The sequence below is a fragment of the Ammospiza caudacuta genome, chromosome 3 (assembly GCF_027887145.1).
Source record: "Ammospiza caudacuta isolate bAmmCau1 chromosome 3, bAmmCau1.pri, whole genome shotgun sequence".
In the NCBI taxonomy this organism is placed as follows: Eukaryota; Metazoa; Chordata; class Aves; order Passeriformes; family Passerellidae; genus Ammospiza; species Ammospiza caudacuta.
The window spans coordinates 17,384,471-17,672,828 of NC_080595.1; positions in this window are offsets into that span (position 1 = coordinate 17,384,471).

Below are 288,358 nucleotides of genomic sequence, written 5' to 3' on the forward strand. Positions count from 1 at the left end.
CCCTAACACTAAGCCTAAAGACTAGTCCTAAACCGACCCCTAGCCCTAACCCTAACCCTAACCCTAACCCTAACCCTAAACCTAAACCGACCCCTAGCCCTAACCCTAACCCTAACCCTAAGCCTAAACATCAACTCTAACCCGAACCCTGGCCCAAAACGTAAAAGTAACCCTAACCCTAAACATAACCGTAACCCTAAACCTAACCCTAACCCTAATAGTGACCATAACCCTAACCCTAGTCCTCACCCTTGCCCTAACCCTACTCCTAATCCTAACCCTAGCCGGAACCCCAGTCCTAACCCTAACCCTAAACAGGTCAATCAGCCTAGGGGTCGGGATGGTGCCAAGGAAAAAGCTGTGAAAGCAGCCATGTTCTGGAACTTATGCGCTCCCCTTGTGATGCTTTTCACAGCTGCAGTGCTCCTTGAGTTCAGACTTTCCTAGTTTAAAAAACCCCTTAGCCTAGGTTAAACCCTAAGCCTAACCCTAGGCAGGAAAGTCAGCCTAGAGTTAGGGATGGTGCCAAGGAAAATGCAGTGGAGGCAGCCATGTTATGGCAGTTCTGTGCTCCCCTTGGGATGCCATTGGCAGCTGCAGTGTGCTTGGAGCTCAGGGTTCAGTGGTTTACCAAACCCTAAACCTAGGCTTAACACTAACCCTGACCCTAGGCAGGTAAATCAGCCTAGGGTTAAGGATGGTCCCCAGGAAGAAGAGGTGGAGGCAGCCTTGTTGTGGTACTTTAGCGCTCCCCTTGGGATGCCTTTTGCAGCGGCCAAATTGCTTCAGCTCAGAAATTCCTTGTTAAACAAAAGCCCTCATCGTAACCATAACCCTAGACAGGTAAATCAACCTAGGGGTCGGAATGGTGCCGAGGAAAAAGCTGTGAAAGCAGCCATGTTGTGGAACATTTGCGCTGCCCTTGAGATCCTTTGGCAGCTGCAGTGTGCTTGGAGCTCTGGGTTTCCTAGTTTAAAAACCCCAACCCAAGGCGTAACCCTTACCCTGACCCTAAGTGGAGGCAGGTCCATCTACCTAGGGTTAGGGACGGTCCATAGGAAAAAGAGGTGGAGGCAGCCTTATTGTGATACTTTTGCGCTCCGCTTGGGATGACTTTTGCAGCTGAGGTGTTCCTTGAGGTGAGATTTTCCAGGTTTAAAAAAGCCTAACCCTAAACCTAGCCCTTACTCTAACCCTAACCCTAAGCCTAATCCTAAGCCTAATCCTCACCCTAACCCTAAGCCTAACCCTAACCCTAACCCTAACCCTAACCCTTACCCAAACCTTACTCTTACCCCTATCCCTAAACCTAAGCCTAAACCTTACCCTAATGCTAACCCTAATCCTAAACCTTAACCCTCACCCTAACTCTGTACCTAACCTAAACCCAACCCTAACCCAAGCGCTACCCTAACTCTAACCGTATACCAAACCCTAAACCCAAGCCCAACCCTAAACCCTAAACCTAACCCTAAGAGAAGGCTCAACACTAGGCAGAAGCCTAACCCCAAGCCTAGGCAGGTAAATCAGCCCACGGTTGGGCATTGTTTTAAGGAAAAACAGGTGGAGGCAGCATTGTTGTGGTAATATTATGCTGCAGTTGGGATGACTTTTAGAGGTAAAGTGCTCCTTGAGGTAAGATTTTCCATGTTTAAGAAGCCCTAAGCCTAACACTAACCCTAAACCTGACTGTAAGAGTAATAGGAGGCAGGTAAATCAGCCTAGGGTTAGGGATAGTCCCAGGAAAAAGAGGAGGATGCAGCGTTGTTGTTGTACTTTTGCGCACCCCATGGGATGACTTTTGCAGCTGAAGTGTTCCTTGAGGTAAGATTTTTCTGGTTTAAGAAAACCTAACCCTAACCCAAACACTAAGCCTAAAGACTAAACCTAAACCGATCCCTAGCCCTAACCGTAACCCTAACCCTAAGCCTAAACATCAACTCTAACCCGAACCCTAGCTCTAACCGTAAAAGTAACCCTAACCCTAAACGTAACCGTAACCCTAATCCTAACCCTAACCCTACGCCAAACCCTACCTCTAACCTTAACACTGAAACCTAACCCTAACCCTTATCCTAACCCTAACCCTAACCCAAACCCTAACCCTAGGCAGGTAAATAAGCCCAGGGTTAGGGATGGTGCCAAGGAAAAAGAGGTGGAGGCAGCCTTGTTGCGGAAATTTTGCGGTGTCCTTGGGACGAATTTTAGAGTTGAATTGTTCCTGGAAGTGAGATTTTCCTGGTTTAAGAAACCCTTATCATTACCCAAAATTTAACCGTAACCCTAACCCTAACCCTAACCCTAAACCTAACCTTACTCTTCTCCCTAACCCTAAACCTAAGCCTAAACCTTACCCTAACGCTAACCCTAATCCTAAACCCTAACCCTAGCCCTAACTCTATACCTAACCATAAACCCAACCCTAACCCAAGCGCTTACCCTAACCCTAACCGTATACCAAACCCTAAACCCAAGCCCAACCCTAAACCCTAAACCTAACCCTAAGAGAAGGCTCAACACTAGGCAGAAGCCTAACCCCAAGCCTAGGCAGGTAAATCAGCCCACGGTTGGGCATTGTCTCAAGGAAAAACAGGTGGAGGCAGCATTGTTGTGGTAATTTTATGCTGCAGTTGGGATGACTTTTAGAGGTAAAGTGCTCCTTGAGGTAAGATTTTCCATGTTTAAGAAGCCCTAAGCTTAACCCTAATCCTAAGCCTGACTGTAAGAGTAATAGGAGGCAGGTAAATCAGCCTAGGGTTAGGGATAGTCCCAGGAAAAAGAGGAGGATGCAGCGTGGTTGTTATACTTTTGCGCTCCCCTTGGGATGACTTTTGCAGCTGAAGTGTTCCTTGAGGTAAGATTTTTCTGGTTTAAGAAACCCTAACCCTAACCCTAACACTAAGCCTAAAGACTAGACCTAAACCGACCCCTAGCCCTAACCCTAACCCTAACCCTAACCCCAACCCTAACCCTAAACCGACCCCTAGCCCTAACCCTAACCCTAACCCTAAGCCTAAACATCAACTCTAACCCGAACCCTGGCCCAAAACGTAAAAGTAACCCTAACCCTAAACATAACCGTAACCCTAAACCTAACCCTAACCCTAATAGTGACCATAACCCTAACCCTAGTCCTCACCATTGCCCTAACCCTACTCCTAATCCTAACCCTAGCCGGAACCCCAGTCCTAACCCTAACCCTAAACAGGTCAATCAGCCTAGGGGTCGGGATGGTGCCAAGGAAAAAGCTGTGAAAGCAGCCATGTTCTGGAACTTATGCGCTCCCCTTGTGATGCTTTTCACAGCTGCAGTGCTCCTTGAGTTCAGAGTTTCCTAGTTTAAAAAACCCCTTAGCCTAGGTTAAACCCTAAGCCTAACCCTAGGCAGGAAACTCAGCCTAGAGTTAGGGATGGTGCCAAGGAAAATGCAGTGGAGGCAGCCATGTTATGGCAGTTCTGTGCTCCCCTTGGGATGCCATTGGCAGCTGCAGTGTGCTTGGAGCTCAGGGTTCAGTGGTTTACCAAACCCTAAACCTAGGCTTAACACTAACCCTGACCCTAGGCAGGTAAATCAGCCTAGGGTTAAGGATGGTCCCCAGGAAGAAGAGGTGGAGGCAGCCTTGTTGTGGTACTTTAGCGCTCCCCTTGGGATGCCTTTTGCAGCGGCCAAATTGCTTCAGCTCAGAAATTCCTTGTTAAACAAAAGCCCTCATCGTAACCATAACCCTAGACAGGTAAATCAACCTAGGGGTCGGAATGGTGCCGAGGAAAAAGCTGTGAAAGCAGCCATATTGTGGAACATTTGCGCTGCCCTTGAGATCCTTTGGCAGCTGCAGTGTGCTTGGAGCTCTGGGTTTCCTAGTTTAAAAACCCCAACCCAAGGCGTAACCCATACCCTGACCCTAAGTGGAGGCAGGTCCATCTACCTAGGGTTAGGGACGGTCCATAGGAAAAAGAGGTGGAGGCAGCCTTATTGTGATACTTTTGCGCTCCGCTTGGGATGACTTTTGCAGCTGAGGTGTTCCTTGAGGTGAGATTTTCCAGGTTTAAAAAAGCCTAACCCTAAACCTAGCCCTTACTCTAACCCTAACCCTAAGCCTAATCCTAAGCCTAATCCTCACCCTAACCCTAAGCCTAACCCTAACCCTAACCCTAACCCTTACCCAAACCTTACTCTTACCCCTATCCCTAAACCTAAGCCTAAACCTTACCCTAATGCTAACCCTAATCCTAAAGCCTAACCCTAACCCTAACTCTGTACCTAACCTAAACCCAACCCTAACCCAAGCGCTACCCTAACTCTAACCGTATACCAAACCCTAAACCCAAGCCCAACCCTAAACCCTAAACCTAACCCTAAGAGAAGGCTCAACACTAGGCAGAAGCCTAACCCCAAGCCTAGGCAGGTAAATCAGCCCACGGTTGGGCATTGTTTTAAGGAAAAACAGGTGGAGGCAGCATTGTTGTGGTAATATTATGCTGCAGTTGGGATGACTTTTAGAGGTAAAGTGCTCCTTGAGGTAAGATTTTCCATGTTTAAGAAGCCCTAAGCCTAACACTAAGCCTAAACCTGACTGTAAGAGTAATAGGAGGCAGGTAAATCAGCCTAGGGTTAGGGATAGTCCCAGGAAAAAGAGGAGGATGCAGCGTTGTTGTTGTACTTTTGCGCACCCCATGGGATGACTTTTGCAGCTGAAGTGTTCCTTGAGGTAAGATTTTTCTGGTTTAAGAAAACCTAACCCTAACCCAAACACTAAGCCTAAAGACTAAACCTAAACCGATCCCTAGCCCTAACCGTAACCCTAACCCTAAGCCTAAACATCAACTCTAACCCGAACCCTAGCTCTAACCGTAAAAGTAACCCTAACCCTAAACGTAACCGTAACCCTAATCCTAACCCTAACCCTACGCCAAACCCTACCTCTAACCTTAACACTGAAACCTAACCCTAACCCTTATCCTAACCCTAACCCTAACCCAAACCCTAACCCTAGGCAGGTAAATAAGCTCAGGGTTAGGGATGGTGCCAAGGAAAAAGAGGTGGAGGCAGCCTTGTTGCGGAAATTTTGCGGTGTCCTTGGGACGAATTTTAGAGTTGAATTGTTCCTGGAAGTGAGATTTTCCTGGTTTAAGAAACCCTTATCATTACCCAAAATTTAACCGTAACCCTAACCCTAACCCTAAACCTAACCTTACTCTTCTCCCTAACCCTAAACCTAAGCCTAAACCTTACCCTAACGCTAACCCTAATCCTAAACCCTAACCCTAGCCCTAACTCTATACCTAACCATAAACCCAACCCTAACCCAAGCGCTTACCCTAACCCTAACCGTATACCAAACCCTAAACCCAAGCCCAACCCTAAACCCTAAACCTAACTCTAAGAGAAGGCTCAACACTAGGCAGAAGCCTAACCCCAAGCCTAGGCAGGTAAATCAGCCCACGGTTGGGCATTGTTTTAAGGAAAAACAGGTGGAGGCAGCATTGTTGTGGTAATTTTATGCTGCAGTTGGGATGACTTTTAGAGGTAAAGTGCTCCTTGAGGTAAGATTTTTCATGTTTAAGAAGCCCTAAGCTTAACCCTAATCCTAAGCCTGACTGAAAGAGTAATAGGAGGCAGGTAAATCAGCCTAAGGTTAGGGATAGTCCCAGGAAAAAGAGGAGGATGCAGCGTGGTTGTTATACTTTTGCGCTCCCCTTGGGATGACTTTTGCAGCTGAAGTGTTCCTTGAGGTAAGATTTTTCTGGTTTAAGAAACCCTAACCCTAACCCTAACACTAAGCCTAAAGACTAGTCCTAAACCGACCCCTAGCCCTAACCCTAACCCTAACCCTAACCCTAACCCTAAACCGACCCCTAGCCCTAACCCTAACCCTAACCCTAAGCCTAAACATCAAGTCTAACCCGAACCCTGGCCCAAAACGTAAAAGTAACCCTAACCCTAAACATAACCGTAACCCTAAACCTAACCCTAACCCTAATAGTGACCATAACCCTAACCCTAGTCCTCACCATTGCCCTAACCCTACTCCTAATCCTAACCCTAGCCGGAACCCCAGTCCTAACCCTAACCCTAAACAGGTCAATCAGCCTAGGGGTCGGGATGGTGCCAAGGAAAAAGCTGTGAAAGCAGCCATGTTCTGGAACTTATGCGCTCCCCTTGTGATGCTTTTCACAGCTGCAGTGCTCCTTGAGTTCAGAGTTTCCTAGTTTAAAAAACCCCTTAGCCTAGGTTAAACCCTAAGCCTAACCCTAGGCAGGAAACTCAGCCTAGAGTTAGGGATGGTGCCAAGGAAAATGCAGTGGAGGCAGCCATGTTATGGCAGTTCTGTGCTCCCCTTGGGATGCCATTGGCAGCTGCAGTGTGCTTGGAGCTCAGGGTTCAGTGGTTTACCAAACCCTAAACCTAGGCTTAACACTAACCCTGACCCTAGGCAGGTAAATCAGCCTAGGGTTAAGGACGGTCCCCAGGAAGAAGAGGTGGAGGCAGCCTTGTTGTGGTACTTTAGCGCTCCCCTTGGGATGCCTTTTGCAGCGGCCAAATTGCTTCAGCTCAGAAATTCCTTGTTAAACAAAAGCCCTCATCGTAACCATAACCCTAGACAGGTAAATCAACCTAGGGGTCGGAATGGTGCGGAGGAAAAAGCTGTGAAAGCAGCCATGTTGTGGAACATTTGCGCTGCCCTTGAGATCCTTTGGCAGCTGCAGTGTGCTTGGAGCTCTGGGTTTCCTAGTTTAAAAACCCCAACCCAAGGCGTAACCCTTACCCTGACCCTAAGTGGAGGCAGGTCCATCTACCTAGGGTTAGGGACGGTCCATAGGAAAAAGAGGTGGAGGCAGCCTTATTGTGATACTTTTGCGCTCCGCTTGGGATGACTTTTGCAGCTGAGGTGTTCCTTGAGGTGAGATTTTCCAGGTTTAAAAAAGCCTAACCCTAAACCTAGCCCTTACTCTAACCCTAACCCTAAGCCTAATCCTAAGCCTAATCCTCACCCTAACCCTAAGCCTAACCCTAACCCTAACCCTAACCCTTACCCTAACCTTACTCTTACCCCTATCCCTAAACCTAAGCCTAAACCTTACCCTAATGCTAACCCTAATCCTAAACCTTAACCCTAACCCTAACTCTGTACCTAACCTAAACCCAACCCTAACCCAAGCGCTACCCTAACTCTAACCGTATACCAAACCCTAAACCCAAGCCCAACCCTAAACCCTAAACCTAACCCTAAGAGAAGGCTCAACACTAGGCAGAAGCCTAACCCCAAGCCTAGGCAGGTAAATCAGCCCACGGTTGGGCATTGTTTTAAGGAAAAACAGGTGGAGGCAGCATTGTTGTGGTAATATTATGCTGCAGTTGGGATGACTTTTAGAGGTAAAGTGCTCCTTGAGGTAAGATTTTCCATGTTTAAGAAGCCCTAAGCCTAACACTAACCCTAAACCTGACTGTAAGAGTAATAGGAGGCAGGTAAATCAGCCTAGGGTTAGGGATAGTCCCAGGAAAAAGAGGAGGATGCAGCGTTGTTGTTGTACTTTTGCGCACCCCATGGGATGACTTTTGCAGCTGAAGTGTTCCTTGAGGTAAGATTTTTCTGGTTTAAGAAAACCTAACCCTAACCCAAACACTAAGCCTAAAGACTAAACCTAAACCGATCCCTAGCCCTAACCGTAACCCTAACCCTAAGCCTAAACATCAACTCTAACCCGAACCCTAGCTCTAACCGTAAAAGTAACCCTAACCCTAAACGTAACCGTAACCCTAATCCTAACCCTAACCCTAAGCCAAACCCTACCTCTAACCTTAACACTGAAACCTAACCCTAACCCTTATCCTAACCCTAACCCTAACCCAAACCCTAACCCTAGGCAGGTAAATAAGCCCAGGGTTAGGGATGGTGCCAAGGAAAAAGAGGTGGAGGCAGCCTTGTTGCGGAAATTTTGCGGTGTCCTTGGGACGAATTTTAGAGTTGAATTGTTCCTGGAAGTGAGATTTTCCTGGTTTAAGAAACCCTTATCATTACCCAAAATTTAACCGTAACCCTAACCCTAACCCTAACCCTAACCCTAACCCTAAACCTAACCATACTCTTCTCCCTAACCCTAAACCTAAGCCTAAACCTTACCCTAACGCTAACCCTAATCCTAAACACTAACCCTAGCCCTAACTCTATACCTAACCATAAACCCAACCCTAACCCAAGCGCTTGCCCTAACCCTAACCATATACCAAACCCTAAACCCAAGCCCAACCCTAAACCCTAAACCTAACCCTAAGAGAAGGCTCAACACTAGGCAGAAGCCTAACCCCAAGCCTAGGCAGGTAAATCAGCCCACGGTTGGGCATTGTCTCAAGGAAAAACAGGTGGAGGCAGCATTGTTGTGGTAATTTTATGCTGCAGTTGGGATGACTTTTAGAGGTAAAGTGCTCCTTGAGGTAAGATTTTCCATGTTTAAGAAGCCCTAAGCCTAACACTAACCCTAAACCTGACTGTAAGAGTAATAGGAGGCAGGTAAATCAGCCTAGGGTTAGGGATAGTGCCAGGAAAAAGAGGAGGATGCAGCGTTGTTGTTGTACTTTTGCGCACCCCATGGGATGACTTTTGCAGCTGAAGTGTTCCTTGAGGTAAGATTTTTCTGGTTTAAGAAAACCTAACCCTAACCCAAACACTAAGCCTAAAGACTAAACCTAAACCGATCCCTAGCCCTAACCGTAACCCTAACCCTAAGCCTAAACATCAACTCTAACCCGAACCCTAGCCCTAACCGTAAAAGTAACCCTAACCCTAAACGTACCGTAACCCTAATCCTAACCCTAACCTTAAGCCAAACCCTACCTCTAACCTTAACACTGAAACCTAACCCTAACCCTAACCCTAACCCTAACCCTAAAACTAAGCCTAAAGACTAGACCTAAACCGACCCCTAGCCCTAACCCTAACCCTAACCCTAAGCCTAAACATCAACTCTAACCCGAACCCTAGCCCAAAACGTAAAAGTAACCCTAACCCTAAACATAACCGTAACCCTAAACCTAACCCTAACCCTAATAGTGACCATAACCCTAACCCTAGTCCTCACCCTTGCCCTAACCCTACTCCTAATCCTAACCCTAGCCGGAACCCCAGTCCTAACCCTAACCCTAAACAGGTCAATCAGCCTAGGGGTCGGGATGGTGCCAAGGAAAAAGCTGTGAAAGCAGCCATGTTCTGGAACTTATGCGCTCCCCTTGTGATGCTTTTCACAGCTGCAGTGCTCCTTGAGCTCAGAGTTTCCTAGTTTAAAAACCCCTTAGCCTAGGTTAAACCCTAAGCCTAACCGTAGGCAGGAAACTCAGCCTAGAGTTAGGGATGGTGCCAAGGAAAATGCAGTGGAGGCAGCCATGTTATGGCAGTTCTGTGCTCCCCTTGGGATGCCATTGGCAGCTGCAGTGTGCTTGGAGCTCAGGGTTCAGTGGTTTACCAAACCCTAAACCTAGGCTTAACACTAACCCTGACCCTAGGCAGGTAAATCAGCCTAGGGTTAAGGACGGTCCCCAGGAAGAAGAGGTGGAGGCAGCCTTGTTGTGGTACTTTAGCGCTCCCCTTGGGATGCCTTTTGCAGCGGCCAAATTGCTTCAGCTCAGAAATTCCTTGTTAAACAAAAGCCCTCATCGTAACCATAACCCTAGACAGGTAAATCAACCTAGGGGTCGGAATGGTGCCGAGGAAAAAGCTGTGAAAGCAGCCATATTGTGGAACATTTGCGCTGCCCTTGAGATCCTTTGGCAGCTGCAGTGTGCTTGGAGCTCTGGGTTTCCTAGTTTAAAAACCCCAACCCAAGGCGTAACCCTTACCCTGACCCTAAGTGGAGGCAGGTCCATCTAACTAGGGTTAGGGACGGTCCATAGGAAAAAGAGGTGGAGGCAGCCTTATTGTGATACTTTTGCGCTCCGCTTGGGATGACTTTTGCAGCTGAGGTGTTCCTTGAGGTGAGATTTTCCAGGTTTAAAAAAGCCTAACCCTAAACCTAGCCCTTACTCTAACCCTAACCCTAAGCCTAATCCTAAGCCTAATCCTCACCCTAACCCTAAGCCTAACCCAAACCCTAACCCTAACCCTTACGCTAACCTTACTCTTACCCCTATCCCTAAACCTAAGCCTAAACCTTACCCTAATGCTAACCCTAATCCTAAAGCCTAACCCTAACCCTAACTCTGTACCTAACCTAAACCCAACCCTAACCCAAGCGCTACCCTAACTCTAACCGTATACCAAACCCTAAACCCAAGCCCAACCCTAAACCCTAAACCTAACCCTAAGAGAAGACTCAACACTAGGCAGAAGCCTAACCCCAAGCCTAGGCAGGTAAATCAGCCCACGGTTGGGCATTGTTTTAAGGAAAAACAGGTGGAGGCAGCATTGTTGTGGTAATTTTATGCTGCAGTTGGGATGACTTTTAGAGGTAAAGTGCTCCTTGAGGTAAGATTTTCCATGTTTAAGAAGCCCTAAGCCTAACACTAACCCTAAACCTTACTGTAAGTGTAATAGGAGGCAGGTAAATCAGCCTAGGGTTAGGGATAGTCCCAGGAAAAAGAGGAGGATGCAGCGTTGTTGTTGTACTTTTGCGCACCCCATGGGATGACTTTTGCAGCTGAAGTGTTCCTTGAGGTAAGATTTTTCTGGTTTAAGAAAACCTAACCCTAACCCAAACACTAAGCCTAAAGACTAAACCTAAACCGATCCCTAGCCCCAACCGTAACCCTAACCCTAAGCCTAAACATCAACTCTAACCCGAACCCTAGCCCTAACCGTAAAAGTAACCCTAACCCTAAACGTAACCGTAACCCTAATCCTAACCCTAACCCTAAGCAAAACCCTACCTCTAACCTTAACACTGAAACCTAACCCTAACCCTAACCCTAAACCTAACACTAAGCCTAAAGACTAGACCTAAAGCGACCCCTAGCCCTAACCCTAACCCTAACCCTAAGCCTAAACATCAACTCTAACCCGAACCCTAGCCCAAAACGTAAAAGTAACCCTAACCCTAAACATAACCGTAACCCTAAACCTAACCCTAACCCTAATAGTGACCATAACCCTAACCCTAGTCCTCACCCTTGCCCTAACCCTACTCCTAATCCTAACCCTAGCCGGAACCCCAGTCCTAACCCTAACCCTAAACAGGTCAATCAGCCTAGGGGTCGGGATGGTGCCAAGGAAAAAGCTGTGAAAGCAGCCATGTTCTGGAACTTATGCGCTCCCCTTGTGATGCTTTTCACAGCTGCAGTGCTCCTTGAGCTCAGACTTTCCTAGTTTAAAAACCCCTTAGCCTAGGTTAAACCCTAAGCCTAACCGTAGGCAGGAAACTCAGCCTAGAGTTAGGGATGGTGCCAAGGAAAATGCAGTGGAGGCAGCCATGTTATGGCAGTTCTGTGCTCCCCTTGGGATGCCATTGGCAGCTGCAGTGTGCTTGGAGCTCAGGGTTCAGTGGTTTACCAAACCCTAAACCTAGGCTTAACACTAACCCTGACCCTAGGCAGGTAAATCAGCCTAGGGTTAAGGACGGTCCCCAGGAAGAAGAGGTGGAGGCAGCCTTGTTGTGGTACTTTAGCGCTCCCCTTGGGATGCCTTTTGCAGCGGCCAAATTGCTTCAGCTCAGAAATTCCTTGTTAAACAAAAGCCCTCATCGTAACCATAACCCTAGACAGGTAAATCAACCTAGGGGTCGGAATGGTGCCGAGGAAAAAGCTGTGAAAGCAGCCATATTGTGGAACATTTGCGCTGCCCTTGAGATCCTTTGGCAGCTGCAGTGTGCTTGGAGCTCTGGGTTTCCTAGTTTAAAAACCCCAACCCAAGGCGTAACCCTTACCCTGACCCTAAGTGGAGGCAGGTCCATCTACCTAGGGTTAGGGACGGTCCATAGGAAAAAGAGGTGGAGGCAGCCTTATTGTGATACTTTTGCGCTCCGCTTGGGATGACTTTTGCAGCTGAGGTGTTCCTTGAGGTGAGATTTTCCAGGTTTAAAAAAGCCTAACCCTAAACCTAGCCCTTACTCTAACCCTAACCCTAAGCCTAATCCTAAGCCTAATCCTCACCCTAACCCTAAGCCTAACCCTAAGCCTAACCCTAACCCTAACCCTTACCCTAACCTTACTCTTCTCCCTAACCCTAAACGTAAGCCTAAACCTTACCCTAACGCTAACCCTAATCCTAAACCCTAACCCTAGCCCTAACTCTATACCTAACCATAAACCCAACCCTAACCCAAGCACTTACCCTAACCCTAACCGTATACCAAACCCTAAACCCAAGCCCAACCCTAAACCCTAAACCTAACCCTAAGAGAAGGCTCAACACTAGGCAGAAGCCTAACCCCAAGCCTAGGCAGGTAAATCAGCCCACGGTTGGGCATTGTTTTAAGGAAAAACAGGTGGAGGCAGCATTGTTGTGGTAATTTTATGCTGCAGTTGGGATGACTTTTAGAGGTAAAGTGCTCCTTGAGGTAAGATTTTCCATGTTTAAGAAGCCCTAAGCCTAACACTAACCCTAAACCTGACTGTAAGAGTAATAGGAGGCAGGTAAATCAGCCTAGGGTTAGGGATAGTCCCAGGAAAAAGAGGAGGATGCAGCGTGGTTGTTATACTTTTGCGCTCCCCTTGGGATGACTTTTGCAGCTGAAGTGTTCCTTGAGGTAAGATTTTTCTGGTTTAAGAAACCCTAACCCTAACCCTAACACTAAGCCTAAAGACTAGTCCTAAACCGACCCCTAGCCCTAACCCTAACCCTAACCCTAACCCTAACCCTAAACCGACCCCTAGCCCTAACCCTAACCCTAACCCTAAGCCTAAACATCAAGTCTAACCCGAACCCTGGCCCAAAACGTAAAAGTAACCCTAACCCTAAACATAACCGTAACCCTAAACCTAACCCTAACCCTAATAGTGACCATAACCCTAACCCTAGTCCTCACCATTGCCCTAACCCTACTCCTAATCCTAACCCTAGCCGGAACCCCAGTCCTAACCCTAACCCTAAACAGGTCAATCAGCCTAGGGGTCGGGATGGTGCCAAGGAAAAAGCTGTGAAAGCAGCCATGTTCTGGAACTTATGCGCTCCCCTTGTGATGCTTTTCACAGCTGCAGTGCTCCTTGAGTTCAGAGTTTCCTAGTTTAAAAAACCCCTTAGCCTAGGTTAAACCCTAAGCCTAACCCTAGGCAGGAAACTCAGCCTAGAGTTAGGGATGGTGCCAAGGAAAATGCAGTGGAGGCAGCCATGTTATGGCAGTTCTGTGCTCCCCTTGGGATGCCATTGGCAGCTGCAGTGTGCTTGGAGCTCAGGGTTCAGTGGTTTACCAAACCCTAAACCTAGGCTTAACACTAACCCTGACCCTAGGCAGGTAAATCAGCCTAGGGTTAAGGACGGTCCCCAGGAAGAAGAGGTGGAGGCAGCCTTGTTGTGGTACTTTAGCGCTCCCCTTGGGATGCCTTTTGCAGCGGCCAAATTGCTTCAGCTCAGAAATTCCTTGTTAAACAAAAGCCCTCATCGTAACCATAACCCTAGACAGGTAAATCAACCTAGGGGTCGGAATGGTGCGGAGGAAAAAGCTGTGAAAGCAGCCATGTTGTGGAACATTTGCGCTGCCCTTGAGATCCTTTGGCAGCTGCAGTGTGCTTGGAGCTCTGGGTTTCCTAGTTTAAAAACCCCAACCCAAGGCGTAACCCTTACCCTGACCCTAAGTGGAGGCAGGTCCACCTACCTAGGGTTAGGGACGGTCCATAGGAAAAAGAGGTGGAGGCAGCCTTATTGTGATACTTTTGCGCTCCGCTTGGGATGACTTTTGCAGCTGAGGTGTTCCTTGAGGTGAGATTTTCCAGGTTTAAAAAAGCCTAACCCTAAACCTAGCCCTTACTCTAACCCTAACCCTAAGCCTAATCCTAAGCCTAATCCTCACCCTAACCCTAAGCCTAACCCTAACCCTAACCCTAACCCTTACCCTAACCTTACTCTTACCCCTATCCCTAAACCTAAGCCTAAACCTTACCCTAATGCTAACCCTAATCCTAAAGCCTAACCCTAACCCTAACTCTGTACCTAACCTAAACCCAACCCTAACCCAAGCGCTACCCTAACTCTAACCGTATACCAAACCCTAAACCCAAGCCCAACCCTAAACCCTAAACCTAACCCTAAGAGAAGGCTCAACACTAGGCAGAAGCCTAACCCCAAGCCTAGGCAGGTAAATCAGCCCACGGTTGGGCATTGTTTTAAGGAAAAACAGGTGGAGGCAGCATTGTTGTGGTAATATTATGCTGCAGTTGGGATGACTTTTAGAGGTAAAGTGCTCCTTGAGGTAAGATTTTCCATGTTTAAGAAGCCCTAAGCCTAACACTAACCCTAAACCTGACTGTAAGAGTAATAGGAGGCAGGTAAATCAGCCTAGGGTTAGGGATAGTCCCAGGAAAAAGAGGAGGATGCAGCGTTGTTGTTGTACTTTTGCGCACCCCATGGGATGACTTTTGCAGCTGAAGTGTTCCTTGAGGTAAGATTTTTCTGGTTTAAGAAAACCTAACCCTAACCCAAACACTAAGCCTAAAGACTAAACCTAAACCGATCCCTAGCCCTAACCGTAACCCTAACCCTAAGCCTAAACATCAACTCTAACCCGAACCCTAGCTCTAACCGTAAAAGTAACCCTAACCCTAAACGTAACCGTAACCCTAATCCTAACCCTAACCCTAAGCCAAACCCTACCTCTAACCTTAACACTGAAACCTAACCCTAACCCTTATCCTAACCCTAACCCTAACCCAAACCCTAACCCTAGGCAGGTAAATAAGCCCAGGGTTAGGGATGGTGCCAAGGAAAAAGAGGTGGAGGCAGCCTTGTTGCGGAAATTTTGCGGTGTCCTTGGGACGAATTTTAGAGTTGAATTGTTCCTGGAAGTGAGATTTTCCTGGTTTAAGAAACCCTTATCATTACCCAAAATTTAACCGTAACCCTAACCCTAACCCTAACCCTAACCCTAACCCTAAACCTAACCATACTCTTCTCCCTAACCCTAAACCTAAGCCTAAACCTTACCCTAACGCTAACCCTAATCCTAAACACTAACCCTAGCCCTAACTCTATACCTAACCATAAACCCAACCCTAACCCAAGCGCTTGCCCTAACCCTAACCATATACCAAACCCTAAACCCAAGCCCAACCCTAAACCCTAAACCTAACCCTAAGAGAAGGCTCAACACTAGGCAGAAGCCTAACCCCAAGCCTAGGCAGGTAAATCAGCCCACGGTTGGGCATTGTCTCAAGGAAAAACAGGTGGAGGCAGCATTGTTGTGGTAATTTTATGCTGCAGTTGGGATGACTTTTAGAGGTAAAGTGCTCCTTGAGGTAAGATTTTCCATGTTTAAGAAGCCCTAAGCCTAACACTAACCCTAAACCTGACTGTAAGAGTAATAGGAGGCAGGTAAATCAGCCTAGGGTTAGGGATAGTGCCAGGAAAAAGAGGAGGATGCAGCGTTGTTGTTGTACTTTTGCGCACCCCATGGGATGACTTTTGCAGCTGAAGTGTTCCTTGAGGTAAGATTTTTCTGGTTTAAGAAAACCTAACCCTAGCCCAAACACTAAGCCTAAAGACTAAACCTAAACCGATCCCTAGCCCTAACCGTAACCCTAACCCTAAGCCTAAACATCAACTCTAACCCGAACCCTAGCCCTAACCGTAAAAGTAACCCTAACCCTAAACGTACCGTAACCCTAATCCTAACCCTACCCTTAAGCCAAACCCTACCTCTAACCTTAACACTGAAACCTAACCCTAACCCTAACCCTAACCCTAACCCTAAAACTAAGCCTAAAGACTAGACCTAAACCGACCCCTAGCCCTAACCCTAACCCTAACCCTAAGCCTAAACATCAACTCTAACCCGAACCCTAGCCCAAAACGTAAAAGTAACCCTAACCCTAAACATAACCGTAACCCTAAACCTAACCCTAACCCTAATAGTGACCATAACCCTAACCCTAGTCCTCACCCTTGCCCTAACCCTACTCCTAATCCTAACCCTAGCCGGAACCCCAGTCCTAACCCTAACCCTAAACAGGTCAATCAGCCTAGGGGTCGGGATGGTGCCAAGGAAAAAGCTGTGAAAGCAGCCATGTTCTGGAACTTATGCGCTCCCCTTGTGATGCTTTTCACAGCTGCAGTGCTCCTTGAGCTCAGAGTTTCCTAGTTTAAAAACCCCTTAGCCTAGGTTAAACCCTAAGCCTAACCGTAGGCAGGAAACTCAGCCTAGAGTTAGGGATGGTGCCAAGGAAAATGCAGTGGAGGCAGCCATGTTATGGCAGTTCTGTGCTCCCCTTGGGATGCCATTGGCAGCTGCAGTGTGCTTGGAGCTCAGGGTTCAGTGGTTTACCAAACCCTAAACCTAGGCTTAACACTAACCCTGACCCTAGGCAGGTAAATCAGCCTAGGGTTAAGGACGGTCCCCAGGAAGAAGAGGTGGAGGCAGCCTTGTTGTGGTACTTTAGCGCTCCCCTTGGGATGCCTTTTGCAGCGGCCAAATTGCTTCAGCTCAGAAATTCCTTGTTAAACAAAAGCCCTCATCGTAACCATAACCCTAGACAGGTAAATCAACCTAGGGGTCGGAATGGTGCCGAGGAAAAAGCTGTGAAAGCAGCCATATTGTGGAACATTTGCGCTGCCCTTGAGATCCTTTGGCAGCTGCAGTGTGCTTGGAGCTCTGGGTTTCCTAGTTTAAAAACCCCAACCCAAGGCGTAACCCTTACCCTGACCCTAAGTGGAGGCAGGTCCATCTAACTAGGGTTAGGGACGGTCCATAGGAAAAAGAGGTGGAGGCAGCCTTATTGTGATACTTTTGCGCTCCGCTTGGGATGACTTTTGCAGCTGAGGTGTTCCTTGAGGTGAGATTTTCCAGGTTTAAAAAAGCCTAACCCTAAACCTAGCCCTTACTCTAACCCTAACCCTAAGCCTAATCCTAAGCCTAATCCTCACCCTAACCCTAAGCCTAACCCAAACCCTAACCCTAACCCTTACGCTAACCTTACTCTTACCCCTATCCCTAAACCTAAGCCTAAACCTTACCCTAATGCTAACCCTAATCCTAAAGCCTAACCCTAACCCTAACTCTGTACCTAACCTAAACCCAACCCTAACCCAAGCGCTACCCTAACTCTAACCGTATACCAAACCCTAAACCCAAGCCCAACCCTAAACCCTAAACCTAACCCTAAGAGAAGACTCAACACTAGGCAGAAGCCTAACCCCAAGCCTAGGCAGGTAAATCAGCCCACGGTTGGGCATTGTTTTAAGGAAAAACAGGTGGAGGCAGCATTGTTGTGGTAATTTTATGCTGCAGTTGGGATGACTTTTAGAGGTAAAGTGCTCCTTGAGGTAAGATTTTCCATGTTTAAGAAGCCCTAAGCCTAACACTAACCCTAAACCTTACTGTAAGTGTAATAGGAGGCAGGTAAATCAGCCTAGGGTTAGGGATAGTCCCAGGAAAAAGAGGAGGATGCAGCGTTGTTGTTGTACTTTTGCGCACCCCATGGGATGACTTTTGCAGCTGAAGTGTTCCTTGAGGTAAGATTTTTCTGGTTTAAGAAAACCTAACCCTAACCCAAACACTAAGCCTAAAGACTAAACCTAAACCGATCCCTAGCCCCAACCGTAACCCTAACCCTAAGCCTAAACATCAACTCTAACCCGAACCCTAGCCCTAACCGTAAAAGTAACCCTAACCCTAAACGTAACCGTAACCCTAATCCTAACCCTAACCCTAAGCAAAACCCTACCTCTAACCTTAACACTGAAACCTAACCCTAACCCTAACCCTAAACCTAACACTAAGCCTAAAGACTAGACCTAAAGCGACCCCTAGCCCTAACCCTAACCCTAACCCTAAGCCTAAACATCAACTCTAACCCGAACCCTAGCCCAAAACGTAAAAGTAACCCTAACCCTAAACATAACCGTAACCCTAAACCTAACCCTAACCCTAATAGTGACCATAACCCTAACCCTAGTCCTCACCATTGCCCTAACCCTACTCCTAATCCTAACCCTAGCCGGAACCCCAGTCCTAACCCTAACCCTAAACAGGTCAATCAGCCTAGGGGTCGGGATGGTGCCAAGGAAAAAGCTGTGAAAGCAGCCATGTTCTGGAACTTATGCGCTCCCCTTGTGATGCTTTTCACAGCTGCAGTGCTCCTTGAGCTCAGAGTTTCCTAGTTTAAAAACCCCTTAGCCTAGGTTAAACCCTAAGCCTAACCGTAGGCAGGAAACTCAGCCTAGAGTTAGGGATGGTGCCAAGGAAAATGCAGTGGAGGCAGCCATGTTATGGCAGTTCTGTGCTCCCCTTGGGATGCCATTGGCAGCTGCAGTGTGCTTGGAGCTCAGGGTTCAGTGGTTTACCAAACCCTAAACCTAGGCTTAACACTAACCCTGACCCTAGGCAGGTAAATCAGCCTAGGGTTAAGGACGGTCCCCAGGAAGAAGAGGTGGAGGCAGCCTTGTTGTGGTACTTTAGCGCTCCCCTTGGGATGCCTTTTGCAGCGGCCAAATTGCTTCAGCTCAGAAATTCCTTGTTAAACAAAAGCCCTCATCGTAACCATAACCCTAGACAGGTAAATCAACCTAGGGGTCGGAATGGTGCCGAGGAAAAAGCTGTGAAAGCAGCCATATTGTGGAACATTTGCGCTGCCCTTGAGATCCTTTGGCAGCTGCAGTGTGCTTGGAGCTCTGGGTTTCCTAGTTTAAAAACCCCAACCCAAGGCGTAACCCTTACCCTGACCCTAAGTGGAGGCAGGTCCATCTACCTAGGGTTAGGGACGGTCCATAGGAAAAAGAGGTGGAGGCAGCCTTATTGTGATACTTTTGCGCTCCGCTTGGGATGACTTTTGCAGCTGAGGTGTTCCTTGAGGTGAGATTTTCCAGGTTTAAAAAAGCCTAACCCTAAACCTAGCCCTTACTCTAACCCTAACCCTAAGCCTAATCCTAAGCCTAATCCTCACCCTAACCCTAAGCCTAACCCTAAGCCTAACCCTAACCCTAACCCTTACCCTAACCTTACTCTTCTCCCTAACCCTAAACGTAAGCCTAAACCTTACCCTAACGCTAACCCTAATCCTAAACCCTAACCCTAGCCCTAACTCTATACCTAACCATAAACCCAACCCTAACCCAAGCACTTACCCTAACCCTAACCGTATACCAAACCCTAAACCCAAGCCCAACCCTAAACCCTAAACCTAACCCTAAGAGAAGGCTCAACACTAGGCAGAAGCCTAACCCCAAGCCTAGGCAGGTAAATCAGCCCACGGTTGGGCATTGTTTTAAGGAAAAACAGGTGGAGGCAGCATTGTTGTGGTAATTTTATGCTGCAGTTGGGATGACTTTTAGAGGTAAAGTGCTCCTTGAGGTAAGATTTTCCATGTTTAAGAAGCCCTAAGCCTAACACTAACCCTAAACCTGACTGTAAGAGTAATAGGAGGCAGGTAAATCAGCCTAGGGTTAGGGATAGTCCCAGGAAAAAGAGGAGGATGCAGCGTTGTTGTTGTACTTTTGCGCACCCCATGGGATGACTTTTGCAGCTGAAGTGTTCCTTGAGGTAAGATTTTTCTGGTTTAAGAAAACCTAACCCTAACCCAAACACTAAGCCTAAAGACTAAACCTAAACCGATCCCTAGCCCTAACCGTAACCCTAACCCTAAGCCTAAACATCAACTCTAACCCGAACCCTAGCTCTAACCGTAAAAGTAACCCTAACCCTAAACGTAACCGTAACCCTAATCCTAACCCTAACCCTAAGCCAAACCCTACCTCTAACCTTAACACTGAAACCTAACCCTAACCCTTATCCTAACCCTAACCCTAACCCAAACCCTAACCCTAGGCAGGTAAATAAGCCCAGGGTTAGGGATGGTGCCAAGGAAAAAGAGGTGGAGGCAGCCTTGTTGCGGAAATTTTGCGGTGTCCTTGGGACGAATTTTAGAGTTGAATTGTTCCTGGAAGTGAGATTTTCCTGGTTTAAGAAACCCTTATCATTACCCAAAATTTAACCGTAACCCTAACCCTAACCCTAACCCTAACCCTAACCCTAAACCTAACCTTACTCTTCTCCCTAACCCTAAACCTAAGCCTAAACCTTACCCTAACGCTAACCCTAATCCTAAACCCTAACCCTAGCCCTAACTCTATACCTAACCATAAACCCAACCCTAACCCAAGCGCTTGCCCTAACCCTAACCATATACCAAACCCTAAACCCAAGCCCAACCCTAAACCCTAAACCTAACCCTAAGAGAAGGCTCAACACTAGGCAGAAGCCTAACCCCAAGCCTAGGCAGGTAAATCAGCCCACGGTTGGGCATTGTCTCAAGGAAAAACTGGTGGAGGCAGCATTGTTGTGGTAATTTTATGCTGCAGTTGGGATGACTTTTAGAGGTAAAGTGCTCCTTGAGGTAAGATTTTCCATGTTTAAGAAGCCCTAAGCCTAACACTAACCCTAAACCTGACTGTAAGAGTAATAGGAGGCAGGTAAATCAGCCTAGGGTTAGGGATAGTCCCAGGAAAAAGAGGAGGATGCAGCGTTGTTGTTGTACTTTTGCGCACCCCATGGGATGACTTTTGCAGCTGAAGTGTTCCTTGAGGTAAGATTTTTCTGGTTTAAGAAAACCTAACCCTAACCCAAACACTAAGCCTAAAGACTAAACCAAAACCGATCCCTAGCCCTAACCGTAACCCTAACCCTAAGCCTAAACATCAACTCTAACCCGAACCCTAGCCCTAACCGTAAAAGTAACCCTAACCCTAAACGTACCGTAACCCTAATCCTAACCCTAACCCTAAGCCAAACCCTACCTCTAACCTTAACACTGAAACCTAACCCTAACCCTAACCCTAACCCTAACCCTAATCCTAAAACTAAGCCTAAAGACTAGACCTAAACCGACCCCTAGCCCTAACCCTAACCCTAACCCTAAGCCTAAACATCAACTCTAACCCGAACCCTAGCCCAAAACGTAAAAGTAACCCTAACCCTAAACATAACCGTAACCCTAAACCTAACCCTAACCCTAATAGTGACCATAACCCTAACCCTAGTCCTCACCCTTGCCCTAACCCTACTCCTAATCCTAACCCTAGCCGGAACCCCAGTCCTAACCCTAACCCTAAACAGGTCAATCAGCCTAGGGGTCGGGATGGTGCCAAGGAAAAAGCTGTGAAAGCAGCCATGTTCTGGAACTTATGCGCTCCCCTTGTGATGCTTTTCACAGCTGCAGTGCTCCTTGAGCTCAGAGTTTCCTAGTTTAAAAACCCCTTAGCCTAGGTTAAACCCTAAGCCTAACCGTAGGCAGGAAACTCAGCCTAGAGTTAGGGATGGTGCCAAGGAAAATGCAGTGGAGGCAGCCATGTTATGGCAGTTCTGTGCTCCCCTTGGGATGCCATTGGCAGCTGCAGTGTGCTTGGAGCTCAGGGTTCAGTGGTTTACCAAACCCTAAACCTAGGCTTAACACTAACCCTGACCCTAGGCAGGTAAATCAGCCTAGGGTTAAGGACGGTCCCCAGGAAGAAGAGGTGGAGGCAGCCTTGTTGTGGTACTTTAGCGCTCCCCTTGGGATGCCTTTTGCAGCGGCCAAATTGCTTCAGCTCAGAAATTCCTTGTTAAACAAAAGCCCTCATCGTAACCATAACCCTAGACAGGTAAATCAACCTAGGGGTCGGAATGGTGCCGAGGAAAAAGCTGTGAAAGCAGCCATATTGTGGAACATTTGCGCTGCCCTTGAGATCCTTTGGCAGCTGCAGTGTGCTTGGAGCTCTGGGTTTCCTAGTTTAAAAACCCCAACCCAAGGCGTAACCCTTACCCTGACCCTAAGTGGAGGCAGGTCCATCTACCTAGGGTTAGGGACGGTCCATAGGAAAAAGAGGTGGAGGCAGCCTTATTGTGATACTTTTGCGCTCCGCTTGGGATGACTTTTGCAGCTGAGGTGTTCCTTGAGGTGAGATTTTCCAGGTTTAAAAAAGCCTAACCCTAAACCTAGCCCTTACTCTAACCCTAACCCTAAGCCTAATCCTAAGCCTAATCCTCACCCTAACCCTAACCCTAACCCTAACCCTAACCCTGACCCTAACCCTTACCCTAACCTTACTCTTACCCCTATCCCTAAACCTAAGCCTAAACCTTACCCTAATGCTAACCCTAATCCTAAAGCCTAACCCTAACCCTAACTCTGTACCTAACCTAAACCCAACCCTAACCCAAGCGCTACCCTAACTCTAACCGTATACCAAACCCTAAACCCAAGCCCAACCCTAAACCCTAAACCTAACCCTAAGAGAAGGCTCAACACTAGGCAGAAGCCTAACCCCAAGCCTAGGCAGGTAAATCAGCCCACGGTTGGGCATTGTTTTAAGGAAAAACAGGTGGAGGCAGCATTGTTGTGGTAATATTATGCTGCAGTTGGGATGACTTTTAGAGGTAAAGTGCTCCTTGAGGTAAGATTTTCCATGTTTAAGAAGCCCTAAGCCTAACACTAACCCTAAACCTGACTGTAAGAGTAATAGGAGGCAGGTAAATCAGCCTAGGGTTAGGGATAGTCCCAGGAAAAAGAGGAGGATGCAGCGTTGTTGTTGTACTTTTGCGCACCCCATGGGATGACTTTTGCAGCTGAAGTGTTCCTTGAGGTAAGATTTTTCTGGTTTAAGAAAACCTAACCCTAACCCAAACACTAAGCCTAAAGACTAAACCTAAACCGATCCCTAGCCCTAACCGTAACCCTAACCCTAAGCCTAAACATCAACTCTAACCCGAACCCTAGCCCTAACCGTAAAAGTAACCCTAACCCTAAACGTAACCGTAACCCTAATCCTAACCCTAACCCTAAGCCAAACCCTACCTCAAACCTTAACACTGAAACCTAACCCTAACCCTTATCCTAACCCTAACCCTAACCCAAACCCTAACCCTAGGCAGGTAAATAAGCCCAGGGTTAGGGATGGTGCCAAGGAAAAAGAGGTGGAGGCAGCCTTGTTGCGGAAATTTTGCGGTGTCCTTGGGACGAATTTTAGAGTTGAATTGTTCCTGGAAGTGAGATTTTCCTGGTTTAAGAAACCCTTATCATTACCCAAAATTTAACCGTAACCCTAACCCTAACGCTAACCCTAACCGTAAACCTAACCTTACTCTTCTCCCTAACCCTAAACCTAAGCCTAAACCTTACCCTAACTCTAACCCTAATCCTAAAGCCTAACCCTAGCCCTAACTCTATACCTAACCATAAACCCAACCCTAACCCAAGCGCTTACCCTAACCCTAACCGTATACCAAACCCTAAACCCAAGCCCAACCCTAAACCCTAAACCTAACCCTAAGAGAAGGCTCAACACTAGGCAGAAGCCTAACCCCAAGCCTAGGCAGGTAAATCAGCCCACGGTTGGGCATTGTTTTAAGGAAAAACAGGTGGAGGCAGCATTGTTGTGGTAATATTATGCTGCAGTTGGGATGACTTTTAGAGGTAAAGTGCTCCTTGAGGTAAGATTTTCCATGTTTAAGAAGCCCTAAGCTTAACCCTAACCCTAAGCCTGACTGTAAGAGTAATAGGAGGCAGGTAAATCAGCCTAGGGATAGGGATAGTCCCAGGAAAAAGAGGAGGATGCAGCGTGGTTGTTGTACTTTTGCGCACCCCATGGGATGACTTTTGCAGCTGAAGTGTTCCTTGAGGTAAGATTTTTCTGGTTTAAGAAACCCTAACCCTAACCCTAACACTAAGCCTAAAGACTAAACCTAAACCGACCCCTAGCCCTAACCGTAACCCTAACCCTAAGCCTAAACATCAACTCTAACCCGAACCCTAGCCCAAAACGTAAAAGTAACCCTAACCCTAAACATAACCGTAACCCTAATCCTAACCCTAACCCTAATAGTGACCATAACCCTAACCCTAGTCCTCACCCTTGCCCTAACCCTACTCCTAATCCTAACCCTAGCCGGAACCCCAGTCCTAACCCTAACCCTAAACAGGTCAATCAGCCTAGGGGTCGGGATGGTGCCAAGGAAAAAGCTGTGAAAGCAGCCATGTTCTGGAACTTATGCGCTCCCCTTGTGATGCTTTTCACAGCTGCAGTGCTCCTTGAGCTCAGACTTTCCTAGTTTAAAAAACCCCTTAGCCTAGGTTAAACCCTAAGCCTAACCGTAGGCAGGAAACTCAGCCTAGAGTTAGGGATGGTGCCAAGGAAAATGCAGTGGAGGCAGCCATGTTATGGCAGTTCTGTGCTCCCCTTGGGATGCCATTGGCAGCTGCAGTGTGCTTGGAGCTCAGGGTTCAGTGGTTTACCAAACCCTAAACCTAGGCTTAACACTAACCCTGACCCTAGGCAGGTAAATCAGCCTAGGGTTAAGGACGGTCCCCAGGAAGAAGAGGTGGAGGCAGCCTTGTTGTGGTACTTTAGCGCTCCCCTTGGGATGCCTTTTGCAGCGGCCAAATTGCTTCAGCTCAGAAATTCCTTGTTAAACAAAAGCCCTCATCGTAACCATAACCCTAGACAGGTAAATCAACCTAGGGGTCGGAATGGTGCCGAGGAAAAAGCTGTGAAAGCAGCCATATTGTGGAACATTTGCGCTGCCCTTGAGATCCTTTGGCAGCTGCAGTGTGCTTGGAGCTCTGGGTTTCCTAGTTTAAAAACCCCAACCCAAGGCGTAACCCTTACCCTGACCCTAAGTGGAGGCAGGTCCATCTACCTAGGGTTAGGGACGGTCCATAGGAAAAAGAGGTGGAGGCAGCCTTATTGTGATACTTTTGCGCTCCGCTTGGGATGACTTTTGCAGCTGAGGTGTTCCTTGAGGTGAGATTTTCCAGGTTTAAAAAAGCCTAACCCTAAACCTAGCCCTTACTCTAACCCTAACCCTAAGCCTAATCCTAAGCCTAATCCTCACCCTAACCCTAAGCCTAACCCTAACCCTAACCCTAACCCTTACCCTAACCTTACTCTTACCCCTATCCCTAAACCTAAGCCTAAACCTTACCCTAATGCTAACCCTAATCCTAAAGCCTAACCCTAGCCCTAACTCTGTACCTAACCTAAACCCAACCCTAACCCAAGCGCTAGCCTAACTCTAACCGTATACCAAACCCTAAACCCAAGCCCAACCCTAAACCCTAAACCTAACCCTAAGAGAAGGCTCAACACTAGGCAGAAGCCTAACCCCAAGCCTAGGCAGGTAAATCAGCCCACGGTTGGGCATTGTTTTAAGGAAAAACAGGTGGAGGCAGCATTGTTGTGGTAATATTATGCTGCAGTTGGGATGACTTTTAGAGGTAAAGTGCTCCTTGAGGTAAGATTTTCCATGTTTAAGAAGCCCTAAGCCTAACACTAACCCTAAGCCGGACTGTAAGAGTAATAGGAGGCAGGTAAATCAGCCTAGGGTTAGGGATAGTCCCAGGAAAAAGAGGAGGATGCAGCGTTGTTGTTGTACTTTTGCGCACCCCATGGGATGACTTTTGCAGCTGAAGTGTTTCTTGAGGTAAGATTTTTCTGGTTTAAGAAAACCTAACCCTAACCCAAACACTAAGCCTAAAGACTAAACCTAAACCGATCCCTAGCCCTAACCGTAACCCTAACCCTAAGCCTAAACATCAACTCTAACCCGAACCCTAGCTCTAACCGTAAAAGTAACCCTAACCCTAAACGTAACCGTAACCCTAATCCTAACCCTAACCCTAAGCCAAACCCTAACCCTAGGCAGGTAAATAAGCCCAGGGTTAGGGATGGTGGTCAAGGAAAAAGAGGTGGAGGCAGCCTTGTTGCGGAAATTTTGAGGTGTCCTTGGGACGAATTTTAGAGTTGAATTGTTCCTGGAAGTGAGATTTTCCTGGTTTAAGAAACCCTTATCATTACCCAAAATTTAACCGTAACCCTAACCCTAACCCTAACCCTAACACTAAACCTAACCTTACTCTTCTCCCTAACCCTAAACCTAAGCCTAAACCTTACCCTAACGCTAACCCTAATCCTAAACCCTAACCCTAGCCCTAACTCTATACCTAACCATAAACCCAACCCTTACCCAAGCGCTTACCCTAACCCTAACCGTATACCAAACCCTAAACCCAAGCCCAACCCTAAACCCTAAACCTAACCCTAAGAGAAGGCTCAACACTAGGCAGAAGCCTAACCCCAAGCCTAGGCAGGTAAATCAGCCCACGGTTGGGCATTGTTTTAAGGAAAAACAGGTGGAGGCAGCATTGTTGTGGTAATATTATGCTGCAGTTGGGATGACTTTTAGAGGTAAAGTGCTCCTTGAGGTAAGATTTTCCATGTTTAAGAAGCCCTAAGCTTAACCCTAATCCTAAGCCTGACTGTAAGAGTAATAGGAGGCAGGTAAATCAGCCTAAGGTTAGGGATAGTCCCAGGAAAAAGAGGAGGATGCAGCGTGGTTGTTATACTTTTGCGCTCCCCTTGGGATGACTTTTGCAGCTGAAGTGTTCCTTGAGGTAAGATTTTTCTGGTTTAAGAAACCCTAACCCTAACCCTAACACTAAGCCTAAAGACTAGACCTAAACCGACCCCTAGCCCTAACCCTAACCCTAACCCTAAGCCTAAACATCAACTCTAACCCGAACCCTAGCCCAAAACGTAAAAGTAACCCTAACCCTAAACATAACCGTAACCCTAAACCTAACCCTAACCCTAATAGTGACCATAACCCTAACCCTAGTCCTCACCCTTGCCCTAACCCTACTCCTAATCCTAACCCTAGCCGGAACCCCAGTCCTAACCCTAACCCTAAACAGGTCAATCAGCCTAGGGGTCGGGATGGTGCCAAGGAAAAAGCTGTGAAAGCAGCCATGTTCTGGAACTTATGCGCTCCCCTTGTGATGCTTTTCACAGCTGCAGTGCTCCTTGAGCTCAGACTTTCCTAGTTTAAAAAACCCCTTAGCCTAGGTTAAACCCTAAGCCTAACCGTAGGCAGGAAACTCAGCCTAGAGTTAGGGATGGTGCCAAGGAAAATGCAGTGGAGGCAGCCATGTTATGGCAGTTCTGTGCTCCCCTTGGGATGCCATTGGCAGCTGCAGTGTGCTTGGAGCTCAGGGTTCAGTGGTTTACCAAACCCTAAACCTAGGCTTAACACTAACCCTGACCCTAGGCAGGTAAATCAGCCTAGGGTTAAGGACGGTCCCCAGGAAGAAGAGGTGGAGGCAGCCTTGTTGTGGTACTTTAGCGCTCCCCTTGGGATGCCTTTTGCAGCGGCCAAATTGCTTCAGCTCAGAAATTCCTTGTTAAACAAAAGCCCTCATCGTAACCATAACCCTAGACAGGTAAATCAACCTAGGGGTCGGAATGGTGCGGAGGAAAAAGCTGTGAAAGCAGCCATATTGTGGAACATTTGCGCTGCCCTTGAGATCCTTTGGCAGCTGCAGTGTGCTTGGAGCTCTGGGTTTCCTAGTTTAAAAACCCCAACCCAAGGCGTAACCCTTACCCTGACCCTAAGTGGAGGCAGGTCCATCTACCTAGGGTTAGGGACGGTCCATAGGAAAAAGAGGTGGAGGCAGCCTTATTGTGATACTTTTGCGCTCCGCTTGGGATGACTTTTGCAGCTGAGGTGTTCCTTGAGGTGAGATTTTCCAGGTTTAAAAAAGCCTAACCCTAAACCTAGCCCTTACTCTAACCCTAACCCTAAGCCTAATCCTAAGCCTAATCCTCACCCTAACCCTAAGCCTAACCCTAACCCTAACCCTAACCCTTACCCTAACCTTACTCTTACCCCTATCCCTAAACCTAAGCCTAAACCTTACCCTAATGCTAACCCTAATCCTAAAGCCTAACCCTAGCCCTAACTCTGTACCTAACCTAAACCCAACCCTAACCCAAGCGCTAGCCTAACTCTAACCGTATACCAAACCCTAAACCCAAGCCCAACCCTAAACCCTAAACCTAACCCTAAGAGAAGGCTCAACACTAGGCAGAAGCCTAACCCCAAGCCTAGGCAGGTAAATCAGCCCACGGTTGGGCATTGTTTTAAGGAAAAACAGGTGGAGGCAGCATTGTTGTGGTAATATTATGCTGCAGTTGGGATGAATTTTAGAGGTAAAGTGCTCCTTGAGGTAAGATTTTCCATGTTTAAGAAGCCCTAAGCCTAACACTAACCCTAAGCCGGACTGTAAGAGTAATAGGAGGCAGGTAAATCAGCCTAGGGTTAGGGATAGTCCCAGGAAAAAGAGGAGGATGCAGCGTTGTTGTTGTACTTTTGCGCACCCCATGGGATGACTTTTGCAGCTGAAGTGTTTCTTGAGGTAAGATTTTTCTGGTTTAAGAAAACCTAACCCTAACCCAAACACTAAGCCTAAAGACTAAACCTAAACCGATCCCTAGCCCTAACCGTAACCCTAACCCTAAGCCTAAACATCAACTCTAACCCGAACCCTAGCTCAAACCGTAAAAGTAACCCTAACCCTAAACGTAACCGTAACCCTAATCCTAACCCTAACCCTAAGCCAAACCCTAACCCTAGGCAGGTAAATAAGCCCAGGGTTAGGGATGGTGGTCAAGGAAAAAGAGGTGGAGGCAGCCTTGTTGTGTAAATTTTGAGGTATCCTTGGGACGAATTTTAGAGTTGAATTGTTCCTGGAAGTGAGATTTTCCTGGTTTAAGAAACCCTTATCATTACCCAAAATTTAACCGTAACCCTAACCCTAACCCTAACCCTAACCCTAACCCTAACCTTACTCTTCTCCCTAACCCTAAACCTAAGCCTAAACCTTACCCTAACGCTAACCCTAATCCTAAAGCCTAACCCTAGCCCTAACTCTATACCTAACCATAAACCCAACCCTAACCCAAGCGCTTACCCTAACCCTAACCGTATACCAAACCCTAAACCCAAGCCCAACCCTAAACCCTAAACCTAACCCTAAGAGAAGGCTCAACACTAGGCAGAAGCCTAACCCCAAGCCTAGGCAGGTAAATCAGCCCACGGTTGGGCATTGTCTCAAGGAAAAACAGGTGGAGGCAGCATTGTTGTGGTAATTTTATGCTGCAGTTGGGATGACTTTTAGAGGTAAAGTGCTCCTTGAGGTAAGATTTTCCATGTTTAAGAAGCCCTAAGCTTAACCCTAATCCTAAGCCTGACTGTAAGAGTAATAGGAGGCAGGTAAATCAGCCTAGGGTTAGGGATAGTCCCAGGAAAAAGAGGAGGATGCAGCGTGGTTGTTATACTTTTGCGCTCCCCTTGGGATGACTTTTGCAGCTGAAGTGTTCCTTGAGGTAAGATTTTTCTGGTTTAAGAAACCCTAACCCTAACCCTAACACTAAGCCTAAAGACTAGACCTAAACCGACCCCTAGCCCTAACCCTAACCCTAACCCTAAGCCTAAACATCAACTCTAACCCGAACCCTAGCCCAAAACGTAAAAGTAACCCTAACCCTAAACATAACCGTAACCCTAAACCTAACCCTAACCCTAATAGTGACCATAACCCTAACCCTAGTCCTCACCCTTGCCCTAAGCCTACTCCTAATCCTAACCCTAGCCGGAACCCCAGTCCTAACCCTAACCCTAAACAGGTCAATCAGCCTAGGGGTCGGGATGGTGCCAAGGAAAAAGCTGTGAAAGCAGCCATGTTCTGGAACTTATGCGCTCCCCTTGTGATGCTTTTCACAGCTGCAGTGCTCCTTGAGCTCAGAGTTTCCTAGTTTAAAAACCCCTTAGCCTAGGTTAAACCCTAAGCCTAACCGTAGGCAGGAAACTCAGCCTAGAGTTAGGGATGGTGCCAAGGAAAATGCAGTGGAGGCAGCCATGTTATGGCAGTTCTGTGCTCCCCTTGGGATGCCATTGGCAGCTGCAGTGTGCTTGGAGCTCAGGGTTCAGTGGTTTACCAAACCCTAAACCTAGGCTTAACACTAACCCTGACCCTAGGCAGGTAAATCAGCCTAGGGTTAAGGACGGTCCCCAGGAAGAAGAGGTGGAGGCAGCCTTGTTGTGGTGCTTTAGCGCTCCCCTTGGGATGCCTTTTGCAGCGGCCAAATTGCTTCAGCTCAGAAATTCCTTGTTAAACAAAAGCCCTCATCGTAACCATAACCCTAGACAGGTAAATCAACCTAGGGGTCGGAATGGTGCCGAGGAAAAAGCTGTGAAAGCAGCCATATTGTGGAACATTTGCGCTGCCCTTGAGATCCTTTGGCAGCTGCAGTGTGCTTGGAGCTCTGGGTTTCCTAGTTTAAAAACCCCAACCCAAGGCGTAACCCTTACCCTGACCCTAAGTGGAGGCAGGTCCATCTACCTAGGGTTAGGGACGGTCCATAGGAAAAAGAGGTGGAGGCAGCCTTATTGTGATACTTTTGCGCTCCGCTTGGGATGACTTTTGCAGCTGAGGTGTTCCTTGAGGTGAGATTTTCCAGGTTTAAAAAAGCCTAACCCTAAACCTAGCCCTTACTCTAACCCTAACCCTAAGCCTAATCCTAAGCCTAATCCTCACCCTAACCCTAAGCCTAACCCTAACCCTAACCCTAACCCTAACCCTAACCCTAACCCTTACCCTAACCTTACTCTTACCCCTATCCCTAAACCTAAGCCTAAACCTTACCCTAATGCTAACCCTAATCCTAAAGCCTAACCCTAACCCTAACTCTGTACCTAACCTAAACCCAACCCTAACCCAAGCGCTACCCTAACTCTAACCGTATACCAAACCCTAAACCCAAGCCCAACCCTAAACCCTAAACCTAACCCTAAGAGAAGGCTCAACACTAGGCAGAAGCCTAACCCCAAGCCTAGGCAGGTAAATCAGCCCACGGTTGGGCATTGTCTCAAGGAAAAACAGGTGGAGGCAGCATTGTTGTGGTAATATTATGCTGCAGTTGGGATGACTTTTAGAGGTAAAGTGCTCCTTGAGGTAAGATTTTCCATGTTTAAGAAGCCCTAAGCGTAACACTAACCCTAAGCCTGACTGTAAGAGTAATAGGAGGCAGGTAAATCAGCCTAGGGTTAGGGATAGTGCCAGGAAAAAGAGGAGGATGCAGCGTTGTTGTTGTACTTTTGTGCACCCCATGGGATGACTTTTGCAGCTGAAGTGTTCCTTGAGGTAAGATTTTTCTGATTTAAGAAAACCTAACCCTAACCCAAACACTAAGCCTAAAGACTAAACCTAAACCGATCCCTAGCCCTAACCGTAACCCTAACCCTAAGCCTAAACATCAACTCTAACCCGAACCCTAGCTCTAACCGTAAAAGTAACCCTAACCCTAAACGTAACCGTAACCCTAATCCTAACCCTAACCCTAAGCCAAACCCTAACCCTAGGCAGGTAAATAAGCCCAGGGTTAGGGATGGTGGCCAAGGAAAAAGAGGTGGAGGCAGCCTTGTTGCGGAAATTTTGAGGTGTCCTTGGGACGAATTTTAGAGTTGAATTGTTCCTGGAAGTGAGATTTTCCTGGTTTAAGAAACCCTTATCATTACCCAAAATTTAACCGTAACCCTAACCCTAACCCTAACCCTAAACCTAACCTTACTCTTCTCCCTAACCCTAAACCTAAGCCTAAACCTTACCCTAACGCTAACCCTAATCCTAAAGCCTAACCCTAGCCCTAACTCTATACCTAACCATAAACCCAACCCTAACCCAAGCGCTTACCCTAACCCTAACCGTATACCAAACCCTAAACCCAAGCCCAACCCTAAACCCTAAACCTAACCCTAAGAGAAGGCTCAACACTAGGCAGAAGCCTAACCCCAAGCCTAGGCAGGTAAATCAGCCCACGGTTGGGCATTGTTTTAAGGAAAAACAGGTGGAGGCAGCATTGTTGTGGTAATATTATGCTGCAGTTGGGATGACTTTTAGAGGTAAAGTGCTCCTTGAGGTAAGATTTTCCATGTTTAAGAAGCCCTAAGCTTAACCCTAATCCTAAGCCTGACTGTAAGAGTAATAGCAGGCAGGTAAATCAGCCTAGGGTTAGGGATAGTCCCAGGAAAAAGAGGAGGATGCAGCGTGGTTGTTATACTTTTGCGCTCCCCTTGGGATGACTTTTGCAGCTGAAGTGTTCCTTGAGGTAAGATTTTTCTGGTTTAAGAAACCCTAACCCTAACCCAAACACTAAGCCTAAAGACTAAACCTAAACCGATCCCTAGCCCTAACCGTAACCCTAACCCTAAGCCTAAACATCAACTCTAACCCGAACCCTAGCCCTAACCGTAAAAGTAACCCTAACCCTAAACGTAACCGTAACCCTAATCATAACCCTAACCCTACGCCAAACCCTACCTCTAACCTTAACACTGAAACCTAACCCTAACCCTTATCCTAACCCTAACCCTAACCCAAACCCTAACCCTAGGCAGGTAAATAAGCCCAGGGTTAGGGATGGTGCCAAGGAAAAAGAGGTGGAGGCAGCCTTGTTGCGGAAATTTTGCGGTGTCCTTGGGACGAATTTTAGAGTTGAATTGTTCCTGGAAGTGAGATTTTCCTGGTTTAAGAAACCCTTATCATTACCCAAAATTTAACCGTAACCCTAACCCTAACCCTAACCCTAACCCTAACCCTAAACCAAACCTTACTCTTCTCCCTAACCCTAAACCTAAGCCTAAACCTTACCCTAACTCTAACCCTAATCCTAAAGCCTAACCCTAGCCCTAACTCTATACCTAACCATAAACCCAACCCTAACCCAAGCGCTTACCCTAACCCTAACCGTATACCAAACCCTAAACCCAAGCCCAACCCTAAACCCTAAACCTAACCCTAAGAGAAGGCTCAACACTAGGCAGAAGCCTAACCCCAAGCCTAGGCAGGTAAATCAGCCCACGGTTGGGCATTGTTTTAAGGAAAAACAGGTGGAGGCAGCATTGTTGTGGTAATATTATGCTGCAGTTGGGATGACTTTTAGAGGTAAAGTGCTCCTTGAGGTAAGATTTTCCATGTTTAAGAAGCCCTAAGCTTAACCCTAATCCTAAGCCTGACTGTAAGAGCAATAGGAGGCAGGTAAATCAGCCTAGGGTTAGGGATAGTCCCAGGAAAAAGAGGAGGATGCAGCGTGGTTGTTATACTTTTGTGCTCCCCTTGGGATGACTTTTGCAGCTGAAGTGTTCCTTGAGGTAAGATTTTTCTGGTTTAAGAAACCCTAACCCTAACCCTAACACTAAGCCTAAAGACTAAACCTAAACCGACCCCTAGCCCTAACCCTAACCCTAACCCTAAGCCTAAACATCAACTCTAACCGGAACCCTAGCCCAAAACGTAAAAGTAACCCTAACCCTAAACATAACCGTAACCCTAAACCTAACCCTAACCCTAATAGTGACCATAACCCTAACCCTAGTCCTCACCATTGCCCTAACCCTACTCCTAATCCTAACCCTAGCCGGAACCCCAGTCCTAACCCTAACCCTAAACAGGTCAATCAGCCTAGGGGTCGGGATGGTGCCAAGGAAAAAGCTGTGAAAGCAGCCATGTTCTGGAACTTATGCGCTCCCCTTGTGATGCTTTTCACAGCTGCAGTGCTCCTTGAGCTCAGACTTTCCTAGTTTAAAAAACCCCTTAGCCTAGGTTAAACCCTAAGCCTAACCCTAGGCAGGAAACTCAGCCTAGAGTTAGGGATGGTGCCAAGGAAAATGCAGTGGAGGCAGCCATGTTATGGCAGTTCTGTGCTCCCCTTGGGATGCCATTGGCAGCTGCAGTGTGCTTGGAGCTCAGGGTTCAGTGGTTTACCAAACCCTAAACCTAGGCTTAACACTAACCCTGACCCTAGGCAGGTAAATCAGCCTAGGGTTAAGGACGGTCCCCAGGAAGAAGAGGTGGAGGCAGCCTTGTTGTGGTACTTTAGCGCTCCCCTTGGGATGCCTTTTGCAGCGGCCAAATTGCTTCAGCTCAGAAATTCCTTGTTAAACAAAAGCCCTCATCGTAACCATAACCCTAGACAGGTAAATCAACCTAGGGGTCGGAATGGTGCCGAGGAAAAAGCTGTGAAAGCAGCCATATTGTGGAACATTTGCGCTGCCCTTGAGATCCTTTGGCAGCTGCAGTGTGCTTGGAGCTCTGGGTTTCCTAGTTTAAAAACCCCAACCCAAGGCGTAACCCTTACCCTGAACCTAAGTGGAGGCAGGTCCATCTACCTAGGGTTAGGGACGGTCCATAGGAAAAAGAGGTGGAGGCAGCCTTATTGTGATACTTTTGCGCTCCGCTTGGGATGACTTTTGCAGCTGAGGTGTTCCTTGAGGTGAGATTTTCCAGGTTTAAAAAAGCCTAACCCTAAACCTAGCCCTTACTCTAACCCTAAACCTAAGCCTAATCCTAAGCCTAATCCTCACCCTAATCCTCACCCTAACCCTAAGCCTAACCCTAACCCTAACCCTTACCCTAACCCTAACCCTAACCTTACTCTTACCCCTATCCCTAAACCTAAGCCTAAACCTTACCCTAATGCTAACCCTAATCCTAAAGCCTAACCCTAACCCTAACTCTATACCTAACCATAAACCCAACCCTAACCCAAGCGCTAGCCTAACTCTAACCGTATACCAAACCCTAAACCCAAGCCCAACCCTAAACCCTAAACCTAACCCTAAGAGAAGGCTCAACACTAGGCAGAAGCCTAACCCCAAGCCTAGGCAGGTAAATCAGCCCACGGTTGGGCATTGTCTCAAGGAAAAACAGGTGGAGGCAGCATTGTTGTGGTAATATTATGCTGCAGTTGGGATGACTTTTAGAGGTAAAGTGCTCCTTGAGGTAAGATTTTCCATGTTTAAGAAGCCCTAAGCTTAACCCTAACCCTAAGCCTGACTGTAAGAGTAATAGGAGGCAGGTAAATCAGCCTAGGGTTAGGGATAGTACCAGGAAAAAGAGGAGGATGCAGCGTGGTTGTTGTACTTTTGCGCTCCCCTTTGGATGACTTTTGCAGCTGAAGTGTTCCTTGATGTAAGATTTTTCTGGTTAAAGAAACCCTAACCCTAACCCTAACACTAAGCCTAAAGACTAGACCTAAACCGACCCCTAGCCCTAACCCTAACCCTAACCCTAAGCCTAAACATCAACTCTAACCCGAACCCTAGCCCAAAACGTAAAAGTAACCCTAACCCTAAACATAACCGTAACCCTAAACCTAACCCTAACCCTAATAGTGACCATAACCCTAACCCTAGTCCTCACCCTTGCCCTAACCCTACTCCTAATCCTAACCCTAGCCGGAACCCCAGTCCTAACCCTAACCCTAAACAGGTCAATCAGCCTAGGGGTCGGGATGGTGCCAAGGAAAAAGCTGTGAAAGCAGCCATGTTCTGGAACTTATGCGCTCCCCTTGTGATGCTTTTCACAGCTGCAGTGCTCCTTGAGCTCAGACTTTCCTAGTTTAAAAAACCCCTTAGCCTAGGTTAAACCCTAAGCCTAACCCTAGGCAGGAAACTCAGCCTAGAGTTAGGGATGGTGCCAAGGAAAATGCAGTGGAGGCAGCCATGTTATGGCAGTTCTGTGCTCCCCTTGGGATGCCATTGGCAGCTGCAGTGTGCTTGGAGCTCAGGGTTCAGTGGTTTACCAAACCCTAAACCTAGGCTTAACACTAACCCTGACCCTAGGCAGGTAAATCAGCCTAGGGTTAAGGACGGTCCCCAGGAAGAAGAGGTGGAGGCAGCCTTGTTGTGGTACTTTAGCGCTCCCCTTGGGATGCCTTTTGCAGCGGCCAAATTGCTTCAGCTCAGAAATTCCTTGTTAAACAAAAGCCCTCATCGTAACCATAACCCTAGACAGGTAAATCAACCTAGGGGTCGGAATGGTGCGGAGGAAAAAGCTGTGAAAGCAGCCATGTTGTGGAACATTTGCGCTGCCCTTGAGATCCTTTGGCAGCTGCAGTGTGCTTGGAGCTCTGGGTTTCCTAGTTTAAAAACCCCAACCCAAGGCGTAACCCTTACCCTGACCCTAAGTGGAGGCAGGTCCATCTACCTAGGGTTAGGGACGGTCCATAGGAAAAAGAGGTGGAGGCAGCCTTATTGTGATACTTTTGCGCTCCGCTTGGGATGACTTTTGCAGCTGAGGTGTTCCTTGAGGTGAGATTTTCCAGGTTTAAAAAAGCCTAACCCTAAACCTAGCCCTTACTCTAACCCTAACCCTAAGCCTAATCCTAAGCCTAATCCTCACCCTAAGCCTAACCCTAACCCTAACCCTAACCCTTACCCTAACCCTAACCCTAACCGTACTCTTACCCCTATCCCTAAACCTAAGCCTAAACCTTACCCTAATGCTAACCCTAATCCTAAAGCCTAACCCTAGCCCTAACTCTGTACCTAACCTAAACCCAACACTAACCCAAGCGCTAGCCTAACCCTAACCGTATACCAAACCCTAAACCCAAGCCCAACCCTAAACCCTAAACCTAACCCTAAGAGAAGGCTCAACACTAGGCAGAAGCCTAACCCCAAGCCTAGGCAGGTAAATCAGCCCACGGTTGGGCATTGTTTTAAGGAAAAACAGGTGGAGGCAGCATTGTTGTGGTAATATTATGCTGCAGTTGGGATGACTTTTAGAGGTAAAGTGCTCCTTGAGGTAAGATTTTCCATGTTTAAGAAGCCCTAGCCCTAACACTAACCCTAAACCTGACTGTAAGAGTAATAGGAGGCAGGTAAATCAGCCTAGGGTTAGGGATAGTGCCAGGAAAAAGAGGAGGATGCAGCGTTGTTGTTGTACTTTTGCGCACCCCATGGGATGACTTTTGCAGCTGAAGTGTTCCTTGAGGTAAGATTTTTCTGGTTTAAGAAAACCTAACCCTAACCCAAACACTAAGCCTAAAGACTAAACCTAAAACGATCCCTAGCCCTAACCGTAACCCTAACCCTAAGCCTAAACATCAACTCTAACCCGAACCCTAGCTCTAACCGTAAAAGTAACCCAAACCCTAAACGTAACCGTAACCCTAATCCTAACCCTAACCCTAAGCCAAACCCTACCTCTAACCTTAACACTGAAACCTAACCCTAACCCTTATCCTAACCCTAACCCTAACCCAAACCCTAACCCTAGGCAGGTAAATAAGCCCAGGGTTAGGGATGGTGCCAAGGAAAAAGAGGTGGAGGCAGCCTTGTTGCGGAAATTTTGCGGTGTCCTTGGGACGAATTTTAGAGTTGAATTGTTCCTGGAAGTGAGATTTTCCTGGTTTAAGAAACCCTTATCATTACCCAAAATTTAACCGTAACCCTAACCCTAACCCTAACCCTAACCCTAAACCTAACCTTACTCTTCTCCCTAACCCTAAACCTAAGCCTAAACCTTACCCTAACGCTAACCCTAATCCTAAAACGTAACCCTAGCCCTAACTCTATACCTAACCATAAACCCAACCCTAACCCAAGCGCTTACCCTAACCCTAACCGTATACCAAACCCTAAACCCAAGCCCAACCCTAAACCCTAAACCTAACCCTAAGAGAAGGCTCAACACTAGGCAGAAGCCTATCCCCAAGCCTAGGCAGGTAAATCAGCCCATGGTTGGGCATTGTTTTAAGGAAAGACAGGTGGAGGCAGCATTGTTGTGGTAATATTATGCTGCAGTTGGGATGACTTTTAGAGGTAAAGTGCTCCTTGAGGTAAGATTTTCCATGTTTAAGAAGCCCTAAGCTTAACCCTAACCCTAAGCCTGACTGTAAGAGTAATAGGAGGCAGGTAAATCAGCCTAAGGTTAGGGATAGTCCCAGGAAAAAGAGGAGGATGCAGCGTGGTTGTTGTACTTTTGCGCTACCCTTGGGATGACTTTTGCAGCTGAAGTGTTCCTTCAGGTAAGATTTTTCTGGTTTAAGAAACCCTAACCCTAACACTAAGCCTAAAGACTAAACCTAAACCGACCCCTAGCCCTAACCCTAACCCTAACCCTAAGCCTAAACATCAACTCTAACCCAAACCCTAGCCCAAAACGTAAAAGTAACCCTAACCTTAAACATAACCGTAACCCTAAACCTAACCCTAACCCTAATAGTGACCATAACCCTAACCCTAGTCCTCACCCTTGCCCTAACCCTACTCCTAATCCTAACCCTAGCGGGAACCCCAGTCCTAACCCTAACCCTAAACAGGTCAATCAGCCTAGGGGTCGGGATGGTGCCAAGGAAAAAGCTGTGAAAGCAGCCATGTTCTGGAACTTATGCGCTCCCCTTGTGATGCTTTTCACAGCTGCAGTGCTCGTTGAGCTCAGACTTTCCTAGTTTAAAAAACCCCTTAGCCTAGGTTAAACCCTAAGCCTAACCCTAGGCAGGAAACTCAGCCTAGAGTTAGGGATAGTGCCAAGGAAAATGCAGTGGAGGCAGCCATGTTATGGCAGTTCTGTGCTCCCCTTGGGATGCCATTGGCAGCTGCAGTGTGCTTGGAGCTCAGGGTTCAGTGGTTTACCAAACCCTAAACCTAGGCTTAACACTAACCCTGACCCTAGGCAGGTAAATCAGCCTAGGGTTAAGGACGGTCCCCAGGAAGAAGAGGTGGAGGCAGCCTTGTTGTGGTACTTTAGCGCTCCCCTTGGGATGCCTTTTGCAGCGGCCAAATTGCTTCAGCTCAGAAATTCCTTGTTAAACAAAAGCCCTCATCGTAACCATAACCCTAGACAGGTAAATCAACCTAGGGGTCGGAATGGTGCCGAGGAAAAAGCTGTGAAAGCAGCCATATTGTGGAACATTTGCGCTGCCCTTGAGATCCTTTGGCAGCTGCAGTGTGCTTGGAGCTCTGGGTTTCCTAGTTTAAAAACCCCAACCCAAGGCGTAACCCTTACCCTGACCCTAAGTGGAGGCAGGTCCATCTACCTAGGGTTAGGGACGGTCCATAGGAAAAAGAGGTGGAGGCAGCCTTATTGTGATACTTTTGCGCTCCGCTTGGGATGACTTTTGCAGCTGAGGTGTTCCTTGAGGTGAGATTTTCGAGGTCTAAAAATGCCTAAACCTAAACCTAGCCCTTACTCTAACCCTAACCCTAAGCCTAATCCTAAGCCTAATCCTCACTCTAACCCTAAGCCTAACCCTAACCCTAACCCTAACCCTAACCCTAACCCTAACCCTAACCCTAACCCTAACCCTACCCCTAACCCTAACCCTAACCCTAACCCTAACCCTAACCCTTACCCAAACCTTACTCTTACCCCTATCCCTAAACCTAAGCCTAAACCTTACCCTAATGCTAACCCTAATCCTAAAGCCTAACCCAAGCCCTAACTCTGTACCTAACCTAAACCCAAACGTAACGCAAGCGCTACCCTAACTCTAACCGTATACCAAACCCTAAACCCAAGCCCAACCCTAAACCCTAAACCTAACCCTAAGAGAAGGCTCCACACTAGGCAGAAGCCTAACCCCAAGCCTAGGCAGGTAAATCAGCCCACGGTTGGGCATTGTCTCAAGGAAAAACAGGTGGAGGCAGCATTGTTGTGGTAATTTTATGCTGCAGTTGGGATGACTTTTAGAGGTAAAGTGCTCCTTGAGGTAAGATTTTCCATGTTTAAGAAGCCCTAAGCCTAACACTAACCCTAAGCCTGACTGTAAGAGTAATAGGAGGCAGGTAAATCAGCCTAGGGTTAGGGATAGTGCCAGGAAAAAGAGGAGGATGCAGCGTTGTTGTTGTACTTTTGCGCACCCCATGGGATGACTTTTGCAGCTGAAGTGTTCCTTGAGGTAAGATTTTTCTGGTTTAAGAAAACCTAACCCTAACCCAAACACTAAGCCTAAAGACTAAACCTAAACCGATCCCTAGCCCTAACCGTAACCCTAACCCTAAGCCTAAACATCAACTCTAACCCGAACCCTAGCTCTAACCGTAAAAGTAACCCTAACCCTAAACGTAACCGTAACCCTAATCCTAACCCTAACCCTAAGCCAAACCCTACCTCTAACCTTAACACTGAAACCTAACCCTAACCCTTATCCTAACCCTAACCCTAACCCAAACCCTAACCCTAGGCAGGTAAATAAGCCCAGGGTTAGGGATGGTGCCAAGGAAAAAGAGGTGGAGGCAGCCTTGTTGCGGAAATTTTGCGGTGTCCTTGGGACGAATTTTAGAGTTGAATTGTTCCTGGAAGTGAGATTTTCCTGGTTTAAGAAACCCTTATCATTACCCAAAATTTAACCGTAACCCTAACCCTAACCCTAACCCTAACCCTAACCCTAACCCTAAACCTAACCTTACTCTTCTCCCTAACCCTAAACCTAAGCCTAAACCTTACCCTAACGCTAACCCTAATCCTAAACCCTAACCCTAGCCCTAACTCTATACCTAACCATAAACCCAACCCTAACCCAAGCGCTTACCCTAACCCTAACCGTATACCAAACCCTAAACCCAAGCCCAACCCTAAACCCTAAACCTAACCCTAAGAGAAGGCTCAACACTAGGCAGAAGCCTAACCCCAAGCCTAGGCAGGTAAATCAGCCCACGGTTGGGCATTGTTTTAAGGAAAAACAGGTGGAGGCAGCATTGTTGTGGTAATATTATGCTGCAGTTGGGATGACTTTTAGAGGTAAAGTGCTCCTTGAGGTAAGATTTTCCATGTTTAAGAAGCCCTAAGCCTAACCTTAACCCTAAGCCTGACTGTAAGAGTAATAGGAGGCAGGTAAATCAGCCTAGGGTTAGGGATAGTCCCAGGAAAAAGAGGAGGATGCAGCGTGGTTGTTATACTTTTGCGCTCCCCTTGGGATGACTTTTGCAGCTGAAGTGTTCCTTGAGGTAAGATTTTTCTGGTTTAAGAAACCCTAACCCTAACCCTAACACTAAGCCTAAAGACTAGACCTAAACCGACCCCTAGCCCTAACCCTAACCCTAACCCTAAGCCTAAACATCAACTCTAACCCGAACCCTAGCCCAAAACGTAAAAGTAACCCTAACCCTAAACGTAACCGTAACCCTAAACCTAACCCTAACCCTAATAGTGACCATAACCCTAACCCTAGTCCTCACCCTTGCCCTAACCCTACTCCTAATCCTAACCCTAGCCGGAACCCCAGTCCTAACCCTAACCCTAAACAGGTCAATCAGCCTAGGGGTCGGGATGGTGCCAAGGAAAAAGCTGTGAAAGCAGCCATGTTCTGGAACTTATGCGCTCCCCTTGTGATGCTTTTCACAGCTGCAGTGCTCCTTGAGCTCAGAGTTTCCTAGTTTAAAAACCCCTTAGCCTAGGTTAAACCCTAAGCCTAACCGTAGGCAGGAAACTCAGCCTAGAGTTAGGGATGGTGCCAAGGAAAATGCAGTGGAGGCAGCCATGTTATGGCAGTTCTGTGCTCCCCTTGGGATGCCATTGGCAGCTGCAGTGTGCTTGGAGCTCAGGGTTCAGTGGTTTACCAAACCCTAAACCTAGGCTTAACACTAACCCTGACCCTAGGCAGGTAAATCAGCCTAGGGTTAAGGACGGTCCCCAGGAAGAAGAGGTGGAGGCAGCCTTGTTGTGGTACTTTAGCGCTCCCCTTGGGATGCCTTTTGCAGCGGCCAAATTGCTTCAGCTCAGAAATTCCTTGTTAAACAAAAGCCCTCATCGTAACCATAACCCTAGACAGGTAAATCAACCTAGGGGTCGGAATGGTGCCGAGGAAAAAGCTGTGAAAGCAGCCATATTGTGGAACATTTGCGCTGCCCTTGAGATCCTTTGGCAGCTGCAGTGTGCTTGGAGCTCTGGGTTTCCTAGTTTAAAAACCCCAACCCAAGGCGTAACCCTTACCCTGACCCTAAGTGGAGGCAGGTCCATCTACCTAGGGTTAGGGACGGTCCATAGGAAAAAGAGGTGGAGGCAGCCTTATTGTGATACTTTTGCGCTCCGCTTGGGATGACTTTTGCAGCTGAGGTGTTCCTTGAGGTGAGATTTTCCAGGTTTAAAAAAGCCTAACCCTAAACCTAGCCCTTACTCTAACCCTAACCCTAAGCCTAATCCTAAGCCTAATACTCACCCTAACCCTAACCCTAAGCCTAACCCTAACCCTTACCCTAACCCTAACCCTTACCCTAACCTTACTCTTACCCCTATCCCTAAACCTAAGCCTAAACCTTACCCTAATGCTAACCCTAATACTAAAGCCTAACCCTAGCCCTAAGTCTGTACCTAACCTAAACCCAACCCTAACCCAAGCGCTACCCTAACTCTAACCGTATACCAAACCCTAAACCCAAGCCCAACCCTAAACCCTAAATCTAACCCTAAGAGAATGCTCAACATTAGGCAGAAGCCTAACCCCAAGCCTAGGCAGGTAAATCAGCCCACGGTTGGGCATTGTCTCAAGGAAAAACAGGTGGAGGCAGCATTGTTGTGGTGATTTTATGCTGCAGTTGGGATGACTTTTAGAGGTAAAGTGCTCCTTGAGGTAAGATTTTCCATGTTTAAGAAGCCCTAAGCCTAACACTAACCCTAAGCCTGACTGTAAGAGTAATAGGAGGCAGGTAAATCAGCCTAGGGTTAGGGATAGTCCCAGGAAAAAGAGGAGGATGCAGCGTTGTTGTTGTACTTTTGCGCACCCCATGGGATGACTTTTGCAGCTGAAGTGTTCCTTGAGGTAAGATTTTTCTGGTTTAAGAAAACCTAACCCTAACCCAAACACTAAGCCTAAAGACTAAACCTAAACCGATCCCTAGCCCTAACCCTGACCCTAACCCTAAGCCTAAACATCAACTCTAACCCGAACCCTAGCCCTAACCGTAAAAGTAACCCTAACCCTAAACGTAACCGTAACCCTAATCCTAACCCTAACCCTACGCCAAACCCTACCTCTAACCTTAACACTGAAACCTAACCCTAACCCTTATCCTAACCCTAACCCTAACCCAAACCCTAACCCTAGGCAGGTAAATAAGCCCAGGGTTAGGGATGGTGCCAAGGAAAAAGAGGTGGAGGCAGCCTTGTTGCGGAAATTTTGCGGTGTCCTTGGGACGAATTTTAGAGTTGAATTGTTCCTGGAAGTGAGATTTTCCTGGTTTAAGAAACCCTTATCATTACCCAAAATTTAACCGTAACCCTAACCCTAACCCTAACCCTAACCCTAAACCTAACCTTACTCTTCTCCCTAACCCTAAACCTAAGCCTAAACCTTACCCTAACGCTAACCCTAATCCTAAACCCTAACCCTAGCCCTAACTCTATACCTAACCATAAACCCAACCCTAACCCAAGCGCTTACCCTAACCCTAACCGTATACCAAACCCTAAACCCAAGCCCAACCCTAAACCCTAAACCTAACCCTAAGAGAAGGCTCAACACTAGGCAGAAGCCTAACCCCAAGCCTAGGCAGGTAAATCAGCCCACGGTTGGGCATTGTTTTAAGGAAAAACAGGTGGAGGCAGCATTGTTGTGGTAATATTATGCTGCAGTTGGGATGACTTTTAGAGGTAAAGTGCTCCTTGAGGTAAGATTTTCCATGTTTAAGAAGCCCTAAGCTTAACCCTAATCCTAAGCCTGACTGTAAGAGTAATAGGAGGCAGGTAAATCAGCCTAAGGTTAGGGATAGCCCCAGGAAAAAGAGGAGGATGCAGCGTGGTTGTTATACTTTTGCGCTCCCCTTGGGATGACTTTTGCAGCTGAAGTGTTCCTTCAGGTAAGATTTTTCTGGTTTAAGAAACCCTAACCCTAACACTAAGCCTAAAGACTAAACCTAAACCGACCCCTAGCCCTAACCCTAACCCTAACCCTAAGCCTAAACATCAACTCTAACCCAAACCCTAGCCCAAAACGTAAAAGTAACCCTAACCTTAAACATAACCGTAACCCTAAACCTAACCCTAACCCTAATAGTGACCATAACCCTAACCCTAGTCCTCACCCTTGCCCTAACACTACTCCTAATCCTAACCCTAGCCGGAACCCCAGTCCTAACCCTAACCCTAAACAGGTCAATCAGCCTAGGGGTCGGGATGGTGCCAAGGAAAAAGCTGTGAAAGCAGCCATGTTCTGGAACTTATGCGCTCCCCTTGTGATGCTTTTCACAGCTGCAGTGCTCCTTGAGCTCAGACTTTCCTAGTTTAAAAAACCCCTTAGCCTAGGTTAAACCCTAAGCCTAACCGTAGGCAGGAAACTCAGCCTAGAGTTAGGGATGGTGCCAAGGAAAATGCAGTGGAGGCAGCCATGTTATGGCAGTTCTGTGCTCCCCTTGGGATGCCATTGGCAGCTGCAGTGTGCTTGGAGCTCAGGGTTCAGTGGTTTACCAAACCCTAAACCTAGGCTTAACACTAACCCTGACCCTAGGCAGGTAAATCAGCCTAGGGTTAAGGACGGTCCCCAGGAAGAAGAGGTGGAGGCAGCCTTGTTGTGGTACTTTAGCGCTCCCCTTGGGATGCCTTTTGCAGCGGCCAAATTGCTTCAGCTCAGAAATTCCTTGTTAAACAAAAGCCCTCATCGTAACCATAACCCTAGACAGGTAAATCAACCTAGGGGTCGGAATGGTGCCGAGGAAAAAGCTGTGAAAGCAGCCATATTGTGGAACATTTGCGCTGCCCTTGAGATCCTTTGGCAGCTGCAGTGTGCTTGGAGCTCTGGGTTTCCTAGTTTAAAAACCCCAACCCAAGGCGTAACCCTTACCCTGACCCTAAGTGGAGGCAGGTCCATCTACCTAGGGTTAGGGACGGTCCATAGGAAAAAGAGGTGGAGGCAGCCTTATTGTGATACTTTTGCGCTCCGCTTGGGATGACTTTTGCAGCTGAGGTGTTCCTTGAGGTGAGATTTTCCAGGTTTAAAAAAGCCTAACCCTAAACCTAGCCCTTACTCTAACCCTAACCCTAAGCCTAATCCTAAGCCTAATACTCACCCTAACCCTAACCCTAAGCCTAACCCTAACCCTTACCCTAACCCTAACCCTTACCCTAACCTTACTCTTACCCCTATCCCTAAACCTAAGCCTAAACCTTACCCTAATGCTAACCCTAATACTAAAGCCTAACCCTAGCCCTAAGTCTGTACCTAACCTAAACCCAACCCTAACCCAAGCGCTACCCTAACTCTAACCGTATACCAAACCCTAAACCCAAGCCCAACCCTAAACCCTAAATCTAACCCTAAGAGAATGCTCAACATTAGGCAGAAGCCTAACCCCAAGCCTAGGCAGGTAAATCAGCCCACGGTTGGGCATTGTCTCAAGGAAAAACAGGTGGAGGCAGCATTGTTGTGGTAATTTTATGCTGCAGTTGGGATGACTTTTAGAGGTAAAGTGCTCCTTGAGGTAAGATTTTCCATGTTTAAGAAGCCCTAAGCCTAACACTAACCCTAAGCCTGACTGTAAGAGTAATAGGAGGCAGGTAAATCAGCCTAGGGTTAGGGATAGTCCCAGGAAAAAGAGGAGGATGCAGCGTTGTTGTTGTACTTTTGCGCACCCCATGGGATGACTTTTGCAGCTGAAGTGTTCCTTGAGGTAAGATTTTTCTGGTTTAAGAAAACCTAACCCTAACCCAAACACTAAGCCTAAAGACTAAACCTAAACCGATCCCTAGCCCTAACCCTGACCCTAACCCTAAGCCTAAACATCAACTCTAACCCGAACCCTAGCCCTAACCGTAAAAGTAACCCTAACCCTAAACGTAACCGTAACCCTAATCCTAACCCTAACCCTACGCCAAACCCTACCTCTAACCTTAACACTGAAACCTAACCCTAACCCTTATCCTAACCCTAACCCTAACCCAAACCCTAACCCTAGGCAGGTAAATAAGCCCAGGGTTAGGGATGGTGCCAAGGAAAAAGAGGTGGAGGCAGCCTTGTTGCGGAAATTTTGCGGTGTCCTTGGGACGAATTTTAGAGTTGAATTGTTCCTGGAAGTGAGATTTTCCTGGTTTAAGAAACCCTTATCATTACCCAAAATTTAACCGTAACCCTAACCCTAACCCTAACCCTAACCCTAAACCTAACCTTACTCTTCTCCCTAACCCTAAACCTAAGCCTAAACCTTACCCTAACGCTAACCCTAATCCTAAACCCTAACCCTAGCCCTAACTCTATACCTAACCATAAACCCAACCCTAACCCAAGCGCTTACCCTAACCCTAACCGTATACCAAACCCTAAACCCAAGCCCAACCCTAAACCCTAAACCTAACCCTAAGAGAAGGCTCAACACTAGGCAGAAGCCTAACCCCAAGCCTAGGCAGGTAAATCAGCCCACGGTTGGGCATTGTTTTAAGGAAAAACAGGTGGAGGCAGCATTGTTGTGGTAATATTATGCTGCAGTTGGGATGACTTTTAGAGGTAAAGTGCTCCTTGAGGTAAGATTTTCCATGTTTAAGAAGCCCTAAGCTTAACCCTAATCCTAAGCCTGACTGTAAGAGTAATAGGAGGCAGGTAAATCAGCCTAAGGTTAGGGATAGCCCCAGGAAAAAGAGGAGGATGCAGCGTGGTTGTTATACTTTTGCGCTCCCCTTGGGATGACTTTTGCAGCTGAAGTGTTCCTTCAGGTAAGATTTTTCTGGTTTAAGAAACCCTAACCCTAACACTAAGCCTAAAGACTAAACCTAAACCGACCCCTAGCCCTAACCCTAACCCTAACCCTAAGCCTAAACATCAACTCTAACCCAAACCCTAGCCCAAAACGTAAAAGTAACCCTAACCTTAAACATAACCGTAACCCTAAACCTAACCCTAACCCTAATAGTGACCATAACCCTAACCCTAGTCCTCACCCTTGCCCTAACACTACTCCTAATCCTAACCCTAGCCGGAACCCCAGTCCTAACCCTAACCCTAAACAGGTCAATCAGCCTAGGGGTCGGGATGGTGCCAAGGAAAAAGCTGTGAAAGCAGCCATGTTCTGGAACTTATGCACTCCCCTTGTGATGCTTTTCACAGCTGCAGTGCTCCTTGAGCTCAGACTTTCCTAGTTTAAAAAACCCCTTAGCCTAGGTTAAACCCTAAGCCTAACCGTAGGCAGGAAACTCAGCCTAGAGTTAGGGATGGTGCCAAGGAAAATGCAGTGGAGGCAGCCATGTTATGGCAGTTCTGTGCTCCCCTTGGGATGCCATTGGCAGCTGCAGTGTGCTTGGAGCTCAGGGTTCAGTGGTTTACCAAACCCTAAACCTAGGCTTAACGCTAACCCTGACCCTAGGCAGGTAAATCAGCCTAGGGTTAAGGACGGTCCCCAGGAAGAAGAGGTGGAGGCAGCCTTGTTGTGGTACTTTAGCGCTCCCCTTGGGATGCCTTTTGCAGCGGCCAAATTGCTTCAGCTCAGAAATTCCTTGTTAAACAAAAGCCCTCATCGTAACCATAACCCTAGACAGGTAAATCAACCTAGGGGTCGGAATGGTGCCGAGGAAAAAGCTGTGAAAGCAGCCATATTGTGGAACATTTGCGCTGCCCTTGAGATCCTTTGGCAGCTGCAGTGTGCTTGGAGCTCTGGGTTTCCTAGTTTAAAAACCCCAACCCAAGGCGTAACCCTTACCCTGACCCTAAGTGGAGGCAGGTCCATCTACCTAGGGTTAGGGACGGTCCATAGGAAAAAGAGGTGGAGGCAGCCTTATTGTGATACTTTTGCGCTCCGCTTGGGATGACTTTTGCAGCTGAGGTGTTCCTTGAGGTGAGATTTTCCAGGTTTAAAAATGCCTAAACCTAAACCTAGCCCTTACTCTAACCCTAACCCTAAGCCTAATCCTAAGCCTAATCCTCACCCTAACCCTAAGCCTAACCCTAACCCTTACCCTAACCCTAACCCTAACCCTAACCCTAACACTACCCCTAACCCTAACCCTAACCCTAACCCTAACCCTAACCCTTACCCAAACCTTACTCTTACCCCTATCCCTAAACCTAAGCCTAAACCTTACCCTAATGCTAACCCTAATCCTAAAGCCTAACCCAAGCCCTAACTCTGTACCTAACCTAAACCCAAACCTAACCCAAGCGCTTACCCTAACCCTAACCGTATACCAAACCCTAAACCCAAGCCCAACCCTAAACCCTAAACCTAACCCTAAGAGAAGACTCAACACTAGGCAGAAGCCTAACCCCAAGCCTAGGCAGGTAAATCAGCCCACGGTTGGGCATTGTCTCAAGGAAAAACAGGTGGAGGCAGCATTGTTGTGGTAATATTATGCTGCAGTTGGGATGACTTTTAGAGGTAAAGTGCTCCTTGAGGTAAGATTTTCCATGTTTAAGAAGCCCTAAGCCTAACACTAACCCTAAGCCTGACTGTAAGAGTAATAGGAGGCAGGTAAATCAGCCTAGCGTTAGGGATAGTGCCAGGAAAAAGAGGAGGATGCAGCGTTGTTGTTGTACTTTTGCGCACCCCATGGGATGACTTTTGCAGATGAAGTGTTTCTTGAGGTAAGATTTTTCTGGTTTAAGAAAACCTAACCCTAACCCAAACACTAAGCCTAAAGACTAAACCTAAACCGATCCCTAGCCCTAACCGTAACCCTAACCCTAAGCCTAAACATCAACTGTAACCCGAACCCTAGCCCTAACCGTAAAAGTAACCCTAACCCTAAACGTAACCGTAACCCTAATCCTAACCCTAACCCTAAGCCAAACCCTACCTCTAACCTTAACACTGAAACCTAACCCTAACCCTTATCCTAACCCTAACCCTAACCCAAACCCTAACCCTAGGCAGGTAAATCAGCCCAGGGTTAGGGATGGTGCCAAGGAAAAAGAGGTGGAGGCAGCCTTGTTGCGGAAATTTTGCGGTGTCCTTGGGACGAATTTTAGAGTTGAATTGTTCCTGGAAGTGAGATTTTCCTGGTTTAAGAAACCCTTATCATTACCCAAAATTTAACCGTAACCCTAACCCTAACGCTAACCCTAACCCTAAACCTAACCTTACTCTTCTCCCTAACCCTAAACCTAAGCCTAAACCTTACCCTAACTCTAACCCTAATCCTAAAGCCTAACCCTAGCCCTAACTCTATACCTAAGCATAAACCCAACCCTAACCCAAGCGCTTACCCTAACCCTAACCGTATACCAAACCCTAAACCCAAGCCCAACCCTAAACCCTAAACCTAACCCTAAGAGAAGGCTCAACACTAGGCAGAAGCCTAACCCCAAGCCTAGGCAGGTAAATCAGCCCACGGTTGGGCATTGTTTTAAGGAAAAACAGGTGGAGGCAGCATTGTTGTGGTAATATTATGCTGCAGTTGGGATGACTTTTAGAGGTAAAGTGCTCCTTGAGGTAAGATTTTCCATGTTTAAGAAGCCCTAAGCTTAACCCTAATCCTAAGCCTGACTGTAAGAGTAATAGGAGGCAGGTAAATCTGCCTAAGGTTAGGGATAGTGCCAGGAAAAAGAGGAGGATGCAGCGTGGTTGTTATACTTTTGCGCTCCCCTTGGGATGACTTTTGCAGCTGAAGTGTTCCTTGAGGTAAGATTTTTCTGGTTTAAGAAACCCTAACCCTAACACTAAGCCTAAAGACTAAACCTAAACCGACCCCTAGCCCTAACCCTAACCCTAACCCTAAGCCTAAACATCAACTCTAACCCAAACCCTAGCCCAAAACGTAAAAGTAACCCTAACCTTAAACATAACCGTAACCCTAAACCTAACCCTAACCCTAATAGTGACCATAACCCTAACCCTAGTCCTCACCCTTGCCCTAACCCTACTCCTAATCCTAACCCTAGCCGGAACCCCAGTCCTAACCCTAACCCTAAACAGGTCAATCAGCCTAGGGGTCGGGATGGTGCCAAGGAAAAAGCTGTGAAAGCAGCCATGTTCTGGAACTTATGCGCTCCCCTTGTGATGCTTTTCACAGCTGCAGTGCTCCTTGAGCTCAGACTTTCCTAGTTTAAAAAACCCCTTAGCCTAGGTTAAACCCTAAGCCTAACCGTAGGCAGGAAACTCAGCCTAGAGTTAGGGATGGTGCCAAGGAAAATGCAGTGGAGGCAGCCATGTTATGGCAGTTCTGTGCTCCCCTTGGGATGCCATTGGCAGCTGCAGTGTGCTTGGAGCTCAGGGTTCAGTGGTTTACCAAACCCTAAACCTAGGCTTAACACTAACCCTGACCCTAGGCAGGTAAATCAGCCTAGGGTTAAGGGCGGTCCCCAGGAAGAAGAGGTGGAGGCAGCCTTGTTGTGGTACTTTAGCGCTCCCCTTGGGATGCCTTTTGCAGCGGCCAAATTGCTTCAGCTCAGAAATTCCTTGTTAAACAAAAGCCCTCATCGTAACCATAACCCTAGACAGGTAAATCAACCTAGGGGTCGGAATGGTGCGGAGGAAAAAGCTGTGAAAGCAGCCATATTGTGGAACATTTGCGCTGCCCTTGAGATCCTTTGGCAGCTGCAGTGTGCTTGGAGCTCTGGGTTTCCTAGTTTAAAAACCCCAACCCAAGGCGTAACCCTTACCCTGACCCTAAGTGGAGGCAGGTCCATCTACCTAGGGTTAGGGACGGTCCATAGGAAAAAGAGGTGGAGGCAGCCTTATTGTGATATTTTGCGCTCCGCTTGGGATGACTTTTGCAGCTGAGGTGTTCCTTGAGGTGAGATTTTCCAGGTTTAAAAAAGCCTAAGCCTAACCCTAACCCTTACCCTAACCCTAACCCTTACCCTAACCTTACTCTTACCCCTATCCCTAAACCTAAGCCTAAACCTTACCCTAATGCTAACCCTAATACTAAAGCCTAACCCTAGCCCTAAGTCTGTACCTAACCTAAACCCAACCCTAACCCAAGCGCTACCCTAACTCTAACCGTATACCAAACCCTAAACCCAAGCCCAACCCTAAACCCTAAATCTAACCCTAAGAGAATGCTCAACATTAGGCAGAAGCCTAACCCCAAGCCTAGGCAGGTAAATCAGCCCACGGTTGGGCATTGTCTCAAGGAAAAACAGGTGGAGGCAGCATTGTTGTGGTAATTTTATGCTGCAGTTGGGATGACTTTTAGAGGTAAAGTGCTCCTTGAGGTAAGATTTTCCATGTTTAAGAAGCCCTAAGCCTAACACTAACCCTAAGCCTGACTGTAAGAGTAATAGGAGGCAGGTAAATCAGCCTAGGGTTAGGGATAGTCCCAGGAAAAAGAGGAGGATGCAGCGTTGTTGTTGTACTTTTGCGCACCCCATGGGATGACTTTTGCAGCTGAAGTGTTCCTTGAGGTAAGATTTTTCTGGTTTAAGAAAACCTAACCCTAACCCAAACACTAAGCCTAAAGACTAAACCTAAACCGATCCCTAGCCCTAACCCTGACCCTAACCCTAAGCCTAAACATCAACTCTAACCCGAACCCTAGCCCTAACCGTAAAAGTAACCCTAACCCTAAACGTAACCGTAACCCTAATCCTAACCCTAACCCTACGCCAAACCCTACCTCTAACCTTAACACTGAAACCTAACCCTAACCCTTATCCTAACCCTAACCCTAACCCAAACCCTAACCCTAGGCAGGTAAATAAGCCCAGGGTTAGGGATGGTGCCAAGGAAAAAGAGGTGGAGGCAGCCTTGTTGCGGAAATTTTGCGGTGTCCTTGGGACGAATTTTAGAGTTGAATTGTTCCTGGAAGTGAGATTTTCCTGGTTTAAGAAACCCTTATCATTACCCAAAATTTAACCGTAACCCTAACCCTAACCCTAACCCTAACCCTAAACCTAACCTTACTCTTCTCCCTAACCCTAAACCTAAGCCTAAACCTTACCCTAACGCTAACCCTAATCCTAAACCCTAACCCTAGCCCTAACTCTATACCTAACCATAAACCCAACCCTAACCCAAGCGCTTACCCTAACCCTAACCGTATACCAAACCCTAAACCCAAGCCCAACCCTAAACCCTAAACCTAACCCTAAGAGAAGGCTCCACACTAGGCAGAAGCCTAACCCCAAGCCTAGGCAGGTAAATCAGCCCACGGTTGGGCATTGTTTTAAGGAAAAACAGGTGGAGGCAGCATTGTTGTGGTAATATTATGCTGCAGTTGGGATGACTTTTAGAGGTAAAGTGCTCCTTGAGGTAAGATTTTCCATGTTTAAGAAGCCCTAAGCTTAACCCTAATCCTAAGCCTGACTGTAAGAGTAATAGGAGGCAGGTAAATCAGCCTAAGGTTAGGGATAGCCCCAGGAAAAAGAGGAGGATGCAGCGTGGTTGTTATACTTTTGCGCTCCCCTTGGGATGACTTTTGCAGCTGAAGTGTTCCTTCAGGTAAGATTTTTCTGGTTTAAGAAACCCTAACCCTAACACTAAGCCTAAAGACTAAACCTAAACCGACCCCTAGCCCTAACCCTAACCCTAACCCTAAGCCTAAACATCAACTCTAACCCGAACCCTAGCCCAAAACGTAAAAGTAACCCTAACCCTAAACGTAACCGTAACCCTAAACCTAACCCTAACCCTAATAGTGACCATAACCCTAACCCTAGTCCTCACCCTTGCCCTAACCCTACTCCTAATCCTAACCCTAGCCGGAACCCCAGTCCTAACCCTAACCCTAAACAGGTCAATCAGCCTAGGGGTCGGGATGGTGCCAAGGAAAAAGCTGTGAAAGCAGCCATGTTCTGGAACTTATGCGCTCCCCTTGTGATGCTTTTCACAGCTGCAGTGCTCCTTGAGCTCAGACTTTCCTAGTTTAAAAACCCCTTAGCCTAGGTTAAACCCTAAGCCTAACCGTAGGCAGGAAACTCAGCCTAGAGTTAGGGATGGTGCCAAGGAAAATGCAGTGGAGGCAGCCATGTTATGGCAGTTCTGTGCTCCCCTTGGGATGCCATTGGCAGCTGCAGTGTGCTTGGAGCTCAGGGTTCAGTGGTTTACCAAACCCTAAACCTAGGCTTAACACTAACCCTGACCCTAGGCAGGTAAATCAGCCTAGGGTTAAGGACGGTCCCCAGGAAGAAGAGGTGGAGGCAGCCTTGTTGTGGTACTTTAGCGCTCCCCTTGGGATGCCTTTTGCAGCGGCCAAATTGCTTCAGCTCAGAAATTCCTTGTTAAACAAAAGCCCTCATCGTAACCATAACCCTAGACAGGTAAATCAACCTAGGGGTCGGAATGGTGCGGAGGAAAAAGCTGTGAAAGCAGCCATATTGTGGAACATTTGCGCTGCCCTTGAGATCCTTTGGCAGCTGCAGTGTGCTTGGAGCTCTGGGTTTCCTAGTTTAAAAACCCCAACCCAAGGCGTAACCCTTACCCTGACCCTAAGTGGAGGCAGGTCCATCTACCTAGGGTTAGGGACGGTCCATAGGAAAAAGAGGTGGAGGCAGCCTTATTGTGATACTTTTGCGCTCCGCTTGGGATGACTTTTGCAGCTGAGGTGTTCCTTGAGGTGAGATTTTCCAGGTTTAAAAAAGCCTAACCCTAAACCTAGCCCTTACTCTAACCCTAACCCTAAGCCTAATCCTAAGCCTAATCCTCACCCTAACCCTAAGCCTAACCCTAACCCTAACCCTAACCCTAACTCTTACCCTAACCTTACTCTTACCCCTATCCCTAAACCTAAGCCTAAACCTTACCCTAATGCTAACCCTAATCCTAAAGCCTAACCCTAGCCCTAAGTCTGTACCTAACCTAAACCCAACCCTAACCCAAGCGCTACCCTAACTCTAACCGTATACCAAACCCTAAACCCAAGCCCAACCCTAAACCCTAAATCTAACCCTAAGAGAATGCTCAACATTAGGCAGAAGCCTAACCCCAAGCCTAGGCAGGTAAATCAGCCCACGGTTGGGCATTGTCTCAAGGAAAAACAGGTGGAGGCAGCATTGTTGTGGTAATTTTATGCTGCAGTTGGGATGACTTTTAGAGGTAAAGTGCTCCTTGAGGTAAGATTTTCCATGTTTAAGAAGCCCTAAGCCTAACACTAACCCTAAGCCTGACTGTAAGAGTAATAGGAGGCAGGTAAATCAGCCTAGGGTTAGGGATAGTCCCAGGAAAAAGAGGAGGATGCAGCGTTGTTGTTGTACTTTTGCGCACCCCATGGGATGACTTTTGCAGCTGAAGTGTTCCTTGAGGTAAGATTTTTCTGGTTTAAGAAAACCTAACCCTAACCCAAACACTAAGCCTAAAGACTAAACCTAAACCGATCCCTAGCCCTAACCCTGACCCTAACCCTAAGCCTAAACATCAACTCTAACCCGAACCCTAGCCCTAACCGTAAAAGTAACCCTAACCCTAAACGTAACCGTAACCCTAATCCTAACCCTAACCCTACGCCAAACCCTACCTCTAACCTTAACACTGAAACCTAACCCTAACCCTTATCCTAACCCTAACCCTAACCCAAACCCTAACCCTAGGCAGGTAAATAAGCCCAGGGTTAGGGATGGTGCCAAGGAAAAAGAGGTGGAGGCAGCCTTGTTGCGGAAATTTTGCGGTGTCCTTGGGACGAATTTTAGAGTTGAATTGTTCCTGGAAGTGAGATTTTCCTGGTTTAAGAAACCCTTATCATTACCCAAAATTTAACCGTAACCCTAACCCTAACCCTAACCCTAACCCTAAACCTAACCTTACTCTTCTCCCTAACCCTAAACCTAAGCCTAAACCTTACCCTAACGCTAACCCTAATCCTAAACCCTAACCCTAGCCCTAACTCTATACCTAACCATAAACCCAACCCTAACCCAAGCGCTTACCCTAACCCTAACCGTATACCAAACCCTAAACCCAAGCCCAACCCTAAACCCTAAACCTAACCCTAAGAGAAGGCTCAACACTAGGCAGAAGCCTAACCCCAAGCCTAGGCAGGTAAATCAGCCCACGGTTGGGCATTGTTTTAAGGAAAAACAGGTGGAGGCAGCATTGTTGTGGTAATATTATGCTGCAGTTGGGATGACTTTTAGAGGTAAAGTGCTCCTTGAGGTAAGATTTTCCATGTTTAAGAAGCCCTAAGCTTAACCCTAATCCTAAGCCTGACTGTAAGAGTAATAGGAGGCAGGTAAATCAGCCTAAGGTTAGGGATAGTCCCAGGAAAAAGAGGAGGATGCAGCGTGGTTGTTATACTTTTGCGCTCCCCTTGGGATGACTTTTGCAGCTGAAGTGTTCCTTGAGGTAAGATTTTTCTGGTTTAAGAAACCCTAACCCTAACAATAAGCCTAAAGACTAAACCTAAACCGACCCCTAGCCCTAACCCTAACCCTAACCCTAAGCCTAAACATTTACTCTAACCAGAACCCTAGCCCAAAACGTAAAAGTAACCCTAACCTTAAACATAACCGTAACCCTAAACCTAACCCTAACCCTAATAGTGACCATAACCCTAACCCTAGTCCTCACCCTTGCCCTAACCCTACTCCTAATCCTAACCCTAGCCGGAACCCCAGTCCTAACCCTAACCCTAAACAGGTCAATCAGCCTAGGGGTCGGGATGGTGCCAAGGAAAAAGCTGTGAAAGCAGCCATGTTCTGGAACTTATGCGCTCCCCTTGTGATGCTTTTCACAGCTGCAGTGCTCCTTGAGCTCAGACTTTCCTAGTTTAAAAAACCCCTTAGCCTAGGTTAAACCCTAAGCCTAACCGTAGGCAGGAAACTCAGCCTAGAGTTAGGGATGGTGCCAAGGAAAATGCAGTGGAGGCAGCCATGTTATGGCAGTTCTGTGCTCCCCTTGGGATGCCATTGGCAGCTGCAGTGTGCTTGGAGCTCAGGGTTCAGTGGTTTACCAAACCCTAAACCTAGGCTTAACACTAACCCTGACCCTAGGCAGGTAAATCAGCCTAGGGTTAAGGACGGTCCCCAGGAAGAAGAGGTGGAGGCAGCCTTGTTGTGGTACTTTAGCGCTCCCCTTGGGATGCCTTTTGCAGCGGCCAAATTGCTTCAGCTCAGAAATTCCTTGTTAAACAAAAGCCCTCATCGTAACCATAACCCTAGACAGGTAAATCAACCTAGGGGTCGGAATGGTGCCGAGGAAAAAGCTGTGAAAGCAGCCATGTTGTGGAACATTTGCGCTGCCCTTGAGATCCTTTGGCAGCTGCAGTGTGCTTGGAGCTCTGGGTTTCCTAGTTTAAAAACCCTAACCCAAGGCGTAACCCTTACCCTGACCCTAAGTGGAGGCAGGTCCATCTACCTAGGGTTAGGGACGGTCCATAGGAAAAAGAGGTGGAGGCAGCCTTATTGTGATACTTTTGCGCTCCGCTTGGGATGACTTTTGCAGCTGAGGTGTTCCTTGAGGTGAGATTTTCCAGGTTTAAAAAAGCCTAACCCTAAACCTAGCCCTTACTCTAACCCTAACCCTAAGCCTAATCCTAAGCCTAATACTCACCCTAACCCTAAGCCTAACCCTAACCCTAACCCTTACCCTAACCCTAACCCTTACCCTAACCTTACTCTTACCCCTATCCCTAAACCTAAGCCTAAACCTTACCCTAATGCTAACCCTAATCCTAAAGCCTAACCCTAGCCCTAACTCTGTACCTAACCTAAACCCAACCCTAACCCAAGCGCTACCCTAACTCTAACCGTATACCAAACCCTAAACCCAAGCCCAACCCTAAACCCTAAACCTAACCCTAAGAGAATGCTCAACACTAGGCAGAAGCCTAACCCCAAGCCTAGGCAGGTAAATCAGCCCACGGTTGGGCATTGTCTCAAGGAAAAACAGGTGGAGGCAGCATTGTTGTGGTAATTTTATGCTGCAGTTGGGATGACTTTTAGAGGTAAAGTGCTCCTTGAGGTAAGATTTTCCATGTTTAAGAAGCCCTAAGCCTAACACTAACCCTAAGCCTGACTGTAAGAGTAATAGGAGGCAGGTAAATCAGCCTAGGGTTAGGGATAGTCCCAGGAAAAAGAGGAGGATGCAGCGTTGTTGTTGTACTTTTGCGCACCCCATGGGATGACTTTTGCAGCTGAAGTGTTCCTTGAGGTAAGATTTTTCTGGTTTAAGAAAACCTAACCCTAACCCAAACACTAAGCCTAAAGACTAAACCTAAACCGATCCCTAGCCCTAACCGTAACCCTAACCCTAAGCCTAAACATCAACTCTAACCCGAACCCTAGCCCTAACCGTAAAAGTAACCCTAACCCTAAACGTAACCGTAACCCTAATCCTAACCCTAACCCTACGCCAAACCCTACCTCTAACCTTAACACTGAAACCTAACCCTAACCCTTATCCTAACCCTAACCCTAACCCAAACCCTAACCCTAGGCAGGTAAATAAGCGCAGGGTTAGGGATGGTGCCAAGGAAAAAGAGGTGGAGGCAGCCTTGTTGCGGAAATTTTGCGGTGTCCTTGGGACGAATTTTAGAGTTGAATTGTTCCTGGAAGTGAGATTTTCCTGGTTTAAGAAACCCTTATCATTACCCAAAATTTAACCGTAACCCTAACCCTAACCCTAACCCTAACCCTAAACCTAACCTTACTCTTCTCCCTAACCCTAAACCTAAGCCTAAACCTTACCCTAACGCTAACCCTAATCCTAAACCCTAACCCTAGCCCTAACTCTATACCTAACCATAAACCCAACCCTAACCCAAGCGCTTACCCTAACCCTAACCGTATACCAAACCCTAAACCCAAGCCCAACCCTAAACCCTAAACCTAACCCTAAGAGAAGGCTCAACACTAGGCAGAAGCCTAACCCCAAGCCTAGGCAGGTAAATCAGCCCACGGTTGGGCATTGTTTTAAGGAAAAACAGGTGGAGGCAGCATTGTTGTGGTAATATTATGCTGCAGTTGGGATGACTTTTAGAGGTAAAGTGCTCCTTGAGGTAAGATTTTCCATGTTTAAGAAGCCCTAAGCTTAACCCTAATCCTAAGCCTGACTGTAAGAGTAATAGGAGGCAGGTAAATCAACCTAGGGTTAGGGATAGTCCCAGGAAAAAGAGGAGGATGCAGCGTGGTTGTTATACTTTTGCACTCCCCTTGGGATGACTTTTGCAGCTGAAGTGTTCCTTGAGGTAAGATTTTTCTGGTTTAAGAAACCCTAACCCTAACACTAAGCCTAAAGACTAGACCTAAACCGACCCCTAGCCCTAACCCTAACCCTAACCCTAACCCTAAGCCTAAACATAAACTCTAACCCGAACCCTAGCCCAAAACGTAAAAGTAACCCTAACCCTAAACATAACCGTAACCCTAAACCTAACCCTAACCCTAATAGTGACCATAACCCTAACCCTAGTCCTCACCCTTGCCCTAACCCTACTCCTAATCCTAACCCTAGCCGGAACCCCAGTCCTAACCCTAACCCTAAACAGGTCAATCAGCCTAGGGGTCGGGATGGTGCCAAGGAAAAAGCTGTGAAAGCAGCCATGTTCTGGAACTTATGCACTCCCCTTGTGATGCTTTTCACAGCTGCAGTGCTCCTTGAGCTCAGACTTTCCTAGTTTAAAAAACCCCTTAGCCTAGGTTAAACCCTAAGCCTAACCCTAGGCAGGAAACTCAGCCTAGTGTTAGGGATGGTGCCAAGGAAAATGCAGTGGAGGCAGCCATGTTATGGCAGTTCTGTGCTCCCCTTGGGATGCCATTGGCAGCTGCAGTGTGCTTGGAGCTCAGGGTTCAGTGGTTTACCAAACCCTAAACCTAGGCTTAACACTAACCCTGACCCTAGGCAGGTAAATCAGCCTAGGGTTAAGGACGGTCCCCAGGAAGAAGAGGTGGAGGCAGCCTTGTTGTGGTACTTTAGCGCTCCCCTTGGGATGCCTTTTGCAGCGGCCAAATTGCTTCAGCTCAGAAATTCCTTGTTAAACAAAAGCCCTCATCGTAACCATAACCCTAGACAGGTAAATCAACCTAGGGGTCGGAATGGTGCGGAGGAAAAAGCTGTGAAAGCAGCCATATTGTGGAACATTTGCGCTGCCCTTGAGATCCTTTGGCAGCTGCAGTGTGCTTGGAGCTCTGGGTTTCCTAGTTTAAAAACCCCAACCCAAGGCGTAACCCTTACCCTGACCCTAAGTGGAGGCAGGTCCATCTACCTAGGGTTAGGGATGGTCCATAGGAAAAAGAGGTGGAGGCAGCCTTATTGTGATACTTTTGCGCTCCGCTTGGGATGACTTTTGCAGCTGAGGTGTTCCTTGAGGTGAGATTTTCCAGGTTTAAAAAAGCCTAACCCTAAACCTAGCCCTTACTCTAACCCTAACCCTAAGCCTAATCCTAAGCCTAATCCTCACCCTAACCCTAAGCCTAACTCTAACCCTAACCCTAACCCTAAACCTAACCCTAACCCTATCCCTAAACCTAACCTTACTCTTACCCCTATCCCTAAACCTAAGCCTAAACCTTACCCTAATGCTAACCCTAATCCTAAAGCCTAACCCTAGCCCTAACTCTGTACCTAACCTAAACCCAACCCTAACCCAAGCGCTAGCCTAACTCTAACCGTATACCAAACCCTAAACCCAAGCCCAACCCTAAACCCTAAACCTAACCCTAAGAGAAGGCTCAACACTAGGCAGAAGCCTAACCCCAAGCCTAGGCAGGTAAATCAGCCCACGGTTGGGCATTGTTTTAAGGAAAAACAGGTGGAGGCAGCATTGTTGTGGTAATATTATGCTGCAGTTGGGATGACTTTTAGAGGTAAAGTGCTCCTTGAGGTAAGATTTTCCATGTTTAAGAAGCCCTAAGCCTAACACTAACCCTAAGCCAGACTGTAAGAGTAATAGGAGGCAGGTAAATCAGCCTAGGGTTAGGGATAGTGCCAGGAAAAAGAGGAGGATGCAGCGTTGTTGTTGTACTTTTGCGCACCCCATGGGATGACTTTTGCAGCTGAAGTGTTCCTTGAGGTAAGATTTTTCTGGTTTAAGAAAACCTAACCCTAACCCAAACACTAAGCCTAAAGACTAAACCTAAACCGATCCCTAGCCCTAACCGTAACCCTAACCCTAAGCCTAAATATCAACTCTAACCCGAACCCTAGCCCTAACCGTAAAAGTAACCCTAACCCTAAACGTAACCGTAACCCTAATCCTAACCCTAACCCTACGCCAAACCCTACCTCTAACCTTAACACTGAAACCTAACCCTAACCCTTATCCTAACCCTAACCCTAACCCAAACCCTAACCCTAGGCAGGTAAATAAGCGCAGGGTTAGGGATGGTGCCAAGGAAAAAGAGGTGGAGGCAGCCTTGTTGCGGAAATTTTGCGGTGTCCTTGGGACGAATTTTAGAGTTGAATTGTTCCTGGAAGTGAGATTTTCCTGGTTTAAGAAACCCTTATCATTACCCAAAATTTAACCGTAACCCTAACCCTAACCCTAACCCTAACCCTAAACCTAACCTTACTCTTCTCCCTAACCCTAAACCTAAGCCTAAACCTTACCCTAACGCTAACCCTAATCCTAAACCCTAACCCTAGCCCTAACTCTATACCTAACCATAAACCCAACCCTAACCCAAGCGCTTACCCTAACCCTAACCGTATACCAAACCCTAAACCCAAGCCCAACCCTAAACCCTAAACCTAACCCTAAGAGAAGGCTCAACACTAGGCAGAAGCCTAACCCCAAGCCTAGGCAGGTAAATCAGCCCACGGTTGGGCATTGTCTCAAGGAAAAACAGGTGGAGGCAGCATTGTTGTGGTAATATTATGCTGCAGTTGGGATGACTTTTAGAGGTAAAGTGCTCCTTGAGGTAAGATTTTCCATGTTTAAGAAGCCCTAAGCTTAACCCTAATCCTAAGCCTGACTGTAAGAGTAATAGGAGGCAGGTAAATCAGCCTAAGGTTAGGGATAGTCCCAGGAAAAAGAGGAGGATGCAGCGTGGTTGTTATACTTTTGCGCTCCCCTTGGGATGACTTTTGCAGCTGAAGTGTTCCTTGAGGTAAGATTTTTCTGGTTTAAGAAACCCTAACCCTAACCCTAACACTAAGCCTAAAGACTAAACCTAAACCGACCCCTAACCGTAACCCTAACCCTAACCCTAACCCTAAGCCTAAACATCAACTCTAACCCGAACCCTAGCCCAAAACGTAAAAGTAACCCTAACCCTAAACATAACCGTAACCCTAAACCTAACCCTAACCCTAATAGTGACCATAACCCTAACCCTAGTCCTCACCCTTGCCCTAACCCTACTCCTAATCCTAACCCTAGCCGGAACCCCAGTCCTAACCCTAACCCTAAACAGGTCAATCAGCCTAGGGGTCGGGATGGTGCCAAGGAAAAAGCTGTGAAAGCAGCCATGTTCTGGAACTTATGCGCTCCCCTTGTGATGCTTTTCACAGCTGCAGTGCTCCTTGAGCTCAGACTTTCCTAGTTTAAAAAACCCCTTAGCCTAGGTTAAACCCTAAGCCTAACCGTAGGCAGGAAACTCAGCCTAGAGTTAGGGATGGTGCCAAGGAAAATGCAGTGGAGGCAGCCATGTTATGGCAGTTCTGTGCTCCCCTTGGGATGCCATTGGCAGCTGCAGTGTGCTTGGAGCTCAGGGTTCAGTGGTTTACCAAACCCTAAACCTAGGCTTAACACTAACCCTGACCCTAGGCAGGTAAATCAGCCTAGGGTTAAGGACGGTCCCCAGGAAGAAGAGGTGGAGGCAGCCTTGTTGTGGTACTTTAGCGCTCCCCTTGGGATGCCTTTTGCAGCGGCCAAATTGCTTCAGCTCAGAAATTCCTTGTTAAACAAAAGCCCTCATCGTAACCATAACCCTAGACAGGTAAATCAACCTAGGGGTCGGAATGGTGCGGAGGAAAAAGCTGTGAAAGCAGCCATATTGTGGAACATTTGCGCTGCCCTTGAGATCCTTTGGCAGCTGCAGTGTGCTTGGAGCTCTGGGTTTCCTAGTTTAAAAACCCCAACCCAAGGCGTAACCCTTACCCTGACCCTAAGTGGAGGCAGGTCCATCTACCTAGGGTTAGGGACGGTCCATAGGAAAAAGAGGTGGAGGCAGCCTTATTGTGATACTTTTGCGCTCTGCTTGGGATGACTTTTGCAGCTGAGGTGTTCCTTGAGGTGAGATTTTCCAGGTTTAAAAAAGCCTAACCCTAAACCTAGCCCTTACTCTAACCCTAACCCTAAGCCTAATCCTAAGCCTAATCCTCACCCTAACCCTAAGCCTAACCCTAACCCTAACCCTAACCCTGACCCTAACCCTAACCCTAACCCTAAACCTAACCTTACTCTTACCCCTATCCCTAAACCTAAGCCTAAACCTTACCCTAATGCTAACCCTAATCCTATAGCCTAACCCTAACCCTAACTCTGTACCTAACCTAAACCCAACCCTAACCCAAGCGCTACCCTACCTCTAACCGTATACCAAACCCTAAACCCAAGCCCAACCCTAAACCCTAAACCTAACCCTAAGAGAAGGCTCAACACTAGGCAGAAGCCTAACCCCAAGCCTAGGCAGGTAAATCAGCCCACGGTTGGGCATTGTTTTAAGGAAAAACAGGTGGAGGCAGCATTGTTGTGGTAATATTATGCTGCAGTTGGGATGACTTTTAGAGGTAAAGTGCTCCTTGAGGTAAGATTTTCCATGTTTAAGAAGCCCTAAGCGTAACACTAACCCTAAGCCTGACTGTAAGAGTAATAGGAGGCAGGTAAATCAGCCTAGGGTTAGGGATAGTGCCAGGAAAAAGAGGAGGATGCAGCGTTGTTGTTGTACTTTTGCGCACCCCATGGGATGACTTTTGCAGCTGAAGTGTTCCTTGAGGTAAGATTTTTCTGGTTTAAGAAAACCTAACCCTAACCCAAACACTAAGCCTAAAGACTAAACCTAAACCGATCCCTAGCCCTAACCGTAACCCTAACCCTAAGCCTAAACATCAACTCTAACCTGAACCCTAGCCCTAACCGTAAAAGTAACCCTAACCCTAAACGTAACCGTAACCCTAATCCTAACCCTAACCCTACGCCAAACCCTACCTCTAACCTTAACACTGAAACCTAACCCTAACCCTTATCCTAACCCTAACCCTAACCCTAACCCAAACCCTAACCCTAGGCAGGTAAATAAGCCCAGGGTTAGGGATGGTGCCAAGGAAAAAGAGGTGGAGGCAGCCTTGTTGCGGAAATTTTGCGGTGTCCTTGGGACGAATTTTAGAGTTGAATTGTTCCTGGAAGTGAGATTTTCCTGGTTTAAGAAACCCTTATCATTACCCAAAATTTAACCGTAACCCTAACCCTAACCCTAACCCTAACCCTAACCCTAAACCTAACCTTACTCTTCTCCCTAACCCTAAACCTAAGCCTAAACCTTACCCTAACGCTAACCCTAATCCTAAACCCTAACCCTAGCCCTAACTCTATACCTAACCATAAACCCAACCCTAACCCAAGCGCTTACCCTAACCCTAACCGTATACCAAACCCTAAACCCAAGCCCAACCCTAAACCCTAAACCTAACCCTAAGAGAAGGCTCAACACTAGGCAGAAGCCTAACCCCAAGCCTAGGCAGGTAAATCAGCCCACGGTTGGGCATTGTTTTAAGGAAAAACAGGTGGAGGCAGCATTGTTGTGGTAATATTATGCTGCAGTTGGGATGACTTTTAGAGGTAAAGTGCTCCTTGAGGTAAGATTTTCCATGTTTAAGAAGCCCTAAGCTTAACCCTAACCCTAAGCCTGACTGTAAGAGTAATAGGAGGCAGGTAAATCAGCCTAGGGTTAGGGATAGTCCCAGGAAAAAGAGGAGGATGCAGCGTGGTTGTTATACTTTTGCGCACCCCTTGGGATGACTTTTGCAGCTGAAGTGTTCCTTGAGGTAAGATTTTTCTGGTTTAAGAAACCCTAACCCTAACCCTAACACTAAGCCTAAAGACTAAACCTAAACCGACCCCTAACCGTAACCCTAACCCTAACCCTAACCCTAAGCCTAAACATCAACTCTAACCCGAACCCTAGCCCAAAACGTAAAAGTAACCCTAACCCTAAACGTAACCGTAACCCTAAACCTAACCCTAACCCTAATAGTGACCATAACCCTAACCCTAGTCCTCACCCTTGCCCTAACCCTACTCCTAATCCTAACCCTAGCCGGAACCCCAGTCCTAACCCTAACCCTAAACAGGTCAATCAGCCTAGGGGTCGGGATGGTGCCAAGGAAAAAGCTGTGAAAGCAGCCATGTTCTGGAACTTATGCGCTCCCCTTGTGATGCTTTTCACAGCTGCAGTGCTCCTTGAGCTCAGACTTTCCTAGTTTAAAAAACCCCTTAGCCTAGGTTAAACCCTAAGCCTAACCGTAGGCAGGAAACTCAGCCTAGAGTTAGGGATGGTGCCAAGGAAAATGCAGTGGAGGCAGCCATGTTATGGCAGTTCTGTGCTCCCCTTGGGATGCCATTGGCAGCTGCAGTGTGCTTGGAGCTCAGGGTTCAGTGGTTTACCAAACCCTAAACCTAGGCTTAACACTAACCCTGACCCTAGGCAGGTAAATCAGCCTAGGGTTAAGGACGGTCCCCAGGAAGAAGAGGTGGAGGCAGCCTTGTTGTGGTACTTTAGCGCTCCCCTTGGGATGCCTTTTGCAGCGGCCAAATTGCTTCAGCTCAGAAATTCCTTGTTAAACAAAAGCCCTCATCGTAACCATAACCCTAGACAGGTAAATCAACCTAGGGGTCGGAATGGTGCGGAGGAAAAAGCTGTGAAAGCAGCCATATTGTGGAACATTTGCGCTGCCCTTGAGATCCTTTGGCAGCTGCAGTGTGCTTGGAGCTCTGGGTTTCCTAGTTTAAAAACCCCAACCCAAGGCGTAACCCTTACCCTGACCCTAAGTGGAGGCAGGTCCATCTACCTAGGGTTAGGGACGGTCCATAGGAAAAAGAGGTGGAGGCAGCCTTATTGTGATACTTTTGCGCTCCGCTTGGGATGACTTTTGCAGCTGAGGTGTTCCTTGAGGTGAGATTTTCCAGGTTTAAAAAAGCCTAACCCTAAACCTAGCCCTTACTCTAACCCTAACCCTAAGCCTAATCCTAAGCCTAATCCTCACCCTAACCCTAAGCCTAACCCTAACCCTAACCCTAACCCTGACCCTAACCCTAACCCTAACCCTAAACCTAACCTTACTCTTACCCCTATCCCTAAACCTAAGCCTAAACCTTACCCTAATGCTAACCCTAATCCTAAACCTTAACCCTAGCCCTAACTCTGTACCTAACCTAAACCCAACCCTAACCCAAGCGCTACCCTAACTCTAACCGTATACCAAACCCTAAACCCAAGCCCAACCCTAAACCCTAAACCTAACCCTAAGAGAAGGCTCAACACTAGGCAGAAGCCTAACCCCAAGCCTAGGCAGGTAAATCAGCCCACGGTTGGGCATTGTTTTAAGGAAAAACAGGTGGAGGCAGCATTGTTGTGGTAATATTATGCTGCAGTTGGGATGACTTTTAGAGGTAAAGTGCTCCTTGAGGTAAGATTTTCCATGTTTAAGAAGCCCTAAGCCTAACACTAACCCTAAGCCTGACTGTAAGAGTAATAGGAGGCAGGTAAATCAGCCTAGGGTTAGGGATAGTGCCAGGAAAAAGAGGAGGATGCAGCGTTGTTGTTGTACTTTTGCGCACCCCATGGGATGACTTTTGCAGCTGAAGTGTTCCTTGAGGTAAGATTTTTCTGGTTTAAGAAAACCTAACCCTAACCCAAACACTAAGCCTAAAGACTAAACCTAAACCGATCCCTAGCCCTAACCGTAACCCTAACCCTAAGCCTAAACATAAACTCTAACCCGAACCCTAGCCCTAACCGTAAAAGTAACCCTAACCCTAAACGTAACCGTAACCCTAATCCTAACCCTAACCCTACGCCAAACCCTACCTCTAACCTTAACACTGAAACCTAACCCTAACCCTTATCCTAACCCTAACCCTAACCCAAACCCTAACCCTAGGCAGGTAAATAAGCCCAGGGTTAGGGATGGTGCCAAGGAAAAAGAGGTGGAGGCAGCCTTGTTGCAGAAATTTTGCGGTGTCCTTGGGACGAATTTTAGAGTTGAATTGTTCCTGGAAGTGAGATTTTCCTGGTTTAAGAAACCCTTATCATTACCCAAAATTTAACCGTAACCCTAACCCTAACCCTAACCCTAACCCTTACCCTAACCTTACTCTTCTCCCTAACCCTAAACCTAAGCCTAAACCTTACCCTAACGCTAACCCTAATCCTAAAGCCTAACCCTAGCCCTAACTCTATACCTAACCATAAACCCAACCCTAACCCAAGCGCTTACCCTAACCCTAACCGTATACCAAACCCTAAACCCAAGCCCAACCCTAAACCCTAAACCTAACCCTAAGAGAAGGCTCAACACTAGGCAGAAGCCTAACCCCAAGCCTAGGCAGGTAAATCAGCCCACGGTTGGGCATTGTTTTAAGGAAAAACAGGTGGAGGCAGCATTGTTGTGGTAATATTATGCTGCAGTTGGGATGACTTTTAGAGGTAAAGTGCTCCTTGAGGTAAGATTTTCCATGTTTAAGAAGCCCTAAGCTTAACCCTAATCCTAAGCCTGACTGTAAGAGTAATAGGAGGCAGGTAAATCAGCCTAAGGTTAGGGATAGTCCCAGGAAAAAGAGGAGGATGCAGCGTGGTTGTTATACTTTTGCGCTCCCCTTGGGATGACTTTTGCAGCTGAAGTGTTCCTTGAGGTAAGATTTTTCTGGTTTAAGAAACCCTAACCCTAACCCTAACACTAAGCCTAAAGACTAAACCTAAACCGACCCCTAACCGTAACCCTAACCCTAACCCTAACCCTAAGCCTAAACATCAACTCTAACCCGAACCCTAGCCCAAAACGTAAAAGTAACCCTAACCCTAAACATAACCGTAACCCTAAACCTAACCCTAACCCTAATAGTGACCATAACCCTAACCCTAGTCCTCACCCTTGCCCTAACCCTACTCCTAATCCTAACCCTAGCCGGAACCCCAGTCCTAACCCTAACCCTAAACAGGTCAATCAGCCTAGGGGTCGGGATGGTGCCAAGGAAAAAGCTGTGAAAGCAGCCATGTTCTGGAACTTATGCGCTCCCCTTGTGATGCTTTTCACAGCTGCAGTGCTCCTTGAGCTCAGACTTTCCTAGTTTAAAAAACCCCTTAGCCTAGGTTAAACCCTAAGCCTAACCGTAGGCAGGAAACTCAGCCTAGAGTTAGGGATGGTGCCAAGGAAAATGCAGTGGAGGCAGCCATGTTATGGCAGTTCTGTGCTCCCCTTGGGATGCCATTGGCAGCTGCAGTGTGCTTGGAGCTCAGGGTTCAGTGGTTTACCAAACCCTAAACCTAGGCTTAACACTAACCCTGACCCTAGGCAGGTAAATCAGCCTAGGGTTAAGGAGGGTCCCCAGGAAGAAGAGGTGGAGGCAGCCTTGTTGTGGTACTTTAGCGCTCCCCTTGGGATGCCTTTTGCAGCGGCCAAATTGCTTCAGCTCAGAAATTCCTTGTTAAACAAAAGCCCTCATCGTAACCATAACCCTAGACAGGTAAATCAACCTAGGGGTCGGAATGGTGCGGAGGAAAAAGCTGTGAAAGCAGCCATGTTGTGGAACATTTGCGCTGCCCTTGAGATCCTTTGGCAGCTGCAGTGTGCTTGGAGCTCTGGGTTTCCTAGTTTAAAAACCCCAACCCAAGGCGTAACCCTTACCCTGACCCTAAGTGGAGGCAGGTCCATCTACCTAGGGTTAGGGACGGTCCATAGGAAAAAGAGGTGGAGGCAGCCTTATTGTGATACTTTTGCGCTCCGCTTGGGATGACTTTTGCAGCTGAGGTGTTCCTTGAGGTGAGATTTTCCAGGTTTAAAAAAGCCTAACCCTAAACCTAGCCCTTACTCTAACCCTAACCCTAAGCCTAATCCTAAGCCTAATCCTCACCCTAACCCTAACCCTAACCCTAACCCTAACCCTAACCCTAACCCTAACCCTAATCCTAACCCTAACCCTAACCTTACTCTTACCCCTATCCCTAAACCTAAGCCTAAACCTTACCCTAATGCTAACCCTAATCCTAAACCTTAACCCTAACCCTAACTCTGTACCTAACCTAAACCCAACCCTAACCCAAGCGCTAGCCTAACTCTAACCGTATACCAAACCCTAAACCCAAGCCCAACCCTAAACCCTAAACCTAACCCTAAGAGAAGGCTCAACACTAGGCAGAAGCCTAACCCCAAGCCTAGGCAGGTAAATCAGCCCACGGCTGGGCATTGTTTTAAGGAAAAAGAGGTGGAGGCAGCATTGTTGTGGTAATTTTATGCTGCAGTTGGGATGACTTTTAGAGGTAAAGTGCTCCTTGAGGTAAGATTTTCCATGTTTAAGAAGCCCTAAGCGTAACACTAACCCTAAGCCTGACTGTAAGAGTAATAGGAGGCAGGTAAATCAGCCTAGGGTTAGGGATAGTGCCAGGAAAAAGAGGAGGATGCAGCGTTGTTGTTGTACTTTTGCGCACCCCATGGGATGACTTTTGCAGCTGAAGTGTTCCTTGAGGTAAGATTTTTCTGGTTTAAGAAAACCTAACCCTAACCCAAACACTAAGCCTAAAGACTAAACCTAAACCGATCCCTAGCCCTAACCGTAACCCTAACCCTAAGCCTAAACATCAACTCTAACCCGAACCCTAGCCCTAACCGTAAAAGTAACCCTAACCCTAAACGTAACCGTAACCCTAATCCTAACCCTAACCCTAAGCCAAACCCTACCTCTAACCTTAACACTGAAACCTAACCCTAACCCTTATCCTAACCCTAACCCTAACCCAAACCCTAACCCTAGGCAGGTAAATAAGCCCAGGGTTAGGGATGGTGCCAAGGAAAAAGAGGTGGAGGCAGCCTTGTTGCGGAAATTTTGCGGTGTCCTTGGGACGAATTTTAGAGTTGAATTGTTCCTGGAAGTGAGATTTTCCTGGTTTAAGAAACCCTTATCATTACCCAAAATTTAACCGTAACCCTAACCCTAACCCTAACCCTAACCCTAACCCTAACCCTAAACCTAACCTTACTCTTCTCCCTAACCCTAAACCTAAGCCTAAACCTTACCCTAACACTAACCCTAATCCTAAACCCTAACCCTAGCCCTAACTCTATACCTAACCATAAACCCAACCCTAACCCAAGCGCTTACCCTAACCCTAACCGTATACCAAACCCTAAACCCAAGCCCAACCCTAAACCCTAAACCTTACCCTAAGAGAAGGCTCAACACTAGGCAGAAGCCTAACCCCAAGCCTAGGCAGGTAAATCAGCCCACGGTTGGGCATTGTTTTAAGGAAAAACAGGTGGAGGCAGCATTGTTGTGGTAATATTATGCTGCAGTTGGGATGACTTTTAGAGGTAAAGTGCTCCTTGAGGTAAGATTTTCCATGTTTAAGAAGCCCTAAGCCTAACACTAACCCTAAACCTGACTGTAAGAGTAATAGGAGGCAGGTAAATCAGCCTAGGGTTAGGGATAGTGCCAGGAAAAAGAGGAGGATGCAGCGTTGTTGTTGTACTTTTGCGCTCCCCTTGGGATGACTTTTGCAGCTGAAGTGTTCCTTGAGGTAAGATTTTTCTGGTTTAAGAAACCCTAACCCTAACCCTAACACTAAGCCTAAAGACTAGACCTAAACCGACGCCTAGCCCTAACCCTAACCCTAACCCTAAGCCTAAACATCAACTCTAACCCGAACCCTAGCCCAAAACGTAAAAGTAACCCTAACCCTAAACGTAACCGTAACCCTAAACCTAACCCTAACCCTAATAGTGACCATAACCCTAACCCTAGTCCTCACCCTTGCCCTAACCCTACTCCTAATCCTAACCCTAGCCGGAACCCCAGTCCTAACCCTAACCCTAAACAGGTCAATCAGCCTAGGGGTCGGGATGGTGCCAAGGAAAAAGCTGTGAAAGCAGCCATGTTCTGGAACTTATGCGCTCCCCTTGTGATGCTTTTCACAGCTGCAGTGTGCTTGGAGCTCTGGGTTTCCTAGTTTAAAAACCCCAACCCAAGGCGTAACCCTTACCCTGACCCTAAGTGGAGGCAGGTCCATCTACCTAGGGTTAGGGACGGTCCATAGGAAAAAGAGGTGGAGGCAGCCTTATTGTGATACTTTTGCGCTCCGCTTGGGATGACTTTTGCAGTTGAGGTGTTCCTTGAGGTGAGATATTCCAGGTTTAAAAAAGCCTAACCCTAAACCTAGCCCTTACTCTACCCCTAACCCTAAGCCTAATCCTAAGCCTAATCCTCACCCCAACCCTAAGCCTAACCCTAAGTCTAACCCTAACCCTTACCCTAACCTTACTCTTACCCCTATCCCTAAACCTAAGCCTAAACCTTACCCTAATGCTAACCCTAATCCTAAACCTTAACCCTAACCCTAACTCTGTACCTAACCTAAACCCAACCCTAACCCAAGCGCTACCCTAACTCTAACCGTATACCAAACCCTAAACCCAAGCCCAACCCTAAACCCTAAACCTAACCCTAAGAGAAGGCTCAACACTAGGCAGAAGCCTAACCCCAAGCCTAGGCAGGTAAATCAGCCCACGGTTGGGCATTGTTTTAAGGAAAAAGATGTGGAGGCAGCATTGTTGTGGTAATATGCTGCAGTTGGGATGACTTTTAGAGGTAAAGTGCTCCTTGAGGTAAGATTTTCCATGTTTACGAAGCCCTAAGCGTAACACTAACCCTAAGCCTGACTGTAAGAGTAATAGGAGGCAGGTAAATCAGCCTAGGGTTAGGGATAGTCCCAGGAAAAAGAGGAGGATGCAGCGTTGTTGTTGTACTTTTGCGCACCCCATGGGATGACTTTTGCAGCTGAAGTGTTTCTTGAGGTAAGATTTTTCTGGTTTAAGAAAACCTAACCCTAACCCAAACACTAAGCCTAAAGACTAAACCTAAACCGATCCCTAGCCCTAACCGTAACCCTACCCCTAAGCCTAAACATCAACTCTAACCCAAACCCTAGCCCTAACCGTAAAAGTAACCCTAACCCTAAACGTAACCGTAACCCTAATCCTAACCCTAAACCTAAGCCAAACCCTACCTCTAACCTTAACACTGAAACCTAACCCTAACCCTTATCCTAACCCTAACCCTAACCCAAACCCTAACCCTAGGCAGGTAAATAAGCCCAGGGTTAGGGATGGTGCCAAGGAAAAAGAGGTGGAGGCAGCCTTGTTGCGGAAATTTTGCGGTGTCCTTGGGACGAATTTTAGAGTTGAATTGTTCCTGGAAGTGAGATTTTCCTGGTTTAAGAAACCCTTATCATTACCCAAAATTTAACCGTAACCCTAACCCTAACCCTAACCCTAACCCTAAACCTAACCTTACTCTTCTCCCTAACCCTAAACCTAAGCCTAAACCTTACCCTAACTCTAACCCTAATCCTAAAGCCTAACCCTAGCCCTAACTCTATACCTAACCATAAACCCAACCCTAACCCAAGCGCTTACCCTAACCCTAACCGTATACCAAACCCTAAACCCAAGCCCAACCCTAAACCCTAAACCTTACCCTAAGAGAAGTCTCAACACTAGGCAGAAGCCTAACCCCAAGCCTAGGCAGGTAAATCAGCCCACGGTTGGGCATTGTTTTAAGGAAAAACAGGTGGAGGCAGCATTGTTGTGGTAATATTATGCTGCAGTTGGGATGACTTTTAGAGGTAAAGTGCTCCTTGAGGTAAGATTTTCCATGTTTAAGAAGCCCTAAGCTTAACCCTAACCCTAAGCCTGACTGTAAGAGTAATAGGAGGCAGGTAAATCAGCCTAAGGTTAGGGATAGTCCCAAGAAAAAGAGGAGGATGCAGCGTGGTTGTTATACTTTTGCGCTCCCCTTGGGATGACTTTTGCAGCTGAAGTGTTCCTTGAGGTAAGATTTTTCTGGTTTAAGAAACCCTAACCCTAACACTAAGCCTAAAGACTAAACCTAAACCGATCCCTAGCCCTAACCGTAACCCTAACCCTAAGCCTAAACATCAACTCTAACCCGAACCCTAGCCCAAAACGTAAAAGTAACCCTAACCCTAAACGTAACCGTAACCCTAAACCTAACCCTAACCCTAATAGTGACCATAACCCTAACCCTAGTCCTCACCCTTGCCCTAACCCTACTCCTAATCCTAACCCTAGCCGGAACCCCAGTCCTAACCCTAACCCTAAACAGGTCAATCAGCCTAGGGGTCGGGATGGTGCCAAGGAAAAAGCTGTGAAAGCAGCCATGTTCTGGAACTTATGCGCTCCCCTTGTGATGCTTTTCACAGCTGCAGTGCTCCTTGAGCTCAGACTTTCCTAGTTTAAAAAACCCCTTAGCCTAGGTTAAACCCTAAGCCTAACCCTAGGCAGGAAACTCAGCCTAGAGTTAGGGATGGTGCCAAGGAAAATGCAGTGGAGGCAGCCATGTTATGGCAGTTCTGTGCTCCCCTTGGGATGCCATTGGCAGCTGCAGTGTGCTTGGAGCTCAGGGTTCAGTGGTTTACCAAACCCTAAACCTAGGCTTAACACTAACCCTGACCCTAGGCAGGTAAATCAGCCTAGGGTTAAGGACGGTCCCCAGGAAGAAGAGGTGGAGGCAGCCTTGTTGTGGTACTTTAGCGCTCCCCTTGGGATGCCTTTTGCAGCGGCCAAATTGCTTCAGCTCAGAAATTCCTTGTTAAACAAAAGCCCTCATCGTAACCATAACCCTAGACAGGTAAATCAACCTAGGGGTCGGAATGGTGCCGAGGAAAAAGCTGTGAAAGCAGCCATATTGTGGAACATTTGCGCTGCCCTTGAGATCCTTTGGCAGCTGCAGTGTGCTTGGAGCTCTGGGTTTCCTAGTTTAAAAACCCCAACCCAAGGCGTAACCCTTACCCTGACCCTAAGTGGAGGCAGGTCCATCTACCTAGGGTTAGGGACGGTCCATAGGAAAAAGAGGTGGAGGCAGCCTTATTGTGATACTTTTGCGCTCCGCTTGGGATGACTTTTGCAGCTGAGGTGTTCCTTGAGGTGAGATTTTCCAGGTTTAAAAAAGCCTAACCCTAAACCTAGCCCTTACTCTAACCCTAACCCTAAGCCTAATCCTAAGCCTAATCCTCACCCTAACCCTAAGCCTAACCCTAAGTCTAACCCTAACCCTTACCCTAACCTTACTCTTACCCCTATCCCTAAACCTAAGCCTAAACCTTACCCTAATGCTAACCCTAATCCTAAACCTTAACCCTAACCCTAACTCTGTACCTAACCTAAACCCAACCCTAACCCAAGCGCTACCCTAACTCTAACCGTATACCAAACCCTAAACCCAAGCCCAACCCTAAACCCTAAACCTAACCCTAAGAGAAGGCTCAACACTAGGCAGAAGCCTAACCCCAAGCCTAGGCAGGTAAATCAGCCCACGGTTGGGCATTGTTTTAAGGAAAAAGAGGTGGAGGCAGCATTGTTGTGGTAATATTATGCTGCAGTTGGGATGACTTTTAGAGGTAAAGTGCTCCTTGAGGTAAGATTTTCCATGTTTAAGAAGCCCTAAGCGTAACACTAACCCTAAGCCTGACTGTAAGAGTAATAGGAGGCAGGTAAATCAGCCTAGGGTTAGGGATAGTGCCAGGAAAAAGAGGAGGATGCAGCGTTGTTGTTGTACTTTTGCGCACCCCATGGGATGACTTTTGCAGCTGAAGTGTTCCTTGAGGTAAGATTTTTCTGGTTTAAGAAAACCTAACCCTAACCCAAACACTAAGCCTAAAGACTAAACCTAAACCGATCCCTAGCCCTAACCGTAACCCTAACCCTAAGCCTAAACATCAACTCTAACCTGAACCCTAGCCCTAACCGTAAAAGTAACCCTAACCCTAAACGTAACCGTAACCCTAATCCTAACCCTAACCCTAAGCCAAACCCTACCTCTAACCTTAACACTGAAACCTAACCCTAACCCTTATCCTAACCCTAACCCTAACCCAAACCCTAACCCTAGGCAGGTAAATAAGCCCAGGGTTAGGGATGGTGCCAAGGAAAAAGAGGTGGAGGCAGCCTTGTTGCGGAAATTTTGCGGTGTCCTTGGGACGAATTTTAGAGTTGAATTGTTCCTGGAAGTGAGATTTTCCTGGTTTAAGAAACCCTTATCATTACCCAAAATTTAACCGTAACCCTAACCCTAACCCTAACCCTAACCCTAACCCTAACCCTAAACCTAACCTTACTCTTCTCCCTAACCCTAAACCTAAGCCTAAACCTTACCCTAACACTAACCCTAATCCTAAACCCTAACCCTAGCCCTAACTCTATACCTAACCATAAACCCAACCCTAACCCAAGCGCTTACCCTAACCCTAACCGTATACCAAACCCTAAACCCAAGCCCAACCCTAAACCCTAAACCTAACCCTAAGAGAAGGCTCAACACTAGGCAGAAGCCTAACCCCAAGCCTAGGCAGGTAAATCAGCCCACGGTTGGGCATTGTTTTAAGGAAAAACAGGTGGAGGCAGCATTGTTGTGGTAATATTATGCTGCAGTTGGGATGACTTTTAGAGGTAAAGTGCTCCTTGAGGTAAGATTTTCCATGTTTAAGAAGCCCTAAGCTTAACCCTAATCCTAAGCCTGACTGTAAGAGTAATAGGAGGCAGGTAAATCAGCCTAAGGTTAGGGATAGTCCCAGGAAAAAGAGGAGGATGCAGCGTGGTTGTTATACTTTTGCGCTCCCCTTGGGATGACTTTTGCAGCTGAAGTGTTCCTTCAGGTAAGATTTTTCTGGTTTAAGAAACCCTAACCCTAACCCTAACAGTAAGCCTAAAGACTAAACCTAAACCGACCCCTAACCGTAACCCTAACCCTAACCCTAACCCTAAGCCTAAACATCAACTCTAACCCGAACCCTAGCCCAAAACGTAAAAGTAACCCTAACCCTAAACATAACCGTAACCCTAAACCTAACCCTAACCCTAATAGTGACCATAACCCTAACCCTAGTCCTCACCCTTGCCCTAACCCTACTCCTAATCCTAACCCTAGCCGGAACCCCAGTCCTAACCCTAACCCTAAACAGGTCAATCAGCCTAGGGGTCGGGATGGTGCCAAGGAAAAAGCTGTGAAAGCAGCCATGTTCTGGAACTTATGCGCTCCCCTTGTGATGCTTTTCACAGCTGCAGTGCTCCTTGAGCTCAGACTTTCCTAGTTTAAAAAACCCCTTAGCCTAGGTTAAACCCTAAGCCTAACCGTAGGCAGGAAACTCAGCCTAGAGTTAGGGATGGTGCCAAGGAAAATGCAGTGGAGGCAGCCATGTTATGGCAGTTCTGTGCTCCCCTTGGGATGCCATTGGCAGCTGCAGTGTGCTTGGAGCTCAGGGTTCAGTGGTTTACCAAACCCTAAACCTAGGCTTAACGCTAACCCTGACCCTAGGCAGGTAAATCAGCCTAGGGTTAAGGAGGGTCCCCAGGAAGAAGAGGTGGAGGCAGCCTTGTTGTGGTACTTTAGCGCTCCCCTTGGGATGCCTTTTGCAGCGGCCAAATTGCTTCAGCTCAGAAATTCCTTGTTAAACAAAAGCCCTCATCGTAACCATAACCCTAGACAGGTAAATCAACCTAGGGGTCGGAATGGTGCGGAGGAAAAAGCTGTGAAAGCAGCCATGTTGTGGAACATTTGCGCTGCCCTTGAGATCCTTTGGCAGCTGCAGTGTGCTTGGAGCTCTGGGTTTCCTAGTTTAAAAACCCCAACCCAAGGCGTAACCCTTACCCTGACCCTAAGTGGAGGCAGGTCCATCTACCTAGGGTTAGGGACGGTCCATAGGAAAAAGAGGTGGAGGCAGCCTTATTGTGATACTTTTGCGCTCCGCTTGGGATGACTTTTGCAGCTGAGGTGTTCCTTGAGGTGAGATTTTCCAGGTTTAAAAAAGCCTGACCCTAAACCTAGCCCTTAATCTAACCCTAACCCTAAGCCTAATCCTAAGCCTAATCCTCACCCTAACCCTAACCCTAACCCTAACCCTAACCCTAATCCTAACCCTAACCCTAACCTTACTCTTACCCCTATCCCTAAACCTAAGCCTAAACCTTACCCTAATGCTAACCCTAATCCTAAACCTTAACCCTAACCCTAACTCTGTACCTAACCTAAACCCAACCCTAACCCAAGCGCTAGCCTAACTCTAACCGTATACCAAACCCTAAACCCAAGCCCAACCCTAAACCCTAAACCTAACCCTAAGAGAAGGCTCAACACTAGGCAGAAGCCTAACCCCAAGCCTAGGCAGGTAAATCAGCCCACGGCTGGGCATTGTTTTAAGGAAAAAGAGGTGGAGGCAGCATTGTTGTGGTAATTTTATGCTGCAGTTGGGATGACTTTTAGAGGTAAAGTGCTCCTTGAGGTAAGATTTTCCATGTTTAAGAAGCCCTAAGCGTAACACTAACCCTAAGCCTGACTGTAAGAGTAATAGGAGGCAGGTAAATCAGCCTAGGGTTAGGGATAGTGCCAGGAAAAAGAGGAGGATGCAGCGTTGTTGTTGTACTTTTGCGCACCCCATGGGATGACTTTTGCAGCTGAAGTGTTCCTTGAGGTAAGATTTTTCTGGTTTAAGAAAACCTAACCCTAACCCAAACACTAAGCCTAAAGACTAAACCTAAACCGATCCCTAGCCCTAACCGTAACCCTAACCCTAAGCCTAAACATCAACTCTAACCCGAACCCTAGCCCTAACCGTAAAAGTAACCCTAACCCTAAACGTAACCGTAACCCTAATCCTAACCCTAAACCTAAGCCAAACCCTACCTCTAACCTTAACACTGAAACCTAACCCTAACCCTTATCCTAACCCTAACCCTAACCCAAACCCTAACCCTAGGCAGGTAAATAAGCCCAGGGTTAGGGATGGTGCCAAGGAAAAAGAGGTGGAGGCAGCCTTGTTGCGGAAATTTTGCGGTGTCCTTGGGACGAATTTTAGAGTTGAATTGTTCCTGGAAGTGAGATTTTCCTGGTTTAAGAAACCCTTATCATTACCCAAAATTTAACCGTAACCCTAACCCTAACCCTAACCCTAACCCTAACCCTAACCCTAAACCTAACCTTACTCTTCTCCCTAACCCTAAACCTAAGCCTAAACCTTACCCTAACACTAACCCTAATCCTAAACCCTAACCCTAGCCCTAACTCTATACCTAACCATAAACCCAACCCTAACCCAAGCGCTTACCCTAACCCTAACCGTATACCAAACCCTAAACCCAAGCCCAACCCTAAACCCTAAACCTTACCCTAAGAGAAGGCTCAACACTAGGCAGAAGCCTAACCCCAAGCCTAGGCAGGTAAATCAGCCCACGGTTGGGCATTGTTTTAAGGAAAAACAGGTGGAGGCAGCATTGTTGTGGTAATATTATGCTGCAGTTGGGATGACTTTTAGAGGTAAAGTGCTCCTTGAGGTAAGATTTTCCATGTTTAAGAAGCCCTAAGCCTAACACTAACCCTAAACCTGACTGTAAGAGTAATAGGAGGCAGGTAAATCAGCCTAGGGTTAGGGATAGTGCCAGGAAAAAGAGGAGGATGCAGCGTTGTTGTTGTACTTTTGCGCTCCCCTTGGGATGACTTTTGCAGCTGAAGTGTTCCTTGAGGTAAGATTTTTCTGGTTTAAGAAACCCTAACCCTAACCCTAACACTAAGCCTAAAGACTAAACCTAAACCGACGCCTAGCCCTAACCCTAACCCTAACCCTAAGCCTAAACATCAACTCTAACCCGAACCCTAGCCCAAAACGTAAAAGTAACCCTAACCCTAAACGTAACCGTAACCCTAAACCTAACCCTAACCCTAATAGTGACCATAACCCTAACCCTAGTCCTCACCCTTGCCCTAACCCTACTCCTAATCCTAACCCTAGCCGGAACCCCAGTCCTAACCCTAACCCTAAACAGGTCAATCAGCCTAGGGGTCGGGATGGTGCCAAGGAAAAAGCTGTGAAAGCAGCCATGTTCTGGAACTTATGCGCTCCCCTTGTGATGCTTTTCACAGCTGCAGTGTGCTTGGAGCTCTGGGTTTCCTAGTTTAAAAACCCCAACCCAAGGCGTAACCCTTACCCTGACCCTAAGTGGAGGCAGGTCCATCTACCTAGGGTTAGGGACGGTCCATAGGAAAAAGAGGTGGAGGCAGCCTTATTGTGATACTTTTGCGCTCCGCTTGGGATGACTTTTGCAGCTGAGGTGTTCCTTGAGGTGAGATTTTCCAGGTTTAAAAAAGCCTAACCCTAAACCTAGCCCTTACTCTAACCCTAACCCTAAGCCTAATCCTAAGCCTAATCCTCACCCTAACCCTAAGCCTAACCCTAAGTCTAACCCTAACCCTTACCCTAACCTTACTCTTACCCCTATCCCTAAACCTAAGCCTAAACCTTACCCTAATGCTAACCCCAATCCTAAACCTTAACCCTAACCCTAACTCTGTACCTAACCTAAACCCAACCCTAACCCAAGCGCTAGCCTAACTCTAACCGTATACCAAACCCTAAACCCAAGCCCAACCCTAAACCCTAAACCTAACCCTAAGAGAAGGCTCAACACTAGGCAGAAGCCTAACCCCAAGCCTAGGCAGGTAAATCAGCCCACGGTTGGGCATTGTTTTAAGGAAAAACAGGTGGAGGCAGCATTGTTGTGGTAATATTATGCTGCAGTTGGGATGACTTTTAGAGGTAAAGTGCTCCTTGAGGTAAGATTTTCCATGTTTAAGAAGCCCTAAGCGTAACACTAACCCTAAGCCTGACTGTAAGAGTAATAGGAGGCAGGTAAATCAGCCTAGGGTTAGGGATAGTGCCAGGAAAAAGAGGAGGATGCAGCGTTGTTGTTGTACTTTTGCGCACCCCATGGGATGACTTTTGCAGCTGAAGTGTTCCTTGAGGTAAGATTTTTCTGGTTTAAGAAAACCTAACCCTAACCCAAACACTAAGCCTAAAGACTAAACCTAAACCGATCCCTAGCCCTAACCGTAACCCTAACCCTAAGCCTAAACATCAACTCTAACCTGAACCCTAGCCCTAACCGTAAAAGTAACCCTAACCCTAAACGTAACCGTAACCCTAATCCTAACCCTAACCCTAAGCCAAACCCTACCTCTAACCTTAACACTGAAACCTAACCCTAACCCTTATCCTAACCCTAACCCTAACCCAAACCCTAACCCTAGGCAGGTAAATAAGCCCAGGGTTAGGGATGGTGCCAAGGAAAAAGAGGTGGAGGCAGCCTTGTTGCGGAAATTTTGCGGTGTCCTTGGGACGAATTTTAGAGTTGAATTGTTCCTGGAAGTGAGATTTTCCTGGTTTAAGAAACCCTTATCATTACCCAAAATTTAACCGTAACCCTAACCCTAACCCTAACCCTAACCCTAACCCTAAACCTAACCTTACTCTTCTCCCTAACCCTAAACCTAAGCCTAAACCTTACCCTAACACTAACCCTAATCCTAAACCCTAACCCTAGCCCTAACTCTATACCTAACCATAAACCCAACCCTAACCCAAGCGCTTACCCTAACCCTAACCGTATACCAAACCCTAAACCCAAGCCCAACCCTAAACCCTAAACCTAACCCTAAGAGAAGGCTCAACACTAGGCAGAAGCCTAACCCCAAGCCTAGGCAGGTAAATCAGCCCACGGTTGGGCATTGTTTTAAGGAAAAACAGGTGGAGGCAGCATTGTTGTGGTAATATTATGCTGCAGTTGGGATGACTTTTAGAGGTAAAGTGCTCCTTGAGGTAAGATTTTCCATGTTTAAGAAGCCCTAAGCTTAACCCTAATCCTAAGCCTGACTGTAAGAGTAATAGGAGGCAGGTAAATCAGCCTAAGGTTAGGGATAGTCCCAGGAAAAAGAGGAGGATGCAGCGTGGTTGTTATACTTTTGCGCTCCCCTTGGGATGACTTTTGCAGCTGAAGTGTTCCTTGAGGTAAGATTTTTCTGGTTTAAGAAACCCTAACCCTAACCCTAACACTAAGCCTAAAGACTAAACCTAAACCGACGCCTAGCCCTAACCCTAACCCTAACCCTAAGCCTAAACATCAACTCTAACCCGAACCCTAGCCCAAAACGTAAAAGTAACCCTAACCCTAAACGTAACCGTAACCCTAAACCTAACCCTAACCCTAATAGTGACCATAACCCTAACCCTAGTCCTCACCCTTGCCCTAACCCTACTCCTAATCCTAACCCTAGCCGGAACCCCAGTCCTAACCCTAACCCTAAACAGGTCAATCAGCCTAGGGGTCGGGATGGTGCCAAGGAAAAAGCTGTGAAAGCAGCCATGTTCTGGAACTTATGCGCTCCCCTTGTGATGCTTTTCACAGCTGCAGTGCTCCTTGAGCTCAGACTTTCCTAGTTTAAAAAACCCCTTAGCCTAGGTTAAACCCTAAGCCTAACCGTAGGCAGGAAACTCAGCCTAGAGTTAGGGATGGTGCCAAGGAAAATGCAGTGGAGGCAGCCATGTTATGGCAGTTCTGTGCTCCCCTTGGGATGCCATTGGCAGCTGCAGTGTGCTTGGAGCTCAGGGTTCGGTGGTTTACCAAACCCTAAACCTAGGCTTAACACTAACCCTGACCCTAGGCAGGTAAATCAGCCTAGGGTTAAGGACGGTCCCCAGGAAGAAGAGGTGGAGGCAGCCTTGTTGTGGTACTTTAGCGCTCCCCTTGGGATGCCTTTTGCAGCGGCCAAATTGCTTCAGCTCAGAAATTCCTTGTTAAACAAAAGCCCTCATCGTAACCATAACCCTAGACAGGTAAATCAACCTAGGGGTCGGAATGGTGCCGAGGAAAAAGCTGTGAAAGCAGCCATATTGTGGAACATTTGCGCTGCCCTTGAGATCCTTTGGCAGCTGCAGTGTGCTTGGAGCTCTGGGTTTCCTAGTTTAAAAACCCCAACCCAAGGCGTAACCCTTACCCTGACCCTAAGTGGAGGCAGGTCCATCTACCTAGGGTTAGGGACGGTCCATAGGAAAAAGAGGTGGAGGCAGCCTTATTGTGATACTTTTGCGCTCCGCTTGGGATGACTTTTGCAGCTGAGGTGTTCCTTGAGGTGAGATTTTCCAGGTTTAAAAAAGCCTAACCCTAAACCTAGCCCTTACTCTAACCCTAACCCTAAGCCTAATCCTAAGCCTAATCCTCACCCTAACCCTAAGCCTAACCCTAACCCTAACCCTAACCCTAACCCTTACGCTAACCTTACTCTTACCCCTATCCCTAAACCTAAGCCTAAACCTTACCCTAATGCTAACCCTAATCCTAAACCTTAACCCTAACCCTAACTCTGTACCTAACCTAAACCCAACCCTAACCCAAGCGCTACCCTAACTCTAACCGTATACCAAACCCTAAACCCAAGCCCAACCCTAAACCCTAAACCTAACCCTAAGAGAAGGCTCAACACTAGGCAGAAGCCTAACCCCAAGCCTAGGCAGGTAAATCAGCCCACGGTTGGGCATTGTTTTAAGGAAAAAGAGGTGGAGGCAGCATTGTTGTGGTTATTTTATGCTGCAGTTGGGATGACTTTTACAGGTAAAGTGCTCCTTGAGGTAAGATTTTCCATGTTTAAGAAGCCCTAAGACAAACACTAACCCTAAGCCTGACTGTAAGAGTAATAGGAGGCAGGTAAATCAGCCTAGGGTTAGGGATAGTCCCAGGAAAAAGAGGAGGATGCAGCGTTGTTGTTGTACTTTTGCGCACCCCATGGGATGACTTTTGCAGCTGAAGTGTTCCTTGAGGTAAGATTTTTCTGGTTTAAGAAACCCTAACCCTAACCCAAACACTAAGCCTAAAGACTAAACCTAAACCGATCCCTAGCCCTAACCGTAACCCTAACCCTAAGCCTAAACATCAACTCTAACCCGAACCCTAGCCCTAACCGTAAAAGTAACCCTAACCGTAAACGTAACCGTAACCCTAATCCTAACCCTAACCCTAAGCCAAACCCTACCTCTAACCTTAACACTGAAACCTAACCCTAACCCTTATCCTAACCCTAACCCTAACCCAAACCCTAACCCTAGGCAGGTAAATAAGCCCAGGGTTAGGGATGGTGCCAAGGAAAAAGAGGTGGAGGCAGCCTTGTTGCGGAAATTTTGCGGGGTCCTTGGGACGAATTTTAGAGTTGAATTGTTCCTGGAAGTGAGATTTTCCTGGTTTAAGAAACCCTTATCATTACCCAAAATTTAACCGTAACCCTAACCCTAACCCTAACCCTAACCCTAAACCTAACCTTACTCTTCTCCCTAACCCTAAACCTAAGCCTAATCCTTACCGTAACGCTAACCCTAATCCTAAACACTAACCCTAGCCCTAACTCTATACCTAACCATAAACCCAACCCTAACCCAAGCGCTTACCCTAACCCTAACCGTATACCAAACCCTAAACCCAAGCCCAACCCTAAACCCTAAACCTTACCCTAAGAGAAGGCTCAACACTAGGCAGAAGCCTAACCCCAAGCCTAGGCAGGTAAATCAGCCCACGGTTGGGCATTGTTTTAAGGAAAAACAGGTGGAGGCAGCATTGTTGTGGTAATATTATGCTGCAGTTGGGATGACTTTTAGAGGTAAAGTGCTCCTTGAGGTAAGATTTTCCATGTTTAAGAAGCCCTAAGCTTAACCCTAACCCTAAGCCTTACTGTAAGAGTAATAGGAGGCAGGTAAATAAGCCTAGGGTTAGGGATAGTCCCAGGAAAAAGAGAAGGATGCTGCGTGGTTGTTATACTTTTGCGCTCCCCTTGGGATGACTTTTGCAGCTGAAGTGTTCCTTGAGGTAAGATTTTTCTGGTTTAAGAAACCCTAACCCTAACCCTAACACTAAGCCTAAAGACTAGACCTAAACCGACCCCTAGCCCTAACCCTAACCCTAACCCTAAGCCTAAACATCAACTCTAACCCGAACCCTAGCCCAAAACGTAAAAGTAACCCTAACCCTAAACGTAACCGTAACCCTAAACCTAACCCTAACCCTAATAGTGACCATAACCCTAACCCTAGTCCTCACCCTTGCCCTAACCCTACTCCTAATCCTAACCCTAGCCGGAACCCCAGTCCTAACCCTAACCCTAAACAGGTCAATCAGCCTAGGGGTCGGGATGGTGCCAAGGAAAAAGCTGTGAAAGCAGCCATGTTCTGGAACTTATGCGCTCCCCTTGTGATGCTTTTCACAGCTGCAGTGCTCCTTGAGCTCAGACTTTCCTAGTTTAAAAAACCCCTTAGCCTAGGTTAAACCCTAAGCCTAACCCTAGGCAGGAAACTCAGCCTAGAGTTAGGGATGGTGCCAAGGAAAATGCAGTGGAGGCAGCCATGTTATGGCACTTCTGTGCTCCCCTTGGGATGCCATTGGCAGCTGCAGTGTGCTTGGAGCTCAGGGTTCGGTGGTTTACCAAACCCTAAACCTAGGCTTAACACTAACCCTAACCCTAGGCAGGTAAATCAGCCTAGGGTTAAGGACGGTCCCCAGGAAGAAGAGGTGGAGGCAGCCTTGTTGTGGTACTTTAGCGCTCCCCTTGGGATGCCTTTTGCAGCGGCCAAATTGCTTCAGCTCAGAAATTCCTTGTTAAACAAAAGCCCTCATCGTAACCATAACCCTAGACAGGTAAATCAACCTAGGGGTCGGAATGGTGCCGAGGAAAAAGCTGTGAAAGCAGCCATATTGTGGAACATTTGCGCTGCCCTTGAGATCCTTTGGCAGCTGCAGTGTGCTTGGAGCTCTGGGTTTCCTAGTTTAAAAACCCCAACCCAAGGCGTAACCCTTACCCTGACCCTAAGTGGAGGCAGGTCCATCTACCTAGGGTTAGGGACGGTCCATAGGAAAAAGAGGTGGAGGCAGCCTTATTGTGATACTTTTGCGCTCCGCTTGGGATGACTTTTGCAGCTGAGGTGTTCCTTGAGGTGAGATTTTCCAGGTTTAAAAAAGCCTAACCCTAAACCTAGCCCTTACTCTAACCCTAACCCTAAGCCTAATCCTAAGCCTAATCCTCACCCTAACCCTAAGCCTAACCCTAAGTCTAACCCTAACCCTTACCCTAACCTTACTCTTACCCCTATCCCTAAACCTAAGCCTAAACCTTACCCTAATGCTAACCCTAATCCTAAACCTTAACCCTAACCCTAACTCTGTACCTAACCTAAACCCAACCCTAACCCAAGCGCTACCCTAACTCTAACCGTATACCAAACCCTAAACCCAAGCCCAACCCTAAACCCTAAACCTAACCCTAAGAGAAGGCTCAACACTAGGCAGAAGCCTAACCCCAAGCCTAGGCAGGTAAATCAGCCCACGGTTGGGCATTGTTTTAAGGAAAAAGAGGTGGAGGCAGCATTGTTGTGGTTATTTTATGCTGCAGTTGGGATGACTTTTACAGGTAAAGTGCTCCTTGAGGTAAGATTTTCCATGTTTAAGAAGCCCTAAGCCTAACACTAACCCTAAGCCAGACTGTAAGAGTAATAGGAGGCAGGTAAATCAGCCTAGGGTTAGGGATAGTCCCAGGAAAAAGAGGAGGATGCAGCGTTGTTGTTGTACTTTTGCGCACCCCATGGGATGACTTTTGCAGCTGAAGTGTTCCTTGAGGTAAGATTTTTCTGGTTTAAGAAAACCTAACCCTAACCCAAACACTAAGCCTAAAGACTAAACCTAAACCGATCCCTAGCCCTAACCGTAACCCTAACCCTAAGCCTAAACATCAACTCTAACCCGAACCCTAGCCCTAACCGTAAAAGTAACCCTAACCCTAAACGTAACCGTAACCCTAATCCTAACCCTAACCCTAAGCCAAACCCTACCTCTAACCTTAACACTGAAACCTAACCCTAACCCTTATCCTAACTCTAACCCTAACCCAAACCCTAACCCTAGGCAGGTAAATAAGCCCAGGGTTAGGGATGGTGCCAAGGAAAAAGAGGTGGAGGCAGCCTTGTTGCGGAAATTTTGCGGGGTCCTTGGGACGAATTTTAGAGTTGAATTGTTCCTGGAAGTGAGATTTTCCTGGTTTAAGAAACCCTTATCATTACCCAAAATTTAACCGTAACCCTAACCCTAACCCTAACCCTAACCCTAAACCTAACCTTACTCTTCTCCCTAACCCTAAACCTAAGCCTAAACCTTACCCTAACGCTAACCCTAATCCTAAACACTAACCCTAGCCCTAACTCTATACCTAACCATAAACCCAACCCTAACCCAAGCGCTTACCCTAACCCTAACCGTATACCAAACCCTAAACCCAAGCCCAACCCTAAACCCTAAACCTAACCCTAAGAGAAGGCTCAACACTAGGCAGAAGCCTAACCCCAAGCCTAGGCAGGTAAATCAGCCCACGGTTGGGCATTGTTTTAAGGAAAAACAGGTGGAGGCAGCATTGTTGTGGTAATATTATGCTGCAGTTGGGATGACTTTTAGAGGTAAAGTGCTCCTTGAGGTAAGATTTTCCATGTTTAAGAAGCCCTAAGCTTAACCCTAACCCTAAGCCTTACTGTAAGAGTAATAGGAGGCAGGTAAATCAGCCTAGGGTTAGGGATAGTCCCAGGAAAAAGAGAAGGATGCAGCGTGGTTGTTATACTTTTGCGCTCCCCTTGGGATGACTTTTGCAGCTGAAGTGTTCCTTGAGGTAAGATTTTTCTGGTTTAAGAAACCCTAACCCTAACCCTAACACTAAGCCTAAAGACTAGACCTAAACCGACCACTAGCCCTAACCCTAACCCTAACCCTAAGCCTAAACATCAACTCTAACCCGAACCCTAGCCCAAAACGTAAAAGTAACCCTAACCCTAAACATAACCGTAACCCTAAACCTAACCCTAACCCTAATAGTGACCATAACCCTAACCCTAGTCCTCACCCTTGCCCTAACCCTACTCCTAATCCTAACCCTAGCCGGAACCCCAGTCCTAACCCTAACCCTAAACAGGTCAATCAGCCTAGGGGTCGGGATGGTGCCAAGGAAAAAGCTGTGAAAGCAGCCATGTTCTGGAACTTATGCGCTCCCCTTGTGATGCTTTTCACAGCTGCAGTGCTCCTTGAGCTCAGACTTTCCTAGTTTAAAAAACCCCTTAGCCTAGGTTAAACCCTAAGCCTAACCGTAGGCAGGAAACTCAGCCTAGAGTTAGGGATGGTGCCAAGGAAAATGCAGTGGAGGCAGCCATGTTATGGCACTTCTGTGCTCCCCTTGGGATGCCATTGGCAGCTGCAGTGTGCTTGGAGCTCAGGGTTCAGTGGTTTACCAAACCCTAAACCTAGGCTTAACACTAACCCTGACCCTAGGCAGGTAAATCAGCCTAGGGTTAAGGACGGTCCCCAGGAAGAAGAGGTGGAGGCAGCCTTGTTGTGGTACTTTAGCGCTCCCCTTGGGATGCCTTTTGCAGCGGCCAAATTGCTTCAGCTCAGAAATTCCTTGTTAAACAAAAGCCCTCATCGTAACCATAACCCTAGACAGGTAAATCAACCTAGGGGTCGGAATGGTGCGGAGGAAAAAGCTGTGAAAGCAGCCATATTGTGGAACATTTGCGCTGCCCTTGAGATCCTTTGGCAGCTGCAGTGTGCTTGGAGCTCTGGGTTTCCTAGTTTAGAAACCCCAACCCAAGGCGTAACCCTTACCCTGACCCTAAGTGGAGGCAGGTCCATCTACCTAGGGTTAGGGACGGTCCATAGGAAAAAGAGGTGGAGGCAGCCTTATTGTGATACTTTTGCGCTCCGCTTGGGATGACTTTTGCAGCTGAGGTGTTCCTTGAGGTGAGATTTTCCAGGTTTAAAAAAGCCTAACCCTAAACCTAGCCCTTACTCTAACCCTAACCCTAAGACTAATCCTAAGCCTAATCCTCACCCTAACCCTAAGCCTAACCCTAACCCTAACCCTAACCCTTACCCTAACCTTACTCTTACCCCTATCCCTAAACCTAAGCCTAAACCTTACCCTAATGCTAACCCTAATCCTAAAGCCTAACCCTAACCCTAACTCTGTACCTAACCTAAACCCAACCCTAACCCAAGCGCTAGCCTAACTCTAACCGTATACCAAACCCTAAACCCAAGCCCAACCCTAAACCCTAAACCTAACCCTAAGAGAAGGCTCAACACTAGGCAGAAGCCTATCCCCAAGCCTAGGCAGGTAAATCAGCCCACGGTTGGGCATTGTCTCAAGGAAAAACAGGTGGAGGCAGCATTGTTGTGGTAATATTATGCTGCAGTTGGGATGACTTTTAGAGGTAAAGTGCTCCTTGAGGTAAGATTTTCCATGTTTAAGAAGCCCTAAGCCTAACACTAACCCTAAGCCTGACTGTAAGAGTAATAGGAGGCAGGTAAATCAGCCTAGGGTTAGGGATAGTGCCAGGAAAAAGAGGAGGATGCAGCGTTGTTGTTGTACTTTTGCGCACCCCATGGGATGACATTTGTAGCTGAAGTGTTCCTTGAGGTAAGATTTTTCTGGTTTAAGAAAACCTAACCCTAACCCAAACACTAAGCCTAAAGACTAAACCTAAACCGATCCCTAGCCCTAACCGTAACCCTAACCCTAAGCCTAAACATCAACTCTAACCTGAACCCTAGCCCTAACCGTAAAAGTAACCCTAACCCTAAACGTAACTGTAACCCTAATCCTAACCCTAAACCTACGCCAAACCCTACCTCTAACCTTAACACTGAAATCTAACCCTAACCCTTATCCTAACCCTAACCCTAACCCAAACCCTAACCCTAACCCTAGGCAGGTAAATCAGCCCAGGGTTAGGGATGGTGCCAAGGAAAAAGAGGTGGAGGCAGCCTTGTTGCGGAAATTTTGCGGTGTCCTTGGGACGAATTTTAGAGTTGAATTGTTCCTGGAAGTGAGATTTTCCTGGTTTAAGAAACCCTTATCATTACCCAAAATTTAACCGTAACCCTAACCCTAACCCTAACCCTAACCCTAACCCTAAACCTAACCTTACTCTTCTCCCTAACCCTAAACCTAAGCCTAAACCTTACCCTAACGCTAACCCTAATCCTAAACCCTAACCCTAGCCCTAACTCTATACCTAACCATAAACCCAACCCTAACCCAAGCGCTTACCCTAACCCTAACCGTATACCAAACCCTAAACCCAAGCCCAACCCTAAACCCTAAACCTAACCCTAAGAGAAGGCTCAACACTAGGCAGAAGCCTAACCCCAAGCCTAGGCAGGTAAATCAGCCCACGGTTGGGCATTGTTTTAAGGAAAAACAGGTGGAGGCAGCATTGTTGTGGTAATATTATGCTGCAGTTGGGATGACTTTTAGAGGTAAAGTGCTCCTTGAGGTAAGATTTTCCATGTTTAAGAAGCCCTAAGCGTAACACTAACCCTAAGCCTGACTGTAAGAGTAATAGGAGGCAGGTAAATCAGCCTAGGGTTAGGGATAGTGCCAGGAAAAAGAGGAGGATGCAGCGTTGTTGTTGTACTTTTGCGCACCCCATGGGATGACATTTGTAGCTGAATTGTTCCTTGAGGTAAGATTTTTCTGGTTTAAGAAAACCTAACCCTAACCCAAACACTAAGCCTAATGACTAAACCTAAACCGATTAGTAGCCCTAACCGTAACCCTAACCCTAAGCCTAAACATCAACTCTAACCCGAACCCTAGCCCTAACCGTAAAAGTAACCCTAACCCTAAACGTAACCGTAACCCTAATCCTAACCCTAACCCTAAGCCAAACCATACCTCTAACCTTAACACTGAAACCTAACCCTAACCCTTATCCTAACCCTAACCCTAACCCAAACCCTAACCCTAGGCAGGTAAATAAGCCCAGGGTTAGGGATGGTGCCAAGGAAAAAGATGTGGAGGCAGCCTTGTTGCGGAAATTTTGCGGTGTCCTTGGGAAGAATTTTAGAGTTGAATTGTTCCTGGAAGTGAGATTTTCCTGGTTTAAGAAACCCTTATCATTACCCAAAATTTAACCGTAACCCTAACCCTAACCCTAACCCTAACCCTAACCCTAAACCTAACCTTACTCTTCTCCCTAACCCTAAACTAAGCCTAAACCTTACCCTAACGCTAACCCTAATCCTAAACACTAACCCTAGCCCTAACTCTATACCTAACCATAAACCCAACCCTAACCCAAGCGCTTACCCTAACCCTAACCGTATACCAAACCCTAAACCCAAGCCCAACCCTAAACCCTAAACCTTACCCTAAGAGAAGGCTCAACACTAGGCAGAAGCCTAACCCCAAGCCTAGGCAGGTAAATCAGCCCACGGTTGGGCATTGTTTTAAGGAAAAACAGGTGGAGGCAACATTGTTGTGGTAATATTATGCTGCAGTTGGGATGACTTTTAGAGGTAAAGTGCTCCTTGAGGTAAGATTTTCCATGTTTAAGAAGCCCTAAGCCTAACACTAACCCTAAGCCTGACTGTAAGAGTAATAGGAGGCAGGTAAATCAGCCTAGGGTTAGGGATAGTCCCAGGAAAAAGAGAAGGATGCAGCGTGGTTGTTATACTTTTGCGCTCCCCTTGGGATGACTTTTGCAGCTGAAGTGTTCCTTCAGGTAAGATTTTTCTGGTTTAAGAAACCCTAACCCTAACCCTAACACTAAGCCTAAAGACTAGACCTAAACCGACCCCTAGCCCTAACCCTAACCCTAACCCTAAGCCTAAACATCAACTCTAACCCGAACCCTAGCCCAAAACGTAAAAGTAACCCTAACCCTAAACGTAACCGTAACCCTAAACCTAACCCTAACCCTAATAGTGACCATAACCCTAACCCTAGTCCTCACCCTTGCCCTAACCCTACTCCTAATCCTAACCCTAGCCGGAACCCCAGTCCTAACCCTAACCCTAAACAGGTCAATCAGCCTAGGGGTCGGGATGGTGCCAAGGAAAAAGCTGTGAAAGCAGCCATGTTCTGGAACTTATGCGCTCCCCTTGTGATGCTTTTCACAGCTGCAGTGCTCCTTGAGCTCAGACTTTCCTAGTTTAAAAAACCCCTTAGCCTAGGTTAAACCCTAAGCCTAACCCTAGGCAGGAAACTCAGCCTAGAGTTAGGGATGGTGCCAAGGAAAATGCAGTGGAGGCAGCCATGTTATGGCAGTTCTGTGCTCCCCTTGGGATGCCATTGGCAGCTGCAGTGTGCTTGGAGCTCAGGGTTCAGTGGTTTACCAAACCCTAAACCTAGGCTTAACACTAACCCTGACCCTAGGCAGGTAAATCAGCCTAGGGTTAAGGACGGTCCCCAGGAAGAAGAGGTGGAGGCAGCCTTGTTGTGGTACTTTAGCGCTCCCCTTGGGATGCCTTTTGCAGCGGCCAAATTGCTTCAGCTCAGAAATTCCTTGTTAAACAAAAGCCCTCATCGTAACCATAACCCTAGACAGGTAAATCAACCTAGGGGTCGGAATGGTGCGGAGGAAAAAGCTGTGAAAGCAGCCATGTTGTGGAACATTTGCGCTGCCCTTGAGATCCTTTGGCAGCTGCAGTGTGCTTGGAGCTCTGGGTTTCCTAGTTTAAAAACCCCAACCCAAGGCGTAACCCTTACCCTGACCCTAAGTGGAGGCAGGTCCATCTACCTAGGGTTAGGGACGGTCCATAGGAAAAAGAGGTGGAGGCAGCCTTATTGTGATACTTTTGCGCTCCGCTTGGGATGACTTTTGCAGCTGAGGTGTTCCTTGAGGTGAGATTTTCCAGGTTTAAAAAAGCCTAACCCTAAACCTAGCCCTTACTCTAACCCTAACCCTAAGCCTAATCCTAAGCCTAATCCTCACCCTAACCCTAAGCCTAACCCTAACCCTAACCCTAACCCTTACGCTAACCTTACTCTTACCCCTATCCCTAAACCTAAGCCTAAACCTTACCCTAATGCTAACCCTAATCCTAAACCTTAACCCTAACCCTAACTCTGTACCTAACCTAAACCCAACCCTAACCCAAGCGCTACCCTAACTCTAACCGTATAGCAAACCCTAAACCCAAGCCCAACCCTAAACCCTAAACCTAACCCTAAGAGAAGGCTCAACACTAGGCAGAAGCCTAACCCCAAGCCTAGGCAGGTAAATCAGCCCATGGTTGGGCATTGTTTTAAGGAAAAAGAGGTGGAGGCAGCATTGTTGTGGTAATTTTATGCTGCAGTTGGGATGACTTTTAGAGGTAAAGTGCTCCTTGAGGTAAGATTTTCCATGTTTAAGAAGCCCTAAGCGTAACACTAACCCTAAGCCTGACTGTAAGAGTAATAGGAGGCAGGTAAATCAGCCTAGGGTTAGGGATAGTGCCAGGAAAAAGAGGAGGATGCAGCGTTGTTGTTGTACTTTTGCGCACCCCATGGGATGACTTTTGCAGCTGAAGTGTTCCTTGAGGTAAGATTTTTCTGGTTTAAGAAAACCTAACCCTAACCCAAACACTAAGCCTAAAGACTAAACCTAAACCGATCCCTAGCCCTAACCGTAACCCTAACCCTAAGCCTAAACATCAACTCTAACCTGAACCCTAGCCCTAACCGTAAAAGTAACCCTAACCCTAAACGTAACCGTAACCCTAATCCTAACCCTAACCCTAAGCCAAACCCTACCTCTAACCTTAACACTGAAACCTAACCCTAACCCTTATCCTAACCCTAACCCTAACCCAAACCCTAACCCTAGGCAGGTAAATAAGACCAGGGTTAGGGATGGTGCCAAGGAAAAAGAGGTGGAGGCAGCCTTGTTGCGGAAATTTTGCGGGGTCCTTGGGACGAATTTTAGAGTTGAATTGTTCCTGGAAGTGAGATTTTCCTGGTTTAAGAAACCCTTATCATTACCCAAAATTTAACCGTAACCCTAACCCTAACCCAAACCCTAACCCTAAACCTAACCTTACTCTTCTCCCTAACCCTAAACCTAAGCCTAATCCTTACCGTAACGCTAACCCTAATCCTAAACACTAACCCTAGCCCTAACTCTATACCTAACCATAAACCCAACCCTAACCCAAGCGCTTACCCTAACCCTAACCGTATACCAAACCCTAAACCCAAGCCCAACCCTAAACCCTAAACCTTACCCTAAGAGAAGGCTCAACACTAGGCAGAAGCCTAACCCCAAGCCTAGGCAGGTAAATCAGCCCACGGTTGGGCATTGTTTTAAGGAAAAACAGGTGGAGGCAGCATTGTTGTGGTAATATTATGCTGCAGTTGGGATGACTTTTAGAGGTAAAGTGCTCCTTGAGGTAAGATTTTCCATGTTTAAGAAGCCCTAAGCTTAACCCTAACCCTAAGCCTTACTGTAAGAGTAATAGGAGGCAGGTAAATAAGCCTAGGGTTAGGGATAGTCCCAGGAAAAAGAGAAGGATGCAGCGTGGTTGTTATACTTTTGCGCTCCCCTTGGGATGACTTTTGCAGCTGAAGTGTTCCTTCAGGTAAGATTTTTCTGGTTTAAGAAACCATAACCCTAACCCTAACACTAAGCCTAAAGACTAGACCTAAACCGACCCCTAGCCCTAACCCTAACCCTAACCCTAAGCCTAAACATCAACTCTAACCCGAACCCTAGCCCAAAACGTAAAAGTAACCCTAACCCTAAACATAACCGTAACCCTAAACCTAACCCTAACCCTAATAGTGACCATAACCCTAACCCTAGTCCTCACCCTTGCCCTAACCCTACTCCTAATCCTAACCCTAGCCGGAACCCCAGTCCTAACCCTAACCCTAAACAGGTCAATCAGCCTAGGGGTCGGGATGGTGCCAAGGAAAAAGCTGTGAAAGCAGCCATGTTCTGGAACTTATGCGCTCCCCTTGTGATGCTTTTCACAGCTGCAGTGCTCCTTGAGCTCAGACTTTCCTAGTTTAAAAAACCCCTTAGCCTAGGTTAAACCCTAAGCCTAACCCTAGGCAGGAAACTCAGCCTAGAGTTAGGGATGGTGCCAAGGAAAATGCAGTGGAGGCAGCCATGTTATGGCAGTTCTGTGCTCCCCTTGGGATGCCATTGGCAGCTGCAGTGTGCTTGGAGCTCAGGGTTCGGTGGTTTACCAAACCCTAAACCTAGGCTTAACACTAACCCTAACCCTAGGCAGGTAAATCAGCCTAGGGTTAAGGACGGTCCCCAGGAAGAAGAGGTGGAGGCAGCCTTGTTGTGGTACTTTAGCGCTCCCCTTGGGATGCCTTTTGCAGCGGCCAAATTGCTTCAGCTCAGAAATTCCTTGTTAAACAAAAGCCCTCATCGTAACCATAACCCTAGACAGGTAAATCAACCTAGGGGTCGGAATGGTGCCGAGGAAAAAGCTGTGAAAGCAGCCATATTGTGGAACATTTGCGCTGCCCTTGAGATCCTTTGGCAGCTGCAGTGTGCTTGGAGCTCTGGGTTTCCTAGTTTAAAAACCCCAACCCAAGGCGTAACCCTTACCCTGACCCTAAGTGGAGGCAGGTCCATCTACCTAGGGTTAGGGACGGTCCATAGGAAAAAGAGGTGGAGGCAGCCTTATTGTGATACTTTTGCGCTCCGCTTGGGATGACTTTTGCAGCTGAGGTGTTCCTTGAGGTGAGATTTTCCAGGTTTAAAAAAGCCTAACCCTAAACCTAGCCCTTACTCTAACCCTAACCCTAAGCCTAATCCTAAGCCTAATCCTCACCCTAACCCTAAGCCTAACCCTAACCCTAACCCTAACCCTTACGCTAACCTTACTCTTACCCCTATCCCTAAACCTAAGCCTAAACCTTACCCTAATGCTAACCCTAATCCTAAACCTTAACCCTAACCCTAACTCTGTACCTAACCTAAACCCAACCCTAACCCAAGCGCTAGCCTAACTCTAACCGTATACCAAACCCTAAACCCAAGCCCAACCCTAAACCCTAAACCTAACCCTAAGAGAAGGCTCAACACTAGGCAGAAGCCTAACCCCAAGCCTAGGCAGGTAAATCAGCCCACGGTTGGGCATTGTTTTAAGGAAAAACAGGTGGAGGCAGCATTGTTGTGGTTATTTTATGCTGCAGTTGGGATGACTTTTAGAGGTAAAGTGCTCCTTGAGGTAAGATTTTCCATGTTTAAGAAGCCCTAAGACAAACACTAACCCTAAGCCTGACTGTAAGAGTAATAGGAGGCAGGTAAATAAGCCTAGGGTTAGGGATAGTCCCAGGAAAAAGAGGAGGATGCAGCGTTGTTGTTGTACTTTTGCGCACCCCATGGGATGACTTTTGCAGCTGAAGTGTTCCTTGAGGTAAGATTTTTCTGGTTTAAGAAACCCTAACCCTAACCCAAACACTAAGCCTAAAGACTAAACCTAAACCGATCCCTAGCCCTAACCGTAACCCTAACCCTAAGTCTAAACATCAACTCTAACCCGAACCCTAGCCCTAACCGTAAAAGTAACCCTAACCGTAAACGTAACCGTAACCCTAATCCTAACCCTAACCCTAAGCCAAACCCTACCTCTAACCTTAACACTGAAACCTAACCCTAACCCTTATCCTAACCCTAACCCTAACCCAAACCCTAACCCTAGGCAGGTAAATAAGCCCAGGGTTAGGGATGGTGCCAAGGAAAAAGAGGTGGAGGCAGCCTTGTTGCGGAAATTTTGCGGTGTGCTTGGGACGAATTTTAGAGTTGAATTGTTCCTGGAAGTGAGATTTTCCTGGTTTAAGAAACCCTTATCATTACCCAAAATTTAACCGTAACCGTAACCCTAACCCTAACCCTAACCCTAAACCTAACCTTACTCTTCTCCCTAACCCTAAACCTAAGCCTAATCCTTACCCTAACGCTAACCCTAATCCTAAACACTAACCCTAGCCCTAACTCTATACCTAACCATAAACCCAACCCTAACCCAAGCGCTTACCCTAACCCTAACCGTATACCAAACCCTAAACCCAAGCCCAACCCTAAACCCTAAACCTTACCCTAAGAGAAGGCTCAACACTAGGCAGAAGCCTAACCCCAAGCCTAGGCAGGTAAATCAGCCCACGGTTGGGCATTGTTTTAAGGAAAAACAGGTGGAGGCAGCATTGTTGTGGTAATATTATGCTGCAGTTGGGATGACTTTTAGAGGTAAAGTGCTCCTTGAGGTAAGATTTTCCATGTTTAAGAAGCCCTAAGCTTAACCCTAACCCTAAGCCTTACTGTAAGAGTAATAGGAGGCAGGTAAATAAGCCTAGGGTTAGGGATAGTCCCAGGAAAAAGAGAAGGATGCAGCGTGGTTGTTATACTTTTGCGCTCCCCTTGGGATGACTTTTGCAGCTGAAGTGTTCCTTCAGGTAAGATTTTTCTGGTTTAAGAAACCATAACCCTAACCCTAACACTAAGCCTAAAGACTAGACCTAAACCGACCCCTAGCCCTAACCCTAACCCTAACCCTAAGCCTAAACATCAACTCTAACCCGAACCCTAGCCCAAAACGTAAAAGTAACCCTAACCCTAAACATAACCGTAACCCTAAACCTAACCCTAACCCTAATAGTGACCATAACCCTAACCCTAGTCCTCACCCTTGCCCTAACCCTACTCCTAATCCTAACCCTAGCCGGAACCCCAGTCCTAACCCTAACCCTAAACAGGTCAATCAGCCTAGGGGTCGGGATGGTGCCAAGGAAAAAGCTGTGAAAGCAGCCATGTTCTGGAACTTATGCGCTCCCCTTGTGATGCTTTTCACAGCTGCAGTGCTCCTTGAGCTCAGACTTTCCTAGTTTAAAAAACCCCTTAGCCTAGGTTAAACCCTAAGCCTAACCCTAGGCAGGAAACTCAGCCTAGAGTTAGGGATGGTGCCAAGGAAAATGCAGTGGAGGCAGCCATGTTATGGCAGTTCTGTGCTCCCCTTGGGATGCCATTGGCAGCTGCAGTGTGCTTGGAGCTCAGGGTTCGGTGGTTTACCAAACCCTAAACCTAGGCTTAACACTAACCCTAACCCTAGGCAGGTAAATCAGCCTAGGGTTAAGGACGGTCCCCAGGAAGAAGAGGTGGAGGCAGCCTTGTTGTGGTACTTTAGCGCTCCCCTTGGGATGCCTTTTGCAGCGGCCAAATTGCTTCAGCTCAGAAATTCCTTGTTAAACAAAAGCCCTCATCGTAACCATAACCCTAGACAGGTAAATCAACCTAGGGGTCGGAATGGTGCCGAGGAAAAAGCTGTGAAAGCAGCCATATTGTGGAACATTTGCGCTGCCCTTGAGATCCTTTGGCAGCTGCAGTGTGCTTGGAGCTCTGGGTTTCCTAGTTTAAAAACCCCAACCCAAGGCGTAACCCTTACCCTGACCCTAAGTGGAGGCAGGTCCATCTACCTAGGGTTAGGGACGGTCCATAGGAAAAAGAGGTGGAGGCAGCCTTATTGTGATACTTTTGCGCTCCGCTTGGGATGACTTTTGCAGCTGAGGTGTTCCTTGAGGTGAGATTTTCCAGGTTTAAAAAAGCCTAACCCTAAACCTAGCCCTTACTCTAACCCTAACCCTAAGCCTAATCCTAAGCCTAATCCTCACCCTAACCCTAAGCCTAACCCTAACCCTAACCCTAACCCTTACGCTAACCTTACTCTTACCCCTATCCCTAAACCTAAGCCTAAACCTTACCCTAATGCTAACCCTAATCCTAAACCTTAACCCTAACCCTAACTCTGTACCTAACCTAAACCCAACCCTAACCCAAGCGCTACCCTAACTCTAACCGTATACCAAACCCTAAACCCAAGCCCAACCCTAAACCCTAAACCTAACCCTAAGAGAAGGCTCAACACTAGGCAGAAGCCTAACCCCAAGCCTAGGCAGGTAAATCAGCCCACGGTTGGGCATTGTTTTAAGGAAAAACAGGTGGAGGCAGCATTGTTGTGGTTATTTTATGCTGCAGTTGGGATGACTTTTAGAGGTAAAGTGCTCCTTGAGGTAAGATTTTCCATGTTTAAGAAGCCCTAAGACAAACACTAACCCTAAGCCTGACTGTAAGAGTAATAGGAGGCAGGTAAATCAGCCTAGGGTTAGGGATAGTCCCAGGAAAAAGAGGAGGATGCAGCGTTGTTGTTGTACTTTTGCGCACCCCATGGGATGACTTTTGCAGCTGAAGTGTTCCTTGAGGTAAGATTTTTCTGGTTTAAGAAACCCTAACCCTAACCCAAACACTAAGCCTAAAGACTAAACCTAAACCGATCCCTAGCCCTAACCGTAACCCTAACCCTAAGCCTAAACATCAACTCTAACCCGAACCCTAGCCCTAACCGTAAAAGTAACCCTAACCGTAAACGTAACCGTAACCCTAATCCTAACCCTAACCCTAAGCCAAACCCTACCTCTAACGTTAACACTGAAACCTAACCCTAACCCTTATCCTAACCCTAACCCTAACCCAAACCCTAACCCTAGGCAGGTAAATAAGCCCAGGGTTAGGGATGGTGCCAAGGAAAAAGAGGTGGAGGCAGCCTTGTTGCGGAAATTTTGCGGTGTGCTTGGGACGAATTTTAGAGTTGAATTGTTCCTGGAAGTTAGATTTTCCTGGTTTAAGAAACCCTTATCATTACCCAAAATTTAACCGTAACCGTAACCCTAACCCTAACCTAACCCTAAACCTAACATTACTCTTCTCCCTAACCCTAAACCTAAGCCTAATCCTTACCCTAACGCTAACCCTAATCCTAAACACTAACCCTAGCCCTAACTCTATACCTAACCATAAACCCAACCCTAACCCAAGCGCTTACCCTAACCCTAACCGTATACCAAACCCTAAACCCAAGCCCAACCCTAAACCCTAAACCTTACCCTAAGAGAAGGCTCAACACTAGGCAGAAGCCTAACCCCAAGCCTAGGCAGGTAAATCAGCCCACGGTTGGGCATTGTTTTAAGGAAAAACAGGTGGAGGCAGCATTGTTGTGGTAATATTATGCTGCAGTTGGGATGACTTTTAGAGGTAAAGTGCTCCTTGAGGTAAGATTTTCCATGTTTAAGAAGCCCTAAGCTTAACCCTAACCCTAAGCCTTACTGTAAGAGTAATAGGAGGCAGGTAAATAAGCCTAGGGTTAGGGATAGTCCCAGGAAAAAGAGAAGGATGCAGCGTGGTTGTTATACTTTTGCGCTCCCCTTGGGATGACTTTTGCAGCTGAAGTGTTCCTTGATGTAAGATTTTTCTGGTTTAAGAAACCCTAACCCTAACCCTAACACTAAGCCTAAAGACTAGACCTAAACCGACCACTAGCCCTAACCCTAACCCTAACCCTAAGCCTAAACATCAACTCTAACCCGAACCCTAGCCCAAAACGTAAAAGTAACCCTAACCCTAAACATAACCGTAACCCTAAACCTAACCCTAACCCTAATAGTGACCATAACCCTAACCCTAGTCCTCACCCTTGCCCTAACCCTACTCCTAATCCTAACCCTAGCCGGAACCCCAGTCCTAACCCTAACCCTAAACAGGTCAATCAGCCTAGGGGTCGGGATGGTGCCAAGGAAAAAGCTGTGAAAGCAGCCATGTTCTGGAACTTATGCGCTCCCCTTGTGATGCTTTTCACAGCTGCAGTGCTCCTTGAGCTCAGACTTTCCTAGTTTAAAAAACCCCTTAGCCTAGGTTAAACCCTAAGCCTAACCCTAGGCAGGAAACTCAGCCTAGAGTTAGGGATGGTGCCAAGGAAAATGCAGTGGAGGCAGCCATGTTATGGCAGTTCTGTGCTCCCCTTGGGATGCCATTGGCAGCTGCAGTGTGCTTGGAGCTCAGGGTTCAGTGGTTTACCAAACCCTAAACCTAGGCTTAACACTAACCCTGACCCTAGGCAGGTAAATCAGCCTAGGGTTAAGGACGGTCCCCAGGAAGAAGAGGTGGAGGCAGCCTTGTTGTGGTACTTTAGCGCTCCCCTTGGGATGCCTTTTGCAGCGGCCAAATTGCTTCAGCTCAGAAATTCCTTGTTAAACAAAAGCCCTCATCGTAACCATAACCCTAGACAGGTAAATCAACCTAGGGGTCGGAATGGTGCCGAGGAAAAAGCTGTGAAAGCAGCCATATTGTGGAACATTTGCGCTGCCCTTGAGATCCTTTGGCAGCTGCAGTGTGCTTGGAGCTCTGGGTTTCCTAGTTTAAAAACCCCAACCCAAGGCGTAACCCTTACCCTGACCCTAAGTGGAGGCAGGTCCATCTACCTAGGGTTAGGGACGGTCCATAGGAAAAAGAGGTGGAGGCAGCCTTATTGTGATACTTTTGCGCTCCGCTTGGGATGACTTTTGCAGCTGAGGTGTTCCTTGAGGTGAGATTTTCCAGGTTTAAAAAAGCCTAACCCTAAACCTAGCCCTTACTCTAACCCTAACCCTAAGCCTAATCCTAAGCCTAATCCTCACCCTAAACCAAAGCCTAACCCTAACCCTAACCCTAACCCTTACCCTAACCTTACTCTTACCCCTATCCCTAAACCTAAGCCTAAACCTTACCCTAATGCTAACCCTAATCCTAAACCTTAACCCTAACCCTAACTCTGTACCTAACCTAAACCCAACCCTAACCCAAGCGCTACACTAACTCTAACCGTATACCAAACCCTAAACCCAAGCCCAACCCTAAACCCTAAACCTAACCCTAAGAGAAGGCTCAACACTAGGCAGAAGCCTAACCCCAAGCCTAGGCAGGTAAATCAGCCCACGGTTGGGCATTGTTTTAAGGAAAAACAGGTGGAGGCAGCATTGTTGTGGTAATTTTATGCTGCAGTTGGGATGACTTTTAGAGGTAAAGTGCTCCTTGAGGTAAGATTTTCCATGTTTAAGAAGCCCTAAGCCTAACACTAACCCTAAGCCTGACTGTAAGAGTAATAGGAGGCAGGTAAATCAGCCTAGGGTTAGGGATAGTGCCAGGAAAAAGAGGAGGATGCAGCGTTGTTGTTGTACTTTTGCGCACCCCATGGGATGACATTTGTAGCTGAATTGTTCCTTGAGGTAAGATTTTTCTGGTTTAAGAAAACCTAACCCTAACCCAAACACTAAGCCTAATGACTAAACCTAAACCGATTAGTAGCCCTAACCGTAACCCTAACCCTAAGCCTAAACATCAACTCTAACCCGAACCCTAGCCCTAACCGTAAAAGTAACCCTAACCCTAAACGTAACCGTAACCCTAATCCTAACCCTAACCCTAACCCAAACCCTAACCCTAGGCAGGTAAATAAGCCCAGGGTTAGGGATGGTGCCAAGGAAAAAGATGTGGAGGCAGCCTTGTTGCGGAAATTTTGCGGTGTCCTTGGGAAGAATTTTAGAGTTGAATTGTTCCTGGAAGTGAGATTTTCCTGGTTTAAGAAACCCTTATCATTACCCAAAATTTAACCGTAACCCTAACCCTAACCCTAACCCTAACCCTAACCCTAAACCTAACCTTACTCTTCTCCCTAACCCTAAACTAAGCCTAAACCTTACCCTAACGCTAACCCTAATCCTAAACACTAACCCTAGCCCTAACTCTATACCTAACCATAAACCCAACCCTAACCCAAGCGCTTACCCTAACCCTAACCGTATACCAAACCCTAAACCCAAGCCCAACCCTAAACCCTAAACCTTACCCTAAGAGAAGGCTCAACACTAGGCAGAAGCCTAACCCCAAGCCTAGGCAGGTAAATCAGCCCACGGTTGGGCATTGTTTTAAGGAAAAACAGGTGGAGGCAACATTGTTGTGGTAATATTATGCTGCAGTTGGGATGACTTTTAGAGGTAAAGTGCTCCTTGAGGTAAGATTTTCCATGTTTAAGAAGCCCTAAGCCTAACACTAACCCTAAGCCTGACTGTAAGAGTAATAGGAGGCAGGTAAATCAGCCTAGGGTTAGGGATAGTGCCAGGAAAAAGAGGAGGATGCAGCGTGGTTGTTATACTTTTGCGCTCCCCTTGGGATGACTTTTGCAGCTGAAGTGTTCCTTCAGGTAAGATTTTTCTGGTTTAAGAAACCCTAACCCTAACCCTAACACTAAGCCTACACAACTCTAACCCGAACCCTAGCCCAAAACGTAAAAGTAACCCTAACCCTAAACGTAACCGTAACCCTAAACCTAACCTTAACCCTAATAGTGACCATAACCCTAACCCTAGTCCTCACCCTTGCCCTAACCCTACTCCTAATCCTAACCCTAGCCGGAACCCCAGTCCTAACCCTAACCCTAAACAGGTCAATCAGCCTAGGGGTCGGGATGGTGCCAAGGAAAAAGCTGTGAAAGCAGCCATGTTCTGGAACTTATGCGCTCCCCTTGTGATGCTTTTCACAGCTGCAGTGCTCCTTGAGCTCAGACTTTCCTAGTTTAAAAAACCCCTTAGCCTAGGTTAAACCCTAAGCCTAACCCTAGGCAGGAAACTCAGCCTAGAGTTAGGGATGGTGCCAAGGAAAATGCAGTGGAGGCAGCCATGTTATGGCAGTTCTGTGCTCCCCTTGGGATGCCATTGGCAGCTGCAGTGTGCTTGGAGCTCAGGGTTCAGTGGTTTACCAAACCCTAAACCTAGGCTTAACACTAACCCTGACCCTAGGCAGGTAAATCAGCCTAGGGTTAAGGACGGTCCCCAGGAAGAAGAGGTGGAGGCAGCCTTGTTGTGGTACTTTAGCGCTCCCCTTGGGATGCCTTTTGCAGCGGCCAAATTGCTTCAGCTCAGAAATTCCTTGTTAAACAAAAGCCCTCATCGTAACCATAACCCTAGACAGGTAAATCAACCTAGGGGTCGGAATGGTGCGGAGGAAAAAGCTGTGAAAGCAGCCATATTGTGGAACATTTGCGCTGCCCTTGAGATCCTTTGGCAGCTGCAGTGTGCTTGGAGCTCTGGGTTTCCTAGTTTAAAAACCCCAACCCAAGGCGTAACCCTTACCCTGACCCTAAGTGGAGGCAGGTCCATCTACCTAGGGTTAGGGACGGTCCATAGGAAAAAGAGGTGGAGGCAGCCTTATTGTGATACTTTTGCGCTCCGCTTGGGATGACTTTTGCAGCTGAGGTGTTCCTTGAGGTGAGATTTTCCAGGTTTAAAAAAGCCTAACCCTAAACCTAGCCCTTACTCTAACCCTAACCCTAAGCCTAATCCTAAGCCTAATCCTCACCCTAACCCTAAGCCTAACCCTAACCCTAACCCTAACCCTAACCCTTACCCTAACCTTACTCTTACCCCTATCCCTAAACCTAAGCCTAAACCTTACCCTAATGCTAACCCTAATCCTAAACCTTAACCCTAACCCTAACTCTGTACCTAACCTAAACCCAACCCTAACCCAAGCGCTAGCCTAACTCTAACCGTATACCAAACCCTAAACCCAAGCCCAACCCTAAACCCTAAACCTAACCCTAAGAGAAGGCTCAACACTAGGCAGAAGCCTAACCCCAAGCCTAGGCAGGTAAATCAGCCCACGGTTGGGCATTGTCTCAAGGAAAAACAGGTGGAGGCAGCATTGTTGTGGTAATTTTATGCTGCAGTTGGGATGACTTTTAGAGGTAAAGTGCTCCTTGAGGTAAGATTTTCCATGTTTAAGAAGCCCTAAGCGTAACACTAACCCTAAGCCTGACTGTAAGAGTAATAGGAGGCAGGTAAATCAGCCTAGGGTTAGGGATAGTGCCAGGAAAAAGAGGAGGATGCAGCGTTGTTGTTGTACTTTTGCGCACCCCATGGGATGACTTTTGCAGCTGAAGTGTTCCTTGAGGTAAGATTTTTCTGGTTTAAGAAACCCTAACCCTAACCCAAACACTAAGCCTAAAGACTAAATCTAAACCGATTAGTCGCCCTAACCGTAACCCTAACCCTAAGCCTAAACATCAACTCTAACCCGAACCCTAGCCCTAACCGTAAAAGTAACCCTAACCCTAAACGTAACCGTAACCCTAATCCTAACCCTAACCCTAAGCCAAACCCTACCTCTAACCTTAACACTGAAACCTAACCCTAACCCTTATCCTAACCCTAACCCTAACCCAAACCCTAACCCTAGGCAGGTAAATAAGCCCAGGGTTAGGGATGGTGCTAAGGAAAAAGAGGTGGAGGCAGCCTTGTTGCGGAAATTTTGCGGTGTCCTTGGGACGAATTTTAGAGTTGAATTGTTCCTGGGAGTGAGATTTTCCTGGTTTAAGAAACCCTTATCATTACCCAAAATTTAACCGTAACCCTAACCCTAACCCTAACCCTAACCCTAACCCTAACCCTAACCCTAAACCTAACCTTACTCTTCTCCCTAACCCTAAACCTAAGCCTAAACCTTACCCTAACACTAACCCTAATCCTAAACCCTAACCCTAGCCCTAACTCTATACCTAACCATAAACCCAACCCTAACCCAAGCGCTTACCCTAACCCTAACCGTATACCAAACCCTAAACCCAAGCCCAACCCTAAACCCTAAACCTAACCCTAAGAGAAGGCTCAACACTAGGCAGAAGCCTAACCCCAAGCCTAGGCAGGTAAATCAGCCCACGGTTGGGCATTGTTTTAAGGAAAAACAGGTGGAGGCAGCATTGTTGTGGTAATATTATGCTGCAGTTGGGATGACTTTTAGAGGTAAAGTGCTCCTTGAGGTAAGATTTTCCATGTTTAAGAAGCCCTAAGCTTAACCCTAACCCTAAGCCTGACTGTAAGAGTAATAGGAGGCAGGTAAATCAGCCTAGGGTTAGGGATAGTCCCAGGAAAAAGAGAAGGATGCAGCGTGGTTGTTATACTTTTGCGCTCCCCTTGGGATGACTTTTGCAGCTGAAGTGTTCCTTGAGGTAAGATTTTTCTGGTTTAAGAAACCCTAACCCTAACCCTAACACTAAGCCTAAAGACTAAACCTATACCGACGCCTAGCCCTAACCCTAACCCTAACCCTAAGCCTAAACATCAACTCTAACCCGAACCCTGGCCCAAAACGTAAAAGTAACCCTAACCCTAAACGTAACCGTAACCCTAATCCTAACCCTAACCCTAAGCCAAACCCTACCTCTAACCTTAACACTGAAACCTAACCCTAACCCTTATCCTAACCCTAACCCTAACCCAAACCCTAACCCTAGGCAGGTAAATAAGCCCAGGGTTAGGGATGGTGCCAAGGAAAAAGAGGTGGAGGCAGCCTTGTTGCGGAAATTTTGCGGTGTCCTTGGGACGAATTTTAGAGTTGAATTGTTCCTGGAAGTGAGATTTTCCTGGTTTAAGAAACCCTTATCATTACCCAAAATTTAACCGTAACCCTAACCCTAACCCTAACCCTAACCCTAACCCTAAACCTAACCTTACTCTTCTCCCTAACCCTAAACCTAAGCCTAATCCTTACCCTAACGCTAACCCTAATCCTAAACACTAACCCTAGCCCTAACTCTATACCTAACCATAAACCCAACCCTAACCCAAGCGCTTACCCTAACCCTAACCGTATACCAAACCCTAAACCCAAGCCCAACCCTAAACCCTAAACCTTACCCTAAGAGAAGGCTCAACACTAGGCAGAAGCCTAACCCCAAGCCTAGGCAGGTAAATCAGCCCACGGTTGGGCATTGTTTTAAGGAAAAACAGGTGGAGGCAGCATTGTTGTGGTAATATTATGCTGCAGTTGGGATGACTTTTAGAGGTAAAGTGCTCCTTGAGGTAAGATTTTCCATGTTTAAGAAGCCCTAAGCTTAACCCTAACCCTAAGCCTTACTGTAAGAGTAATAGGAGGCAGGTAAATAAGCCTAGGGTTAGGGATAGTCCCAGGAAAAAGAGAAGGATGCAGCATGGTTGTTATACTTTTGCGCTCCCCTTGGGATGACTTTTGCAGCTGAAGTGTTCCTTGAGGTAAGATTTTTCTGGTTTAAGAAACCCTAACCCTAACCCTAACACTAAGCCTAAAGACTAGACCTAAACCGACCACTAGCCCTAACCCTAACCCTAACCCTAAGCCTAAACATCAACTCTAACCCGAACCCTAGCCCAAAACGTAAAAGTAACCCTAACCCTAAACGTAACCGTAACCCTAAACCTAACCTTAACCCTAATAGTGACCATAACCCTAACCCTAGTCCTCACCCTTGCCCTAACCCTACTCCTAATCCTAACCCTAGCCGGAACCCCAGTCCTAACCCTAACCCTAAACAGGTCAATCAGCCTAGGGGTCGGGATGGTGCCAAGGAAAAAGCTGTGAAAGCAGCCATGTTCTGGAACTTATGCGCTCCCCTTGTGATGCTTTTCACAGCTGCAGTGCTCCTTGAGCTCAGACTTTCCTAGTTTAAAAAACCCCTTAGCCTAGGTTAAACCCTAAGCCTAACCGTAGGCAGGAAACTCAGCCTAGAGTTAGGGATGGTGCCAAGGAAAATGCAGTGGAGGCAGCCATGTTATGGCAGTTCTGTGCTCCCCTTGGGATGCCATTGGCAGCTGCAGTGTGCTTGGAGCTCAGGGTTCAGTGGTTTACCAAACCCTAAACCTAGGCTTAACACTAACCCTGACCCTAGGCAGGTAAATCAGCCTAGGGTTAAGGACGGTCCCCAGGAAGAAGAGGTGGAGGCAGCCTTGTTGTGGTACTTTAGCGCTCCCCTTGGGATGCCTTTTGCAGCGGCCAAATTGCTTCAGCTCAGAAATTCCTTGTTAAACAAAAGCCCTCATCGTAACCATAACCCTAGACAGGTAAATCAACCTAGGGGTCGGAATGGTGCGGAGGAAAAAGCTGTGAAAGCAGCCATGTTGTGGAACATTTGCGCTGCCCTTGAGATCCTTTGGCAGCTGCAGTGTGCTTGGAGCTCTGGGTTTCCTAGTTTAAAAACCCCAACCCAAGGCGTAACCCTTACCCTGACCCTAAGTGGAGGCAGGTCCATCTACCTAGGGTTAGGGACGGTCCATAGGAAAAAGAGGTGGAGGCAGCCTTATTGTGATACTTTTGCGCTCCGCTTGGGATGACTTTTGCAGCTGAGGTGTTCCTTGAGGTGAGATTTTCCAGGTTTAAAAAAGCCTAACCCTAAACCTAGCCCTTACTCTAACCCTAACCCTAAGCCTAATCCTAAGCCTAATCCTCACCCTAAACCTAAGCCTAACCCTAACCCTAACCCTAACCCTTACGCTAACCTTACTCTTACCCCTATCCCTAAACCTAAGCCTAAACCTTACCCTAATGCTAACCCTAATCCTAAACCTTAACCCTAACCCTAACTCTGTACCTAACCTAAACCCAACCCTAACCCAAGCGCTACCCTAACTCTAACCGTATACCAAACCCTAAACCCAAGCCCAACCCTAAACCCTAAACCTAACCCTAAGAGAAGGCTCAACACTAGGCAGAAGCCTAACCCCAAGCCTAGGCAGGTAAATCAGCCCACGGTTGGGCATTGTTTTAAGGAAAAACAGGTGGAGGCAGCATTGTTGTGGTAATTTTATGCTGCAGTTGGGATGACTTTTAGAGGTAAAGTGCTCCTTGAGGTAAGATTTTCCATGTTTAAGAAGCCCTAAGCCTAACACTAACCCTAAGCCTGACTGTAAGAGTAATAGGAGGCAGGTAAATAAGCCTAGGGTTAGGGATAGTGCCAGGAAAAAGAGGAGGATGCAGCGTTGTTGTTGTACTTTTGCGCACCCCATGGGATGACATTGGTAGCTGAATTGTTCCTTGAGGTAAGATTTTTCTGGTTTAAGAAAACCTAACCCTAACCCAAACACTAAGCCTAAAGACTAAACCTAAACCGATTAGTAGCCCTAACCGTAACCCTAACCCTAAGCCTAAACATCAACTCTAACCCGAACCCTAGCCCTAACCGTAAAAGTAACCCTAACCCTAAACGTAACCGTAACCCTAATCCTAACCCTAACCCTAAGCCAAACCCTACCTCTAACCTTAACACTGAAACCTAACCCTAACCCTTATCCTAACCCTAACCCTAACCCAAACCCTAACCCTAGGCAGGTAAATAAGCCCAGGGTTAGGGATGGTGCCAAGGAAAAAGATGTGGAGGCAGCCTTGTTGCGGAAATTTTGCGGTGTCCTTGGGAAGAATTTTAGAGTTGAATTGTTCCTGGAAGTGAGATTTTCCTGGTTTAAGAAACCCTTATCATTACCCAAAATTTAACCGTAACCCTAACCCTAACCCTAACCCTAACCCTAACCCTAACCCTAAACCTAACCTTACTCTTCTCCCTAACCCTAAACTAAGCCTAAACCTTACCCTAACGCTAACCCTAATCCTAAACCCTAACCCTAGCCCTAACTCTATACCTAACCATAAACCCAACCCTAACCCAAGCGCTTACCCTAACCCTAACCGTATACCAAACCCTAAACCCAAGCCCAACCCTAAACCCTAAACCTTACCCTAAGAGAAGGCTCAACACTAGGCAGAAGCCTAACCCCAAGCCTAGGCAGGTAAATCAGCCCACGGTTGGGCATTGTTTTAAGGAAAAACAGGTGGAGGCAGCATTGTTGTGGTAATATTATGCTGCAGTTGGGATGACTTTTAGAGGTAAAGTGCTCCTTGAGGTAAGATTTTCCATGTTTAAGAAGCCCTAAGCCTAACACTAACCCTAAGCCTGACTGTAAGAGTAATAGGAGGCAGGTAAATCAGCCTAAGGTTAGGGATAGTCCCAGGAAAAAGAGAAGGATGCAGCGTGGTTGTTATACTTTTGCGCTCCCCTTGGGATGACTTTTGCAGCTGAAGTGTTCCTTCAGGTAAGATTTTTCTGGTTTAAGAAACCCTAACCCTAACCCTAACACTAAGCCTAAAGACTAGACCTAAACCGACCCCTAACCCTAACCCTAACCCTAAGCCTAAACATCAACTCTAACCCGAACCCTAGCCCAAAACGTAAAAGTAACCCTAACCCTAAACATAACCGTAACCCTAAACCTAACCCTAACCCTAATAGTGACCATAACCCTAACCCTAGTCCTCACCCTTGCCCTAACCCTACTCCTAATCCTAACCCTAGCCGGAACCCCAGTCCTAACCCTAACCCTAAACAGGTCAATCAGCCTAGGGGTCGGGATGGTGCCAAGGAAAAAGCTGTGAAAGCAGCCATGTTCTGGAACTTATGCGCTCCCCTTGTGATGCTTTTCACAGCTGCAGTGCTCCTTGAGCTCAGACTTTCCTAGTTTAAAAAACCCCTTAGCCTAGGTTAAACCCTAAGCCTAACCCTAGGCAGGAAACTCAGCCTAGAGTTAGGGATGGTGCCAAGGAAAATGCAGTGGAGGCAGCCATGTTATGGCAGTTCTGTGCTCCCCTTGGGATGCCATTGGCAGCTGCAGTGTGATTGGAGCTCAGGGTTCAGTGGTTTACCAAACCCTAAACCTAGGCTTAACACTAACCCTGACCCTAGGCAGGTAAATCAGCCTAGGGTTAAGGACGGTCCCCAGGAAGAAGAGGTGGAGGCAGCCTTGTTGTGGTACTTTAGCGCTCCCCTTGGGATGCCTTTTGCAGCGGCCAAATTGCTTCAGCTCAGAAATTCCTTGTTAAACAAAAGCCCTCATCGTAACCATAACCCTAGACAGGTAAATCAACCTAGGGGTCGGAATGGTGCGGAGGAAAAAGCTGTGAAAGCAGCCATGTTGTGGAACATTTGCGCTGCCCTTGAGATCCTTTGGCAGCTGCAGTGTGCTTGGAGCTCTGGGTTTCCTAGTTTAAAAACCCCAACCCAAGGCGTAACCCTTACCCTGACCCTAAGTGGAGGCAGGTCCATCTACCTAGGGTTAGGGACGGTCCATAGGAAAAAGAGGTGGAGGCAGCCTTATTGTGATACTTTTGCGCTCCGCTTGGGATGACTTTTGCAGCTGAGGTGTTCCTTGAGGTGAGATTTTCCAGGTTTAAAAAAGCCTAACCCTAAACCTAGCCCTTACTCTAACCCTAACCCTAAGCCTAATCCTAAGCCTAATCCTCACCCTAACCCTAAGCCTAACCCTAACCCTAACCCTAACCCTTACGCTAACCTTACTCTTACCCCTATCCCTAAACCTAAGCCTAAACCTTACCCTAATGCTAACCCTAATCCTAAACCTTAACCCTAACCCTAACTCTGTACCTAACCTAAACCCAACCCTAACCCAAGCGCTAGCCTAACTCTAACCGTATACCAAACCCTAAACCCAAGCCCAACCCTAAACCCTAAACCTAACCCTAAGAGAAGGCTCAACACTAGGCAGAAGCCTAACCCCAAGCCTAGGCAGGTAAATCAGCCCACGGTTGGGCATTGTTTTAAGGAAAAACAGGTGGAGGCAGCATTGTTGTGGTAATTTTATGCTGCAGTTGGGATGACTTTTAGAGGTAAAGTGCTCCTTGAGGTAAGATTTTCCATGTTTAAGAAGCCCTAAGCCTAACACTAACCCTAAGCCAGACTGTAAGAGTAATAGGAGGCAGGTAAATAAGCCTAGGGTTAGGGATAGTGACAGGAAAAAGAGGAGGATGCAGCGTTGTTGTTGTACTTTTGCGCACCCCATGGGATGACATTTGTAGCTGAATTGTTCCTTGAGGTAAGATGTTTCTGGTTTAAGAAAACCTAACCCTAACCCAAACACTAAGCCTAAAGACTAAACCTAAACCGATCACTAGCCCTAACCGTAACCCTAACCCTAAGCCTAAACATCAACTCTAACCCGAACCCTAGCCCTAACCGTAAAAGTAACCCTAACCCTAAACGTAACCGTAACCCTAATCCTAACCCTAAACCTAAGCCAAACCCTACCTCTAACCTTAACACTGAAACCTAACCCTAACCCTTATCCTAACCCTAACCCTAACCCAAACCCTAACCCTAGGCAGGTAAATAAGCCCAGGGTTAGGGATGGTGCCAAGGAAAAAGAGGTGGAGGCAGCCTTGTTGCGGAAATTTTGCGGTGTCCTTGGGACAAATTTTAGAGTTGAATTGTTCCTGGAAGTGAGATTTTCCTGGTTTAAGAAACCCTTATCATTACCCAAAATTTAACCGTAACCCTAACCCTAACCCTAACCCTAACCCTAAACCTAACCTTACTCTTCTCCCTAACCCTAAACCTAAGCCTAAACCTTACCCTAACACTAACCCTAATCCTAAACCCTAACCCTAGCCCTAACTCTATACCTAATCATAAACCCAACCCTAACCCAAGCGCTTACCCTAACCCTAACCGTATACCAAACCCTAAACCCAAGCCCAACCCTAAACCCTAAACCTTACCCTAAGAGAAGGCTCAACACTAGGCAGAAGCCTAACCCCAAGCCTAGGCAGGTAAATCAGCCCACGGTTGGGCATTGTTTTAAGGAAAAACAGGTGGAGGCAGCATTGTTGTGGTAATATTATGCTGCAGTTGGGATGACTTTTAGAGGTAAAGTGCTCCTTGAGGTAAGATTTTCCATGTTTAAGAAGCCCTAAGCTTAACCCTAACCCTAAGCCTGACTGTAAGAGTAATAGGAGGCAGATAAATCAGCCTAAGGTTAGGGATAGTCCCAGGAAAAAGAGGAGGATGCAGCGTGGTTGTTATACTTTTGCGCTCCCCTTGGGATGACTTTTGCAGCTGAAGTGTTCCTTCAGGTAAGATTTTTCTGGTTTAAGAAACCCTAACCCTAACCCTAACACTAAGCCTAAAGACTAAACCTAAACCGACGCCTAGCCCTAACCCTAACCCTAACCCTAAGCCTACACAACTCTAACCCGAACCCTAGCCCAAAACGTAAAAGTAACCCTAACCCTAAACGTAACCGTAACCCTAAACCTAACCCTAACCCTAATAGTGACCATAACCCTAACCCTAGTCCTCACCCTTGCCCTAACCCTACTCCTAATCCTAACCCTAGCCGGAACCCCAGTCCTAACCCTAACCCTAAACAGGTCAATCAGCCTAGGGGTCGGGATGGTGCCAAGGAAAAAGCTGTGAAAGCAGCCATGTTCTGGAACTTATGCGCTCCCCTTGTGATGCTTTTCACAGCTGCAGTGCTCCTTGAGCTCAGACTTTCCTAGTTTAAAAAACCCCTTAGCCTAGGTTAAACCCTAAGCCTAACCGTAGGCAGGAAACTCAGCCTAGAGTTAGGGATGGTGCCAAGGAAAATGCAGTGGAGGCAGCCATGTTATGGCAGTTCTGTGCTCCCCTTGGGATGCCATTGGCAGCTGCAGTGTGCTTGGAGCTCAGGGTTCAGTGGTTTACCAAACCCTAAACCTAGGCTTAACACTAACCCTGACCCTAGGCAGGTAAATCAGCCTAGGGTTAAGGACGGTCCCCAGGAAGAAGAGGTGGAGGCAGCCTTGTTGTGGTACTTTAGCGCTCCCCTTGGGATGCCTTTTGCAGCGGCCAAATTGCTTCAGCTCAGAAATTCCTTGTTAAACAAAAGCCCTCATCGTAACCATAACCCTAGACAGGTAAATCAACCTAGGGGTCGGAATGGTGCCGAGGAAAAAGCTGTGAAAGCAGCCATATTGTGGAACATTTGCGCTGCCCTTGAGATCCTTTGGCAGCTGCAGTGTGCTTGGAGCTCTGGGTTTCCTAGTTTAAAAACCCCAACCCAAGGCGTAACCCTTACCCTGACCCTAAGTGGAGGCAGGTCCATCTACCTAGGGTTAGGGACGGTCCATAGGAAAAAGAGGTGGAGGCAGCCTTATTGTGATACTTTTGCGCTCCGCTTGGGATGACTTTTGCAGCTGAGGTGTTCCTTGAGGTGAGATTTTCCAGGTTTAAAAAAGCCTAACCCTAAACCTAGCCCTTACTCTAACCCTAACCCTAAGCCTAATCCTAAGCCTAATCCTCACCCTAACCCTAAGCCTAACCCTAACCCTAACCCTAACCCTTACCCTAACCTTACTCTTACCCCTATCCCTAAACCTAAGCCTAAACCTTACCCTAATGCTAACCCTAATCCTAAACCTTAACCCTAACCCTAACTCTGTACCTAACCTAAACCCAACCCTAACCCAAGCGCTAGCCTAACTCTAACCGTATACCAAACCCTAAACCCAAGCCCAACCCTAAACCCTAAACCTAACCCTAAGAGAAGGCTCAACACTAGGCAGAAGCCTAACCCCAAGCCTAGGCAGGTAAATCAGCCCACGGTTGGGCATTGTCTCAAGGAAAAACAGGTGGAGGCAGCATTGTTGTGGTAATTTTATGCTGCAGTTGGGATGACTTTTACAGGTAAAGTGCTCCTTGAGGTAAGATTTTCCATGTTTAAGAAGCCCTAAGCCTAACACTAACCCTAAGCCTGACTGTAAGAGTAATAGGAGGCAGGTAAATCAGCCTAGGGTTAGGGATAGTGCCAGGAAAAAGAGGAGGATGCAGCGTTGTTGTTGTACTTTTGCGCACCCCATGGGATGACATTGGTAGCTGAATTGTTCCTTGAGGTAAGATTTTTCTGGTTTAAGAAAACCTAACCCTAACCCTAACACTAAGCCTAAAGACTAAACCTAAACCGATTAGTAGCCCTAACCGTAACCCTAACCCTAAGCCTAAACATCAACTCTAACCCGAACCCTAGCCCTAACCGTAAAAGTAACCCTAACCCTAAACGTAACCGTAACCCTAATCCTAACCCTAACCCTAAGCCAAACCCTACCTCTAACCTTAACACTGAAACCTAACCCTAACCCTTATCCTAACCCTAACCCTAACCCAAACCCTAACCCTAGGCAGGTAAATAAGCCCAGGGTTAGGGATGGTGCCAAGGAAAAAGATGTGGAGGCAGCCTTGTTGCGGAAATTTTGCGGTGTCCTTGGGAAGAATTTTAGAGTTGAATTGTTCCTGGAAGTGAGATTTTCCTGGTTTAAGAAACCCTTATCATTACCCAAAATTTAACCGTAACCCTAACCCTAACCCTAACCCTAACCCTAACCCTAAACCTAACCTTACTCTTCTCCCTAACCCTAAACTAAGCCTAAACCTTACCCTAACGCTAACCCTAATCCTAAACCCTAACCCTAGCCCTAACTCTATACCTAACCATAAACCCAACCCTAACCCAAGCGCTTACCCTAACCCTAACCGTATACCAAACCCTAAACCCAAGCCCAACCCTAAACCCTAAACCTTACCCTAAGAGAAGGCTCAACACTAGGCAGAAGCCTAACCCCAAGCCTAGGCAGGTAAATCAGCCCACGGTTGGGCATTGTTTTAAGGAAAAACAGGTGGAGGCAGCATTGTTGTGGTAATATTATGCTGCAGTTGGGATGACTTTTAGAGGTAAAGTGCTCCTTGAGGTAAGATTTTCCATGTTTAAGAAGCCCTAAGCCTAACACTAACCCTAAGCCTGACTGTAAGAGTAATAGGAGGCAGGTAAATCAGCCTAGGGTTAGGGATAGTCCCAGGAAAAAGAGAAGGATGCAGCGTGGTTGTTATACTTTTGCGCTCCCCTTGGGATGACTTTTGCAGCTGAAGTGTTCCTTCAGGTAAGATTTTTCTGGTTTAAGAAACCCTAACCCTAACCCTAACACTAAGCCTAAAGACTAGACCTAAACCGACCCCTAACCCTAACCCTAACCCTAAGCCTAAACATCAACTCTAACCCGAACCCTAGCCCAAAACGTAAAAGTAACCCTAACCCTAAACATAACCGTAACCCTAAACCTAACCCTAACCCTAATAGTGACCATAACCCTAACCCTAGTCCTCACCCTTGCCCTAACCCTACTCCTAATCCTAACCCTAGCCGGAACCCCAGTCCTAACCCTAACCCTAAACAGGTCAATCAGCCTAGGGGTCGGGATGGTGCCAAGGAAAAAGCTGTGAAAGCAGCCATGTTCTGGAACTTATGCGCTCCCCTTGTGATGCTTTTCACAGCTGCAGTGCTCCTTGAGCTCAGACTTTCCTAGTTTAAAAAACCCCTTAGCCTAGGTTAAACCCTAAGCCTAACCCTAGGCAGGAAACTCAGCCTAGAGTTAGGGATGGTGCCAAGGAAAATGCAGTGGAGGCAGCCATGTTATGGCAGTTCTGTGCTCCCCTTGGGATGCCATTGGCAGCTGCAGTGTGATTGGAGCTCAGGGTTCAGTGGTTTACCAAACCCTAAACCTAGGCTTAACACTAACCCTGACCCTAGGCAGGTAAATCAGCCTAGGGTTAAGGACGGTCCCCAGGAAGAAGAGGTGGAGGCAGCCTTGTTGTGGTACTTTAGCGCTCCCCTTGGGATGCCTTTTGCAGCGGCCAAATTGCTTCAGCTCAGAAATTCCTTGTTAAACAAAAGCCCTCATCGTAACCATAACCCTAGACAGGTAAATCAACCTAGGGGTCGGAATGGTGCGGAGGAAAAAGCTGTGAAAGCAGCCATGTTGTGGAACATTTGCGCTGCCCTTGAGATCCTTTGGCAGCTGCAGTGTGCTTGGAGCTCTGGGTTTCCTAGTTTAAAAACCCCAACCCAAGGCGTAACCCTTACCCTGACCCTAAGTGGAGGCAGGTCCATCTACCTAGGGTTAGGGACGGTCCATAGGAAAAAGAGGTGGAGGCAGCCTTATTGTGATACTTTTGCGCTCCGCTTGGGATGACTTTTGCAGCTGAGGTGTTCCTTGAGGTGAGATTTTCCAGGTTTAAAAAAGCCTAACCCTAAACCTAGCCCTTACTCTAACCCTAACCCTAAGCCTAATCCTAAGCCTAATCCTCACCCTAACCCTAAGCCTAACCCTAACCCTAACCCTAACCCTTACGCTAACCTTACTCTTACCCCTATCCCTAAACCTAAGCCTAAACCTTACCCTAATGCTAACCCTAATCCTAAACCTTAACCCTAACCCTAACTCTGTACCTAACCTAAACCCAACCCTAACCCAAGCGCTAGCCTAACTCTAACCGTATACCAAACCCTAAACCCAAGCCCAACCCTAAACCCTAAACCTAACCCTAAGAGAAGGCTCAACACTAGGCAGAAGCCTAACCCCAAGCCTAGGCAGGTAAATCAGCCCACGGTTGGGCATTGTTTTAAGGAAAAACAGGTGGAGGCAGCATTGTTGTGGTAATTTTATGCTGCAGTTGGGATGACTTTTAGAGGTAAAGTGCTCCTTGAGGTAAGATTTTCCATGTTTAAGAAGCCCTAAGCCTAACACTAACCCTAAGCCAGACTGTAAGAGTAATAGGAGGCAGGTAAATAAGCCTAGGGTTAGGGATAGTGACAGGAAAAAGAGGAGGATGCAGCGTTGTTGTTGTACTTTTGCGCACCCCATGGGATGACATTTGTAGCTGAATTGTTCCTTGAGGTAAGATGTTTCTGGTTTAAGAAAACCTAACCCTAACCCAAACACTAAGCCTAAAGACTAAACCTAAACCGATCACTAGCCCTAACCGTAACCCTAACCCTAAGCCTAAACATCAACTCTAACCCGAACCCTAGCCCTAACCGTAAAAGTAACCCTAACCCTAAACGTAACCGTAACCCTAATCCTAACCCTAAACCTAAGCCAAACCCTACCTCTAACCTTAACACTGAAACCTAACCCTAACCCTTATCCTAACCCTAACCCTAACCCAAACCCTAACCCTAGGCAGGTAAATAAGCCCAGGGTTAGGGATGGTGCCAAGGAAAAAGAGGTGGAGGCAGCCTTGTTGCGGAAATTTTGCGGTGTCCTTGGGACAAATTTTAGAGTTGAATTGTTCCTGGAAGTGAGATTTTCCTGGTTTAAGAAACCCTTATCATTACCCAAAATTTAACCGTAACCCTAACCCTAACCCTAACCCTAACCCTAAACCTAACCTTACTCTTCTCCCTAACCCTAAACCTAAGCCTAAACCTTACCCTAACGCTAACCCTAATCCTAAACCCTAACCCTAGCCCTAACTCTATACCTAATCATAAACCCAACCCTAACCCAAGCGCTTACCCTAACCCTAACCGTATACCAAACCCTAAACCCAAGCCCAACCCTAAACCCTAAACCTTACCCTAAGAGAAGGCTCAACACTAGGCAGAAGCCTAACCCCAAGCCTAGGCAGGTAAATCAGCCCACGGTTGGGCATTGTTTTAAGGAAAAACAGGTGGAGGCAGCATTGTTGTGGTAATATTATGCTGCAGTTGGGATGACTTTTAGAGGTAAAGTGCTCCTTGAGGTAAGATTTTCCATGTTTAAGAAGCCCTAAGCTTAACCCTAACCCTAAGCCTGACTGTAAGAGTAATAGGAGGCAGATAAATCAGCCTAAGGTTAGGGATAGTCCCAGGAAAAAGAGGAGGATGCAGCGTGGTTGTTATACTTTTGCGCTCCCCTTGGGATGACTTTTGCAGCTGAAGTGTTCCTTCAGGTAAGATTTTTCTGGTTTAAGAAACCCTAACCCTAACCCTAACACTAAGCCTAAAGACTAAACCTAAACCGACGCCTAGCCCTAACCCTAACCCTAACCCTAAGCCTACACAACTCTAACCCGAACCCTAGCCCAAAACGTAAAAGTAACCCTAACCCTAAACGTAACCGTAACCCTAAACCTAACCCTAACCCTAATAGTGACCATAACCCTAACCCTAGTCCTCACCCTTGCCCTAACCCTACTCCTAATCCTAACCCTAGCCGGAACCCCAGTCCTAACCCTAACCCTAAACAGGTCAATCAGCCTAGGGGTCGGGATGGTGCCAAGGAAAAAGCTGTGAAAGCAGCCATGTTCTGGAACTTATGCGCTCCCCTTGTGATGCTTTTCACAGCTGCAGTGCTCCTTGAGCTCAGACTTTCCTAGTTTAAAAAACCCCTTAGCCTAGGTTAAACCCTAAGCCTAACCGTAGGCAGGAAACTCAGCCTAGAGTTAGGGATGGTGCCAAGGAAAATGCAGTGGAGGCAGCCATGTTATGGCAGTTCTGTGCTCCCCTTGGGATGCCATTGGCAGCTGCAGTGTGCTTGGAGCTCAGGGTTCAGTGGTTTACCAAACCCTAAACCTAGGCTTAACACTAACCCTGACCCTAGGCAGGTAAATCAGCCTAGGGTTAAGGACGGTCCCCAGGAAGAAGAGGTGGAGGCAGCCTTGTTGTGGTACTTTAGCGCTCCCCTTGGGATGCCTTTTGCAGCGGCCAAATTGCTTCAGCTCAGAAATTCCTTGTTAAACAAAAGCCCTCATCGTAACCATAACCCTAGACAGGTAAATCAACCTAGGGGTCGGAATGGTGCCGAGGAAAAAGCTGTGAAAGCAGCCATATTGTGGAACATTTGCGCTGCCCTTGAGATCCTTTGGCAGCTGCAGTGTGCTTGGAGCTCTGGGTTTCCTAGTTTAAAAACCCCAACCCAAGGCGTAACCCTTACCCTGACCCTAAGTGGAGGCAGGTCCATCTACCTAGGGTTAGGGACGGTCCATAGGAAAAAGAGGTGGAGGCAGCCTTATTGTGATACTTTTGCGCTCCGCTTGGGATGACTTTTGCAGCTGAGGTGTTCCTTGAGGTGAGATTTTCCAGGTTTAAAAAAGCCTAACCCTAAACCTAGCCCTTACTCTAACCCTAACCCTAAGCCTAATCCTAAGCCTAATCCTCACCCTAACCCTAAGCCTAACCCTAACCCTAACCCTAACCCTTACCCTAACCTTACTCTTACCCCTATCCCTAAACCTAAGCCTAAACCTTACCCTAATGCTAACCCTAATCCTAAACCTTAACCCTAACCCTAACTCTGTACCTAACCTAAACCCAACCCTAACCCAAGCGCTAGCCTAACTCTAACCGTATACCAAACCCTAAACCCAAGCCCAACCCTAAACCCTAAACCTAACCCTAAGAGAAGGCTCAACACTAGGCAGAAGCCTAACCCCAAGCCTAGGCAGGTAAATCAGCCCACGGTTGGGCATTGTCTCAAGGAAAAACAGGTGGAGGCAGCATTGTTGTGGTAATTTTATGCTGCAGTTGGGATGACTTTTACAGGTAAAGTGCTCCTTGAGGTAAGATTTTCCATGTTTAAGAAGCCCTAAGCCTAACACTAACCCTAAGCCTGACTGTAAGAGTAATAGGAGGCAGGTAAATCAGCCTAGGGTTAGGGATAGTGCCAGGAAAAAGAGGAGGATGCAGCGTTGTTGTTGTACTTTTGCGCACCCCATGGGATGACTTTTGCAGCTGAAGTGTTCCTTGAGGTAAGATTTTTCTGGTTTAAGAAAACCTAACCCTAACCCAAACACTAAGCCTAAAGACTAAACCTAAACCGATTAGTAGCCCTAACCGTAACCCTAACCCTAAGCCTAAACATCAACTCTAACCCGAACCCTAGCCCTAACCGTAAAAGTAACCCTAACCCTAAACGTAACCGTAACCCTAATCCTAACCCTAAACCTAAGCCAAACCCTACCTCTAACCTTAACACTGAAACCTAACCCTAACCCTTATCCTAACCCTAACCCTAACCCAAACCCTAACCCTAGGCAGGTAAATAAGCCCAGGATTAGGGATGGTGCTAAGGAAAAAGAGGTGGAGGCAGCCTTGTTGCGGAAATTTTGCGGTGTCCTTGGGACGAATTTTAGAGTTGAATTGTTCCTGGAAGTGAGATTTTCCTGGTTTAAGAAACCCTTATCATTACCCAAAATTTAACCGTAACCCTAACCCTAACCCTAACCCTAACCCTAACCCTAAACCTAACCTTACTCTTCTCCCTAACCCTAAACTAAGCCTAAACCTTACCCTAACGCTAACCCTAATCCTAAACACTAACCCTAGCCCTAACTCTATACCTAACCATAAACCCAACCCTAACCCAAGCGCTTACCCTAACCCTAACCGTATACCAAACCCTAAACCCAAGCCCAACCCTAAACCCTAAACCTTACCCTAAGAGAAGGCTCAACACTAGGCAGAAGCCTAACCCCAAGCCTAGGCAGGTAAATCAGCCCACGGTTGGGCATTGTTTTAAGGAAAAACAGGTGGAGGCAACATTGTTGTGGTAATATTATGCTGCAGTTGGGATGACTTTTAGAGGTAAAGTGCTCCTTGAGGTAAGATTTTCCATGTTTAAGAAGCCCTAAGCCTAACACTAACCCTAAGCCTGACTGTAAGAGTAATAGGAGGCAGGTAAATCAGCCTAGGGTTAGGGATAGTCCCAGGAAAAAGAGAAGGATGCAGCGTGGTTGTTATACTTTTGCGCTCCCCTTGGGATGACTTTTGCAGCTGAAGTGTTCCTTCAGGTAAGATTTTTCTGGTTTAAGAAACCCTAACCCTAACCCTAACACTAAGCCTACACAACTCTAACCCGAACCCTAGCCCAAAACGTAAAAGTAACCCTAACCCTAAACGTAACCGTAACCCTAAACCTAACCTTAACCCTAATAGTGACCATAACCCTAACCCTAGTCCTCACCCTTGCCCTAACCCTACTCCTAATCCTAACCCTAGCCGGAACCCCAGTCCTAACCCTAACCCTAAACAGGTCAATCAGCCTAGGGGTCGGGATGGTGCCAAGGAAAAAGCTGTGAAAGCAGCCATGTTCTGGAACTTATGCGCTCCCCTTGTGATGCTTTTCACAGCTGCAGTGCTCCTTGAGCTCAGACTTTCCTAGTTTAAAAAACCCCTTAGCCTAGGTTAAACCCTAAGCCTAACCCTAGGCAGGAAACTCAGCCTAGAGTTAGGGATGGTGCCAAGGAAAATGCAGTGGAGGCAGCCATGTTATGGCACTTCTGTGCTCCCCTTGGGATGCCATTGGCAGCTGCAGTGTGCTTGGAGCTCAGGGTTCAGTGGTTTACCAAACCCTAAACCTAGGCTTAACACTAACCCTGACCCTAGGCAGGTAAATCAGCCTAGGGTTAAGGACGGTCCCCAGGAAGAAGAGGTGGAGGCAGCCTTGTTGTGGTACTTTAGCGCTCCCCTTGGGATGCCTTTTGCAGCGGCCAAATTGCTTCAGCTCAGAAATTCCTTGTTAAACAAAAGCCCTCATCGTAACCATAACCCTAGACAGGTAAATCAACCTAGGGGTCGGAATGGTGCGGAGGAAAAAGCTGTGAAAGCAGCCATATTGTGGAACATTTGCGCTGCCCTTGAGATCCTTTGGCAGCTGCAGTGTGCTTGGAGCTCTGGGTTTCCTAGTTTAAAAACCCCAACCCAAGGCGTAACCCTTACCCTGACCCTAAGTGGAGGCAGGTCCATCTACCTAGGGTTAGGGACGGTCCATAGGAAAAAGAGGTGGAGGCAGCCTTATTGTGATACTTTTGCGCTCCGCTTGGGATGACTTTTGCAGCTGAGGTGTTCCTTGAGGTGAGATTTTCCAGGTTTAAAAAAGCCTAACCCTAAACCTAGCCCTTACTCTAACCCTAACCCTAAGCCTAATCCTAAGCCTAATCCTCACCCTAACCCTAAGCCTAACCCTAACCCTAACCCTAACCCTAACCCTTACCCTAACCTTACTCTTACCCCTATCCCTAAACCTAAGCCTAAACCTTACCCTAATGCTAACCCTAATCCTAAACCTTAACCCTAACCCTAACTCTGTACCTAACCTAAACCCAACCCTAACCCAAGCGCTACCCTAACTCTAACCGTATACCAAACCCTAAACCCAAGCCCAACCCTAAACCCTAAACCTAACCCTAAGAGAAGGCTCAACACTAGGCAGAAGCCTAACCCCAAGCCTAGGCAGGTAAATCAGCCCACGGTTGGGCATTGTCTCAAGGAAAAACAGGTGGAGGCAGCATTGTTGTGGTAATTTTATGCTGCAGTTGGGATGACTTTTACAGGTAAAGTGCTCCTTGAGGTAAGATTTTCCATGTTTAAGAAGCCCTAAGCCTAACACTAACCCTAAGCCTGACTGTAAGAGTAATAGGAGGCAGGTAAATCAGCCTAGGGTTAGGGATAGTGCCAGGAAAAAGAGGAGGATGCAGCGTTGTTGTTGTACTTTTGCGCACCCCATGGGATGACTTTTGCAGCTGAAGTGTTCCTTGAGGTAAGATTTTTCTGGTTTAAGAAACCCTAACCCTAACCCAAACACTAAGCCTAAAGACTAAACCTAAACCGATTAGTCGCCCTAACCGTAACCCTAACCCTAAGCCTAAACATCAACTCTAACCCGAACCCTAGCCCTAACCGTAAAAGTAACCCTAACCCTAAACGTAACCGTAACCCTAATCCTAACCCTAACCCTAAGCCAAACCCTACCTCTAACCTTAACACTGAAACCTAACCCTAACCCTTATCCTAACCCTAACCCTAACCCAAACCCTAACCCTAGGCAGGTAAATAAGCCCAGGGTTAGGGATGGTGCTAAGGAAAAAGAGGTGGAGGCAGCCTTGTTGCGGAAATTTTGCGGTGTCCTTGGGACGAATTTTAGAGTTGAATTGTTCCTGGGAGTGAGATTTTCCTGGTTTAAGAAACCCTTATCATTACCCAAAATTTAACCGTAACCCTAACCCTAACCCTAACCCTAACCCTAACCCTAACCCTAACCCTAAACCTAACCTTACTCTTCTCCCTAACCCTAAACCTAAGCCTAAACCTTACCCTAACACTAACCCTAATCCTAAACCCTAACCCTAGCCCTAACTCTATACCTAACCATAAACCCAACCCTAACCCAAGCGCTTACCCTAACCCTAACCGTATACCAAACCCTAAACCCAAGCCCAACCCTAAACCCTAAACCTAACCCTAAGAGAAGGCTCAACACTAGGCAGAAGCCTAACCCCAAGCCTAGGCAGGTAAATCAGCCCACGGTTGGGCATTGTTTTAAGGAAAAACAGGTGGAGGCAGCATTGTTGTGGTAATATTATGCTGCAGTTGGGATGACTTTTAGAGGTAAAGTGCTCCTTGAGGTAAGATTTTCCATGTTTAAGAAGCCCTAAGCTTAACCCTAACCCTAAGCCTGACTGTAAGAGTAATAGGAGGCAGGAAAATCAGCCTAAGTTTAGGGATAGTCCCAGGAAAAAGAGAAGGATGCAGCGTGGTTGTTATACTTTTGCGCTCCCCTTGGGATGACTTTTGCAGCTGAAGTGTTCCTTGAGGTAAGATTTTTCTGGTTTAAGAAACCCTAACCCTAACCCTAACACTAAGCCTAAAGACTAAACCTATACCGACGCCTAGCCCTAACCCTAACCCTAACCCTAAGCCTAAACATCAACTCTAACCCGAACCCTGGCCCAAAACGTAAAAGTAACCCTAACCCTAAACGTAACCGTAACCCTAATCCTAACCCTAACCCTAAGCCAAACCCTACCTCTAACCTTAACACTGAAACCTAACCCTAACCCTTATCCTAACCCTAACCCTAACCCAAACCCTAACCCTAGGCAGGTAAATAAGCCCAGGGTTAGGGATGGTGCCAAGGAAAAAGAGGTGGAGGCAGCCTTGTTGCGGAAATTTTGCGGGGTCCTTGGGACGAATTTTAGAGTTGAATTGTTCCTGGAAGTGAGATTTTCCTGGTTTAAGAAACCCTTATCATTACCCAAAATTTAACCGTAACCCTAACCCTAACCCTAACCCTAACCCTAACCCTAAACCTAACCTTACTCTTCTCCCTAACCCTAAACCTAAGCCTAAACCTTACCCTAACGCTAACCCTAATCCTAAACACTAACCCTAGCCCTAACTCTATACCTAACCATAAACCCAACCCTAACCCAAGCGCTTACCCTAACCCTAACCGTATACCAAACCCTAAACCCAAGCCCAACCCTAAACCCTAAACCTTACCCTAAGAGAAGGCTCAACACTAGGCAGAAGCCTAACCCCAAGCCTAGGCAGGTAAATCAGCCCACGGTTGGGCATTGTTTTAAGGAAAAACAGGTGGAGGCAGCATTGTTGTGGTAATATTATGCTGCAGTTGGGATGACTTTTAGAGGTAAAGTGCTCCTTGAGGTAAGATTTTCCATGTTTAAGAAGCCCTAAGCCTAACACTAACCCTAAGCCTGACTGTAAGAGTAATAGGAGGCAGGTAAATCAGCCTAGGGTTAGGGATAGTCCCAGGAAAAAGAGAAGGATGCAGCGTGGTTGTTATACTTTTGCGCTCCCCTTGGGATGACTTTTGCAGCTGAAGTGTTCCTTCAGGTAAGATTTTTCTGGTTTAAGAAACCCTAACCCTAACCCTAACACTAAGCCTAAAGACTAGACCTAAACCGACCCCTAACCCTAACCCTAACCCTAAGCCTAAACATCAACTCTAACCCGAACCCTAGCCCAAAACGTAAAAGTAACCCTAACCCTAAACATAACCGTAACCCTAAACCTAACCCTAACCCTAATAGTGACCATAACCCTAACCCTAGTCCTCACCCTTGCCCTAACCCTACTCCTAATCCTAACCCTAGCCGGAACCCCAGTCCTAACCCTAACCCTAAACAGGTCAATCAGCCTAGGGGTCGGGATGGTGCCAAGGAAAAAGCTGTGAAAGCAGCCATGTTCTGGAACTTATGCGCTCCCCTTGTGATGCTTTTCACAGCTGCAGTGCTCCTTGAGCTCAGACTTTCCTAGTTTAAAAAACCCCTTAGCCTAGGTTAAACCCTAAGCCTAACCCTAGGCAGGAAACTCAGCCTAGAGTTAGGGATGGTGCCAAGGAAAATGCAGTGGAGGCAGCCATGTTATGGCAGTTCTGTGCTCCCCTTGGGATGCCATTGGCAGCTGCAGTGTGCTTGGAGCTCAGGGTTCAGTGGTTTACCAAACCCTAAACCTAGGCTTAACACTAACCCTGACCCTAGGCAGGTAAATCAGCCTAGGGTTAAGGACGGTCCCCAGGAAGAAGAGGTGGAGGCAGCCTTGTTGTGGTACTTTAGCGCTCCCCTTGGGATGCCTTTTGCAGCGGCCAAATTGCTTCAGCTCAGAAATTCCTTGTTAAACAAAAGCCCTCATCGTAACCATAACCCTAGACAGGTAAATCAACCTAGGGGTCGGAATGGTGCGGAGGAAAAAGCTGTGAAAGCAGCCATGTTGTGGAACATTTGCGCTGCCCTTGAGATCCTTTGGCAGCTGCAGTGTGCTTGGAGCTCTGGGTTTCCTAGTTTAAAAACCCCAACCCAAGGCGTAACCCTTACCCTGACCCTAAGTGGAGGCAGGTCCATCTACCTAGGGTTAGGGACGGTCCATAGGAAAAAGAGGTGGAGGCAGCCTTATTGTGATACTTTTGCGCTCCGCTTGGGATGACTTTTGCAGCTGAGGTGTTCCTTGAGGTGAGATTTTCCAGGTTTAAAAAAGCCTAACCCTAAACCTAGCCCTTACTCTAACCCTAACCCTAAGCCTAATCCTAAGCCTAATCCTCACCCTAACCCTAAGCCTAACCCTAACCCTAACCCTAACCCTTACGCTAACCTTACTCTTACCCCTATCCCTAAACCTAAGCCTAAACCTTACCCTAATGCTAACCCTAATCCTAAACCTTAACCCTAACCCTAACTCTGTACCTAACCTAAACCCAACCCTAACCCAAGCGCTACCCTAACTCTAACCGTATACCAAACCCTAAACCCAAGCCCAACCCTAAACCCTAAACCTAACCCTAAGAGAAGGCTCAACACTAGGCAGAAGCCTAACCCCAAGCCTAGGCAGGTAAATCAGCCCACGGTTGGGCATTGTTTTAAGGAAAAACAGGTGGAGGCAGCATTGTTGTGGTAATTTTATGCTGCAGTTGGGATGACTTTTAGAGGTAAAGTGCTCCTTGAGGTAAGATTTTCCATGTTTAAGAAGCCCTAAGCCTAACACTAACCCTAAGCCAGACTGTAAGAGTAATAGGAGGCAGGTAAATAAGCCTAGGGTTAGGGATAGTGACAGGAAAAAGAGGAGGATGCAGCGTTGTTGTTGTACTTTTGCGCACCCCATGGGATGACATTTGTAGCTGAATTGTTCCTTGAGGTAAGATTTTTCTGGTTTAAGAAAACCTAACCCTAACCCAAACACTAAGCCTAAAGACTAAACCTAAACCGATCACTACCCTAACCGTAACCCTAACCCTAAGCCTAAACATCAACTCTAACCCGAACCCTAGCCCTAACCGTAAAAGTAACCCTAACCCTAAACGTAACCGTAACCCTAATCCTAACCCTAAACCTAAGCCAAACCCTACCTCTAACCTTAACACTGAAACCTAACCCTAACCCTTATCCTAACCCTAACCCTAACCCAAACCCTAACCCTAGGCAGGTAAATAAGCCCAGGGTTAGGGATGGTGCCAAGGAAAAAGAGGTGGAGGCAGCCTTGTTGCGGAAATTTTGCGGTGTCCTTGGGACAAATTTTAGAGTTGAATTGTTCCTGGAAGTGAGATTTTCCTGGTTTAAGAAACCCTTATCATTACCCAAAATTTAACCGTAACCCTAACCCTAACCCTAACCCTAACCCTAAACCTAACCTTACTCTTCTCCCTAACCCTAAACCTAAGCCTAAACCTTACCCTAACACTAACCCTAATCCTAAACCCTAACCCTAGCCCTAACTCTATACCTAATCATAAACCCAACCCTAACCCAAGCGCTTACCCTAACCCTAACCGTATACCAAACCCTAAACCCAAGCCCAACCCTAAACCCTAAACCTTACCCTAAGAGAAGGCTCAACACTAGGCAGAAGCCTAACCCCAAGCCTAGGCAGGTAAATCAGCCCACGGTTGGGCATTGTTTTAAGGAAAAACAGGTGGAGGCAGCATTGTTGTGGTAATATTATGCTGCAGTTGGGATGACTTTTAGAGGTAAAGTGCTCCTTGAGGTAAGATTTTCCATGTTTAAGAAGCCCTAAGCTTAACCCTAACCCTAAGCCTGACTGTAAGAGTAATAGGAGGCAGATAAATCAGCCTAAGGTTAGGGATAGTCCCAGGAAAAAGAGGAGGATGCAGCGTGGTTGTTATACTTTTGCGCTCCCCTTGGGATGACTTTTGCAGCTGAAGTGTTCCTTCAGGTAAGATTTTTCTGGTTTAAGAAACCCTAACCCTAACCCTAACACTAAGCCTAAAGACTAAACCTAAACCGACGCCTAGCCCTAACCCTAACCCTAACCCTAAGCCTACACAACTCTAACCCGAACCCTAGCCCAAAACGTAAAAGTAACCCTAACCCTAAACGTAACCGTAACCCTAAACCTAACCCTAACCCTAATAGTGACCATAACCCTAACCCTAGTCCTCACCCTTGCCCTAACCCTACTCCTAATCCTAACCCTAGCCGGAACCCCAGTCCTAACCCTAACCCTAAACAGGTCAATCAGCCTAGGGGTCGGGATGGTGCCAAGGAAAAAGCTGTGAAAGCAGCCATGTTCTGGAACTTATGCGCTCCCCTTGTGATGCTTTTCACAGCTGCAGTGCTCCTTGAGCTCAGACTTTCCTAGTTTAAAAAACCCCTTAGCCTAGGTTAAACCCTAAGCCTAACCCTAGGCAGGAAACTCAGCCTAGAGTTAGGGATGGTGCCAAGGAAAATGCAGTGGAGGCAGCCATGTTATGGCAGTTCTGTGCTCCCCTTGGGATGCCATTGGCAGCTGCAGTGTGATTGGAGCTCAGGGTTCAGTGGTTTACCAAACCCTAAACCTAGGCTTAACACTAACCCTGACCCTAGGCAGGTAAATCAGCCTAGGGTTAAGGACGGTCCCCAGGAAGAAGAGGTGGAGGCAGCCTTGTTGTGGTACTTTAGCGCTCCCCTTGGGATGCCTTTTGCAGCGGCCAAATTGCTTCAGCTCAGAAATTCCTTGTTAAACAAAAGCCCTCATCGTAACCATAACCCTAGACAGGTAAATCAACCTAGGGGTCGGAATGGTGCGGAGGAAAAAGCTGTGAAAGCAGCCATATTGTGGAACATTTGCGCTGCCCTTGAGATCCTTTGGCAGCTGCAGTGTGCTTGGAGCTCTGGGTTTCCTAGTTTAAAAACCCCAACCCAAGGCGTAACCCTTACCCTGACCCTAAGTGGAGGCAGGTCCATCTACCTAGGGTTAGGGACGGTCCATAGGAAAAAGAGGTGGAGGCAGCCTTATTGTGATACTTTTGCGCTCCGCTTGGGATGACTTTTGCAGCTGAGGTGTTCCTTGAGGTGAGATTTTCCAGGTTTAAAAAAGCCTAACCCTAAACCTAGCCCTTACTCTAACCCTAACCCTAAGCCTAATCCTAAGCCTAATCCTCACCCTAACCCTAAGCCTAACCCTAACCCTAACCCTAACCCTTACCCTAACCTTACTCTTACCCCTATCCCTAAACCTAAGCCTAAACCTTACCCTAATGCTAACCCTAATCCTAAACCTTAACCCTAACCCTAACTCTGTACCTAACCTAAACCCAACCCTAACCCAAGCGCTACCCTAACTCTAACCGTATACCAAACCCTAAACCCAAGCCCAACCCTAAACCCTAAACCTAACCCTAAGAGAAGGCTCAACACTAGGCAGAAGCCTAACCCCAAGCCTAGGCAGGTAAATCAGCCCACGGTTGGGCATTGTTTTAAGGAAAAACAGGTGGAGGCAGCATTGTTGTGGTTATTTTATGCTGCAGTTGGGATGACTTTTAGAGGTAAAGTGCTCCTTGAGGTAAGATTTTCCATGTTTAAGAAGCCCTAAGCGTAACACTAACCCTAAGCCTGACTGTAAGAGTAATAGGAGGCAGGTAAATCAGCCTAGGGTTAGGGATAGTGCCAGGAAAAAGAGGAGGATGCAGCGTTGTTGTTGTACTTTTGCGCACCCCATGGGATGACATTTGCAGCTGAAGTGTTCCTTGAGGTAAGATTTTTCTGGTTTAAGAAACCCTAACCCTAACCCAAACACTAAGCCTAAAGACTAAACCTAAACCGATCCCTAGCCCTAACCGTAACCCTAACCCTAAGCCTAAACATCAACTCTAACCCGAACCCTAGCCCTAACCGTAAAAGTAACCCTAACCCTAAACGTAACCGTAACCCTAATCCTAACCCTAACCCTACGCCAAACCCTACCTCTAACCTTAACACTGAAACCTAACCCTAACCCTTATCCTAACCCTAACCCTAACCCAAACCCTAACCCTAGGCAGGTAAATCAGCCCAGGTTTAGGGATGGTGCCAAGGAAAAAGAGGTGGAGGCAGCCTTGTTGCGGAAATTTTGCGGTGTCCTTGGGACGAATTTTAGAGTTGAATTGTTCCTGGAAGTGAGATTTTCCTGGTTTAAGAAACCCTTATCATTACCCAAAATTTAACCGTAACCCTAACCCTAACCCTAACCCTAACCCTAACCCTAACCCTAACCTTACTCTTCTCCCTAACCCTAAACCTAAGCCTAAACCTTACCCTAACGCTAACCCTAATCCTAAACACTAACCCTAGCCCTAACTCTATACCTAACCATAAACCCAACCCTAACCCAAGCGCTTACCCTAACCCTAACCGTATACCAAACCCTAAACCCAAGCCCAACCCTAAACCCTAAAGCTTACCCTAAGAGAAGGCTCAACACTAGGCAGAAGCCTAACCCCAAGCCTAGGCAGGTAAATCAGCCCACGGTTGGGCATTGTTTTAAGGAAAAACAGGTGGAGGCAGCATTGTTGTGGTAATATTATGCTGCAGTTGGGATGACTTTTAGAGGTAAAGTGCTCCTTGAGGTAAGATTTTCCATGTTTAAGAAGCCCTAAGCTTAACCCTAACCCTAAGCCTGACTGTAAGAGTAATAGGAGGCAGGAAAATCAGCCTAAGTTTAGGGATAGTCCCAGGAAAAAGAGAAGGATGCAGCGTGGTTGTTATAATTTTGCGCTCCCCTTGGGATGACTTTTGCAGCTGAAGTGTTCCTTGAGGTAAGATTTTTCTGGTTTAAGAAACCCTAACCCTAACCCTAACACTAAGCCTAAAGACTAAACCTAAACCGACGCCTAGCCCTAACCCTAACCCTAACCCTAAGCCTAAACATCAACTCTAACCCGAACCCTAGCCCAAAACGTAAAAGTAACCCTAACCCTAAACATAACCGTAACCCTAAACCTAACCCTAACCCTAATAGTGACCATAACCCTAACCCTAGTCCTCACCCTTGCCCTAACCCTACTCCTAATCCTAACCCTAGCCGCAACCCCAGTCCTAACCCTAACCCTAAACAGGTCAATCAGCCTAGGGGTCGGGATGGTGCCAAGGAAAAAGCTGTGAAAGCAGCCATGTTCTGGAACTTATGCGCTCCCCTTGTGATGCTTTTCACAGCTGCAGTGCTCCTTGAGCTCAGACTTTCCTAGTTTAAAAAACCCCTTAGCCTAGGTTAAACCCTAAGCCTAACCCTAGGCAGGAAACTCAGCCTAGAGTTAGGGATGGTGCCAAGGAAAATGCAGTGGAGGCAGCCATGTTATGGCACTTCTGTGCTCCCCTTGGGATGCCATTGGCAGCTGCAGTGTGCTTGGAGCTCAGGGTTCAGTGGTTTACCAAACCCTAAACCTAGGCTTAGCACTAACCCTGACCCTAGGCAGGTAAATCAGCCTAGGGTTAAGGACGGTCCCCAGGAAGAAGAGGTGGAGGCAGCCTTGTTGTGGTACTTTAGCGCTCCCCTTGGGATGCCTTTTGCAGCGGCCAAATTGCTTCAGCTCAGAAATTCCTTGTTAAACAAAAGCCCTCATCGTAACCATAACCCTAGACAGGTAAATCAACCTAGGGGTCGGAATGGTGCGGAGGAAAAAGCTGTGAAAGCAGCCATATTGTGGAACATTTGCGCTGCCCTTGAGATCCTTTGGCAGCTGCAGTGTGCTTGGAGCTCTGGGTTTCCTAGTTTAAAAACCCCAACCCAAGGCGTAACCCTTACCCTGACCCTAAGTGGAGGCAGGTCCATCTACCTAGGGTTAGGGACGGTCCATAGGAAAAAGAGGTGGAGGCAGCCTTATTGTGATACTTTTGCGCTCCGCTTGGGATGACTTTTGCAGCTGAGGTGTTCCTTGAGGTGAGATTTTCCAGGTTTAAAAAAGCCTAACCCTAAACCTAGCCCTTACTCTAACCCTAACCCTAAGCCTAATCCTAAGCCTAATCCTCACCCTAACCCTAAGCCTAACCCTAACCCTAACCCTAACCCTTACGCTAACCTTACTCTTACCCCTATCCCTAAACCTAAGCCTAAACCTTACCCTAATGCTAACCCTAATCCTAAACCTTAACCCTAACCCTAACTCTGTACCTAACCTAAACCCAACCCTAACCCAAGCGCTACCCTAACTCTAACCGTATACCAAACCCTAAACCCAAGCCCAACCCTAAACCCTAAACCTAACCCTAAGAGAAGGCTCAACACTAGGCAGAAGCCTAACCCCAAGCCTAGGCAGGTAAATCAGCCCACGGTTGGGCATTGTTTTAAGGAAAAACAGGTGGAGGCAGCATTGTTGTGGTAATTTTATGCTGCAGTTGGGATGACTTTTAGAGGTAAAGTGCTCCTTGAGGTAAGATTTTCCATGTTTAAGAAGCCCTAAGCGTAACACTAACCCTAAGCCTGACTGTAAGAGTAATAGGAGGCAGGTAAATCAGCCTAGGGTTAGGGATAGTGCCAGGAAAAAGAGGAGGATGCAGCGTTGTTGTTGTACTTTTGCGCACCCCATGGGATGACTTTTGCAGCTGAAGTGTTCCTTGAGGTAAGATTTTTCTGGTTTAAGAAAACCTAACCCTAACCCAAACACTAAGCCTAAAGACTAAACCTAAACCGATCCCTAGCCCTAACCCTAACCCTAACCCTAAGCCTAAACATCAACTCTAACCCGAACCCTAGCCCTAACCGTAAAAGTAACCCTAACCCTAAACGTAACCGTAACCCTAATCCTAACCCTAACCCTAAGCCAAACCCTACCTCTAACCTTAACACTGAAACCTAACCCTAACCCTTATCCTAACCCTAACCCTAACCCAAACCCTAACCCTAGGCAGGTAAATAAGCGCAGGGTTAGGGATGGTGCCAAGGAAAAAGAGGTGGAGGCAGCCTTGTTGCGGAAATTTTGCGGTGTCCTTGGGACGAATTTTAGAGTTGAATTGTTCCTGGGAGTGAGATTTTCCTGGTTTAAGAAACCCTTATCATTACCCAAAATTTAACCGTAACCCTAACCCTAACCCTAACCCTAACCCTAACCCTAACCCTAACCCTAAACCTAACCTTACTCTTCTCCCTAACCCTAAACCTAAGCCTAAACCTTACCCTAACGCTAACCCTAATCCTAAACACTAACCCTAGCCCTAACTCTATACCTAACCATAAACCCAACCCTAACCCAAGCGCTTACCCTAACCCTAACCGTATACCAAACCCTAAACCCAAGCCCAACCCTAAACCCTAAACCTTACCCTAAGAGAAGGCTCAACACTAGGCAGAAGCCTAACCCCAAGCCTAGGCAGGTAAATCAGCCCACGGTTGGGCATTGTTTTAAGGAAAAACAGGTGGAGGCAGCATTGTTGTGGTAATATTATGCTGCAGTTGGGATGACTTTTAGAGGTAAAGTGCTCCTTGAGGTAAGATTTTCCATGTTTAAGAAGCCCTAAGCTTAACCCTAACCCTAAGCCTGACTGTAAGAGTAATAGGAGGCAGGTAAATCAGCCTAGGGTTAGGGATAGTCCCAGGAAAAAGAGAAGGATGCAGCGTGGTTGTTATACTTTTGCGCTCCCCTTGGGATGACTTTTGCAGCTGAAGTGTTCCTTCAGGTAAGATTTTTCTGGTTTAAGAAACCCTAACCCTAACCCTAACACTAAGCCTAAAGACTAGACCTAAACCGACCCCTAGCCCTAACCCTAACCCTAACCCTAAGCCTAAACATCAACTCTAACCCGAACCCTAGCCCAAAACGTAAAAGTAACCCTAACCCTAAACATAACCGTAACCCTAAACCTAACCCTAACCCTAATAGTGACCATAACCCTAACCCTAGTCCTCACCCTTGCCCTAACCCTACTCGTAATCCTAACCCTAGCCGCAACCCCAGTCCTAACCCTAACCCTAAACAGGTCAATCAGCCTAGGGGTCGGGATGGTGCCAAGGAAAAAGCTGTGAAAGCAGCCATGTTCTGGAACTTATGCGCTCCCCTTGTGATGCTTTTCACAGCTGCAGTGCTCCTTGAGCTCAGACTTTCCTAGTTTAAAAAACCCCTTAGCCTAGGTTAAACCCTAAGCCTAACCCTAGGCAGGAAACTCAGCCTAGAGTTAGGGATGGTGCCAAGGAAAATGCAGTGGAGGCAGCCATGTTATGGCAGTTCTGTGCTCCCCTTGGGATGCCATTGGCAGCTGCAGTGTGCTTGGAGCTCAGGGTTCAGTGGTTTACCAAACCCTAAACCTAGGCTTAACACTAACCCTGACCCTAGGCAGGTAAATCAGCCTAGGGTTAAGGACGGTCCCCAGGAAGAAGAGGTGGAGGCAGCCTTGTTGTGGTACTTTAGCGCTCCCCTTGGGATGCCTTTTGCAGCGGCCAAATTGCTTCAGCTCAGAAATTCCTTGTTAAACAAAAGCCCTCATCGTAACCATAACCCTAGACAGGTAAATCAACCTAGGGGTCGGAATGGTGCGGAGGAAAAAGCTGTGAAAGCAGCCATGTTGTGGAACATTTGCGCTGCCCTTGAGATCCTTTGGCAGCTGCAGTGTGCTTGGAGCTCTGGGTTTCCTAGTTTAAAAACCCCAACCCAAGGCGTAACCCTTACCCTGACCCTAAGTGGAGGCAGGTCCATCTACCTAGGGTTAGGGACGGTCCATAGGAAAAAGAGGTGGAGGCAGCCTTATTGTGATACTTTTGCGCTCCGCTTGGGATGACTTTTGCAGCTGAGGTGTTCCTTGAGGTGAGATTTTCCAGGTTTAAAAAAGCCTAACCCTAAACCTAGCCCTTACTCTAACCCTAACCCTAAGCCTAATCCTAAGCCTAATCCTCACCCTAACCCTAAGCCTAACCCTAACCCTAACCCTAACCCTTACCCTAACCTTACTCTTACCCCTATCCCTAAACCTAAGCCTAAACCTTACCCTAATGCTAACCCTAATCCTAAACCTTAACCCTAACCCTAACTCTGTACCTAACCTAAACCCAACCCTAACCCAAGCGCTAGCCTAACTCTAACCGTATACCAAACCCTAAACCCAAGCCCAACCCTAAACCCTAAACCTAACCCTAAGAGAAGGCTCAACACTAGGCAGAAGCCTAACCCCAAGCCTAGGCAGGTAAATCAGCCCACGGTTGGGCATTGTCTCAAGGAAAAACAGGTGGAGGCAGCATTGTTGTGGTAATTTTATGCTGCAGTTGGGATGACTTTTAGAGGTAAAGTGCTCCTTGAGGTAAGATTTTCCATGTTTAAGAAGCCCTAAGCGTAACACTAACCCTAAGCCTGACTGTAAGAGTAATAGGAGGCAGGTAAATCAGCCTAGGGTTAGGGATAGTGCCAGGAAAAAGAGGAGGATGCAGCGTTGTTGTTGTACTTTTGCGCACCCCATGGGATGACTTTTGCAGCTGAAGTGTTCCTTGAGGTAAGATTTTTCTGGTTTAAGAAAACCTAACCCTAACCCAAACACTAAGCCTAAAGACTAAACCTAAACCGATCCGTAGCCCTAACCGTAACCCTAACCCTAAGCCTAAACATCAACTCTAACCCGAACCCTAGCCCTAACCGTAAAAGTAACCCTAACCCTAAACGTAACCGTAACCCTAATCCTAACCCTAAACCTAAGCCAAACCCTACCTCTAACCTTAACACTGAAACCTAACCCTAACCCTTATCCTAACCCTAACCCTAACCCAAACCCTAACCCTAGGCAGGTAAATAAGCGCAGGGTTAGGGATGGTGCCAAGGAAAAAGAGGTGGAGGCAGCCTTGTTGCGGAAATTTTGCGGTGTCCTTGGGACGAATTTTAGAGTTGAATTGTTCCTGGAAGTGAGATTTTCCTGGTTTAAGAAACCCTTATCATTACCCAAAATTTAACCGTAACCCTAACCCTAACCCTAACCCTAACCCTAACCCTAAACCTAACCTTACTCTTCTCCCTAACCCTAAACCTAAGCCTAAAGCTTACCCTAACGCTAACCCTAATCCTAAACACTAACCCTAGCCCTAACTCTATACCTAACCATAAACCCAACCCTAACCCAAGCGCTTACCCTAACCCTAACCGTATACCAAACCCTAAACCCAAGCCCAACCCTAAACCCTAAACCTTACCCTAAGAGAAGGCTCAACACTAGGCAGAAGCCTAACCCCAAGCCTAGGCAGGTAAATCAGCCCACGGTTGGGCATTGTTTTAAGGAAAAACAGGTGGAGGCAGCATTGTTGTGGTAATATTATGCTGCAGTTGGGATGACTTTTAGAGGTAAAGTGCTCCTTGAGGTAAGATTTTCCATGTTTAAGAAGCCCTAAGCTTAACCCTAACCCTAAGCCTGACTGTAAGAGTAATAGGAGGCAGGTAAATCAGCCTAGGGTTAGGGATAGTCCCAGGAAAAAGAGAAGGATGCAGCGTGGTTGTTATACTTTTGCGCTCCCCTTGGGATGACTTTTGCAGCTGAAGTGTTCCTTCAGGTAAGATTTTTCTGGTTTAAGAAACCCTAACCCTAACCCTAACACTAAGCCTAAAGACTAGACCTAAACCGACCCCTAGCCCTAACCCTAACCCTAACCCTAAGCCTAAACATCAACTCTAACCCGAACCCTAGCCCAAAACGTAAAAGTAACCCTAACCCTAAACATAACCGTAACCCTAAACCTAACCCTAACCCTAATAGTGACCATAACCCTAACCCTAGTCCTCACCCTTGCCCTAACCCTACTCCTAATCCTAACCCTAGCCGCAACCCCAGTCCTAACCCTAACCTTAAACAGGTCAATCAGCCTAGGGGTCGGGATGGTGCCAAGGAAAAAGCTGTGAAAGCAGCCATGTTCTGGAACTTATGCGCTCCCCTTGTGATGCTTTTCACAGCTGCAGTGCTCCTTGAGCTCAGACTTTCCTAGTTTAAAAAACCCCTTAGCCTAGGTTAAACCCTAAGCCTAACCCTAGGCAGGAAACTCAGCCTAGAGTTAGGGATGGTGCCAAGGAAAATGCAGTGGAGGCAGCCATGTTATGGCAGTTCTGTGCTCCCCTTGGGATGCCATTGGCAGCTGCAGTGTGCTTGGAGCTCAGGGTTCAGTGGTTTACCAAACCCTAAACCTAGGCTTAACACTAACCCTGACCCTAGGCAGGTAAATCAGCCTAGGGTTAAGGACGGTCCCCAGGAAGAAGAGGTGGAGGCAGCCTTGTTGTGGTACTTTAGCGCTCCCCTTGGGATGCCTTTTGCAGCGGCCAAATTGCTTCAGCTCAGAAATTCCTTGTTAAACAAAAGCCCTCATCGTAACCATAACCCTAGACAGGTAAATCAACCTAGGGGTCGGAATGGTGCAGAGGAAAAAGCTGTGAAAGCAGCCATGTTGTGGAACATTTGCGCTGCCCTTGAGATCCTTTGGCAGCTGCAGTGTGCTTGGAGCTCTGGGTTTCCTAGTTTAAAAACTCCAACCCAAGGCGTAACCCTTACCCTGACCCTAAGTGGAGGCAGGTCCATCTACCTAGGGTTAGGGACGGTCCATAGGAAAAAGAGGTGGAGGCAGCCTTATTGTGATACTTTTGCGCTCCGCTTGGGATGACTTTTGCAGCTGAGGTGTTCCTTGAGGTGAGATTTTCCAGGTTTAAAAAAGCCTAACCCTAAACCTAGCCCTTACTCTAACCCTAACCCTAAGCCTAATCCTAAGCCTAATCCTCACCCTAACCCTAAGCCTAACCCTAACCCTAACCCTAACCCTAACCCTTACGCTAACCTTACTCTTACCCCTATCCCTAAACCTAAGCCTAAACCTTACCCTAATGCTAACCCTAATCCTAAACCTTAACCCTAACCCTAACTCTGTACCTAACCTAAACCCAACCCTAACCCAAGCGCTAGCCTAACTCTAACCGTATACCAAACCCTAAACCCAAGCCCAACCCTAAACCCTAAACCTAACCCTAAGAGAAGGCTCAACACTAGGCAGAAGCCTAACCCCAAGCCTAGGCAGGTAAATCAGCCCACGGTTGGGCATTGTTTTAAGGAAAAAGATGTGGAGGCAGCATTGTTGTGGTAATTTTATGCTGCAGTTGGGATGACTTTTAGAGGTAAAGTGCTCCTTGAGGTAAGATTTTCCATGTTTAAGAAGCCCTAAGCCTAACACTAACCCTAAGCCAGACTGTAAGAGTAATAGGAGGCAGGTAAATCAGCCTAGGGTTAGGGATAGTGCCAGGAAAAAGAGGAGGATGCAGCGTTGTTGTTGTACTTTTGCGCACCCCATGGGATGACATTTGTAGCTGAATTGTTCCTTGAGGTAAGATTTTTCTGGTTTAAGAAAACCTAACCCTAACCCAAACACTAAGCCTAAAGACTAAACCTAAACCGATCCCTAGCCCTAACCGTAACCCTAACCCTAAGCCTAAACATCAACTCTAACCCGAACCCTAGCCCTAACCGTAAAAGTAACCCTAACCCTAAACGTAACCGTAACCCTAATCCTAACCCTAACCCTAAGCCAAACCCTACCTCTAACCTTAACACTGAAACCTAACCCTAACCCTTATCCTAACCCTAACCCTAACCCAAACCCTAACCCTAGGCAGGTAAATAAGCCCAGGGTTAGGGATGGTGCCAAGGAAAAAGAGGTGGAGGCAGCCTTGTTGCGGAAATTTTGCGGTGTCCTTGGGACGAATTTTAGAGTTGAATTGTTCCTGGAAGTGAGATTTTCCTGGTTTAAGAAACCCTTATCATTACCCAAAATTTAACCGTAACCCTAACCCTAACCCTAACCCTAACCCTAACCCTAACCCTAAACCTAACCTTACTCTTCTCCCTACCCCTAAACCTAAGCCTAAACCTTACCCTAACACTAACCCTAATCCTAAACCCTAACCCTAGCCCTAACTCTATACCTAACCATAAACCCAACCCTAACCCAAGCGCTTACCCTAACCCTAACCGTATACCAAACCCTAAACCCAAGCCCAACCCTAAACCCTAAACCTTACCCTAAGAGAAGGCTCAACACTAGGCAGAAGCCTAACCCCAAGCCTAGGCAGGTAAATCAGCCCACGGTTGGGCATTGTTTTAAGGAAAAACAGGTGGAGGCAGCATTGTTGTGGTAATATTATGCTGCAGTTGGGATGACTTTTAGAGGTAAAGTGCTCCTTGAGGTAAGATTTTCCATGTTTAAGAAGCCCTAAGCTTAACCCTAACCCTAAGCCTGACTGTAAGAGTAATAGGAGGCAGGTAAATCAGCCTAGGGTTAGGGATAGTCCCAGGAAAAAGAGGAGGATGCAGCGTGGTTGTTGTACTTTTGCGCTCCACTTGGGATGACTTTTGCAGCTGAAGTGTTCCTTCAGGTAAGATTTTTCTGGTTTAAGAAACCCTAACCCTAACCCTAACACTAAGCCTAAAGACTAGACCTAAACCGACCCCTAGCCCTAACCCTAACCCTAACCCTAAGCCTAAACATCAACTCTAACCCGAACCCTAGCCCAAAACGTAAAAGTAACCCTAACCCTAAACATAACCGTAACCCTAAACCTAACCCTAACCCTAATAGTGACCATAACCCTAACCCTAGTCCTCACCCTTGCCCTAACCCTACTCCTAATCCTAACCCTAGCCGGAACCCCAGTCCTAACCCTAACCCTAAACAGGTCAATCAGCCTAGGGGTCGGGATGGTGCCAAGGAAAAAGCTGTGAAAGCAGCCATGTTCTGGAACTTATGCGCTCCCCTTGTGATGCTTTTCACAGCTGCAGTGCTCCTTGAGCTCAGACTTTCCTAGTTTAAAAAACCCCTTAGCCTAGGTTAAACCCTAAGCCTAACCCTAGGCAGGAAACTCAGCCTAGAGTTAGGGATGGTGCCAAGGAAAATGCAGTGGAGGCAGCCATGTTATGGCAGTTCTGTGCTCCCCTTGGGATGCCATTGGCAGCTGCAGTGTGCTTGGAGCTCAGGGTTCAGTGGTTTACCAAACCCTAAACCTAGGCTTAACACTAACCCTGACCCTAGGCAGGTAAATCAGCCTAGGGTTAAGGACGGTCCCCAGGAAGAAGAGGTGGAGGCAGCCTTGTTGTGGTACTTTAGCGCTCCCCTTGGGATGCCTTTTGCAGCGGCCAAATTGCTTCAGCTCAGAAATTCCTTGTTAAACAAAAGCCCTCATCGTAACCATAACCCTAGACAGGTAAATCAACCTAGGGGTCGGAATGGTGCGGAGGAAAAAGCTGTGAAAGCAGCCATGTTGTGGAACATTTGCGCTGCCCTTGAGATCCTTTGGCAGCTGCAGTGTGCTTGGAGCTCTGGGTTTCCTAGTTTAAAAACCCCAACCCAAGGCGTAACCCTTACCCTGACCCTAAGTGGAGGCAGGTCCATCTACCTAGGGTTAGGGACGGTCCATAGGAAAAAGAGGTGGAGGCAGCCTTATTGTGATACTTTTGCGCTCCGCTTGGGATGACTTTTGCAGCTGAGGTGTTCCTTGAGGTGAGATTTTCCAGGTTTAAAAAAGCCTAACGCTAAACCTAGCCCTTACTCTAACCCTAACCCTAAGCCTAATCCTAAACCTAATCCTCACCCTAACCCTAAGCCTAACCCTAACCCTAACCCTAACCCTAACCCTTACGCTAACCTTACTCTTACCCCTATCCCTAAACCTAAGCCTAAACCTTACCCTAATGCTAACCCTAATCCTAAACCTTAACCCTAACCCTAACTCTGTACCTAACCTAAACCCAACCCTAACCCAAGCGCTACCCATACTCTAACCGTATACCAAACCCTAAACCCAAGCCCAACCCTAAACCCTAAACCTAACCCTAAGAGAAGGCTCAACACTAGGCAGAAGCCTAACCCCAAGCCTAGGCAGGTAAATCAGCCCACGGTTGGGCATTGTTTTAAGGAAAAACAGGTGGAGGCAGCATTGTTGTGGTAATTTTATGCTGCAGTTGGGATGACTTTTAGAGGTAAAGTGCTCCTTGAGGTAAGATTTTCCATGTTTAAGAAGCCCTAAGCCTAACACTAACCCTAAGCCAGACTGTAAGAGTAATAGGAGGCAGGTAAATCAGCCTAGGGTTAGGGATAGTGCCAGGAAAAAGAGGAGGATGCAGCGTTGTTGTTGTACTTTTGCGCACCCCATGGGATGACATTTGTAGCTGAATTGTTCCTTGAGGTAAGATTTTTCTGGTTTAAGAAAACCTAACCCTAACCCAAACACTAAGCCTAAAGACTAAACCTAAACCGATCCCTAGCCCTAACCGTAACCCTAACCCTAAGCCTAAACATCAACTCTAACCCGAACCCTAGCCCTAACCGTAAAAGTAACCCTAACCCTAAACGTAACCGTAACCCTAATCCTAACCCTAAACCTAAGCCAAACCCTATCTCTAACCTTAACACTGAAAACTAACCCTAACCCTTATCCTAACCCTAACCCTAACCCAAACCCTAACCCTAGGCAGGTAAATAAGCCCAGGGTTAGGGATGGTGCCAAGGAAAAAGAGGTGGAGGCAGCCTTGTTGCGGAAATTTTGCGGTGTCCTTGGGACGAATTTTAGAGTTGAATTGTTCCTGGAAGTGAGATTTTCCTGGTTTAAGAAACCCTTATCATTACCCAAAATTTAACCGTAACCCTAACCCTAACCCTAACCCTAACCCTAAACCTAACCTTACTCTTCTCCCTAACCCTAAACCTAAGCCTAAACCTTACCCTAACACTAACCCTAATCCTAAACCCTAATCCTAGCCCTAACTCTATACCTAACCATAAACCCAACCCTAACCCAAGCGCTTACCCTAACCCTAACCGTATACCAAACCCTAAACCCAAGCCCAACCCTAAACCCTAAACCTTACCCTAAGAGAAGGCTCAACACTAGGCAGAAGCCTAACCCCAAGCCTAGGCAGGTAAATCAGCCCACGGTTGGGCATTGTCTCAAGGAAAAACAGGTGGAGGCAGCATTGTTGTGGTAATATTATGCTGCAGTTGGGATGACTTTTAGAGGTAAAGTGCTCCTTGAGGTAAGATTTTCCATGTTTAAGAAGCCCTAAGCTTAACCCTAACCCTAAGCCTGACTGTAAGAGTAATAGGAGGCAGGTAAATCAGCCTAAGGTTAGGGATAGTCCCAGGAAAAAGAGGAGGATGCAGCGTGGTTGTTATACTTTTGCGCTCCCCTTGGGATGACTTTTGCAGCTGAAGTGTTCCTTCAGGTAAGATTTTTCTGGTTTAAGAAACCCTAACCCTAACCCTAACACTAAGCCTAAAGACTAGACCTAAACCGACCACTAGCCCTAACCCTAACCCTAACCCTAAGCCTAAACATCAACTCTAACCCGAACCCTAGCCCAAAACGTAAAAGTAACCCTAACCCTAAACGTAACCGTAACCCTAAACCTAACCCTAACCCTAATAGTGACCATAACCCTAACCCTAGTCCTCACCCTTGCCCTAACCCTACTCCTAATCCTAACCCTAGCTGCAACCCCAGTCCTAACCCTAACCCTAAACAGGTCAATCAGCCTAGGGGTCGGGATGGTGCCAAGGAAAAAGCTGTGAAAGCAGCCATGTTCTGGAACTTATGCGCTCCCCTTGTGATGCTTTTCACAGCTGCAGTGCTCCTTGAGCTCAGACTTTCCTAGTTTAAAAAACCCCTTAGCCTAGGTTAAACCCTAAGCCTAACCGTAGGCAGGAAACTCAGCCTAGAGTTAGGGATGGTGCCAAGGAAAATGCAGTGGAGGCAGCCATGTTATGGCAGTTCTGTGCTCCCCTTGGGATGCCATTGGCAGCTGCAGTGTGCTTGGAGCTCAGGGTTCAGTGTTTTACCAAACCCTAAACCTAGGCTTAACACTAACCCTGACCCTAGGCAGGTAAATCAGCCTAGGGTTAAGGGCGGTCCCCAGGAAGAAGAGGTGGAGGCAGCCTTGTTGTGGTACTTTAGCGCTCCCCTTGGGATGCCTTTTGCAGCGGCCAAATTGCTTCAGCTCAGAAATTCCTTGTTAAACAAAAGCCCTCATCGTAACCATAACCCTAGACAGGTAAATCAACCTAGGGGTCGGAATGGTGCGGAGGAAAAAGCTGTGAAAGCAGCCATATTGTGGAACATTTGCGCTGCCCTTGAGATCCTTTGGCAGCTGCAGTGTGCTTGGAGCTCTGGGTTTCCTAGTTTAAAAACCCCAACCCAAGGCGTAACCCTTACCCTGACCCTAAGTGGAGGCAGGTCCATCTACCTAGGGTTAGGGACGGTCCATAGGAAAAAGAGGTGGAGGCAGCCTTATTGTGATACTTTTGCGCTCCGCTTGGGATGACTTTTGTAGCTGAGGTGTTCCTTGAGGTGAGATTTTCCAGGTTTAAAAAAGCCTAACCCTAAACCTAGCCCTTACTCTAACCCTAACCCTAAGCCTAATCCTAAGCCTAATCCTCACCCTAACCCTAAGCCTAACCCTAAGCCTAACCCTAACCCTAACCCTAACCCTTACGCTAACCTTACTCTTACCCCTATCCCTAAACCTAAGCCTAAACCTTACCCTAATGCTAACCCTAATCCTAAACCTTAACCCTAACCCTAACTCTGTACCTAACCTAAACCCAACCCTAACCCAAGCGCTACCCTAACTCTAACCGTATACCAAACCCTAAACCCAAGCCCAACCCTAAACCCTAAACCTAACCCTAAGAGAAGGCTCAACACTAGGCAGAAGCCTAACCCCAAGCCTAGGCAGGTAAATCAGCCCACGGTTGGGCATTGTTTTAAGGAAAAACAGGTGGAGGCAGCATTGTTGTGGTAATATGCTGCAGTTGGGATGACTTTTAGAGGTAAAGTGCTCCTTGAGGTAAGATTTTCCATGTTTAAGAAGCCCTAAGCGTAACACTAACCCTAAGCCTGACTGTAAGAGTAATAGGAGGCAGGTAAATCAGCCTAGGGTTAGGGATAGTGCCAGGAAAAAGAGGAGGATGCAGCGTTGTTGTTGTACTTTTGCGCACCCCATGGGATGACTTTTGCAGCTGAAGTGTTCCTTGAGGTAAGATTTTTCTGGTTTAAGAAAACCTAACCCTAACCCAAACACTAAGCCTAAAGACTAAACCTAAACCGATCCCTAGCCCTAACCGTAACCCTAACCCTAAGCCTAAACATCAACTCTAACCCGAACCCTAGCCCTAACCGTAAAAGTAACCCTAACCCTAAACGTAACCGTAACCCTAATCCTAACCCTAAACCTAAGCCAAACCCTACCTCTAACCTTAACACTGAAACCTAACGCTAACCCTTATCCTAACCCTAACCCTAACCCAAACCCTAACCCTAGGCAGGTAAATAAGCCCAGGGTTAGGGATGGTGCCAAGGAAAAAGAGGTGGAGGCAGCCTTGTTGCGGAAATTTTGCGGTGTCCTTGGGACGAATTTTAGAGTTGAATTGTTCCTGGAAGTGAGATTTTCCTGGTTTAAGAAACCCTTATCATTACCCAAAATTTAACCGTAACCCTACCCGTAACCCTAACCCTAACCCTAACCCTAACCCTAACCCTAACCCTAAACCTAACCTTACTCTTCTCCCTAACCCTAAACCTAAGCCTAAACCTTACCCTAACACTAACCCTAATCCTAAACCCTAACCCTAGCCCTAACTCTATACCTAACCATAAACCCAACCCTAACCCAAGCGCTTACCCTAACCCTAACCGTATACCAAACCCTAAACCCAAGCCCAACCCTAAACCCTAAACCTAACCCTAAGAGAAGGCTCAACACTAGGCAGAAGCCTAACCCCAAGCCTAGGCAGGTAAATCAGCCCACGGTTGGGCATTGTTTTAAGGAAAAAGAGGTGGAGGCAGCATTGTTGTGGTAATTTTATGCTGCAGTTGGGATGACTTTTAGAGGTAAAGTGCTCCTTGAGGTAAGATTTTCCATGTTTAAGAAGCCCTAAGCCTAACACTAACCCTAAGCCTGACTGTAAGAGTAATAGGAGGCAGGTAAATCAGCCTAGGGTTAGGGATAGTGCCAGGAAAAAGAGGAGGATGCAGCGTTGTTGTTGTACTTTTGCGCACCCCATGGGATGACTTTTGCAGCTGAAGTGTTCCTTGAGGTAAGATTTTTCTGGTTTAAGAAAACCTAACCCTAACCCAAACACTAAGCCTAAAGACTAAACCTAAACCGATTAGTCGCCCTAACCGTAACCCTAACCCTAAGCCTAAACATCAACTCTAACCCGAACCCTAGCCCTAACCGTAAAAGTAACCCTAACCCTAAACGTAACCGTAACCCTAATCCTAACCCTAAACCTAAGCCAAACCCTACCTCTAACCTTAACACTGAAACCTAACCCTAACCCTTATCCTAACCCTAACCCTAACCCAAACCCTAACCCTAGGCAGGTAAATAAGCGCAGGGTTAGGGATGGTGCCAAGGAAAAAGAGGTGGAGGCAGCCTTGTTGCGGAAATTTTGCGGTGTCCTTGGGACGAATTTTAGAGTTGAATTGTTCCTGGAAGTGAGATTTTCCTGGTTTAAGAAACCCTTATCATTACCCAAAATTTAACCGTAACCCTAACCCTAACCCTAACCCTAACCCTAACCCTAACCCTAAACCTAACCTTACTCTTCTCCCTAACCCTAAACCTAAGCCTAAACCTTACCCTAACACTAACCCTAATCCTAAACCCTAACCCTAGCCATAACTCTATACCTAACCATAAACCCAAACCTAACCCAAGCGCTTACCCTAACCCTAACCGTATACCAAACCCTAAACCCAAGCCCAACCCTAAACCCTAAATTTTACCCTAAGAGAAGGCTCAACACTAGGCAGAAGCCTAACCCCAAGCCTAGGCAGGTAAATCAGCCCACGGTTGGGCATTGTTTTAAGGAAAAACAGGTGGAGGCAGCATTGTTGTGGTAATATTATGCTGCAGTTGGGATGACTTTTAGAGGTAAAGTGCTCCTTGAGGTAAGATTTTCCATGTTTAAGAAGCCCTAAGCTTAACCCTAACCCTAAGCCTGACTGTAAGAGTAATAGGAGGCAGGTAAATCAGCCTAAGGTTAGGGATAGTCCCAGGAAAAAGAGGAGGATGCAGCGTGGTTGTTATACTTTTGCGCTCCCCTTGGGATGACTTTTGCAGCTGAAGTGTTCCTTGAGGTAAGATTTTTCTGGTTTAAGAAACCCTAACCCTAACCCTAACACTAAGCCTAAAGACTAAACCTAAACCGACGCCTAGCCCTAACCCTAACTCTAACCCTAAGCCTAAACATCAACTCTAACCCAAACCCTAGCCCAAAACGTAAAAGTAACCCTAACCCTAAACATAACCGTAACCCTAAACCTAACCCTAACCCTAATAGTGACCATAACCCTAACCCTAGTCCTCACCCTTGCCCTAACCCTACTCCTAATCCTAACCCTAGCCGGAACCCCAGTCCTAACCCTAACCCTAAACAGGTCAATCAGCCTAGGGGTTGGGATGGTGCCAAGGAAAAAGCTGTGAAAGCAGCCATGTTCTGGAACTTATGCGCTCCCCTTGTGATGCTTTTCACAGCTGCAGTGCTCCTTGAGCTCAGACTTTCCTAGTTTAAAAAACCCCTTAGCCTAGGTTAAACCCTAAGCCTAACCGTAGGCAGGAAACTCAGCCTAGAGTTAGGGATGGTGCCAAGGAAAATGCAGTGGAGGCAGCCATGTTATGGCAGTTCTGTGCTCCCCTTGGGATGCCATTGGCAGCTGCAGTGTGCTTGGAGCTCAGGGTTCAGTGGTTTACCAAACCCTAAACCTAGGCTTAACACTAACCCTGACCCTAGGCAGGTAAATCAGCCTAGGGTTAAGGACGGTCCCCAGGAAGAAGAGGTGGAGGCAGCCTTGTTGTGGTACTTTAGCGCTCCCCTTGGGATGCCTTTTGCAGCGGCCAAATTGCTTCAGCTCAGAAATTCCTTGTTAAACAAAAGCCCTCATCGTAACCATAACCCTAGACAGGTAAATCAACCTAGGGGTCGGAATGGTGCAGAGGAAAAAGCTGTGAAAGCAGCCATGTTGTGGAACATTTGCGCTGCCCTTGAGATCCTTTGGCAGCTGCAGTGTGCTTGGAGCTCTGGGTTTCCTAGTTTAAAAACCCCAACCCAAGGCGTAACCCTTACCCTGACCCTAAGTGGAGGCAGGTCCATCTACCTAGGGTTAGGGACGGTCCATAGGAAAAAGAGGTGGAGGCAGCCTTATTGTGATACTTTTGCGCTCCGCTTGGGATGACTTTTGCAGCTGAGGTGTTCCTTGAGGTGAGATTTTCCAGGTTTAAAAAAGCCTAACCCTAAACCTAGCCCTTACTCTAACCCTAACCCTAAGCCTAATCCTAAGCCTAATCCTCACCCTAACCCTAAGCCTAACCCTAAGCCTAACCCTAACCCTAACCCTAACCCTTACGCTAACCTTACTCTTACCCCTATCCCTAAACCTAAGCCTAAACCTTACCCTAATGCTAACCCTAATCCTAAACCTTAACCCTAACCCTAACTCTGTACCTAACCTAAACCCAACCCTAACCCAAGCGCTACCCTAACTCTAACCGTATACCAAACCCTAAACCCAAGCCCAACCCTAAACCCTAAACCTAACCCTAAGAGAAGGCTCAACACTAGGCAGAAGCCTAACCCCAAGCCTAGGCAGGTAAATCAGCCCACGGTTGGGCATTGTTTTAAGGAAAAACAGGTGGAGGCAGCATTGTTGTGGTAATATGCTGCAGTTGGGATGACTTTTAGAGGTAAAGTGCTCCTTGAGGTAAGATTTTCCATGTTTAAGAAGCCCTAAGCCTAACACTAACCCTAAGCCTGACTGTAAGAGTAATAGGAGGCAGGTAAATCAGCCTAGGGTTAGGGATAGTGCCAGGAAAAAGAGGAGGATGCAGCGTTGTTGTTGTACTTTTGCGCACCCCATGGGATGACTTTTGCAGCTGAAGTGTTCCTTGAGGTAAGATTTTTCTGGTTTAAGAAAACCTAACCCTAACCCAAACACTAAGCCTAAAGACTAAACCTAAACCGATCCCTAGCCCTAACCGTAACCCTAACCCTAAGCCTAAACATCAACTCTAACCCGAACCCTAGCCCTAACCGTAAAAGTAACCCTAACCCTAAACGTAACCGTAACCCTAATCCTAACCCTAAACCTAAGCCAAACCCTACCTCTAACCTTAACACTGAAACCTAACGCTAACCCTTATCCTAACCCTAACCCTAACCCAAACCCTAACCCTAGGCAGGTAAATAAGCCCAGGGTTAGGGATGGTGCCAAGGAAAAAGAGGTGGAGGCAGCCTTGTTGCGGAAATTTTGCGGTGTCCTTGGGACGAATTTTAGAGTTGAATTGTTCCTGGAAGTGAGATTTTCCTGGTTTAAGAAACCCTTATCATTACCCAAAATTTAACCGTAACCCTACCCGTAACCCTAACCCTAACCCTAACCCTAACCCTAACCCTAACCCTAAACCTAACCTTACTCTTCTCCCTAACCCTAAACCTAAGCCTAAACCTTACCCTAACACTAACCCTAATCCTAAACCCTAACCCTAGCCCTAACTCTATACCTAACCATAAACCCAACCCTAACCCAAGCGCTTACCCTAACCCTAACCGTATACCAAACCCTAAACCCAAGCCCAACCCTAAACCCTAAACCTAACCCTAAGAGAAGGCTCAACACTAGGCAGAAGCCTAACCCCAAGCCTAGGCAGGTAAATCAGCCCACGGTTGGGCATTGTTTTAAGGAAAAAGAGGTGGAGGCAGCATTGTTGTGGTAATTTTATGCTGCAGTTGGGATGACTTTTAGAGGTAAAGTGCTCCTTGAGGTAAGATTTTCCATGTTTAAGAAGCCCTAAGCCTAACACTAACCCTAAGCCTGACTGTAAGAGTAATAGGAGGCAGGTAAATCAGCCTAGGGTTAGGGATAGTGCCAGGAAAAAGAGGAGGATGCAGCGTTGTTGTTGTACTTTTGCGCACCCCATGGGATGACTTTTGCAGCTGAAGTGTTCCTTGAGGTAAGATTTTTCTGGTTTAAGAAAACCTAACCCTAACCCAAACACTAAGCCTAAAGACTAAACCTAAACCGATTAGTCGCCCTAACCGTAACCCTAACCCTAAGCCTAAACATCAACTCTAACCCGAACCCTAGCCCTAACCGTAAAAGTAACCCTAACCCTAAACGTAACCGTAACCCTAATCCTAACCCTAAACCTAAGCCAAACCCTACCTCTAACCTTAACACTGAAACCTAACCCTAACCCTTATCCTAACCCTAACCCTAACCCAAACCCTAACCCTAGGCAGGTAAATAAGCGCAGGGTTAGGGATGGTGCCAAGGAAAAAGAGGTGGAGGCAGCCTTGTTGCGGAAATTTTGCGGTGTCCTTGGGACGAATTTTAGAGTTGAATTGTTCCTGGAAGTGAGATTTTCCTGGTTTAAGAAACCCTTATCATTACCCAAAATTTAACCGTAACCCTAACCCTAACCCTAACCCTAACCCTAACCCTAACCCTAAACCTAACCTTACTCTTCTCCCTAACCCTAAACCTAAGCCTAAACCTTACCCTAACACTAACCCTAATCCTAAACCCTAACCCTAGCCATAACTCTATACCTAACCATAAACCCAAACCTAACCCAAGCGCTTACCCTAACCCTAACCGTATACCAAACCCTAAACCCAAGCCCAACCCTAAACCCTAAATTTTACCCTAAGAGAAGGCTCAACACTAGGCAGAAGCCTAACCCCAAGCCTAGGCAGGTAAATCAGCCCACGGTTGGGCATTGTTTTAAGGAAAAACAGGTGGAGGCAGCATTGTTGTGGTAATATTATGCTGCAGTTGGGATGACTTTTAGAGGTAAAGTGCTCCTTGAGGTAAGATTTTCCATGTTTAAGAAGCCCTAAGCTTAACCCTAACCCTAAGCCTGACTGTAAGAGTAATAGGAGGCAGGTAAATCAGCCTAAGGTTAGGGATAGTCCCAGGAAAAAGAGGAGGATGCAGCGTGGTTGTTATACTTTTGCGCTCCCCTTGGGATGACTTTTGCAGCTGAAGTGTTCCTTGAGGTAAGATTTTTCTGGTTTAAGAAACCCTAACCCTAACCCTAACACTAAGCCTAAAGACTAAACCTAAACCGACGCCTAGCCCTAACCCTAACTCTAACCCTAAGCCTAAACATCAACTCTAACCCAAACCCTAGCCCAAAACGTAAAAGTAACCCTAACCCTAAACATAACCGTAACCCTAAACCTAACCCTAACCCTAATAGTGACCATAACCCTAACCCTAGTCCTCACCCTTGCCCTAACCCTACTCCTAATCCTAACCCTAGCCGGAACCCCAGTCCTAACCCTAACCCTAAACAGGTCAATCAGCCTAGGGGTTGGGATGGTGCCAAGGAAAAAGCTGTGAAAGCAGCCATGTTCTGGAACTTATGCGCTCCCCTTGTGATGCTTTTCACAGCTGCAGTGCTCCTTGAGCTCAGACTTTCCTAGTTTAAAAAACCCCTTAGCCTAGGTTAAACCCTAAGCCTAACCGTAGGCAGGAAACTCAGCCTAGAGTTAGGGATGGTGCCAAGGAAAATGCAGTGGAGGCAGCCATGTTATGGCAGTTCTGTGCTCCCCTTGGGATGCCATTGGCAGCTGCAGTGTGCTTGGAGCTCAGGGTTCAGTGGTTTACCAAACCCTAAACCTAGGCTTAACACTAACCCTGACCCTAGGCAGGTAAATCAGCCTAGGGTTAAGGACGGTCCCCAGGAAGAAGAGGTGGAGGCAGCCTTGTTGTGGTACTTTAGCGCTCCCCTTGGGATGCCTTTTGCAGCGGCCAAATTGCTTCAGCTCAGAAATTCCTTGTTAAACAAAAGCCCTCATCGTAACCATAACCCTAGACAGGTAAATCAACCTAGGGGTCGGAATGGTGCAGAGGAAAAAGCTGTGAAAGCAGCCATGTTGTGGAACATTTGCGCTGCCCTTGAGATCCTTTGGCAGCTGCAGTGTGCTTGGAGCTCTGGGTTTCCTAGTTTAAAAACCCCAACCCAAGGCGTAACCCTTACCCTGACCCTAAGTGGAGGCAGGTCCATCTACCTAGGGTTAGGGACGGTCCATAGGAAAAAGAGGTGGAGGCAGCCTTATTGTGATACTTTTGCGCTCCGCTTGGGATGACTTTTGCAGCTGAGGTGTTCCTTGAGGTGAGATTTTCCAGGTTTAAAAAAGCCTAACCCTAAACCTAGCCCTTACTCTAACCCTAACCCTAAGCCTAATCCTAAGCCTAATCCTCACCCTAACCCTAACCCTAACCCTAAGCCTAACCCTAACCCTAACCCTTACCCTAACCTTACTCTTACCCCTATCCCTAAACCTAAGCCTAAACCTTACCCTAATGCTAACCCTAATCCTAAACCTTAACCCTAACCCTAACTCTGTACCTAACCTAAACCCAACCCTAACCCAAGCGCTACCCTAACTCTAACCGTATACCAAACCCTAAACCCAAGCCCAACCCTAAACCCTAAACCTAACCCTAAGAGAAGGCTCAACACTAGGCAGAAGCCTAACCCCAAGCCTAGGCAGGTAAATCAGCCCACGGTTGGGCATTGTTTTAAGGAAAAAGAGGTGGAGGCAGCATTGTTGTGGTAATTTTATGCTGCAGTTGGGATGACTTTTAGAGGTAAAGTGCTCCTTGAGGTAAGATTTTCCATGTTTAAGAAGCCCTAAGCCTAACACTAACCCTAAGCCTGACTGTAAGAGTAATAGGAGGCAGGTAAATCAGCCTAGGGTTAGGGATAGTGCCAGGAAAAAGAGGAGGATGCAGCGTTGTTGTTGTACTTTTGCGCACCCCATGGGATGACTTTTGCAGCTGAAGTGTTCCTTGAGGTAAGATTTTTCTGGTTTAAGAAAACCTAACCCTAACCCAAACACTAAGCCTAAAGACTAAACCTAAACCGATCCCTAGCCCTAACCGTAACCCTAACCCTAAGCCTAAACATCAACTCTAACCCGAACCCTAGCCCTAACCGTAAAAGTAACCCTAACCCTAAACGTAACCGTAACCCTAATCCTAACCCTAAACCTAAGCCAAACCCTACCTCTAACCTTAACACTGAAACCTAACCCTAACCCTTATCCTAACCCTAACCCTAACCCAAACCCTAACCCTAGGCAGGTAAATAAGCCCAGGGTTAGGGATGGTGCCAAGGAAAAAGAGGTGGAGGCAGCCTTGTTGCGGAAATTTTGCGGTGTCCTTGGGACGAATTTTAGAGTTGAATTGTTCCTGGAAGTGAGATTTTCCTGGTTTAAGAAACCCTTATCATTACCCAAAATTTAACCGTAACCCTAACCGTAACCCTAACCCTAACCCTAACCCTAACCCTAACCCTAAACCTAACCTTACTCTTCTCCCTAACCCTAAACCTAAGCCTAAACCTTACCCTAACACTAACCCTAATCCTAAAGCCTAACCCTAGCCCTAACTCTATACCTAACCATAAACCCAACCCTAACCCAAGCGCTTACCCTAACCCTAACCGTATACCAAACCCTAAACCCAAGCCCAATCCTAAACCCTAAACCTTACCCTAAGAGAAGGCTCAACACTAGGCAGAAGCCTAACCCCAAGCCTAGGCAGGTAAATCAGCCCATGGTTGGGCATTGTCTCAAGGAAAAACAGGTGGAGGCAGCATTGTTGTGGTAATATTATGGTGCAGTTGGGATGACTTTTAGAGGTAAAGTGCTCCTTGAGGTAAGATTTTCCGTGTTTAAGAAGCCCTAAGCTTAACCCTAACCCTAAGCCTGACTGTAAGAGTAATAGGAGGCAGGTAAATCAGCCTAAGGTTAGGGATAGTCCCAGGAAAAAGAGGAGGATGCAGCGTGGTTGTTATACTTTTGCGCTCCCCTTGGGATGACTTTTGCAGCTGAAGTGTTCCTTGAGGTAAGATTTTTCTGGTTTAAGAAACCCTAACCCTAACCCTAACACTAAGCCTAAAGACTAAACCTAAACCGACCACTAGCCCTAACCCTAACCCTAACCCTAAGCCTAAACATCAACTCTAACCCGAACCCTAGCCCAAAACGTAAAAGTAACCCTAACCCTAAACGTAACCGTAACCCTAAACCTAACCCTAACCCTAATAGTGACCATAACCCTAACCCTAGTCCTCACCCTTGCCCTAACCCTACTCCTAATCCTAACCCTAGCCGGAACCCCAGTCCTAACCCTAACCCTAAACAGGTCAATCAGCCTAGGGGTCGGGATGGTGCCAAGGAAAAAGCTGTGAAAGCAGCCATGTTCTGGAACTTATGCGCTCCCCTTGTGATGCTTTTCACAGCTGCAGTGCTCCTTGAGCTCAGACTTTCCTAGTTTAAAAAACCCCTTAGCCTAGGTTAAACCCTAAGCCTAACCCTAGGCAGGAAACTCAGCCTAGAGTTAGGGATGGTGCCAAGGAAAATGCAGTGGAGGCAGCCATGTTATGGCACTTCTGTGCTCCCCTTGGGATGCCATTGGCAGCTGCAGTGTGCTTGGAGCTCAGGGTTCAGTGGTTTACCAAACCCTAAACCTAGGCTTAACACTAACCCTGACCCTAGGCAGGTAAATCAGCCTAGGGTTAAGGACGGTCCCCAGGAAGAAGAGGTGGAGGCAGCCTTGTTGTGGTACTTTAGCGCTCCCCTTGGGATGCCTTTTGCAGCGGCCAAATTGCTTCAGCTCAGAAATTCCTTGTTAAACAAAAGCCCTCATCGTAACCATAACCCTAGACAGGTAAATCAACCTAGGGGTCGGAATGGTGCGGAGGAAAAAGCTGTGAAAGCAGCCATGTTGTGGAACATTTGCGCTGCCCTTGAGATCCTTTGGCAGCTGCAGTGTGCTTGGAGCTCTGGGTTTCCTAGTTTAAAAACCCCAACCCAAGGCGTAACCCTTACCCTGACCCTAAGTGGAGGCAGGTCCATCTACCTAGGGTTAGGGACGGTCCATAGGAAAAAGAGGTGGAGGCAGCCTAATTGTGATACTTTTGCGCTCCGCTTGGGATGACTTTTGCAGCTGAGGTGTTCCTTGAGGTGAGATTTTCCAGGTTTAAAAAAGCCTAACCCTAAACCTAGCCCTTACTCTAACCCTAACCCTAAGCCTAATCCTAAGCCTAATCCTCACCCTAACCCTAACCCTAACCCTAACCCTAACCCTAACCCTTACCCTAACCTTACTCTTACCCCTATCCCTAAACCTAAGCCTAAACCTTACCCTAATGCTAACCCTAATCCTAAACCTTAACCCTAACCCTAACTCTGTACCTAACCTAAACCCAACCCTAACCCAAGCGCTACCCTAACTCTAACCGTATACCAAACCCTAAACCCAAGCCCAACCCTAAACCCTAAACCTAACCCTAAGAGAAGGCTCAACACTAGGCAGAAGCCTAACCCCAAGCCTAGGCAGGTAAATCAGCCCACGGTTGGGCATTGTTTTAAGGAAAAACAGGTGGAGGCAGCATTGTTGTGGAAATTTTATGCTGCAGTTGGGGTGACTTTTAGAGGTAAAGTGCTCCTTGAGGTAAGATTTTCCATGTTTAAGAAGCCCTAAGCGTAACACTAACCCTAAGCCTGACTGTAAGAGTAATAGGAGGCAGGTAAATCAGCCTAGGGTTAGGGATAGTGCCAGGAAAAAGAGGAGGATGCAGCGTTGTTGTTGTACTTTTGCGCACCCCATGGGATGACTTTTGCAGCTGAAGTGTTCCTTCAGGTAAGATTTTTCTGGTTTAAGAAAACCTAACCCTAACCCAAACACTAAGCCTAAAGACTAAACCTAAACTGATCCCTAGCCCTAACCGTAACCCTAACCCTAAGCCTAAACATCAACTCTAACCCGAACCCTAGCCCTAACCGTAAAAGTAACCCTAACCCTAAACGTAACCGTAACCCTAATCCTAACCCTAAACCTAAGCCAAACCCTACCTCTAACCTTAACACTGAAACCTAACCCTAACCCTTATCCTAACCCTAACCCTAACCCAAACCCTAACCCTAGGCAGGTAAATAAGCCCAGGGTTAGGGATGGTGCCAAGGAAAAAGAGGTGGAGGCAGCCTTGTTCGGAAATTTTGCGGTGTCCTTGGGACGAATTTTAGAGTTGAATTGTTCCTGGAAGTTAGATTTTCCTGGTTTAAGAAACCCTTATCATTACCCAAAATTTAACCGTAACCCTAACCCTAACCCTAACCCTAACCCTAACCCTAAACCTAACCTTACTCTTCTCCCTAACCCTAAACCTAAGCCTAAACCTTACCCTAACACTAACCCTAATCCTAAAGCCTAACCCTAGCCCTAACTCTATACCTAACCATAAACCCAACCCTAACCCAAGCGCTTACCCTAACCCTAACCGTATACCAAACCCTAAACCCAAGCCCAACCCTAAACCCTAAACCTTACCCTAAGAGAAGGCTCAACACTAGGCAGAAGCCTAACCCCAAGCCTAGGCAGGTAAATCAGCCCATGGTTGGGCATTGTCTCAAGGAATAACAGGTGGAGGCAGCATTGTTGTGGTAATATTATGCTGCAGTTGGGATGACTTTTAGAGGTAAAGTGCTCCTTGAGGTAAGATTTTCCATGTTTAAGAAGCCCTAAGCTTAACCCTAACCCTAAGCCTGACTGTAAGAGTAATAGGAGGCAGGTAAATCAGCCTAAGGTTAGGGATAGTCCCAGGAAAAAGAGGAGGATGCAGCGTGGTTGTTATAATTTTGCACTCCCCTTGGGATGACTTTTGCAGCTGAAGTGTTCCTTCAGGTAAGATTTTTCTGGTTTAAGAAACCCTAACCCTAACCCTAACACTAAGCCTAAAGACTAAACCTAAACCGACGCCTAGCCCTAACCCTAACCCTAACCCTAAGCCTAAACATCAACTCTAACCCGAACCCTAGCCCAAAACGTAAAAGTAACCCTAACCCTAAACGTAACCGTAACCCTAAACCTAACCCTAACCCTAATAGTGACCATAACCCTAACCCTAGTCCTCACCCTTGCCCTAACCCTACTCGTAATCCTAACCCTAGCCGGAACCCCAGTCCTAACCCTAACCCTAAACAGGTCAATCAGCCTAGGGGTCGGGATGGTGCCAAGGAAAAAGCTGTGAAAGCAGCCATGTTCTGGAACTTATGCGCTCCCCTTGTGATGCTTTTCACAGCTGCAGTGCTCCTTGAGCTCAGACTTTCCTAGTTTAAAAAACCCCTTAGCCTAGGTTAAACCCTAAGCCTAACCGTAGGCAGGAAACTCAGCCTAGAGTTAGGGATGGTGCCAAGGAAAATGCAGTGGAGGCAGCCATGTTATGGCAGTTCTGTGCTCCCCTTGGGATGCCATTGGCAGCTGCAGTGTGCTTGGAGCTCAGGGTTCAGTGTTTTACCAAACCCTAAACCTAGGCTTAACACTAACCCTGACCCTAGGCAGGTAAATCAGCCTAGGGTTAAGGACGGTCCCCAGGAAGAAGAGGTGGAGGCAGCCTTGTTGTGGTACTTTAGCGCTCCCCTTGGGATGCCTTTTGCAGCGGCCAAATTGCTTCAGCTCAGAAATTCCTTGTTAAACAAAAGCCCTCATCGTAACCATAACCCTAGACAGGTAAATCAACCTAGGGGTCGGAATGGTGCGGAGGAAAAAGCTGTGAAAGCAGCCATATTGTGGAACATTTGCGCTGCCCTTGAGATCCTTTGGCAGCTGCAGTGTGCTTGGAGCTCTGGGTTTCCTAGTTTAAAAACCCCAACCCAAGGCGTAACCCTTACCCTGACCCTAAGTGGAGGCAGGTCCATCTACCTAGGGTTAGGGACGGTCCATAGGAAAAAGAGGTGGAGGCAGCCTTATTGTGATACTTTTGCGCTCCGCTTGGGATGACTTTTGCAGCTGAGGTGTTCCTTGAGGTGAGATTTTCCAGGTTTAAAAAAGCCTAACCCTAAACCTAGCCCTTACTCTAACCCTAACCCTAAGCCTAATCCTAAGCCTAATCCTCACCCTAACCCTAACCCTAAGCCTAACCCTAACCCTAAGCCTAACCCTAACCCTAACCCTTACCCTAACCTTACTCTTACCCCTATCCCTAAACCTAAGCCTAAACCTTACCCTAATGCTAACCCTAATCCTAAACCTTAACCCTAACCCTAACTCTGTACCTAACCTAAACCCAACCCTAACCCAAGCGCTACCCTAACTCTAACCGTATACCAAACCCTAAACCCAAGCCCAACCCTAAACCCTAAACCTAACCCTAAGAGAAGGCTCAACACTAGGCAGAAGTCTAACCCCAAGCCTAGGCAGGTAAATCAGCCCACAGTTGGGCATTGTTTTAAGGAAAAACAGGTGGAGGCAGCATTGTTGTGGTAATTTTATGCTGCAGTTGGGGTGACTTTTAGAGGTAAAGTGCTCCTTGAGGTAAGATTTTCCATGTTTAAGAAGCCCTAAGCGTAACACTAACCCTAAGCCTGACTGTAAGAGTAATAGGAGGCAGGTAAATCAGCCTAGGGTTAGGGATAGTGCCAGGAAAAAGAGGAGGATGCAGCGTTGTTGTTGTACTTTTGCGCACCCCATGGGATGACTTTTGCAGCTGAAGTGTTCCTTGAGGTAAGATTTTTCTGGTTTAAGAAAACCTAACCCTAACCCAAACACTAAGCCTAAAGACTAAACCTAAACCGATCCCTAGCCCTAACCCTAACCCTAACCCTAAGCCTAAACATCAACTCTAACCCGAACCCTAGCCCAAAACGTAAAAGTAACCCTAACCCTAAACGTAACCGTAACCCTAAACCTAACCCTAACCCTAATAGTGACCATAACCCTAACCCTAGTCCTCACCCTTGCCCTAACCCTACTCGTAATCCTAACCCTAGCCGGAACCCCAGTCCTAACCCTAACCCTAAACAGGTCAATCAGCCTAGGGGTCGGGATGGTGCCAAGGAAAAAGCTGTGAAAGCAGCCATGTTCTGGAACTTATGCGCTCCCCTTGTGATGCTTTTCACAGCTGCAGTGCTCCTTGAGCTCAGACTTTCCTAGTTTAAAAAACCCCTTAGCCTAGGTTAAACCCTAAGCCTAACCCTAGGCAGGAAACTCAGCCTAGAGTTAGGGATGGTGCCAAGGAAAATGCAGTGGAGGCAGCCATGTTATGGCAGTTCTGTGCTCCCCTTGGGATGCCATTGGCAGCTGCAGTGTGCTTGGAGCTCAGGGTTCAGTGGTTTACCAAACCCTAAACCTAGGCTTAACACTAACCCTGACCCTAGGCAGGTAAATCAGCCTAGGGTTAAGGACGGTCCCCAGGAAGAAGAGGTGGAGGCAGCCTTGTTGTGGTACTTTAGCGCTCCCCTTGGGATGCCTTTTGCAGCGGCCAAATTGCTTCAGCTCAGAAATTCCTTGTTAAACAAAAGCCCTCATCGTAACCATAACCCTAGACAGGTAAATCAACCTAGGGGTCGGAATGGTGCGGAGGAAAAAGCTGTGAAAGCAGCCATATTGTGGAACATTTGCGCTGCCCTTGAGATCCTTTGGCAGCTGCAGTGTGCTTGGAGCTCTGGGTTTCCTAGTTTAAAAACCCCAACCCAAGGCGTAACCCTTACCCTGACCCTAAGTGGAGGCAGGTCCATCTACCTAGGGTTAGGGACGGTCCATAGGAAAAAGAGGTGGAGGCAGCCTTATTGTGATACTTTTGCGCTCCGCTTGGGATGACTTTTGCAGCTGAGGTGTTCCTTGAGGTGAGATTTTCCAGGTTTAAAAAAGCCTAACCCTAAACCTAGCCCTTACTCTAACCCTAACCCTAAGCCTAATCCTAAGCCTAATCCTCACCCTAACCCTAACCCTAAGCCTAACCCTAACCCTAAGCCTAACCCTAACCCTAACCCTTACCCTAACCTTACTCTTACCCCTATCCCTAAACCTAAGCCTAAACCTTACCCTAATGCTAACCCTAATCCTAAACCTTAACCCTAACCCTAACTCTGTACCTAACCTAAACCCAACCCTAACCCAAGCGCTACCCTAACTCTAACCGTATACCAAACCCTAAACCCAAGCCCAACCCTAAACCCTAAACCTAACCCTAAGAGAAGGCTCAACACTAGGCAGAAGTCTAACCCCAAGCCTAGGCAGGTAAATCAGCCCACAGTTGGGCATTGTTTTAAGGAAAAACAGGTGGAGGCAGCATTGTTGTGGTAATTTTATGCTGCAGTTGGGGTGACTTTTAGAGGTAAAGTGCTCCTTGAGGTAAGATTTTCCATGTTTAAGAAGCCCTAAGCGTAACACTAACCCTAAGCCTGACTGTAAGAGTAATAGGAGGCAGGTAAATCAGCCTAGGGTTAGGGATAGTGCCAGGAAAAAGAGGAGGATGCAGCGTTGTTGTTGTACTTTTGCGCACCCCATGGGATGACTTTTGCAGCTGAAGTGTTCCTTGAGGTAAGATTTTTCTGGTTTAAGAAAACCTAACCCTAACCCAAACACTAAGCCTAAAGACTAAACCTAAACCGATCCCTAGCCCTAACCGTAACCCTAACCCTAAGCCTAAACATCAACTCTAACCCGAACCCTAGCCCTAACCGTAAAAGTAACCCTAACCCTAAACGTAACCGTAACCCTAATCCTAACCCTAACCCTACGCCAAACCCTACCTCTAACCTTAACACTGAAACCTAACCCTAACCCTTATCCTAACCCTAACCCTAACCAAAACCCTAACCCTAGGCAGGTAAATCAGCCCAGGTTTAGGGATGGTGCCAAGGAAAAAGAGGTGGAGGCAGCCTTGATGCGGAAATTTTGCGGTGTCCTTGGGACGAATTTTAGAGTTGAATTGTTCCTGGAAGTGAGATTTTCCTGGTTTAAGAAACCCTTATCATTACCCAAAATTTAACCGTAACCCTAACCCTAACCCTAACCCTAACCCTAACCCTAACCCTAAACCTAACCTTACTCTTCTCCCTAACCCTAAACCTAAGCCTAAACCTTACCCTAACACTAACCCTAATCCTAAACCCTAACCCTAGCCCTAACTCTATACCTAACCATAAACCCAACCCTAACCCAAGCGCTTACCCTAACCCTAACCGTATACCAAACCCTAAACCCAAGCCCAACCCTAAACCCTAAACCTTACCCTAAGAGAAGGCTCAACACTAGGCAGAAGCCTAACCCCAAGCCTAGGCAGGTAAATCAGCCCACGGTTGGGCATTGTTTTAAGGAAAAACAGGTGGAGGCAGCATTGTTGTGGTAATATTATGCTGCAGTTGGGATGACTTTTAGAGGTAAAGTGCTCCTTGAGGTAAGATTTTCCATGTTTAAGAAGCCCTAAGCTTAACCCTAACCCTAAGCCTGACTGTAAGAGTAATAGGAGGCAGGTAAATCAGCCTAGGGTTAGGGATAGTCCCAGGAAAAAGAGAAGGATGCAGCGTGGTTGTTATACTTTTGCGCTCCCCTTGGGATGACTTTTGCAGCTGAAGTGTTCCTTGAGGTAAGATTTTTCTGGTTTAAGAAACCCTAACCCTAACCCTAACACTAAGCCTAAAGACTAGACCTAAACCGACCCCTAACCCTAACCCTAACCCTAAGCCTAAACATCAACTCTAACCCGAACCCTAGCCCAAAACGTAAAAGTAACCCTAACCCTAAACATAACCGTAACCCTAAACCTAACCCTAACCCTAATAGTGACCATAACCCTAACCCTAGTCCTCACCCTTGCCCTAACCCTACTCCTAATCCTAACCCTAGCCGGAACCCCAGTCCTAACCCTAACCCTAAACAGGTCAATCAGCCTAGGGGTCGGGATGGTGCCAAGGAAAAAGCTGTGAAAGCAGCCATGTTCTGGAACTTATGCGCTCCCCTTGTGATGCTTTTCACAGCTGCAGTGCTCCTTGAGCTCAGACTTTCCTAGTTTAAAAAACCCCTTAGCCTAGGTTAAACCCTAAGCCTAACCCTAGGCAGGAAACTCAGCCTAGAGTTAGGGATGGTGCCAAGGAAAATGCAGTGGAGGCAGCCATGTTATGGCACTTCTGTGCTCCCCTTGGGATGCCATTGGCAGCTGCAGTGTGCTTGGAGCTCAGGGTTCAGTGGTTTACCAAACCCTAAACCTAGGCTTAACACTAACCCTGACCCTAGGCAGGTAAATCAGCCTAGGGTTAAGGACGGTCCCCAGGAAGAAGAGGTGGAGGCAGCCTTGTTGTGGTACTTTAGCGCTCCCCTTGGGATGCCTTTTGCAGCGGCCAAATTGCTTCAGCTCAGAAATTCCTTGTTAAACAAAAGCCCTCATCGTAACCATAACCCTAGACAGGTAAATCAACCTAGGGGTCGGAATGGTGCGGAGGAAAAAGCTGTGAAAGCAGCCATGTTGTGGAACATTTGCGCTGCCCTTGAGATCCTTTGGCAGCTGCAGTGTGCTTGGAGCTCTGGGTTTCCTAGTTTAAAAACCCCAACCCAAGGCGTAACCCTTACCCTGACCCTAAGTGGAGGCAGGTCCATCTACCTAGGGTTAGGGACGGTCCATAGGAAAAAGAGGTGGAGGCAGCCTTATTGTGATACTTTTGCGCTCCGCTTGGGATGACTTTTGCAGCTGAGGTGTTCCTTGAGGTGAGATTTTCCAGGTTTAAAAAAGCCTAACCCTAAACCTAGCCCTTACTCTAACCCTAACCCTAAGCCTAATCCTAAGCCTAATCCTCACCCTAACCCTAACCCTAAGCCTAACCCTAACCCTAAGCCTAACCTTAACCCTAACCCTTACCCTAACCTTACTCTTACCCCTATCCCTAAACCTAAGCCTAAACCTTACCCTAATGCTAACCCTAATCCTAAACCTTAACCCTAACCCTAACTCTGTACCTAACCTAAACCCAACCCTAACCCAAGCGCTACCCTAACTCTAACCGTATACCAAACCCTAAACCCAAGCCCAACCCTAAACCCTAAACCTAACCCTAAGAGAAGGCTCAACACTAGGCAGAAGTCTAACCCCAAGCCTAGGCAGGTAAATCAGCCCACAGTTGGGCATTGTTTTAAGGAAAAACAGGTGGAGGCAGCATTGTTGTGGTAATTTTATGCTGCAGTTGGGGTGACTTTTAGAGGTAAAGTGCTCCTTGAGGTAAGATTTTCCATGTTTAAGAAGCCCTAAGCGTAACACTAACCCTAAGCCTGACTGTAAGAGTAATAGGAGGCAGGTAAATCAGCCTAGGGTTAGGGATAGTGCCAGGAAAAAGAGGAGGATGCAGCGTTGTTGTTGTACTTTTGCGCACCCCATGGGATGACTTTTGCAGCTGAAGTGTTCCTTGAGGTAAGATTTTTCTGGTTTAAGAAAACCTAACCCTAACCCAAACACTAAGCCTAAAGACTAAACCTAAACCGATCCCTAGCCCTAACCCTAACCCTAACCCTAAGCCTAAACATCAACTCTAACCCGAACCCTAGCCCAAAACGTAAAAGTAACCCTAACCCTAAACGTAACCGTAACCCTAAACCTAACCCTAACCCTAATAGTGACCATAACCCTAACCCTAGTCCTCACCCTTGCCCTAACCCTACTCGTAATCCTAACCCTAGCCGGAACCCCAGTCCTAACCCTAACCCTAAACAGGTCAATCAGCCTAGGGGTCGGGATGGTGCCAAGGAAAAAGCTGTGAAAGCAGCCATGTTCTGGAACTTATGCGCTCCCCTTGTGATGCTTTTCACAGCTGCAGTGCTCCTTGAGCTCAGACTTTCCTAGTTTAAAAAACCCCTTAGCCTAGGTTAAACCCTAAGCCTAACCCTAGGCAGGAAACTCAGCCTAGAGTTAGGGATGGTGCCAAGGAAAATGCAGTGGAGGCAGCCATGTTATGGCAGTTCTGTGCTCCCCTTGGGATGCCATTGGCAGCTGCAGTGTGCTTGGAGCTCAGGGTTCAGTGGTTTACCAAACCCTAAACCTAGGCTTAACACTAACCCTGACCCTAGGCAGGTAAATCAGCCTAGGGTTAAGGACGGTCCCCAGGAAGAAGAGGTGGAGGCAGCCTTGTTGTGGTACTTTAGCGCTCCCCTTGGGATGCCTTTTGCAGCGGCCAAATTGCTTCAGCTCAGAAATTCCTTGTTAAACAAAAGCCCTCATCGTAACCATAACCCTAGACAGGTAAATCAACCTAGGGGTCGGAATGGTGCGGAGGAAAAAGCTGTGAAAGCAGCCATATTGTGGAACATTTGCGCTGCCCTTGAGATCCTTTGGCAGCTGCAGTGTGCTTGGAGCTCTGGGTTTCCTAGTTTAAAAACCCCAACCCAAGGCGTAACCCTTACCCTGACCCTAAGTGGAGGCAGGTCCATCTACCTAGGGTTAGGGACGGTCCATAGGAAAAAGAGGTGGAGGCAGCCTTATTGTGATACTTTTGCGCTCCGCTTGGGATGACTTTTGCAGCTGAGGTGTTCCTTGAGGTGAGATTTTCCAGGTTTAAAAAAGCCTAACCCTAAACCTAGCCCTTACTCTAACCCTAACCCTAAGCCTAATCCTAAGCCTAATCCTCACCCTAACCCTAACCCTAAGCCTAACCCTAACCCTAAGCCTAACCCTAACCCTAACCCTTACCCTAACCTTACTCTTACCCCTATCCCTAAACCTAAGCCTAAACCTTACCCTAATGCTAACCCTAATCCTAAACCTTAACCCTAACCCTAACTCTGTACCTAACCTAAACCCAACCCTAACCCAAGCGCTACCCTAACTCTAACCGTATACCAAACCCTAAACCCAAGCCCAACCCTAAACCCTAAACCTAACCCTAAGAGAAGGCTCAACACTAGGCAGAAGTCTAACCCCAAGCCTAGGCAGGTAAATCAGCCCACAGTTGGGCATTGTTTTAAGGAAAAACAGGTGGAGGCAGCATTGTTGTGGTAATTTTATGCTGCAGTTGGGGTGACTTTTAGAGGTAAAGTGCTCCTTGAGGTAAGATTTTCCATGTTTAAGAAGCCCTAAGCGTAACACTAACCCTAAGCCTGACTGTAAGAGTAATAGGAGGCAGGTAAATCAGCCTAGGGTTAGGGATAGTGCCAGGAAAAAGAGGAGGATGCAGCGTTGTTGTTGTACTTTTGCGCACCCCATGGGATGACTTTTGCAGCTGAAGTGTTCCTTGAGGTAAGATTTTTCTGGTTTAAGAAAACCTAACCCTAACCCAAACACTAAGCCTAAAGACTAAACCTAAACCGATCCCTAGCCCTAACCGTAACCCTAACCCTAAGCCTAAACATCAACTCTAACCCGAACCCTAGCCCTAACCGTAAAAGTAACCCTAACCCTAAACGTAACCGTAACCCTAATCCTAACCCTAACCCTACGCCAAACCCTACCTCTAACCTTAACACTGAAACCTAACCCTAACCCTTATCCTAACCCTAACCCTAACCAAAACCCTAACCCTAGGCAGGTAAATCAGCCCAGGTTTAGGGATGGTGCCAAGGAAAAAGAGGTGGAGGCAGCCTTGTTGCGGAAATTTTGCGGTGTCCTTGGGACGAATTTTAGAGTTGAATTGTTCCTGGAAGTGAGATTTTCCTGGTTTAAGAAACCCTTATCATTACCCAAAATTTAACCGTAACCCTAACCCTAACCCTAACCCTAACCCTAACCCTAACCCTAAACCTAACCTTACTCTTCTCCCTAACCCTAAACCTAAGCCTAAACCTTACCCTAACACTAACCCTAATCCTAAACCCTAACCCTAGCCCTAACTCTATACCTAACCATAAACCCAACCCTAACCCAAGCGCTTACCCTAACCCTAACCGTATACCAAACCCTAAACCCAAGCCCAACCCTAAACCCTAAACCTTACCCTAAGAGAAGGCTCAACACTAGGCAGAAGCCTAACCCCAAGCCTAGGCAGGTAAATCAGCCCACGGTTGGGCATTGTTTTAAGGAAAAACAGGTGGAGGCAGCATTGTTGTGGTAATATTATGCTGCAGTTGGGATGACTTTTAGAGGTAAAGTGCTCCTTGAGGTAAGATTTTCCATGTTTAAGAAGCCCTAAGCTTAACCCTAACCCTAAGCCTGACTGTAAGAGTAATAGGAGGCAGGTAAATCAGCCTAGGGTTAGGGATAGTCCCAGGAAAAAGAGAAGGATGCAGCGTGGTTGTTATACTTTTGCGCTCCCCTTGGGATGACTTTTGCAGCTGAAGTGTTCCTTGAGGTAAGATTTTTCTGGTTTAAGAAACCCTAACCCTAACCCTAACACTAAGCCTAAAGACTAGACCTAAACCGACCCCTAACCCTAACCCTAACCCTAAGCCTAAACATCAACTCTAACCCGAACCCTAGCCCAAAACGTAAAAGTAACCCTAACCCTAAACATAACCGTAACCCTAAACCTAACCCTAACCCTAATAGTGACCATAACCCTAACCCTAGTCCTCACCCTTGCCCTAACCCTACTCCTAATCCTAACCCTAGCCGGAACCCCAGTCCTAACCCTAACCCTAAACAGGTCAATCAGCCTAGGGGTCGGGATGGTGCCAAGGAAAAAGCTGTGAAAGCAGCCATGTTCTGGAACTTATGCGCTCCCCTTGTGATGCTTTTCACAGCTGCAGTGCTCCTTGAGCTCAGACTTTCCTAGTTTAAAAAACCCCTTAGCCTAGGTTAAACCCTAAGCCTAACCGTAGGCAGGAAACTCAGCCTAGAGTTAGGGATGGTGCCAAGGAAAATGCAGTGGAGGCAGCCATGTTATGGCAGTTCTGTGCTCCCCTTGGGATGCCATTGGCAGCTGCAGTGTGCTTGGAGCTCAGGGTTCAGTGGTTTACCAAACCCTAAACCTAGGCTTAACACTAACCCTGACCCTAGGCAGGTAAATCAGCCTAGGGTTAAGGACGGTCCCCAGGAAGAAGAGGTGGAGGCAGCCTTGTTGTGGTACTTTAGCGCTCCCCTTGGGATGCCTTTTGCAGCGGCCAAATTGCTTCAGCTCAGAAATTCCTTGTTAAACAAAAGCCCTCATCGTAACCATAACCCTAGACAGGTAAATCAACCTAGGGGTCGGAATGGTGCGGAGGAAAAAGCTGTGAAAGCAGCCATGTTGTGGAACATTTGCGCTGCCCTTGAGATCCTTTGGCAGCTGCAGTGTGCTTGGAGCTCTGGGTTTCCTAGTTTAAAAACCCCAACCCAAGGCGTAACCCTTACCCTGACCCTAAGTGGAGGCAGGTCCATCTACCTAGGGTTAGGGACGGTCCATAGGAAAAAGAGGTGGAGGCAGCCTTATTGTGATACTTTTGCGCTCCGCTTGGGATGACTTTTGCAGCTGAGGTGTTCCTTGAGGTGAGATTTTCCAGGTTTAAAAAAGCCTAACCCTAAACCTAGCCCTTACTCTAACCCTAACCCTAAGCCTAATCCTAAGCCTAATCCTCACCCTAACCCTAAGCCTAACCCTAACCCTAACCCTAACCCTAACCCTTACCCTAACCTTACTCTTACCCCTATCCCTAAACCTAAGCCTAAACCTTACCCTAATGCTAACCCTAATCCTAAACCTTAACCCTAACCCTAACTCTGTACCTAACCTAAACCCAACCCTAACCCAAGCGCTACCCTAACTCTAACCGTATACCAAACCCTAAACCCAAGCCCAACCCTAAACCCTAAACCTAACCCTAAGAGAAGGCTCAACACTAGGCAGAAGCCTAACCCCAAGCCTAGGCAGGTAAATCAGCCCACGGTTGGGCATTGTTTTAAGGAAAAACAGGTGGAGGCAGCATTGTTGTGGTAATATTATGCTGCAGTTGGGATGACTTTTAGAGGTAAAGTGCTCCTTGAGGTAAGATTTTCCATGTTTAAGAAGCCCTAAGACTAACACTAACCCTAAGCCTGACTGTAAGAGTAATAGGAGGCAGGTAAATCAGCCTAGGGTTAGGGATAGTGCCAGGAAAAAGAGGAGGATGCAGCGTTGTTGTTGTACTTTTGCGCACCCCATGGGATGACATTTGCAGCTGAAGTGTTCCTTGAGGTAAGATTTTTCTGGTTTAAGAAACCCTAACCCTAACCCAAACACTAAGCCTAAAGACTAAACCTAAACCGATCCCTAGCCCTAACCGTAACCCTAACCCTAAGCCTAAACATCAACTCTAACCCGAACCCTAGCCCTAACCGTAAAAGTAACCCTAACCCTAAACGTAACCGTAACCCTAATCCTAACCCTAACCCTAAGCCAAACCCTACCTCTAACCTTAACACTGAAACCTAACCCTAACCCTTATCCTAACCCTAACCCTAACCCAAACCCTAACCCTAGGCAGGTAAATCAGCCCAGGTTTAGGGATGGTGCCAAGGAAAAAGAGGTGGAGGCAGCCTTGTTGCGGAAATTTTGCGGTGTCCTTGGGACGAATTTTAGAGTTGAATTGTTCCTGGAAGTGAGATTTTCCTGGTTTAAGAAACCCTTATCATTACCCAAAATTTAACCGTAACCCTAACCCTAACCCTAACCCTAACCCTAACCCTAACCCTAACCCTAAACCTAACCTTACTCTTCTCCCTAACCCTAAACCTAAGCCTAAACCTTACCCTAACACTAACCCTAATCCTAAACCCTAACCCTAGCCCTAACTCTATACCTAACCATAAACCCAACCCTAACCCAAGCGCTTACCCTAACCCTAACCGTATACCAAACCCTAAACCCAAGCCCAACCCTAAACCCTAAACCTTACCCTAAGAGAAGGCTCAACACTAGGCAGAAGCCTAACCCCAAGCCTAGGCAGGTAAATCAGCCCACGGTTGGGCATTGTTTTAAGGAAAAACAGGTGGAGGCAGCATTGTTGTGGTAATATTATGCTGCAGTTGGGATGACTTTTAGAGGTAAAGTGCTCCTTGAGGTAAGATTTTCCATGTTTAAGAAGCCCTAAGCTTAACCCTAACCCTAAGCCTGACTGTAAGAGTAATAGGAGGCAGGTAAATCAGCCTAGGGTTAGGGATAGTCCCAGGAAAAAGAGAAGGATGCAGCGTGGTTGTTATACTTTTGCGCTCCCCTTGGGATGACTTTTGCAGCTGAAGTGTTCCTTGAGGTAAGATTTTTCTGGTTTAAGAAACCCTAACCCTAACCCTAACACTAAGCCTAAAGACTAGACCTAAACCGACCCCTAACCCTAACCCTAACCCTAAGCCTAAACATCAACTCTAACCCGAACCCTAGCCCAAAACGTAAAAGTAACCCTAACCCTAAACATAACCGTAACCCTAAACCTAACCCTAACCCTAATAGTGACCATAACCCTAACCCTAGTCCTCACCCTTGCCCTAACCCTACTCCTAATCCTAACCCTAGCCGGAACCCCAGTCCTAACCCTAACCCTAAACAGGTCAATCAGCCTAGGGGTCGGGATGGTGCCAAGGAAAAAGCTGTGAAAGCAGCCATGTTCTGGAACTTATGCGCTCCCCTTGTGATGCTTTTCACAGCTGCAGTGCTCCTTGAGCTCAGACTTTCCTAGTTTAAAAAACCCCTTAGCCTAGGTTAAACCCTAAGCCTAACCCTAGGCAGGAAACTCAGCCTAGAGTTAGGGATTGTGCCAAGGAAAATGCAGTGGAGGCAGCCATGTTATGGCAGTTCTGTGCTCCCCTTGGGATGCCATTGGCAGCTGCAGTGTGCTTGGAGCTCAGGGTTCAGTGGTTTACCAAACCCTAAACCTAGGCTTAACACTAACCCTGACCCTAGGCAGGTAAATCAGCCTAGGGTTAAGGACGGTCCCCAGGAAGAAGAGGTGGAGGCAGCCTTGTTGTGGTACTTTAGCGCTCCCCTTGGGATGCCTTTTGCAGCGGCCAAATTGCTTCAGCTCAGAAATTCCTTGTTAAACAAAAGCCCTCATCGTAACCATAACCCTAGACAGGTAAATCAACCTAGGGGTCGGAATGGTGCGGAGGAAAAAGCTGTGAAAGCAGCCATGTTGTGGAACATTTGCGCTGCCCTTGAGATCCTTTGGCAGCTGCAGTGTGCTTGGAGCTCTGGGTTTCCTAGTTTAAAAACCCCAACCCAAGGCGTAACCCTTACCCTGACCCTAAGTGGAGGCAGGTCCATCTACCTAGGGTTAGGGACGGTCCATAGGAAAAAGAGGTGGAGGCAGCCTTATTGTGATACTTTTGCGCTCCGCTTGGGATGACTTTTGCAGCTGAGGTGTTCCTTGAGGTGAGATTTTCCAGGTTTAAAAAAGCCTAACCCTAAACCTAGCCCTTACTCTAACCCTAACCCTAAGCCTAATCCTAAGCCTAATCCTCACCCTAACCCTAAGCCTAACCCTAACCCTAACCCTAACCCTAACCCTTACCCTAACCTTACTCTTACCCCTATCCCTAAACCTAAGCCTAAACCTTACCCTAATGCTAACCCTAATCCTAAACCTTAACCCTAACCCTAACTCTGTACCTAACCTAAACCCAACCCTAACCCAAGCGCTACCCTAACTCTAACCGTATACCAAACCCTAAACCCAAGCCCAACCCTAAACCCTAAACCTAACCCTAAGAGAAGGCTCAACACTAGGCAGAAGCCTAACCCCAAGCCTAGGCAGGTAAATCAGCCCACGGTTGGGCATTGTTTTAAGGAAAAACAGGTGGAGGCAGCATTGTTGTGGTTATTTTATGCTGCAGTTGGGATGACTTTTAGAGGTAAAGTGCTCCTTGAGGTAAGATTTTCCATGTTTAAGAAGCCCTAAGACTAACACTAACCCTAAGCCTGACTGTAAGAGTAATAGGAGGCAGGTAAATCAGCCTAGGGTTAGGGATAGTGCCAGGAAAAAGAGGAGGATGCAGCGTTGTTGTTGTACTTTTGCGCACCCCATGGGATGACATTTGCAGCTGAAGTGTTCCTTGAGGTAAGATTTTTCTGGTTTAAGAAACCCTAACCCTAACCCAAACACTAAGCCTAAAGACTAAACCTAAACCGATCCCTAGCCCTAACCGTAACCCTAACCCTAAGCCTAAACATCAACTCTAACCCGAACCCTAGCCCTAACCGTAAAAGTAACCCTAACCCTAAACGTAACCGTAACCCTAATCCTAACCCTAACCCTACGCCAAACCCTACCTCTAACCTTAACACTGAAACCTAACCCTAACCCTTATCCTAACCCTAACCCTAACCCAAACCCTAACCCTAGGCAGGTAAATCAGCCCAGGTTTAGGGATGGTGCCAAGGAAAAAGAGGTGGAGGCAGCCTTGTTGCGGAAATTTTGCGGTGTCCTTGGGACGAATTTTAGAGTTGAATTGTTCCTGGAAGTGAGATTTTCCTGGTTTAAGAAACCCTTATCATTACCCAAAATTTAACCGTAACCCTAACCCTAACCCTAACCCTAACCCTAACCCTAAACCTAACCTTACTCTTCTCCCTAACCCTAAACCTAAGCCTAAACCTTACCCTAACACTAACCCTAATCCTAAACCCTAACCCTAGCCCTAACTCTATACCTAACCATAAACCCAACCCTAACCCAAGCGCTTACCCTAACCCTAACCGTATACCAAACCCTAAACCCAAGCCCAACCCTAAACCCTAAACCTTACCCTAAGAGAAGGCTCAACACTAGGCAGAAGCCTAACCCCAAGCCTAGGCAGGTAAATCAGCCCACGGTTGGGCATTGTTTTAAGGAAAAACAGGTGGAGGCAGCATTGTTGTGGTAATATTATGCTGCAGTTGGGATGACTTTTAGAGGTAAAGTGCTCCTTGAGGTAAGATTTTCCATGTTTAAGAAGCCCTAAGCTTAACCCTAACCCTAAGCCTGACTGTAAGAGTAATAGGAGGCAGGTAAATCAGCCTAGGGTTAGGGATAGTCCCAGGAAAAAGAGAAGGATGCAGCGTGGTTGTTATACTTTTGCGCTCCCCTTGGGATGACTTTTGCAGCTGAAGTGTTCCTTGAGGTAAGATTTTTCTGGTTTAAGAAACCCTAACCCTAACCCTAACACTAAGCCTAAAGACTAGACCTAAACCGACCCCTAACCCTAACCCTAACCCTAAGCCTAAACATCAACTCTAACCCGAACCCTAGCCCAAAACGTAAAAGTAACCCTAACCCTAAACATAACCGTAACCCTAAACCTAACCCTAACCCTAATAGTGACCATAACCCTAACCCTAGTCCTCACCCTTGCCCTAACCCTACTCGTAATCCTAACCCTAGCCGGAACCCCAGTCCTAACCCTAACCCTAAACAGGTCAATCAGCCTAGGGGTCGGGATGGTGCCAAGGAAAAAGCTGTGAAAGCAGCCATGTTCTGGAACTTATGCGCTCCCCTTGTGATGCTTTTCACAGCTGCAGTGCTCCTTGAGCTCAGACTTTCCTAGTTTAAAAAACCCCTTAGCCTAGGTTAAACCCTAAGCCTAACCGTAGGCAGGAAACTCAGCCTAGAGTTAGGGATGGTGCCAAGGAAAATGCAGTGGAGGCAGCCATGTTATGGCAGTTCTGTGCTCCCCTTGGGATGCCATTGGCAGCTGCAGTGTGCTTGGAGCTCAGGGTTCAGTGGTTTACCAAACCCTAAACCTAGGCTTAACACTAACCCTGACCCTAGGCAGGTAAATCAGCCTAGGGTTAAGGACGGTCCCCAGGAAGAAGAGGTGGAGGCAGCCTTGTTGTGGTACTTTAGCGCTCCCCTTGGGATGCCTTTTGCAGCGGCCAAATTGCTTCAGCTCAGAAATTCCTTGTTAAACAAAAGCCCTCATCGTAACCATAACCCTAGACAGGTAAATCAACCTAGGGGTCGGAATGGTGCGGAGGAAAAAGCTGTGAAAGCAGCCATGTTGTGGAACATTTGCGCTGCCCTTGAGATCCTTTGGCAGCTGCAGTGTGCTTGGAGCTCTGGGTTTCCTAGTTTAAAAACCCCAACCCAAGGCGTAACCCTTACCCTGACCCTAAGTGGAGGCAGGTCCATCTACCTAGGGTTAGGGACGGTGCATAGGAAAAAGAGGTGGAGGCAGCCTTATTGTGATACTTTTGCGCTCCGCTTGGGATGACTTTTGCAGCTGAGGTGTTCCTTGAGGTGAGATTTTCCAGGTTTAAAAAAGCCTAACCCTAAACCTAGCCCTTACTCTAACCCTAACCCTAACCCTAAGCCTAAGCCTAAACCTAATCCTCATTCTAACCCTAACCCTAACCCTAACCCTAACCCTTACCCTAACCTTACTCTTACCCCTATCCCTAAACCTAAGCCTAAACCTTACCCTAATGCTAACCCTAATCCTAAACCTTAACCCTAACCCTAACTCTGTACCTAACCTAAACCCAACCCTAACCCAAGCGCTACCCTAACTCTAACCGTATACCAAACCCTAAACCCAAGCCCAACCCTAAACCCTAAACCTAACCCTAAGAGAAGGCTCAACACTAGGCAGAAGCCTAACCCCAAGCCTAGGCAGGTAAATCAGCCCACGGTTGGGCATTGTTTTAAGGAAAAACAGGTGGAGGCAGCATTGTTGTGGTAATTTTATGCTGCAGTTGGGATGACTTTTAGAGGTAAAGTGCTCCTTGAGGTAAGATTTTCCATGTTTAAGAAGCCCTAAGCGTAACACTAACCCTAAGCCTGACTGTAAGAGTAATAGGAGGCAGGTAAATCAGCCTAGGGTTAGGGATAGTGCCAGGAAAAAGAGGAGGATGCAGCGTTGTTGTTGTACTTTTGCGCACCCCATGGGATGACATTTGTAGCTGAATTGTTCCTTGAGGTAAGATTTTTCTGGTTTAAGAAAACCTAACCCTAACCCAAACACTAAGCCTAAAGACTAAACCTAAACCGATCCCTAGCCCTAACCGTAACCCTAACCCTAAGCCTAAACATCAACTCTAACCCGAACCCTAGCCCTAACCGTAAAAGTAACCCTAACCCTAAACGTAACCGTAACCCTAATCCTAACCCTAAACCTAAGCCAAACCCTACCTCTAACCTTAACACTGAAACCTAACCCTAACCCTTATCCTAACCCTAACCCTTACCCAAACCCTAACCCTAGGCAGGTAAATAAGCGCAGGGTTAGGGATGGTGCCAAAGAAAAAAGAGGTGGAGGCAGCCTTGTTGCGGAAATTTTGCGGTGTCCTTGGGACGAATTTTAGAGTTGAATTGTTCCTGGAAGTGAGATTTTCCTGGTTTAAGAAACCCTTATCATTACCCAAAATTTAAACGTAACCCTAACCCTAACCCTAACCCTAACCCTAAACCTAACCTTACTCTTCTCCCTAACCCTAAACCTAAGCCTAATCCTTACCCTAACGCTAACCCTAATCCTAAACACTAACCCTAGCCCTAACTCTATACCTAACCATAAACCCAACCCTAACCCAAGCGCTTACCCTAACCCTAACCGTATACCAAACCCTAAACCCAAGCCCAACCCTGAACCCTAAACCTTACCCTAAGAGAAGTCTCAACACTAGGCAGAAGCCTAACCCCAAGCCTAGGCAGGTAAATCAGCCCACGGTTGGGCATTGTTTTAAGGAAAAACAGGTGGAGGCAGCATTGTTGTGGTAATATTATGCTGCAGTTGGGATGACTTTTAGAGGTAAAGTGCTCCTTGAGGTAAGATTTTCCATGTTTAAGAAGCCCTAAGCTTAACCCTAACCCTAAGCCTGACTGTAAGAGTAATAGGAGGCAGGTAAATCAGCCTAGGGTTAGGGATAGTCCCAGGAAAAAGAGAAGGATGCAGCGTGGTTGTTATACTTTAGCGCTCCCCTTGGGATGACTTTTGCAGCTGAAGTGTTCCTTGAGGTAAGATTTTTCTGGTTTAAGAAACCCTAACCCTAACCCTAACACTAAGCCTAAAGACTAGACCTAAACCGACCACTAGCCCTAACCCTAACCCTAACCCTAAGCCTAAACATCAACTCTAACCCGAACCCTAGCCCAAAACGTAAAAGTAACCCTAACCCTAAACGTAACCGTAACCCTAAACCTAACCCTAACCCTAATAGTGACCATAACCCTAACCCTAGTCCTCACCCTTGCCCTAACCCTACTCGTAATCCTAACCCTAGCCGGAACCCCAGTCCTAACCCTAACCCTAAACAGGTCAATCAGCCTAGGGGTCGGGATGGTGCCAAGGAAAAAGCTGTGAAAGCAGCCATGTTCTGGAACTTATGCGCTCCCCTTGTGATGCTTTTCACAGCTGCAGTGCTCCTTGAGCTCAGACTTTCCTAGTTTAAAAAACCCCTTAGCCTAGGTTAAACCCTAAGCCTAACCGTAGGCAGGAAACTCAGCCTAGAGTTAGGGATGGTGCCAAGGAAAAAGCTGTGAAAGCAGCCATGTTCTGGAACTTATGCGCTCCCCTTGTGATGCTTTTCACAGCTGCAGTGCTCCTTGAGCTCAGACTTTCCTAGTTTAAAAAACCCCTTAGCCTAGGTTAAACCCTAAGCCTAACCGTAGGCAGGAAACTCAGCCTAGAGTTAGGGATGGTGCCAAGGAAAATGCAGTGGAGGCAGCCATGTTATGGCAGTTCTGTGCTCCCCTTGGGATGCCATTGGCAGCTGCAGTGTGCTTGGAGCTCAGGGTTCAGTGGTTTACCAAACCCTAAACCTAGGCTTAACACTAACCCTGACCCTAGGCAGGTAAATCAGCCTAGGGTTAAGGACGGTCCCCAGGAAGAAGAGGTGGAGGCAGCCTTGTTGTGGTACTTTAGCGCTCCCCTTGGGATGCCTTTTGCAGCGGCCAAATTGCTTCAGCTCAGAAATTCCTTGTTAAACAAAAGCCCTCATCGTAACCATAACCCTAGACAGGTAAATCAACCTAGGGGTCGGAATGGTGCGGAGGAAAAAGCTGTGAAAGCAGCCATGTTGTGGAACATTTGCGCTGCCCTTGAGATCCTTTGGCAGCTGCAGTGTGCTTGGAGCTCTGGGTTTCCTAGTTTAAAAACCCCAACCCAAGGCGTAACCCTTACCCTGACCCTAAGTGGAGGCAGGTCCATCTACCTAGGGTTAGGGACGGTGCATAGGAAAAAGAGGTGGAGGCAGCCTTATTGTGATACTTTTGCGCTCCGCTTGGGATGACTTTTGCAGCTGAGGTGTTCCTTGAGGTGAGATTTTCCAGGTTTAAAAAAGCCTAACCCTAAACCTAGCCCTTACTCTAACCCTAACCCTAAGCCTAATCCTAAGCCTAATCCTCACCCTAACCCTAAGCCTAACCCTAACCCTAACCCTAACCCTAACCCTAACCCTTACCCTAACCTTACTCTTACCCCTATCCCTAAACCTAAGCCTAAACCTTACCCTAATGCTAACCCTAATCCTAAACCTTAACCCTAACCCTAACTCTGTACCTAACCTAAACCCAACCCTAACCCAAGCGCTACCCATACTCTAACCGTATACCAAACCCTAAACCCAAGCCCAACCCTAAACCCTAAACCTAACCCTAAGAGAAGGCTCAACACTAGGCAGAAGCCTAACCCCAAGCCTAGGCAGGTAAATCAGCCCACGGTTGGGCATTGTCTCAAGGAAAAACAGGTGGAGGCAGCATTGTTGTGGTAATTTTATGCTGCAGTTGGGATGACTTTTACAGGTAAAGTGCTCCTTGAGGTAAGATTTTCCATGTTTAAGAAGCCCTAAGCGTAACACTAACCCTAAGCCTGACTGTAAGAGTAATAGGAGGCAGGTAAATCAGCCTAGGGTTAGGGATAGTGCCAGGAAAAAGAGGAGGATGCAGCGTTGTTGTTGTACTTTTGCGCACCCCATGGGATGACTTTTGCAGCTGAAGTGTTCCTTGAGGTAAGATTTTTCTGGTTTAAGAAAACCTAACCCTAACCCAAACACTAAGCCTAAAGACTAAACCTAAACCGATCCCTAGCCCTAACCGTAACCCTAACCCTAAGCCTAAACATCAACTCTAACCCGAACCCTAGCCCTAACCGTAAAAGTAACCCTAACCCTAAACGTAACCGTAACCCTAATCCTAACCCTAAACCTAAGCCAAACCCTACCTCTAACCTTAACACTGAAACCTAACCCTAACCCTTATCCTAACCCTAACCCTAACCCAAACCCTAACCCTAGGCAGGTAAATAAGCCCAGGGTTAGGGATGGTGCCAAGGAAAAAGAGGTGGAGGCAGCCTTGTTGCGGAAATTTTGCGGTGTCCTTGGGACGAATTTTAGAGTTGAATTGTTCCTGGAAGTTAGATTTTCCTGGTTTAAGAAACCCTTATCATTACCCAAAATTTAACCGTAACCCTAACCCTAACCCTAACCCTAACCCTAACCCTAACCCTAACCCTAAACCTAACCTTACTCTTCTCCCTAACCCTAAACCTAAGCCTAAACCTTACCCTAACACTAACCCTAATCCTAAACCCTAACCCTAGCCCTAACTCTATACCTAACCATAAACCCAACCCTAACCCAAGCGCTTACCCTAACCCTAACCGTATACCAAACCCTAAACCCAAGCCCAACCCTAAACCCTAAACCTTACCCTAAGAGAAGGCTCAACACTAGGCAGAAGCCTAACCCCAAGCCTAGGCAGGTAAATCAGCCCATGGTTGGGCATTGTCTCAAGGAAAAACAGGTGGAGGCAGCATTGTTGTGGTAATATTATGCTGCAGTTGGGATGACTTTTAGAGGTAAAGTGCTCCTTGAGGTAAGATTTTCCATGTTTAAGAAGCCCTAAGCTTAACCCTAACCCTAAGCCTGACTGTAAGAGTAATAGGAGGCAGGTAAATCAGCCTAAGGTTAGGGATAGTCCCAGGAAAAAGAGGAGGATGCAGCGTGGTTGTTATACTTTTGCGCTCCCCTTGGGATGACTTTTGCAGCTGAAGTGTTCCTTCAGGTAAGATTTTTCTGGTTTAAGAAACCCTAACCCTAACCCTAACACTAAGCCTAAAGACTAGACCTAAACCGACGCCTAGCCCTAACCCTAACCCTAACCCTAAGCCTAAACATCAACTCTAACCCGAACCCTAGCCCAAAACGTAAAAGTAACCCTAACCCTAAACGTAACCGTAACCCTAAACCTAACCCTAACCCTAATAGTGACCATAACCCTAACCCTAGTCCTCACCCTTGCCCTAACCCTACTCCTAATCCTAACCCTAGCCGGAACCCCAGTCCTAACCCTAACCCTAAACAGGTCAATCAGCCTAGGGGTCGGGATGGTGCCAAGGAAAAAGCTGTGAAAGCAGCCATGTTCTGGAACTTATGCGCTCCCCTTGTGATGCTTTTCACAGCTGCAGTGCTCCTTGAGCTCAGACTTTCCTAGTTTAAAAAACCCCTTAGCCTAGGTTAAACCCTAAGCCTAACCGTAGGCAGGAAACTCAGCCTAGAGTTAGGGATGGTGCCAAGGAAAATGCAGTGGAGGCAGCCATGTTATGGCAGTTCTGTGCTCCCCTTGGGATGCCATTGGCAGCTGCAGTGTGCTTGGAGCTCAGGGTTCAGTGGTTTACCAAACCCTAAACCTAGGCTTAACACTAACCCTGACCCTAGGCAGGTAAATCAGCCTAGGGTTAAGGACGGTCCCCAGGAAGAAGAGGTGGAGGCAGCCTTGTTGTGGTACTTTAGCGCTCCCCTTGGGATGCCTTTTGCAGCGGCCAAATTGCTTCAGCTCAGAAATTCCTTGTTAAACAAAAGCCCTCATCGTAACCATAACCCTAGACAGGTAAATCAACCTAGGGGTCGGAATGGTGCCGAGGAAAAAGCTGTGAAAGCAGCCATATTGTGGAACATTTGCGCTGCCCTTGAGATCCTTTGGCAGCTGCAGTGTGCTTGGAGCTCTGGGTTTCCTAGTTTAAAAACCCCAACCCAAGGCGTAACCCTTACCCTGACCCTAAGTGGAGGCAGGTCCATCTACCTAGGGTTAGGGACGGTCCATAGGAAAAAGAGGTGGAGGCAGCCTTATTGTGATACTTTTGCGCTCCGCTTGGGATGACTTTTGCAGCTGAGGTGTTCCTTGAGGTGAGATTTTCCAGGTTTAAAAAAGCCTAACCCTAAACCTAGCCCTTACTCTAACCCTAACCCTAAGCCTAATCCTAAGCCTAATCCTCACCCTAACCCTAAGCCTAACCCTAACCCTAACCCTAACCCTTACCCTAACCTTACTCTTACCCCTATCCCTAAACCTAAGCCTAAACCTTACCCTAATGCTAACCCTAATCCTAAACCTTAACCCTAACCCTAACTCTGTACCTAACCTAAACCCAACCCTAACCCAAGCGCTACCCTAACTCTAACCGTATACCAAACCCTAAACCCAAGCCCAACCCTAAACCCTAAACCTAACCCTAAGAGAAGGCTCAACACTAGGCAGAAGCCTAACCCCAAGCCTAGGCAGGTAAATCAGCCCACGGTTGGGCATTGTTTTAAGGAAAAACAGGTGGAGGCAGCATTGTTGTGGTAATATTATGCTGCAGTTGGGATGACTTTTAGAGGTAAAGTGCTCCTTGAGGTAAGATTTTCCATGTTTAAGAAGCCCTAAGACTAACACTAACCCTAAGCCTGACTGTAAGAGTAATAGGAGGCAGGTAAATCAGCCTAGGGTTAGGGATAGTGCCAGGAAAAAGAGGAGGATGCAGCGTTGTTGTTGTACTTTTGCGCACCCCATGGGATGACATTTGCAGCTGAAGTGTTCCTTGAGGTAAGATTTTTCTGGTTTAAGAAACCCTAACCCTAACCCAAACACTAAGCCTAAAGACTAAACCTAAACCGATCCCTAGCCCTAACCGTAACCCTAACCCTAAGCCTAAACATCAACTCTAACCCGAACCCTAGCCCTAACCGTAAAAGTAACCCTAACCCTAAACGTAACCGTAACCCTAATCCTAACCCTAACCCTAAGCCAAACCCTACCTCTAACCTTAACACTGAAACCTAACCCTAACCCTTATCCTAACCCTAACCCTAACCCAAACCCTAACCCTAGGCAGGTAAATCAGCCCAGGTTTAGGGATGGTGCCAAGGAAAAAGAGGTGGAGGCAGCCTTGTTGCGGAAATTTTGCGGTGTCCTTGGGACGAATTTTAGAGTTGAATTGTTCCTGGAAGTGAGATTTTCCTGGTTTAAGAAACCCTTATCATTACCCAAAATTTAACCGTAACCCTAACCCTAACCCTAACCCTAACCCTAACCCTAACCCTAACCCTAAACCTAACCTTACTCTTCTCCCTAACCCTAAACCTAAGCCTAAACCTTACCCTAACACTAACCCTAATCCTAAACCCTAACCCTAGCCCTAACTCTATACCTAACCATAAACCCAACCCTAACCCAAGCGCTTACCCTAACCCTAACCGTATACCAAACCCTAAACCCAAGCCCAACCCTAAACCCTAAACCTTACCCTAAGAGAAGGCTCAACACTAGGCAGAAGCCTAACCCCAAGCCTAGGCAGGTAAATCAGCCCACGGTTGGGCATTGTTTTAAGGAAAAACAGGTGGAGGCAGCATTGTTGTGGTAATATTATGCTGCAGTTGGGATGACTTTTAGAGGTAAAGTGCTCCTTGAGGTAAGATTTTCCATGTTTAAGAAGCCCTAAGCTTAACCCTAACCCTAAGCCTGACTGTAAGAGTAATAGGAGGCAGGTAAATCAGCCTAGGGTTAGGGATAGTCCCAGGAAAAAGAGAAGGATGCAGCGTGGTTGTTATACTTTTGCGCTCCCCTTGGGATGACTTTTGCAGCTGAAGTGTTCCTTGAGGTAAGATTTTTCTGGTTTAAGAAACCCTAACCCTAACCCTAACACTAAGCCTAAAGACTAGACCTAAACCGACCCCTAACCCTAACCCTAACCCTAAGCCTAAACATCAACTCTAACCCGAACCCTAGCCCAAAACGTAAAAGTAACCCTAACCCTAAACATAACCGTAACCCTAAACCTAACCCTAACCCTAATAGTGACCATAACCCTAACCCTAGTCCTCACCCTTGCCCTAACCCTACTCCTAATCCTAACCCTAGCCGGAACCCCAGTCCTAACCCTAACCCTAAACAGGTCAATCAGCCTAGGGGTCGGGATGGTGCCAAGGAAAAAGCTGTGAAAGCAGCCATGTTCTGGAACTTATGCGCTCCCCTTGTGATGCTTTTCACAGCTGCAGTGCTCCTTGAGCTCAGACTTTCCTAGTTTAAAAAACCCCTTAGCCTAGGTTAAACCCTAAGCCTAACCCTAGGCAGGAAACTCAGCCTAGAGTTAGGGATGGTGCCAAGGAAAATGCAGTGGAGGCAGCCATGTTATGGCAGTTCTGTGCTCCCCTTGGGATGCCATTGGCAGCTGCAGTGTGCTTGGAGCTCAGGGTTCAGTGGTTTACCAAACCCTAAACCTAGGCTTAACACTAACCCTGACCCTAGGCAGGTAAATCAGCCTAGGGTTAAGGACGGTCCCCAGGAAGAAGAGGTGGAGGCAGCCTTGTTGTGGTACTTTAGCGCTCCCCTTGGGATGCCTTTTGCAGCGGCCAAATTGCTTCAGCTCAGAAATTCCTTGTTAAACAAAAGCCCTCATCGTAACCATAACCCTAGACAGGTAAATCAACCTAGGGGTCGGAATGGTGCGGAGGAAAAAGCTGTGAAAGCAGCCATGTTGTGGAACATTTGCGCTGCCCTTGAGATCCTTTGGCAGCTGCAGTGTGCTTGGAGCTCTGGGTTTCCTAGTTTAAAAACCCCAACCCAAGGCGTAACCCTTACCCTGACCCTAAGTGGAGGCAGGTCCATCTACCTAGGGTTAGGGACGGTCCATAGGAAAAAGAGGTGGAGGCAGCCTTATTGTGATACTTTTGCGCTCCGCTTGGGATGACTTTTGCAGCTGAGGTGTTCCTTGAGGTGAGATTTTCCAGGTTTAAAAAAGCCTAACCCTAAACCTAGCCCTTACTCTAACCCTAACCCTAAGCCTAATCCTAAGCCTAATCCTCACCCTAACCCTAAGCCTAACCCTAACCCTAACCCTAACCCTAACCCTTACCCTAACCTTACTCTTACCCCTATCCCTAAACCTAAGCCTAAACCTTACCCTAATGCTAACCCTAATCCTAAACCTTAACCCTAACCCTAACTCTGTACCTAACCTAAACCCAACCCTAACCCAAGCGCTACCCTAACTCTAACCGTATACCAAACCCTAAACCCAAGCCCAACCCTAAACCCTAAACCTAACCCTAAGAGAAGGCTCAACACTAGGCAGAAGCCTAACCCCAAGCCTAGGCAGGTAAATCAGCCCACGGTTGGGCATTGTTTTAAGGAAAAACAGGTGGAGGCAGCATTGTTGTGGTAATTTTATGCTGCAGTTGGGATGACTTTTACAGGTAAAGTGCTCCTTGAGGTAAGATTTTCCTTGTTTAAGAAGCCCTAAGCCTAACACTAACCCTAAGCCTGACTGTAAGAGTAATAGGAGGCAGGTAAATCAGCCTAGGGTTAGGGATAGTGCCAGGAAAAAGAGGAGGATGCAGCGTTGTTGTTGAACTTTTGCGCACCCCATGGGATGACATTTGTAGCTGAATTGTTCCTTGAGGTAAGATTTTTCTGGTTTAAGAAAACCTAACCCTAACCCAAACACTAAGCCTAAAGACTAAACCTAAACCGATCCCTAGCCCTAACCGTAACCCTAACCCTAAGCCTAAACATCAACTCTAACCCGAACCCTAGCCCTAACCGTAAAAGTAACCCTAACCCTAAACGTAACCGTAACCCTAATCCTAACCCTAACCCTAAGCCAAACCCTACCTCTAACCTTAACACTGAAACCTAACCCTAACCCTTATCCTAACCCTAACCCTTACCCAAACCCTAACCCTAGGCAGGTAAATAAGCGCAGGGTTAGGGATGGTGCCAAAGAAAAAAGAGGTGGAGGCAGCCTTGATGCGGAAATTTTGCGGTGTCCTTGGGACGAATTTTAGAGTTGAATTGTTCCTGGAAGTGAGATTTTCCTGGTTTAAGAAACCCTTATCATTACCCAAAATTTAAACGTAACCCTAACCCTAACCCTAACCCTAACCCTAAACCTAACCTTACTCTTCTCCCTAACCCTAAACCTAAGCCTAATCCTTACCCTAACGCTAACCCTAATCCTAAACACTAACCCTAGCCCTAACTCTATACCTAACCATAAACCCAACCCTAACCCAAGCGCTTACCCTAACCCTAACCGTATACCAAACCCTAAACCCAAGCCCAACCCTAAACCCTAAACCTTACCCTAAGAGAAGTCTCAACACTAGGCAGAAGCCTAACCCCAAGCCTAGGCAGGTAAATCAGCCCACGGTTGGGCATTGTTTTAAGGAAAAACAGGTGGAGGCAGCATTGTTGTGGTAATATTATGCTGCAGTTGGGATGACTTTTAGAGGTAAAGTGCTCCTTGAGGTAAGATTTTCCATGTTTAAGAAGCCCTAAGCTTAACCCTAACCCTAAGCCTGACTGTAAGAGTAATAGGAGGCAGGTAAATAAGCCTAGGGTTAGGGATAGTCCCAGGAAAAAGAGAAGGATGCAGCGTGGTTGTTATACTTTTGCGCTCCCCTTGGGATGACTTTTGCAGCTGAAGTGTTCCTTGAGGTAAGATTTTTCTGGTTTAAGAAACCCTAACCCTAACCCTAACACTAAGCCTAAAGACTAGACCTAAACCGACGCCTAGCCCTAACCCTAACCCTAACCCTAAGCCTAAACATCAACTCTAACCCGAACCCTAGCCCAAAACGTAAAAGTAACCCTAACCCTAAACGTAACCGTAACCCTAAACCTAACCCTAACCCTAATAGTGACCATAACCCTAACCCTAGTCCTCACCCTTGCCCTAACCCTACTCCTAATCCTAACCCTAGCCGGAACCCCAGTCCTAACCCTAACCCTAAACAGGTCAATCAGCCTAGGGGTCGGGATGGTGCCAAGGAAAAAGCTGTGAAAGCAGCCATGTTCTGGAACTTATGCGCTCCCCTTGTGATGCTTTTCACAGCTGCAGTGCTCCTTGAGCTCAGACTTTCCTAGTTTAAAAAACCCCTTAGCCTAGGTTAAACCCTAAGCCTAACCCTAGGCAGGAAACTCAGCCTAGAGTTAGGGATGGTGCCAAGGAAAATGCAGTGGAGGCAGCCATGTTATGGCAGTTCTGTGCTCCCCTTGGGATGCCATTGGCAGCTGCAGTGTGCTTGGAGCTCAGGGTTCAGTGGTTTACCAAACCCTAAACCTAGGCTTAACACTAACCCTGACCCTAGGCAGGTAAATCAGCCTAGGGTTAAGGACGGTCCCCAGGAAGAAGAGGTGGAGGCAGCCTTGTTGTGGTACTTTAGCGCTCCCCTTGGGATGCCTTTTGCAGCGGCCAAATTGCTTCAGCTCAGAAATTCCTTGTTAAACAAAAGCCCTCATCGTAACCATAACCCTAGACAGGTAAATCAACCTAGGGGTCGGAATGGTGCGGAGGAAAAAGCTGTGAAAGCAGCCATGTTGTGGAACATTTGCGCTGCCCTTGAGATCCTTTGGCAGCTGCAGTGTGCTTGGAGCTCTGGGTTTCCTAGTTTAAAATCCCCAACCCAAGGCGTAACCCTTACCCTGACCCTAAGTGGAGGCAGGTCCATCTACCTAGGGTTAGGGACGGTCCATAGGAAAAAGAGGTGGAGGCAGCCTTATTGTGATACTTTTGCGCTCCGCTTGGGATGACTTTTGCAGCTGAGGTGTTCCTTGAGGTGAGATTTTCCAGGTTTAAAAAAGCCTAACCCTAAACCTAGCCCTTACTCTAACCCTAACCCTAAGCCTAATCCTAAGCCTAATCCTCACCCTAACCCTAAGCCTAACCCTAACCCTAACCCTAACCCTTACCCTAACCTTACTCTTACCCCTATCCCTAAACCTAAGCCTAAACCTTACCCTAATGCTAACCCTAATCCTAAACCTTAACCCTAACCCTAACTCTGTACCTAACCTAAACCCAACCCTAACCCAAGCGCTAGCCTAACTCTAACCGTATACCAAACCCTAAACCCAAGCCCAACCCTAAACCCTAAACCTAACCCTAAGAGAAGGCTCAACACTAGGCAGAAGCCTAACCCCAAGCCTAGGCAGGTAAATCAGCCCACGGTTGGGCATTGTTTTAAGGAAAAACAGGTGGAGGCAGCATTGTTGTGGTAATATTATGCTGCAGTTGGGATGACTTTTACAGGTAAAGTGCTCCTTGAGGTAAGATTTTCCATGTTTAAGAAGCCCTAAGACTAACACTAACCCTAAGCCTGACTGTAAGAGTAATAGGAGGCAGGTAAATCAGCCTAGGGTTAGGAATAGTGCCAGGAAAAAGAGGAGGATGCAGCGTTGTTGTTGTACTTTTGCGCACCCCATGGGATGACATTTGCAGCTGAAGTGTTCCTTGAGGTAAGATTTTTCTGGTTTAAGAAAACCTAACCCTAACCCAAACACTAAGCCTAAAGACTAAACCTAAACCGATCCCTAGCCCTAACCGTAACCCTAACCCTAAGCCTAAACATCAACTCTAACCCGAACCCTAGCCCTAACCGTAAAAGTAACCCTAACCCTAAACGTAACCGTAACCCTAATCCTAACCCTAACCCTAAGCCAAACCCTACCTCTAACGTTAACACTGAAACCTAACCCTAACCCTTATCCTAACCCTAACCCTAACCCAAACCCTAACCCTAGGCAGGTGAATAAGCGCAGGGTTAGGGATGGTGCCAAGGAAAAAGAGGTGGAGGCAGCCTTGTTGCGGAAATTTTGCGGTGTCCTTGGGACGAATTTTAGAGTTGAATTGTTCCTGGAAGTGAGATTTTCCTGGTTTAAGAAACCCTTATCATTACCCAAAATTTAACCGTAACCCTAACCCTAACCCTAACCCTAAACCTAACCTTACTCTTCTCCCTAACCCTAAACCTAAGCCTAAACCTTACCCTAACGCTAACCCTAATCCTAAACACTAACCCTAGCCCTAACTCTATACCTAACCATAAACCCAACCCTAACCCAAGCGCTTACCCTAACCCTAACCATATACCAAACCCTAAACCCAAGCCCAACCCTAAACCCTAAACCTTACCCTAAGAGAAGGCTCAAGACTAGGCAGAAGCCTAACCCCAAGCCTAGGCAGGTAAATCAGCCCACGGCTGGGCATTGTTTTAAGGAAAAACAGGTGGAGGCAGCATTGTTGTGGTAATATTATGCTGCAGTTGGGATGACTTTTACAGGTAAAGTGCTCCTTGAGGTAAGATTTTCCATGTTTAAGAAGCCCTAAGCTTAACCCTAACCCTAAGCCTGACTGTAAGAGTAATAGGAGGCAGGTAAATCAGCCTAGGGTTAGGGATAGTCCCAGGAAAAAGAGAAGGATGCAGCCTTGTTGTGGTACTTTAGCGCTCCCCTTGTGATGACTTTTGCAGCTGAAGTGTTCCTTGAGGTAAGATTTTTCTGGTTTAAGAAACCCTAACCCTAACCCTAACACTAAGCCTAAAGACTAGACCTAAACCGACCCCTAGCCCTAACCCTAACCCTAACCCTAAGCCTAAACATCAACTCTAACCCGAACCCTAGCCCAAAACGTAAAAGTAACCCTAACCCTAAACGTAACCGTAACCCTAAACCTAACCCTAACCCTAATAGTGACCATAACCCTAACCCTAGTCCTCACCCTTGCCCTAACCCTACTCCTAATCCTAACCCTAGCCGGAACCCCAGTCCTAACCCTAACCCTAAACAGGTCAATCAGCCTAGGGGTCGGGATGGTGCCAAGGAAAAAGCTGTGAAAGCAGCCATGTTCTGGAACTTATGCGCTCCCCTTGTGATGCTTTTCACAGCTGCAGTGCTCCTTGAGCTCAGACTTTCCTAGTTTAAAAAACCCCTTAGCCTAGGTTAAACCCTAAGCCTAACCGTAGGCAGGAAACTCAGCCTAGAGTTAGGGATGGTGCCAAGGAAAATGCAGTGGAGGCAGCCATGTTATGGCAGTTCTGTGCTCCCCTTGGGATGCCATTGGCAGCTGCAGTGTGCTTGGAGCTCAGGGTTCAGTGGTTTACCAAACCCTAAACCTAGGCTTAACACTAACCCTGACCCTAGGCAGGTAAATCAGCCTAGGGTTAAGGACGGTCCCCAGGAAGAAGAGGTGGAGGCAGCCTTGTTGTGGTACTTTAGCGCTCCCCTTGGGATGCCTTTTGCAGCGGCCAAATTGCTTCAGCTCAGAAATTCCTTGTTAAACAAAAGCCCTCATCGTAACCATAACCCTAGACAGGTAAATCAACCTAGGGGTCGGAATGGTGCGGAGGAAAAAGCTGTGAAAGCAGCCATGTTGTGGAACATTTGCGCTGCCCTTGAGATCCTTTGGCAGCTGCAGTGTGCTTGGAGCTCTGGGTTTCCTAGTTTAAAAACCCCAACCCAAGGCGTAACCCTTACCCTGACCCTAAGTGGAGGCAGGTCCATCTACCTAGGGTTAGGGACGGTCCATAGGAAAAAGAGGTGGAGGCAGCCTTATTGTGATACTTTTGCGCTCCGCTTGGGATGCCTTTTGCAGCTGAGGTGTTCCTTGAGGTGAGATTTTCCAGGTTTAAAAAAGCCTAACCCTAAACCTAGCCCTTACTCTAACCCTAACCCTAAGCCTAATCCTAAGCCTAATCCTCACCCTAACCCTAAGCCTAACCCTAACCCTAACCCTAACCCTTACGCTAACCTTACTCTTACCCCTATCCCTAAACCTAAGCCTAAACCTTACCCTAATGCTAACCCTAATCCTAAACCTTAACCCTAACCCTAACTCTGTACCTAACCTAAACCCAACCCTAACCCAAGCGCTAGCCTAACTCTAACCGTATACCAAACCCTAAACCCAAGCCCAACCCTAAACCCTAAACCTAACCCTAAGAGAAGGCTCAACACTAGGCAGAAGCCTAACCCCAAGCCTAGGCAGGTAAATCAGCCCACGGTTGGGCATTGTTTTAAGGAAAAACAGGTGGAGGCAGCATTGTTGTGGTAATATTATGCTGCAGTTGGGATGACTTTTACAGGTAAAGTGCTCCTTGAGGTAAGATTTTCCATGTTTAAGAAGCCCTAAGACTAACACTAACCCTAAGCCTGACTGTAAGAGTAATAGGAGGCAGGTAAATCAGCCTAGGGTTAGGGATAGTGCCAGGAAAAAGAGGAGGATGCAGCGTTGTTGTTGTACTTTTGCGCACCCCATGGGATGACTTTTGCAGCTGAAGTGTTCCTTGAGGTAAGATTTTTCTGGTTTAAGGAACCCTAACCCTAACCCAAACACTAAGCCTAAAGACTAAACCTAAACCGATCCCTAGCCCTAACCGTAACCCTAACCCTAAGCCTAAACATCAACTCTAACCCGAACCCTAGCCCTAACCGTAAAAGTAACCCTAACCCTAAACGTAACCGTAAACCTAATCCTAACCCTAACCCTAAGCCAAACCCTACCTCTAACCTTAACCCTGAAACCTAACCCTAACCCTTATCCTAACCCTAACCCTTACCCAAACCCTAACCCTAGGCAGGTAAATAAGCCCAGGGTTAGGGATGGTGCCAAGGAAAAAGAGGTGGAGGCAGCCTTGTTGCGGAAATTTTGCGGTGTCCTTGGGACGAATTTTAGAGTTGAATTGTTCCTGGAAGTGAGATTTTCCTGGTTTAAGAAACCCTTATCATTACCCAAAATTTAACCGTAACCCTAACCCTAACCCTAACCCTAACCCTAAACCTAACCTTACTCTTCTCCCTAACCCTAAACCTAAGCCTAATCCTTACCCTAACGCTAACCCTAATCCTAAACACTAACCCTAGCCCTAACTCTATACCTAACCATAAACCCAACCCTAACCCAAGCGCTTACCCTAACCCTAACCGTATACCAAACCCTAAACCCAAGCCCAACCCTAAACCCTAAACCTAACCCTAAGAGAAGGCTCAACACTAGGCAGAAGCCTAACCCCAAGCCTAGGCAGGTAAATCAGCCCACGGTTGGGCATTGTTTTAAGGAAAAACAGGTGGAGGCAGCATTGTTGTGGTAATATTATGCTGCAGTTGGGATGACTTTTAGAGGTAAAGTGCTCCTTGAGGTAAGATTTTCCATGTTTAAGAAGCCCTAAGCTTAACCCTAACCCTAAGCCTGACTGTAAGAGTAATAGGAGGCAGGTAAATCAGCCTAGGGTTAGGGATAGTCCCAGGAAAAAGAGAAGGATGCAGCGTGGTTGTTATACTTTTGCGCTCCCCTTGGGATGACTTTTGCAGCTGAAGTGTTCCTTGAGGTAAGATTTTTCTGGTTTAAGAAACCCTAACCCTAACCCTAACACTAAGCCTAAAGACTAGACCTAAACCGACCCCTAGCCCTAACCCTAACCCTAAGCCTAAACATCAACTCTAACCCGAACCCTAGCCCAAAACGTAAAAGTAACCCTAACCCTAAACGTAACCGTAACCCTAAACCTAACCCTAACCCTAATAGTGACCATAACCCTAACCCTAGTCCTCACCCTTGCCCTAACCCTACTCCTAATCCTAACCCTAGCCGGAACCCCAGTCCTAACCCTAACCCTAAACAGGTCAATCAGCCTAGGGGTCGGGATGGTGCCAAGGAAAAAGCTGTGAAAGCAGCCATGTTCTGGAACTTATGCGCTCCCCTTGTGATGCTTTTCACAGCTGCAGTGCTCCTTGAGCTCAGACTTTCCTAGTTTAAAAAACCCCTTAGCCTAGGTTAAACCCTAAGCCTAACCGTAGGCAGGAAACTCAGCCTAGAGTTAGGGATGGTGCCAAGGAAAATGCAGTGGAGGCAGCCATGTTATGGCAGTTCTGTGCTCCCCTTGGGATGCCATTGGCAGCTGCAGTGTGCTTGGAGCTCAGGGTTCAGTGGTTTACCAAACCCTAAACCTAGGCTTAACACTAACCCTGACCCTAGGCAGGTAAATCAGCCTAGGGTTAAGGACGGTCCCCAGGAAGAAGAGGTGGAGGCAGCCTTGTTGTGGTACTTTAGCGCTCCCCTTGGGATGCCTTTTGCAGCGGCCAAATTGCTTCAGCTCAGAAATTCCTTGTTAAACAAAAGCCCTCATCGTAACCATAACCCTAGACAGGTAAATCAACCTAGGGGTCGGAATGGTGCGGAGGAAAAAGCTGTGAAAGCAGCCATGTTGTGGAACATTTGCGCTGCCCTTGAGATCCTTTGGCAGCTGCAGTGTGCTTGGAGCTCTGGGTTTCCTAGTTTAAAAACCCCAACCCAAGGCGTAACCCTTACCCTGACCCTAAGTGGAGGCAGGTCCATCTACCTAGGGTTAGGGACGGTCCATAGGAAAAAGAGGTGGAGGCAGCCTTATTGTGATACTTTTGCGCTCCGCTTGGGATGACTTTTGCAGCTGAGGTGTTCCTTGAGGTGAGATTTTCCAGGTTTAAAAAAGCCTAACCCTAAACCTAGCCCTTACTCTAACCCTAACCCTAAGCCTAATCCTAAGCCTAATCCTCACCCTAAACCTAAGCCTAACCCTAACCCTAACCCTAACCCTTACCCTAACCTTACTCTTACCCCTATCCCTAAACCTAAGCCTAAACCTTACCCTAATGCTAACCCTAATCCTAAACCTTAACCTTAACCCTAACTCTGTACCTAACCTAAACCCAACCCTAACCCAAGCGCTACCCTAACTCTAACCGTATACCAAACCCTAAACCCAAGCCCAACCCTAAACCCTAAACCTAACCCTAAGAGAAGGCTCAACACTAGGCAGAAGCCTAACCCCAAGCCTAGGCAGGTAAATCAGCCCACGGTTGGGCATTGTTTTAAGGAAAAACAGGTGGAGGCAACATTGTTGTGGTAATATTATGCTGCAGTTGGGATGACTTTTACAGGTAAAGTGCTCCTTGAGGTAAGATTTTCCATGTTTAAGAAGCCCTAAGACTAACACTAACCCTAAGCCTGACTGTAAGAGTAATAGGAGGCAGGTAAATCAGCCTAGGGTTAGGGATAGTGCCAGGAAAAAGAGGAGGATGCAGCGCTGTTGTTGTACTTTTGCGCACCCCATGGGATGACTTTTGCAGCTGAAGTGTTCCTTGAGGTAAGATTTTTCTGGTTTAAGGAACCCTAACCCTAACCCAAACACTAAGCCTAAAGACTAAACCTAAACCGATCCCTAGCCCTAACCGTAACCCTAACCCTAAGCCTAAACATCAACTCTAACCCGAACCCTAGCCCTAACCGTAAAAGTAACCCTAACCCTAAACGTAACCGTAACCCTAATCCTAACCCTAACCCTAAGCCAAACCCTACCTCTAACCTTAACACTGAAACCTAACCCTAACCCTTATCCTAACCCTAACCCTTACCCAAACCCTAACCCTAGGCAGGTAAATAAGCGCAGGGTTAGGGATGGTGCCAAGGAAAAAGAGGTGGAGGCAGCCTTGTTGCGGAAATTTTGCGGTGTCCTTGGGACGAATTTTAGAGTTGAATTGTTCCTGGAAGTGAGATTTTCCTGGTTTAAGAAACCCTTATCATTACCCAAAATTTAACCGTAACCCTAACCCTAACCCTAACCCTAACCCTAAACCTAACCTTACTCTTCTCCCTAACCCTAAACCTAAGCCTAATCCTTACCCTAACGCTAACCCTAATCCTAAACACTAACCCTAGCCCTAACTCTATACCTAACCATAAACCCAACCCTAACCCAAGCGCTTACCCTAACCCTAACCGTATACCAAACCCTAAACCCAAGCCCAACCCTAAACCCTAAACCTTACCCTAAGAGAAGGCTCAACACTAGGCAGAAGCCTAACCCCAAGCCTAGGCAGGTAAATCAGCCCACGGCTGGGCATTGTTTTAAGGAAAAACAGGTGGAGGCAGCATTGTTGTGGTAATATTATGCTGCAGTTGGGATGACTTTTAGAGGTAAAGTGCTCCTTGAGGTAAGATTTTCCATGTTTAAGAAGCCCTAAGCTTAACCCTAACCCTAAGCCTGACTGTAAGAGTAATAGGAGGCAGGTAAATCAGCCTAGGGTTAGGGATAGTCCCAGGAAAAAGAGAAGGATGCAGCGTGGTTGTTATACTTTTGCGCTCCCCTTGGGATGACTTTTGCAGCTGAAGTGTTCCTTGAGGTAAGATTTTTCTGGTTTAAGAAACCCTAACCCTAACCCTAACACTAAGCCTAAAGACTAGACCTAAACCGACCCCTAGCCCTAACCCTAACCCTAACCCTAAGCCTAAACATCAACTCTAACCCGAACCCTAGCCCAAAACGTAAAAGTAACCCTAACCCTAAACATAACCGTAACCCTAAACCTAACCCTAACCCTAATAGTGACCATAACCCTAACCCTAGTCCTCACCCTTGCCCTAACCCTACTCCTAATCCTAACCCTAGCCGGAACCCCAGTCCTAACCCTAACCCTAAACAGGTCAATCAGCCTAGGGGTCGGGATGGTGCCAAGGAAAAAGCTGTGAAAGCAGCCATGTTCTGGAACTTATGCGCTCCCCTTGTGATGCTTTTCACAGCTGCAGTGCTCCTTGAGCTCAGACTTTCCTAGTTTAAAAAACCCCTTAGCCTAGGTTAAACCCTAAGCCTAACCGTAGGCAGGAAACTCAGCCTAGAGTTAGGGATGGTGCCAAGGAAAATGCAGTGGAGGCAGCCATGTTATGGCAGTTCTGTGCTCCCCTTGGGATGCCATTGGCAGCTGCAGTGTGCTTGGAGCTCAGGGTTCAGTGGTTTACCAAACCCTAAACCTAGGCTTAACACTAACCCTGACCCTAGGCAGGTAAATCAGCCTAGGGTTAAGGACGGTCCCCAGGAAGAAGAGGTGGAGGCAGCCTTGTTGTGGTACTTTAGCGCTCCCCTTGGGATGCCTTTTGCAGCGGCCAAATTGCTTCAGCTCAGAAATTCCTTGTTAAACAAAAGCCCTCATCGTAACCATAACCCTAGACAGGTAAATCAACCTAGGGGTCGGAATGGTGCGGAGGAAAAAGCTGTGAAAGCAGCCATGTTGTGGAACATTTGCGCTGCCCTTGAGATCCTTTGGCAGCTGCAGTGTGCTTGGAGCTCTGGGTTTCCTAGTTTAAAAACCCCAACCCAAGGCGTAACCCTTACCCTGACCCTAAGTGGAGGCAGGTCCATCTACCTAGGGTTAGGGACGGTCCATAGGAAAAAGAGGTGGAGGCAGCCTTATTGTGATACTTTTGCGCTCCGCTTGGGATGACTTTTGCAGCTGAGGTGTTCCTTGAGGTGAGATTTTCCAGGTTTAAAAAAGCCTAACCCTAAACCTAGCCCTTACTCTAACCCTAAACCTAAGCCTAATCCTAAGCCTAATCCTCACCCTAAACCTAAGCCTAACCCTAACCCTAACCCTAACCCTTACCCTAACCTTACTCTTACCCCTATCCCTAAACCTAAGCCTAAACCTTACCCTAATGCTAACCCTAATCCTAAACCTTAACCTTAACCCTAACTCTGTACCTAACCTAAACCCAACCCTAACCCAAGCGCTACCCTAACTCTAACCGTATACCAAACCCTAAACCCAAGCCCAACCCTAAACCCTAAACCTAACCCTAAGAGAAGGCTCAACACTAGGCAGAAGCCTAACCCCAAGCCTAGGCAGGTAAATCAGCCCACGGTTGGGCATTGTTTTAAGGAAAAACAGGTGGAGGCAGCATTGTTGTGGTAATTTTATGCTGCAGTTGGGATGACTTTTACAGGTAAAGTGCTCCTTGAGGTAAGATTTTCCATGTTTAAGAAGCCCTAAGCCTAACACTAACCCTAAGCCTGACTGTAAGAGTAATAGGAGGCAGGTAAATCAGCCTAGGGTTAGGGATAGTGCCAGGAAAAAGAGGAGGATGCAGCGTTGTTGTTGTACTTTTGCGCACCCCATGGGATGACATTTGTAGCTGAATTGTTCCTTGAGGTAAGATTTTTCTGGTTTAAGAAAACCTAACCCTAACCCAAACACTAAGCCTAAAGACTAAACCTAAGCCGATTAGTAGCCCTAACCGTAACCCTAACCCTAAGCCTAAACATCAACTCTAACCCGAACCCTAGCCCTAACCGTAAAAGTAACCCTAACCCTAAACGTAACCGTAACCCTAATCCTAACCCTAACCCTAAGCCAAACCCTACCTCTAACCTTAACACTGAAACCTAACCCTAACCCTTATCCTAACCCTAACCCTAACCCAAACCCTAACCCTAGGCAGGTAAATAAGCGCAGGGTTAGGGATGGTGCCAAGGAAAAAGAGGTGGAGGCAGCCTTGTTGCGGAAATTTTGCGGTGTCCTTGGGACGAATTTTAGAGTTGAATTGTTCCTGGAAGTGAGATTTTCCTGGTTTAAGAAACCCTTATCATTACCCAAAATTTAACCGTAACCCTAACCCTAACCCTAACCCTAACCCTAAACCTAACCTTACTCTTCTCCCTAACCCTAAACCTAAGCCTAAACCTTACCCTAACGCTAACCCTAATCCTAAACACTAACCCTAGCCCTAACTCTATACCTAACCATAAACCCAACCCTAACCCAAGCGCTTACCCTAACTCTAACCGTATACCAAACCCTAAACACAAGCCCAACCCTAAACCCTAAACCTTACCCTAAGAGAAGGCTCAACACTAGGCAGAAGCCTAACCCCAAGCCTAGGCAGGTAAATCAGCCCACGGTTGGGCATTGTTTTAAGGAAAAACAGGTGGAGGCAGCATTGTTGTGGTAATATTATGCTGCAGTTGGGATGACTTTTAGAGGTAAAGTGCTCCTTGAGGTAAGATTTTCCATGTTTAAGAAGCCCTAAGCTTAACCCTAACCCTAAGCCTGACTGTAAGAGTAATAGGAGGCAGGTAAATCAGCCTAGGGTTAGGGATAGTCCCAGGAAAAAGAGAAGGATGCAGCGTGGTTGTTATACTTTTGCGCTCCCCTTGGGATGACTTTTGCAGCTGAAGTGTTCCTTGAGGTAAGATTTTTCTGGTTTAAGAAACCCTAACCCTAACCCTAACACTAAGCCTAAAGACTAGACCTAAACCGACCCCTAGCCCTAACCCTAACCCTAACCCTAAGCCTAAACATCAACTCTAACCCGAACCCTAGCCCAAAACGTAAAAGTAACCCTAACCCTAAACATAACCGTAACCCTAAACCTAACCCTAACCCTAATAGTGACCATAACCCTAACCCTAGTCCTCACCCTTGCCCTAACCCTACTCCTAATCCTAACCCTAGCCGGAACCCCAGTCCTAACCCTAACCCTAAACAGGTCAATCAGCCTAGGGGTCGGGATGGTGCCAAGGAAAAAGCTGTGAAAGCAGCCATGTTCTGGAACTTATGCGCTCCCCTTGTGATGCTTTTCACAGCTGCAGTGCTCCTTGAGCTCAGACTTTCCTAGTTTAAAAAACCCCTTAGCCTAGGTTAAACCCTAAGCCTAACCCTAGGCAGGAAACTCAGCCTAGAGTTAGGGATGGTGCCAAGGAAAATGCAGTGGAGGCAGCCATGTTATGGCAGTTCTGTGCTCCCCTTGGGATGCCATTGGCAGCTGCAGTGTGCTTGGAGCTCAGGGTTCAGTGGTTTACCAAACCCTAAACCTAGGCTTAACACTAACCCTGACCCTAGGCAGGTAAATCAGCCTAGGGTTAAGGACGGTCCCCAGGAAGAAGAGGTGGAGGCAGCCTTGTTGTGGTACTTTAGCGCTCCCCTTGGGATGCCTTTTGCAGCGGCCAAATTGCTTCAGCTCAGAAATTCCTTGTTAAACAAAAGCCCTCATCGTAACCATAACCCTAGACAGGTAAATCAACCTAGGGGTCGGAATGGTGCGGAGGAAAAAGCTGTGAAAGCAGCCATGTTGTGGAACATTTGCGCTGCCCTTGAGATCCTTTGGCAGCTGCAGTGTGCTTGGAGCTCTGGGTTTCCTAGTTTAAAAACCCCAACCCAAGACGTAACCCTTACCCTGACCCTAAGTGGAGGCAGGTCCATCTACCTAGGGTTAGGGACGGTCCATAGGAAAAAGAGGTGGAGGCAGCCTTATTGTGATACTTTTGCGCTCCGCTTGGGATGACTTTTGCAGCTGAGGTGTTCCTTGAGGTGAGATTTTCCAGGTTTAAAAAAGCCTAACCCTAAACCTAGCCCTTACTCTAACCCTAAACCTAAGCCTAATCCTAAGCCTAATCCTCACCCTAAACCTAAGCCTAACCCTAACCCTAACCCTAACCCTTACCCTAACCTTACTCTTACCCCTATCCCTAAACCTAAGCCTAAACCTTACCCTAATGCTAACCCTAATCCTAAACCTTAACCTTAACCCTAACTCTGTACCTAACCTAAACCCAACCCTAACCCAAGCGCTACCCTAACTCTAACCGTATACCAAACCCTAAACCCAAGCCCAACCCTAAACCCTAAACCTAACCCTAAGAGAAGGCTCAACACTAGGCAGAAGCCTAACCCCAAGCCTAGGCAGGTAAATCAGCCCACGGTTGGGCATTGTTTTAAGGAAAAACAGGTGGAGGCAGCATTGTTGTGGTAATTTTATGCTGCAGTTGGGATGACTTTTACAGGTAAAGTGCTCCTTGAGGTAAGATTTTCCATGTTTAAGAAGCCCTAAGCCTAACACTAACCCTAAGCCTGACTGTAAGAGTAATAGGAGGCAGGTAAATCAGCCTAGGGTTAGGGATAGTGCCAGGAAAAAGAGGAGGATGCAGCGTTGTTGTTGTACTTTTGCGCACCCCATGGGATGACATTTGTAGCTGAATTGTTCCTTGAGGTAAGATTTTTCTGGTTTAAGAAAACCTAATCCTAACCCAAACACTAAGCCTAAAGACTAAACCTAAACCGATCCCTAGCCCTAACCGTAACCCTAACCCTAAGCCTAAACATCAACTCTAACCCGAACCCTAGCCCTAACCGTAAAAGTAACCCTAACCCTAAACGTAACCGTAACCCTAATCCTAACCCTAACCCTAAGCCAAACCCTACCTCTAACCTTAACACTGAAACCTAACCCTAACCCTTATCCTAACCCTAACCCTAACCCAAACCCTAAACCTAGGCAGGTAAATAAGCCCAGGGTTAGGGATGGTGCCAAGGAAAAAGAGGTGGAGGCAGCCTTGTTGCGGAAATTTTGCGGTGTCCTTGGGACGAATTTTAGAGTTGAATTGTTCCTGGAAGTGAGATTTTCCTGGTTTAAGAAACCCTTATCATTACCCAAAATTTAACCGTAACCCTAACCCTAACCCTAACCCTAACCCTAAACCTAACCTTACTCTTCTCCCTAACCCTAAACCTAAGCCTAAACCTTACCCTAACGCTAACCCTAATCCTAAACACTAACCCTAGCCCTAACTCTATACCTAACCATAAACCCAACCCTAACCCAAGCGCTTACCCTAACCCTAACCGTATACCAAACCCTAAACCCAAGCCCAACCCTAAACCCTAAACCTTACCCTAAGAGAAGGCTCAACACTAGGCAGAAGCCTAACCCCAAGCCTAGGCAGGTAAATCAGCCCACGGTTGGGCATTGTTTTAAGGAAAAACAGGTGGAGGCAGCATTGTTGTGGTAATATTATGCTGCAGTTGGGATGACTTTTAGAGGTAAAGTGCTCCTTGAGGTAAGATTTTCCATGTTTAAGAAGCCCTAAGCTTAACCCTAACCCTAAGCCTGACTGTAAGAGTAATAGGAGGCAGGTAAATCAGCCTAGGGTTAGGGATAGTCCCAGGAAAAAGAGAAGGATGCAGCGTGGTTGTTATACTTTTGCGCTCCCCTTGGGATGACTTTTGCAGCTGAAGTGTTCCTTGAGGTAAGATTTTTCTGGTTTAAGAAACCCTAACCCTAACCCTAACACTAAGCCTAAAGACTAGACCTAAACCGACCCCTAGCCCTAACCCTAACCCTAACCCTAAGCCTAAACATCAACTCTAACCCGAACCCTAGCCCAAAACGTAAAAGTAACCCTAACCCTAAACATAACCGTAACCCTAAACCTAACCCTAACCCTAATAGTGACCATAACCCTAACCCTAGTCCTCACCCTTGCCCTAACCCTACTCCTAATCCTAACCCTAGCCGGAACCCCAGTCCTAACCCTAACCCTAAACAGGTCAATCAGCCTAGGGGTCGGGATGGTGCCAAGGAAAAAGCTGTGAAAGCAGCCATGTTCTGGAACTTATGCGCTCCCCTTGTGATGCTTTTCACAGCTGCAGTGCTCCTTGAGCTCAGACTTTCCTAGTTTAAAAAACCCCTTAGCCTAGGTTAAACCCTAAGCCTAACCGTAGGCAGGAAACTCAGCCTAGAGTTAGGGATGGTGCCAAGGAAAATGCAGTGGAGGCAGCCATGTTATGGCAGTTCTGTGCTCCCCTTGGGATGCCATTGGCAGCTGCAGTGTGCTTGGAGCTCAGGGTTCAGTGGTTTACCAAACCCTAAACCTAGGCTTAACACTAACCCTGACCCTAGGCAGGTAAATCAGCCTAGGGTTAAGGACGGTCCCCAGGAAGAAGAGGTGGAGGCAGCCTTGTTGTGGTACTTTAGCGCTCCCCTTGGGATGCCTTTTGCAGCGGCCAAATTGCTTCAGCTCAGAAATTCCTTGTTAAACAAAAGCCCTCATCGTAACCATAACCCTAGACAGGTAAATCAACCTAGGGGTCGGAATGGTGCGGAGGAAAAAGCTGTGAAAGCAGCCATGTTGTGGAACATTTGCGCTGCCCTTGAGATCCTTTGGCAGCTGCAGTGTGCTTGGAGCTCTGGGTTTCCTAGTTTAAAAACCCCAACCCAAGGCGTAACCCTTACCCTGACCCTAAGTGGAGGCAGGTCCATCTACCTAGGGTTAGGGACGGTCCATAGGAAAAAGAGGTGGAGGCAGCCTTATTGTGATACTTTTGCGCTCCGCTTGGGATGACTTTTGCAGCTGAGGTGTTCCTTGAGGTGAGATTTTCCAGGTTTAAAAAAGCCTAACCCTAAACCTAGCCCTTACTCTAACCCTAACCCTAAGCCTAATCCTAAGCCTAATCCTCACCCTAACCCTAAGCCTAACCCTAACCCTAACCCTAACCCTAACCCTTACCCTAACCTTACTCTTACCCCTATCCCTAAACCTAAGCCTAAACCTTACCCTAATGCTAACCCTAATCCTAAACCTTAACCCTAACCCTAACTCTGTACCTAACCTAAACCCAACCCTAACCCAAGCGCTACCCTAACTCTAACCGTATACCAAACCCTAAACCCAAGCCCAACCCTAAACCCTAAACCTAACCCTAAGAGAAGGCTCAACACTAGGCAGAAGCCTAACCCCAAGCCTAGGCAGGTAAATCAGCCCACGGTTGGGCATTGTTTTAAGGAAAAACAGGTGGAGGCAACATTGTTGTGGTAATATTATGCTGCAGTTGGGATGACTTTTACAGGTAAAGTGCTCCTTGAGGTAAGATTTTCCATGTTTAAGAAGCCCTAAGACTAACACTAACCCTAAGCCTGACTGTAAGAGTAATAGGAGGCAGGTAAATCAGCCTAGGGTTAGGGATAGTGCCAGGAAAAAGAGGAGGATGCAGCGTTGTTGTTGTACTTTTGCGCACCCCATGGGATGACATTTGCAGCTGAAGTGTTCCTTGAGGTAAGATTTTTCTGGTTTAAGAAACCCTAACCCTAACCCAAACACTAAGCCTAAAGACTAAACCTAAACCGATCCCTAGCCCTAACCGTAACCCTAACCCTAAGCCTAAACATCAACTCTAACCCGAACCCTAGCCCTAACCGTAAAAGTAACCCTAACCCTAAACGTAACCGTAACCCTAATCCTAACCCTAACCCTACGCCAAACCCTACCTCTAACCTTAACACTGAAACCTAACCCTAACCCTTATCCTAACCCTAACCCTAACCCAAACCCTAACCCTAGGCAGGTAAATCAGCCCAGGTTTAGGGATGGTGCCAAGGAAAAAGAGGTGGAGGCAGCCTTGTTGCGGAAATTTTGCGGTGTCCTTGGGACGAATTTTAGAGTTGAATTGTTCCTGGAAGTGAGATTTTCCTGGTTTAAGAAACCCTTATCATTACCCAAAATTTAACCGTAACCCTAACCCTAACCCTAACCCTAACCCTAACCCTAACCCTAAACCTAACCTTACTCTTCTCCCTAACCCTAAACCTAAGCCTAAACCTTACCCTAACGCTAACCCTAATCCTAAACACTAACCCTAGCCCTAACTCTATACCTAACCATAAACCCAACCCTAACCCAAGCGCTTACCCTAACTCTAACCGTATACCAAACCCTAAACACAAGCCCAACCCTAAACCCTAAACCTTACCCTAAGAGAAGGCTCAACACTAGGCAGAAGCCTAACCCCAAGCCTAGGCAGGTAAATCAGCCCACGGTTGGGCATTGTTTTAAGGAAAAACAGGTGGAGGCAGCATTGTTGTGGTAATATTATGCTGCAGTTGGGATGACTTTTAGAGGTAAAGTGCTCCTTGAGGTAAGATTTTCCATGTTTAAGAAGCCCTAAGCTTAACCCTAACCCTAAGCCTGACTGTAAGAGTAATAGGAGGCAGGTAAATCAGCCTAGGGTTAGGGATAGTCCCAGGAAAAAGAGAAGGATGCAGCGTGGTTGTTATACTTTTGCGCTCCCCTTGGGATGACTTTTGCAGCTGAAGTGTTCCTTGAGGTAAGATTTTTCTGGTTTAAGAAACCCTAACCCTAACCCTAACACTAAGCCTAAAGACTAGACCTAAACCGACCCCTAGCCCTAACCCTAACCCTAACCCTAAGCCTAAACATCAACTCTAACCCGAACCCTAGCCCAAAACGTAAAAGTAACCCTAACCCTAAACATAACCGTAACCCTAAACCTAACCCTAACCCTAATAGTGACCATAACCCTAACCCTAGTCCTCACCCTTGCCCTAACCCTACTCCTAATCCTAACCCTAGCCGGAACCCCAGTCCTAACCCTAACCCTAAACAGGTCAATCAGCCTAGGGGTCGGGATGGTGCCAAGGAAAAAGCTGTGAAAGCAGCCATGTTCTGGAACTTATGCGCTCCCCTTGTGATGCTTTTCACAGCTGCAGTGCTCCTTGAGCTCAGACTTTCCTAGTTTAAAAAACCCCTTAGCCTAGGTTAAACCCTAAGCCTAACCCTAGGCAGGAAACTCAGCCTAGAGTTAGGGATGGTGCCAAGGAAAATGCAGTGGAGGCAGCCATGTTATGGCAGTTCTGTGCTCCCCTTGGGATGCCATTGGCAGCTGCAGTGTGCTTGGAGCTCAGGGTTCAGTGGTTTACCAAACCCTAAACCTAGGCTTAACACTAACCCTGACCCTAGGCAGGTAAATCAGCCTAGGGTTAAGGACGGTCCCCAGGAAGAAGAGGTGGAGGCAGCCTTGTTGTGGTACTTTAGCGCTCCCCTTGGGATGCCTTTTGCAGCGGCCAAATTGCTTCAGCTCAGAAATTCCTTGTTAAACAAAAGCCCTCATCGTAACCATAACCCTAGACAGGTAAATCAACCTAGGGGTCGGAATGGTGCGGAGGAAAAAGCTGTGAAAGCAGCCATGTTGTGGAACATTTGCGCTGCCCTTGAGATCCTTTGGCAGCTGCAGTGTGCTTGGAGCTCTGGGTTTCCTAGTTTAAAAACCCCAACCCAAGACGTAACCCTTACCCTGACCCTAAGTGGAGGCAGGTCCATCTACCTAGGGTTAGGGACGGTCCATAGGAAAAAGAGGTGGAGGCAGCCTTATTGTGATACTTTTGCGCTCCGCTTGGGATGACTTTTGCAGCTGAGGTGTTCCTTGAGGTGAGATTTTCCAGGTTTAAAAAAGCCTAACCCTAAACCTAGCCCTTACTCTAACCCTAAACCTAAGCCTAATCCTAAGCCTAATCCTCACCCTAAACCTAAGCCTAACCCTAACCCTAACCCTAACCCTTACCCTAACCTTACTCTTACCCCTATCCCTAAACCTAAGCCTAAACCTTACCCTAATGCTAACCCTAATCCTAAACCTTAACCTTAACCCTAACTCTGTACCTAACCTAAACCCAACCCTAACCCAAGCGCTACCCTAACTCTAACCGTATACCAAACCCTAAACCCAAGCCCAACCCTAAACCCTAAACCTAACCCTAAGAGAAGGCTCAACACTAGGCAGAAGCCTAACCCCAAGCCTAGGCAGGTAAATCAGCCCACGGTTGGGCATTGTTTTAAGGAAAAACAGGTGGAGGCAGCATTGTTGTGGTAATTTTATGCTGCAGTTGGGATGACTTTTACAGGTAAAGTGCTCCTTGAGGTAAGATTTTCCATGTTTAAGAAGCCCTAAGCCTAACACTAACCCTAAGCCTGACTGTAAGAGTAATAGGAGGCAGGTAAATCAGCCTAGGGTTAGGGATAGTGCCAGGAAAAAGAGGAGGATGCAGCGTTGTTGTTGTACTTTTGCGCACCCCATGGGATGACATTTGTAGCTGAATTGTTCCTTGAGGTAAGATTTTTCTGGTTTAAGAAAACCTAATCCTAACCCAAACACTAAGCCTAAAGACTAAACCTAAACCGATCCCTAGCCCTAACCGTAACCCTAACCCTAAGCCTAAACATCAACTCTAACCCGAACCCTAGCCCTAACCGTAAAAGTAACCCTAACCCTAAACGTAACCGTAACCCTAATCCTAACCCTAACCCTAAGCCAAACCCTACCTCTAACCTTAACACTGAAACCTAACCCTAACCCTTATCCTAACCCTAACCCTAACCCAAACCCTAACCCTAGGCAGGTAAATAAGCCCAGGGTTAGGGATGGTGCCAAGGAAAAAGAGGTGGAGGCAGCCTTGTTGCGGAAATTTTGCGGTGTCCTTGGGACGAATTTTAGAGTTGAATTGTTCCTGGAAGTGAGATTTTCCTGGTTTAAGAAACCCTTATCATTACCCAAAATTTAACCGTAACCCTAACCCTAACCCTAACCCTAACCCTAAACCTAACCTTACTCTTCTCCCTAACCCTAAACCTAAGCCTAAACCTTACCCTAACGCTAACCCTAATCCTAAACACTAACCCTAGCCCTAACTCTATACCTAACCATAAACCCAACCCTAACCCAAGCGCTTACCCTAACCCTAACCGTATACCAAACCCTAAACCCAAGCCCAACCCTAAACCCTAAACCTTACCCTAAGAGAAGGCTCAACACTAGGCAGAAGCCTAACCCCAAGCCTAGGCAGGTAAATCAGCCCACGGTTGGGCATTGTTTTAAGGAAAAACAGGTGGAGGCAGCATTGTTGTGGTAATATTATGCTGCAGTTGGGATGACTTTTAGAGGTAAAGTGCTCCTTGAGGTAAGATTTTCCATGTTTAAGAAGCCCTAAGCTTAACCCTAACCCTAAGCCTGACTGTAAGAGTAATAGGAGGCAGGTAAATCAGCCTAGGGTTAGGGATAGTCCCAGGAAAAAGAGAAGGATGCAGCGTGGTTGTTATACTTTTGCGCTCCCCTTGGGATGACTTTTGCAGCTGAAGTGTTCCTTGAGGTAAGATTTTTCTGGTTTAAGAAACCCTAACCCTAACCCTAACACTAAGCCTAAAGACTAGACCTAAACCGACCCCTAGCCCTAACCCTAACCCTAACCCTAAGCCTAAACATCAACTCTAACCCGAACCCTAGCCCAAAACGTAAAAGTAACCCTAACCCTAAACATAACCGTAACCCTAAACCTAACCCTAACCCTAATAGTGACCATAACCCTAACCCTAGTCCTCACCCTTGCCCTAACCCTACTCCTAATCCTAACCCTAGCCGGAACCCCAGTCCTAACCCTAACCCTAAACAGGTCAATCAGCCTAGGGGTCGGGATGGTGCCAAGGAAAAAGCTGTGAAAGCAGCCATGTTCTGGAACTTATGCGCTCCCCTTGTGATGCTTTTCACAGCTGCAGTGCTCCTTGAGCTCAGACTTTCCTAGTTTAAAAAACCCCTTAGCCTAGGTTAAACCCTAAGCCTAACCGTAGGCAGGAAACTCAGCCTAGAGTTAGGGATGGTGCCAAGGAAAATGCAGTGGAGGCAGCCATGTTATGGCAGTTCTGTGCTCCCCTTGGGATGCCATTGGCAGCTGCAGTGTGCTTGGAGCTCAGGGTTCAGTGGTTTACCAAACCCTAAACCTAGGCTTAACACTAACCCTGACCCTAGGCAGGTAAATCAGCCTAGGGTTAAGGACGGTCCCCAGGAAGAAGAGGTGGAGGCAGCCTTGTTGTGGTACTTTAGCGCTCCCCTTGGGATGCCTTTTGCAGCGGCCAAATTGCTTCAGCTCAGAAATTCCTTGTTAAACAAAAGCCCTCATCGTAACCATAACCCTAGACAGGTAAATCAACCTAGGGGTCGGAATGGTGCGGAGGAAAAAGCTGTGAAAGCAGCCATGTTGTGGAACATTTGCGCTGCCCTTGAGATCCTTTGGCAGCTGCAGTGTGCTTGGAGCTCTGGGTTTCCTAGTTTAAAAACCCCAACCCAAGGCGTAACCCTTACCCTGACCCTAAGTGGAGGCAGGTCCATCTACCTAGGGTTAGGGACGGTCCATAGGAAAAAGAGGTGGAGGCAGCCTTATTGTGATACTTTTGCGCTCCGCTTGGGATGACTTTTGCAGCTGAGGTGTTCCTTGAGGTGAGATTTTCCAGGTTTAAAAAAGCCTAACCCTAAACCTAGCCCTTACTCTAACCCTAACCCTAAGCCTAATCCTAAGCCTAATCCTCACCCTAACCCTAAGCCTAACCCTAACCCTAACCCTAACCCTAACCCTTACCCTAACCTTACTCTTACCCCTATCCCTAAACCTAAGCCTAAACCTTACCCTAATGCTAACCCTAATCCTAAACCTTAACCCTAACCCTAACTCTGTACCTAACCTAAACCCAACCCTAACCCAAGCGCTACCCTAACTCTAACCGTATACCAAACCCTAAACCCAAGCCCAACCCTAAACCCTAAACCTAACCCTAAGAGAAGGCTCAACACTAGGCAGAAGCCTAACCCCAAGCCTAGGCAGGTAAATCAGCCCACGGTTGGGCATTGTTTTAAGGAAAAACAGGTGGAGGCAGCATTGTTGTGGTAATATTATGCTGCAGTTGGGATGACTTTTAGAGGTAAAGTGCTCCTTGAGGTAAGATTTTCCATGTTTAAGAAGCCCTAAGACTAACACTAACCCTAAGCCTGACTGTAAGAGTAATAGGAGGCAGGTAAATCAGCCTAGGGTTAGGGATAGTGCCAGGAAAAAGAGGAGGATGCAGCGTTGTTGTTGTACTTTTGCGCACCCCATGGGATGACATTTGCAGCTGAAGTGTTCCTTGAGGTAAGATTTTTCTGGTTTAAGAAACCCTAACCCTAACCCAAACACTAAGCCTAAAGACTAAACCTAAACCGATCCCTAGCCCTAACCGTAACCCTAACCCTAAGCCTAAACATCAACTCTAACCCGAACCCTAGCCCTAACCGTAAAAGTAACCCTAACCCTAAACGTAACCGTAACCCTAATCCTAACCCTAACCCTACGCCAAACCCTACCTCTAACCTTAACACTGAAACCTAACCCTAACCCTTATCCTAACCCTAACCCTAACCCAAACCCTAACCCTAGGCAGGTAAATCAGCCCAGGTTTAGGGATGGTGCCAAGGAAAAAGAGGTGGAGGCAGCCTTGTTGCGGAAATTTTGCGGTGTCCTTGGGACGAATTTTAGAGTTGAATTGTTCCTGGAAGTGAGATTTTCCTGGTTTAAGAAACCCTTATCATTACCCAAAATTTAACCGTAACCCTAACCCTAACCCTAACCCTAACCCTAACCCTAACCCTAAACCTAACCTTACTCTTCTCCCTAACCCTAAACCTAAGCCTAAACCTTACCCTAACGCTAACCCTAATCCTAAACACTAACCCTAGCCCTAACTCTATACCTAACCATAAACCCAACCCTAACCCAAGCGCTTACCCTAACCCTAACCGTATACCAAACCCTAAACCCAAGCCCAACCCTAAACCCTAAACCTTACCCTAAGAGAAGGCTCAACACTAGGCAGAAGCCTAACCCCAAGCCTAGGCAGGTAAATCAGCCCACGGTTGGGCATTGTTTTAAGGAAAAACAGGTGGAGGCAGCATTGTTGTGGTAATATTATGCTGCAGTTGGGATGACTTTTACAGGTAAAGTGCTCCTTGAGGTAAGATTTTCCATGTTTAAGAAGCCCTAAGCTTAACCCTAACCCTAAGCCTGACTGTAAGAGTAATAGGAGGCAGGTAAATCAGCCTAGGGTTAGGGATAGTCCCAGGAAAAAGAGAAGGATGCAGCCTTGTTGTGGTACTTTAGCGCTCCCCTTGGGATGACTTTTGCAGCTGAAGTGTTCCTTGAGGTAAGATTTTTCTGGTTTAAGAAACCCTAACCCTAACCCTAACACTAAGCCTAAAGACTAGACCTAAACCGACCCCTAGCCCTAACCCTAACCCTAACCCTAAGCCTAAACATCAACTCTAACCCGAACCCTAGCCCAAAACGTAAAAGTAACCCTAACCCTAAACGTAACCGTAACCCTAAACCTAACCCTAACCCTAATAGTGACCATAACCCTAACCCTAGTCCTCACCCTTGCCCTAACCCTACTCCTAATCCTAACCCTAGCCGGAACCCCAGTCCTAACCCTAACCCTAAACAGGTCAATCAGCCTAGGGGTCGGGATGGTGCCAAGGAAAAAGCTGTGAAAGCAGCCATGTTCTGGAACTTATGCGCTCCCCTTGTGATGCTTTTCACAGCTGCAGTGCTCCTTGAGCTCAGACTTTCCTAGTTTAAAAAACCCCTTAGCCTAGGTTAAACCCTAAGCCTAACCCTAGGCAGGAAACTCAGCCTAGAGTTAGGGATGGTGCCAAGGAAAATGCAGTGGAGGCAGCCATGTTATGGCAGTTCTGTGCTCCCCTTGGGATGCCATTGGCAGCTGCAGTGTGCTTGGAGCTCAGGGTTCAGTGGTTTACCAAACCCTAAACCTAGGCTTAACACTAACCCTGACCCTAGGCAGGTAAATCAGCCTAGGGTTAAGGACGGTCCCCAGGAAGAAGAGGTGGAGGCAGCCTTGTTGTGGTACTTTAGCGCTCCCCTTGGGATGCCTTTTGCAGCGGCCAAATTGCTTCAGCTCAGAAATTCCTTGTTAAACAAAAGCCCTCATCGTAACCATAACCCTAGACAGGTAAATCAACCTAGGGGTCGGAATGGTGCGGAGGAAAAAGCTGTGAAAGCAGCCATGTTGTGGAACATTTGCGCTGCCCTTGAGATCCTTTGGCAGCTGCAGTGTGCTTGGAGCTCTGGGTTTCCTAGTTTAAAAACCCCAACCCAAGGCGTAACCCTTACCCTGACCCTAAGTGGAGGCAGGTCCATCTACCTAGGGTTAGGGACGGTCCATAGGAAAAAGAGGTGGAGGCAGCCTTATTGTGATACTTTTGCGCTCCGCTTGGGATGACTTTTGCAGCTGAGGTGTTCCTTGAGGTGAGATTTTCCAGGTTTAAAAAAGCCTAACCCTAAACCTAGCCCTTACTCTAACCCTAACCCTAAGCCTAATCCTAAGCCTAATCCTCACCCTAACCCTAAGCCTAACCCTAACCCTAACCCTAACCCTAACCCTTACCCTAACCTTACTCTTACCCCTATCCCTAAACCTAAGCCTAAACCTTACCCTAATGCTAACCCTAATCCTAAACCTTAACCCTAACCCTAACTCTGTACCTAACCTAAACCCAACCCTAACCCAAGCGCTACCCTAACTCTAACCGTATACCAAACCCTAAACCCAAGCCCAACCCTAAACCCTAAACCTAACCCTAAGAGAAGGCTCAACACTAGGCAGAAGCCTAACCCCAAGCCTAGGCAGGTAAATCAGCCCACGGTTGGGCATTGTTTTAAGGAAAAACAGGTGGAGGCAGCATTGTTGTGGTAATTTTATGCTGCAGTTGGGATGACTTTTACAGGTAAAGTGCTCCTTGAGGTAAGATTTTCCTTGTTTAAGAAGCCCTAAGCCTAACACTAACCCTAAGCCTGACTGTAAGAGTAATAGGAGGCAGGTAAATCAGCCTAGGGTTAGGGATAGTGCCAGGAAAAAGAGGAGGATGCAGCGTTGTTGTTGAACTTTTGCGCACCCCATGGGATGACATTTGTAGCTGAATTGTTCCTTCAGGTAAGATTTTTCTGGTTTAAGAAAACCTAACCCTAACCCAAACACTAAGCCTAAAGACTAAACCTAAACCGATTCCTAGCCCTAACCGTAACCCTAACCCTAAGCCTAAACATCAACTCTAACCCGAACCCTAGCCCTAACCGTAAAAGTAACCCTAACCCTAAACGTAACCGTAACCCTAATCCTAACCCTAACCCTAAGCCAAACCCTACCTCTAACCTTAACACTGAAACCTAACCCTAACCCTTATCCTAACCCTAACCCTTACCCAAACCCTAACCCTAGGCAGGTAAATAAGCGCAGGGTTAGGGATGGTGCCAAAGAAAAAAGAGGTGGAGGCAGCCTTGTTGCGGAAATTTTGCGGTGTCCTTGGGACGAATTTTAGAGTTGAATTGTTCCTGGAAGTGAGATTTTCCTGGTTTAAGAAACCCTTATCATTACCCAAAATTTAACCGTAACCCTAACCCTAACCCTAACCCTAACCCTAAACCTAACCTTACTCTTCTCCCTAACCCTAAACCTAAGCCTAATCCTTACCCTAACGCTAACCCTAATCCTAAACACTAACCCTAGCCCTAACTCTATACCTAACCATAAACCCAACCCTAACCCAAGCGCTTACCCTAACCCTAACCGTATACCAAACCCTAAACCCAAGCCCAACCCTAAACCCTAAACCTTACCCTAAGAGAAGTCTCAACACTAGGCAGAAGCCTAACCCCAAGCCTAGGCAGGTAAATCAGCCCACGGTTGGGCATTGTTTTAAGGAAAAACAGGTGGAGGCAGCATTGTTGTGGTAATATTATGCTGCAGTTGGGATGACTTTTAGAGGTAAAGTGCTCCTTGAGGTAAGATTTTCCATGTTTAAGAAGCCCTAAGCTTAACCCTAACCCTAAGCCTGACTGTAAGAGTAATAGGAGGCAGGTAAATCAGCCTAGGGTTAGGGATAGTCCCAGGAAAAAGAGAAGGATGCAGCGTGGTTGTTATACTTTTGCGCTCCCCTTGGGATGACTTTTGCAGCTGAAGTGTTCCTTGAGGTAAGATTTTTCTGGTTTAAGAAACCCTAACCCTAACCCTAACACTAAGCCTAAAGACTAGACCTAAACCGACGCCTAGCCCTAACCCTAACCCTAACCCTAAGCCTAAACATCAACTCTAACCCGAACCCTAGCCCAAAACGTAAAAGTAACCCTAACCCTAAACGTAACCGTAACCCTAAACCTAACCCTAACCCTAATAGTGACCATAACCCTAACCCTAGTCCTCACCCTTGCCCTAACCCTACTCCTAATCCTAACCCTAGCCGGAACCCCAGTCCTAACCCTAACCCTAAACAGGTCAATCAGCCTAGGGGTCGGGATGGTGCCAAGGAAAAAGCTGTGAAAGCAGCCATGTTCTGGAACTTATGCGCTCCCCTTGTGATGCTTTTCACAGCTGCAGTGCTCCTTGAGCTCAGACTTTCCTAGTTTAAAAAACCCCTTAGCCTAGGTTAAACTCTAAGCCTAACCGTAGGCAGGAAACTCAGCCTAGAGTTAGGGATGGTGCCAAGGAAAATGCAGTGGAGGCAGCCATGTTATGGCAGTTCTGTGCTCCCCTTGGGATGCCATTGGCAGCTGCAGTGTGCTTGGAGCTCAGGGTTCAGTGGTTTACCAAACCCTAAACCTAGGCTTAACACTAACCCTGACCCTAGGCAGGTAAATCAGCCTAGGGTTAAGGACGGTCCCCAGGAAGAAGAGGTGGAGGCAGCCTTGTTGTGGTACTTTAGCGCTCCCCTTGGGATGCCTTTTGCAGCGGCCAAATTGCTTCAGCTCAGAAATTCCTTGTTAAACAAAAGCCCTCATCGTAACCATAACCCTAGACAGGTAAATCAACCTAGGGGTCGGAATGGTGCGGAGGAAAAAGCTGTGAAAGCAGCCATGTTGTGGAACATTTGCGCTGCCCTTGAGATCCTTTGGCAGCTGCAGTGTGCTTGGAGCTCTGGGTTTCCTAGTTTAAAAACCCCAACCAAAGGCGTAACCCTTACCCTGACCCTAAGTGGAGGCAGGTCCATCTACCTAGGGTTAGGGACGGTCCATAGGAAAAAGAGGTGGAGGCAGCCTTATTGTGATACTTTTGCGCTCCGCTTGGGATGACTTTTGCAGCTGAGGTGTTCCTTGAGGTGAGATTTTCCAGGTTTAAAAAAGCCTAACCCTAAACCTAGCCCTTACTCTAACCCTAACCCTAAGCCTAATCCTAAGCCTAATCCTCACCCTAACCCTAAGCCTAACCCTAACCCTAACCCTAACCCTAACCCTAACCCTAACCCTAACCCTAACCCTTACCCTAACCTTACTCTTACCCCTATCCCTAAACCTAAGCCTAAACCTTACCCTAATGCTAACCCTAATCCTAAACCTTAACCCTAACCCTAACTCTGTACCTAACCTAAACCCAACCCTAACCCAAGCGCTACCCTAACTCTAACCGTATACCAAACCCTAAACCCAAGCCCAACCCTAAACCCTAAACCTAACCCTAAGAGAAGGCTCAACACTAGGCAGAAGCCTAACCCCAAGCCTAGGCAGGTAAATCAGCCCACGGTTGGGCATTGTTTTAAGGAAAAACAGGTGGAGGCAGCATTGTTGTGGTAATTTTATGCTGCAGTTGGGATGACTTTTACAGGTAAAGTGCTCCTTGAGGTAAGATTTTCCATGTTTAAGAAGCCCTAAGCCTAACACTAACCCTAAGCCTGACTGTAAGAGTAATAGGAGGCAGGTAAATCAGCCTAGGGTTAGGGATAGTGCCAGGAAAAAGAGGAGGATGCAGCGTTGTTGTTGAACTTTTGCGCACCCCATGGGATGACATTTGTAGCTGAATTGTTCCTTGAGGTAAGATTTTTCTGGTTTAAGAAAACCTAACCCTAACCCAAACACTAAGCCTAAAGACTAAACCTAAACCGATCCCTAGCCCTAACCGTAACCCTAACCCTAAGCCTAAACATCAACTCTAACCCGAACCCTAGCCCTAACCGTAAAAGTAACCCTAACCCTAAACGTAACCGTAACCCTAATCCTAACCCTAACCCTAAGCCAAACCCTACCTCTAACCTTAACACTGAAACCTAACCCTAACCCTTATCCTAACCCTAACCCTAACCCAAACCCTAACCCTAGGCAGGTAAATAAGCGCAGGGTTAGGGATGGTGCCAAGGAAAAAGAGGTGGAGGCAGCCTTGTTGCGGAAATTTTGCGGTGTCCTTGGGACGAATTTTAGAGTTGAATTGTTCCTGGAAGTGAGATTTTCCTGGTTTAAGAAACCCTTATCATTACCCAAAATTTAACCGTAACCCTAACCCTAACCCTAACCCTAACCCTAAACCTAACCTTACTCTTCTCCCTAACCCTAAACCTAAGCCTAAACCTTACCCTAACGCTAACCCTAATCCTAAACACTAACCCTAACCCTAACTCTATACCTAACCATAAACCCAACCCTAACCCAAGCGCTTACCCTAACCCTAACCGTATACCAAACCCTAAACCCAAGCCCAACCCTAAACCCTAAACCTTTCCCTAAGAGAAGGCTCAACACTAGGCAGAAGCCTAACCCCAAGCCTAGGCAGGTAAATCAGCCCACGGTTGGGCATTGTTTTAAGGAAAAACAGGTGGAGGCAGCATTGTTGTGGTAATATTATGCTGCAGTTGGGATGACTTTTAGAGGTAAAGTGCTCCTTGAGGTAAGATTTTCCATGTTTAAGAAGCCCTAAGCTTAACCCTAACCCTAAGCCTGACTGTAAGAGTAATAGGAGGCAGGTAAATCAGCCTAGGGTTAGGGATAGTCCCAGGAAAAAGAGAAGGATGCAGCGTGGTTGTTATACTTTTGCGCTCCCCTTGGGATGACTTTTGCAGCTGAAGTGTTCCTTGAGGTAAGATTTTTCTGGTTTAAGAAACCCTAACCCTAACCCTAACACTAAGCCTAAAGACTAGACCTAAACCGACCCCTAGCCCTAACCCTAACCCTAACCCTAAGCCTAAACATCAACTCTAACCCGAACCCTAGCCCAAAACGTAAAAGTAACCCTAACCCTAAACATAACCGTAACCCTAAACCTAACCCTAACCCTAATAGTGACCATAACCCTAACCCTAGTCCTCACCCTTGCCCTAACCCTACTCCTAATCCTAACCCTAGCCGGAACCCCAGTCCTAACCCTAACCCTAAACAGGTCAATCAGCCTAGGGGTCGGGATGGTGCCAAGGAAAAAGCTGTGAAAGCAGCCATGTTCTGGAACTTATGCGCTCCCCTTGTAATGCTTTTCACAGCTGCAGTGCTCCTTGAGCTCAGACTTTCCTAGTTTAAAAAACCCCTTAGCCTAGGTTAAACCCTAAGCCTAACCGTAGGCAGGAAACTCAGCCTAGAGTTAGGGATGGTGCCAAGGAAAATGCAGTGGAGGCAGCCATGTTATGGCAGTTCTGTGCTCCCCTTGGGATGCCATTGGCAGCTGCAGTGTGCTTGGAGCTCAGGGTTCAGTGGTTTACCAAACCCTAAACCTAGGCTTAACACTAACCCTGACCCTAGGCAGGTAAATCAGCCTAGGGTTAAGGACGGTCCCCAGGAAGAAGAGGTAGAGGCAGCCTTGTTGTGGTACTTTAGCGCTCCCCTTGGGATGCCTTTTGCAGCGGCCAAATTGCTTCAGCTCAGAAATTCCTTGTTAAACAAAAGCCCTCATCGTAACCATAACCCTAGACAGGTAAATCAACCTAGGGGTCGGAATGGTGCGGAGGAAAAAGCTGTGAAAGCAGCCATGTTGTGGAACATTTGCGCTGCCCTTGAGATCCTTTGGCAGCTGCAGTGTGCTTGGAGCTCTGGGTTTCCTAGTTTAAAAACCCCAACCCAAGGCGTAACCCTTACCCTGACCCTAAGTGGAGGCAGGTCCATCTACCTAGGGTTAGGGACGGTCCATAGGAAAAAGAGGTGGAGGCAGCCTTATTGTGATACTTTTGCGCTCCGCTTGGGATGACTTTTGCAGCTGAGGTGTTCCTTGAGGTGAGATTTTCCAGGTTTAAAAAAGCCTAACCCTAAACCTAGCCCTTACTCTAACCCTAACCCTAAGCCTAATCCTAAGCCTAATCCTCACCCTAACCCTAAGCCTAACCCTAACCCTAACCCTAACCCTAACCCTAACCCTAACCCTAACCCTAACCCTAACCCTTACCCTAACCTTACTCTTACCCCTATCCCTAAACCTAAGCCTAAACCTTACCCTAATGCTAACCCTAATCCTAAACCTTAACCCTAACCCTAACTCTGTACCTAACCTAAACCCAACCCTAACCCAAGCGCTACCCTAACTCTAACCGTATACCAAACCCTAAACCCAAGCCCAACCCTAAACCCTAAACCTAACCCTAAGAGAAGGCTCAACACTAGGCAGAAGCCTAACCCCAAGCCTAGGCAGGTAAATCAGCCCACGGTTGGGCATTGTTTTAAGGAAAAACAGGTGGAGGCAGCATTGTTGTGGTAATTTTATGCTGCAGTTGGGATGACTTTTACAGGTAAAGTGCTCCTTGAGGTAAGATTTTCCATGTTTAAGAAGCCCTAAGCCTAACACTAACCCTAAGCCTGACTGTAAGAGTAATAGGAGGCAGGTAAATCAGCCTAGGGTTAGGGATAGTGCCAGGAAAAAGAGGAGGATGCAGCGTTGTTGTTGAACTTTTGCGCACCCCATGGGATGACATTTGTAGCTGAATTGTTCCTTGAGGTAAGATTTTTCTGGTTTAAGAAAACCTAACCCTAACCCAAACACTAAGCCTAAAGACTAAACCTAAACCGATCCCTAGCCCTAACCGTAACCCTAACCCTAAGCCTAAACATCAACTCTAACCCGAACCCTAGCCCTAACCGTAAAAGTAACCCTAACCCTAAACGTAACCGTAACCCTAATCCTAACCCTAACCCTAAGCCAAACCCTACCTCTAACCTTAACACTGAAACCTAACCCTAACCCTTATCCTAACCCTAACCCTAACCCAAACCCTAACCCTAGGCAGGTAAATAAGCGCAGGGTTAGGGATGGTGCCAAGGAAAAAGAGGTGGAGGCAGCCTTGTTGCGGAAATTTTGCGGTGTCCTTGGGACGAATTTTAGAGTTGAATTGTTCCTGGAAGTGAGATTTTCCTGGTTTAAGAAACCCTTATCATTACCCAAAATTTAACCGTAACCCTAACCCTAACCCTAACCCTAACCCTAAACCTAACCTTACTCTTCTCCCTAACCCTAAACCTAAGCCTAAACCTTACCCTAACGCTAACCCTAATCCTAAACACTAACCCTAACCCTAACTCTATACCTAACCATAAACCCAACCCTAACCCAAGCGCTTACCCTAACCCTAACCGTATACCAAACCCTAAACCCAAGCCCAACCCTAAACCCTAAACCTTTCCCTAAGAGAAGGCTCAACACTAGGCAGAAGCCTAACCCCAAGCCTAGGCAGGTAAATCAGCCCACGGTTGGGCATTGTTTTAAGGAAAAACAGGTGGAGGCAGCATTGTTGTGGTAATATTATGCTGCAGTTGGGATGACTTTTAGAGGTAAAGTGCTCCTTGAGGTAAGATTTTCCATGTTTAAGAAGCCCTAAGCTTAACCCTAACCCTAAGCCTGACTGTAAGAGTAATAGGAGGCAGGTAAATCAGCCTAGGGTTAGGGATAGTCCCAGGAAAAAGAGAAGGATGCAGCGTGGTTGTTATACTTTTGCGCTCCCCTTGGGATGACTTTTGCAGCTGAAGTGTTCCTTCAGGTAAGATTTTTCTGGTTTAAGAAACCCTAACCCTAACCCTAACACTAAGCCTAAAGACTAGACCTAAACCGACCCCTAGCCCTAACCCTAACCCTAACCCTAAGCCTAAACATCAACTCTAACCCGAACCCTAGCCCAAAACGTAAAAGTAACCCTAACCCTAAACATAACCGTAACCCTAAACCTAACCCTAACCCTAATAGTGACCATAACCCTAACCCTAGTCCTCACCCTTGCCCTAACCCTACTCCTAATCCTAACCCTAGCCGGAACCCCAGTCCTAACCCTAACCCTAAACAGGTCAATCAGCCTAGGGGTCGGGATGGTGCCAAGGAAAAAGCTGTGAAAGCAGCCATGTTCTGGAACTTATGCGCTCCCCTTGTGATGCTTTTCACAGCTGCAGTGCTCCTTGAGCTCAGACTTTCCTAGTTTAAAAAACCCCTTAGCCTAGGTTAAACCCTAAGCCTAACCCTAGGCAGGAAACTCAGCCTAGAGTTAGGGATGGTGCCAAGGAAAATGCAGTGGAGGCAGCCATGTTATGGCAGTTCTGTGCTCCCCTTGGGATGCCATTGGCAGCTGCAGTGTGCTTGGAGCTCAGGGTTCAGTGGTTTACCAAACCCTAAACCTAGGCTTAACACTAACCCTGACCCTAGGCAGGTAAATCAGCCTAGGGTTAAGGACGGTCCCCAGGAAGAAGAGGTGGAGGCAGCCTTGTTGTGGTACTTTAGCGCTCCCCTTGGGATGCCTTTTGCAGCGGCCAAATTGCTTCAGCTCAGAAATTCCTTGTTAAACAAAAGCCCTCATCGTAACCATAACCCTAGACAGGTAAATCAACCTAGGGGTCGGAATGGTGCGGAGGAAAAAGCTGTGAAAGCAGCCATGTTGTGGAACATTTGCGCTGCCCTTGAGATCCTTTGGCAGCTGCAGTGTGCTTGGAGCTCTGGGTTTCCTAGTTTAAAAACCCCAACCCAAGGCGTAACCCTTACCCTGACCCTAAGTGGAGGCAGGTCCATCTACCTAGGGTTAGGGACGGTCCATAGGAAAAAGAGGTGGAGGCAGCCTTATTGTGATACTTTTGCGCTCCGCTTGGGATGACTTTTGCAGCTGAGGTGTTCCTTGAGGTGAGATTTTCCAGGTTTAAAAAAGCCTAACCCTAAACCTAGCCCTTACTCTAACCCTAACCCTAAGCCTAATCCTAAGCCTAATCCTCACCCTAAGCCTAACCCTAACCCTAACCCTAACCCTAACCCTAACCCTAACCCTAACCCTAACCCTTACCCTAACCTTACTCTTACCCCTATCCCTAAACCTAAGCCTAAACCTTACCCTAATGCTAACCCTAATCCTAAACCTTAACCCTAACCCTAACTCTGTACCTAACCTAAACCCAACCCTAACCCAAGCGCTAGCCTAACTCTAACCGTATACCAAACCCTAAACCCAAGCCCAACCCTAAACCCTAAACCTAACCCTAAGAGAAGGCTCAACACTAGGCAGAAGCCTAACCCCAAGCCTAGGCAGGTAAATCAGCCCACGGTTGGGCATTGTTTTAAGGAAAAACAGGTGGAGGCAGCATTGTTGTGGTAATTTTATGCTGCAGTTGGGATGACTTTTACAGGTAAAGTGCTCCTTGAGGTAAGATTTTCCATGTTTAAGAAGCCCTAAGCCTAACACTAACCCTAAGCCTGACTGTAAGAGTAATAGGAGGCAGGTAAATCAGCCTAGGGTTAGGGATAGTGCCAGGAAAAAGAGGAGGATGCAGCGTTGTTGTTGTACTTTTGCGCACCCCATGGGATGACATTTGTAGCTGAATTGTTCCTTGAGGTAAGATTTTTCTGGTTTAAGAAAACCTAATCCTAACCCAAACACTAAGCCTAAAGACTAAACCTAAACCGATCCCTAGCCCTAACCGTAACCCTAACCCTAAGCCTAAACATCAACTCTAACCCGAACCCTAGCCCTAACCGTAAAAGTAACCCTAACCCTAAACGTAACCGTAACCCTAATCCTAACCCTAACCCTAAGCCAAACCCTACCTCTAACCTTAACACTGAAACCTAACCCTAACCCTTATCCTAACCCTAACCCTAACCCAAACCCTAACCCTAGGCAGGTAAATAAGCCCAGGGTTAGGGATGGTGCCAAGGAAAAAGAGGTGGAGGCAGCCTTGTTGCGGAAATTTTGCGGTGTCCTTGGGACGAATTTTAGAGTTGAATTGTTCCTGGAAGTGAGATTTTCCTGGTTTAAGAAACCCTTATCATTACCCAAAATTTAACCGTAACCCTAACCCTAACCCTAACCCTAACCCTAACCCTAAACCTAACCTTACTCTTCTCCCTAACCCTAAACCTAAGCCTAAACCTTACCCTAACGCTAACCCTAATCCTAAACACTAACCCTAGCCCTAACTCTATACCTAACCATAAACCCAACCCTAACCCAAGCGCTTACCCTAACCCTAACCGTATACCAAACCCTAAACCCAAGCCCAACCCTAAACCCTAAACCTTACCCTAAGAGAAGGCTCAACACTAGGCAGAAGCCTAACCCCAAGCCTAGGCAGGTAAATCAGCCCACGGTTGGGCATTGTTTTAAGGAAAAACAGGTGGAGGCAGCATTGTTGTGGTAATATTATGCTGCAGTTGGGATGACTTTTAGAGGTAAAGTGCTCCTTGAGGTAAGATTTTCCATGTTTAAGAAGCCCTAAGCTTAACCCTAACCCTAAGCCTGACTGTAAGAGTAATAGGAGGCAGGTAAATCAGCCTAGGGTTAGGGATAGTCCCAGGAAAAAGAGAAGGATGCAGCGTGGTTGTTATACTTTTGCGCTCCCCTTGGGATGACTTTTGCAGCTGAAGTGTTCCTTGAGGTAAGATTTTTCTGGTTTAAGAAACCCTAACCCTAACCCTAACACTAAGCCTAAAGACTAGACCTAAACCGACCCCTAGCCCTAACCCTAACCCTAACCCTAAGCCTAAACATCAACTCTAACCCGAACCCTAGCCCAAAACGTAAAAGTAACCCTAACCCTAAACATAACCGTAACCCTAAACCTAACCCTAACCCTAATAGTGACCATAACCCTAACCCTAGTCCTCACCCTTGCCCTAACCCTACTCCTAATCCTAACCCTAGCCGGAACCCCAGTCCTAACCCTAACCCTAAACAGGTCAATCAGCCTAGGGGTCGGGATGGTGCCAAGGAAAAAGCTGTGAAAGCAGCCATGTTCTGGAACTTATGCGCTCCCCTTGTGATGCTTTTCACAGCTGCAGTGCTCCTTGAGCTCAGACTTTCCTAGTTTAAAAAACCCCTTAGCCTAGGTTAAACCCTAAGCCTAACCCTAGGCAGGAAACTCAGCCTAGAGTTAGGGATGGTGCCAAGGAAAATGCAGTGGAGGCAGCCATGTTATGGCAGTTCTGTGCTCCCCTTGGGATGCCATTGGCAGCTGCAGTGTGCTTGGAGCTCAGGGTTCAGTGGTTTACCAAACCCTAAACCTAGGCTTAACACTAACCCTGACCCTAGGCAGGTAAATCAGCCTAGGGTTAAGGACGGTCCCCAGGAAGAAGAGGTGGAGGCAGCCTTGTTGTGGTACTTTAGCGCTCCCCTTGGGATGCCTTTTGCAGCGGCCAAATTGCTTCAGCTCAGAAATTCCTTGTTAAACAAAAGCCCTCATCGTAACCATAACCCTAGACAGGTAAATCAACCTAGGGGTCGGAATGGTGCGGAGGAAAAAGCTGTGAAAGCAGCCATGTTGTGGAACATTTGCGCTGCCCTTGAGATCCTTTGGCAGCTGCAGTGTGCTTGGAGCTCTGGGTTTCCTAGTTTAAAAACCCCAACCCAAGGCGTAACCCTTACCCTGACCCTAAGTGGAGGCAGGTCCATCTACCTAGGGTTAGGGACGGTCCATAGGAAAAAGAGGTGGAGGCAGCCTTATTGTGATACTTTTGCGCTCCGCTTGGGATGACTTTTGCAGCTGAGGTGTTCCTTGAGGTGAGATTTTCCAGGTTTAAAAAAGCCTAACCCTAAACCTAGCCCTTACTCTAACCCTAACCCTAAGCCTAATCCTAAGCCTAATCCTCACCCTAACCCTAAGCCTAACCCTAACCCTAACCCTAACCCTTACCCTAACCTTACTCTTACCCCTATCCCTAAACCTAAGCCTAAACCTTACCCTAATGCTAACCCTAATCCTAAACCTTAACCCTAACCCTAACTCTGTACCTAACCTAAACCCAACCCTAACCCAAGCGCTACCCTAACTCTAACCGTATACCAAACCCTAAACCCAAGCCCAACCCTAAACCCTAAACCTAACCCTAAGAGAAGGCTCAACACTAGGCAGAAGCCTAACCCCAAGCCTAGGCAGGTAAATCAGCCCACGGTTGGGCATTGTTTTAAGGAAAAACAGGTGGAGGCAGCATTGTTGTGGTAATATTATGCTGCAGTTGGGATGACTTTTAGAGGTAAAGTGCTCCTTGAGGTAAGATTTTCCATGTTTAAGAAGCCCTAAGACTAACACTAACCCTAAGCCTGACTGTAAGAGTAATAGGAGGCAGGTAAATCAGCCTAGGGTTAGGGATAGTGCCAGGAAAAAGAGGAGGATGCAGCGTTGTTGTTGTACTTTTGCGCACCCCATGGGATGACATTTGCAGCTGAAGTGTTCCTTGAGGTAAGATTTTTCTGGTTTAAGAAACCCTAACCCTAACCCAAACACTAAGCCTAAAGACTAAACCTAAACCGATCCCTAGCCCTAACCGTAACCCTAACCCTAAGCCTAAACATCAACTCTAACCCGAACCCTAGCCCTAACCGTAAAAGTAACCCTAACCCTAAACGTAACCGTAACCCTAATCCTAACCCTAACCCTACGCCAAACCCTACCTCTAACCTTAACACTGAAACCTAACCCTAACCCTTATCCTAACCCTAACCCTAACCCAAACCCTAACCCTAGGCAGGTAAATCAGCCCAGGTTTAGGGATGGTGCCAAGGAAAAAGAGGTGGAGGCAGCCTTGTTGCGGAAATTTTGCGGTGTCCTTGGGACGAATTTTAGAGTTGAATTGTTCCTGGAAGTGAGATTTTCCTGGTTTAAGAAACCCTTATCATTACCCAAAATTTAACCGTAACCCTAACCCTAACCCTAACCCTAACCCTAACCCTAACCCTAAACCTAACCTTACTCTTCTCCCTAACCCTAAACCTAAGCCTAAACCTTACCCTAACACTAACCCTAATCCTAAACCCTAACCCTAGCCCTAACTCTATACCTAACCATAAACCCAACCCTAACCCAAGCGCTTACCCTAACCCTAACCGTATACCAAACCCTAAACCCAAGCCCAACCCTAAACCCTAAACCTTACCCTAAGAGAAGGCTCAACACTAGGCATAAGCCTAACCCCATGCCAAGGCAGGTAAATCAGCCCACGGTTGGGCATTGTTTTAAGGAAAAACAGGTGGAGGCAGCATTGTTGTGGTAATATTATGCTGCAGTTGGGATGACTTTTAGAGGTAAAGTGCTCCTTGAGGTAAGATTTTCCATGTTTAAGAAGCCCTAAGCTTAACCCTAACCCTAAGCCTGACTGTAAGAGTAATAGGAGGCAGGTAAATCAGCCTAGGGTTAGGGATAGTCCCAGGAAAAAGAGAAGGATGCAGCGTGGTTGTTATACTTTTGCGCTCCCCTTGGGATGACTTTTGCAGCTGAAGTGTTCCTTGAGGTAAGATTTTTCTGGTTTAAGAAACCCTAACCCTAACCCTAACACTAAGCCTAAAGACTAGACCTAAACCGACGCCTAGCCCTAACCCTAACCCTAACCCTAAGCCTAAACATCAACTCTAACCCGAACCCTAGCCCAAAACGTAAAAGTAACCCTAACCCTAAACATAACCGTAACCCTAAACCTAACCCTAACCCTAATAGTGACCATAACCCTAACCCTAGTCCTCACCCTTGCTCTAACCCTACTCCTAATCCTAACCCTAGCCGGAACCCCAGTCCTAACCCTAACCCTAAACAGGTCAATCAGCCTAGGGGTCGGGATGGTGCCAAGGAAAAAGCTGTGAAAGCAGCCATGTTCTGGAACTTATGCGCTCCCCTTGTGATGCTTTTCACAGCTGCAGTGCTCCTTGAGCTCAGACTTTCCTAGTTTAAAAAACCCCTTAGCCTAGGTTAAACCCTAAGCCTAACCCTAGGCAGGAAACTCAGCCTAGAGTTAGGGATGGTGCCAAGGAAAATGCAGTGGAGGCAGCCATGTTATGGCAGTTCTGTGCTCCCCTTGGGATGCCATTGGCAGCTGCAGTGTGCTTGGAGCTCAGGGTTCAGTGGTTTACCAAACCCTAAACCTAGGCTTAACACTAACCCTGACCCTAGGCAGGTAAATCAGCCTAGGGTTAAGGACGGTCCCCAGGAAGAAGAGGTGGAGGCAGCCTTGTTGTGGTACTTTAGCGCTCCCCTTGGGATGCCTTTTGCAGCGGCCAAATTGCTTCAGCTCAGAAATTCCTTGTTAAACAAAAGCCCTCATCGTAACCATAACCCTAGACAGGTAAATCAACCTAGGGGTCGGAATGGTGCGGAGGAAAAAGCTGTGAAAGCAGCCATGTTGTGGAACATTTGCGCTGCCCTTGAGATCCTTTGGCAGCTGCAGTGTGCTTGGAGCTCTGGGTTTCCTAGTTTAAAAACCCCAACCCAAGGCGTAACCCTTACCCTGACCCTAAGTGGAGGCAGGTCCATCTACCTAGGGTTAGGGACGGTCCATAGGAAAAAGAGGTGGAGGCAGCCTTATTGTGATACTTTTGCGCTCCGCTTGGGATGACTTTTGCAGCTGAGGTGTTCCTTGAGGTGAGATTTTCCAGGTTTAAAAAAGCCTAACCCTAAACCTAGCCCTTACTCTAACCCTAACCCTAAGCCTAATCCTAAGCCTAATCCTCACCCTAACCCTAAGCCTAACCCTAACCCTAACCCTAACCCTAACCCTTACCCTAACCTTACTCTTACCCCTATCCCTAAACCTAAGCCTAAACCTTACCCTAATGCTAACCCTAATCCTAAACCTTAACCCTAACCCTAACTCTGTACCTAACCTAAACCCAACCCTAACCCAAGCGCTACCCTAACTCTAACCGTATACCAAACCCTAAACCCAAGCCCAACCCTAAACCCTAAACCTAACCCTAAGAGAAGGCTCAACACTAGGCAGAAGCCTAACCCCAAGCCTAGGCAGGTAAATCAGCCCACGGTTGGGCATTGTTTTAAGGAAAAACAGGTGGAGGCAGCATTGTTGTGGTAATTTTATGCTGCAGTTGGGATGACTTTTACAGGTAAAGTGCTCCTTGAGGTAAGATTTTCCTTGTTTAAGAAGCCCTAAGCCTAACACTAACCCTAAGCCTGACTGTAAGAGTAATAGGAGGCAGGTAAATCAGCCTAGGGTTAGGGATAGTGCCAGGAAAAAGAGGAGGATGCAGCGTTGTTGTTGAACTTTTGCGCACCCCATGGGATGACATTTGTAGCTGAATTGTTCCTTGAGGTAAGATTTTTCTGGTTTAAGAAAACCTAACCCTAACCCAAACACTAAGCCTAAAGACTAAACCTAAACCGATTCCTAGCCCTAACCGTAACCCTAACCCTAAGCCTAAACATCAACTCTAACCCGAACCCTAGCCCTAACCGTAAAAGTAACCCTAACCCTAAACGTAACCGTAACCCTAATCCTAACCCTAACCCTAAGCCAAACCCTACCTCTAACCTTAACACTGAAACCTAACCCTAACCCTTATCCTAACCCTAACCCTTACCCAAACCCTAACCCTAGGCAGGTAAATAAGCGCAGGGTTAGGGATGGTGCCAAAGAAAAAAGAGGTGGAGGCAGCCTTGTTGCGGAAATTTTGCGGTGTCCTTGGGACGAATTTTAGAGTTGAATTGTTCCTGGAAGTGAGATTTTCCTGGTTTAAGAAACCCTTATCATTACCCAAAATTTAAACGTAACCCTAACCCTAACCCTAACCCTAACCCTAAACCTAACCTTACTCTTCTCCCTAACCCTAAACCTAAGCCTAATCCTTACCCTAACGCTAACCCTAATCCTAAACACTAACCCTAGCCCTAACTCTATACCTAACCATAAACCCAACCCTAACCCAAGCGCTTACCCTAACCCTAACCGTATACCAAACCCTAAACCCAAGCCCAACCCTAAACCCTAAACCTTACCCTAAGAGAAGTCTCAACACTAGGCAGAAGCCTAACCCCAAGCCTAGGCAGGTAAATCAGCCCACGGTTGGGCATTGTTTTAAGGAAAAACAGGTGGAGGCAGCATTGTTGTGGTAATATTATGCTGCAGTTGGGATGACTTTTAGAGGTAAAGTGCTCCTTGAGGTAAGATTTTCCATGTTTAAGAAGCCCTAAGCTTAACCCTAACCCTAAGCCTGACTGTAAGAGTAATAGGAGGCAGGTAAATCAGCCTAGGGTTAGGGATAGTCCCAGGAAAAAGAGAAGGATGCAGCGTGGTTGTTATACTTTTGCGCTCCCCTTGGGATGACTTTTGCAGCTGAAGTGTTCCTTGAGGTAAGATTTTTCTGGTTTAAGAAACCCTAACCCTAACCCTAACACTAAGCCTAAAGACTAGACCTAAACCGACGCCTAGCCCTAACCCTAACCCTAACCCTAAGCCTAAACATCAACTCTAACCCGAACCCTAGCCCAAAACGTAAAAGTAACCCTAACCCTAAACGTAACCGTAACCCTAAACCTAACCCTAACCCTAATAGTGACCATAACCCTAACCCTAGTCCTCACCCTTGCCCTAACCCTACTCCTAATCCTAACCCTAGCCGGAACCCCAGTCCTAACCCTAACCCTAAACAGGTCAATCAGCCTAGGGGTCGGGATGGTGCCAAGGAAAAAGCTGTGAAAGCAGCCATGTTCTGGAACTTATGCGCTCCCCTTGTGATGCTTTTCACAGCTGCAGTGCTCCTTGAGCTCAGACTTTCCTAGTTTAAAAAACCCCTTAGCCTAGGTTAAACTCTAAGCCTAACCCTAGGCAGGAAACTCAGCCTAGAGTTAGGGATGGTGCCAAGGAAAATGCAGTGGAGGCAGCCATGTTATGGCAGTTCTGTGCTCCCCTTGGGATGCCATTGGCAGCTGCAGTGTGCTTGGAGCTCAGGGTTCAGTGGTTTACCAAACCCTAAACCTAGGCTTAACACTAACCCTGACCCTAGGCAGGTAAATCAGCCTAGGGTTAAGGACGGTCCCCAGGAAGAAGAGGTGGAGGCAGCCTTGTTGTGGTACTTTAGCGCTCCCCTTGGGATGCCTTTTGCAGCGGCCAAATTGCTTCAGCTCAGAAATTCCTTGTTAAACAAAAGCCCTCATCGTAACCATAACCCTAGACAGGTAAATCAACCTAGGGGTCGGAATGGTGCGGAGGAAAAAGCTGTGAAAGCAGCCATGTTGTGGAACATTTGCGCTGCCCTTGAGATCCTTTGGCAGCTGCAGTGTGCTTGGAGCTCTGGGTTTCCTAGTTTAAAAACCCCAACCCAAGGCGTAACCCTTACCCTGACCCTAAGTGGAGGCAGGTCCATCTACCTAGGGTTAGGGACGGTCCATAGGAAAAAGAGGTGGAGGCAGCCTTATTGTGATACTTTTGCGCTCCGCTTGGGATGACTTTTGCAGCTGAGGTGTTCCTTGAGGTGAGATTTTCCAGGTTTAAAAAAGCCTAACCCTAAACCTAGCCCTTACTCTAACCCTAACCCTAAGCCTAATCCTAAGCCTAATCCTCACCCTAACCCTAAGCCTAACCCTAACCCTAACCCTAACCCTAACCCTAACCCTAACCCTAACCCTAACCCTAACCCTTACCCTAACCTTACTCTTACCCCTATCCCTAAACCTAAGCCTAAACCTTACCCTAATGCTAACCCTAATCCTAAACCTTAACCCTAACCCTAACTCTGTACCTAACCTAAACCCAACCCTAACCCAAGCGCTAGCCTAACTCTAACCGTATACCAAACCCTAAACCCAAGCCCAACCCTAAACCCTAAACCTAACCCTAAGAGAAGGCTCAACACTAGGCAGAAGCCTAACCCCAAGCCTAGGCAGGTAAATCAGCCCACGGTTGGGCATTGTTTTAAGGAAAAACAGGTGGAGGCAGCATTGTTGTGGTAATTTTATGCTGCAGTTGGGATGACTTTTACAGGTAAAGTGCTCCTTGAGGTAAGATTTTCCATGTTTAAGAAGCCCTAAGCCTAACACTAACCCTAAGCCTGACTGTAAGAGTAATAGGAGGCAGGTAAATCAGCCTAGGGTTAGGGATAGTGCCAGGAAAAAGAGGAGGATGCAGCGTTGTTGTTGAACTTTTGCGCACCCCATGGGATGACATTTGTAGCTGAATTGTTCCTTGAGGTAAGATTTTTCTGGTTTAAGAAAACCTAACCCTAACCCAAACACTAAGCCTAAAGACTAAACCTAAACCGATCCCTAGCCCTAACCGTAACCCTAACCCTAAGCCTAAACATCAACTCTAACCCGAACCCTAGCCCTAACCGTAAAAGTAACCCTAACCCTAAACGTAACCGTAACCCTAATCCTAACCCTAACCCTAAGCCAAACCCTACCTCTAACCTTAACACTGAAACCTAACCCTAACCCTTATCCTAACCCTAACCCTAACCCAAACCCTAACCCTAGGCAGGTAAATAAGCGCAGGGTTAGGGATGGTGCCAAGGAAAAAGAGGTGGAGGCAGCCTTGTTGCGGAAATTTTGCGGTGTCCTTGGGACGAATTTTAGAGTTGAATTGTTCCTGGAAGTGAGATTTTCCTGGTTTAAGAAACCCTTATCATTACCCAAAATTTAACCGTAACCCTAACCCTAACCCTAACCCTAACCCTAAACCTAACCTTACTCTTCTCCCTAACCCTAAACCTAACCCTAAACCTTACCCTAACGCTAACCCTAATCCTAAACACTAACCCTAACCCTAACTCTATACCTAACCATAAACCCAACCCTAACCCAAGCGCTTACCCTAACCCTAACCGTATACCAAACCCTAAACCCAAGCCCAACCCTAAACCCTAAACCTTTCCCTAAGAGAAGGCTCAACACTAGGCAGAAGCCTAACCCCAAGCCTAGGCAGGTAAATCAGCCCACGGTTGGGCATTGTTTTAAGGAAAAACAGGTGGAGGCAGCATTGTTGTGGTAATATTATGCTGCAGTTGGGATGACTTTTAGAGGTAAAGTGCTCCTTGAGGTAAGATTTTCCATGTTTAAGAAGCCCTAAGCTTAACCCTAACCCTAAGCCTGACTGTAAGAGTAATAGGAGGCAGGTAAATCAGCCTAGGGTTAGGGATAGTCCCAGGAAAAAGAGAAGGATGCAGCGTGGTTGTTATACTTTTGCGCTCCCCTTGGGATGACTTTTGCAGCTGAAGTGTTCCTTCAGGTAAGATTTTTCTGGTTTAAGAAACCCTAACCCTAACCCTAACACTAAGCCTAAAGACTAGACCTAAACCGACCCCTAGCCCTAACCCTAACCCTAACCCTAAGCCTAAACATCAACTCTAACCCGAACCCTAGCCCAAAACGTAAAAGTAACCCTAACCCTAAACATAACCGTAACCCTAAACCTAACCCTAACCCTAATAGTGACCATAACCCTAACCCTAGTCCTCACCCTTGCCCTAACCCTACTCCTAATCCTAACCCTAGCCGGAACCCCAGTCCTAACCCTAACCCTAAACAGGTCAATCAGCCTAGGGGTCGGGATGGTGCCAAGGAAAAAGCTGTGAAAGCAGCCATGTTCTGGAACTTATGCGCTCCCCTTGTAATGCTTTTCACAGCTGCAGTGCTCCTTGAGCTCAGACTTTCCTAGTTTAAAAAACCCCTTAGCCTAGGTTAAACCCTAAGCCTAACCCTAGGCAGGAAACTCAGCCTAGAGTTAGGGATGGTGCCAAGGAAAATGCAGTGGAGGCAGCCATGTTATGGCAGTTCTGTGCTCCCCTTGGGATGCCATTGGCAGCTGCAGTGTGCTTGGAGCTCAGGGTTCAGTGGTTTACCAAACCCTAAACCTAGGCTTAACACTAACCCTGACCCTAGGCAGGTAAATCAGCCTAGGGTTAAGGACGGTCCCCAGGAAGAAGAGGTGGAGGCAGCCTTGTTGTGGTACTTTAGCGCTCCCCTTGGGATGCCTTTTGCAGCGGCCAAATTGCTTCAGCTCAGAAATTCCTTGTTAAACAAAAGCCCTCATCGTAACCATAACCCTAGACAGGTAAATCAACCTAGGGGTCGGAATGGTGCGGAGGAAAAAGCTGTGAAAGCAGCCATGTTGTGGAACATTTGCGCTGCCCTTGAGATCCTTTGGCAGCTGCAGTGTGCTTGGAGCTCTGGGTTTCCTAGTTTAAAAACCCCAACCCAAGGCGTAACCCTTACCCTGACCCTAAGTGGAGGCAGGTCCATCTACCTAGGGTTAGGGACGGTCCATAGGAAAAAGAGGTGGAGGCAGCCTTATTGTGATACTTTTGCGCTCCGCTTGGGATGACTTTTGCAGCTGAGGTGTTCCTTGAGGTGAGATTTTCCAGGTTTAAAAAAGCCTAACCCTAAACCTAGCCCTTACTCTAACCCTAACCCTAAGCCTAATCCTAAGCCTAATCCTCACCCTAACCCTAAGCCTAACCCTAACCCTAACCCTAACCCTTACCCTAACCTTACTCTTACCCCTATCCCTAAACCTAAGCCTAAACCTTACCCTAATGCTAACCCTAATCCTAAACCTTAACCCTAACCCTAACTCTGTACCTAACCTAAACCCAACCCTAACCCAAGCGCTAGCCTAACTCTAACCGTATACCAAACCCTAAACCCAAGCCCAACCCTAAACCCTAAACCTAACCCTAAGAGAAGGCTCAACACTAGGCAGAAGCCTAACCCCAAGCCTAGGCAGGTAAATCAGCCCACGGTTGGGCATTGTTTTAAGGAAAAACAGGTGGAGGCAGCATTGTTGTGGTAATATTATGCTGCAGTTGGGATGACTTTTACAGGTAAAGTGCTCCTTGAGGTAAGATTTTCCATGTTTAAGAAGCCCTAAGACTAAAACTAACCCTAAGCCTGACTGTAAGAGTAATAGGAGGCAGGTAAATCAGCCTAGGGTTAGGGATAGTGCCAGGAAAAAGAGGAGGATGCAGCGTTGTTGTTGTACTTTTGCGCACCCCATGGGATGACATTTGCAGCTGAAGTGTTCCTTGAGGTAAGATTTTTCTGGTTTAAGAAAACCTAACCCTAACCCAAACACTAAGCCTAAAGACTAAACCTAAACCGATCCCTAGCCCTAACCGTAACCCTAACCCTAAGCCTAAACATCAACTCTAACCCGAACCCTAGCCCTAACCGTAAAAGTAACCCTAACCCTAAACGTAACCGTAACCCTAATCCTAACCCTAACCCTAAGCCAAACCCTACCTCTAACCTTAACACTGAAACCTAACCCTAACCCTTATCCTAACCCTAACCCTAACCCAAACCCTAACCCTAGGCAGGTAAATAAGCGCAGGGTTAGGGATGGTGCCAAGGAAAAAGAGGTGGAGGCAGCCTTGTTGCGGAAATTTTGCGGTGTCCTTGGGACGAATTTTAGAGTTGAATTGTTCCTGGAAGTGAGATTTTCCTGGTTTAAGAAACCCTTATCATTACCCAAAATTTAACCGTAACCCTAACCCTAACCCTAACCCTAAACCTAACCTTACTCTTCTCCCTAACCCTAAACCTAAGCCTAAACCTTACCCTAACGCTAACCCTAATCCTAAACACTAACCCTAGCCCTAACTCTATACCTAACCATAAACCCAACCCTAACCCAAGCGCTTACCCTAACCCTAACCGTATACCAAACCCTAAACCCAAGCCCAACCCTAAACCCTAAACCTAACCCTAAGAGAAGGCTCAAGACTAGGCAGAAGCCTAACCCCAAGCCTAGGCAGGTAAATCAGCCCACGGTTGGGCATTGTTTTAAGGAAAAACAGGTGGAGGCAGCATTGTTGTGGTAATATTATGCTGCAGTTGGGATGACTTTTACAGGTAAAGTGCTCCTTGAGGTAAGATTTTCCATGTTTAAGAAGCCCTAAGCTTAACCCTAACCCTAAGCCTGACTGTAAGAGTAATAGGAGGCAGGTAAATCAGCCTAGGGTTAGGGATAGTCCCAGGAAAAAGAGAAGGATGCAGCCTTGTTGTGGTACTTTAGCGCTCCCCTTGGGATGACTTTTGCAGCTGAAGTGTTCCTTGAGGTAAGATTTTTCTGGTTTAAGAAACCCTAACCCTAACCCTAACACTAAGCCTAAAGACTAGACCTAAACCGACCCCTAGCCCTAACCCTAACCCTAACCCTAAGCCTAAACATCAACTCTAACCCGAACCCTAGCCCAAAACGTAAAAGTAACCCTAACCCTAAACGTAACCGTAACCCTAAACCTAACCCTAACCCTAATAGTGACCATAACCCTAACCCTAGTCCTCACCCTTGCCCTAACCCTACTCGTAATCCTAACCCTAGCCGGAACCCCAGTCCTAACCCTAACCCTAAACAGGTCAATCAGCCTAGGGGTCGGGATGGTGCCAAGGAAAAAGCTGTGAAAGCAGCCATGTTCTGGAACTTATGCGCTCCCCTTGTGATGCTTTTCACAGCTGCAGTGCTCCTTGAGCTCAGACTTTCCTAGTTTAAAAAACCCCTTAGCCTAGGTTAAACCCTAAGCCTAACCGTAGGCAGGAAACTCAGCCTAGAGTTAGGGATGGTGCCAAGGAAAATGCAGTGGAGGCAGCCATGTTATGGCAGTTCTGTGCTCCCCTTGGGATGCCATTGGCAGCTGCAGTGTGCTTGGAGCTCAGGGTTCAGTGGTTTACCAAACCCTAAACCTAGGCTTAACACTAACCCTGACCCTAGGCAGGTAAATCAGCCTAGGGTTAAGGACGGTCCCCAGGAAGAAGAGGTGGAGGCAGCCTTGTTGTGGTACTTTAGCGCTCCCCTTGGGATGCCTTTTGCAGCGGCCAAATTGCTTCAGCTCAGAAATTCCTTGTTAAACAAAAGCCCTCATCGTAACCATAACCCTAGACAGGTAAATCAACCTAGGGGTCGGAATGGTGCGGAGGAAAAAGCTGTGAAAGCAGCCATGTTGTGGAACATTTGCGCTGCCCTTGAGATCCTTTGGCAGCTGCAGTGTGCTTGGAGCTCTGGGTTTCCTAGTTTAAAAACCCCAACCCAAGGCGTAACCCTTACCCTGACCCTAAGTGGAGGCAGGTCCATCTACCTAGGGTTAGGGACGGTCCATAGGAAAAAGAGGTGGAGGCAGCCTTATTGTGATACTTTTGCGCTCCACTTGGGATGACTTTTGCAGCTGAGGTGTTCCTTGAGGTGAGATTTTCCAGGTTTAAAAAAGCCTAACCCTAAACCTAGCCCTTACTCTAACCCTAACCCTAAGCCTAATCCTAAGCCTAATCCTCACCCTAACCCTAAGCCTAACCCTAACCCTAACCCTAACCCTTACCCTAACCTTACTCTTACCCCTATCCCTAAACCTAAGCCTAAACCTTACCCTAATGCTAACCCTAATCCTAAACCTTAACCCTAACCCTAACTCTGTACCTAACCTAAACCCAACCCTAACCCAAGCGCTAGCCTAACTCTAACCGTATACCAAACCCTAAACCCAAGCCCAACCCTAAACCCTAAACCTAACCCTAAGAGAAGGCTCAACACTAGGCAGAAGCCTAACCCCAAGCCTAGGCAGGTAAATCAGCCCACGGTTGGGCATTGTTTTAAGGAAAAACAGGTGGAGGCAGCATTGTTGTGGTAATATTATGCTGCAGTTGGGATGACTTTTACAGGTAAAGTGCTCCTTGAGGTAAGATTTTCCATGTTTAAGAAGCCCTAAGACTAACACTAACCCTAAGCCTGACTGTAAGAGTAATAGGAGGCAGGTAAATCAGCCTAGGGTTAGGGATAGTGCCAGGAAAAAGAGGAGGATGCAGCGTTGTTGTTGTACTTTTGCGCACCCCATGGGATGACTTTTGCAGCTGAAGTGTTCCTTGAGGTAAGATTTTTCTGGTTTAAGGAACCCTAACCCTAACCCAAACACTAAGCCTAAAGACTAAACCTAAACCGATCCCTAGCCCTAACCGTAACCCTAACCCTAAGCCTAAACATCAACTCTAACCCGAACCCTAGCCCTAACCGTAAAAGTAACCCTAACCCTAAACGTAACCGTAACCCTAATCCTAACCCTAACCCTAAGCCAAACCCTACCTCTAACCTTAACACTGAAACCTAACCCTAACCCTTATCCTAACCCTAACCCTTACCCAAACCCTAACCCTAGGCAGGTAAATAAGCCCAGGGTTAGGGATGGTGCCAAGGAAAAAGAGGTGGAGGCAGCCTTGTTGCGGAAATTTTGCGGTGTCCTTGGGACGAATTTTAGAGTTGAATTGTTCCTGGAAGTGAGATTTTCCTGGTTTAAGAAACCCTTATCATTACCCAAAATTTAACCGTAACCCTAACCCTAACCCTAACCCTAACCCTAAACCTAACCTTACTCTTCTCCCTAACCCTAAACCTAAGCCTAATCCTTACCCTAACGCTAACCCTAATCCTAAACACTAACCCTAGCCCTAACTCTATACCTAACCATAAACCCAACCCTAACCCAAGCGCTTACCCTAACCCTAACCGTATACCAAACCCTAAACCCAAGCCCAACCCTAAACCCTAAACCTTACCCTAAGAGAAGGCTCAACACTAGGCAGAAGCCTAACCCCAAGCCTAGGCAGGTAAATCAGCCCACGGTTGGGCATTGTTTTAAGGAAAAACAGGTGGAGGCAGCATTGTTGTGGTAATATTATGCTGCAGTTGGGATGACTTTTAGAGGTAAAGTGCTCCTTGAGGTAAGATTTTCCATGTTTAAGAAGCCCTAAGCTTAACCCTAACCCTAAGCCTGACTGTAAGAGTAATAGGAGGCAGGTAAATCAGCCTAGGGTTAGGGATAGTCCCAGGAAAAAGAGAAGGATGCAGCGTGGTTGTTATACTTTTGCGCTCCCCTTGGGATGACTTTTGCAGCTGAAGTGTTCCTTGAGGTAAGATTTTTCTGGTTTAAGAAACCCTAACCCTAACCCTAACACTAAGCCTAAAGACTAGACCTAAACCGACCCCTAGCCCTAACCCTAACCCTAAGCCTAAACATCAACTCTAACCCGAACCCTAGCCCAAAACGTAAAAGTAACCCTAACCCTAAACATAACCGTAACCCTAAACCTAACCCTAACCCTAATAGTGACCATAACCCTAACCCTAGTCCTCACCCTTGCCCTAACCCTACTCCTAATCCTAACCCTAGCCGGAACCCCAGTCCTAACCCTAACCCTAAACAGGTCAATCAGCCTAGGGGTCGGGATGGTGCCAAGGAAAAAGCTGTGAAAGCAGCCATGTTCTGGAACTTATGCGCTCCCCTTGTGATGCTTTTCACAGCTGCAGTGCTCCTTGAGCTCAGACTTTCCTAGTTTAAAAAACCCCTTAGCCTAGGTTAAACCCTAAGCCTAACCGTAGGCAGGAAACTCAGCCTAGAGTTAGGGATGGTGCCAAGGAAAATGCAGTGGAGGCAGCCATGTTATGGCAGTTCTGTGCTCCCCTTGGGATGCCATTGGCAGCTGCAGTGTGCTTGGAGCTCAGGGTTCAGTGGTTTACCAAACCCTAAACCTAGGCTTAACACTAACCCTGACCCTAGGCAGGTAAATCAGCCTAGGGTTAAGGACGGTCCCCAGGAAGAAGAGGTGGAGGCAGCCTTGTTGTGGTACTTTAGCGCTCCCCTTGGGATGCCTTTTGCAGCGGCCAAATTGCTTCAGCTCAGAAATTCCTTGTTAAACAAAAGCCCTCATCGTAACCATAACCCTAGACAGGTAAATCAACCTAGGGGTCGGAATGGTGCGGAGGAAAAAGCTGTGAAAGCAGCCATGTTGTGGAACATTTGCGCTGCCCTTGAGATCCTTTGGCAGCTGCAGTGTGCTTGGAGCTCTGGGTTTCCTAGTTTAAAAACCCCAACCCAAGGCGTAACCCTTACCCTGACCCTAAGTGGAGGCAGGTCCATCTACCTAGGGTTAGGGACGGTCCATAGGAAAAAGAGGTGGAGGCAGCCTTATTGTGATACTTTTGCGCTCCGCTTGGGATGACTTTTGCAGCTGAGGTGTTCCTTGAGGTGAGATTTTCCAGGTTTAAAAAAGCCTAACCCTAAACCTAGCCCTTACTCTAACCCTAAACCTAAGCCTAATCCTAAGCCTAATCCTCACCCTAAACCTAAGCCTAACCCTAACCCTAACCCTAACCCTTACCCTAACCTTACTCTTACCCCTATCCCTAAACCTAAGCCTAAACCTTACCCTAATGCTAACCCTAATCCTAAACCTTAACCTTAACCCTAACTCTGTACCTAACCTAAACCCAACCCTAACCCAAGCGCTACCCTAACTCTAACCGTATACCAAACCCTAAACCCAAGCCCAACCCTAAACCCTAAACCTAACCCTAAGAGAAGGCTCAACACTAGGCAGAAGCCTAACCCCAAGCCTAGGCAGGTAAATCAGCCCACGGTTGGGCATTGTTTTAAGGAAAAACAGGTGGAGGCAACATTGTTGTGGTAATATTATGCTGCAGTTGGGATGACTTTTACAGGTAAAGTGCTCCTTGAGGTAAGATTTTCCATGTTTAAGAAGCCCTAAGACTAACACTAACCCTAAGCCTGACTGTAAGAGTAATAGGAGGCAGGTAAATCAGCCTAGGGTTAGGGATAGTGCCAGGAAAAAGAGGAGGATGCAGCGTTGTTGTTGTACTTTTGCGCACCCCATGGGATGACTTTTGCAGCTGAAGTGTTCCTTGAGGTAAGATTTTTCTGGTTTAAGGAACCCTAACCCTAACCCAAACACTAAGCCTAAAGACTAAACCTAAACCGATCCCTAGCCCTAACCGTAACCCTAACCCTAAGCCTAAACATCAACTCTAACCCGAACCCTAGCCCTAACCGTAAAAGTAACCCTAACCCTAAACGTAACCGTAACCCTAATCCTAACCCTAACCCTAAGCCAAACCCTACCTCTAACCTTAACACTGAAACCTAACCCTAACCCTTATCCTAACCCTAACCCTTACCCAAACCCTAACCCTAGGCAGGTAAATAAGCCCAGGGTTAGGGATGGTGCCAAGGAAAAAGAGGTGGAGGCAGCCTTGTTGCGGAAATTTTGCGGTGTCCTTGGGACGAATTTTAGAGTTGAATTGTTCCTGGAAGTGAGATTTTCCTGGTTTAAGAAACCCTTATCATTACCCAAAATTTAACCGTAACCCTAACCCTAACCCTAACCCTAACCCTAAACCTAACCTTACTCTTCTCCCTAACCCTAAACCTAAGCCTAATCCTTACCCTAACGCTAACCCTAATCCTAAACACTAACCCTAGCCCTAACTCTATACCTAACCATAAACCCAACCCTAACCCAAGCGCTTACCCTAACCCTAACCGTATACCAAACCCTAAACCCAAGCCCAACCCTAAACCCTAAACCTTACCCTAAGAGAAGGCTCAACACTAGGCAGAAGCCTAACCCCAAGCCTAGGCAGGTAAATCAGCCCACGGTTGGGCATTGTTTTAAGGAAAAACAGGTGGAGGCAGCATTGTTGTGGTAATATTATGCTGCAGTTGGGATGACTTTTAGAGGTAAAGTGCTCCTTGAGGTAAGATTTTCCATGTTTAAGAAGCCCTAAGCTTAACCCTAACCCTAAGCCTGACTGTAAGAGTAATAGGAGGCAGGTAAATCAGCCTAGGGTTAGGGATAGTCCCAGGAAAAAGAGAAGGATGCAGCGTGGTTGTTATACTTTTGCGCTCCCCTTGGGATGACTTTTGCAGCTGAAGTGTTCCTTCAGGTAAGATTTTTCTGGTTTAAGAAACCCTAACCCTAACCCTAACACTAAGCCTAAAGACTAGACCTAAACCGACCCCTAGCCCTAACCCTAACCCTAACCCTAAGCCTAAACATCAACTCTAACCCGAACCCTAGCCCAAAACGTAAAAGTAACCCTAACCCTAAACGTAACCGTAACCCTAAACCTAACCCTAACCCTAATAGTGACCATAACCCTAACCCTAGTCCTCACCCTTGCCCTAACCCTACTCGTAATCCTAACCCTAGCCGGAACCCCAGTCCTAACCCTAACCCTAAACAGGTCAATCAGCCTAGGGGTCGGGATGGTGCCAAGGAAAAAGCTGTGAAAGCAGCCATGTTCTGGAACTTATGCGCTCCCCTTGTGATGCTTTTCACAGCTGCAGTGCTCCTTGAGCTCAGACTTTCCTAGTTTAAAAAACCCCTTAGCCTAGGTTAAACCCTAAGCCTAACCGTAGGCAGGAAACTCAGCCTAGAGTTAGGGATGGTGCCAAGGAAAATGCAGTGGAGGCAGCCATGTTATGGCAGTTCTGTGCTCCCCTTGGGATGCCATTGGCAGCTGCAGTGTGCTTGGAGCTCAGGGTTCAGTGGTTTACCAAACCCTAAACCTAGGCTTAACACTAACCCTGACCCTAGGCAGGTAAATCAGCCTAGGGTTAAGGACGGTCCCCAGGAAGAAGAGGTGGAGGCAGCCTTGTTGTGGTACTTTAGCGCTCCCCTTGGGATGCCTTTTGCAGCGGCCAAATTGCTTCAGCTCAGAAATTCCTTGTTAAACAAAAGCCCTCATCGTAACCATAACCCTAGACAGGTAAATCAACCTAGGGGTCGGAATGGTGCGGAGGAAAAAGCTGTGAAAGCAGCCATGTTGTGGAACATTTGCGCTGCCCTTGAGATCCTTTGGCAGCTGCAGTGTGCTTGGAGCTCTGGGTTTCCTAGTTTAAAAACCCCAACCCAAGGCGTAACCCTTACCCTGACCCTAAGTGGAGGCAGGTCCATCTACCTAGGGTTAGGGACGGTCCATAGGAAAAAGAGGTGGAGGCAGCCTTATTGTGATACTTTTGCGCTCCGCTTGGGATGACTTTTGCAGCTGAGGTGTTCCTTGAGGTGAGATTTTCCAGGTTTAAAAAAGCCTAACCCTAAACCTAGCCCTTACTCTAACCCTAAACCTAAGCCTAATCCTAAGCCTAATCCTCACCCTAAACCTAAGCCTAACCCTAACCCTAACCCTAACCCTAACCCTTACCCTAACCTTACTCTTACCCCTATCCCTAAACCTAAGCCTAAACCTTACCCTAATGCTAACCCTAATCCTAAACCTTAACCTTAACCCTAACTCTGTACCTAACCTAAACCCAACCCTAACCCAAGCGCTACCCTAACTCTAACCGTATACCAAACCCTAAACCCAAGCCCAACCCTAAACCCTAAACCTAACCCTAAGAGAAGGCTCAACACTAGGCAGAAGCCTAACCCCAAGCCTAGGCAGGTAAATCAGCCCACGGTTGGGCATTGTTTTAAGGAAAAACAGGTGGAGGCAGCATTGTTGTGGTAATATTATGCTGCAGTTGGGATGACTTTTACAGGTAAAGTGCTCCTTGAGGTAAGATTTTCCATGTTTAAGAAGCCCTAAGACTAACACTAACCCTAAGCCTGACTGTAAGAGTAATAGGAGGCAGGTAAATCAGCCTAGGGTTAGGGATAGTGCCAGGAAAAAGAGGAGGATGCAGCGTTGTTGTTGTACTTTTGCGCACCCCATGGGATGACTTTTGCAGCTGAAGTGTTCCTTGAGGTAAGATTTTTCTGGTTTAAGGAACCCTAACCCTAACCCAAACACTAAGCCTAAAGACTAAACCTAAACCGATCCCTAGCCCTAACCGTAACCCTAACCCTAAGCCTAAACATCAACTCTAACCCGAACCCTAGCCCTAACCGTAAAAGTAACCCTAACCCTAAACGTAACCGTAACCCTAATCCTAACCCTAACCCTAAGCCAAACCCTACCTCTAACCTTAACACTGAAACCTAACCCTAACCCTTATCCTAACCCTAACCCTTACCCAAACCCTAACCCTAGGCAGGTAAATAAGCCCAGGGTTAGGGATGGTGCCAAGGAAAAAGAGGTGGAGGCAGCCTTGTTGCGGAAATTTTGCGGTGTCCTTGGGACGAATTTTAGAGTTGAATTGTTCCTGGAAGTGAGATTTTCCTGGTTTAAGAAACCCTTATCATTACCCAAAATTTAACCGTAACCCTAACCCTAACCCTAACCCTAACCCTAACCCTAAACCTAACCTTACTCTTCTCCCTAACCCTAAACCTAAGCCTAATCCTTACCCTAACGCTAACCCTAATCCTAAACACTAACCCTAGCCCTAACTCTATACCTAACCATAAACCCAACCCTAACCCAAGCGCTTACCCTAACCCTAACCGTATACCAAACCCTAAACCCAAGCCCAACCCTAAACCCTAAACCTTACCCTAAGAGAAGGCTCAACACTAGGCAGAAGCCTAACCCCAAGCCTAGGCAGGTAAATCAGCCCACGGTTGGGCATTGTTTTAAGGAAAAACAGGTGGAGGCAGCATTGTTGTGGTAATATTATGCTGCAGTTGGGATGACTTTTAGAGGTAAAGTGCTCCTTGAGGTAAGATTTTCCATGTTTAAGAAGCCCTAAGCTTAACCCTAACCCTAAGCCTGACTGTAAGAGTAATAGGAGGCAGGTAAATCAGCCTAGGGTTAGGGATAGTCCCAGGAAAAAGAGAAGGATGCAGCGTGGTTGTTATACTTTTGCGCTCCCCTTGGGATGACTTTTGCAGCTGAAGTGTTCCTTCAGGTAAGATTTTTCTGGTTTAAGAAACCCTAACCCTAACCCTAACACTAAGCCTAAAGACTAGACCTAAACCGACCACTAGCCCTAACCCTAACCCTAACCCTAAGCCTAAACATCAACTCTAACCCGAACCCTAGCCCAAAACGTAAAAGTAACCCTAACCCTAAACATAACCGTAACCCTAAACCTAACCCTAACCCTAATAGTGACCATAACCCTAACCCTAGTCCTCACCCTTGCCCTAACCCTACTCCTAATCCTAACCCTAGCCGGAACCCCAGTCCTAACCCTAACCCTAAACAGGTCAATCAGCCTAGGGGTCGGGATGGTGCCAAGGAAAAAGCTGTGAAAGCAGCCATGTTCTGGAACTTATGCGCTCCCCTTGTGATGCTTTTCACAGCTGCAGTGCTCCTTGAGCTCAGACTTTCCTAGTTTAAAAAACCCCTTAGCCTAGGTTAAACCCTAAGCCTAACCGTAGGCAGGAAACTCAGCCTAGAGTTAGGGATGGTGCCAAGGAAAATGCAGTGGAGGCAGCCATGTTATGGCAGTTCTGTGCTCCCCTTGGGATGCCATTGGCAGCTGCAGTGTGCTTGGAGCTCAGGGTTCAGTGGTTTACCAAACCCTAAACCTAGGCTTAACACTAACCCTGACCCTAGGCAGGTAAATCAGCCTAGGGTTAAGGACGGTCCCCAGGAAGAAGAGGTGGAGGCAGCCTTGTTGTGGTACTTTAGCGCTCCCCTTGGGATGCCTTTTGCAGCGGCCAAATTGCTTCAGCTCAGAAATTCCTTGTTAAACAAAAGCCCTCATCGTAACCATAACCCTAGACAGGTAAATCAACCTAGGGGTCGGAATGGTGCGGAGGAAAAAGCTGTGAAAGCAGCCATGTTGTGGAACATTTGCGCTGCCCTTGAGATCCTTTGGCAGCTGCAGTGTGCTTGGAGCTCTGGGTTTCCTAGTTTAAAAACCCCAACCCAAGGCGTAACCCTTACCCTGACCCTAAGTGGAGGCAGGTCCATCTACCTAGGGTTAGGGACGGTCCATAGGAAAAAGAGGTGGAGGCAGCCTTATTGTGATACTTTTGCGCTCCGCTTGGGATGACTTTTGCAGCTGAGGTGTTCCTTGAGGTGAGATTTTCCAGGTTTAAAAAAGCCTAACCCTAAACCTAGCCCTTACTCTAACCCTAAACCTAAGCCTAATCCTAAGCCTAATCCTCACCCTAAACCTAAGCCTAACCCTAACCCTAACCCTAACCCTTACCCTAACCTTACTCTTACCCCTATCCCTAAACCTAAGCCTAAACCTTACCCTAATGCTAACCCTAATCCTAAACCTTAACCTTAACCCTAACTCTGTACCTAACCTAAACCCAACCCTAACCCAAGCGCTACCCTAACTCTAACCGTATACCAAACCCTAAACCCAAGCCCAACCCTAAACCCTAAACCTAACCCTAAGAGAAGGCTCAACACTAGGCAGAAGCCTAACCCCAAGCCTAGGCAGGTAAATCAGCCCACGGTTGGGCATTGTTTTAAGGAAAAACAGGTGGAGGCAGCATTGTTGTGGTAATATTATGCTGCAGTTGGGATGACTTTTACAGGTAAAGTGCTCCTTGAGGTAAGATTTTCCATGTTTAAGAAGCCCTAAGACTAACACTAACCCTAAGCCTGACTGTAAGAGTAATAGGAGGCAGGTAAATCAGCCTAGGGTTAGGGATAGTGCCAGGAAAAAGAGGAGGATGCAGCGTTGTTGTTGTACTTTTGCGCACCCCATGGGATGACTTTTGCAGCTGAAGTGTTCCTTGAGGTAAGATTTTTCTGGTTTAAGGAACCCTAACCCTAACCCAAACACTAAGCCTAAAGACTAAACCTAAACCGATCCCTAGCCCTAACCGTAACCCTAACCCTAAGCCTAAACATCAACTCTAACCCGAACCCTAGCCCTAACCGTAAAAGTAACCCTAACCCTAAACGTAACCGTAACCCTAATCCTAACCCTAACCCTAAGCCAAACCCTACCTCTAACCTTAACCCTGAAACCTAACCCTAACCCTTATCCTAACCCTAACCCTTACCCAAACCCTAACCCTAGGCAGGTAAATAAGCCCAGGGTTAGGGATGGTGCCAAGGAAAAAGAGGTGGAGGCAGCCTTGTTGCGGAAATTTTGCGGTGTCCTTGGGACGAATTTTAGAGTTGAATTGTTCCTGGAAGTGAGATTTTCCTGGTTTAAGAAACCCTTATCATTACCCAAAATTTAACCGTAACCCTAACCCTAACCCTAACCCTAACCCTAAACCTAACCTTACTCTTCTCCCTAACCCTAAACCTAAGCCTAATCCTTACCCTAACGCTAACCCTAATCCTAAACACTAACCCTAGCCCTAACTCTAAACCTAACCATAAACCCAACCCTAACCCAAGCGCTTACCCTAACCCTAACCGTATACCAAACCCTAAACCCAAGCCCAACCCTAAACCCTAAACCTTACCCTAAGAGAAGGCTCAACACTAGGCAGAAGCCTAACCCCAAGCCTAGGCAGGTAAATCAGCCCACGGTTGGGCATTGTTTTAAGGAAAAACAGGTGGAGGCAGCATTGTTGTGGTAATATTATGCTGCAGTTGGGATGACTTTTAGAGGTAAAGTGCTCCTTGAGGTAAGATTTTCCATGTTTAAGAAGCCCTAAGCTTAACCCTAACCCTAAGCCTGACTGTAAGAGTAATAGGAGGCAGGTAAATCAGCCTAGGGTTAGGGATAGTCCCAGGAAAAAGAGAAGGATGCAGCGTGGTTGTTATACTTTTGCGCTCCCCTTGGGATGACTTTTGCAGCTGAAGTGTTCCTTGAGGTAAGATTTTTCTGGTTTAAGAAACCCTAACCCTAACCCTAACACTAAGCCTAAAGACTAGACCTAAACCGACCCCTAGCCCTAACCCTAACCCTAAGCCTAAACATCAACTCTAACCCGAACCCTAGCCCAAAACGTAAAAGTAACCCTAACCCTAAACATAACCGTAACCCTAAACCTAACCCTAACCCTAATAGTGACCATAACCCTAACCCTAGTCCTCACCCTTGCCCTAACCCTACTCCTAATCCTAACCCTAGCCGGAACCCCAGTCCTAACCCTAACCCTAAACAGGTCAATCAGCCTAGGGGTCGGGATGGTGCCAAGGAAAAAGCTGTGAAAGCAGCCATGTTCTGGAACTTATGCGCTCCCCTTGTGATGCTTTTCACAGCTGCAGTGCTCCTTGAGCTCAGACTTTCCTAGTTTAAAAAACCCCTTAGCCTAGGTTAAACCCTAAGCCTAACCCTAGGCAGGAAACTCAGCCTAGAGTTAGGGATGGTGCCAAGGAAAATGCAGTGGAGGCAGCCATGTTATGGCAGTTCTGTGCTCCCCTTGGGATGCCATTGGCAGCTGCAGTGTGCTTGGAGCTCAGGGTTCAGTGGTTTACCAAACCCTAAACCTAGGCTTAACACTAACCCTGACCCTAGGCAGGTAAATCAGCCTAGGGTTAAGGACGGTCCCCAGGAAGAAGAGGTGGAGGCAGCCTTGTTGTGGTACTTTAGCGCTCCCCTTGGGATGCCTTTTGCAGCGGCCAAATTGCTTCAGCTCAGAAATTCCTTGTTAAACAAAAGCCCTCATCGTAACCATAACCCTAGACAGGTAAATCAACCTAGGGGTCGGAATGGTGCCGAGGAAAAAGCTGTGAAAGCAGCCATGTTGTGGAACATTTGCGCTGCCCTTGAGATCCTTTGGCAGCTGCAGTGTGCTTGGAGCTCTGGGTTTCCTAGTTTAAAAACCCCAACCCAAGGCGTAACCCTTACCCTGACCCTAAGTGGAGGCAGGTCCATCTACCTAGGGTTAGGGACGGTCCATAGGAAAAAGAGGTGGAGGCAGCCTTATTGTGATACTTTTGCGCTCCGCTTGGGATGACTTTTGCAGCTGAGGTGTTCCTTGAGGTGAGATTTTCCAGGTTTAAAAAAGCCTAACCCTAAACCTAGCCCTTACTCTAACCCTAAACCTAAGCCTAATCCTAAGCCTAATCCTCACCCTAAACCTAAGCCTAACCCTAACCCTAACCCTAACCCTAACCCTTACCCTAACCTTACTCTTACCCCTATCCCTAAACCCAAGCCTAAACCTTACCCTAATGCTAACCCTAATCCTAAACCTTAACCTTAACCCTAACTCTGTACCTAACCTAAACCCAACCCTAACCCAAGCGCTACCCTAACTCTAACCGTATACCAAACCCTAAACCCAAGCCCAACCCTAAACCCTAAACCTAACCCTAAGAGAAGGCTCAACACTAGGCAGAAGCCTAACCCCAAGCCTAGGCAGGTAAATCAGCCCACGGTTGGGCATTGTTTTAAGGAAAAACAGGTGGAGGCAACATTGTTGTGGTAATATTATGCTGCAGTTGGGATGACTTTTACAGGTAAAGTGCTCCTTGAGGTAAGATTTTCCATGTTTAAGAAGCCCTAAGACTAACACTAACCCTAAGCCTGACTGTAAGAGTAATAGGAGGCAGGTAAATCAGCCTAGGGTTAGGGATAGTGCCAGGAAAAAGAGGAGGATGCAGCGTTGTTGTTGTACTTTTGCGCACCCCATGGGATGACTTTTGCAGCTGAAGTGTTCCTTGAGGTAAGATTTTTCTGGTTTAAGGAACCCTAACCCTAACCCAAACACTAAGCCTAAAGACTAAACCTAAACCGATCCCTAGCCCTAACCGTAACCCTAACCCTAAGCCTAAACATCAACTCTAACCCGAACCCTAGCCCTAACCGTAAAAGTAACCCTAACCCTAAACGTAACCGTAACCCTAATCCTAACCCTAACCCTAAGCCAAACCCTACCTCTAACCTTAACACTGAAACCTAACCCTAACCCTTATCCTAACCCTAACCCTTACCCAAACCCTAACCCTAGGCAGGTAAATAAGCCCAGGGTTAGGGATGGTGCCAAGGAAAAAGAGGTGGAGGCAGCCTTGTTGCGGAAATTTTGCGGTGTCCTTGGGACGAATTTTAGAGTTGAATTGTTCCTGGAAGTGAGATTTTCCTGGTTTAAGAAACCCTTATCATTACCCAAAATTTAACCGTAACCCTAACCCTAACCCTAACCCTAACCCTAAACCTAACCTTACTCTTCTCCCTAACCCTAAACCTAAGCCTAATCCTTACCCTAACGCTAACCCTAATCCTAAACACTAACCCTAGCCCTAACTCTATACCTAACCATAAACCCAACCCTAACACAAGCGCTTACCCTAACCCTAACCGTATACCAAACCCTAAACCCAAGCCCAACCCTAAACCCTAAACCTTACCCTAAGAGAAGGCTCAACACTAGGCAGAAGCCTAACCCCAAGCCTAGGCAGGTAAATCAGCCCACGGTTGGGCATTGTTTTAAGGAAAAAGAGGTGGAGGCAGCATTGTTGTGGTAATATTATGCTGCAGTTGGGATGACTTTTAGAGGTAAAGTGCTCCTTGAGGTAAGATTTTCCATGTTTAAGAAGCCCTAAGCTTAACCCTAACCCTAAGCCTGACTGTAAGAGTAATAGGAGGCAGGTAAATCAGCCTAGGGTTAGGGATAGTCCCAGGAAAAAGAGAAGGATGCAGCGTGGTTGTTATACTTTTGCGCTCCCCTTGGGATGACTTTTGCAGCTGAAGTGTTCCTTCAGGTAAGATTTTTCTGGTTTAAGAAACCCTAACCCTAACCCTAACACTAAGCCTAAAGACTAGACCTAAACCGACCACTAGCCCTAACCCTAACCCTAACCCTAAGCCTAAACATCAACTCTAACCCGAACCCTAGCCCAAAACGTAAAAGTAACCCTAACCCTAAACATAACCGTAACCCTAAACCTAACCCTAACCCTAATAGTGACCATAACCCTAACCCTAGTCCTCACCCTTGCCCTAACCCTACTCCTAATCCTAACCCTAGCCGGAACCCCAGTCCTAACCCTAACCCTAAACAGGTCAATCAGCCTAGGGGTCGGGATGGTGCCAAGGAAAAAGCTGTGAAAGCAGCCATGTTCTGGAACTTATGCGCTCCCCTTGTGATGCTTTTCACAGCTGCAGTGCTCCTTGAGCTCAGACTTTCCTAGTTTAAAAAACCCCTTAGCCTAGGTTAAACCCTAAGCCTAACCGTAGGCAGGAAACTCAGCCTAGAGTTAGGGATGGTGCCAAGGAAAATGCAGTGGAGGCAGCCATGTTATGGCAGTTCTGTGCTCCCCTTGGGATGCCATTGGCAGCTGCAGTGTGCTTGGAGCTCAGGGTTCAGTGGTTTACCAAACCCTAAACCTAGGCTTAACACTAACCCTGACCCTAGGCAGGTAAATCAGCCTAGGGTTAAGGACGGTCCCCAGGAAGAAGAGGTGGAGGCAGCCTTGTTGTGGTACTTTAGCGCTCCCCTTGGGATGCCTTTTGCAGCGGCCAAATTGCTTCAGCTCAGAAATTCCTTGTTAAACAAAAGCCCTCATCGTAACCATAACCCTAGACAGGTAAATCAACCTAGGGGTCGGAATGGTGCGGAGGAAAAAGCTGTGAAAGCAGCCATGTTGTGGAACATTTGCGCTGCCCTTGAGATCCTTTGGCAGCTGCAGTGTGCTTGGAGCTCTGGGTTTCCTAGTTTAAAAACCCCAACCCAAGGCGTAACCCTTACCCTGACCCTAAGTGGAGGCAGGTCCATCTACCTAGGGTTAGGGACGGTCCATAGGAAAAAGAGGTGGAGGCAGCCTTATTGTGATACTTTTGCGCTCCGCTTGGGATGACTTTTGCAGCTGAGGTGTTCCTTGAGGTGAGATTTTCCAGGTTTAAAAAAGCCTAACCCTAAACCTAGCCCTTACTCTAACCCTAAACCTAAGCCTAATCCTAAGCCTAATCCTCACCCTAAACCTAAGCCTAACCCTAACCCTAACCCTAACCCTAACCCTTACCCTAACCTTACTCTTACCCCTATCCCTAAACCCAAGCCTAAACCTTACCCTAATGCTAACCCTAATCCTAAACCTTAACCTTAACCCTAACTCTGTACCTAACCTAAACCCAACCCTAACCCAAGCGCTACCCTAACTCTAACCGTATACCAAACCCTAAACCCAAGCCCAACCCTAAACCCTAAACCTAACCCTAAGAGAAGGCTCAACACTAGGCAGAAGCCTAACCCCAAGCCTAGGCAGGTAAATCAGCCCACGGTTGGGCATTGTTTTAAGGAAAAACAGGTGGAGGCAGCATTGTTGTGGTAATTTTATGCTGCAGTTGGGATGACTTTTACAGGTAAAGTGCTCCTTGAGGTAAGATTTTCCATGTTTAAGAAGCCCTAAGCCTAACACTAACCCTAAGCCTGACTGTAAGAGTAATAGGAGGCAGGTAAATCAGCCTAGGGTTAGGGATAGTGCCAGGAAAAAGAGGAGGATGCAGCGTTGTTGTTGTACTTTTGCGCACCCCATGGGATGACATTTGTAGCTGAATTGTTCCTTGAGGTAAGATTTTTCTGGTTTAAGAAAACCTAACCCTAACCCAAACACTAAGCCTAAAGACTAAACCTAAACCGATTAGTAGCCCTAACCGTAACCCTAACCCTAAGCCTAAACATCAACTCTAACCCGAACCCTAGCCCTAACCGTAAAAGTAACCCTAACCCTAAACGTAACCGTAACCCTAATCCTAACCCTAACCCTAAGCCAAACCCTACCTCTAACCTTAACACTGAAACCTAACCCTAACCCTTATCCTAACCCTAACCCTAACCCAAACCCTAACCCTAGGCAGGTAAATAAGCGCAGGGTTAGGGATGGTGCCAAGGAAAAAGAGGTGGAGGCAGCCTTGTTGCGGAAATTTTGCGGTGTCCTTGGGACGAATTTTAGAGTTGAATTGTTCCTGGAAGTGAGATTTTCCTGGTTTAAGAAACCCTTATCATTACCCAAAATTTAACCGTAACCCTAACCCTAACCCTAACCCTAACCCTAAACCTAACCTTACTCTTCTCCCTAACCCTAAACCTAAGCCTAAACCTTACCCTAACGCTAACCCTAATCCTAAACACTAACCCTAGCCCTAACTCTATACCTAACCATAAACCCAACCCTAACCCAAGCGCTTACCCTAACCCTAACCGTATACCAAACCCTAAACACAAGCCCAACCCTAAACCCTAAACCTTACCCTAAGAGAAGGCTCAACACTAGGCAGAAGCCTAACCCCAAGCCTAGGCAGGTAAATCAGCCCACGGTTGGGCATTGTTTTAAGGAAAAACAGGTGGAGGCAGCATTGTTGTGGTAATATTATGCTGCAGTTGGGATGACTTTTAGAGGTAAAGTGCTCCTTGAGGTAAGATTTTCCATGTTTAAGAAGCCCTAAGCTTAACCCTAACCCTAAGCCTGACTGTAAGAGTAATAGGAGGCAGGTAAATCAGCCTAGGGTTAGGGATAGTCCCAGGAAAAAGAGAAGGATGCAGCGTGGTTGTTATACTTTTGCGCTCCCCTTGGGATGACTTTTGCAGCTGAAGTGTTCCTTGAGGTAAGATTTTTCTGGTTTAAGAAACCCTAACCCTAACCCTAACACTAAGCCTAAAGACTAGACCTAAACCGACGCCTAGCCCTAACCCTAACCCTAACCCTAAGCCTAAACATCAACTCTAACCCGAACCCTAGCCCAAAACGTAAAAGTAACCCTAACCCTAAACATAACCGTAACCCTAAACCTAACCCTAACCCTAATAGTGACCATAACCCTAACCCTAGTCCTCACCCTTGCCCTAACCCTACTCCTAATCCTAACCCTAGCCGGAACCCCAGTCCTAACCCTAACCCTAAACAGGTCAATCAGCCTAGGGGTCGGGATGGTGCCAAGGAAAAAGCTGTGAAAGCAGCCATGTTCTGGAACTTATGCGCTCCCCTTGTGATGCTTTTCACAGCTGCAGTGCTCCTTGAGCTCAGACTTTCCTAGTTTAAAAAACCCCTTAGCCTAGGTTAAACCCTAAGCCTAACCGTAGGCAGGAAACTCAGCCTAGAGTTAGGGATGGTGCCAAGGAAAATGCAGTGGAGGCAGCCATGTTATGGCAGTTCTGTGCTCCCCTTGGGATGCCATTGGCAGCTGCAGTGTGCTTGGAGCTCAGGGTTCAGTGGTTTACCAAACCCTAAACCTAGGCTTAACACTAACCCTGACCCTAGGCAGGTAAATCAGCCTAGGGTTAAGGACGGTCCCCAGGAAGAAGAGGTGGAGGCAGCCTTGTTGTGGTACTTTAGCGCTCCCCTTGGGATGCCTTTTGCAGCGGCCAAATTGCTTCAGCTCAGAAATTCCTTGTTAAACAAAAGCCCTCATCGTAACCATAACCCTAGACAGGTAAATCAACCTAGGGGTCGGAATGGTGCGGAGGAAAAAGCTGTGAAAGCAGCCATGTTGTGGAACATTTGCGCTGCCCTTGAGATCCTTTGGCAGCTGCAGTGTGCTTGGAGCTCTGGGTTTCCTAGTTTAAAAACCCCAACCCAAGGCGTAACCCTTACCCTGACCCTAAGTGGAGGCAGGTCCATCTACCTAGGGTTAGGGACGGTCCATAGGAAAAAGAGGTGGAGGCAGCCTTATTGTGATACTTTTGCGCTCCGCTTGGGATGACTTTTGCAGCTGAGGTGTTCCTTGAGGTGAGATTTTCCAGGTTTAAAAAAGCCTAACCCTAAACCTAGCCCTTACTCTAACCCTAAACCTAAGCCTAATCCTAAGCCTAATCCTCACCCTAAACCTAAGCCTAACCCTAACCCTAACCCTAACCCTAACCCTTACCCTAACCTTACTCTTACCCCTATCCCTAAACCCAAGCCTAAACCTTACCCTAATGCTAACCCTAATCCTAAACCTTAACCTTAACCCTAACTCTGTACCTAACCTAAACCCAACCCTAACCCAAGCGCTACCCTAACTCTAACCGTATACCAAACCCTAAACCCAAGCCCAACCCTAAACCCTAAACCTAACCCTAAGAGAAGGCTCAACACTAGGCAGAAGCCTAACCCCAAGCCTAGGCAGGTAAATCAGCCCACGGTTGGGCATTGTTTTAAGGAAAAACAGGTGGAGGCAGCATTGTTGTGGTAATTTTATGCTGCAGTTGGGATGACTTTTACAGGTAAAGTGCTCCTTGAGGTAAGATTTTCCATGTTTAAGAAGCCCTAAGCCTAACACTAACCCTAAGCCTGACTGTAAGAGTAATAGGAGGCAGGTAAATCAGCCTAGGGTTAGGGATAGTGCCAGGAAAAAGAGGAGGATGCAGCGTTGTTGTTGTACTTTTGCGCACCCCATGGGATGACATTTGTAGCTGAATTGTTCCTTGAGGTAAGATTTTTCTGGTTTAAGAAAACCTAACCCTAACCCAAACACTAAGCCTAAAGACTAAACCTAAACCGATTAGTAGCCCTAACCGTAACCCTAACCCTAAGCCTAAACATCAACTCTAACCCGAACCCTAGCCCTAACCGTAAAAGTAACCCTAACCCTAAACGTAACCGTAACCCTAATCCTAACCCTAACCCTAAGCCAAACCCTACCTCTAACCTTAACACTGAAACCTAACCCTAACCCTTATCCTAACCCTAACCCTAACCCAAACCCTAACCCTAGGCAGGTAAATAAGCGCAGGGTTAGGGATGGTGCCAAGGAAAAAGAGGTGGAGGCAGCCTTGTTGCGGAAATTTTGCGGTGTCCTTGGGACGAATTTTAGAGTTGAATTGTTCCTGGAAGTGAGATTTTCCTGGTTTAAGAAACCCTTATCATTACCCAAAATTTAACCGTAACCCTAACCCTAACCCTAACCCTAACCCTAAACCTAACCTTACTCTTCTCCCTAACCCTAAACCTAAGCCTAAACCTTACCCTAACGCTAACCCTAATCCTAAACACTAACCCTAGCCCTAACTCTATACCTAACCATAAACCCAACCCTAACCCAAGCGCTTACCCTAACCCTAACCGTATACCAAACCCTAAACACAAGCCCAACCCTAAACCCTAAACCTTACCCTAAGAGAAGGCTCAACACTAGGCAGAAGCCTAACCCCAAGCCTAGGCAGGTAAATCAGCCCACGGTTGGGCATTGTTTTAAGGAAAAACAGGTGGAGGCAGCATTGTTGTGGTAATATTATGCTGCAGTTGGGATGACTTTTAGAGGTAAAGTGCTCCTTGAGGTAAGATTTTCCATGTTTAAGAAGCCCTAAGCTTAACCCTAACCCTAAGCCTGACTGTAAGAGTAATAGGAGGCAGGTAAATCAGCCTAGGGTTAGGGATAGTCCCAGGAAAAAGAGAAGGATGCAGCGTGGTTGTTATACTTTTGCGCTCCCCTTGGGATGACTTTTGCAGCTGAAGTGTTCCTTGAGGTAAGATTTTTCTGGTTTAAGAAACCCTAACCCTAACCCTAACACTAAGCCTAAAGACTAGACCTAAACCGACCCCTAGCCCTAACCCTAACCCTAACCCTAAGCCTAAACATCAACTCTAACCCGAACCCTAGCCCAAAACGTAAAAGTAACCCTAACCCTAAACATAACCGTAACCCTAAACCTAACCCTAACCCTAATAGTGACCATAACCCTAACCCTAGTCCTCACCCTTGCCCTAACCCTACTCCTAATCCTAACCCTAGCCGGAACCCCAGTCCTAACCCTAACCCTAAACAGGTCAATCAGCCTAGGGGTCGGGATGGTGCCAAGGAAAAAGCTGTGAAAGCAGCCATGTTCTGGAACTTATGCGCTCCCCTTGTGATGCTTTTCACAGCTGCAGTGCTCCTTGAGCTCAGACTTTCCTAGTTTAAAAAACCCCTTAGCCTAGGTTAAACCCTAAGCCTAACCCTAGGCAGGAAACTCAGCCTAGAGTTAGGGATGGTGCCAAGGAAAATGCAGTGGAGGCAGCCATGTTATGGCAGTTCTGTGCTCCCCTTGGGATGCCATTGGCAGCTGCAGTGTGCTTGGAGCTCAGGGTTCAGTGGTTTACCAAACCCTAAACCTAGGCTTAACACTAACCCTGACCCTAGGCAGGTAAATCAGCCTAGGGTTAAGGACGGTCCCCAGGAAGAAGAGGTGGAGGCAGCCTTGTTGTGGTACTTTAGCGCTCCCCTTGGGATGCCTTTTGCAGCGGCCAAATTGCTTCAGCTCAGAAATTCCTTGTTAAACAAAAGCCCTCATCGTAACCATAACCCTAGACAGGTAAATCAACCTAGGGGTCGGAATGGTGCGGAGGAAAAAGCTGTGAAAGCAGCCATGTTGTGGAACATTTGCGCTGCCCTTGAGATCCTTTGGCAGCTGCAGTGTGCTTGGAGCTCTGGGTTTCCTAGTTTAAAAACCCCAACCCAAGACGTAACCCTTACCCTGACCCTAAGTGGAGGCAGGTCCATCTACCTAGGGTTAGGGACGGTCCATAGGAAAAAGAGGTGGAGGCAGCCTTATTGTGATACTTTTGCGCTCCGCTTGGGATGACTTTTGCAGCTGAGGTGTTCCTTGAGGTGAGATTTTCCAGGTTTAAAAAAGCCTAACCCTAAACCTAGCCCTTACTCTAACCCTAAACCTAAGCCTAATCCTAAGCCTAATCCTCACCCTAAACCTAAGCCTAACCCTAACCCTAACCCTAACCCTAACCCTTACCCTAACCTTACTCTTACCCCTATCCCTAAACCTAAGCCTAAACCTTACCCTAATGCTAACCCTAATCCTAAACCTTAACCTTAACCCTAACTCTGTACCTAACCTAAACCCAACCCTAACCCAAGCGCTACCCTAACTCTAACCGTATACCAAACCCTAAACCCAAGCCCAACCCTAAACCCTAAACCTAACCCTAAGAGAAGGCTCAACACTAGGCAGAAGCCTAACCCCAAGCCTAGGCAGGTAAATCAGCCCACGGTTGGGCATTGTTTTAAGGAAAAACAGGTGGAGGCAGCATTGTTGTGGTAATTTTATGCTGCAGTTGGGATGACTTTTAGAGGTAAAGTGCTCCTTGAGGTAAGATTTTCCATGTTTAAGAAGCCCTAAGCCTAACACTAACCCTAAGCCTGACTGTAAGAGTAATAGGAGGCAGGTAAATCAGCCTAGGGTTAGGGATAGTGCCAGGAAAAAGAGGAGGATGCAGCGTTGTTGTTGTACTTTTGCGCACCCCATGGGATGACATTTGTAGCTGAATTGTTCCTTGAGGTAAGATTTTTCTGGTTTAAGAAAACCTAACCCTAACCCAAACACTAAGCCTAAAGACTAAACCTAAACCGATCCCTAGCCCTAACCGTAACCCTAACCCTAAGCCTAAACATCAACTCTAACCCGAACCCTAGCCCTAACCGTAAAAGTAACCCTAACCCTAAACGTAACCGTAACCCTAATCCTAACCCTAACCCTAAGCCAAACCCTACCTCTAACCTTAACACTGAAACCTAACCCTAACCCTTATCCTAACCCTAACCCTAACCCAAACCCTAACCCTAGGCAGGTAAATAAGCCCAGGGTTAGGGATGGTGCCAAGGAAAAAGAGGTGGAGGCAGCCTTGTTGCGGAAATTTTGCGGTGTCCTTGGGACGAATTTTAGAGTTGAATTGTTCCTGGAAGTGAGATTTTCCTGGTTTAAGAAACCCTTATCATTACCCAAAATTTAACCGTAACCCTAACCCTAACCCTAACCCTAACCCTAAACCTAACCTTACTCTTCTCCCTAACCCTAAACCTAAGCCTAAACCTTACCCTAACGCTAACCCTAATCCTAAACACTAACCCTAGCCCTAACTCTATACCTAACCATAAACCCAACCCTAACCCAAGCGCTTACCCTAACCCTAACCGTATACCAAACCCTAAACCCAAGCCCAACCCTAAACCCTAAACCTTACCCTAAGAGAAGGCTCAACACTAGGCAGAAGCCTAACCCCAAGCCTAGGCAGGTAAATCAGCCCACGGTTGGGCATTGTTTTAAGGAAAAACAGGTGGAGGCAGCATTGTTGTGGTAATATTATGCTGCAGTTGGGATGACTTTTAGAGGTAAAGTGCTCCTTGAGGTAAGATTTTCCATGTTTAAGAAGCCCTAAGCTTAACCCTAACCCTAAGCCTGACTGTAAGAGTAATAGGAGGCAGGTAAATCAGCCTAGGGTTAGGGATAGTCCCAGGAAAAAGAGAAGGATGCAGCGTGGTTGTTATACTTTTGCGCTCCCCTTGGGATGACTTTTGCAGCTGAAGTGTTCCTTCAGGTAAGATTTTTCTGGTTTAAGAAACCCTAACCCTAACCCTAACACTAAGCCTAAAGACTAGACCTAAACCGACCCCTAGCCCTAACCCTAACCCTAACCCTAAGCCTAAACATCAACTCTAACCCGAACCCTAGCCCAAAACGTAAAAGTAACCCTAACCCTAAACATAACCGTAACCCTAAACCTAACCCTAACCCTAATAGTGACCATAACCCTAACCCTAGTCCTCACCCTTGCCCTAACCCTACTCCTAATCCTAACCCTAGCCGGAACCCCAGTCCTAACCCTAACCCTAAACAGGTCAATCAGCCTAGGGGTCGGGATGGTGCCAAGGAAAAAGCTGTGAAAGCAGCCATGTTCTGGAACTTATGCGCTCCCCTTGTGATGCTTTTCACAGCTGCAGTGCTCCTTGAGCTCAGACTTTCCTAGTTTAAAAAACCCCTTAGCCTAGGTTAAACCCTAAGCCTAACCGTAGGCAGGAAACTCAGCCTAGAGTTAGGGATGGTGCCAAGGAAAATGCAGTGGAGGCAGCCATGTTATGGCAGTTCTGTGCTCCCCTTGGGATGCCATTGGCAGCTGCAGTGTGCTTGGAGCTCAGGGTTCAGTGGTTTACCAAACCCTAAACCTAGGCTTAACACTAACCCTGACCCTAGGCAGGTAAATCAGCCTAGGGTTAAGGACGGTCCCCAGGAAGAAGAGGTGGAGGCAGCCTTGTTGTGGTACTTTAGCGCTCCCCTTGGGATGCCTTTTGCAGCGGCCAAATTGCTTCAGCTCAGAAATTCCTTGTTAAACAAAAGCCCTCATCGTAACCATAACCCTAGACAGGTAAATCAACCTAGGGGTCGGAATGGTGCCGAGGAAAAAGCTGTGAAAGCAGCCATGTTGTGGAACATTTGCGCTGCCCTTGAGATCCTTTGGCAGCTGCAGTGTGCTTGGAGCTCTGGGTTTCCTAGTTTAAAAACCCCAACCCAAGGCGTAACCCTTACCCTGACCCTAAGTGGAGGCAGGTCCATCTACCTAGGGTTAGGGACGGTCCATAGGAAAAAGAGGTGGAGGCAGCCTTATTGTGATACTTTTGCGCTCCGCTTGGGATGACTTTTGCAGCTGAGGTGTTCCTTGAGGTGAGATTTTCCAGGTTTAAAAAAGCCTAACCCTAAACCTAGCCCTTACTCTAACCCTAACCCTAAGCCTAATCCTAAGCCTAATCCTCACCCTAACCCTAAGCCTAAGCCTAACCCTAACCCTAACCCTTACCCTAACCTTACTCTTACCCCTATCCCTATCCCTAAACCTAAGCCTAAACCTTACCCTAATGCTAACCCTAATCCTAAACCTTAACCCTAACCCTAACTCTGTACCTAACCTAAACCCAACCCTAACCCAAGCGCTACCCTAACTCTAACCGTATACCAAACCCTAAACCCAAGCCCAACCCTAAACCCTAAACCTAACCCTAAGAGAAGGCTCAACACTAGGCAGAAGCCTAACCCCAAGCCTAGGCAGGTAAATCAGCCCACGGTTGGGCATTGTTTTAAGGAAAAACAGGTGGAGGCAGCATTGTTGTGGTAATTTTATGCTGCAGTTGGGATGACTTTTAGAGGTAAAGTGCTCCTTGAGGTAAGATTTTCCATGTTTAAGAAGCCCTAAGCCTAACACTAACCCTAAGCCTGACTGTAAGAGTAATAGGAGGCAGGTAAATCAGCCTAGGGTTAGGGATAGTCCCAGGAAAAAGAGGAGGATGCAGCGTTGTTGTTGTACTTTTGCGCACCCCATGGGATGACATTTGTAGCTGAATTGTTCCTTGAGGTAAGATTTTTCTGGTTTAAGAAAACCTAACCCTAACCCAAACACTAAGCCTAAAGACTAAACCTAAACCGATCCCTAGCCCTAACCGTAACCCTAACCCTAAGCCTAAACATCAACTCTAACCCGAACCCTAGCCCTAACCGTAAAAGTAACCCTAACCCTAAACGTAACCGTAACCCTAATCCTAACCCTAACCCTAGGCCAAACCCTACCTCTAACCTTAACACTGAAACCTAACCCTAACCCTTATCCTAACCCTAACCCTAACCCAAACCCTAACCCTAGGCAGGTAAATAAGCCCAGGGTTAGGGATGGTGCCAAGGAAAAAGAGGTGGAGGCAGCCTTGTTGCGGAAATTTTGCGGTGTCCTTGGGACGAATTTTAGAGTTGAATTGTTCCTGGAAGTGAGATTTTCCTGGTTTAAGAAACCCTTATCATTACCCAAAATTTAACCGTAACCCTAACCCTAACCCTAACCCTAAACCTAAACTTACTCTTCTCCCTAACCCTAAACCTAAGCCTAATCGTTACCCTAACGCAAACCCTAATCCTAAACACTAACCCTAGCCCTAACTCTATACCTAATCATAAACCCAACCCTAACCCAAGCGCTTACCCTAACCCTAACCGTATACCAAACCCTAAACCCAAGCCCAACCCTAAACCCTAAACCTTACCCTAAGAGAAGGCTCAACACTAGGCAGAAGCCTAACCCCAAGCCTAGGCAGGTAAATCAGCCCACGGTTGGGCATTGTTTTAAGGAAAAACAGGTGGAGGCAGCATTGTTGTGGTAATATTATGCTGCAGTTGGGATGACTTTTAGAGGTAAAGTGCTCCTTGAGGTAAGATTTTCCATGTTTAAGAAGCCCTAAGCTTAACCCTAACCCTAAGCCTGACTGTAAGAGTAATAGGAGGCAGGTAAATCAGCCTAGGGTTAGGGATAGTCCCAGGAAAAAGAGAAGGATGCAGCGTGGTTGTTATACTTTTGCGCTCCCCTTGGGATGACTTTTGCAGCTGAAGTGTTCCTTGAGGTAAGATTTTTCTGGTTTAAGAAACCCTAACCCTAACCCTAACACTAAGCCTAAAGACTAGACCTAAACCGACCCCTAGCCCTAACCCTAACCCTAACCCTAAGCCTAAACATCAACTCTAACCCGAACCCTAGCCCAAAACGTAAAAGTAACCCTAACCCTAAACATAACCGTAACCCTAAACCTAACCCTAGCCCTAATAGTGACCATAACCCTAACCCTAGTCCTCACCCTTGCCCTAACCCTACTCCTAATCCTAACCCTAGCCGGAACCCCAGTCCTAACCCTAACCCTAAACAGGTCAATCAGCCTAGGGGTCGGGATGGTGCCAAGGAAAAAGCTGTGAAAGCAGCCATGTTCTGGAACTTATGCGCTCCCCTTGTGATGCTTTTCACAGCTGCAGTGCTCCTTGAGCTCAGACTTTCCTAGTTTAAAAAACCCCTTAGCCTAGGTTAAACCCTAAGCCTAACCGTAGGCAGGAAACTCAGCCTAGAGTTAGGGATGGTGCCAAGGAAAATGCAGTGGAGGCAGCCATGTTATGGCAGTTCTGTGCTCCCCTTGGGATGCCATTGGCAGCTGCAGTGTGCTTGGAGCTCAGGGTTCAGTGGTTTACCAAACCCTAAACCTAGGCTTAACACTAACCCTGACCCTAGGCAGGTAAATCAGCCTAGGGTTAAGGACGGTCCCCAGGAAGAAGAGGTGGAGGCAGCCTTGTTGTGGTACTTTAGCGCTCCCCTTGGGATGCCTTTTGCAGCGGCCAAATTGCTTCAGCTCAGAAATTCCTTGTTAAACAAAAGCCCTCATCGTAACCATAACCCTAGACAGGTAAATCAACCTAGGGGTCGGAATGGTGCGGAGGAAAAAGCTGTGAAAGCAGCCATGTTGTGGAACATTTGCGCTGCCCTTGAGATCCTTTGGCAGCTGCAGTGTGCTTGGAGCTCTGGGTTTCCTAGTTTAAAAACCCCAACCCAAGACGTAACCCCTACCCTGACCCTAAGTGGAGGCAGGTCCATCTACCTAGGGTTAGGGACAGTCCATAGGAAAAAGAGGTGGAGGCAGCCTTATTGTGATACTTTTGCGCTCCGCTTGGGATGACTTTTGCAGCTGAGGTGTTCCTTGAGGTGAGATTTTCCAGGTTTAAAAAAGCCTAACCCTAAACCTAGCCCTTACTCTAACCCTAACCCTAAGCCTAATCCTAAGCCTAATCCTCACTCTAACCCTAAGCCTAACCCTAACCCTAACCCTAACCCTTACCCCTATCCCTAAACCTAAGCCTAAACCTTACCCTAATGCTAACCCTAATCCTAAACCTTAACCCTAACCCTAACTCTGTACCTAACCTAAACCCAACCCTAACCCAAGCGCTACCCTAACTCTAACCGTATACCAAACCCTAAACCCAAGCCCAACCCTAAACCCTAAACCTAACCCTAAGAGAAGGCTCAACACTAGGCAGAAGCCTAACCCCAAGCCTAGGCAGGTAAATCAGCCCACGGTTGGGCATTGTTTTAAGGAAAAACAGGTGGAGGCAGCATTGTTGTGGTAATTTTATGCTGCAGTTGGGATGACTTTTAGAGGTAAAGTGCTCCTTGAGGTAAGATTTTCCATGTTTAAGAAGCCCTAAGCCTAACACTAACCCTAAGCCTGACTGTAAGAGTAATAGGAGGCAGGTAAATCAGCCTAGGGTTAGGGATAGTCCCAGGAAAAAGAGGAGGATGCAGCGTTGTTGTTGTACTTTTGCGCACCCCATGGGATGACATTTGTAGCTGAATTGTTCCTTGAGGTAAGATTTTTCTGGTTTAAGAAAACCTAACCCTAACCCAAACACTAAGCCTAAAGACTAAACCTAAACCGATCCCTAGCCCTAACCGTAACCCTAACCCTAAGCCTAAACATCAACTCTAACCCGAACCCTAGCCCTAACCGTAAAAGTAACCCTAACCCTAAACGTAACCGTAACCCTAATCCTAACCCTAAACCTAGGCCAAACCCTACCTCTAACCTTAACACTGAAACCTAACCCTAACCCTTATCCTAACCCTAACCCTAACCCAAACCCTAACCCTAGGCAGGTAAATAAGCCCAGGGTTAGGGATGGTGCCAAGGAAAAAGAGGTGGAGGCAGCCTTGTTGCGGAAATTTTGCGGTGTCCTTGGGACGAATTTTAGAGTTGAATTGTTCCTGGAAGTGAGATTTTCCTGGTTTAAGAAACCCTTATCATTACCCAAAATTTAACCGTAACCCTAACCCTAACCCTAACCCGAAACCTAACCTTACTCTTCTCCCTAACCCTAAACCTAAGCCTAATCCTTACCCTAACGCTAACCCTAATCCTAAACACTAACCCTAGCCCTAACTCTATACCTAACCATAAACCCAACCCTAACCCAAGCGCTTACCCTAACCCTAACCGTATACCAAACCCTAAACCCAAGCCCAACCCTAAACCCTAAACCTTACCCTAAGAGAAGGCTCAACACTAGGCAGAAGCCTAACCCCAAGCCTAGGCAGGTAAATCAGCCCACGGTTGGGCATTGTCTCAAGGAAAAACAGGTGGAGGCAGCATTGTTGTGGTAATATTATGCTGCAGTTGGGATGACTTTTAGAGGTAAAGTGCTCCTTGAGGTAAGATTTTCCATGTTTAAGAAGCCCTAAGCTTAACCCTAACCCTAAGCCTGACTGTAAGAGTAATAGGAGGCAGGTAAATCAGCCTAGGGTTAGGGATAGTCCCAGGAAAAAGAGAAGGATGCAGCGTGGTTGTTATACTTTTGCGCTCCCCTTGGGATGACTTTTGCAGCTGAAGTGTTCCTTGAGGTAAGATTTTTCTGGTTTAAGAAACCCTAACCCTAACCCTAACACTAAGCCTAAAGACTAGACCTAAACCGACCCCTAGCCCTAACCCTAACCCTAACCCTAAGCCTAAACATCAACTCTAACCCGAACCCTAGCCCAAAACGTAAAAGTAACCCTAACCCTAAACATAACCGTAACCCTAAACCTAACCCTAACCCTAATAGTGACCATAACCCTAACCCTAGTCCTCACCCTTGCCCTAACCCTACTCCTAATCCTAACCCTAGCCGGAACCCCAGTCCTAACCCTAACCCTAAACAGGTCAATCAGCCTAGGGGTCGGGATGGTGCCAAGGAAAAAGCTGTGAAAGCAGCCATGTTCTGGAACTTATGCGCTCCCCTTGTGATGCTTTTCACAGCTGCAGTGCTCCTTGAGCTCAGACTTTCCTAGTTTAAAAAACCCCTTAGCCTAGGTTAAACCCTAAGCCTAACCGTAGGCAGGAAACTCAGCCTAGAGTTAGGGATGGTGCCAAGGAAAATGCAGTGGAGGCAGCCATGTTATGGCAGTTCTGTGCTCCCCTTGGGATGCCATTGGCAGCTGCAGTGTGCTTGGAGCTCAGGGTTCAGTGGTTTACCAAACCCTAAACCTAGGCTTAACACTAACCCTGACCCTAGGCAGGTAAATCAGCCTAGGGTTAAGGACGGTCCCCAGGAAGAAGAGGTGGAGGCAGCCTTGTTGTGGTACTTTAGCGCTCCCCTTGGGATGCCTTTTGCAGCGGCCAAATTGCTTCAGCTCAGAAATTCCTTGTTAAACAAAAGCCCTCATCGTAACCATAACCCTAGACAGGTAAATCAACCTAGGGGTCGGAATGGTGCGGAGGAAAAAGCTGTGAAAGCAGCCATGTTGTGGAACATTTGCGCTGCCCTTGAGATCCTTTGGCAGCTGCAGTGTGCTTGGAGCTCTGGGTTTCCTAGTTTAAAAACCCCAACCCAAGGCGTAACCCTTACCCTGACCCTAAGTGGAGGCAGGTCCATCTACCTAGGGTTAGGGACGGTCCATAGGAAAAAGAGGTGGAGGCAGCCTTATTGTGATACTTTTGCGCTCCGCTTGGGATGACTTTTGCAGCTGAGGTGTTCCTTGAGGTGAGATTTTCCAGGTTTAAAAAAGCCTAACCCTAAACCTAGCCCTTACTCTAACCCTAACCCTAAGCCTAATCCTAAGCCTAATCCTCACCCTAACCCTAAGCCTAACCCTAACCCTAACCCTAACCCTTACCCTAACCTTACTCTTACCCCTATCCCTAAACCTAAGCCTAAACCTTACCCTAATGCTAACCCTAATCCTAAACCTTAACCCTAACCCTAACTCTGTACCTAACCTAAACCCAACCCTAACCCAAGCGCTAGCCTAACTCTAACCGTATACCAAACCCTAAACCCAAGCCCAACCCTAAACCCTAAACCTAACCCTAAGAGAAGGCTCAACACTAGGCAGAAGCCTAACCCCAAGCCTAGGCAGGTAAATCAGCCCACGGTTGGGCATTGTTTTAAGGAAAAGGAGGTGGAGGCAGCATTGTTGTGGTAATTTTATGCTGCAGTTGGGATGACTTTTAGAGGTAAAGTGCTCCTTGAGGTAAGATTTTCCATGTTTAAGAAGCCCTAAGCCTAACACTAACCCTAAGCCTGACTGTAAGAGTAATAGGAGGCAGGTAAATCAGCCTAGGGTTAGGGATAGTGCCAGGAAAAAGAGGAGGATGCAGCGTTGTTGTTGTACTTTTGCGCACCCCATGGGATGACTTTTGCAGCTGAAGTGTTCCTTGAGGTAAGATTTTTCTGGTTTAAGAAACCCTAACCCTAACCCAAACACTAAGCCTAAAGACTAAACCTAAACCGATCCCTAGCCCTAACCGTAACCCTAACCCTAAGCCTAAACATCAACTCTAACCCGAACCCTAGCCCTAACCGTAAAAGTAACCCTAACCCTAAACGTAACCGTAACCCTAATCCTAACCCTAACCCTAAGCCAAACCCTACCTCTAACCTTAACACTGAAACCTAACCCTAACCCTTATCCTAACCCTAACCCTTACCCAAACCCTAACCCTAGGCAGGTAAATCAGCCCAGGGTTAGGGATGGTGCCAAGGAAAAAGAGGTGGAGGCAGCCTTGATGCGGAAATTTTGCGGTGTCCTTGGGACGAATTTTAGAGTTGAATTGTTCCTGGAAGTGAGATTTTCCTGGTTTAAGAAACCCTTATCATTACCCAAAATTTAACCGTAACCCTAACCCTAACCCTAACCCTAACCCGAAACCTAACCTTACTCTTCTCCCTAACCCTAAACCTAAGCCTAATCCTTACCCTAACGCTAACCCTAATCCTAAACACTAACCCTAGCCCTAACTCTATACCTAACCATAAACCCAACCCTAACCCAAGCGCTTACCCTAACCCTAACCGTATACCAAACCCTAAACCCAAGCCCAACCCTAAACCCTAAACCTTACCCTAAGAGAAGGCTCAACACTAGGCAGAAGCCTAACCCCAAGCCTAGGCAGGTAAATCAGCCCACGGTTGGGCATTGTTTTAAGGAAAAACAGGTGGAGGCAGCATTGTTGTGGTAATATTATGCTGCAGTTGGGATGACTTTTAGAGGTAAAGTGCTCCTTGAGGTAAGATTTTCCATGTTTAAGAAGCCCTAAGCCTAAGCCTAACCCTAAGCCTGACTGTAAGAGTAATAGGAGGCAGGTAAATCAGCTTAGGGTTAGGGATAGTGCCAGGAAAAAGAGGAGGATGCAGCGTGGTTGTTATACTTTTGCGCTCCCCTTGGGATGACTTTTGCAGCTGAAGTGTTCCTTGAGGTAAGATTTTTCTGGTTTAAGAAACCCTAACCCTAACCCTAACACTAAGCCTAAAGACTAGACCTAAACCGACCCCTAGCCCTAACCCTAACCCTAACCCTAAGCCTAAACATCAACTCTAACCCGAACCCTAGCCCAAAACGTAAAAGTAACCCTAACCCTAAACATAACCGTAACCCTAAACCTAACCCTAACCCTAATAGTGACCATAACCCTAACCCTAGTCCTCACCCTTGCCCTAACCCTACTCCTAATCCTAACCCTAGCCGGAACCCCAGTCCTAACCCTAACCCTAAACAGGTCAATCAGCCTAGGGGTCGGGATGGTGCCAAGGAAAAAGCTGTGAAAGCAGCCATGTTCTGGAACTTATGCGCTCCCCTTGTGATGCTTTTCACAGCTGCAGTGCTCCTTGAGCTCAGACTTTCCTAGTTTAAAAAACCCCTTAGCCTAGGTTAAACCCTAAGCCTAACCCTAGGCAGGAAACTCAGCCTAGAGTTAGGGATGGTGCCAAGGAAAATGCAGTGGAGGCAGCCATGTTATGGCAGTTCTGTGCTCCCCTTGGGATGCCATTGGCAGCTGCAGTGTGCTTGGAGCTCAGGGTTCAGTGGTTTACCAAACCCTAAACCTAGGCTTAACACTAACCCTGACCCTAGGCAGGTAAATCAGCCTAGGGTTAAGGACGGTCCCCAGGAAGAAGAGGTGGAGGCAGCCTTGTTGTGGTACTTTAGCGCTCCCCTTGGGATGCCTTTTGCAGCGGCCAAATTGCTTCAGCTCAGAAATTCCTTGTTAAACAAAAGCCCTCATCGTAACCATAACCCTAGACAGGTAAATCAACCTAGGGGTCGGAATGGTGCGGAGGAAAAAGCTGTGAAAGCAGCCATGTTGTGGAACATTTGCGCTGCCCTTGAGATCCTTTGGCAGCTGCAGTGTGCTTGGAGCTCTGGGTTTCCTAGTTTAAAAACCCCAACCCAAGACGTAACCCTTACCCTGACCCTAAGTGGAGGCAGGTCCATCTACCTAGGGTTAGGGACGGTCCATAGGAAAAAGAGGTGGAGGCAGCCTTATTGTGATACTTTTGCGCTCCGCTTGGGATGACTTTTGCAGCTGAGGTGTTCCTTGAGGTGAGATTTTCCAGGTTTAAAAAAGCCTAACCCTAAACCTAGCCCTTACTCTAACCCTAACCCTAAGCCTAATCCTAAGCCTAATCCTCACCCTAACCCTAAGCCTAACCCTAACCCTAACCCTAACCCTAACCCTTACCCTAACCTTACTCTTACCCCTATCCCTAAACCTAAGCCTAAACCTTACCCTATTGCTAACCCTAATCCTATAACCTAACCCTAACCCTAACTCTGTACCTAACCTAAACCCAACCCTAACCCAAGCGCTACCCTAACTCTAACCGTATACCAAACCCTAAACCCAAGCCCAACCCTAAACCCTAAACCTAACCCTAAGAGAAGGCTCAACACTAGGCAGAAGCCTAACCCCAAGCCTAGGCAGGTAAATCAGCCCACGGTTGGGCATTGTCTCAAGGAAAAACAGGTGGAGGCAGCATTGTTGTGGTAATTTTATGCTGCAGTTGGGATGACTTTTAGAGGTAAAGTGCTCCTTGAGGTAAGATTTTCCATGTTTAAGAAGCCCTAAGCTTAACCCTAATCCTAAGCCTGACTGTAAGAGTAATAGGAGGCAGGTAAATCAGCCTAGGGTTAGGGATAGTCCCAGGAAAAAGAGGAGGATGCAGCGTGGTTGTTATACTTTTGCGCTCCCCTTGGGATGACTTTTGCAGCTGAAGTGTTCCTTGAGGTAAGATTTTTCTGGTTTAAGAAACCCTAACCCTAACCCTAACACTAAGCCTAAAGACTAAACCTAAACCGACCACTAGCCCTAACCCTAACCCTAACCCTAAGCCTAAACATCAACTCTAACCCGAACCCTAGCCCAAAACGTAAAAGTAACCCTAACCCTAAACATAACCGTAACCCTAAACCTAACCCTAACCCTAATAGTGACCATAACCCTAACCCTAGTCCTCACCCTTGCCCTAACCCTACTCCTAATCCTAACCCTAGCCGGAACCCCAGTCCTAACCCTAACCCTAAACAGGTCAATCAGCCTAGGGGTCGGGATGGTGCCAAGGAAAAAGCTGTGAAAGCAGCCATGTTCTGGAACTTATGCGCTCCCCTTGTGATGCTTTTCACAGCTGCAGGGCTCCTTGAGTTCAGACTTTCCTAGTTTAAAAAACCCCTTAGCCTAGGTTAAACCCTAAGCCTAACCCTAGGCAGGAAACTCAGCCTAGAGTTAGGGATGGTGCCAAGGAAAATGCAGTGGAGGCAGCCATGTTATGGCAGTTCTGTGCTCCCCTTGGGATGCCATTGGCAGCTGCAGTGTGCTTGGAGCTCAGGGTTCAGTGGTTTACCAAACCCTAAACCTAGGCTTAACACTAACCCTGACCCTAGGCAGGTAAATCAGCCTAGGGTTAAGGACGGTCCCCAGGAAGAAGAGGTGGAGGCAGCCTTGTTGTGGTACTTTAGCGCTCCCCTTGGGATGCCTTTTGCAGCGGCCAAATTGCTTCAGCTCAGAAATTCCTTGTTAAACAAAAGCCCTCATCGTAACCATAACCCTAGACAGGTAAATCAACCTAGGGGTCGGAATGGTGCGGAGGAAAAAGCTGTGAAAGCAGCCATATTGTGGAACATTTGCGCTGCCCTTGAGATCCTTTGGCAGCTGCAGTGTGCTTGGAGCTCTGGGTTTCCTAGTTTAAAAACCCCAACCCAAGGCGTAACCCTTACCCTGACCCTAAGTGGAGGCAGGTCCATCTACCTAGGGTTAGGGACGGTCCATAGGAAAAAGAGGAGGATGCAGCTTTGTTGTTGTATTTTTGCGCTCCGCTTGGGATGACTTTTGCAGCTGAGGTGTTCCTTGAGGTGAGATTTTCCAGGTTTAAAAAAGCCTAACCCTAAACCTAGCCCTTACTCTAACCCTAACCCTAAGCCTAATCCAAAACCTAATCCTCACCCTAATCCTCACCCTAACCCTAAGCCTAACCCTAACTCTAACCCTAACCCTAACCCTTACGCTAACCTTACTCTTACCCCTATCCCTAAACCTAAGCCTAAACCTTACCCTAATGCTAACCCTAATCCTAAACCCTAACCCTAACCCTAACTCTGTACCTAACCTAAACCCAACCCTAACCCAAGCGCTACCCTAACTCTAACCGTATACCAAACCCTAAACCCAAGCCCAACCCTAAACCCTAAACCTAACCCTAAGAGAAGGCTCAACACTAGGCAGAAGCCTAACCCCAAGCCTAGGCAGGTAAATCAGCCCACGGTTGGGCATTGTCTCAAGGAAAAACAGGTGGAGGCAGCATTGTTGTGGTAATTTTATGCTGCAGTTGGGATGACTTTTAGAGGTAAAGTGCTCCTTGAGGTAAGATTTTCCATGTTTAAGAAGCCCTAAGCGCAACACTAACCCTAAGCCTGACTGTAAGAGTAATAGGAGGCAGGTAAATCAGCCTAGGGTTAGGGATAGTCCCAGGAAAAAGAGGAGGATGCAGCGTTGTTGTTGTACTTTTGCGCACCGCATGGGATGACTTTTGCAGCTGAAGTGTTCCTTGAGGTAAGATTTTTCTGGTTTAAGAAAACCTAACCCTAACCGTAACACTAAGCCTAAAGACTAAACCTAAACCGATTAGTCGCCCTAACCGTAACCCTAACCCTAAGCATAAACATCAACTCTAACCCGAACCCTAGCCCTAACCGTAAAAGTAACCCTAACCCTAAACGTAACCGTAACCCTAATCCTAACCCTAACCCTAAGCCAAACCCTACCTCTAACCTTAACACTGAAACCTAACCCTAACCCTTATCCTAACCCTAACCCTAACCCAAACGCTAAACCTAGGCAGGTAAATCAGCCCAGGGTTAGGGATGGTGCCAAGGAAAAAGAGGTGGAGGCAGCCTTGTTGCGGAAATTTTGCGGTGTGCTTGGGACGAATTTTAGAGTTGAATTGTTCCTGGAAGTGAGATTTTCCTGGTTTAAGAAACCCTTATCATTACCCAAAATTTAACCGTAACCCTAACCCTAACCCTAACCCTAACCCTAACCCTAACCCTAACCTTACTCTTCTCCCTAACCCTAAACCTAAGCCTAAACCTTACCCTAATGCTAACCCTAATCCTAAACCATAACCCTAGCCCTAACTCTATACCTAACCATAAACCCAACCCTAACCCAAGCGCTTACCCTAACCCTAACCGTATACCAAACCCTAAACCCAAGCCCAACCCTAAACCCTAAACCTTACCCTAAGAGAAGGCTCAACACTAGGCAGAAGCCTAACCCCAAGCCTAGGCAGGTAAATCAGCCCACGGTTGGGCATTGTCTCAAGGAAAAACAGGTGGAGGCAGCATTGTTGTGGTAATATTATGCTGCAGTTGGGATGACTTTTAGAGGTAAAGTGCTCCTTGAGGTAAGATTTTCCATGTTTAAGAAGCCCTAAGCTTAACCCTGACCCTAAGCCTGACTGTAAGAGTAATAGGAGGCAGGTAAATCAGCCTAGGGTTAGGGATAGTCCCAGGAAAAAGAGAAGGATGCAGCGTGGTTGTTATACTTTTGCGCTCCCCTTGGGATGACTTTTGCAGCTGAAGTGTTCCTTGAGGTAAGATTTTTCTGGTTTAAGAAACCCTAACCCTAACCCTAACACTAAGCCTAAAGACTAGACCTAAACCGACGCCTAGCCCTAACCCTAACCCTAACCCTAAGCCTAAACATCAACTCTAACCCGAACCCTAGCCCAAAACGTAAAAGTAACCCTAACCCTAAACATAACCGTAACCCTAAACCTAACCCTAACCCTAATAGTGACCATAACCCTAACCCTAGTCCTCACCCTTGCCCTAACCCTACTCCTAATCCTAACCCTAGCCGGAACCCCAGTCCTAACCCTAACCCTAAACAGGTCAATCAGCCTAGGGGTCGGGATGGTGCCAAGGAAAAAGCTGTGAAAGCAGCCATGTTCTGGAACTTATGCGCTCCCCTTGTGATGCTTTTCACAGCTGCAGTGCTCCTTGAGCTCAGACTTTCCTAGTTTAAAAAACCCCTTAGCCTAGGTTAAACCCTAAGCCTAACCCTAGGCAGGAAACTCAGCCTAGAGTTAGGGATGGTGCCAAGGAAAATGCAGTGGAGGCAGCCATGTTATGGCAGTTCTGTGCTCCCCTTGGGATGCCATTGGCAGCTGCAGTGTGCTTGGAGCTCAGGGTTCAGTGGTTTACCAAACCCTAAACCTAGGCTTAACACTAACCCTGACCCTAGGCAGGTAAATCAGCCTAGGGTTAAGGACGGTCCCCAGGAAGAAGAGGTGGAGGCAGCCTTGTTGTGGTACTTTAGCGCTCCCCTTGGGATGCCTTTTGCAGCGGCCAAATTGCTTCAGCTCAGAAATTCCTTGTTAAACAAAAGCCCTCATCGTAACCATAACCCTAGACAGGTAAATCAACCTAGGGGTCGGAATGGTGCGGAGGAAAAAGCTGTGAAAGCAGCCATATTGTGGAACATTTGCACTGCCCTTGAGATCCTTTGGCAGCTGCAGTGTGCTTGGAGCTCTGGGTTTCCTAGTTTAAAAACCCCAACCCAAGGCGTAACCCTTACCCTGACCCTAAGTGGAGGCAGGTCCATCTACCTAGGGTTAGGGACGGTCCATAGGAAAAAGAGGTGGAGGCAGCCTTATTGTGATACTTTTGCGCTCCGCTTGGGATGACTTTTGCAGCTGAGGTGTTCCTTGAGGTGAGATTTTCCAGGTTTAAAAAAGCCTAACCCTAAACCTAGCCCTTACTCTAACCCTAACCCTAACCCTAAGCCTAAGCCTAAACCTAATCCTCATCCTAACCCTAACCCTAACCCTAACCCTAACCCTTACCCTAACCTTACTCTTACCCCTTACCCTAAACCTAACCCTAAACCTTACCCTAATGCTAACCCTAATCCTAAACCCTAACCCTAACCCTAACTCTGTACCTAACCTAAACCCAACCCTAACCCAAGCGCTACCCTAACTCTAACCGTATACCAAACCCTAAACCCAAGCCCAACCCTAAACCCTAAACCTAACCCTAAGAGAAGGCTCAACACTAGGCAGAAGCCTAACCCCAAGCCTAGGCAGGTAAATCAGCCCACGGTTGGGCATTGTCTCAAGGAAAAACAGGTGGAGGCAGCATTGTTGTGGTAATATTATGCTGCAGTTGGGATGACTTTTAGAGGTAAAGTGCTCCTTGAGGTAAGATTTTCCATGTTTAAGAAGCCCTAAGCGTAACACTAACCCTAAGCCTGACTGTAAGAGTAATAGGAGGCAGGTAAATCAGCCTAGGGTTAGGGATAGTCCCAGGAAAAAGAGGAGGATGCAGCGTTGTTGTTGTACTTTTGCGCACCGCATGGGATGACTTTTGCAGCTGAAGTGTTCCTTGAGGTAAGATTTTTCTGGTTTAAGAAAACCTAACCCTAACCGTAACACTAAGCCTAAAGACTAAACCTAAACCGATTAGTCGCCCTAACCGTAACCCTAACCCTAAGCATAAACATCAACTCTAACCCGAACCCTAGCCCTAACCGTAAAAGTAACCCTAACCCTAAACGTAACCGTAACCCTAATCCTAACCCTAACCCTAAGCCAAACCCTACCTCTAACCTTAACACTGAAACCTAACCCTAACCCTTATCCTAACCCTAACCCTAACCCAAACCCTAAACCTAGGCAGGTAAATCAGCCCAGGGTTAGGGATGGTGCCAAGGAAAAAGAGGTGGAAGCAGCCTTGTTGCGGAAATTTTGCGGTGTGCTTGGGACGAATTTTAGAGTTGAATTGTTCCTGGAAGTGAGATTTTCCTGGTTTAAGAAACCCTTATCATTACCCAAAATTTAAACGTAACCCTAACCCTAACCCTAACCCTAACCCTAACCCTAAACCTAACCTTACTCTTCTCCCTAACCCTAAACCTAAGCCTAAACCTTACCCTAATGCTAACCCTAATCCTAAACCCTAACCCTAGCCCTAACTCTATACCTAACCATAAACCCAACCCTAACCCAAGCGCTTACCCTAACCCTAACCGTATACCAAACCCTAAACCCAAGCCCAACCCTAAACCCTAAACCTAACCCTAAGAGAAGGCTCAACACTAGGCAGAAGCCTAACCCCAAGCCTAGGCAGGTAAATCAGCCCACGGTTGGGCATTGTCTCAAGGAAAAACAGGTGGAGGCAGCATTGTTGTGGTAATATTATGCTGCAGTTGGGATGACTTTTAGAGGTAAAGTGCTCCTTGAGGTAAGATTTTCCATGTTTAAGAAGCCCTAAGCTTAACCCTGACCCTAAGCCTGACTGTAAGAGTAATAGGAGGCAGGTAAATCAGCCTAGGGTTAGGGATAGTCCCAGGAAAAAGAGAAGGATGCAGCGTGGTTGTTATACTTTTGCGCTCCCCTTGGGATGACTTTTGCAGCTGAAGTGTTCCTTCAGGTAAGATTTTTCTGGTTTAAGAAACCCTAACCCTAACCCTAACACTAAGCCTAAAGACTAGACCTAAACCGACCCCTAGCCCTAACCCTAACCCTAACCCTAACCCTAAACATCAACTCTAACCCGAACCCTAGCCCAAAACGTAAAAGTAACCCTAACCCTAAACGTAACCGTAACCCTAAACCTAACCCTAACCCTAATAGTGATCATAACCCTAACCCTAGTCCTCACCCTTGCCCTAACCCTACTCCTAATCCTAACCCTAGCCGGAACCCCAGTCCTAACCCTAACCCTAAACAGGTCAATCAGCCTAGGGGTCGGGATGGTGCCAAGGAAAAAGCTGTGAAAGCAGCCATGTTCTGGAACTTATGCGCTCCCCTTGTGATGCTTTTCACAGCTGCAGTGCTCCTTGAGCTCAGACTTTCCTAGTTTAAAAAACCCCTTAGCCTAGGTTAAACTCTAAGCCTAACCCTAGGCAGGAAACTCAGCCTAGAGTTAGGGATGGTGCCAAGGAAAATGCAGTGGAGGCAGCCATGTTATGGCAGTTCTGTGCTCCCCTTGGGATGCCATTGGCAGCTGCAGTGTGCTTGGAGCTCAGGGTTCAGTGGTTTACCAAACCCTAAACCTAGGCTTAACACTAACCCTGACCCTAGGCAGGTAAATCAGCCTAGGGTTAAGGACGGTCCCCAGGAAGAAGAGGTGGAGGCAGCCTTGTTGTGGTACTTTAGCGCTCCCCTTGGGATGCCTTTTGCAGCGGCCAAATTGCTTCAGCTCAGAAATTCCTTGTTAAACAAAAGCCCTCATCGTAACCATAACCCTAGACAGGTAAATCAACCTAGGGGTCGGAATGGTGCCGAGGAAAAAGCTGTGAAAGCAGCCATGTTGTGGAACATTTGCGCTGCCCTTGAGATCCTTTGGCAGCTGCAGTGTGCTTGGAGCTCTGGGTTTCCTAGTTTAAAAACCCCAACCCAAGGCGTAACCCTTACCCTGACCCTAAGTGGAGGCAGGTCCATCTACCTAGGGTTAGGGACGGTCCATAGGAAAAAGAGGTGGAGGCAGCCTTATTGTGATACTTTTGCGCTCCGCTTGGGATGACTTTTGCAGCTGAGGTGTTCCTTGAGGTGAGATTTTCCAGGTTTAAAAAAGCCTAACCCTAAACCTAGCCCTTACTCTAACCCTAACCCTAAGCCTAATCCTAAGCCTAATCCTCACCCTAACCCTAAGCCTAACCCTAACCCTAACCCTAACCCTTACCCTAACCTTACTCTTACCCCTATCCCTAAACCTAAGCCTAAACCTTACCCTAATGCTAACCCTAATCCTAAAACCTAACCCTAACCCTAACTCTGTACCTAACCTAAACCCAACCCTAACCCAAGCGCTACCCTAACTCTAACCGTATACCAAACCCTAAACCCAAGCCCAACCCTAAACCCTAAACCTAACCCTAAGAGAAGGCTCAACACTAGGCAGAAGCCTAACCCCAAGCCTAGGCAGGTAAATCAGCCCACGGTTGGGCATTGTCTCAAGGAAAAACAGGTGGAGGCAGCATTGTTGTGGTAATTTTATGCTGCAGTTGGGATGACTTTTAGAGGTAAAGTGCTCCTTGAGGTAAGATTTTCCATGTTTAAGAAGCCCTAAGCTTAACCCTAATCCTAAGCCTGACTGTAAGAGTAATAGGAGGCAGGTAAATCAGCCTAGGGTTAGGGATAGTCCCAGGAAAAAGAGGAGGATGCAGCGTGGTTGTTATACTTTTGCGCTCCCCTTGGGATGACTTTTGCAGCTGAAGTGTTCCTTGAGGTAAGATTTTTCTGGTTTAAGAAACCCTAACCCTAACCCTTACACTAAGCCTAAAGACTAAACCTAAACCGACCACTAGCCCTAACCCTAACCCTAACCCTAAGCCTAAACATCAACTCTAACCCGAACCCTAGCCCAAAACGTAAAAGTAACCCTAACCCTAAACATAACCGTAACCCTAAACCTAACCCTAACCCTAATAGTGACCATAACCCTAACCCTAGTCCTCACCCTTGCCCTAACCCTACTCCTAATCCTAACCCTAGCCGGAACCCCAGTCCTAACCCTAACCCTAAACAGGTCAATCAGCCTAGGGGTTGGGATGGTGCCAAGGAAAAAGCTGTGAAAGCAGCCATGTTCTGGAACTTATGCGCTCCCCTTGTGATGCTTTTCACAGCTGCAGTGCTCCTTGAGTTCAGACTTTCCTAGTTTAAAAAACCCCTTAGCCTAGGTTAAACCCTAAGCCTAACCCTAGGCAGGAAACTCAGCCTAGAGTTAGGGATGGTGCCAAGGAAAATGCAGTGGAGGCAGCCATGTTATGGCAGTTCTGTGCTCCCCTTGGGATGCCATTGGCAGCTGCAGTGTGCTTGGAGCTCAGGGTTCAGTGGTTTACCAAACCCTAAACCTAGGCTTAACACTAACCCTGACCCTAGGCAGGTAAATCAGCCTAGGGTTAAGGAGGGTCCCCAGGAAGAAGAGGTGGAGGCAGCCTTGTTGTGGTACTTTAGCGCTCCCCTTGGGATGCCTTTTGCAGCGGCCAAATTGCTTCAGCTCAGAAATTCCTTGTTAAACAAAAGCCCTCATCGTAACCATAACCCTAGACAGGTAAATCAACCTAGGGGTCGGAATGGTGCGGAGGAAAAAGCTGTGAAAGCAGCCATATTGTGGAACATTTGCGCTGCCCTTGAGATCCTTTGGCAGCTGCAGTGTGCTTGGAGCTCTGGGTTTCCTAGTTTAAAAACCCCAACCCAAGGCGTAACCCTTACCCTGACCCTAAGTGGAGGCAGGTCCATCTACCTAGGGTTAGGGACGGTCCATAGGAAAAAGAGGTGGAGGCAGCCTTATTGTGATACTTTTGCGCTCCGCTTGGGATGACTTTTGCAGCTGAGGTGTTCCTTGAGGTGAGATTTTCCAGGTTTAAAAAAGCCTAACCCTAAACCTAGCCCTTACTCTAACCCTAACCCTAACCCTAAGCCTAAGCCTAAACCTAATCCTCATCCTAACCCTAACCCTAACCCTAACCCTAACCCTTACCCTAACCTTACTCTTACCCCTTACCCTAAACCTAACCCTAAACCTTACCCTAATGCTAACCCTAATCCTAAACCCTAACCCTAACCCTAACTCTGTACCTAACCTAAACCCAACCCTAACCCAAGCGCTACCCTAACTCTAACCGTATACCAAACCCTAAACCCAAGCCCAACCCTAAACCCTAAACCTAACCCTAAGAGAAGGCTCAACACTAGGCAGAAGCCTAACCCCAAGCCTAGGCAGGTAAATCAGCCCACGGTTGGGCATTGTCTCAAGGAAAAACAGGTGGAGGCAGCATTGTTGTGGTAATATTATGCTGCAGTTGGGATGACTTTTAGAGGTAAAGTGCTCCTTGAGGTAAGATTTTCCATGTTTAAGAAGCCCTAAGCGTAACACTAACCCTAAGCCTGACTGTAAGAGTAATAGGAGGCAGGTAAATCAGCCTAGGGTTAGGGATAGTCCCAGGAAAAAGAGGAGGATGCAGCGTTGTTGTTGTACTTTTGCGCACCGCATGGGATGACTTTTGCAGCTGAAGTGTTCCTTGAGGTAAGATTTTTCTGGTTTAAGAAAACCTAACCCTAACCGTAACACTAAGCCTAAAGACTAAACCTAAACCGATTAGTCGCCCTAACCGTAACCCTAACCCTAAGCATAAACATCAACTCTAACCCGAACCCTAGCCCTAACCGTAAAAGTAACCCTAACCCTAAACGTAACCGTAACCCTAATCCTAACCCTAACCCTAAGCCAAACCCTACCTCTAACCTTAACACTGAAACCTAACCCTAACCCTTATCCTAACCCTAACCCTAACCCAAACCCTAAACCTAGGCAGGTAAATCAGCCCAGGGTTAGGGATGGTGCCAAGGAAAAAGAGGTGGAAGCAGCCTTGTTGCGGAAATTTTGCGGTGTGCTTGGGACGAATTTTAGAGTTGAATTGTTCCTGGAAGTGAGATTTTCCTGGTTTAAGAAACCCTTATCATTACCCAAAATTTAAACGTAACCCTAACCCTAACCCTAACCCTAACCCTAACCCTAAACCTAACCTTACTCTTCTCCCTAACCCTAAACCTAAGCCTAAACCTTACCCTAATGCTAACCCTAATCCTAAACCCTAACCCTAGCCCTAACTCTATACCTAACCATAAACCCAACCCTAACCCAAGCGCTTACCCTAACCCTAACCGTATACCAAACCCTAAACCCAAGCCCAACCCTAAACCCTAAACCTAACCCTAAGAGAAGGCTCAACACTAGGCAGAAGCCTAACCCCAAGCCTAGGCAGGTAAATCAGCCCACGGTTGGGCATTGTCTCAAGGAAAAACAGGTGGAGGCAGCATTGTTGTGGTAATATTATGCTGCAGTTGGGATGACTTTTAGAGGTAAAGTGCTCCTTGAGGTTAGATTTTCCATGTTTAAGAAGCCCTAAGCTTAACCCTGACCCTAAGCCTGACTGTAAGAGTAATAGGAGGCAGGTAAATCAGCCTAGGGTTAGGGATAGTCCCAGGAAAAAGAGAAGGATGCAGCGTGGTTGTTATACTTTTGCGCTCCCCTTGGGATGACTTTTGCAGCTGAAGTGTTCCTTCAGGTAAGATTTTTCTGGTTTAAGAAACCCTAACCCTAACCCTAACACTAAGCCTAAAGACTAGACCTAAACCGACCCCTAGCCCTAACCCTAACCCTAACCCTAACCCTAAACATCAACTCTAACCCGAACCCTAGCCCAAAACGTAAAAGTAACCCTAACCCTAAACGTAACCGTAACCCTAAACCTAACCCTAACCCTAATAGTGATCATAACCCTAACCCTAGTCCTCACCCTTGCCCTAACCCTACTCCTAATCCTAACCCTAGCCGGAACCCCAGTCCTAACCCTAACCCTAAACAGGTCAATCAGCCTAGGGGTCGGGATGGTGCCAAGGAAAAAGCTGTGAAAGCAGCCATGTTCTGGAACTTATGCGCTCCCCTTGTGATGCTTTTCACAGCTGCAGTGCTCCTTGAGCTCAGACTTTCCTAGTTTAAAAAACCCCTTAGCCTAGGTTAAACTCTAAGCCTAACCCTAGGCAGGAAACTCAGCCTAGAGTTAGGGATGGTGCCAAGGAAAATGCAGTGGAGGCAGCCATGTTATGGCAGTTCTGTGCTCCCCTTGGGATGCCATTGGCAGCTGCAGTGTGCTTGGAGCTCAGGGTTCAGTGGTTTACCAAACCCTAAACCTAGGCTTAACACTAACCCTGACCCTAGGCAGGTAAATCAGCCTAGGGTTAAGGACGGTCCCCAGGAAGAAGAGGTGGAGGCAGCCTTGTTGTGGTACTTTAGCGCTCCCCTTGGGATGCCTTTTGCAGCGGCCAAATTGCTTCAGCTCAGAAATTCCTTGTTAAACAAAAGCCCTCATCGTAACCATAACCCTAGACAGGTAAATCAACCTAGGGGTCGGAATGGTGCCGAGGAAAAAGCTGTGAAAGCAGCCATGTTGTGGAACATTTGCGCTGCCCTTGAGATCCTTTGGCAGCTGCAGTGTGCTTGGAGCTCTGGGTTTCCTAGTTTAAAAACCCCAACCCAAGGCGTAACCCTTACCCTGACCCTAAGTGGAGGCAGGTCCATCTACCTAGGGTTAGGGACGGTCCATAGGAAAAAGAGGTGGAGGCAGCCTTATTGTGATACTTTTGCGCTCCGCTTGGGATGACTTTTGCAGCTGAGGTGTTCCTTGAGGTGAGATTTTCCAGGTTTAAAAAAGCCTAACCCTAAACCTAGCCCTTACTCTAACCCTAACCCTAAGCCTAATCCTAAGCCTAATCCTCACCCTAACCCTAAGCCTAACCCTAACCCTAACCCTAACCCTTACCCTAACCTTACTCTTACCCCTATCCCTAAACCTAAGCCTAAACCTTACCCTAATGCTAACCCTAATCCTAAAACCTAACCCTAACCCTAACTCTGTACCTAACCTAAACCCAACCCTAACCCAAGCGCTACCCTAACTCTAACCGTATACCAAACCCTAAACCCAAGCCCAACCCTAAACCCTAAACCTAACCCTAAGAGAAGGCTCAACACTAGGCAGAAGCCTAACCCCAAGCCTAGGCAGGTAAATCAGCCCACGGTTGGGCATTGTCTCAAGGAAAAACAGGTGGAGGCAGCATTGTTGTGGTAATTTTATGCTGCAGTTGGGATGACTTTTAGAGGTAAAGTGCTCCTTGAGGTAAGATTTTCCATGTTTAAGAAGCCCTAAGCTTAACCCTAATCCTAAGCCTGACTGTAAGAGTAATAGGAGGCAGGTAAATCAGCCTAGGGTTAGGGATAGTCCCAGGAAAAAGAGGAGGATGCAGCGTGGTTGTTATACTTTTGCGCTCCCCTTGGGATGACTTTTGCAGCTGAAGTGTTCCTTGAGGTAAGATTTTTCTGGTTTAAGAAACCCTAACCCTAACCCTAACACTAAGCCTAAAGACTAAACCTAAACCGACCACTAGCCCTAACCCTAACCCTAACCCTAAGCCTAAACATCAACTCTAACCCGAACCCTAGCCCAAAACGTAAAAGTAACCCTAACCCTAAACATAACCGTAACCCTAAACCTAACCCTAACCCTAATAGTGACCATAACCCTAACCCTAGTCCTCACCCTTGCCCTAACCCTACTCCTAATCCTAACCCTAGCCGGAACCCCAGTCCTAACCCTAACCCTAAACAGGTCAATCAGCCTAGGGGTTGGGATGGTGCCAAGGAAAAAGCTGTGAAAGCAGCCATGTTCTGGAACTTATGCGCTCCCCTTGTGATGCTTTTCACAGCTGCAGTGCTCCTTGAGTTCAGACTTTCCTAGTTTAAAAAACCCCTTAGCCTAGGTTAAACCCTAAGCCTAACCCTAGGCAGGAAACTCAGCCTAGAGTTAGGGATGGTGCCAAGGAAAATGCAGTGGAGGCAGCCATGTTATGGCAGTTCTGTGCTCCCCTTGGGATGCCATTGGCAGCTGCAGTGTGCTTGGAGCTCAGGGTTCAGTGGTTTACCAAACCCTAAACCTAGGCTTAACACTAACCCTGACCCTAGGCAGGTAAATCAGCCTAGGGTTAAGGAGGGTCCCCAGGAAGAAGAGGTGGAGGCAGCCTTGTTGTGGTACTTTAGCGCTCCCCTTGGGATGCCTTTTGCAGCGGCCAAATTGCTTCAGCTCAGAAATTCCTTGTTAAACAAAAGCCCTCATCGTAACCATAACCCTAGACAGGTAAATCAACCTAGGGGTCGGAATGGTGCGGAGGAAAAAGCTGTGAAAGCAGCCATATTGTGGAACATTTGCGCTGCCCTTGAGATCCTTTGGCAGCTGCAGTGTGCTTGGAGCTCTGGGTTTCCTAGTTTAAAAACCTCAACCCAAGGCGTAACCCTTACCCTGACCCTAAGTGGAGGCAGGTCCATCTACCTAGGGTTAGGGACGGTCCATAGGAAAAAGAGGTGGAGGCAGCCTTATTGTGATACTTTTGCGCTCCGCTTGGGATGACTTTTGCAGCTGAGGTGTTCCTTGAGGTGAGATTTTCCAGGTTTAAAAAAGCCTAACCCTAAACCTAGCCCTTACTCTAACCCTAACCCTAACCCTAAGCCTAAGCCTAAACCTAATCCTCATCCTAACCCTAACCCTAACCCTAACCCTAACCCTAACCCTTACCCTAACCTTACTCTTACCCCTTACCCTAAACCTAACCCTAAACCTTACCCTAATGCTAACCCTAATCCTAAACCCTAACCCTAACCCTAACTCTGTACCTAACCTAAACCCAACCCTAACCCAAGCGCTACCCTAACTCTAACCGTATACCAAACCCTAAACCCAAGCCCAACCCTAAACCCTAAACCTAACCCTAAGAGAAGGCTCAACACTAGGCAGAAGCCTAACCCCAAGCCTAGGCAGGTAAATCAGCCCACGGTTGGGCATTGTCTCAAGGAAAAACAGGTGGAGGCAGCATTGTTGTGGTAATATTATGCTGCAGTTGGGATGACTTTTAGAGGTAAAGTGCTCCTTGAGGTAAGATTTTCCATGTTTAAGAAGCCCTAAGCCTAACACTAACCCTAAGCCTGACTGTAAGAGTAATAGGAGGCAGGTAAATCAGCCTAGGGTTAGGGATAGTCCCAGGAAAAAGAGGAGGATGCAGCGTGGTTGTTGTACTTTTGCGCTCCCCTTGGGATGACTTTTGCAGCTGAAGTGTTCCTTGAGGTAAGATTTTTCTGGTTTAAGAAAACCTAACCCTAACCCAAACACTAAGCCTAAAGACTAAACCTAAACCGATTAGTCGCCCTAACCGTAACCCTAACCCTAAGCATAAACATCAACTCTAACCCGAACCCTAGCCCTAACCGTAAAAGTAACCCTAACCCTAAACGTAACCGTAACCCTAATCCTAACCCTAACCCTAAGCCAAACCCTACCTCTAACCTTAACACTGAAACCTAACCCTAACCCTTATCCTAACCCTAACCCTAACCCAAACCCTAAACCTAGGCAGGTAAATCAGCCCAGGGTTAGGGATGGTGCCAAGGAAAAAGAGGTGGAAGCAGCCTTGTTGCGGAAATTTTGCGGTGTGCTTGGGACGAATTTTAGAGTTGAATTGTTCCTGGAAGTGAGATTTTCCTGGTTTAAGAAACCCTTATCATTACCCAAAATTTAACCGTAACCCTAACCCTAACCCTAACCCTAACCCTAACCCTAAACCTAACCTTACTCTTCTCCCTAACCCTAAACCTAAGCCTAAACCTTACCCTAATGCTAACCCTAATCCTAAACCCTAACCCTAGCCCTAACTCTATACCTAACCATAAACCCAACCCTAACCCAAGCGCTTACCCTAACCCTAACCGTATACCAAACCCTAAACCCAAGCCCAACCCTAAACCCTAAACCTAACCCTAAGAGAAGGCTCAACACTAGGCAGAAGCCTAACCCCAAGCCTAGGCAGGTAAATCAGCCCACGGTTGGGCATTGTCTCAAGGAAAAACAGGTGGAGGCAGCATTGTTGTGGTAATATTATGCTGCAGTTGGGATGACTTTTAGAGGTAAAGTGCTCCTTGAGGTAAGATTTTCCATGTTTAAGAAGCCCTAAGCTTAACCCTGACCCTAAGCCTGACTGTAAGAGTAATAGGAGGCAGGTAAATCAGCCTAGGGTTAGGGATAGTCCCAGGAAAAAGAGAAGGATGCAGCGTGGTTGTTATACTTTTGCGCTCCCCTTGGGATGACTTTTGCAGCTGAAGTGTTCCTTCAGGTAAGATTTTTCTGGTTTAAGAAACCCTAACCCTAACCCTAACACTAAGCCTAAAGACTAGACCTAAACCGACCCCTAGCCCTAACCCTAACCCTAACCCTAACCCTAAACATCAACTCTAACCCGAACCCTAGCCCAAAACGTAAAAGTAACCCTAACCCTAAACGTAACCGTAACCCTAAACCTAACCCTAACCCTAATAGTGATCATAACCCTAACCCTAGTCCTCACCCTTGCCCTAACCCTACTCCTAATCCTAACCCTAGCCGGAACCCCAGTCCTAACCCTAACCCTAAACAGGTCAATCAGCCTAGGGGTCGGGATGGTGCCAAGGAAAAAGCTGTGAAAGCAGCCATGTTCTGGAACTTATGCGCTCCCCTTGTGATGCTTTTCACAGCTGCAGGGCTCCTTGAGCTCAGACTTTCCTAGTTTAAAAAACCCCTTAGCCTAGGTTAAACTCTAAGCCTAACCCTAGGCAGGAAACTCAGCCTAGAGTTAGGGATGGTGCCAAGGAAAATGCAGTGGAGGCAGCCATGTTATGGCAGTTCTGTGCTCCCCTTGGGATGCCATTGGCAGCTGCAGTGTGCTTGGAGCTCAGGGTTCAGTGGTTTACCAAACCCTAAACCTAGGCTTAACACTAACCCTGACCCTAGGCAGGTAAATCAGCCTAGGGTTAAGGACGGTCCCCAGGAAGAAGAGGTGGAGGCAGCCTTGTTGTGGTACTTTAGCGCTCCCCTTGGGATGCCTTTTGCAGCGGCCAAATTGCTTCAGCTCAGAAATTCCTTGTTAAACAAAAGCCCTCATCGTAACCATAACCCTAGACAGGTAAATCAACCTAGGGGTCGGAATGGTGCGGAGGAAAAAGCTGTGAAAGCAGCCATGTTGTGGAACATTTGCGCTGCCCTTGAGATCCTTTGGCAGCTGCAGTGTGCTTGGAGCTCTGGGTTTCCTAGTTTAAAAACCCCAACCCAAGGCGTAACCCTTACCCTGACCCTAAGTGGAGGCAGGTCCATCTACCTAGGGTTAGGGACGGTCCATAGGAAAAAGAGGTGGAGGCAGCCTTATTGTGATACTTTTGCGCTCCGCTTGGGATGACTTTTGCAGCTGAGGTGTTCCTTGAGGTGAGATTTTCCAGGTTTAAAAAAGCCTAACCCTAAACCTAGCCCTTACTCTAACCCTAACCCTAAGCCTAATCCTAAGCCTAATCCTCACCCTAACCCTAAGCCTAACCCTAACCCTAACCCTAACCCTTACCCTAACCTTACTCTTACCCCTTACCCTAAACCTAACCCTAAACCTTACCTTAATGCTAACCCTAATCCTAAAACCTAACCCTAACCCTAACTCTGTACCTAACCTAAACCCAACCCTAACCCAAGCGCTACCCTAACTCTAACCGTATACCAAACCCTAAACCCAAGCCCAACCCTAAACCCTAAACCTAACCCTAAGAGAAGGCTCAACACTAGGCAGAAGCCTAACCCCAAGCCTAGGCAGGTAAATCAGCCCACGGTTGGGCATTGTCTCAAGGAAAAACAGGTGGAGGCAGCATTGTTGTGGTAATTTTATGCTGCAGTTGGGATGACTTTTAGAGGTAAAGTGCTCCTTGAGGTAAGATTTTCCATGTTTAAGAAGCCCTAAGCTTAACCCTAATCCTAAGCCTGACTGTAAGAGTAATAGGAGGCAGGTAAATCAGCCTAGGGTTAGGGATAGTCCCAGGAAAAAGAGGAGGATGCAGCGTGGTTGTTATACTTTTGCGCTCCCCTTGGGATGACTTTTGCAGCTGAAGTGTTCCTTCAGGTAAGATTTTTCTGGTTTAAGAAACCCTAACCCTAACCCTAACACTAAGCCTAAAGACTAAACCTAAACCGACCACTAGCCCTAACCCTAACCCTAACCCTAAGCCTAAACATCAACTCTAACCCGAACCCTAGCCCAAAACGTAAAAGTAACCCTAACCCTAAACATAACCGTAACCCTAAACCTAACCCTAACCCTAATAGTGACCATAACCCTAACCCTAGTCCTCACCCTTGCCCTAACCCTACTCCTAATCCTAACCCTAGCCGGAACCCCAGTCCTAACCCTAACCCTAAACAGGTCAATCAGCCTAGGGGTTGGGATGGTGCCAAGGAAAAAGCTGTGAAAGCAGCCATGTTCTGGAACTTATGCGCTCCCCTTGTGATGCTTTTCACAGCTGCAGGGCTCCTTGAGTTCAGACTTTCCTAGTTTAAAAAACCCCTTAGCCTAGGTTAAACCCTAAGCCTAACCCTAGGCAGGAAACTCAGCCTAGAGTTAGGGATGGTGCCAAGGAAAATGCAGTGGAGGCAGCCATGTTATGGCAGTTCTGTGCTCCCCTTGGGATGCCATTGGCAGCTGCAGTGTGCTTGGAGCTCAGGGTTCAGTGGTTTACCAAACCCTAAACCTAGGCTTAACACTAACCCTGACCCTAGGCAGGTAAATCAGCCTAGGGTTAAGGAGGGTCCCCAGGAAGAAGAGGTGGAGGCAGCCTTGTTGTGGTACTTTAGCGCTCCCCTTGGGATGCCTTTTGCAGCGGCCAAATTGCTTCAGCTCAGAAATTCCTTGTTAAACAAAAGCCCTCATCGTAACCATAACCCTAGACAGGTAAATCAACCTAGGGGTCGGAATGGTGCGGAGGAAAAAGCTGTGAAAGCAGCCATATTGTGGAACATTTGCGCTGCCCTTGAGATCCTTTGGCAGCTGCAGTGTGCTTGGAGCTCTGGGTTTCCTAGTTTAAAAACCCCAACCCAAGGCGTAACCCTTACCCTGACCCTAAGTGGAGGCAGGTCCATCTACCTAGGGTTAGGGACGGTCCATAGGAAAAAGAGGAGGATGCAGCTTTGTTGTTGTATTTTTGCGCTCCGCTTGGGATGACTTTTGCAGCTGAGGTGTTCCTTGAGGTGAGATTTTCCAGGTTTAAAAAAGCCTAACCCTAAACCTAGCCCTTACTCTAACCCTAACCCTAAGCCTAATCCAAAACCTAATCCTCACCCTAATCCTCACCCTAACCCTAAGCCTAACCCTAACTCTAACCCTAACCCTAACCCTTACGCTAACCTTACTCTTACCCCTATCCCTAAACCTAAGCCTAAACCTTACCCTAATGCTAACCCTAATCCTAAACCCTAACCCTAACCCTAACTCTGTACCTAACCTAAACCCAACCCTAACCCAAGCGCTACCCTAACTCTAACCGTATACCAAACCCTAAACCCAAGCCCAACCCTAAACCCTAAACCTAACCCTAAGAGAAGGCTCAACACTAGGCAGAAGCCTAACCCCAAGCCTAGGCAGGTAAATCAGCCCACGGTTGGGCATTGTCTCAAGGAAAAACAGGTGGAGGCAGCATTGTTGTGGTAATTTTATGCTGCAGTTGGGATGACTTTTAGAGGTAAAGTGCTCCTTGAGGTAAGATTTTCCATGTTTAAGAAGCCCTAAGCGTAACACTAACCCTAAGCCTGACTGTAAGAGTAATAGGAGGCAGGTAAATCAGCCTAGGGTTAGGGATAGTCCCAGGAAAAAGAGGAGGATGCAGCGTTGTTGTTGTACTTTTGCGCACCGCATGGGATGACTTTTGCAGCTGAAGTGTTCCTTGAGGTAAGATTTTTCTGGTTTAAGAAAACCTAACCCTAACCCAAACACTAAGCCTAAAGACTAAACCTAAACCGATTAGTCGCCCTAACCGTAACCCTAACCCTAAGCATAAACATCAACTCTAACCCGAACCCTAGCCCTAACCGTAAAAGTAACCCTAACCCTAAACGTAACCGTAACCCTAATCCTAACCCTAACCCTAAGCCAAACCCTACCTCTAACCTTAACACTGAAACCTAACCCTAACCCTTATCCTAACCCTAACCCTAACCCAAACCCTAACCCTAGGCAGGTAAATAAGCGCAGGGTTAGGGATGGTGCCAAGGAAAAAGAGGTGGAGGCAGCCTTGTTGCGGAAATTTTGCGGTGTCCTTGGGACGAATTTTAGAGTTGAATTGTTCCTGGAAGTGAGATTTTCCTGGTTTAAGAAACCCTTATCATTACCCAAAATTTAACCGTAACCCTAACCCTTACCCTAACCCTAACCCTAACCCTAAACCTAACCTTACTCTTCTCCCTAACCCTAAACCTAACCCTAAACCTTACCCTAACGCTAACCCTAATCCTAAACCTTAACCCTAACCCTATCTCTGTACCTAACCTAAACACAACCCTAACCCAAGCGCTACCCTAACTCTAACCGTATACCAAACCCTAAACCCAAGCCCAACCCTAAACCCTAAACCTAACCCTAAGAGAAGGCTCAACACTAGGCAGAAGCCTAACCCCAAGCCTAGGCAGGTAAATCAGCCCACGGTTGGGCATTGTCTCAAGGAAAAAGAGGTGGAGGCAGCATTGTTGTGGTAATTTTATGCTGCAGTTGGGATGACTTTTAGAGGTAAAGTGCTCCTTGAGGTAAGATTTTCCATGTTTAAGAAGCCCTAAGCTTAACCCTGACCCTAAGCCTGACTGTAAGAGTAATAGGAGGCAGGTAAATCAGCCTAGGGTTAGGGATAGTCCCAGGAAAAAGAGAAGGATGCAGCGTGGTTGTTATACTTTTGCGCTCCCCTTGGGATGACTTTTGCAGCTGAAGTGTTCCTTGAGGTAAGATTTTTCTGGTTTAAGAAACCCTAACCCTAACCCTAACACTAAGCCTAAAGACTAGACCTAAACCGACGCCTAGCCCTAACCCTAACCCTAACCCTAAGCCTAAACATCAACTCTAACCCGAACCCTAGCCCAAAACGTAAAAGTAACCCTAACCCTAAACATAACCGTAACCCTAAACCTAACCCTAACCCTAATAGTGACCATAACCCTAACCCTAGTCCTCACCCTTGCCCTAACCCTACTCCTAATCCTAACCCTAGCCGGAACCCCAGTCCTAACCCTAACCCTAAACAGGTCACTCAGCCTAGGGGTCGGGATGGTGCCAAGGAAAAAGCTGTGAAAGCAGCCATGTTCTGGAACTTATGCGCTCCCCTTGTGATGCTTTTCACAGCTGCAGTGCTCCTTGAGCTCAGACTTTCCTAGTTTAAAAAACCCCTTAGCCTAGGTTAAACCCTAAGCCTAACCCTAGGCAGGAAACTCAGCCTAGAGTTAGGGATGGTGCCAAGGAAAATGCAGTGGAGGCAGCCATGTTATGGCAGTTCTGTGCTCCCCTTGGGATGCCATTGGCAGCTGCAGTGTGCTTGGAGCTCAGGGTTCAGTGGTTTACCAAACCCTAAACCTAGGCTTAACACTAACCCTGACCCTAGGCAGGTAAATCAGCCTAGGGTTAAGGACGGTCCCCAGGAAGAAGAGGTGGAGGCAGCCTTGTTGTGGTACTTTAGCGCTCCCCTTGGGATGCCTTTTGCAGCGGCCAAATTGCTTCAGCTCAGAAATTCCTTGTTAAACAAAAGCCCTCATCGTAACCATAACCCTAGACAGGTAAATCAACCTAGGGGTCGGAATGGTGCGGAGGAAAAAGCTGTGAAAGCAGCCATGTTGTGGAACATTTGCGCTGCCCTTGAGATCCTTTGGCAGCTGCAGTGTGCTTGGAGCTCTGGGTTTCCTAGTTTAAAAACCCCAACCCAAGGCGTAACCCTTACCCTGACCCTAAGTGGAGGCAGGTCCATCTACCTAGGGTTAGGGACGGTCCATAGGAAAAAGAGGTGGAGGCAGCCTTATTGTGATACTTTTGCGCTCCGCTTGGGATGACTTTTGCAGCTGAGGTGTTCCTTGAGGTGAGATTTTCCAGGTTTAAAAAAGCCTAACCCTAAACCTAGCCCTTACTCTAACCCTAACCCTAACCCTAAGCCTAAGCCTAAACCTAATCCTCATCCTAACCCTAACCCTAACCCTAACCCTAACCCTTACCCTAACCTTACTCTTACCCCTTACCCTAAACCTAACCCTAAACCTTACCCTAATGCTAACCCTAATCCTAAACCCTAACCCTAACCCTAACTCTGTACCTAACCTAAACCCAACCCTAACCCAAGCGCTACCCTAACTCTAACCGTATACCAAACCCTAAACCCAAGCCCAACCCTAAACCCTAAACCTAACCCTAAGAGAAGGCTCAACACTAGGCAGAAGCCTAACCCCAAGCCTAGGCAGGTAAATCAGCCCACGGTTGGGCATTGTCTCAAGGAAAAACAGGTGGAGGCAGCATTGTTGTGGTAATATTATGCTGCAGTTGGGATGACTTTTAGAGGTAAAGTGCTCCTTGAGGTAAGATTTTCCATGTTTAAGAAGCCCTAAGCGTAACACTAACCCTAAGCCTGACTGTAAGAGTAATAGGAGGCAGGTAAATCAGCCTAGGGTTAGGGATAGTCCCAGGAAAAAGAGGAGGATGCAGCGTTGTTGTTGTACTTTTGCGCACCCCATGGGATGACATTTGTAGCTGAAGTGTTCCTTGAGGTAAGATTTTTCTGGTTTAAGAAAACCTAACCCTAACCCAAACACTAAGCCTAAAGACTAAACCTAAACCGATCCCTAGCCCTAACCGTAACCCTAACCCTAAGCCTAAACATCAACTCTAACCCGAACCCTAGCCCTAACCGTAAAAGTAACCCTAACCCTAAACGTAACCGTAACCCTAATCCTAACCCTAACCCTAAGCCAAACCCTACCTCTAACCTTAACACTGAAACCTAACCCTAACCCTTATCCTAACCCTAACCCTAACCCAAACCCTAACCCTAGGCAGGTAAATAAGCCCAGGGTTAGGGATGGTGCCAAGGAAAAAGAGGTGGAGGCAGCCTTGTTGCGGAAATTTTGCGGTGTCCTTGGGACGAATTTTAGAGTTGAATTGTTCCTGGAAGTGAGATTTTCCTGGTTTAAGAAACCCTTATCATTACCCAAAATTTAACCGTAACCCTAACCCTAACCCTAACCCTAACCCTAAACCTAACGTTACTCTTCTCCCTAACCCTAAACCTAACCCTAAACCTTACCCTAACGCTAACCCTAATCCTAAACCTTAACCCTAACCCTATCTCTGTACCTAACCTAAACCCAACCCTAACCCAAGCGCTACCCTAACTCTAACCGTATACCAAACCCTAAACCCAAGCCCAACCCTAAACCCTAAACCTAACCCTAAGAGAAGGCTCAACACTAGGCAGAAGCCTAACCCCAAGCCTAGGCAGGTAAATCAGCCCACGGTTGGGCATTGTCTCAAGGAAAAAGAGGTGGAGGCAGCATTGTTGTGGTAATATTATGCTGCAGTTGGGATGACTTTTAGAGGTAAAGTGCTCCTTGAGGTAAGATTTTCCATGTTTAAGAAGCCCTAAGCTTAACCCTGACCCTAAGCCTGACTGTAAGAGTAATAGGAGGCAGGTAAATCAGCCTAGGGTTAGGGATAGTCCCAGGAAAAAGAGAAGGATGCAGCGTGGTTGTTATACTTTTGCGCTCCCCTTGGGATGACTTTTGCAGCTGAAGTGTTCCTTCAGGTAAGATTTTTCTGGTTTAAGAAACCCTAACCCTAACCCTAACACTAAGCCTAAAGACTAGACCTAAACCGACCCCTAGCCCTAACCCTAACCCTAACCCTAAGCCTAAACATCAACTCTAACCCGAACCCTAGCCCAAAACGTAAAAGTAACCCTAACCCTAAACGTAACCGTAACCCTAAACCTAACCCTAACCCTAATAGTGATCATAACCCTAACCCTAGTCCTCACCCTTGCCCTAACCCTACTCCTAATCCTAACCCTAGCCGGAACCCCAGTCCTAACCCTAACCCTAAACAGGTCAATCAGCCTAGGGGTCGGGATGGTGCCAAGGAAAAAGCTGTGAAAGCAGCCATGTTCTGGAACTTATGCGCTCCCCTTGTGATGCTTTTCACAGCTGCAGTGCTCCTTGAGCTCAGACTTTCCTAGTTTAAAAAACCCCTTAGCCTAGGTTAAACCCTAAGCCTAACCCTAGGCAGGAAACTCAGCCTAGAGTTAGGGATGGTGCCAAGGAAAATGCAGTGGAGGCAGCCATGTTATGGCAGTTCTGTGCTCCCCTTGGGATGCCATTGGCAGCTGCAGTGTGCTTGGAGCTCAGGGTTCAGTGGTTTACCAAACCCTAAACCTAGGCTTAACACTAACCCTGACCCTAGGCAGGTAAATCAGCCTAGGGTTAAGGAGGGTCCCCAGGAAGAAGAGGTGGAGGCAGCCTTGTTGTGGTACTTTAGCGCTCCCCTTGGGATGCCTTTTGCAGCGGCCAAATTGCTTCAGCTCAGAAATTCCTTGTTAAACAAAAGCCCTCATCGTAACCATAACCCTAGACAGGTAAATCAACCTAGGGGTCGGAATGGTGCGGAGGAAAAAGCTGTGAAAGCAGCCATGTTGTGGAACATTTGCGCTGCCCTTGAGATCCTTTGGCAGCTGCAGTGTGCTTGGAGCTCTGGGTTTCCTAGTTTAAAAACCCCAACCCAAGGCGTAACCCTTACCCTGACCCTAAGTGGAGGCAGGTCCATCTACCTAGGGTTAGGGACGGTCCATAGGAAAAAGAGGTGGAGGCAGCCTTATTGTGATACTTTTGCGCTCCGCTTGGGATGACTTTTGCAGCTGAGGTGTTCCTTGAGGTGAGATTTTCCAGGTTTAAAAAAGCCTAACCCTAAACCTAGCCCTTACTCTAACCCTAACCCTAACCCTAAGCCTAAGCCTAATCCTCACCCTAACCCTAAGCCTAACCCTAACCCTAACCCTAACCCTTACCCTAACCTTACTCTTACCCCTATCCCTAAACCTAAGCCTAAACCTTACCTTAATGCTAACCCTAATCCTAAAACCTAACCCTAACCCTAACTCTGTACCTAACCTAAACCCAACCCTAACCCAAGCGCTACCCTAACTCTAACCGTATACCAAACCCTAAACCCAAGCCCAACCCTAAACCCTAAACCTAACCCTAAGAGAAGGCTCAACACTAGGCAGAAGCCTAACCCCAAGCCTAGGCAGGTAAATCAGCCCACGGTTGGGCATTGTCTCAAGGAAAAACAGGTGGAGGCTGCATTGTTGTGGTAATTTTATGCTGCAGTTGGGATGACTTTTAGAGGTAAAGTGCTCCTTGAGGTAAGATTTTCCATGTTTAAGAAGCCCTAAGCTTAACCCTAATCCTAAGCCTGACTGTAAGAGTAATAGGAGGCAGGTAAATCAGCCTAGGGTTAGGGATAGTCCCAGGAAAAAGAGGAGGATGCAGCGTGGTTGTTATACTTTTGCGCTCCCCTTGGGATGACTTTTGCAGCTGAAGTGTTCCTTGAGGTAAGATTTTTCTGGTTTAAGAAACCCTAACCCTAACCCTAACACTAAGCCTAAAGACTAAACCTAAACCGACCACTAGCCTAACCCTAACCCTAACCCTAAGCCTAAACATCAACTCTAACCCGAACCCTAGCCCAAAACGTAAAAGTAACCCTAACCCTAAACATAACCGTAACCCTAAACCTAACCCTAACCCTAATAGTGACCATAACCCTAACCCTAGTCCTCACCCTTGCCCTAACCCTACTCCTAATCCTAACCCTAGCCGGAACCCCAGTCCTAACCCTAACCCTAAACAGGTCAATCAGCCTAGGGGTTGGGATGGTGCCAAGGAAAAAGCTGTGAAAGCAGCCATGTTCTGGAACTTATGCGCTCCCCTTGTGATGCTTTTCACAGCTGCAGGGCTCCTTGAGTTCAGACTTTCCTAGTTTAAAAAACCCCTTAGCCTAGGTTAAACCCTAAGCCTAACCCTAGGCAGGAAACTCAGCCTAGAGTTAGGGATGGTGCCAAGGAAAATGCAGTGGAGGCAGCCATGTTATGGCAGTTCTGTGCTCCCCTTGGGATGCCTTTGGCAGCTGCAGTGTGCTTGGAGCTCAGGGTTCAGTGGTTTACCAAACCCTAAACCTAGGCTTAACACTAACCCTGACCCTAGGCAGGTAAATCAGCCTAGGGTTAAGGAGGGTCCCCAGGAAGAAGAGGTGGAGGCAGCCTTGTTGTGGTACTTTAGCGCTCCCCTTGGGATGCCTTTTGCAGCGGCCAAATTGCTTCAGCTCAGAAATTCCTTGTTAAACATAAGCCCTCATCGTAACCATAACCCTAGACAGGTAAATCAACCTAGGGGTCGGAATGGTGCGGAGGAAAAAGCTGTGAAAGCAGCCATATTGTGGAACATTTGCGCTGCCCTTGAGATCCTTTGGCAGCTGCAGTGTGCTTGGAGCTCTGGGTTTACTAGTTTAAAAACCCCAACCCAAGGCGTAACCCTTACCCTGACCCTAAGTGGAGGCAGGTCCATCTACCTAGGGTTAGGGACGGTCCATAGGAAAAAGAGGAGGATGCAGCTTTGTTGTTGTATTTTTGCGCTCCGCTTGGGATGACTTTTGCAGCTGAGGTGTTCCTTGAGGTGAGATTTTCCAGGTTTAAAAAAGCCTAACCCTAAACCTAGCCCTTACTCTAACCCTAACCCTAAGCCTAATCCAAAACCTAATCCTCACCCTAATCCTCACCCTAACCCTAAGCCTAACCCTAACTCTAACCCTAACCCTAACCCTTACGCTAACCTTACTCTTACCCCTATCCCTAAACCTAAGCCTAAACCTTACCCTAATGCTAACCCTAATCCTAAACCCTAACCCTAACCCTAACTCTGTACCTAACCTAAACCCAACCCTAACCCAAGCGCTACCCTAACTCTAACCGTATACCAAACCCTAAACCCAAGCCCAACCCTAAACCCTAAACCTAACCCTAAGAGAAGGCTCAACACTAGGCAGAAGCCTAACCCCAAGCCTAGGCAGGTAAATCAGCCCACGGTTGGGCATTGTCTCAAGGAAAAACAGGTGGAGGCAGCATTGTTGTGGTAATTTTATGCTGCAGTTGGGATGACTTTTAGAGGTAAAGTGCTCCTTGAGGTAAGATTTTCCATGTTTAAGAAGCCCTAAGCGTAACACTAACCCTAAGCCTGACTGTAAGAGTAATAGGAGGCAGGTAAATCAGCCTAGGGTTAGGGATAGTCCCAGGAAAAAGAGGAGGATGCAGCGTTGTTGTTGTACTTTTGCGCACCGCATGGGATGACTTTTGCAGCTGAAGTGTTCCTTGAGGTAAGATTTTTCTGGTTTAAGAAAACCTAACCCTAACCGTAACACTAAGCCTAAAGACTAAACCTAAACCGATTAGTCGCCCTAACCGTAACCCTAACCCTAAGCATAAACATCAACTCTAACCCGAACCCTAGCCCTAACCGTAAAAGTAACCCTAACCCTAAACGTAACCGTAACCCTAATCCTAACCCTAACCCTAAGCCAAACCCTACCTCTAACCTTAACACTGAAACCTAACCCTAACCCTTATCCTAACCCTAACCCTAACCCAAACGCTAAACCTAGGCAGGTAAATCAGCCCAGGGTTAGGGATGGTGCCAAGGAAAAAGAGGTGGAGGCAGCCTTGTTGCGGAAATTTTGCGGTGTGCTTGGGACGAATTTTAGAGTTGAATTGTTCCTGGAAGTGAGATTTTCCTGGTTTAAGAAACCCTTATCATTACCCAAAATTTAACCGTAACCCTAACCCTAACCCTAACCCTAACCCTAACCCTAAACCTAACCTTACTCTTCTCCCTAACCCTAAACCTAAGCCTAAACCTTACCCTAATGCTAACCCTAATCCTAAACCCTAACCCTAGCCCTAACTCTATACCTAACCATAAACCCAACCCTAACCCAAGCGCTTACCCTAACCCTAACCGTATACCAAACCCTAAACCCAAGCCCAACCCTAAACCCTAAACCTTACCCTAAGAGAAGGCTCAACACTAGGCAGAAGCCTAACCCCAAGCCTAGGCAGGTAAATCAGCCCACGGTTGGGCATTGTCTCAAGGAAAAACAGGTGGAGGCAGCATTGTTGTGGTAATATTATGCTGCAGTTGGGATGACTTTTAGAGGTAAAGTGCTCCTTGAGGTAAGATTTTCCATGTTTAAGAAGCCCTAAGCTTAACCCTGACCCTAAGCCTGACTGTAAGAGTAATAGGAGGCAGGTAAATCAGCCTAGGGTTAGGGATAGTCCCAGGAAAAAGAGAAGGATGCAGCGTGGTTGTTATACTTTTGCGCTCCCCTTGGGATGACTTTTGCAGCTGAAGTGTTCCTTGAGGTAAGATTTTTCTGGTTTAAGAAACCCTAACCCTAGCCCTAACACTAAGCCTAAAGACTAGACCTAAACCGACGCCTAGCCCTAACCCTAACCCTAACCCTAAGCCTAAACATCAACTCTAACCCGAACCCTAGCCCAAAACGTAAAAGTAACCCTAACCCTAAACATAACCGTAACCCTAAACCTAACCCTAACCCTAATAGTGACCATAACCCTAACCCTAGTCCTCACCCTTGCCCTAACCCTACTCCTAATCCTAACCCTAGCCGGAACCCCAGTCCTAACCCTAACCCTAAACAGGTCAATCAGCCTAGGGGTCGGGATGGTGCCAAGGAAAAAGCTGTGAAAGCAGCCATGTTCTGGAACTTATGCGCTCCCCTTGTGATGCTTTTCACAGCTGCAGTGCTCCTTGAGCTCAGACTTTCCTAGTTTAAAAAACCCCTTAGCCTAGGTTAAACCCTAAGCCTAACCCTAGGCAGGAAACTCAGCCTAGAGTTAGGGATGGTGCCAAGGAAAATGCAGTGGAGGCAGCCATGTTATGGCAGTTCTGTGCTCCCCTTGGGATGCCATTGGCAGCTGCAGTGTGCTTGGAGCTCAGGGTTCAGTGGTTTACCAAACCCTAAACCTAGGCTTAACACTAACCCTGACCCTAGGCAGGTAAATCAGCCTAGGGTTAAGGAGGGTCCCCAGGAAGAAGAGGTGGAGGCAGCCTTGTTGTGGTACTTTAGCGCTCCCCTTGGGATGCCTTTTGCAGCGGCCAAATTGCTTCAGCTCAGAAATTCCTTGTTAAACAAAAGCCCTCATCGTAACCATAACCCTAGACAGGTAAATCAACCTAGGGGTCGGAATGGTGCGGAGGAAAAAGCTGTGAAAGCAGCCATGTTGTGGAACATTTGCGCTGCCCTTGAGATCCTTTGGCAGCTGCAGTGTGCTTGGAGCTCTGGGTTTCCTAGTTTAAAAACCCCAACCCAAGGCGTAACCCTTACCCTGACCCTAAGTGGAGGCAGGTCCATCTACCTAGGGTTAGGGACGGTGCATAGGAAAAAGAGGTGGAGGCAGCCTTATTGTGATAATTTTGCGCTCCGCTTGGGATGACTTTTGCAGCTGAGGTGTTCCTTGAGGTGAGATTTTCCAGGTTTAAAAAAGCCTAACCCTAAACCTAGCCCTTACTCTAACCCTAACCCTAACCCTAACCCTAAGCCTAAGCCTAAACCTAATCCTCATTCTAACCCTAACCCTAACCCTAACCCTAACCCTTACCCTAACCTTACTCTTACCCCTTACCCTAAACCTAAGCCTAAACCTTACCCTAATGCTAACCCTAATCCTAAACCTTAACCCTAACCCTAACTCTGTACCTAACCTAAACCCAACCCTAACCCAAGCGCTACCCTAACTCTAACCGTATACCAAACCCTAAACCCAAGCCCAACCCTAAACCCTAAACCTAACCCTAAGAGAAGGCTCAACACTAGGCAGAAGCCTAACCCCAAGCCTAGGCAGGTAAATCAGCCCACGGTTGGGCATTGTTTTAAGGAAAAACAGGTGGAGGCAGCATTGTTGTGGTAATTTTATGCTGCAGTTGGGATGACTTTTAGAGGTAAAGTGCTCCTTGAGGTAAGATTTTCCATGTTTAAGAAGCCCTAAGCCTAACACTAACCCTAAGCCTGACTGTAAGAGTAATAGGAGGCAGGTAAATCAGCCTAGGGTTAGGGATAGTGCCAGGAAAAAGAGGAGGATGCAGCGTTGTTGTTGTACTTTTGCGCACCCCATGGGATGACATTTGTAGCTGAAGTGTTCCTTGAGGTAAGATTTTTCTGGTTTAAGAAAACCTAACCCTAACCCAAACACTAAGCCTAAAGACTAAACCTAAACCGATCCCTAGCCCTAACCGTAACCCTAACCCTAAGCCTAAACATCAACTCTAACCCGAACCCTAGCCCTAACCGTAAAAGTAACCCTAACCCTAAACGTAACCGTAACCCTAATCCTAACCCTAACCCTAAGCCAAACCCTACCTCTAACCTTAACACTGAAACCTAACCCTAACCCTTATCCTAACCCTAACCCTAACCCAAACCCTAACCCTAGGCAGGTAAATAAGCGCAGGGTTAGGGATGGTGCCAAGGAAAAAGAGGTGGAGGCAGCCTTGTTGCGGAAATTTTGCGGTGTCCTTGGGACGAATTTTAGAGTTGAATTGTTCCTGGAAGTGAGATTTTCCTGGTTTAAGAAACCCTTATCATTACCCAAAATTTAACCGTAACCCTAACCCTTACCCTAACCCTAACCCTAACCCTAAACCTAACCTTACTCTTCTCCCTAACCCTAAACCTAACCCTAAACCTTACCCTAACGCTAACCCTAATCCTAAACCTTAACCCTAACCCTATCTCTGTACCTAACCTAAACACAACCCTAACCCAAGCGCTACCCTAACTCTAACCGTATACCAAACCCTAAACCAAGCCCAACCCTAAACCCTAAACCTAACCCTAAGAGAAGGCTCAACACTAGGCAGAAGCCTAACCCCAAGCCTAGGCAGGTAAATCAGCCCACGGTTGGGCATTGTCTCAAGGAAAAACAGGTGGAGGCAGCATTGTTGTGGTAATATTATGCTGCAGTTGGGATGACTTTTAGAGGTAAAGTGCTCCTTGAGGTAAGATTTTCCATGTTTAAGAAGCCCTAAGCTTAACCCTGACCCTAAGCCTGACTGTAAGAGTAATAGGAGGCAGGTAAATCAGCCTAGGGTTAGGGATAGTGCCAGGAAAAAGAGGAGGATGCAGCGTGGTTGTTATACTTTTGCGCTCCCCTTGGGATGACTTTTGCAGCTGAAGTGTTCCTTGAGGTAAGATTTTTCTGGTTTAAGAAACCCTAACCCTAACCCTAACACTAAGCCTAAAGACTAGACCTAAACCGACCCCTAGCCCTAACCCTAACCCTAACCCTAAGCCTAAACATCAACTCTAACCCGAACCCTAGCCCAAAACGTAAAAGTAACCCTAACCCTAAACGTAACCGTAACCCTAAACCTAACCCTAACCCTAATAGTGATCATAACCCTAACCCTAGTCCTCACCCTTGCCCTAACCCTACTCCTAATCCTAACCCTAGCCGGAACCCCAGTCCTAACCCTAACCCTAAACAGGTCAATCAGCCTAGGGGTCGGGATGGTGCCAAGGAAAAAGCTGTGAAAGCAGCCATGTTCTGGAACTTATGC